Raw genomic sequence first — 288,358 nt, 5'->3', positions numbered from 1 at the left:
GCCAGCTTTGTCCTTTTGACTTAGGATTGTCTTGGCAATGCGGGCTCTTTTTTGGTTCCATATGAACTTTAAAGCAGTTTTTTCCAATTCTGTGAAGAAAGTCATTGGTAGCTTGATGGGGATGGCATTGAATCTATAAATACCTTGGGCAGTATGGCCATTTTCACGATATTGATTCTTCCTATCCATGAGCATGGTATGTTCTTCCATTTGTTTGTGTCCTCTTTTATTTCACTGAGCAGTGGTTTGTAGTTCTCCTTGAAGAGGTCCTTTACATCCCTTGTAAGTTGGATTCCTAGGTACTTTATTCTCTTTGAAGCAATTGTGAATGGAAGTTCATTCCTGATTTGGCTTTCTGCTTGTCTGTTACTGGTGTATAAGAATGCTTGTGATTTTTGCACATTAATTTTGTATCCTGAGACTTTGCTGAACTTGCTTAGAGATTTTGGGCTGAGACGATGGGGTTTTCTGAATATACAATCATATCATCTGCAAACAGGGACAATTTGCATCCTTCTTTTCCTAACTGGATACCCTTGATTTCTTTCTCTTGCCTGATTGCCCTAGCCAGAACTTCCAACACTATGTTGAATAGGAATGGTGAGAGAGGGCATCCCTGTCTTGTGCCAGTTTTCAAAGGGAATTTTTCCCGTTTTTGCCCATTCAGTATGATATTGGCTGTGGGTTTGTCATAAATAGCTCTTATTATTTTGAGGTACGTTCCATCAATACCGAATTTATTGAGCGTTTTGAGCATGAAGGGCTGTTGAATTTTGTCAAAAGCCTTTTCTGCATCTATTGAGATAATCATGTGGTTCTTGTCTTTGGTTCTGTTTATATGCTGGATTACGTTGATTGATTTGCGAATGTTGAACCAGCCTTGCATCCCAGGGATGAAGCCCACTTGATCATGGTGGATAAGCTTTTTGATGTGCTGCTGAATCCGGTTTGCCAGTATTTTATTGAGAATTTTTGCATCGATGTTCATCAGGGACATTGGTCTAAAATTCTCTTTTTTTGTTGTGTCTCTGCCAGGCTTTGGTATCAGGATGATGTTGGCCTCATAAAATGAGTTAGGGAGGACTCCCTCTTTTTCTATTGATTGGAATAGTTTCAGAAGGAATGGTACCAGCTCCTCCTTGTACCTCTGGTAGAATTCAGCTGTGAATCCATCTGGTCCTGGACTTTTTTTGGTGGGTAGGCTATTAATTGTTGCCTCAATTTCAGAGCCTGCTATTGGTCTATTCAGGGATTCAACTTCTTCCTGGTTTAGTCTTGGGAGAGTGTAAGTGTCCAGGAAATTATCCATTTCTTCTAGATTTTCTAGTTGATTTGGGTAGAGGCGTTTATAGTATTCTCTGATGGTAGTTTGTATTTCTGTGGGGTTGGTGGTGATATCCCCTTTTTCATTTTTTATTGCATCTATTTGATTCCTCTCTCTTTTCTTCTTTATTAGTCTTGCTAGCTGTCTGTCAATTTTGTTGATCTTTTCAAAAAACCAACTCCTGGATTCATTGATTTTTTGGAGGGTTTTTTGTGTCTCTATCTCCTTCAGTTCGGCTCTGATCTTAGTTATTTCTTGCCTTCTGCTAGCTTTTGAATGTGTTTGCTCTTGCCTCTCTAGTTCTTTTAATTGTGATGTTAGAGTGTCCATTTTAGATCTTTCCTGCTTTCTCTTGTGGGCATTTAGTGCTATAAATTTCCCTCTACACACAGCTTTCAATGTGTCCCAGAGATTCTGGTATGTTGTATCTTTGTTCTCATTGGTTTCAAAGAACATCTTTATTTCTGCCTTCATTTCGTTATGTACCCAGTAGTCGTTCAGGAGCAGGTTGTTCAGTTTCCATGTAGTTGAGTGGTTTTGATTGAGTTTCTTAGTCCTGAGTTCTAGTTTGATTGCACTGTGGTCTGAGAGACAGTTTGTTATAATTTCTGTTCTTTGACATTTGCTGAGGAGTGCTTTACTTCCAATTATGTGGTCAATTTTGGAATAAGTGCGATGTGGTGCTGAGAAGAATGTATATTCTGTTGATTTGGGGTGGAGAGTTCTATAGATGTCTATTAGGTCCGCTTGGTGCAGAGATGAGTTCAATTCCTGGATATCCTTGTTAACTTCCTGTCTCGTTGATCTGTCTAATGTTGACAGTGGAGTGTTGAAGTCTCCCGTTATTATTGTATGGGAGTCTAAGTCTCTTTGTAAGTCTGAAAGGACTTGCTTTATGAATCTGGGTGCTCCTGTATTGGGTGCATATATATTTAGGAGAGTTAGCTCTTCCTATTGAATTGATCCCTTTACCATTATGTAATGGCCTTCTTTGTCTCTTTTGATCATTGATGGTTTAAAGTCTGTTTTATCAGAGACTAGGATTGCAACCCCTGCTTTTTTTTGTTCTCCATTTGCTTGGTAGATCTTCCTCCATCCCTTTATTTTGAGCCTATGTATGTCTCTGCATGTGAGATGGGTCTCCTGAATACAGCAGACTGATGGGTCTTGACTCTTGATCCAGTTTGCCAGTCTGTGTCTTTTATTGGAGCATTTAGTCCATTTACATTTAAGGTTAATATTGTTATGTGTGAACTTGATCCTGTCATTATGGTATTAACTGGTTATTATGCTCCTTAGTTGATGCAGTTTCTTCCTAGCCTGGATGGTCTTTACATTTTGGCATGTTTTTGCAATGGCTGTTACCGGTTGTTCCTTTCCATGTTTAGGGCTTTCTTCAGGATCTCTTGTAATGCAGGCCTGGTGGTGACAAAATCTCTAAGCATTTGCTTATCTGTAAAGGATTTTATTTCTCTTTCACTTATGAAACTTAGTTTGGCTGGATATGAAATTCTGGGTTTAAAATTCTTTTCTTTAAGAACGTTGAATATTGGCCCCCACTCTCTTCTGGCTTGTAGAGTTTCTGCCGAGAGATCTGCTGTTAGTCTGATGGGCTTCCCTTTGTGGGTAACCCGACCTTTCTCCCTGGCTGCCCTTAAGATTTTTTCCTTCATTTCAACTTTGGTGAATCTGGCAATTATGTGTCTTGGAGTTGCTCTTCTGGAGGAGTATCTTTGTGGCGTTCTCTGTATTTCCTGAATTTGAATGTTGGCCTGCCCTACTAGGTTGGGGAAGTTCTCCTGGATGATATCCTGAAGAGTGTTTTCCAACTTGGTTCCGTTTTCCCCCTCACTTTCAGGCACCCCAATCAGACGTAGATTTGGTCTTTTTACATAATCCCATACTTCCTGCAGGCTTTGTTCATTTCTTTTTCTTCTTTTTTCTTTTGGTTTCTCTTCTCGCTTCATTTCATTCATTTGATCCTCAATCGCTGATACTCTTTCTTCCAGTTGATCGAGTCGGTTACTGAAGCTTGTGCATTTGTCACGTATTTCTCGTGTCATGGTTTTCATCTCTGTCATTTTGTTTATGACCTTCTCTGCATTAATTAGTCTAGCTGTCAATTCTTCCACTCTTTTTTCAAGATTTTTAGTTTCTTTGCACTGGGTACGTAATTCTTCCTTTAGCTCTGAGAAGTTTGATGGACTGAAGCCTTCTTCTCTCATCTCGTCAAAGTCATTCTCTGACCAGCTTTGATCCGTTGCTGGCCATGGGCTGCGCTCCTTTGCAGGGGGAGATGCGCTCTTATTTTTTGAATTTCCAGCTTTTCTGCCCTGCTTTTTCCCCATCTTTGTGGTTTTATCTGTCTCTGGTCTTTGATGATGGTGATGTACTGATGGGGTTTTGGTATAGGTGTCCTTCCTGTTTGATAGTTTTCCTTCTGACAGTCAGGACCCTCAGCTATAGGTCTGTTGGAGATTGCTTGAGGTCCACTCCAGACCCTGTTTGCCTGGGTATCAGCAGCAGAGGTTGCAGAAGATAGAATATTGCTGAACAGCGAGTGTACCTGTCTGATTCTTACTTTGGAAGCTTCCTCTCAGGGGTGTACTCCACTGTGTGAGGTGTGGGGTGTCAGACTGCCCCTAGTGGGGGATGTCTCCCAGCTAGGCTACTCAGGGGTCAGGGACCCACCTGAGCAGGCAGTCTGTCCCTTCTCAGATCTCAACCTCCGTTTTGGGAGATCCACGGCTCTCCCCAATGCTTTCAGACAGAGTCGTTTGCATCTGCACAGGCCCCCGCTGCTTCCCCTGTTGGTCTTCAGCTGTGGGCTGTCCCCAGAGGTGGAGTCTACAGAGACAGGCAGGCTTCCTTTTTTTTTTTGAGATGGAGTCTTGCTCTGTCGCCCGGGCTGGAGTGCAGTGGTCAGATCTCAGCTCACTGCAAGCTCTGCCTCCCGGGTTTAGGCCATTCTCCCGGCTCAGCCTCCCAAGTAGCTGGGACCACAGGCGCCCGCCACCTCGCCCGGCTAGTTTTTTTATTTTTAGTAGAGACAGGGTTTCACCCTACTAGCCAGGATGGTCTCGATCTCCTGACCTCGTAATCCGCCCGTCTCGGCCTCCCAAAGTGCTGGGATTACAGGCTTCAGCCACCGCGCCCGGCCAAGGCAGGCTTCCTTGAGCTGCTGTGAGCTCCACCCAGTTCGAGCTTCCCAGGGGCTTTGTTTACCTACTTAAGCCTCAGCAATCGCGGGCGCCCCTCCCCCAGCCTGGCCGCTGCCTTGCGGATAGATCGCGCAGGCTGCTGTGTTAGCAATGAGGGAGGCTCCGTGGGTGTGGGACCCTCCCGGCCAGGTGTGGGATATATTTTCCTGGTGTGCCTGTTTGCTTAAAGCGCAGTATTGGGGTGGGAGTTACCCGATTTTCCAGGTGTTGTGTGTCTCAGTTCCCCTGGCTAGGAAAAGGGATTCCCTTCCCCCTTGCGCTTCCAGGTGAGGCGATGCCTTGCCCTGCTTCAGCTCTGGCTGGTCGGGCTGCAGCAGCTGACCAGCACCGATTTTCCGGCACTCCCTAGTGAGATGACCCCAGTACCTCAGTTGAAAATGCAGAAATCACCGGTCTTCTGTGTCGCTCGCGCTGGGAGTTGGAGACTGGAGCTGTTCCTATTCAGCCATCTTGCTCTGCCCCCCCGATTTTTTTTTATTTAAACTTGAAAATTCAGATCAATGTCTAACATAATCCTGTGCCTCATTATCTATGTCCAAGAAGTCATAGTATCTTTGAATTTCTCATTTCAAAATTATTTCAAAACGCTTCATTTTATTCCTTCCTCATTTGTCTTGATCCATGCCCTAGCCATCTCGGCATCATAATCACATCTTGTGTTATTTTTTTCTTGATTCCCAGTATATTAAAAAGAAATCAAATAAAATATTTTAATTTTATAATTAATAATATATATAATTTATACAACTATATGTTATATATTACATATAATATATAATATATACTTATATTCTATACTATATTATAATATAGTATATGTACTAATAAATATGTTCATAACATTTAATAGATATATTAATATTGATATATATAATAAACGTAGGTTAATCAAACTTATTTAGTCATTAATTTGTCACAACATAAGTCCTAACTGTAATCAGTCTGGTTTATAGTAGCTTCGAGCCTATGGGGATCTTCCCACCTCTCCAAATTATACTCTTTTTTAAGGACCCATTTTAAACCCAGTTATATTTTGTGGTCTTCTCTAATAACCTCAGAACATATCAGTATTGCTAACATTTCTTGTATCTCTCCTTTTTACATACTCACTAGTATGCATAGCTGTTCCCAAAATGTGTTTTGCCCCATTTTTTTGAGCAATGGGGTGGTAGTAAGGTGAGAGTTTGGATTTCACTCATTGATGGTGGCTCTTAGGCTAAGCAGAAAGCTTTACCAGTTAGTACTAAATCTGATAATTCAGTTTTCACAAGCATCACTTTGAGAAAGAAGAGAAAGGCATTCCAGTTACACCCACCAAATATAAATCATGATTCTGAATCCTGACACTGATTGTCAGAATTCAGTGTGTGACCTTGAGCAAAAGATTATTTTTCTTCTTCTTCTTTTTTTTTTTGAAATGGAGTCTCACTCTGTCACCCACGCTGCAATGCAATGACATGATCTCAGCTCACTGCAACCTCCAACCCCTGGGTTCAAATGATTCTCCTACCTCAGCCTCCTGAGTACCTGGGATTACAGGCACCCACCACCACACCCAACTAATTTTTTTGTATTATTAGTAGAGACGGGGGTTTCACCATGTTGGCCAGGCTGGTCTTGAACTCCTGACATCAGGTGATCTGCCCACCTTGGCCTCCCAAAGTGCTGGGATTACAGACGTGAGACACCGCGCCCTGCCAAGATTATTTCTCTTCTAACTAAGCATCAGTTACATCACCTATAAAATGGCACTGACTTTTTTTTTTTTTTTTTACATTACTGTTGGGGCTTTTGAATAAGGTAATAAGCATATGTACGGACTTTGAAAATTAGTGTATTCCATGTAAGGGCTGAGTCAAATGTACATTTCTAGTCAAGTCAGTGAGAACATCAGTAAAGTAGTTCTGATCTCTACCCGTTTGCAATTTTGCTGAGTCTGAAGGTCATTGTTTTATGACAAAGCTTTCCTTTTTAAATGTTATACTTATTTTTATTCCAAATGGAGATGCATTTATGATAGGGATAAAGTTTTTCATTATAAGAATACCTGATTGTATATACCCTTGTTTGGGCATGTAGTTGGTGGTAAAATATGTAGTTGCTGTATACTTCTGACAACCAGAGACTTTTTCTTTGGTTTCCAGAGATTATATTGTTCACTATTTTGTATTCGCCATTTGCCTTAACAAAGCAATGTATATTATAGGATTCAACAGTAACTTGTTGGGTGGATATTTAAAACCAGTCAATCTGTGAGGGCAAAATGGTGTTTTTTAGTAATCAAAATATTTTGCACCATTGACATCAATAACTCTATTCTGCTGTATCACATGACAATAAAGAAATATGAAAGGCAAGCATTAGAGGTTAATGATGACAAAAACAGAGTTCAGCTGCCATAACCCAGATGCTTACTCCACTGGTACTATATGACCACCAAATGTTATTCTCATTTGTAAACTAGATAAAATAATAGTAGCACCTTCACATGTGGTGTAAAACTATAAGCAAAATATTTAATAGGATGCCTGATGCCTAGTCGGTGCTCAGTAAACTAATCTACTTATTATTAGTCATGGATATTATAGTATTTTATTATTACTGCTACTGGATAACTAGTCCAATCTCTATTTTCTGCTGCGCTCTGGGGCAGCAGATTGTATTCAATAGTTCATGAATCATCTGCTCTTCCCAGTCTATCTGGATATTACTCCTTAATCTGAATCTGAATGCCAAAATACTCAATATCAGAGTTCTGTAAACCTATCTTCTCTTTCCTTCTGTCCCTTGGTTTTTTCTTTGTTTGTTTGTTTGTTTGTTTGAGACAGAGTCTCATCAGACTCAGGCTGGAGTGCAATAGTGCGGTCTTGGTTCACTGCAACCTCCCACTCCCTGGTTCAAGCGATTCTTGTGCCTCTGCCTCCCAAATAGCTGGATTACAGGCACACACCACCACTCCCAGCTAGTTTTTGTATTTTTGGTAGATACGGAGCTTTGCCATGTTGGCCAGGCTGGTCATGAACTCCTGGCCTAAGTGACCCACCCACTTCGGCCTCCCAAGGTGCTGGGATTACAGGCAAGAACCACCACACTTGACCCTGGCCCTTGTCATTGACATAAATATCATCCTATGCGATCAGATGACAGCTTACATTTTCATAAACCCTCTGATTTCAGTTGCAGCTGGAGGGTTAGATCCACATGGCTGTGATTCACTATTTTGCTGATGGTGAATTTCTCAAGTGAGCATGGTTTGTCTTTGTCTTCTGCCCTCAGACTCTTTCTACACGAAAGGGGGTGATGATAGGAGTCAGTGTGCCTACATATGTATATATATTTCAAGAGGGCACAGTTACATCCCTGAGGGGAACCATAGGCCAATGAGGGAAGGAGTTTTCTGTTTTTTGCTTGGAAAATTCTGAGGGATATTCTGTATATCTCTCCAGAAATCTGAGTGTAATCGAGCCATGTTACCCACAGTGGTCACCTCAATGAAGCCTCTTTACATTGGCTCTGAAGATAATCTGACACATAAACTATATGCACATGGGCCTTTCATTCATCCTTTGCTTTGATGGGAATGCAAGCAAGATCAACAATTTTCAGGATCTAAAAACACTGAACACTGAATATTTCTTTTCCCCACATTATATATCTATAATTAAATACATATCAACGATTCTGATGTAATTTCTTGCTTTTGTTTACTTTTTTTCCCTTTCAAATAATTTCAATTGAATGTGTACAACATATGAAATGGCAGAACACAGATAAAGAAAATATGATCTTTTCCCTTGACATGCAGACCACCTGGTAGGCAACTTCATCTCTTTGTTGTTTTGGGGTCAGAAGAGAATGTGGTAGATTGTATTACTCTTCAAAATTATCACTGACCTCTGTGTGGTTCTCTCTAGAAAGGTTATATATCTCTGTCATATTAACCTCTGGCTTAGCAATGTGTCTGTGATTTTCTTTGGTCAAGGATATATACACAGAAGTGGTGTTAGTCACTTCAGAGTAAAAGTTTTTGTTTTTGTTGTCTGAATGAGAATTCCCTTGTTTTTATATCTTCTTTCCCTCCCTCTTCAAGGATACTGGAAATGCCCCATAGTCTGGTTGGGTCTGGCAGCAAAAAAGTTGTGAAACAAATCTTCACAATTGTTTGTATATAGTTGTATAAAATTGTGTGTAGTTAACCGATAATAAAATGTAGAGGAGACAGAGATACCCATTAAGAGACTGCTACAAATGTCTTGGAAGTAAAAGTTCAGTGAATGCAATGCAACAACAATGACAATGATAATGGTGGATAAAGCAAATGATAAAAAGATGCTTTTAAATAGTATTTAGGAAGTAAAACTGATGAAATTTGACTCACTGGATGTAAGTATAGGGGTAATAATACTTGAATAGTGGCTCATATCACATCATGTTTTAATTTTTCACGGCCTTGTGATGAATTTTCCTTTGTTTATTGCCCTTTGATCTCTTCCTTGCCAATAGAGTAATCTTATAGCATAATTTTGATGATGTCATTCCTTTTCTAAACAGCCTTTTACGGCTTCCATTGCCAATAAATTAAGTTTGATGTCCTTAGCCTTAATTATTTCTCCTAATGTTTTAATGTCCGTTTTTACCTTTGAAGTCTTTATTTTCTTAAACAAATTCTATTGATTTATTGTATTTTCCCAAAAGTAAATTTTGAGTTTCCAGGCAAATATCTTGTCCCAGTCATTATATTTGCTTTAATGCTTGTTTTTCTACCTCTGCTTACATTAATTGTAACTTGCTTTAGTCAGGAGATATTAGATACTACTAGTATAGTAACAAAAAATACCCAAATCTCAGTGGTGTAGAAATAAAAGCTATTTTATACTGCCATACTATATGTCCATCTAGGGACGAATAAGACTCCAGTGTTCTCTTCTTTCAACAACCCATGCTGATAGAAGTGCGCACAAATTTATATTTGTTCTTCAATATTCTGTTTGGAAATGGCAATATTGTTTTCCATTCATATTTCATACTAAGTCAGATACCAAGACTGCAGAGAAGTGCATCCCTCCTACAGGGAGAGCAGCAAAAATCTGTAAAACACGCACACCAATGTAATGTATTACGTGGTCATTTTCAATCTCTTTCAAATCTCACTAATTTCGTTAATTTGATCTTCTCCACTCCACCTTCAGATGCTCTTTTTTCTTCAACTTTTGCCATTTGTACTAATAATATTGCACATCTTATAGTGCCCCAGGAGGGGTCAAAACGCTTATTTATTTATTTATTTATTTATTTATTTATTTTTTTTGAGACGGAGTCTCGCTCTGTCGCCCAGGCTGGAGTGCAGTGGCGCGATCTCGGCTCACTGCAAGCTCCGCCTCCCGGGTTTACGCCATTCTCCTGCCTCAGCCTCCCGAGTAGCTGGGACTACAGGCGCCCGCCATCTCGCCCGGCTAGTTTTTTGTATTTTTTAGTAGAGACGGGGTTTCACCGTGTAGACCAGGATGGTCTCGTATTTTTTAGTAGAGACGGGGTTTCACCGTGTAGACCAGGATGGTCTCGATCTCCTGACCTCGTGATCCACCCATCTCGGCCTCCCAAAGTGCTGGGATTACAGGCTTGAGCCACCGCGCCCGGCCAAAACGTTTATCTTTTAAACGACAGATAGCAAACATTTTAGGCTTCATGTTATAATTCTCTGTGACTACTTCTCGACTCTACCATTGTAATGCAAAAGCGGTAATGGACAATACATAAAAAATCGGCAACACTAGGTTTCAATAAGTCTTTATTTACAAAAGCAGCTGGCTGGTCTTCTCTTGTAGTTTGTAGATCCCTTAGCTAGAGCAATGACTGTCCAACCTGAGTTTGCATTGGAAGCATCCAGAGGGATATTAAAGCATAGATTGCAGGGTCCTACTCTCTTAAAGTTTCTGATTTGATAGGCTAGGGAAGGGCTTGAGAACTTGTCTTTTCAATAAGTTCCCAGGTGATGTTCTTGCTACTGGTCCGGGGACCACACATTGAGAACTCTTGACCTATAGAACAAAGACAGTGTTCTGTAGCCAATGACCTATTATTTGTGATCAAAAAAGGAATTTAAATAAATGAAAAATATATTATACAATTGAGGGAAAAGCAATGTTTATGGTTCATTTTTTCATCAGCATATTCTTTTCTTCACAAAATCCAGGTGACCAAACTTAGCCAGAGACTGCCCTAAGGAAATTTTATTGGCTACATAAATGAGTTACAATAAAGTTAGCATTCACCTTGTTATAGCGACACAGCATACAGTGTATAAATATTACATTTTTCTATGCCTCCCTTCACATGATAGACAGGTCATGAAATTGTTTTGTTTGTAAAGTCTCCCCAAGCCATTTCAATTTGTCACGATACACAAAGCTTGGTTACACCAACTACATCAACCCATTTGTATTCAGTGAAACAAAAAGATTTCAGACAGTCACAATAATTTTATTCTTTTTCCACACTAGCATTGAAAAGACATTATTATTTGTGCAGTTTGAGCTACCAATCCTACTGTACATAGACATATTTTTAAAACTGTATTGAGACTCTGTACTCGAGATTTTTTATAGAACAAAATTAAATGATTACCTGAAATATTGTGGCATTCTTGATGTCTAAATAATAAAATGACTGAGATTCTTAGAAAATACACAATTCTTGGTGAATATATTTAAGCAAATGTTTATTCAATAGTTAGCATTTTAATAGTGAAACACCAAGAAAGATAATTATGGTTAAAGAATGTAAAGTTGTTTTGTGGCTTTTGGAGGAATAGGGTTTCAACAATTATACTTTTCATTGTAATATTTTATTGCCATTATAATATTCTATAAAGTTTTATGTAATTATCAATAAATTCTCTCATGAAGAGAAGTTAACATTAATTTTAAAATCTTACAATATTTAAACACGACAAAATTAAAACAGGCCAGACTAATATATATAGTCTTAACAATCAATCTTCACTTCTTCATAGAATCTGAACCAAGTTAAATCAGCCTAGAAACAAGTAAATGGATTAGGAGAAATTGCTTGCACATGGTTATTACCACAATAAGCATCTGATTCTCGTTTAGACAATTAAACAATGAAACAGCTTCCAGGTAAACATAATTAATTGTCTTGATTCACAAAATAAAAGACTCAAGCGACTTAGTGGAGGAAAGACTAATAGAACCCACGACTTTTTCCTCCCCGTTGACAGTTCTCTGATATACAATAGACCTCAAGCATTTAAAAAGCAAAGCTTCAGATGCTAACCCAGGTGCTATCACTTTCTCAGCGCCTAATCTTCACTCTCCGCTAGGCTCCTTTAATGAGCCTTCTGAGAGCTAAGGAGTCCTCGGATTCATTCAAAGCATTCTACAATGAACGCTAGGGGGGAAAAAGAACAAACAAGATACATTTCAAATATAGGATTCAATTACTTTTCGCAACTCAATGATGTGTCAAAGGCACGCTGTGTTTTGTTTTGAGGGCGGGGAGATGACAGGAGGGAATCCTGGGCCCCCATTGGCTCGCCGCTCGCCGCTGCAGTTGAGCTCCAGCCGCTCCGAAAGCATTATTGATCTGAAGGGTAAATGTGGAGGGAGCCACAGAGAAGGGTCCAGGCGTTTCTGAGAAGAGAGGCAGCCTCTTCCAGGAAGAAAGTGGTGTCTACTGGCTGCCCGGCATGGAGAACCTTCTGTGAATGAAAAGGAACAAAATGCAAAGCAGTGTGTTGGCACAGTGATTTGGAAAGGGGAAACAGGAGAGAAGGATCTCACCTTCCACGCAAGGCTGGGCTGTTGGCACCCTGCTGCGGCCGTCCGTGCTGCTGCTCCTGCAACTGCCTTTTCTGCCATCAGGTAAGGCTTCCGTTTTTGATTGGGATTGCATCGTGTGTGTGTGATAGCTTCAGGGTGCATGCACAGAAATTCATACATGATTAATAAAGTGATGCCAAGCGTAGTGAGAAGCTGAACGAAGCTGCACACAGATCTGGCAGCTGAATTAGGAGCTTGTGCGTGGTTTTGCTTTAGGAAACTTCGGTAAGTTCTAAACAAGTCTCTGGTCCTCAGAGCGTGAGAGGTTACATGAAAAGAGGAGGGAAAGAAATGTTTTAACCGCAAATGCGTCTTGGCATGGCTAAATTTTCAAATGAAAATAAGTAGATGCGTTAGATGTCCAACTAGTTATTTTATAAATGGCTTTATAGATATCTGATTTTTACAACAAAATAATGAATGCTTTATTTTCAAAGAGCTTCCAGAAATGCCAATCCCTCTCACTCATTTCTCCACTGACGCTGAAATTTATATACTTCATTCTTCATTTAAAAAATGCTACTGTAAAACCATTTAAATGTTTTAATGGCCTGCCTCGCATGGTTCAGCCATCTGAGTTTCCTACCATAAAACTAATCTGGGACAAATGAAAGAGATAGATTACCAGATCTGCTGTGGGTTATATAATATGCATTTCCAAATTATTTTAAGGTTATTAATCCTTTGGTGATACATTAACAAGGAGGAAATATGTGTGATATAGGACATAATGGCAAATCATTTTTCAAAAAAGACCTTCAGCTTTTATAAGTATTTTCTTATGTTTTTAACGTCATTGTTTGTTTTTTGCTACATCGGGACCACAGTGTATTTAGAACCTCTATACTTTAGAGTACTTGATATCTCTTACAGTCACATTTCTCTGTACTCTCTGGAGAGGGAACTGACATACTTTTGGCTGATTCTGCGACCATTTCATGATTCTCAATTTCTCATCGAGTATTTTGAAGCTCATTCACAAACTGCTCAGCTAGAAAATTACCTTACATACTGAGGGGGAAAAAATTTAAATAAAGTAGATTCTGAAAATGTGTTTACAGTTTTAAATTACACTATACATGACAAAAACAGGAAAAATTCAACCATGCCAAGGAGCTGTTAGTTTGTTTGGTCCTCACTGTACACCTGAACAGTTGTAAGGTTACAAAATAATATCCAGACACACAGTTGTCAAGAAATACTGAACCTCATCATTCAGTGGCAGCACTTCATCATTAAATTATCCAAGACAGTTTAAAATATCATCTTATACATTTTTATTATTATGTCTAGCGGGGAATTCAACCGAATAAGTTTTTATTGTAAATATTTCCATGATTCTAGCAGAATGTCTCTTCAGAATTGAAAGGCAGATGGTTACTTTGCCTAAACCATGAACAGATGATTGACACATTGTTTTGGAGTTAATGAGTGGATAGCCACATGCAAAATAGGGGCTTCCCTTTAACTAATTTAACTGATACATCAAGTTATTCAGCAATAAGATTTAGAAACTGTTTCTCCACCTTCCAGGAAAACGACTGAAGTAAGGTTTCCTATTAACTTGAAAATCTAATTCTAGAACATAACATATTTTTCTCCTAATTAATAACTCTTACCTCAGAGACTAACTTCCAAGATTAACCCTGTCATTGTTAATCCCCTTCCCCATTCAAAAAATATATTTTTGATTTTCTGTGGTGTTCAGTAAATCTCTGCTTCCTGTGTTTTTAACTTCTACTGCGGTGTGCCATTTCCAAGCAGTAGGGGAAAGTTTTTAAACCACAAATGCTTTTTTCTTTTCTACTCAAACTCACTCCTCTCACTGATCTGCTTAGTGATGTGACCATTTTAGATAATTCCTACAAAAAAGAGAAAGCTGCATTATTGTCGGGACGGGGGTGGAGGGAGTGTGAGTTGTCTGTTAAACATGCGGAACGATATGTATTAAGTTCTTACTACAGCACAGCGTTTAGTTTATGAGGAAGAACATTTCTCTTAATGCCTCACGTGACATACTTACACCTCGTATGACTCTATCCTTTGACGATGGAGCGTAAAACTGATCTCCTTAAATTGAGCATCTACTGAACCTGGTATTTTGGCAGAGCCTATTTCATGTAACAGTTTGGAATATAGGTTGAAATCAATCCTTTATCATTATGAGATTAATAAGGATATATGTCATTCTTGCCTCTTAAAATACATTGTGATGAACATCAAATCAGTCTTGCCATGATAGGAAGATTCATAGAGTGATGGCTCTCTTTAAAAGTGAGCCATGTTTTCACATAAAAATATAAAATCTAAGGGCTTGGGTAATAAAATGACCTACTAGCAGACTCTGTTGTAAATTTCTTCATACTTCCAAAGGGAAAGAGTGATTACAGATGTCTCATTTAAAGTAAGATATTATCCTGTTCATCTTCTAGCAAATTATTGCCGTTTTAAAAGTAATTATGTCATAAATTATCATGTGATCATTACAACATCAATAGAGAACATTTTGCTTATAATCTAGTACCAATTGATATTCCTATTTATGTTAAATTATAGATGGAAAATATCCTTCCTGTTTAACAAATATTGTGTTTTATTTTTATGAATAGGGTTAAATAGTTTAATATGAATAGGGTTAAATACATTTAATCATTAAATAATTGAAAATGTATTATTTTTACTGGGAGCTTTTTGTTTTGCTTATGCATAATAATTGAATGATTTAAACTCATAGCTTTTAAAAGCATTTTAACTTTCAGCTTTAAGACAGTTGCAGTTTTTTCCTGACTTACTATGCTAGAAGGGTAATATATCATAACCAAACTTCAAAAGGAAAATGTGTGTGTATGAATGTGTACTATGCTGCCTGTATAGAATATCAATAGTAGTTACTCAAAGTTGTTTTTAAGCATCTCATCAGAAGATGATTAATAAAATGGAGTAAATAACATTTTTACAACAGACTGAGTTATGATTGTTCTAAAATTAAATAACAGATGAACTCTACATAATCTCCTTTTATGAGATTATAGATAAACGCTTTAAGAATTCATTCATTGACTCGATTATTAATTTTCACTTCATTTAGTAAGCACCTGTTAAATTATTGAAAACAAGGCATATGTTTACCAGTCTTATAAATTTAGCTGTATTCAGATTTGTGTCTACCATATTATAGCTGATGGTATTAAGGGATAAATTAAATCTTCATTATGCTTCAGGTATTTTTTTCACATTGGTTTTCTTCCATAACCCTTGCTCCGTGAATACTTAAGCCATTTCTCTACAAATGGATTTATATTACTTTGAATATAGGATATGTGTTTCTTGAACAATGTAAAATTATTCTTAAAATATAAACATTCATGCATATATTTGTGAAGATTCTAGTGAGGAAAAATAAGACTCCAATCTGTACACTGATACCCATTAGGGAAATAGAGAACTTACGTATTATTCCCGAAATCTATGTGTTCAAATGGATATATGTTACTCTTGCCTCTTAAAATGTATTAAGTTTTTACTATGTGTTCAAATGGCTGAATGATGCATGCTTGGTTCCAAGTCCAAATAGATAACCAAACATTAGGACATAGGTTGTGTGTTTAGACTTACTGGCAAAGCAGGATGCAAAATATAAGTATGGTTGAATGTAACTTCAGTGCACCATAAAATCAAAAGGTTCTATAATTCCAATTTCCTGTAAAATTATTATAACATACAAAAAAATTCCCCCATGTACAAAGATGAGAGTCCTGATGCACCATCTACATGATGATGTGGAAAGTTCAAAACTTGAGTCAGACAATTATTTGAAGCCATAGTTTGAGGATTATTCCATGAGCAATTTGGGAAAAGTTATTTAACTTTTTGATCCTTGAGTTATTCTGTTAATTTAGTTGGATATTACCCCACAGATAACACTCATCATGGTCAGGTCTTTCTCTTTTTAACCTTCCTCATCTCTAAGCTAGATTTGTAGAGGGTAACTACAGCTAGATCTGGCACACGGGGTTAGAAGAAAATACGTAGTGTCCGCGATTTGTTACATGCTGAACTTTGTCAAGTTGGGGTAAAAGGGGTTCTCAAGTGACTTGTCTAAAAAAAACAATTTTTTGATGAAATGGGAGTCCTCACTCTGAAGAAGCACAGTATATCCTAAACGTGATATGATATGGTGAGAAAAAAAAATCCACACTTATGTACAGCATACAAAAAAGTACAATACAGAAAATAAAGATTTCCAAAATGGGGGAAAAAGACAGATTATCTACAAAATATAACAATTAGACTGAATCAGAATTCTCAGTGACAACAAGGAGAGACCAGAAATGTGTACACATAATTCCATTTTAACTCAAATAAAATAATAACCAAGCTAGAGTTATACACTGAAGAAATTCTCTTTTAAAAGTAGAGACATTTTCAAACAAACAAAATCACCGGCATCCCTCCCGGATAAACTATCTAACCAATGTGCTTCAAGAAGGAAAATGATCTCAGACAGAAGATCTTAGATGCAAGAAGGACTGGGAAACAAAGAAAATGGTGACCATGGGGGTGTGACTAACAAACTTTGATCATGTATGAACAATAATATTAAAAATTTATGGAGCTACATAATTGAACCAAAATACTGGCCAAGAATAACAAAATTGGGTGATAAAGTCTTGCAAGATGGTTATGTTATTTGAAAGAAAGAATAGGTTATTAATCTGACACCACATTAGGTAAGATGAAATGTGGAGTAATCACTAAAAAACAGTGATAGTATCAGTCATTGATTAAGTAGATAAAACAATCACTTGAAGGATAAAAAAAGAATACTTTCAATGGACAGACATGGATATTCCTGGAATTTGAAAAATTAGTAAGTTTACATTGTGATGAAACTTTTGTCATCATATTTGAAAAGGTTGACATGTCAAGTAAAGAGACAACAGGAGGTAATCAGAGAGTCAGTACAGAATGAAGGGAAGTTTGTAGTATTTTGTTTTATAGAGACTTGAGCACATGAACAGATAAAATAGAAATCATTAAAAAGAGGCTGATCACCAGGCTTGGTGGTGCACGCCTGTAATCCCCGCTACTCAGGAGGCTGAGGCAGGAGAATCACTTGAACCCAGGAGGTGGAGGTTGCAGTGAGCTGAGATTGCACCATTGCACCCAGCCTGGGCGACAGAGCAAGACCCCATCTCAAAAAAAAAAAATAAAATAAAAGAAGAAGAAGAAGAAAAGAAAGAAAGAAGCTGATCATACATACAGTAAAAGGGAATTAAGTGATGGATTAAAGTTTTAGTGAACATGAAAATTTATAATATCTGGAGAATAGATGTAGGATGCAATTAAAAAATGTCATTAATTTTAATAATGCCAGTGATATACTATTTTTTAAAAACCATAATTTTATCTGGCAGTTCAATGTTTATTCAAAAAAGGATTATTAGGAAATAATCAACCCAAATGTGATACTAATTAAATGATCAAAAATAGTATTTTTAAATGTAATGGAAAGAGCTTCAAATGCTCAGTAAATGTTGAAAACTAGAGGAAATTAACAGTAATAGTCTCCTTTCTACCAGTGAAAATATATTTTGGGGTGCTATCATCAGCACTAAATGAAATGATGTATTTAAAACTATTTCTGAGTAAAGAATGTAGGAATGATTGAAGTAACAGCAGATAACAATATATCCAAATGAAGTGTCTTCCTGCAACTTTCTGAGTCAATATTTCCATGAAGGGTTGCCATTATTTTAAGAGAAGTGATTACAGGCAGATTTTACAGCAAGATTTTACTGAAACTCTACTCTTTCCTAATTACTAGGAAATGATAGTGAGTGAAAAGTGCAAAACAAGCTCTTGGTAAGGCTTAAAGTTATATGTTTACTTAGGCACGAATGGAAAACCTCGAATAAATTTCTGAAGTAAAAGAGTGTCTTATCGTGAGAAATCTAGTTATATTAATAACTATCCAGTATTTGTGCTCTAACACCTACTAGAGGAAGTTCACCAATATAAGATCGTAATAGAAGGAAGCCCAGTATAAGAACTGTTGTTGAGAATGTAATTGGAAGGAATTGTAGTCGTGTCAAGTAATCTAACACATAGGGCAAATTCCTATTTATATTAAACATTAACAATATAAATTTTAACAACAGTATTTAAAAGATTGTCTTTATTATACTCAAATCTCAGCATTTTACATTTTGTTGACAATTAATTTTTATATGCCTACAATTATGTAACACCAGTGATGAGGGAAAGAGGTATAAATGAAAATATATGGCATGTGATCTGCCCTGGCCCCGAGGTTTACACACACCTCCAGATAGGGATATTGTCAAGCAGATGTTACTTTTTAAAAACAAAAATGAAGGTCATACTTATTTAAAACACACAAAACATCACAAAAGCACAGACCTATCTCATAGAGATTCGGCTCGATTGTAAAACGTATAATCTTTGGGGAGGTAAATTTGACAGTATCCATCAAAATTCAAAATCCAGCAATTCTAATGTTTAGATGATTTCTTTCACATAAATTCTTTCATGTGCTTTTTTAAAAATTGGTTTCTGGTTTTATTCTATCATCACTGAGTGCTTCTTCTTCTTCTCTTTTTCTGAGTTCTCTATGTCTTTTGACCTGTAAATATATCTATCAGAGCATCCCAGGACACCATCACAGGCCCACTCATCTATCTAGAGAATCACTGAAGGGGTAATTGCATCAGGTAGCATGGGTTTAAATGCCATCTGGATGCCTATTTCCAAGTCCATGCCTTTACTTCTAAGCCTCTGCTGACTTCAATTCAGAATGCCTGCTCAATATTTCTTTTTTTTTTTTTTTTTTTTGAGACGGAGTCTCGCTCTGCCGCCCCGGCTGGAGTGCAGTGGCCGGATCTCAGCTCACTGCAAGCTCCGCCTCCTGGGTTTAGGCCATTCTCCTGCCTCAGCCTCCCGAGTAGCTGGGACTACAGGCGCCCGCCACATCGCCCGGCTAGTTTTTTGTATTTTTTTCAGTAGAGACGGGGTTTCACCGTGTTAGCCAGGATGGTCTCGATCTCCTGACCTCGTGATCCTCCCGTCTCGGCCTCCCAAAGTGCTGGGATTACAGGCTTGAGCCACCGCGCCCGGCCTGCTCAATATTTCTATCTAGGCATCTAACGGTCACTTGAAACTCAACTTGTTCAAAACCAAACTTTTCATTTCTGCTCCTCTTTACCACAACCTAAATATACCCATTTTCCTAATCTTTATCTCAGTGAATAACATAATTATCCATCCAATTTCTTAAGACCTAAGGGTCATTTCTGAGACCTTGCTCCTCTTCCTTCCACCCAAATGTGGTACAATATCAATTCTACTGCTTCCTGACTTCCTTCTCTAAATATGTCTTCAACCCGGTAACTTCAAAAACCCAGTAACTTCACTTCCTACACCACAGTCACCTTCACTCCAGACACTGTTGTCTCACATTTAGACTGTGCACTAGTCTTTAAACAGATGTTTCTGCTTCTACTTTTACACTCTCCCTTCTCCCCGACCCCAACTCATTACACAGTAGCCAGATGTACACCCTCAGATATAGTATCAAAGTACTTCCCATGGCTTAAAACCAATATCTGGTCAAGCCCCTCCATTTCCTTTCTCATTACATCAAGTTCAACAGTGCCACAAGGCCTTGGCACACACCCAGCATCCCCCTTTATTTCATGTAAATCTTGGTTTAATTGTCATTACATCAGAGTGATGTTCTCTAACAATTGTCTGAAAGTAGCACTTTCTTCTGCAGAAGAATCATCTCTACCTTTATCCAACTTCATTTTATAAAATAGGACCTACTTCATATTATATGATGTTGAATTACACTGTTTGTTTTTCAATGTAAAATGCAAGTCCCATGAGGAAAGTCCTATAATAGCGATGGGCACATAGCAGCCCTCAATCACTTTTGTTTGGTGAATGAATAAATGAAGGCATGGATAAGAGTGCATAAATTAACCTAAACATATGCATATTAAAGGAGTTTGAGCAATTTACATCATAATATGTTAAAAGTGGATATGTTGAGGGATATGTTGAGGAAGGGGTGTGAGACACACTTGTGAATTATAGAACTTTCTATTGTAATTTATTCATGCATTTACCTTGGCCTATAAATGTACTAATCATTAACTGGTCATGTTATTAGTGTCAGTATTTGGTACAGCAGCTGTGTTCTCAGGTGAAAATGATTAGGGGAATAAAATAAACACAATATGAGTGTCATTCTACAAAAAACAGGTTTTTGCAATTTAAGGCAAAATAATATGGATGGGTATTGTTTATCTTTTCAACTCAAGATCTAATAATATCTCACTATGTATAATGTGCTCAATTTCCCATGTTGTCTACAATTAAAATAAAACACCCGGAACATACTGAAAAGGGGGAAGAAGGCCTTTCAAGTTTGCCTTAATTGGCTCTAAGATTCAGTTTCATTATCTGAAGAGAACAGAGGAGAATCAGTATTAACACCTGGACTCAACTCTGTGCACTGTCTGGAGCTCCTAAAGTAGCAATTAAATGACTTAATCTTAAAGCCCTCCGAGGTTTAATTCAGTAGCTCTCTTCAGAAGGGCATTGCTAATTCTTCCTGAATTGCTGCTGCTTCTAACTGCACTGCCTTAATTTGAACAGTATTTGAAATTCCATTCTCTCTAATGGATTTAATTGCATTATGAAAGTCAGCTTAGAGTGGAAACTTATTTCCTCTTGCGGAGTATCTCTCTACAGAGTGTTTTCTTTTCCTTTGAACTTGACACATATGCACATTCATGCAGAATAATGTCACAAATGCAGTGTTCCCTGTTTAAATCAAGTATCAAAGAATATCTTTTAAAATATTTATATATACACTAAAGGATGATAACTATCCAGTGTGTCTACAATTTTGTACATGCTCAGGTTGTCTGATCTAATAGACTCTAAGTCCCTGGAATATTAACAGATCTTTGAGTTTTTAAGCAGGCAATGACCTATTCATTTAGAGGGCTGCTTCAATAAAGTGAAGGCTCACTTAGGTTAATGATGGATCATGAAACTGTTTGATTTGGAGTGTGCTAAGTTGCCCATTATCTCTAACATTCATGTGGGTCATGTATTCACATCCAAATAATGAGTCCAGCCCCTACCCTTGTTCCTGTAGTTTTCCAAGTTATTATAGGAAACCTTAATGTGTAACTCCATGAAGCTTTGTGTATGATAACTGCAGATAAATTATTTTTTACCGAGTATGAAATTTCAGTCAATTTTCTTGTGAGAATAACAGCTGCTTATTCACAGTTCATCTGGACATCTTCTGGAACAGAATGACAGGTATTTTCTCTTTTTTATTGATGAAGGATGGAAAAACCGTGGGCAGATTGTATACAAATAAGCACCCTTACAAGTATACTCCCATTTCTCAGTTACCCCCGTTTCCTCATGCATTAATACAAAAACATGCACACAGACACAGCCCTACACAGTGAGACAAAGCTGGTGGACATTGAATGTGCTCATAACTTTTTTAAAAGTCATATTTCTTATAAATGTCTTACCAAGCAGCCAAAAAACCTGCTTTACAGTGCCAACATGATAATTGCTTTCTTTAGATGTCTGTTTTCTTTTTAATTCTGTAGTCTCTCTAGAAGCATGTGTCTGTGGTAAGCAGTCATGAAAATAAAGAAAATGCACTGGAAATATATTTTAAATATCTTTCAAAACATTTTTGCAGTGCCTTCACATTTCATGTTTATTACCCATGTGTATGCATACACACACACACACACACACACACACGCACCCCACAAATGTTAAGAACAACTTCTTCAGTGAGATCTCTAAAGCTAGCTAAATGTTTCTGATAGAAGGTAATAAACTCTTTTGGCATTAATCCTTCCTAAAAATGAAATACTTTCACACGATAGAGGAAGCTATGAAATATGAATGACAGGAGGGAAACAACTTCATTTTTTCTGGCTCTATGATTTACAGTGTAGAGATGACAACGATGGGGGAGGTAAAGAATAGTGAATGCTTCTGTGTTTGATGCTAATTTCACAGTACTACAGAGAAAAAGAACATTGTGCTATATTCTGGATCTCTTAGTGAATTTATTTAAAGATGGTCCATTAGTTCATGTCACCATGGAGAACTGGTAAGTTATGAGTGTTTTCACAGATAGAATTGGAGAAGACTTCCCCAGTATTGAGGATTCATAAAGAGCTACCCTGAAAAATCATTATATTTTGCTTCCCAGTCACAAAGCTATGATTAATAACTTTAACACAGTGCCAAGATATATTCATTAATGGTTATTTAACAAATTTTTGTAAATGCATTTACTCTTCTATTCTTTAATGCCAATAAACGTTTCAAACTCTGTGAAAATAAGATAATTTCAATTTGAAAAAGTAAAGCTAAATTCACTTTACAAAAACAAATCAAAAAAATACACCTGCCTTTTCTCTGATAGAAACTGAGAAAAGTAAACACAAGTAAACACAGTTACAATATGTATAAAGGCATTATCTTACTTTTCCTGTGGCTTATTGCTTGTTGTTTAAAATAGATTTAGAAAACTGCATTAGGGAATATTACCATGGTAGAATGAAGTTTGATTATTTTTTGATGACTAATTGCAAAAATATTAAAACCTCTCCTAGCCTCTATTTTCCAACCTTCCTTTGTTTCTGGAAATAGTTTCATTATTAACTCTCATCTCATACTGAAAAATCCAAGTAATTTAACATTTTCAATTTTACTATGGGATTTCATCTTTCGTTCTAGAGTGAACACATACCTTGTAACTTACTACATTAATGATACCTTGTCTTTATCCTGACTAACCATGTACTCTTGGCCTACAACACCAATAAATCTTTGGTTATTACCCCATTCCACATTATTTACTCTAGTAAACTCTGGTCCTTGACTATTTTTTTGTCTCTGTAACTCTCTTGCAAAAAACTCTCTTGCACAACATTCTAATGGGCCATGTCTTTCATGGGCAGCCATGTATTGGATTGTAAATCCCTCCTCTCAGGCTCTACAACCTACTGTCATTCATGTTTACAGAGTCTAAGAACTTTGATTTTTTTTTCCTTATGTTGCATACAGTTTTTTCTTAGCTGTCTATGCACATATAATTTTAGACGTATTCCATTTAAAATACTTTTGAGACTGCATTTCAGGTAACATGTTTGCATTTTAAAAGAAGTCATGTGAAAGTAAAGTTTAGTCCCAGTCATGACTAAAAGAATTTGATTTTGGGTTCCATGACAGTACTAGTTCCATGGATGCTATTATGAGGATTGCTTTTCATTTAAAAAATGTTTTCAAATATAATCTGTTTGTGGTTTTCACCTGTTCTGTTGTCATCGCAAGTATTTTTGCCACCTACATGATTATTGTTATTTTAAGCATAGTTTCATATTTTATTATGTGTGTGATGTATGCAGAATCATGTGGTTATAGCTGAATGTGTTGAACACTTCATCTCCCTTTCTAATCACCTGCCATCTCACTTCCAAGAGACAATTGCTCAAACCAGCAGTTTCCTAAGTATTCTCTCAAAAATTTCCTGCTGGCTCATAAATGCATAAGTATAGACTACTCTTTGTATACAATTTACATAATGTTTATTTGGCTCAGTTAATTATTCCCTCCTCCTCAACACAATTCTTAAAGTTGGATTTTCAGATGCCCACATGACTTTGGTTTTACCTTTTGCCTCATTAGCTATTGCTTCTCAGTTCCAGTTGCTAGTTTCTTCTGTTCTCCCCACAGTGTTGGAGCAGCATTAGTTTTCTCCTGTCTATCTACACCCACGCCCTTAGTGATCTCATCCAACTTCATAGTTTTAAACACCATATGCTGAAAACTCCCAAATATATATTTCCCAGCTCAGCTCTCCCAAAATCTAATCTCCTATACCCAACTGCTTTTTTGGTATATCTCCTTGGATATCTAATAGACATTCCAAATTCACAAGTTCAAAATGAATTACAGGTCTTCACTCACAAATATTCTATGCTCAGATTTCACGATGTCTGTCAATATTAACTCCATCCTTCCAATTACTCAAGGTGAAATCTCTCAATCAAACCCTTTTATGTCCTCTATTTCACTCACATTGTATATCTAGTTTGCCAGGAGATCCTGTTGTCTCTACCTCCAAAGTAGGTGTAGGATTCTACCAGTTTTCATCTGTTGCTCTTTTGTTATCATGACTCCAGTAGTAGTAACTGCTTATCCAGATTACTGCTTCTAGTTCTCCAAAGATTAGCCTCAAGAGAAAATGTTATCCTTTTAAAATATGGCAGATCATGTCACCTGTCTGGTAGTTCCCAATTTACCTTAGAGGAAGTACCAAGGGTCTGTGTAGTCTGTGTCGCCTCATTCTATTTCTGATCTGTTCTCCCCATGTCCTTCTCTTTGTTCTTTTGCAGCTCTGTCCAACTCTTGTTGCTTTTCCTAGAGCTTAGGAGGTTTACTCCCTCCTTCGCTAGCCATTCCCTCTGACTGGGATGCTAATTGCCAGCTACCTACTTGGCTAATTACCTTCAAGGCTCTGTTTAAATCCCCCTTCTCTATGAGGGCTATCTCCTCTATTTAATATGCAAATGATATAAAACTGTTTATACATTTGTATAAAATTATATAAAACTCCATAATACAATTTTCCTATCCTGGTCTACGTTTTTATTTTCTTATATTACATTTATTATTTACTTCCACCTCTCCTTTCGATATAAACACTTGGAGAACGGGCATCTTTATGTCTTGTGTGCTCATATGTTTCAAGAGATAACAGTGTCTAACAGACTAACGTATAGTAAGCATTTGCTATACATCTGTAAACAGATTATATTATGTATAATGTATATTATAATATAGCATATTACATATACAGCATTTATATAAATATATAATATATATAAATCACTGTATTATGCCAGAGTTATTTATGTGACTTTAGTGTGATATAAGCATACCCGAGCATTTATTAGCATGAGTATGCATGCATTCATTTCACGCCTGTAATCCCAGCACTTTGGGCGACCGAGATGGGTGGATCACAAGGTCAGGAGATCAAGACCATCCTGGCCAAAACGGTGAAACCCCGTCTCTACTAAAAATATTTTTTTAAAAAATTAGCTGGGTGTGGTGGCTTGCACCTGTAGTCCCAGCTATTCCGGAGGCTGAGGCAGGAGAATTGCTTGAACCTGGGAGGTGGAGGTTGCAATGAGCCAAGATGGCACTACTGCACTCCAGCCTGGGTGATAGAGTGAGACTCTCTCTCAAACGAACAAACAAAAACAAAAAAGAAAAAGATTTTAAAAAGTCATGTTATATATTTGTTTATAACAAGAAAAATGTGGTTGAACTTTAAAACTGCAAAATAAAACATCTGCAGCATCCGTAGTACTTAGTTTGTTCTAGTTTGTGTGTGACTGTAATTTTGTGGTTTCAATTGCACTTGACAAATTAAAATAAGTTAAAATCAGAGTTTTAACTTATTGTTTATAAAGACTCCTCAATGGTGGTAGAGGTAAAATTACCTCTGCCTACCATTCTTTTTGCATCTAATATTTAGATACTTTACCCTTTATGCTTTTAAATGTTCAGCAATTTACAAACTACAATGAAATTGTGGTTGTGCATATATAGAAGCACGTGTACAAACAAGTATCTACTTATGTGTTTCTGGGTTTGCAGTTAAATTGACTTAAAGCAAATTAGAGTTTATAAACTGCCAAGGGTATAAGTAATTTCAAGTGTTGGCTGGGCATGGTGGCTGATGCCTGTAATCCCAGCACTTTGGGAGGCCAAGGTAGGAGGATCACATGAGTCAGGAGTTCAAGACCAGCCTGGTCAACATGGTGAAACCCTGTCTCTACTAAAAATACAAAAAATTAGCCAGACATGATGGTGGATTCCTGTATTCCCAGCTACTCGGGAGGCTGAGGCAGAAGAATTGCTTAAACCCAGGAGGTGGAGATTGCAGTGAGCCGTGAGCCTGCCACTGCACTCCAGTCAGCCTGGGCAACAAGAGCGAAACTCCATCTGAAAAAAAAAAAAATAGATAAAAATTAAAAATAAAAATAAAAACAAGTAATTTCGACTGTAAACTAGCATAGAGACACACATGCATACACATGCACAGAGATGAGAAACATTTAAATGATGTTTATGAAGTATAAGAATTATATCCATTTAAATAAATTATAAATATTTTCATCTATTTTATTGTAGTATTATATTTAACCCCTTTTGTTGTAGCATGATATTTAACCCCTTAATTTTTCTAACTCTTGTCCTACAAAAAAATCTATGATACATCAAGAAAGCAATAGAAAGAATAAAGAAACTTCCAAATGATATTGAGTAGACATAATCCTGTTGACAAAAACACCGACACTACCAATAACAAAAACTTTTATCTTAAGTAACAAACTTGCCTAAAAGGTTAATCTATACATTTTAAGGCTGGGCACAGTGGCTCATGCCTGTAATTCCAGCACTTTGGGAGGCCAAGGTAGGTGGATTGCTTGAGCCAAAAGTTCAAGACCAACCTGGATAACATGGTGTAATCACATCTCTATTAAAATACAAAAATTAACCTGGCATTGTGACGTGTGTCTGTAGTCCTAGCTACTCAGGAGGCTGAGGTAGGAGAGAGGATCCCTTGAGCCCAGGAGGCAGAAGTTGTAGTGAGCCAAGATCATGCCACTGCACTCCCGCCTGGCAACAGAGTGAGACCTCATCTCAAAATACACACACACACACACACTCACACACACACACACTCACACACCCATTTTAAGAAATGTATATTACCTTTAGGTAAATCTTTCTTTGCCTGCCTTTAATGGAGGTGTTGCTATTGCTCTTTCAATATTAATAAAATTAACCAGTGAATCAGTTTTATTAGTTATGCTGCAGTCATGGAAATAGAGCCCATTCTAAATTTTATGAGAACAAGAGATTCAATTTTAGAATGACTTACACAAATGAGTCGTAAGCTGGGGAAGTGACAGTCTGGAAGGTGGAGGCTGAGGATCAGAGAGAATAAGCCACTCTCTTTGCTGCCTGAAGCACGGGTGCAGGTGGACCAGTCAAAGTTGGCAAGAGAATCTGGGAATCCAAGCACACCCAGTCACTGGGGTGGTGGGACCATAACAGGTTGCTCATGAAGAGGCCTACAAGAAGCTGTTGACCCCTTTGAACAACTGCTTCTATGGGTCTACAGCCAAGGAAATAGAGATGATTGCTTAAGGTTGCTATTTGTCAGCATGGCTGTCATCAGGGTTAAGAACTGAATGAAGAACATAGCAGAGCAAGGACAAGGTGAGCCTGCTTGTCCCCCGCTGGATCTTTCCATCAAATATCTCTCTACGATGACCTTGGAGCACAGTGGTTGCTTTTTCACTTTTGCCTTCAAATTGTGCTCAAATTGCACTTCTGGTCGACTCTCAATCGGCAACCACAGGGTAGAGGAATCTATGGAGTATGCTACCCGTTTCACCAAGTTGATATAGGAGAGAGCAGTAGGTCTATTCCTTTTCACACTGGCTTCCAAACACACTTCTTTGAACTGTTTAACTTCCACATCAAAGAAATAGCAAAACTATGCTTCTACCTACCGTAGAATCATATTATGACTCAACAGCTAAGTGTAGTTTCTATGTAAATTCTATTTAATGTTTAGTATCTAATTATATTTAATCAGCCTGTTTTAATTTCATGGTCTAGTATAAGTCAAGCTATAATATAAAGCAACATGTGATAAAATGTTCAACACTTCAATGTATCCAGAATGTGCATTGAAAGGTATGATGTGATCCTTTACTCTCTTCATAATAACATATTTTTACATGGCTAAAATGTCAACAACCTACTGGTGTTTTCACATATGTTTCTGTGTAATACAAATTGTTTTTCTGACATATGGCAATAGTCTGAAGGGCCTAATAACATTTTTTAAATTATACGATTTTTTCTTTATGTATTTAGGATTATTTTATTTTATTTTTATTTTTGAGACAGCATCTTGCCCTGTTGCCCAGACCGGAGTGTACTTGTAAGATCATGGCTCACTGCAACTTCGACCTGCTAGGCTCAAGCAATCCTCCTGCCTCAGCCTTCAGAGGACCTGGGACCACACCCAGCTAATTTTTTGTTTGTTTGTTTGTTTGTAGAAACAGGATCTAATATGTTGCCCAGGCTGGTCTCGAACTCCTGAGCTCAAGCGATCTTCCTGCCTCAGCCTCCCAAAGTGCTGGGATTACAGACATGAGCCACCATACCTGCCTATTTGGGATTATTTTATAGTGAATTTGATGTCCCAAGATCATATTATTTTGTGTGTCTTTCTTTCACTTATATATTAGGTTATTAAATCGATATTTACTGTCACACTCTGTTCTAAGCATTATGTGTATAGTATTGAAAAGAACAAATTTCATGTCTACATAAGACTTTATATGATATTCTTCTTTAGCTCCAATTCATATATCTCATTAAGTGATAGTTCCATTGGCACTAAAGAAGTTCAGATAAGAAATTTAGGAAAATTAATGAAAGCAGGAATTCTGGATTGGTCACAACCTTGAATTTCCCAAGGACATGGTGGGAATAGTTACAGTATGCATCGTAGGGATCACTTTATTTACATGGTTACCCTTAGTTTTCAGAATTTTCTGTAATGGAATTGGGCACTTTTATAACAGGAAACTTACAACTTTGTTTAATTTTTTTTTGAATAAACACCTGAATTCAAAACACCCCATCACAATTGTTAGTTTACAGAGCTTTCTTCCACTCATGGAAAAGAGCCATTTGAGTAAAATTTTGTTCATGTTATGTAGAGAGATTGGAGTTTAAAACATAAAAAGCCCCTTAATAAGCACCAGGACTGGCTGGGCGCCGTGGCTCACATCTGTAATCCCAGCACTTTAAGAGACCAAGGAGGGTGGATCACGAGGTCAAGAGTTTGAGACCAGCCTGGCCAGCATAGTGAAACTCTCTCTACAAAAAATACAAAGAATAATAATAATAATAATATTAGCTGAGCATGGTGGCACATGCCTGTAGTCCCAGCTACTCAGGAGGCTGAGGAAGGAGAATCACTTGAACCCGGGAGGAAGAGGTTATAGTGAGCTGAGATTGCATCACTGCACTTCAGCCTGGACAACAGAGTGAGACTGTCTCAAAAAAAAAAAAAAAAAAAAAAAAAAGAACCAGAATTTTCTGTGCCTAGTGTTGCATAATTATTTCTTTTTAGACTAGGCATCAATTCCTGATCCAAATCCTCTTGCACTATTTGAAATTTTATATCCCGCAGATCACTTCATGTAACTGGTTGTGAAGAAAGGAATTAATACCATGCTCTTCCTATGCAGACATTGATACAGATGAACAATAGCTCAGCCTCTCTTTCTGGGTACAAAGGAAGATTGTAGTTTCCAACATCACTGAAGTTAGCTGGCCTCTAACTTAGTTTACTAAGTGAAAATGACACAATGGGACAATCACTTCCCTGAAGGAGAAGTTAATTGCTGGCTCTTTATTGTCCAGTCCTCCTCCCAGGGCCCTGCCAAGTGTGGAAACAGGAGATGATTTTGGAACTGATGAGCCATCACACTGAGGACAGCTTTCTGGAGATTTGCCCAGATTCACAGTTGACTTTGGATGAGTGAGAAATAAATAAATATAGAATACAGGAAGGTGAGATTAATTGTTTGTTAGTGGAGGATTCTAATGCTCAGTGAAAATACAATGCCCTTGTCAGAAATAGGTTACTGGTAAAATAATACCATAGAAAAATTCTAAGATTCACAGAGAGATAATCATAATTAATGAATAATCACTAAATAAACCCATCTTCCTATTAGTAAGATTATTCTCCTTGATCTAGCTCCCATTCAAAGAATAAAAATGAATGTTTACTTCTAGATTTTACCCTAAAAGTGGAAGACTGTTCAAAAGATAATTAACTGCCCAAGAAAATGGTGATGGAGGACACATTTGAAATAGCGATATAACAATGCTGTTTCCCATCTGAATATTTCCTTTAGGATATCCTGGTTTTCCATATTTTACAAATCTTTCAATAATGTGACTGTTTTTCATTTCCAGAATGTTTTTGCAAATTGAGAACAAGAAGATAGAATAGGCCAAAGCAGTTTGTAAAAAAGCAGAAATAAAATGTTACATGTGAATAGAGTGTAGACATTAATATAGAAATAATCATGATATGACAAATAGGTTCATAGCCAGTATTCCAAAAGAGTTGTAAGTTTTAACAAAAGGCTAACAAATTCTTGCAGGAGACATCTTCAAAATCCTTCTCATTGCAGTATTTTGCTAAATAGAAATGCAAATTTATTACAAGACTAGACAGCTTTTTATTTTATGAGCACATTTCATGAGTTTTTATTTGCTAAAATGCTAAGCTTATATTCCATAGTGACTTACTTTTATCTCTCTCCCCCTCTTTTGATCTCCCTCTCTACTCTCCTTCCTCTCTCTTTTTTCTACCTCTCCCTCTCTTCTTTCCTTTGTATCCACTCTTCTTTTCTTCCTTATTTCCTTTCCTTTGCTTTTCTTTCCTTTTTCAGAAGTATAAGTCAAATGGCCTATTATTGGTAAAAGTAAGATATAAAATATGATCCATTGGAATAACATACATTTGCCAGTAAAATTTGTTATGATAGTTGAAAATAATTGATGTTGTAAGTACATTTCTAAGTATATGCCCCTTAATCTTAGTAATAAATTAATTGGCTTCCAAGACACTTGATCTTCTGTGTGATTTCCATAAAATGAGTGTAACCTCATTTGTTCAGAGCCATAGCTTTTTCTTTGCTTTGTGTTGAAAGGGAATAAGTTTGAAAAAGAGAGCTTTTAAACTGTACCTGTTTAAAATCACAGTGAAAGAGAATGTCGTTTTATAATAAATGTGCTCATTGAAATTAACATTCTTAAATACTACATACCTAGGAGAACTCTACTTGCAAACCTTTCTGTTGATGTTGAGGTCAAATTAATTAAGTACATTAAATCTCTCCGCAAATATCCTGTCATTCTTTCCAGTCTCCTCTATAATTATTATAAATTAGTCAGTTATTTTATTTTCCCACTGTGCTCTTTGAAAATCAGCATTCTAGCTGTCAGATATAAGACATGAAAAAAGGCCATTTGACCCTGTTTCTCACTTTCCTAACTGGCACAGCAGAAATGGTACTGATGCTGAACCCTCACCTATTCCAGAGGAAAAGAGGTTTAGCTAATGAGAGAAGAATTTTGCAATTATAAAGTGCAGTAGACACAACAAAAACACTTTGTGTTCAGTTGTTGAAGGTCAAGTATTATTCACTAAAACATCTGATAGTCATGCTGTCTAGTCTATCTCATGGGGAAATGGTGAGGGCAGAGTTAATGGAGGGTCATGTCCTTCGGTTCAAAACAAAGCTAAAGAGGACTGTTGCATGTCTTATAGAGAGTGGTCATTTTTAGTGGAAGTTTATTTCCTCCTGGTGGCTTTGCTTGATTTAGAAAAATAACCATGTGTTATAATGTTGGCTATTTGGTCAGTGAAAAATATTTTCCAAGAGAGATGATGAAATTCTGGTATAATGTAATACATCTTGATTTAATCAAATGACCATTACAATATTATACATTATGAGTGTTATAAAAAACTTGTCAATTATGTGCTCCTAAAAGAATATATTCCAACAGAGAGCTTTTCAAATACTTAAAAACACTGAATAAACAAAGAAAGGAGACCATCTAGTTTTCCTATGTTTTCTAAAATAACTCTATATTCTAAGTGTGTAAAAACTCTAATTTCACAAGTTCTTGATAATTAAGTGAAAATATTTTGCTATGCAATTAGCAGTAAGGTACTCAATGTTTTTATCAATTATTTCGCAATAAAAAGGTGTGTCTTTTTAAATTGTAATATGACTTTCACATCAACATTCTGCATAGTTTGCATTTTAAACCTTCTCAGTGATTTCACAAAACAGGTGGCTGTAGGGCATCTTCACTGAATCTCAACTATGTGGCCAGCACTGTGTTCTGGTCTGTAGAGACTATGATGAATACAGTTTTATCCTTGCTTTCTTTGTGCTCTTCTCCAGCCAGTGAGCTAGTGGCACAGCACATTGTGATATTGTCAGAACATAGAAAAGATTCCAGATCTTATTGGATTGATTCCATTGGTTACATTACGTTTGCTGTGGCATTAAGTCCAGATTCTATCTAAAGTTAAAATGCAATTCAAGCCACTAGATATCTAGTTGGGGCACCCTTGAAAAGCAGTTATATAAACTAAGGAAAAAAATTAGGCATACGAAACTTAAATTCATCACTGAGTGTAGAGCACTTGCATGGGGAATACATATTTTAAGAGAAAATTATGAATTTTGAAAATGAAAGTTTTGCTGACTAAAAAGATGATCATTTAAAAAATTTAAATTAAAACACCTGAATGCCACTAAAGATGCACATCAAATGTGAAAGGATAATTATCATTGATTTAATAAGAACATTATTGGGCCTCTGAAATGCAAGAGCAAACATAATATTTGTATCAAAGACATTTGTTGGTAATTGAAATGTTTGCTCCTCACAATTGTCCCTGGTCTCCCACAAAACCACCTACTTGTCAAAGACTGAAATAAATTACAGATTGAAGGAAAATAAACAGTATTTTTTTAAACAAAATCTTCCCATATGATGCATATATTTAGAATATCTGTGTTATAATTAGATTTAAACTTAAAAATAGTTCTTTATCCTTGTGTATCTATTTCTTTCTGGCTTACTTCAGGGGTGTCTCTCATTGACACTTTGATAATAAACCTGATTCCCAGACCTCTCTGCATTTCTCACCCCATACATTTTCTCTGAGCAAAATCAACGCTCTAATAATTTTAACACGCACTTGTATTCAAAGTATTCCTGAATGGACATCTAAAGCCCTGGCCAATTTCTTAAACTTCAGACTTTGCTGAGACAGAACAGTCTTGTGACACCATTACTCCCATCCTCCCAATACTTACAAAAATATTGGCTAATGTTTCAAAATGTTTACTTTATGTAAGGTACTATACTAAGGACTTTAATGTACATTATCACAGTTAGTGCTCCAATAATCTTCCAAGCACTACATTTTCCATTCTGTATATGAAGGTGCCAAGTCTCTCAGATAAATTTGATGTCAAGGTCACAAAACTAATTAAGTGGAATAGCTGAGTTAGAAGCCAGTTGTTTCTGATGCCAAAGCCCATCCTTTTAGATATGATTTATAACTTTTTTTAAAATTTTACTCTAGTCAGTAATAACATCTCCCATTCAGTCATGAAAATCTGTAACTTGGAAGTGGCTTTCACCTTTTCTTCTTCTCCAGTACCTGCCAAACCAAGACTAGATAAGTTAAATTCTAAGTACCTTTCAAATATATTTCTATTTACTATTATTTTGTATGGATTTAATTTTTTTTCTTTTCTTTTCCTTTTTTTTTTTTTTTTCTTTTTTTTGAGGCAAAGTCTTGCTTTGTCACCCAGGCTGGAGTGTAGTGTGCAATCTTGGCTCACTGCAACCTCTGCCTCCCGACTTCAAGTAGTTCTCTGCCTCAGCCTCCCAAGTAGCTTGGATTACAGGTGCCTGCCACCGCACCTGGCTAATTTTTTTGTATTTTTAGTAGAGACGGGGTTGGCTAATTTTTTTGTATTTTTAGTAGAAACGGGGTTTCACCATCTTGGCCAGGCTGGTCTTGAACCACCTGCCTCGGGCTTCCAATGTGCTGAGATTACAGGCATGACCCACCATGCCCGGCTGGATTTAATTATTTTTACTTCAAAATTCGTAAGAGCCTTGTCTTCCTGGTTTTTGTTTTTATAATTTATATTTTGGAATATAGCTCATGTAATCTATCCAGGAGGAATTGGCCATATCCCTTCACTTGACTCCTCCATTTACTTCCTATAAACTATAAAGTTTAAAGACCTAGACATAACACTCACCATGCTCTGTCTTGTACTTTTCCAGGCTCATTTGAAACACACACATGCGCGCGCGCGCGCACACGCGCACACACACACACACCACACACACACACACGCTGAAACCCCTACCTTCCTTTGCCTCTATTTCATTTCTCAGAATCATCTCAATTCTCTTTCACTAATTCACATTTATATTTGAGTATTCAACTCAATCGTTTTCTTAGAAAACTTTTCTTGAGTTCTCCTCATCCTCCAAAAAAGATTTTTTCTTTATAGAAATACATATTTATCTGCTTCCCCTTCTTTCATATTATTAATTTTATTGATTTGCCTGTCTCTCAACTTAAACTATGAACATTTGAGAAAATCAGTAGGAACTGATTTATTCTTGAATCTCTCATCTTTTAATATTTGAATCTCAGAATATAGGATACAATAGGTATTAAATTATGCCTAAACTGGATCTAAGATATACTTCATAAATTATATAAAATAGCTGATTTAAGAAAAGTTATGTTGATGTGGTTAATGAGAAATTTATGTTGTTTCATTTTTAGTATATTTATGTTGGTTATCAGTGTTTAATATTAATCATATATATCATGTAGTAATTATTCAGAAAAATATAGTTCACATACATTTAATAGAGAAGTGAATAATTTTCTTTCTCTCTAATAGAATACATTAAAATTAACTTAATATAAGAGGAAATAATTGGACTTGGATTTTAAAATCAATTTTGATGATGTTTTATATGAAATTCAATTCTAAAGGCAATTTGAAAAATTATATATTATCTCTTTCTAGGAATCAGAAAATAATTAGAAACAGGAAATATGAAAGATGTGTGTGTATATGTATACATCTAGATGTATATATATGTGTACATACACAGAGAACAAAATTATATAAGAAGGAAAACACTTAGCTGTTTGATTTGAAAATAAAGGAGAACTTCAAAAGCAACAAGTGCCTCCTTTTTTCTAATTATATATAATAGTTATAACAGATCATTAGGGGGAATACCATCATCTAAAAAATATTTGGATAACTCAAGTCAATGTTCTGATTAGGATTCATTCACACTACAGGATAATATTCATGAACTAAGCTATAACGAAGTTATTTTTGGCATATATATATATATACATGTATACATACATAAATTGCTAATTTTAGAATTTTTACAAATATGTAAATATTAACCATGCTATTTTCATATACCTGTTAGAAATACATTAAACAAAACTTTCATTAAACAATTTAATTGTCTAATCCCATCTTTAGAATAGATGAAATTTTTTCTTGTGATCCACATGATAGAAATTCATGTTTCATCTTTCTTACCATGCAGTAGTAGATGAAATAATTAGCCCAGGTTTATTGATCCTTTTGATGAGATTGCATGAGGAAGGCATTCATTTTATAGCAAAAATAGGCTTTGATTTAACCTTTTAAAAAATCATTTAGCCTTTAGTAGTGATGTGTGATATAATGCAATATTATATAACCTAATTCTGGTGCATATGTTTTATGCTGATATAAATACAAAAGGAAAACCACTAACATTAAAAAGCTGTGGTGTTTCAGGTTCATTTATAAGTCACCTACTGTCATAATATTGCTGTATAATAGACCATCCACAACCAACTTTATTCTCATGCTCATGTGTGTCTACCAATTAACTGTGGTTCCTTGATGAAGAGTAGCCTTTGCTGGACAACTTTATCTCAGGCTCTGGTCAGCAAGGGTAAGGTCATTGTCAATGTATTTATTCTGGGGATACATAAGTGGCAATGACTACTTGGGGTAGAATTTTCTCACTGTGAGAACAGAAACAGAAAGGGTCCATGCCAACGTGAATAAGAGCATTTGGTTTTTTTTTTTTTTTTTTTGAGACTGAGTCTCACTCTGTCGCCCAGGCGGGAGTGCAGTGGCACAATCTCGGCTCACTGCAAGCTCCGCCTCCCAGGTTTACGCCATTCTCCTGCCTCAGCCTCCTGAGTAGCTGGGACCACAGGCGCCCGACACCTCGCCCGGCTAGTTTTTTGTACTTTTTAGTAGAGATGGGGTTTCACCGTGTTAGCCAGGATAGTCTCGATCTCCTGACCTCGTGATCCACCCATCTTGGCCTCCCAAAGTGCTGGGATTACAGGCTTGAGCCACCGCGCCCGGCCCATTTTGTATTTCTTTCCTCTTCAAGGTTGACAATATCACATTAGTCAAGCAAGACACATAGCCAAGCCTCAGTTAAAGCCACGCCTCACTTAAAGTATGGCGCTCCTCCTTTTTGTAGACCAAGACAAAGTTGTGATTGTATAATTTTCTCACAAGGGATAACTGGGACCACTATTTGAATCCATTCTATCCTTTCAGTATCTTGAATAGATAATGTAAAATACACCCACTTCAGATTTCTCATCTATAAAGTATCATGTATCTTGAGGGTGATAGAAATATTTGGAAGATATTGTAAAGTATATGCGATAGTGTTTATAGGGTGTCAAAAAGCTGTGAGGTTGCCTCACTCTGAAAAATATTAAACTGCAGATAGTTAACTAAGTTGCCCAAAGTCCTCCAGTTAGAATACGACAGAAACAGCATTTAAATCTACTCAGCTGAATTAAAAATGTATCATTTTCCTCACTATAGTATGCTTCCATTTTTCCCAGTAACTCATCTATTATTAGAATTTCTTTTACAGAAAACGAATTATGAAATTGATCAAACTTCCTTCAGTTTCTTTGATAATGAGAATCAAACTCCTTTTGAGGCTACCACTTTGACCCTCAGAAAAATTGAAAATTATCTTCCTCTTTTTTTGCTATTCCTTATTTGAGCCCCAGGAAAATATAGAAACTAATAACTTTTTCATTAGCATATTTGAGTAATCAATAAAATATCTGTTAAGTGAATGAATGGAGGTACAAGTGAAAATATATATAACCATACAACAACCATGTTCACCATCCCCGACTTCTTCATCAATGCTTCAAACAATAGTCTTCATGTACATCATTCTGTCATATTGCTTTGCCTAAAATTACCTGTATTTCTGTGTACTTGGAGAAGCCATTGATTTTCTAGCAATGAATACAGTGAGGACCATGACTTCCATCCAAGCAAGATATTATAATCCAAACAACTCCCTCTTGGGTCATATTAGTTTAATGAGAACTATAAATATTTATTCCTTCAGCTGACTTTTAGTAATTTCCAAAATTCTTAGGTCTTTTCGGCCACACACTGTTATTGGATTCAGTCACTGAGATCTGCTTTTCAATTTATTTAAGGTTATTAACTATCCCTTCCTACTTCATGTCGACCAGAAGTATATATATAACCTTTAACTTGGCTATATAGATTAGCATTTAAATAGAACACGGTCAATGGCAGATCCCAGTGACATTTTAAAAGTAATACCTATCAAATTTTTCTTTAACCAAAACCAGAATGATTTTGATAAGACCATTAGTTCAGTCTACAATTACCTAATTTATGTATTGAGGGCAAGTAAAAATATCTATCAAGTACTTAGTCCATGTAGCTAGTATTGTCTGTTTACCTTCCTTATCTATTTTTTGGTTGTTTTTGTTTTGTTCTGTTATGTTTTGTTTTTGCTTTCTGGGGTACCTAAATGCCACCATTGTTTTGACTGCAAATAAGTATGGGAGGACTGGTAAAAATGTCATGAGTTTATGGGTTTATGATTCTTTCCAGGTTGAAGTGCTGAACTTTCATTTGCCACTCTTTTCAACCTCTACAGATATTTCCTCAAACTCCGACATGATTCAGGATTAATAAAATCTCACTTTAACATTATTCTTCCTTATCTAGTCTTACTTAGGTGTGACTATTCTACAGATCCATATTTATTAAAACTTTGATGGGATTGATTGATCAATTCTAATTGGAATGCTTTCTAAAAAATCAATTGATGAATTATTGGATAAAATATGATTATATCTTCATAAACTAAAAGTTCAATATTTTTTACTGAAATACTAGGCAATTTAGTCAGACGACATATTCATTTAGGCAATGTCTTATATGAATCAGCCTATTTGACAATTTTGATCGACTTGCTATTTTCATAATCACTCAAAACAATAAAAAAAAAAAAAAAATATATTTCCCCAATGTGTTTCCATTTTTGTGCTGATACATAACCTGTAACTTAAAAAAAGAATATTTATAGACAGTTCTTTCTTCTCAGATCCCCTGAACCATAAGCCTTTTGATCCATTTAGGGTAAAAGTTTGTACTTATTTCCACTTGCTGCCATGTAATTGTTTTATATTTTCTAATCAAATTATTTGCCCTTTTCATATGCTACAAGTTATTTCTGTCTCTGGCTCCCACAATGAAACCATATAATCCAAATGTGGTAGTCTTCTCCAGATTATAGGACTTTCTCAGTTCTATAAATGAGGAACTTTAGAACTAATGCCCATATTATTTTACTTTTTAAATAATTGTTATTAAATATTTAGTAGACAAAAATGAATGCTTGTTAACAATATACTAAGGCCAATGAATAAGAACTCAAAGAAGAACAGAATAAAATCAGTATTATTAATTTTGAAGTACCCTGGGAGCTCATTGCAGTTTCCATCCTTCATTCCTGCTTTAAAGGCATTTACTATTGTGAACTTTGAGGTTATCATTCTCCTATTTCTTTATAGTCATAAAAAATGTCTATTACCTTAACCAATATACTATTTCAGTTTTAAGTTATTTGGATTTACATCAATGATTAATGCCATGTGTACTATTCTGAGATGCACATGTATAGTTAAGAAAGGCAGGATGTTGTCAACATGAAAAGCCTGGCTTCAGTGGGCAGACTACCTAGGTTTGACTCCTGGCTCCTGTATCTGTTAGCAAATTATATAACTTGTTTTGTGTTTCAATGTCCTAAGTTGCAAAATATGGAAAATTAGTGAACCCATCTCATGATGTTGAGGGTATTGAATAACTTATACGATTTAGCAGGCATAAAGTAATGGCTAGCACATAACAACCATTATGTTAGATATTTCTATTAGTTTCTTCATTTAGATCAATTCTATGTTCTTGAGTTTCATCATGTCGATATGCATAGCAGGAAAAATGTAATAACGTAATTTTTGTTATCTAATACATCAAATCCCAAATTTGTGCTACTTTGGGTTGAATAGCCATTCTTTAGTCTCAGCCTGTCAAGTTCCAGATAAAAACACAAACCCAAAACAAAATCAGAACAAAAAGACTCAAGTCTGTTTATTTATAGATCCAGTTGGTGAATGTTGCTATTTTTAACCTGAGTCTCAATCAAAAGCAATTTGTACTTCTTAATTTATTTCACGTTAATGTATTACTGTAAGATTTATAATTTTTCTTATACACATTTTTGCAAATTTATGCCAAAGTATTTCCTATTTTTATTGTTTTCTAAGTGGCATTTGAGTTTCAAGTACATTCTCTAATGGTTGCTGCTATGTAGAAACACAATTATTTAATATTAACTTTATGCCCAACAAACTAGAAAAAATTCTCCTATCTCCATACTTTATCTAGAATTGCTGTATTTCCTTAAAATGCATTTCATCATGTGTGAATAATGAAAATTATTTTCCTTTATGATTCCTATTTATTTTACTTGCCTTCTGTATTAGTCCATTTTCAAGCTGCTGATAAAGATAGTTGAGATGGGGCAATTTACAAAGGAAAGAAGTTTAATGGAGAGCTCACATTTCCACGTGTCTGGGGAAGCCTCACAATTATGGTGGAAGGCAAGGAGGAGCAAGTCACATCTTGCATGGGATGGCAGTAGGCAAAGAGAGAGCTTGTGCAGTGCAACTCCTGATATTAAAACCATCAAATCTCATGAGAACTAATTACTACTATGATAAAAACATGGGAAAGACACGCCCCCATAATTCAGTCATCTCCCACCAGGTCTCTCCCACAATACATGGGAATTATAGGAGCTACAGTATGAGATTTGGGTGGGGACACAGAGCCAAACCATATCGTTCTGCCCCTAGCCTCTACCAAATCTCATATATTCACATTTCAAAACCAATCATGCCTTCCCAACACTACCCAAAAATCTCAACTCATTTCAGCATTACCTCAGATGTCCACAGGCCAAAGTTTTATCCAAGACAAGGCAAGTCCCTTCTGCCTATGAGCTGTAAAATCAAAAGCAAGTTACTTACTTCCTAGATACAATGGGGATACAGGCATTGGTTAAATACAGCCATTCCAAATGGGAGAAATTGGCCAAAACAAAGGCCTACAGGCCCCATGCAAGTCCAAAATCCAGCGGGGCAGTCAAATCTTACAGCTCTGGAATGTTTTCCTTTGACTCCATGTCTCACATCCAGGTCAGGCTGATGCAAGAGGTAGGTTCCCATAGCTTTGGGCGGCTTGACTCCTTTGGCTTGGCAGGGTACAACTTCCCATTCAGTCTTATTCACAGGCTGGTAATGAGTGTCTGAGGCTTTTCCAGGTGTACGGGTACAGTGTAAGCTGTTAGTGGATCTACCATTCTGGGGACTGTAGGACGGTGGTCGTCTTCTCACAGCTTCACTAGGTGGTGCCCCAGTAGGGAGTCTTTGTGGGGGCTCCCACCTCACGTTTCCCTTCTACACTGCCCTTGCAGAGGTTCTCCATGAGGACCTCTTTATAGTCTTATAAATGTTTCTTTATAGTCTTAAAAATTTCTATTTCCTTAGCCAATATATTATTTCAGTTTTAAGTTCTTTGGATTTACATCAAAGATTAATGCCAGGTGTATTATGCCTGGACATCCTGACATTTTCATACATCTGAAATCTAGGCAGAGGCCTCAGTTCTTGAATTCTGTGTTCTCGTAGGCTCAACACCACATGGAAGATGCCATGGCTTCAGGCTTGTACCCTCTGGAGCCACAGCCCGAGCTCTACATTGGCCCATTTCAGCCATGGCTGGAGGGGTTGGGACTCAGAGCACCAAGTCCCTAGGCTGCACACAGCTGGGAGACCCTGGGCCCAGCCCAGGAAACCACTTTTTTTCTTAAACCTCTGGGCCTGTAATGGGAGGGGCGGCCACAAAGGTCTCTTACATGTTCTGGAGACATTTTCCCCATTGTCTTGGGAATTAACATTCTGCTCCTCATTACTTATGCAAATTTCTGCATCCAGCTTGAATTTCTCCTCAGAAAATGTGATTTTCTTTACTATTGCATTGTCAGGCTACAAGTTTTCCAAACTGTTATGCTCTGCTTTCCTTATAAAACAGAATGCCTTTAACAGCACCCAAATCACCTCTTGAATGCTTTGCTGCTTAGAAATTTCTTCCTCCACCCATCAACTCGTCAGGACCCATCACACAAGTACACATATGTAACAAATCTGCATGTTATGCACATGTACCCTAGAACTTAAAGTATAATAATAATAAAATAATAAAAAAGAAAAAAAAAGAAATGTCTTCCTCCAGATACCCTAAATCATCTTTCTCAAGCTCAAAGTTCCACAAATCTACGGGCAGGAGCAAAATGTCACCAGTCTCTTTGTTAAAACATAACACAAGTCACCTTTGCTCTGGTTCCCAACAAGTTCCTCATCTGTATCTGAGACCATCTCAGCCTGGACCTTATTATTCACATCACTATCAGCATTTGTGTCAAAGCCTTTCAACAAGCCTCTAGGAAGTTCCAAACTCTCCCACATTTTCCTGTCTTCTTCTGAGCCCTGCAAACTCTTCCAATCTCTGTCTGTTACCCAGTTCCAAAGTTGCTTCTACATTTTTGTGTACCTTTTCAGCAGTGCCCTACTCTACTGGTACCAATTTACTGTATTAATCTATTTTCATGCTGCTGATAAATACATGCCAGAAACTGGGCAATTTACAAAGAAGAGCTTTAATGGAGAAGTCACGGTTCCATGTGGCTCAAAGTCATGGCGGAAGGCAAGAAGGAGCAAGTCACATCTTACATGAATGGCAGCAGGCAAAGAAAGAGCTTGTGCAGGGCAATTCCCATTTTTAAAACGATCAGATCTCACAAGGCGCATTCACTATCACAAAAACAGCATGGGAAAGACCCACCTCCATACCATAATTCAATCATCTTCCACCATGTCTGTCCCACAATACATAGGAATTATGGCACCTACAAGATAATATTTGGGTGGGGACTCAGGGAGTTAAACCATATCGCTTCCTGGGTTGACTAGGTCCTCCAACACACTGGCCAATGGAAATGGGATTACTTTGACTCTTGCTAGAACTGATATGCTTACTGGTTATTCCACTAATTCATTAAGTAGTGAATGACATGTGTTCTAAAATATATACACAGACTGACTAATCATCAGCATCTACACTGACTCAAGTTACCTCCATTCTATTTCTAGGTATTCGCAAATTTCCCTCTTCTGCCCTTTGCCACCAGTAATTGGTCTTTAACACAAACTGCTAATTTGATCTCTCCAATAGGAGAGTTGGGTCATATCACTACACAAGTCTGCTGAAAACTCTCCAGTGGCTTCACATTGCATTCTGAGTACAAGCCAATTGTGTACAGAGGACTTACAATGCTTTAGAACACTCTGCATGAGCTACCCTTGCCTGATTTTTTTCTCTGCCCTAGCTCCTTACTAATCTTCCCCTTAGTCACTGATCCACGTTTTTACTTACTCACTCACTTTTGGTCAAGCAGCCTTTGCTGTTTCTTAATCAAACCAGACAAACTCCCAATTCAGGGCTTTTGTACTTTTTGCTATTTACTCTTCCAAGAACACATTTTTATCAGATATTTGGTAGGCTTACTCTTTAACTTTCTTTAGCTCTTTATTTAAATATCATCTTCTCACTCAGTAAGACTTACTTTGCTCGCTCTATCATCCTATGCAAAATTGCAAGCCTAACCCACATTTACTAAATCTTTCCGAGACATAATTTAATGTATCTAATTTGTTGTCTCCTTTTTCTAAAAAAGTATATATGTGTAAGTATATATATATATAAATATATATATATTTGTATAAATGTACACACACACACATATCCACACCAAAAAGACAAAGGATATTTTTAAAATTTTGTTTCTTGCTGTATTATCAGTGTCTGGAACTGCACATGGCTCCTAGTAAATATTAACAATAGCTTTTGTGCGAATGAATGAATAAAGAAATGAATGGGTAAATGAATGTGTGATTGTAGAGATATATGTATTTCTTTGTAAAATTATTCTGTGACCCTTTTTATCTTTGGTAATATAGTTTTCTGACAAGTCTTTTTGAATTTATTAATGTCACCACAAACTATTTTGTTAGTATTTTCTTTTATATATAAATATATGTATCATTTCACTTTCTATATATATATAAATTTTGGACACACATATATATATAAATTTTGGATATGCATCTTGTAAACATCATAGACTAATGCTATTGTTGTAATGTTGTTTAAAATACAATCTTAGACTGTAACTGCTGACATATTTGGATTTGTTTTTCTATCTTATTTTGTCATTTTTATTTATTAAATATTTGCAAAGTTTCTTCATGTCTACTTCTTTACTTTTTATTTATTTCTTTTAAGATAGATTTGATTGCTGTACTTTAGAATTTTTTAAAAATCCCTATTTAATGCTTATGTTGGTAATTTGTCATGCACACTTATGAATGTCTAAAGACATTCTATATATTTACCCTCCTCCTGAGGAATACAAGGTTTTTAGACAACCTCACTACTGATCATATTGAATTTTTATTTATTTATATGTTGTTATTTATGTTTTAATAAGAAAACTTGCACATGCTTACTCATTCGTATGTGTATGCTTTTCATATACAAATTTTGTGAGAAATTTCCCCCATATTTGCAAATTTATTTGCTAACAATTTTTTCTTGTATGTAAACTATTTCATCTGGATCATCCATTTTTCATCTTAAATACATGCTTGAGAATTATATTTGGGAGGGTTTGACAGTTACACACTCAGTTTTTGTGTGCTTGAAAATATCTTTGTTTCACCATTTCTACTGGGAAAGAATATTTTTGCTTTGTATACAATCTTTAGTTGACCATTTTCTCTCAATGGATTGAAAAGATTAGTCCATTGTCTTCTAGTTTCCATTGATGCTATGATTACTCAGATGTAAGTCTAATTACAGTCTCTTTCAAGGGATATATTTATCTTCTTGGAGTTATTATCTCTTTATCATTATTATATGAATTTATTTGCATTGGTTTCCATTTATTTTGATTGAGATTTATGTCACCTTTGGGTTATTTGAGTTAGTATTTGTATTCGTTTGTTCTCACACTGCTATAAATAACTTCCTGAGACTGGGTAGTTTGTAGAGAAAAGAGATTTAATTGACGCACAGTTCTGCAAGGCTGGGGAATCCTCGGGAAACTTACAATCATGGCAGAAAGAGAAGCAAGCATGTCTTACCTGGCAAAGAGAGAGCAAAAAGTTGTGGGGGAACTGCCATTTATAAAACCATCAGATCTCGTGAGAACTCCCCCACTATCATGAGAACATCATGGGGGGAACCGCCCCCATGATCCAATCACCTCCTACCAGGTCCCTTCCTCAACACTTGAGGATTACAATTTGAGAAGAGACTTGATTGGTGACACACAGCCTAACTATATCAGTATTTGTATTAGTCTGTTTTCATGCTGCTAATGAAGACATAGCCAAGACTGGGCAATTTACAAAGGAAAGATGTTTCATGAACTTACAGTTCCAGGTGGCTGGGAAGGTCTCACAATCATGATGGAGGGGCAAGTGAAGTCTTACATGAATGGCAGCAGGCAAAGAGAGAGATTGTGCATGGCAACTCCCATTTTTAAAACCATCAGATCTCATGAGACTTATTCACTATCATGAGAACAGTACAGGAAAGACCAACCCCCATGATTCAATCACCTCCCACTGGTTGCCTCTCACAACACATGAGAACTCAAGATGAGATCCGGCTGGGGACAAAGACAAACCGTATCAGTATTGTTTATCATTTCTGAAAAGCTAAGACACTACTTTTACTACTTTTCGAATATTGTCTCTGCCTGTGTTTTTTTCTCCCATTAATTTCTGGAACTCCAATGATTTTTAACCTGTCTTTTTCATTTTTAAGTTTTTGATCTTACTTTGTAGCAATGGATATAATTTAGTAACTTTTTAAAATGAAATTTCTGTTCAGCAATGTATGAATTGCTAGTAAACCCACTGCTTTTTAGGTTTCAAATGTATATATGTGTTTATATATATGTGCGCGCGCACACACACACCCCTATATATAAATAGATATTTAAATATCTAGATAGCTTATATCTGGATATAAATATATGTATTTAAATATCTGGATATCTTCTATCTGGATATAAATATATATTTAAATATCTGGATATCTTAATTTTATTTTGGTTTTCTGTTTTTTTATGACCATTTATTCTGATTTTGAGTTCATTTTTATATTTTTAAACATTAAGCATGTGTTTTATATTGTATTTAATAATTTCACATTTGTTATGTCTTATTCTCTTGTGCTAGCTCACTTATGGTCATTTATTTTCTGATGGGGGTGTATATATATTTTGGATATTTTTATCTGTGATCTTGTATATCTTTCAACATTAAATGTATGATTTTTCTTAGATTTGTGTTTGCGTAGCTTTTCTCCAAAGGAAATTTGCATTTCCTTTCTGGACATCTAATGGAAGTTGTAGCCCAGAGTATTTTAAAGAAATTCTTAATTGTTGATTTTCTGAATTGCCCACTTTACTTTAGGTAGAAATATATATGAAGGATGCCTTCATTTACATATTTAAGAGATATTTCTTTTTCTTTTTTTTTTAAATTTTTAATTCAGCTTCATGTCTCAAGACGCTCTTCACTGCCAAGCCAGAAGTATTGAGTTAATTTGCAGTTTTCTCTGTTGTAAAAATGGCATGCCTCTCAGACTTTTCATCTTGAGCAGGATCACTTTGTCACCTGTTCCTTTAGTCCTATGACAATGTAAAACGGACTTAAGTTTACCTGTGTCAGCAATAGCAGCAGAGAGAATGGTAATTCGAGTTTATGCTTATATACCACATAGTTATCGGCCTTTAGTTCTTTCATTTTTTTCTCCAACACACTGACTCATTTTTCAGATATTTTTAATCAAAAATTTTAAATTTGTTTTTATTAAGTGGGTCAGTCAGGGTTCCTGAACTGCCATACTACAAAAATAGATGATAAACAATTACCTTGAAACCAAACTCTTCTCTCACAAAACATATTATTTACATCCAGTTGACAGAGTATGCATACACACAAAACACATATTATTTACATCCAGCTGACAGAGTATGCATACATGACTACTGAAGTTAAATAACTAGCAATATGTTAGCTCTTCAAAGCAGCCAATGGATTTCATTTTCTTGGCATATTTCAGAAACAACCCCAATGTACTTTAAAACCTCACTTACCTATTGCCTGTGATTAAGTCTCTGGTGGCAAAAAGATACTATACTTACTTGGTCAGCCTTGCTTAATCTCTCTCCAACTTTTAAAATCATTGAAATGCTTAATTTTTGTAAGTTAAAGTATGACATACTTAAGCAGAATCATTGTTTTAAATATTTAGATTTTTAAGCATCCTTTATGTCAGATGATGTCTTTGCTTGTCCCTCTTCATGCCACCATCTTGAGGAATAAGCAAACAGACTATAACCTCCACACACACACACATACGTACATACATACACAGTGATATAAAACCTAGGGAAATTAAGCACATAGTTTTAATAAAGAAAATTTCTCAGAAGCAAATGAAAGGGATAGAGGAAGATGAGAATGAATGAATGGCAGAAATAGTGGGTGGAGGGAAAGCTGTGATGTATAATACACCATGTAAAACAAACAAAACCATTTGGTAGCGAAAAGCATGATAAAGCAAAATCTGACAGAAAAGTAGAGCTGTCTAGGATGTGAGATAATGAGAAAGAGATGCCAGATCTGGACTTTATAGTGTCTTGTATGGCTTCCTTTGTAGTGTGTACTTAAAGCCTCACCAAGACAGCAATGACTACTCTATTTGAAAATCAACCATATTGGACAGGACAAACTGGTATTCGCAGAAGGTCTTTGATTCTGATCTGGCTTCCTGATCTTTACAAGGCATTGTTGAATGTATGCCATGCTTTGCTGCAGTTTGATTTTTATACTCTATTTTTAAGTACGACCCACACACTACACAACCCCTCCACTTTTTATTCTCCAATACTTTTCACTTTTCATGGTTCACAAAATCTATTTTAGGGTTTACTTGGGATATAACTAACAGCATGCCTAAAATAAAATTAAGATGAACAATCCAAAAATTTGAGACTACTAAATTTATATTTTACAATTCTTTTTTGAGAGCAAAAGAGTTGTATTGCCAGGATTGCCTCCCTACAGAATGCACTGGGGATTCTTAGAGGCATCAAGCCATTTACTTTTAACAGCTCTTGCCTATTAGTCAAATAATTATTGGCCTGAATAAAAATAAGGAATTATATTGAAATTATGATGCATAGTTTTTCTGTTCTTTCCAATGAACGAATTTAAAAGTCAAGATTGGATACATTTTTGAATAGAGTCAAAGATAAATTAGCCAAGTAATTAAATCAATATAGCTCAGTATAGAAATTAAATGAATATGTGTGTAACTATAATTTTCAGTTATAGATATACAATTATATATAACAAACTACATTACAATTTAACTGGCAATTATTTGCAATCTATATTTTTATAATCAACAGATGTTTTAATTACCTTTTCATGTAATTTAAATATTTGTAAGTAAAATTATTAAAATTTTTAGTTTGATGCTATTGGTGTCTCTGATGAATTTGAAGAAAATATATGATCTTTCAAACAATATCATTTTTAAACAATTTTATATAGTAAATAATGTGAGAAACATAATTTTTTAATAAAGTACATTCATGATTCTGACAAATTTTCTACATTGTATATCTTAAAGACTAAAATCACACCTTGAATAATTTGATGATTAGATATGGAAAGTGAGACAAAAGGAGACTCATAATGTAATACGTTTCTAATAAGAATAAAATACATTTGGAAACCTGAACAGAAATATTACTACTAGTAATAGCATTTTCTTTATCTAGAGATCACCCTAAGGAGAGGCTATTGAGAGGTAGGGGGAGATCAATTTAGATGTGAGTTAGAGAATTTTAATTTGAAAAGTGTGCTGTTCTAAGCAGTAATGTTGAGAAGACAGAAGAAAATAAATGATTCAATTTTTTTATGGAAGCGTTTTCCTCAGGAATCACTGATCATATCTATTTCTCTCCTATGTATGTGGCAAATACATAAAGATATGCTTGCTTTTTGTATGAGTTTGGTGCTGTTAGAGAAAACCCTCTACCCAAATATCAGTGGATAGACATACAGAAATTTACCTCCCACTGACTTAATGTGTGGGTTAGATTGGACCAAATGAGTTCATTCTGGGACTCAGGCTAATAATAAAGGCTCTGCCATAGCTGTATTAGCTAAAGTGTTCCCAGTTTGCTGTCATAGGTCACACCTAATCAATGCTAAAAGTGGTTGGAAACGTAATACGTTAATTTATCTTTTTTTTGCAGGGCAGTAAGTAAATGGTTTTACTCAATAGTAGCTAAATTGGTTTAGTCATCCAAGAAAAGTAGATCCTTTCCTCTATGGTTCATGTCAAGACTGAAAAATTGATCTTTACTGGGCTGCTTGCTGAAATATTCCCATTTGCCTTTTCAGTCTCATTGATTAGGCAAGCTCTCTGCATTGAAGAAATCTAGCTAGAGATATTACAGAGATGCAGAAAGAAATTTGGCAGTCTAGGAAGAAATAGACCTGTAAGCTTTATGGACTAGCCCTTGGTTTGAATCCTGTCAGGATTCCTCTGGAAAGTTGATTAACTTCCAGTGTCTCAATTCTTTCCTCTGTTTGTTGGCGATAATAACAGAACCACTTTTCACAAAGAAGTAAAAATCAACCTCTTTCAAGTTTTATAATTGGAGCAAATTTTCAAATAAGGAAATAGCTTTCAAGTAATGTTAGTAAGAGAGGAAAATAGTTTACTTGCTGAAGTCTGGCCCCGAAAATAAAGCTGATTTTATACTATACAAATTCTGGTTCTGGTAAGAGCCAAGTAAAATTGCTGAATTCATAGTGATGATATTGTCATTGCCCTTCCTGCCCTAAGCTCTGGCCACACAGTACTTTCTTCAAGTCTTTAAACACATTGCACTATTTGCCTTCTTTTTTTTCAAACCTAGAACCGAATTAATTTCTTTCTAATGTTATAACCCACTTAATTTCTTCTTTCTCTTTCGAGTAGCAGTTTACATGTATTTTCCCCTTAAAGGCTCTCTTTCACCAATAGTATGTTTTCATGTATTTTTTCTTTTTTGTTTTTGTTTGTTTGTTTTTGAGATGGAGTCTCCTTCTGTCGCCCACGCTGGAGTGCAGTGGCATGGTCTCAGCTTACTGCAACCTGCATCTCCCAGGTTCAAGTGATTCTCCTTACTCAGCATCCTGAGTAGCAGGGACTACAGGTTCCCACCACCACGCCTGGGTAATTTTTGTATTTTTAGTAGAGATGGGGTTTCACCATGTTGGCCAGGCTAGTCTCGAACTCCTGACCTCAGGTTATCCGCCACCCATCGGCCTCCCAAAGTGCTGATATTTCAGGTGTGAGCCACTGCGCCCGGTCCATGTATTCCATTTCTATAGATCTCTCCGTGTCCACTTTTCTAATATGCATTATTCTTTATTACCATTACTTGCTGGAATTTTTATCTCCTTTCTCTACCATAGTCTACATAAAGGGAGAGATTTCATAAGTAATATTCATTGTTACATCTCTGCTTTCCATGCCTCTCAGGTAATAGACACAAACGTAGGAGAGCATCAAAAGAAAGAATAATCCACTTAACTTCTACTGTACAAAATATGCCCCAATTCAACTATTTGCATAATATTTTTTTTTCTTTGTGCAGCCTGCTTCACTTGTGATGAGTTACATCTTGGCCCCTCTTTGCTGAACAAGAGTTGCAAGTGATCATCGCCAACTAATTCCAGGATCTAATACTCATTTTTCTTGGGATGGCTTTTATTTTCTCCTTCTTAGGCAAAAGTTGAATCCTCTCTTCTGTGCCAGAAATACTGGATGCACAGTTAATATTTTCCGACAAGCTTGACATTTCTAATATTTTCTTTCTTCATCCTTTTATTTTCTCTTCTAAAGCCATCTGAAAGAAGATTGAGAGGAGATTATGTACAATTTGTCAAAGTTTTCATGTTACTTATTGTTAAGAAAAAAACTCCTTTTTTAACCAATATCACTCATGTATACATACTCTTTATTTTACTTAAATATTTCAATGATCTATTAATCATTGTGCACAGAATGTTTTAAAATTAGACTTATCAAATTACATAGTACATTTCTTTAGTTAAACCAGGTGGAAAAAAATCTGAAAACAGTTAATAACTATGTTCTGAAAACATATTAATAAACACAATACATAAAGAAATGGCTGAATATAATTATACTTAGCTACAAATACAACTAAAAATTAACTTTAAAGCATTTTTTCAGATCATATTTACCCTAAGTTATTCTTTAGGAATAGCTTGATTTTACATCTATTGAAATATAAAAATATTTTCTAAATAAAAGATCAATGAATTAGGACATGTGCATGGCATTTATGCATTGTCCTATAAATGTCAAAGCAGAGACGTCCATTCAAAGCAGAGGATTCATCAAGCTGATGAATCTTTGTGTAATGTTTTTATCCTTGTTCCTACAATGATTGAAATAGCAAGCACAAAATTTTTATTTGTGCATTTAATATGTAGTTGTTATAAAAATTTTATTTTAGATTCAAATTATCTTGGTGAGGCAGACAAGACATTTAAATGTGTGACTAAAACATATGTTTATTTCTGGCATTTCAAGTTGACTGATGGGGCAATCTCTGGTTTGATTCCCATCTGGTACTTTCTGTGGGCCAAACATTTATAATATTTAATGTACTTAGATTATGTAAGAAAAGAAAATGTCTTCATTTCCAGATATACCTTATTTTCAATGACTAAATCAACAAATACTCAAGTATTCCTCTTTATCTCTGCAGACAGTTTAATGTGAAAAAATAGACTTTTGCCAAACATATAATTTAGGAAAATGACATTCTGAGATTATCATTATTGCCTATTTTTCCCTTAGCAGTGTTACCATGGACTTAGCATGTTAAAACAATACAAAGTTATTGCCTCACAATTTCTGCGGGTCAGGAGTCAGGGCATGACATAGCTGGGTTCTTTGCTCCAGAGTGTCAGAAAGCTGCAGTCAAGGTATTGGTGAGACCTTCATTCTCATCTGAGGCTCAAATGGGGAAGATTCCAATTCTAAGTTCATGATGTGGTTAGCATCATTCAGTTCCTTGTGGGCTCTTTAGTTTAGGGGCTTAATTTTTTGCAATTGAGCAGTTGCCTAGACTCTGCCCTCAGGTTCTTGCCATGTGAGCCACCCCGAGATGACTTTTAGCTTCCTAAAGGCCAGCAGGGGAGAGAAAATCTCCTTAGAAATATGGCTTACAATTGTATGTAACATTATCACAGAAATGACATCCCATCACCTTTACTGTACTATATCTAAAGCAAAATCCTTGCTCTGCCCTCACTCAGAGGAGATCACCAAAGGTGTGGAAACCAGGATGTGAGATCATGGAGCATGGTAGTATTTTTTTACCACAGAGATGAAGAAGTAAGTTTTCATGGTGATAAAATGAGAAGAAAGAAAAACTTTTCATACCACAGGTTCTATATGATAAGTAGGGTATTTCAAGATACAGCACTTATTATTTAACTTTAGTAAACCTGCAACTCTCAAAACACTTGCACTTCACCTCCTGGCCATAGTTAAAATTTGGAATCTGTCCAAGATACCACACCTCTCATTGTCCTTCATAATCTAGGCTAATAATTGTCCTAGATATCCCAGATCATAGAACCAAGAGGTTTTATTTACATCCTAGTAGCTGCATTTAGTTATTTATAGTCTTATACACATTTTTTTTCCAGTAGGTTATGAGCTCTTTTTCCTCAACCTGAATTTGAAAGCTGGACCTACTCCTGAATTTATAAAGAAATGTGGCTCCTGAATTGTTGTCTTCTTTGTTATTCGTAAACCAGTTCCCAGTTAGATCAGTTCAGCAGTCTTGATGGTAACCCCTTTTGCACCTCTCCTGGATCACAGCAGTCATTTCTTCACCCCATCCTCAGTCCTCAAATGATATCTACCTTCTGCAGTTTTTAATGAAATATTTCCCTCTAACTTTTTTCTTTTTGGTAAAGTAGAACTATAGCTTCTAAAATTTGGTCTGCTGAATAAATCAATTTTTTTTTTCAAATATTATGTATTCTTATCCAGACAAGCATGCTTATATTTGAATTTTTTAATATTTTAGGTTGAGCCTGGAATATATGAAGCTATATATTTCTAAAATACAGATAAGCATATGTTTAAAAGTATTTTATGAAAGGAATGTGTCATATTATTTATATATATTTATTTTCTAGAATGTGTTCTTTGTAAGATCCCTATATTTTGCATTTTATATTGGATTATATTGTTAGATTTGACAGAGAATAAGTATAAAATTATTCTATATTCATAAGTAAAAATATACTTTTATCTGCTACCACATAACTCATGATAGAAACAGATAAAGTGATAACTTTCTCAAAATAGCAACTGACAATTTACATGCCTTAATGAATAAAATATAACTAAAATTTCTTAAATATATTTAAAAGTCTACACTCAAAATTAGTCACTTCAGTCTCAATACTCAAATGATGTAACTGTAGGATTGTCAGAATTAATTTTATTACACAGTTTTTTTTTTGTTTGTTTGTTTGTTTTGCCATCAATGGACTTTGAATAATTTATCTTACATTATTGTTTAGGCATTTCTGGTCTTTTATAACCTATCTCAAAATACAGCTACTTGCTTTAAAAGAATTAGCAAAACATTGCATATGCCCCTCAACCTGGTGGTGAATATTTTCTGAAGACTTGGCTGTTAGAAAATCTATGTAAGTTGGCCGGGTATGGTGGCACACCCCTGTAATCCCAGCACTTTGCGAGGCCAAGGCAGGCAGATCACAAGGTCAAGAGATTGAGACCATCCAGTCCAACATGGTGAAACCACACCTCTACTAAAAAAAAAAAAAAATAGCTGGTAGTGATGGGGCAACGCCTGTAGTCTCAGCTACAGACTGAGGCAGGAGAATATCTTGAACCCGGGAGGCAGAGGTTGCAGTGAGCCGAGATCGCGCCACTACTCTCCAGCCTGGCAACAGAGTGAGGCTCCGTCTCAAAAAAAAAGGACAAGAAAAGAAAAAAGAAAATCTATGCAAGTTTATGATATTTAGAACAAATAGTTAAATTTTAGGCTGTTGTCTTTACTCCTAGTTCCATAAAATGTAATAAAATCTACACTAAAACAGGCCACTTGGTTTTACAGTACATCCATAAATTCTCATTTGACTTATTTTTTCATCTTCAACAAAGTGAGCATTTAAAATCTGCTCTGAAAAAGGACTGTAAGGATATCACTCACCTTTCTTATTCATCAAGCATGATTTGAGTTTATTATAGCATGTCACAAGCTAGGTTGTAAAGCAGTTTGATCTCTAAAGCATTGTTTACCTCTGCATTCATTGATCTAATTGTGATCATTAAAGTATTAAGTATTTGAATAGGGAAAATATAGAGTAGATAGCATGAGTGTAATTAATTCTAATAATGTTCAAATTGATTCCTCACATAATATAGACCTCACTAAAAAACTCTATGTAGCCTTTTATGTAAATCAGTTCTTTGAAAATTGTTTCATGTAAATGCAATCATGCATGGCATAACAATATTTTGGTCAACAAGGATCACATATAGGATGGTGGTTCCATAAGATTATCATGAAGCTGAAAAATCTTATCATCCAATGATGTCATAGCACAATTACTTTATTTTTTATACATTTAATTTTTTGTCTCTATTTACAAATTGAATGTCCCATAAGTGTACTGTGTTTATAAAGTCTACATAGTGTACAGTAATGTCCCAGGCCTTCACATTTACTTATCATTCATTCCTGATACCCAGAGCAACTTCAGGAACTGCAAGCTCCATTCATGGTGAGTGCTCTATATAGGTGTGCAATTTTTAATTTTTTTTTGCTGTGCCTTTTCTATGTTTAGGTGTGTTTACATACACAAGTACTTACCATTGTATTACATTATTGTCTGCAGTATTCAGTACAGTAACATGCTGTACAGATTTGCAGCCTAGCAGCAATAAACTGTAACACATAGCCTAGGTATGCAGTGGGCTATACCATCTAAGTTCATGTAAGTAAATTCTATGATGTTTCCATCATGATGAAATTGCCTAATGACACATTTTTCAGAATATAGCTCTGTCATTAAGCAGCACATAACTGTATACTGGAGTAGTATCTTTTAGTCTATTATGCTTTAAACATATAGTTCACGAAAGAGGCTCCCTCTGTTATTATTTCTTATATATGAGATTCATTTAATTGGGTATGATATACGGATTAATAGTCTAAAAGTATATAAACAGTAATGTGCCAGGATGCATTCAAAAGAAACTGAAATTTCAGAAAATAAAATAATATAAATGCCATCTTTCATCATATCCCTGAAAGATAATCACTGAAAATCCTAACATAATGACAATAATATTATTCCCATATGCATGCCACAATTGTGTAAATATCTAATCTAATTAGAATTATATTGCTATAGATAATTTTGTTCAGCCCTCTTCAGTCAAAATCTACTTTAGCATCTTACATATCTTTAAAAAGCCTAAAACCATAGAAACCTCACAAGAAAACATAGGCAATACCCTTCAGGACATAGGCATGAGCAAAGACTTCATAACTAAAACACCAAAAGCAATGACAACAAAAGCCAAAACAGAAAAATGGGATCTAATTAAACTAAAGAGCTTCTGCACAGCAAAAGAAGCTATCATCAGAGTTACTAGGCAGCCTACAGAATGGGAGAAAATTTTTGCAATCTATCCATCTGACAAAGGGCTAACAGCCAGAATCTACAAAGAAGTTAAACAAATTTACAAGAATAAAACAAACAACCCCATCAAAAAGTGGGCAAAGGATATGAACACACACTTCTCAAAAGAAGACATTTATGCAGCCAACAAACATATGAAAAAAAAGCTCATCATCATTGGTCGTTAGACAAATGCCAATCAAAACCACAATGAGATACCATCTCACACCAGTTAGAATGGCAATCATTAAAAAGTCAGGAAACAACAGATGCTGGAGAGGATGTGGAGAAATAGGAACACTTTTACACTGTTGATGGGAGTGTAAATTAGTTCAACCATTGTGAAAGACAGTGTGGTGATTCCTCAAAGATCTAGAAACAGAAATACCATTCGATCCACTGGGTATATACTCAAAGGATTATAAATCATTCTACTACAAAGACACATGAGCAGTATGTTTATTGTGGCACTATTCACAATAGCAAAGACTTGGAACCAACTCAAATGCTCATCAGTGATACACTGGAAAAAGAAAATGTGGCACATATACATCGTGGAATACTATGCAGCCATAAAAAAGGATTAGTTCATGTCCTTTGCAGGGAATGGTTGAAGCTGGAAACCATCATTCTCAGCAGACTAACCCCAGAACAGCAAACCAAACACTGCATGTTCTCACTTAAAAGTGGGAGTTGAACAATGAGAACACATGGACACAGGGAGGGGAACATCACACACTGGGGCCTGTCGAGGGGCGGGGGACTAGGGAAGGGAGAGCATTAGGATAAATACCTAATGTAGATGACGGGTTGATAGTTGCAGCAAACCACCATGGCACGTGTATACCTATGTAACAAACCTGTACATTCTGCACATGTACCCCAGAACTTAAAGAATAATAATAAAAAGAAAGAAAAAGATTTGTAAAATAAACTTAAATGCTAAATGTCTGATGATTCCTATTATGAAACATATTAACTGTACCGAAAAGGATATAGCAATAATATGTAATATACACAATAAGGATCACAAATTAAGCAAACATATACTCAAACTCAGGTTTAAGGTAGAAAATCAATACCTTTTACACTTTTTATATGCTATTTCTTAATTAAATTATAATCCTCTCTTTTAGATGTAATTATTATTCTTATTTTTTAAATTCCTTTAGGTATTTATTTCACTCTTAAGTTATGTGTAATTTTGTGGAAATTTTTGTTTAAATGGGTTCATTCTGCAAATAATCTGATGGCGGAGTTCAGCCACATCAATGCAGGAAACTATAGAACATTCAACTTCATATTGCATAGTATTTTATTATATAAGTATATATGTATTTTATTATATATCTATTTTATTTTCATGTATATTTGCTCTATTTCCTTTTGTCTTCCAAGATAATGATATAAAACAGTATATATATGCAAGGATTCTCTAGAGATGAAAATTGTTACATCACGGATTTGCACATTTTCAAATGTGTCAGATAATATTAAATTTTTTCCAAAATCATTATAGCATTTTACATTCCCACCAGCAGTGTATAGCATCCCTTATGCTTTATATTCTTGCCCATGCTTGATATATTTAACAGTTTCTAGGTGACCTTTAAAGTTCAGTATGATTTTAAAAACAAAGGGAAAATATAAAAGCCGCAGTTACTTTGCTTTGCATTACTTTACTCAAGAAGTTAAAACTCAATGGTTTTTAAAATAGTGTATGTACAATTTCATAATTATGTAGTACCTAATCTTAGTCTATCTGTGATGGTTTATGTGTCAACTTGTCTAGGTTGTACTAGTAATGGAACTCATTGTATAATCAATAAATCATGTGTTGCTGCAAAGGTATTTTGTTGATCTGGTATTGTTAAGATATACAGTCAGTTGACTTTAAGTAAAGAAGATTACCATCGATAATGTGCGTAGCCCTCATCCAATCATTTAAAGGCTTTAAGAGCAAAAACGAGTTTCCCAGAGAAGGTGGTCTACCTCAAGGCTGAGGTATCAAATGCCGCCAGAGGTTTCAGCCTGTTTGATTCATTGAATTTCAGACTCATGACTGCAGCATCACCTCCTTTCTTGGTTTCCAGCTTGTTGACTGCCCTGCAGATTTTGGATTTAGCAGCTCCCACATTCACATAAGCCAATTCCTTAAAATCTCCCCCCATCCTTCTCTCTCTCACAGGCAGAACAAACCCCAGCTTTGTTTGTCCTTTCCTCCAAAAAAAGAGAAATAGGTTTGAAGGAAAATAAAAACTTTGGAACATTATTAATATACGTGTAGAGAAATCATATTAAACATAGGAACAATGTATATATCCAAATTCAAAGGTAGAGAAAATCATATTATATTCCCTGGTCTTCACTATCATTATTCTGCTTCCCATTTAGTGGCTGCCAAATACTATAGACAAAAAAAAAAAAAAAAACTTTGTTATGTAAAAAACAAGTTGAAATGTCATGTAAACTTCAAAACTATAACAAAATATCTTTTACTATTTCTATTCTTTAATAAGTTTCTTCATTGTGCAAAATATGCAACCAGATCTTTCATTTTTTATTTAAATATATTTTAAACAGTAGCTCTTGATTTTTTTTTTTGTAAAAACATAGACTCAGTAACTTAAATAATGCACCAAAATCATTGCAAGTTTACATCTTATAAACTGTGTTTTACCAAACAAATATTCTGTTGTTTTGCGGCTACCCCACAGAAACTGTATAAACTTCTAGACTAGATTGGATTTTGATGTCATGATACCACACATAGCACACGAAAGTGATTTGAAAAGGCTTGCCACTTACATAATAAGGCTTTCTGGGGAGAGCAGGAAGGCTTCCAAGCACTTCCAAAATGGTTTGAGAGAGCAGGGAAAGGAGAATAAATTTTCTATAGATGTGAAAAAGTGTGACCAAGGTGAACTATATTTTTATGTTATTTGAACTTCCAGCTGATGCTAAATGAGAGAACATTATAGTTTTCTTATCCGTTTGACCAGATGTTGGGAAGAAGCAAAATATGGGAGGGAGGAGGCTGAAAAGCTCACAGCAGTTAAGGACCAAAAACTTGGAGTCTGACTTTTTATGACTTGTGTATTGTAGGAATTAAGAGTAGGGAATGGTATTGTTGTTTCTTTTGAAATGATTTTTATATCTGTCAGTAATCCTTGTAGTTTCAGTCACTCTACTTTGGGGTAATTTCAGTAATAAAAAGAGAAGAGATTCCTTGCTTGTCCCTTTTTTTAGAAATTTTACTGAATTCATGATGCATATTTCTATTATAGTAGTAGGCCTTTCCAGCACAGTTGACAAAAGTAAAATTTGCAAAAATGTTTCTTGATTAAATTACACCTTCTATTTTTGGAAATGTGGAAGACTAACGTGAAAATAATGCCTACTATAAACTTTTATAAACGCAGCCATTTTACACAAAATACTGTTTTGAGTTCAGAAAATATTTTGAGAGAGAGCAAATACATTCCCATTGATAAAAGCCACGCAAGATAATAAGTGGGAAAGTTGATGTTGGGCTTCCTTTAGTGAGGATCTGAGAGGAAATATTCATCTATGTAACCTAGAGGCTTGGTTAAGCGGACTTTAATGCCCACTTAAGTGCAAGACTTTGGTTCTTTATGATGAATTTCAAGGTGAATATGAAGGTGTATCTTTGAATCATCTTCGATCTTAAACAAAAATATGAAGTAGAAATAAATTTTTTCAATGTGTATATAACGTGTTTCCAAACTCAGATCTCCATAGATGGCTTAGAGAAAAAATAAAATGTTTATCTTAAGGATTTAAAAACTATGGCTTTGTGCCTATGGTGTGTTTGGGGTTGTCATTTACACTACTTACCTGATCTGTTAGCCACTTAGGTGAAATTAACAAAAAATTAATCCAGAGCTGATGGTATTCCTGGGATACGTATTATAAACATTTAAAAAGACACTTTGAAAATACCAGCCTCGACCTGGCAACTAGGAATTTCTGCAGAATACATCTGTCTAAATACTGCCTTTCAATTTAAAATGACAAGCAAATGAGGATAGGAGACAATATCCTATGGTGACTGAGGGTCCTTGACCCAACAAACGGAAGTCTAATTATTTATTACTATAAAGCAAGTTGAAACAATGACTAATTATTAGGAATTAGAATTTAATATTCTATTTGACCAGCAAAATTAGACATAGATGAAGAGAGCATCAGTAAATTGGGAGAAACAATTCTAGGCAATCACATGTAATGCAATTTAGTACGAGTGACATGTGAAAAGTATTAGGGATATTAAGGATGGTATTAGATGATCCACATACATTTAATAGAAACCTCAGAATAACAATGTAAAGAAAATGAGAAGGAGGAAGTAAGGATAGAGTAAATGAATAATAATTTTTTAGAAGTTGATTTTAAAATGACCCAAGCAAGCTGAATTAAAATAAATGCACATTTAAACACTCTAGTGATACCAGAGAAAAATAAAAATACAGGACAGAAACAAAGCTGCCATTAGTGTTTGAAACACCCATCTTTTTGTAGACAGATGAAACATTTGAAATCTTATGTGTTCTCCCTATTAGACAAAGTCAATAGATAAAATAAATAGATATAATAAACAGGAGGAAGGTAGTTGCAAATATAAACTTTAATTAGAAAGTGAAATGTTAAGTTTGTTAAGATTAAAAATAGAAGCATAATATCAACAACATTGTAGGATGTTAAAAGACAAATTCATCAGCTGGAGGAAACCAAAGATAATTGAAAATCAATCTAAGATGGTAAAACATTCACTGACTTAAAAAGGCAAAAAAAAAATCTTTTTAAAAGTTGATGCCCTTAATAGCTCTTACAAAATCTCTTTCAAGGCTTCCCAAAACTGGCATTTTGCTTAGTTGATGAAGGCTGCATTGCTAGTAACACCTTTGGCTTAAAGAGCTACCTGCAGAGCCTAATTTCCTGATGTACTGAAATCTTTTCAACTAAAAGTCTATGGAACCACTGCACACCTGCTAAAGGACCAAAATCTGGAACACTGGTACCACCCAGTGCTGGCTAATGTATGAAGACACAGGAAATAATCTTCATTGCTGGAGGTAATGCGAAATGGTATAGCCACTTTGGAAGACAATGCGGTAGTTCCTTAAAAAACTAAATTACTCTTATTTTATTTAAAATAAAATAAAATAACATACAATCTTATTAAATTTTTAAAGTTTTTTAGATTAGCTAGAAAACTTGTGATGATTCTTATAAGACATGCAGATTGCTAATATCAATGCAATAATAGTAACAAGAAAGGAGGAGTTAAGAAGCATAACAAGTTGTGAAGAAGACATATTGCCAGGATGTACTGCCCGTGAATGGAGGAGGAATTTCTGTAATTTTTACACATTTTTTCTGATGGTGGTTTCATAAATGGGATTGAAAATGTACCAAAAAAAAAAAAAAAAACAGTTAAAGAGTGTGAGCACATGACGAGATCAGGCTTTGTGATGTTCCTGAGACTTATGCAAACATTTTTAAGACTATATCACAGCAGCTTATCCTCTTGTTAAATAAGAATGTTAGACAAATAGGTCAAATGAATGTAGTAGGTTGCTTTTCATGACAGCATTATTCATAAGCTCCTGGTGACTAAGACATATAATTGTAGAAGTTTATGATAAAATGTATGGATTCATAACCATGTAAGAAACAGTACACAATGGTGTCAGCCTAAGAGGGTTCTAGCACATTCCTTTAGAAAATAAATTCATGTATATGCTTTGTAGTTACGATCAGTTAAAGTTGTAACTTGAAAACTATAAAGTAGTTATAATCACCAGATATGTTATGCCAAAAAGCAGGAAGGCACAGTATATAATTTGTATATCAGAAAAACAATCTATAATATTTGGACAACAAAGAGTGAAGGGCCAAAAACTAATAAGAAGCGTTTAAAACTGATAAATGTAAGGTTTTGACCCCAAATCTAAAAAGCCAACTCTGTGAAGGATAAGATCACTTAGGAATAGTGTGTGTTGGAGAGACTGCAGGTTTTACCTGGCAGTTAAATCAATATGATTCAATAGTGTAATGTAGCTCCAACCAAACTAAAGGGATCGTATATTTCATGAATGGAAATATACTAACTACATTGAAGAAGTGATTGCCAGACACCGAAATGTCTTGTCATTTCTGGGTATCATACCTTGGGGTGCATGATCAAATAAGAATAAATTTAGAGAACGACAATCCAGAAAGTGAAAATCATTGTGCTTAAGGACCTAGGAGGTACCTAACCCTTTATAACTGCTTTATGTACATTATATCCTTTATTTAAATAAATGAAATCTCATAGGTGATGGTGATGATGGTAAAATATCTATGAGTGATACCAGGAGAGATGTCCAGTGTGATTGTACCAGAGCCTGCGCTGGTAAAATTACACTGATGACACAACTTCCATTTCCTGATCACCCACTTGGTCAGAGATTGTATTTGATCAGCCCAACAAAAATGAACACATTCCTCAGAACCGACTTAAATTCACCAAGTTTACAAAGCCAGACTTTACCCAAATTTTACCCAGATTTTGTCTGGCTTTGTAAAGCTGGATTTCAAGTTGTAACTTGAAAACTATAACATAGTTATGACCACCATATACGTGTATGCCAAGAAGTAGGAAGGCATGACACGTCTTAATAATAGTGAGGTGGAAAACTGCAACAAAAACTAAAACTGATGAGAAGCTAGACATTTCTGTTTTCTGCTAACCTATCTTACCACTGTCAAAGTAATATGCAGTAAGCCAAACTGTAATCAAAAGGGAGCTCAGGCCGGGTGTGGTGGCTCACGCCTGTAGTCCCAGCACTTTGGGAGGCTGAGGGAGGCAGATCACCTGAGGTCAGGAGTTTGAGACCAGCATAGCCAACATGGTGAAGCCCTGTCTCTACTAAAAATACCAAAACTAGCAGGGCATGATGGCAGGCACCTCTAATCCCAGCTACTTGGGCAGCTGAGGCAAGAGAATCGCCTGAACCCAGGAGGTGGAAGTTGCAGCGAGCCGAGATTGTGTGACTGCACTCCAGCCCAGGCGACAAGAGTGAAAACGCCATCTCAAAAAACAAAAACAAAAACAAAACCAGAAAGCCCTAGTTCATGATATCCTTTCTGCAAAAGAGTGCTTATAAGTATATTACCATTGTTTATGTGACTAAAATAAGAAATGTCTCCAATTAACTCTGACACTTCACTAATTAGAGAAGATGCATCTTAATTTTAGAAATGTTCCTGATATGGTTTGACTCTGTGTGCGCACCCAAATCTCATCCTGAATTGTAATCCCCACATGTCAAGTGAGGGGCCTTGTGGGAGGTAATTGGATCATGGAGGCAGATCTCCCCCTTGCTGTTCTTGTGAGAGTGAGTAAGTTCTCAAGAGATTTGATGGGTTTAGAGTGTCTGGCTTTCTTCACTTACTCTCTCGCCTGGTGTCATGTAAGACATGCCTTGCTTCCCCTTCACCTTTGCAATGATTGTAAGTTTCCTGAGGCCTCCTCAGCCATTTAGAACTGTGATTCAATTAAATCCTTTTTCTTTATAAATTGCCCAATCTTAGGTAGGTCTTTATAGCAGTCTGAGAATGGACGAATACAGTTACTATGGAACAAAATGAAGAGTCCCAGAATTGACAAACTATGTTCCGTATAGTCTCATCAGCCTAAGCAATGTCTTTCTACATTAAAAGGAATTGCGTATTTCTTTTTTAAAGCATTATAGATTGAATTATTAGGCAGCAGTGTTATTTGCCTTGTGTTCTGTTCTTTATTGATAGGTACTTCATGATTGCACTCCAAATTGTGCCTTGTATCATTACTCTTTTGTTTTATACCTGTGAAAACTTAGACTTGGGTGAAGAATCCTTTCATTGGTGGCAGGCTTACAATCTATTTTTCTTCTGGAACTAGATTCCTGCTCTTAAACTCTTCCTTCCTGCTTTTAAGACTAGTGGGGCAAGAAGAATCAAATGGAGTTTAGACTTAGAGTTTTGAGAAAACAAAACTTAAGGAGAATTTAACTGCTACGTAATTGACATATGTTGTTTCCAAATTAAGTGTGCAAAGAGGATACTCTCTTTGTTATGTTCTTTGTGTTCTTTATGTTCTTTGACTAAAATTAATTCAGACATACAGCCATCAGCCTGTATAATCTTGGGTATAATTGGGACTCCCTCCTCCATAGAGTCATATAAGAATTTGGGATGCTTACTTGGTATCTATTGAAGACTGAAAGTCTTATATTTAGTCCATTGTGGTTAGCATAGGTGTCTTTTCAGTAGAAAGTTGTTTGATTCCTAAGATAAATGACTGGTCTGTGCCAACTAGGATGCTGTGAGTCTATGACTCCCTTCTTGCTCAATCCCAATAATCCTTGCCACCAACCAGTGGGATGTGGTCTCTGATATTTATATAATGGCTCCATCAATTTAGGTGTTCACAAAACACAAGAAAAAATATGTTAGGGTAAATTTTGTTTGGTCTTGCAAACTTCTCTACCACAAACATCTGGCTAATATTATGAAAAAGTATATATATAGTATAGATAAATAACAATATATCTGCAATGTTTTCTCAATATAGATTTCTTCAAATATTTGAAAGATTTCCAAACAGAAGAGGGATTCATTTTTATTCCACATATCTCCAAGGGATTATATGAAGCCAACGGATAAGATGAAAGTTACATTGATCATTTTGCTAGGTATCCTTCTAACTTGTAAGGACTGAGTTTTTTAGAAGTGTAAGGCTTTGGACTAATCTATTTATAGTCTGGAAAATACAAGACCCTCTGAGAATTGTGAGAACTGTTGATTTGTACTAGCTTTCTTCTCAAATGTTAAGAAAAGTTAATTTACCTTAACCCTCATTGATGCTATTATTAGTTTTGATAATTGCTATCACTACACCATCTTAACTTGGCATTTTTCCCTCTGTTATTTCTTTTTAAATGAACATCTATTCTCTTTTAGATGTCACCTGTCCAACAAAACATGTTTTGTTCATCCTTTGCAATAAACTGACCAATCACTTTACAACAGTTTTAGCATTATTTGTAATATTAGTTCTTTTGGAAGATGTACTTTTCTCATGAGCCACATCATCACTTGACTTAAAAGCAGGCTGATTCTGTATGTTACCTGTTTATTAAAAGTTTGCAAACTCCTATTCTTCTAAAATATTTCTTTTATGTCATTTTTACTCCTTTATTCCTAAATTCTTGATTATTTTGTGTCTGAGATTTTACTGTACTTTAAATAAAGCCACTAAAAGGACAGAAAAAGTAAATTAAGAAAACCATTTTATATTTAATTTATATTTTATTCTTACAAATAAATACATAACTATTTATAGTGACATCACTGGTAAAATGAACTCACTTCAAAGTTTATATTTCATACTGAACCAACCAAACTTCCTTGTTATATTTAAAAAAGAAATCTCCTTTCAGTTTTAAAATTTTGGTAATTTGAGAATTTATCAACCAGGAAAACTAGCCTGTTGTAAATCAGAGATATAAAATCACAAAGCCTATGAAAACTTGTGTCAAGCATGAAATTAGTACTTCTGAGACACTTTTATGAGAAATATATTAAATTCAATAAGTTCCTTTCTTCCAGAACCCTGCGGACTTTAGTGAAATAACTATACATTTATCTCTTTTAACTAAATGGAAATATTCACATTAATATTTGTATGCTTATAATAAGTTTTATTATATATTATTGCTACATTTTTAAACTCTGAACATGATTAATTTGTTTTTACAAATCTTGTTTTCTGTGGGTATGTGCAATTATATCATATTCTATATTACAATTTCTTTGTTCTTTATTATGTCACTTTAATTCTAGAACTTCAAAAGTTTCATTGGGCTGTGGTGCTTATAATATGTGACATACTATTGGTGTAAAAATCCATCTTGACACCTTAATTACAATATCAAGTTAAAACCAAAATTTTCTAAAATTGTGTTTTTTACTTTTCTATCATTTGTTCCTTTTCTCTCTTTTTTCCTTTTATTTTCTTTCCCACATATGGAAAGCAAGTATCTAATTTGTAACCTATGTTTTTATTTGAGGCCAATTTCAAGAAAACTCAAAATAAACTATGATATTCCTTTATTCATTTGACCATTTGACTAACATTTATTCATTTCCTGACATACACACTTAAGATATAGTTTCTAATTGGAAATTTTTTTGAAATATGCATTATTTGAGTTTTAAATATGGTATATGCATGATTCTGTGTTCACATCCATATAGGAAGATATCATGGAGTGAAAAATGTGGACTCAACAACTAGACTCTTTGGGTGAAAATTCTAGTTCTGATAGAGTGAATTGTACCACATCCATCTTCAGGTTCCTTATTTCAGCATGGAAATAATATCACCTTCTTCAAAGAAAAAATATATACATTATAACTTATATTTTATATAAATACAGAACTATACATATATAAGACAATATATAATTATAGTTTCATAATTAAATATGATATATCATATTTTATGTTAGATAAGTTTACACATGAACATTATATTACATAGTTACATATTGTATTTATTAATATACCTCATGTATTATACATGACAATATATATCAAGAGTACTTGGAATATTATATATATTTATATATTATGATCAATTTTTATATTATGTATAAACATTCTGGGAATGACATATAATGAATATTCAATGCATTTTAATTATAATAATGATAATTTCTTTTTTTCTTTGATTTCACTTCTTTTCCTTCCTCTTTATCTCCTTACCCCTTACCCTTACCCTTGTCCAAGCACACAAATAAAGTTGTAGCAAATAAAGGTGCACATAAATGTGCCTTTGTGTTACAAAAGTCAAATAATTATAGTATAAAATAAAGGATACATTTATGGCACATTAAAATAACCTTAGACGCTAACACCTGCTTTTAAGAATAAACAACTGGTACAATCAGTCTCCAGTCAGTCTTTTAAATAAAGACTACTGCAGGTGAGAGTCACAAATAATATTTATAAAAATAAAATAAAATGCAGGAAAGAAATGCCCATGTCCTGTCAACATTTTATAATTGTTTTAGTTTCATCATATTTGTTTCATTTCTTCCTAGTTATGAGAGGCACACACTGAGTTGGCCATGAAATACTTTGCTTCCTATTATTCATGCTCTTGTGTGACACTCATCCCTTGAGTGCGGCTGAACTTACTGACTCATTTCTAAAATACAAAATACAGCAAAACTGTTGGTATGTCATCTCTAAGATTAGATGACAACAAAAGCCTGGTTTCTCTCTTGCTTGCCTTCTTTTGCTTTCTTCCCCACTGAGGGAAGCCAGCTGCCGTGTTTCGAACTGGCCTAAGACAGAGACCGATGACTCTAGAAACCAGCCAGCAAGGATCTGCTGACAGCCATGAGTGTGAATGTGTAAGCCAACTTCCCAGTTGAACTTTAAAATGTTTGTAGCGAGAGCTACTACCTTGATTGCAGCCCAGTGAGAGATCCTGAGCCAAAGGTGCCCTTAGAAACTATGAAATAATAACTATTTGTTGTTTCAGCCAATAAGCTTTGGAATAATCCATTGTATAGCAATGCATAATACATTAACACCATGTCTTTTTTGACACTGATGAGCACAAAAACTCATACAAGGGGAAGATTCTGTGTGCTTTTCTGCAGATGATGTGACCAGTATCAGGTAGAAAAATTAGGATGACTTCTTGGTAGGCTAATTGGAATACAGTCACATTAAGTCCATCATTAAATTGCATAGTGGGATACAAATGTGCCTTTAGTTTAAATGTGGACTTAATTAAAAGGGAATTAATTACAATAGAATGTTATAGAAGAAAATAGAATGAAATGGAGGAAAATAAAATAGGAAAGAACAGACTAGGAACTATTTTCTTGTTTGCAAGTAATCAAGATAAAAATTGACTGTGGGGTATGTGTGTGAGAGTGTGTGTGTGTGTGTGTGTGTGTGTGTGTGTGTGTGTGTTTTAGAGGTCCTAAGAGCATGTATGAGTTCAGTGAATTGCTGGAGGACCCTCAGTACTCAAAGAATTGTGCTCACAGCTATAATTTATTAATGTCAAAATTAATAAATTAATTAATCAAAAAGATGTGAGGGCTGAATTTTTGCTGAGGCAGGCAGATCATCTGAGGTCAGGAGTTCGAGACCAACCTGGCCAACATGGTGAAACCCCATTTATACTAAAAATACAAAAAATTAGCCAGGTTGGTGGCATGCAGCTGTAGTCCCAGCTAATCTGGAGGCTGAGGCAGGAGAATTGCTTGAACCCAGGAGATGGAGGTTGCAGTGGGCTGAGATCACACCATTACACTCTTGGGCAATAAGACTGAAACTCCATCTCAAAAAATAAGTAAATAAATAATAATAAAAAAAAAAAGAATGTGGTCATAGACTTCCTCTATTCTTGCCAACCCCCTTTCCCGTTACACAAATGAAGATGTCACACATCATAAGGTTCTTTCTTTAGCATCACTGTACAATAACACATGTGCCATATTTCTACCCAGAAAAGCCTGGGTGTGTCTGAGTCCAAGGTTTTTATTAGGGGTCAGTCATATAGAAGCAAAAGCCAGCCACAACTATTGGAATTTCAGACTTCAGGAAGGAGGTGTTCAGCAATCCAGCTTGGGAAAAATAGCCAGGTTCCAGGCTGCTATCCAAGGGCAAACCCCGCAAAGGGAACTTTTGAAAGTAACCACTTCAGGTCTTCTGTGTTGGCTTCTTCCCCACACGGTATGTGTCTACATTTGCATACTGCAAAAATGGCCCCATTCTATGTTATTCCCCTCTATGTGCCCATGTGTTCTCATCACTCGGCTCCCACTTACAAGTAAGAACATGAAAAATTTGTTTTTCTGTTCCTACATTAGTTTGCTAAGAATCATGTCCTCCAGCTCCATCCATGTTCTTGCAAAGGACATGATATCATTCTTTTTATAGTATTCCATGGTGTATATGTGCCACATTCTTTACCCAGTCTTCAACTGATGAGCATTTAGGTTGATTCTATGTCTTTGCTATTGTGAATAATGCTCCAGTGAACATATATGTGTATGTTTCTTTATGATAAAACAATTTCTATTTCTTTGGTTATATATCCAGTAAAGGGATTGCTGATTCAAATAGTATTTCTGTCTTTAGATCTTTGAGGAATTGCCACAATGTCTTTTCCAATGATTGAACTAATTTACACCCACTGAAATAGTACATAAGTGTTCCTCAAGAAATAGATATTAAGAGGAAATAAGGCTGGGCATGGTGGCTCACAACTATAATCCTAGCACTTTGGGAGGTTGAAACAAGTAGATTTCTTGAGCTCAGGAGTTCAAAACCAGCCTTAACAATATGGAGAAACCCCGTCTCTACAAAAGATGCAAAAATTAGTCAGGTGTAGTGGTATGTGCCTGTAGTCCCAGCTACTTGGAGGCTGAGGTGAGAGGATCAAGTCAATCTGGGAGGCTAGGCTGCAATGAGCTGTGATTGCACCACTGCATTCAAGAATGGGTGACAGAGTGAGACCTTGTCTCAAATAAAACAAACAAACAAATAAACAAACAACAAAAAATAAGAGAAAATAAGTAATAATTGGTTCAGAATTATTTTCTCAGAAATTCAGTTAATCCAAATGTCAGAAAAGTATTAGGTAGACGTTACCAGAAGTGGTAGAACATTCAGATTTCACAGAATTAAATTTTAATAGCATTGATTTACATCAGAACCAAGAATGTACACAACTTATCATACTGGTCTTCTGCTTAATAAATAAAAACAATTTAAAAGATTAACCAAACTTATAATCAGGGGCAATAACACTGAATGACTCTTGAGATTAAAAATGTCACAGAGTTAGAATAAGTCATCCCTGAAGCAGGAATGAAAGGTTACTTGATCACAGACTAAGAATGGGCGAGCATGAGGAAAGGTAAGATAAGGAGAATTGGTGTGCCTGTGTGAGCAAGTGCATGTACACAGGAGATGTGTAAGTCAGAAGAAGGCATCATAACCTCCTTCCTTTGATTTGTTAAGGGCCGTACACAAAAATCAAATATTAAAAGCTATCTTCACTATGCCTAGGATCATGGAATTTATCCCATCAGACAATGATTCTCAAGCTGAATAGATGTATTTCAAGTGACTATATTACTATTCACTAGAAAAGTTTTAAGTTTATTTAAATTTATATAGGGAAAAATTTTAAAATAGCTACAACAGTTCTGGGACTGTAAACCTCATTATCACTTGCCATACATAAAAGGTATACTTTACAATTAATATTTCAAAACAGTGTTTTAGAAATTTAATTAGGAATAGCTGCCTGCCAATGTCTCTGGGATAGAAAATATACTCTTTTTACAAGCAGGAAAATACAATAATGGAGTTTATCTGGGATAGTTGTCTCATGTATTTATAAACAAAGCGGATCTTTTCCATGGAATTTTATGAACATTACTCCTGATGCAACATTTAAAGTGGCATGTGAGTGTATATAAATATGTTACAACGTTTAAAAGATCCAAAATGTGACTTCTGTTTTGAACCTAGGTCCTAAAAGCAAAACCTAGTCATTTTCATATGATATTGAAATTACCAAAATTTAATTTTTGCATTATATTATGAATTAGTTGTACAGCATTCCTTAATTTATAAATCATCAAAATGACATCTAGATCTACATCCCTTTGCTTTTATTTCATCCTTAAAAAATGAGCAGATCCAGATACAATGCTTTTTAAATATAAGTGAATGTTGTTAGCAGGAAATATTTAGAAGTAACTGAAAGTTTTTTATCTAATTTATGTGAATGAATACTCCATCATTGATCTGTTTATTTCATTGTGAAGACCTGACATATGCCCTCTAATGCGTGTTCTATGTATGCTGCTCCACCAAATCCTGTGCATAGTTTTCACATACATTATGCAATTGAAAGCAGATAAGAAGTAAGCAGACAAATGATAATCCATTTTTAAAAAATTTCTTGGAGGATATAATCAAACTGAATTCAAATTTATGATTGTCAACGAATAGGTAACCTAGATCATAGATAAGAATCTCAAGGATCAAAGAAACGTATTCAATTAGTCTGTTTTCATACTTCTATAAAGATGTTACCTAAAACTGGGTAGTTTATAAATAAAAGAGGTGTAATTGACTCACAGTTTTGCATGGCTGGGAAGGCCTCAGTAAACTTACAATTATGATGGAAAGCAAAGGAGAAGCAAGTACCCTCTTCACAGGGCAGCAGGAGAGAGAGAACACTGGGGAACTGCTACTTTTAAACCATCAGATCTCATGAGAACGCCCTCACTATCATGAGAACAGCACAGGGGAAACAACCCCCATGATCCAGTCACCTCCCACCAGGTCCTATCCTGGGCACCTGGGGATTACAATCCAAGATGAGATTTGGGTGGGAGCAGAGAGCCAAAACATATCATTCTTCCCTTGTTCCCTCCCAAATCTCATGGTCTTTTCACATTTCAAAACCAATCATGTCTTCCCAATAGTCCCCCAGGGCCTTACCTCATTCCAGCATTAACCCAAAAGTCCAAGTCCAAAGTCTCATTTGAGACAAAGTGAGTCCCTTCTGCCTATGAGCCTGTAATATCAAAAACAAGTTAGTTAATTCCACAGTACAATGTGGGTACAGACATTGGGTAATGGGGAATGTTTCCATTCCAAATGGGATAAATTGGCCAAAACAAAGGGACCACAGTCCCCTGCAAGTTGGAAACCAACGAAGTCAGTCATTAAATCTTAAAGCTCCAAAGCGATCTCCTTTGCATGTCTCACATCCAGGACACACTACTGCAAGAGCTGGACTCCCAGGGTCTTGAGTACCAATTTATTTTCTAATATAATTTTCTTGAAAAAATTATCTTTACCATTTCTTCCAATCCCTTATCTGCTATTCAATAGTATCCCTAGAAGCTTGGATCCCTCCCCTCACTATCCTTTCATTGGAAGTGCATTCTGGCCCAAGAAGCAGTGGAAATTAATAGATTCAGTTACTCTGGACTAAAGAGTACAGAACCTTTTAGGGGGCAATTGCAGTAACTTACTTCCAAAGGAAAGCTGACCATTATTGCTGAGAATAATAGCTAACGAAGCTTTTCAATTCTAGGTTGGAGCTAAAATGGAGGAAAATAGGTCAGTACAAGGGGAGAAATGAGAAATGAAGAGTCCTGTGGTGGGAGGAGACTTGGGGGTTGTTGGCTTAGTAACTGCAGAGCCAAATAAATGAAATAGACCAGAAAGAGGAAGAAAAGGTGCATCAGCAAAAGCCTCATCATGGTCATATAAATTATACTTATCCTGTGCCCCAGGCACTTTCAAATTTCAATTCCTGTTTCTGAAACTGAAAATTTGTAACAATTCTAGACCATGCAAAAATATTTAATCTTTGGGATGATTAATGAGATTAGATTTGACCAAGCTTCTTGCCACAATTTGGAGCTGCAAAGCTTTGCTTAGAAAAATCAAGATTCATTTTTTTCTTGAGTGAAGCACTTTGAATAACATCATACAAAATTGGAATGCACATTTTATATTTATAGAGGATTCAAAGTATATTTAAAAATGTAACAACTCAAGGATTTGAAATAATCAGCTGACTTATCCTGATCATGCACAGTTCATTCAAATAGTCATTCTTTTCATCAGTGTGTCACATTTATAGTGAAGAGAGAGGATTTATAGGAATGAGTAAGGTTACAGGGTGTTTGCTTTTCCTCCAATACTCCTGTTGTGTCAGTAATGATTGTGTTTCAGCTGACAGTGAGCTGTTCCTATTACTGCTAAAATTACTATTTACAGAATATTAAAGCAAATATTTATGTCAAAAGTATTTGGAAAAGCTCTTTTATAAAAGTCATAAATAAATATTTGTCTATAGATCACACATTTAAAAAACAAAAAAAAGAGAGAGAGAAAGACAGAGTCTTATTCTGTCACCTAAGCCAGAGTGTAGTGGTATGATTATAGCTGATATGGTTTGGCTTTGTTCCCACCCAATTCTCATCTTGAATTGTAGTTCCCATAATCCCCACATGTCATGAGAGGGACTTGGTGGGAGGTAATTGAATCATGGGGGTGGTTACCCCCATGCTGCTCTTGTGATAGTGAATGAGTTCTCACAAGATCTGACGGTTTTATGAGAAACTTTCCCTCCTTCGCTCTGCACTTCTCCTTCCTGATGCCCTGTGAAGAAGGTTGCCTTTCTTCCTCTTCACCATCCACCATGATTGTAAGTTTCCTGAGGCCTTCCTAAGTCATACAGAACCATGAGTCAGTTAAACCTCTTTTCTTTGTAAATTACCCAGTCTCACGTATTTCTTTATAGCAGCCCGAGACTGGACTAACACAATAGCCCACTGTAGCCTTGAAATCCTGGACTCAAGCAATCCTCCCATCTCAGTCTTCTGAGTACCCAGGAATACAGGCATGTGCCACCATACCGACTAATTACTTGTTTGTTTCTTTTGGTAGAAATGGGGTCTAGTTATGTTGCTCAGGCTGGTCTTAAACTCCTGGTCTCAAGTGATCCTCTTCTCTTCGCCTCCAAAAGTGCTGGGATTGCAAGAATGAGCCACTATGCCTGGCTAGATTACACATTTTAAAAACCAAAAGTGAGCATTAGCAAAAACCAGGTTGCTTATTTTAAAAGCCAAAGGCAGCAATTTGTCATAAGCAATTTTTACAGTGTTATAAAGCAGATGAACTTATACATAATTTATTTAAAATGTATTAAATGTGTACTATCAACCAAATTCTGTGTGAGGAACTAGTCATAAAAGGTGAAAAATTAATTTCCGTTTCCAATTACCAGTGTATTAGTTGGTTCTCATATTGCTATAAAGAACTTCCTGAAACTGGGTAATTCATAAAGAAAAAAAAGGTTTAATCGACTTGTGGTTCCACATGGCTGAGGAGGCCTCAGCAAACTCACAATCATGGGGCAAGGAAAAACAGGCACATCTTACGTGGGGGCAGGAGTTAGAACGCATGTAAAGGAGCAACTGTAAAACGCTTACAAAATCATCAGATCTCATGAGAACTCACTCACTATCACAAGAACAGCATGGGGAAAACTCCCCCATGATCCAGTCACCTCTACTAGGTTCCTCCCTCGACGTGGGGATTATGGGGATCAAATTTCTAGATGAGATTTGGGTGGGGACACAGAGCCAAACCATATCAACTGGGGTTATTGTTTTAAGTTTTTGTAATGATTTATTAATGTTTTGATAAAGTTATCTGATCCAATAGGTAGCTCAGAATTTACAAAACAATTAAATGCATTTATTTAGTGTATATAACTAGGTACACGTGACCAAAATCTCCATTTAAATCCTTGTCAAACATAAAACAAAGTCCTTTGTGAAATGTATTTGTTTATAGTGAAAATATTTTTCCCATATGTCTGAAACACATTTAAATATAAATAGTTTGAAGGAAGTCATTTCTGCATTTTTGCTTCATGTTTCTCAACTAGTAGGTTTTGATAAACATCAAAGCACTATTGCCAAAAGAGTAGCAATGTTTAGATCCCAAGGCAGAGAACAGCTTAGTTGTACAAACTTCCTTCAGGATTGAAGCAAATATACATCATTAGAAAAAAAAAAACGAAAAAAAAAAAAAAAAAACAGAAAATGATCCTTAAAATTGCACAGTAGTTTTTCAGTAAGTATCAAAACATACATTTTCTATATCATTTTAATGAGGAGAAATTCTGGACTGCCTTCCTATCTTTTACTTGCTAGATATATTCTTTGTATAAAAAATGTGTTTTTTGTTTTAAATATAAAATTGTAGTTTAAAAGCCACTCAACAGTTGAAAGACATATTATCAATTAAGTTAAAAAACTGACAAAAAAACACAGATTTAGGAATTTACTCTTAGGGACTTTAGTTTTTGAATTTTCTTTCTTTTTAAGAAAACTATATTTCAACCAAATTATTTCAATTATAAAATCTGTTAAAATAAAAGCTGTCTAGAGAATGATTGAAGTTTTTAATCTTTGAAATTGATCTTACATACTGATTAAAAATAATGTATTTTCTTGAATAAAAATAGAAATAAGAGAAATTTAAAGTTGACAAATACTGTCACTTGGGAATATGTTTTGCTTTATTGATGCCAAACACATTATATAATTCAATCCACTTCTAATTTTTATTAGTTCTCATAGTTTGTTGAGGGAGGAATGCTGAGCCCCTTTTCATAGAACTGGAATAATTAAGGGTAGACTAGAATGACTCAAACAGTGGGAGATATATATAGAATTGTCTCAGCTCTTTCCTCACTTTCTTTTATATATCTACTTGTGGCAAATGTAGATTTTCTTTTTTCCTTACTATGAAGAGAAATTCCCCATGGGAAAGGCCTCCGTTCTGTGAACTCTATTAGTGACTTTTACAATATGTTGATTAATGGGAGCACTGAGATAGTAGCAAGGCCACAAGGCTGAAACACCTAAACTACATTAATCATCATCAACAACAACAACAAATTGAATGAAAACATTATCCACATTTTAAAAATGTTATAGCTGTGAATTTTTTCTAAATATATGAGACTTACAAAGAAAAGTATTTAATATCTGGCCGGGCGCGATGGCCCATGCTTGTAATCCCAGCGCTTTGGGAGGCCGAGATAGGCTGATCACTTGAGGTCAGAAGTTCGAGGCCATCCTGGCCAACAGGTGAAACCACATCTCTACTAGAAATACGAAAATTAGCTTGGAGTGGTGGCACACTCCCAGCTACTTGGGAAGCTGAGGGAGGAGAATTGCTTGAACCCAGGAGGTGGAGGTTGCAGTGAGCTGAAATCACAACACTGCACTCCAGCCTGAGTGACAGAGCAAGACTCCATCTCAAAAAAAAAAATTAATATATTTATGGCAAAATCAACATAAGCAAATTTAAAGGGAAAATAACCAGCTGAGAATACACATTTGCAACTTACATAGAAATAATAGTTTCTTTACATACTAGAATGCAATGAAAATTTAGAATGAAGAACACCTTTCCTTGAACCTCTGCCACCAGAAAAAGGATGAAAAGCATAAAAAGGCATTTACCAGAAACAAACACACACACACATACACACACAGAGCCAAAAACCAAATGAAAGATGTTTTATTCATTGTCACTGAAAATGTAATGCAAGGATCCTAATAATTTTAATAAAGTCATGTTTAACTAGTATATATCTATCCCATAATAATAATGTGATTATTATTATTCATCCCAAATAATCCAGACCCAAAATGAGAATTCATGAAGTAAAAGACTATTTCATCAATAATTCTTATGAGAAAAATTATGTCGATCCTAACCTAAAACAACTAAATAAGCCCTTCACCAAAACAATATATCAACTGAATAACACCTTATAAATAAATAAATATGGATTATACATTAAGTGTAATGCAATGAAGATTTGTATCACTCACCAAAGAAGGAAGAGAGTGGTTTTTGGTGGAATGGAGTAGAAGGGAATCATTCTTTGGAAGATTTTTCCTCTTTCTGCATTATTTCTTCACTAGATTTTTTTTTCTGTTTTGGGGAGTTGTGGGGTAGCTCATAGCTATCTAGCACCTAAACTTCTCTTAAACATAAAGTTATCACACTTAACTTTAGACACCATAATGATGAGAGACTAGAATCCTTGGAAATGTGGAAATCATGCATATTCAAAAATGAAGGTGTGGAAGACAATAACTCTTCAACATTTTTACTTGGTGTACACATGTTTAGGGTTGTGTGAACAGGATGATACAGAACTCGAACACGTTCTATGTGATATTTCTAATTAGAAACTTAACTTAATTGGTGGTGGTGTCTTTGCCTGAAACCATGTCCAAATGTTACTTCTTAGAACTTATTAATTTAGTGTGTTTTGGGCAGTGAAAATATTGATAATAAAAAGAAAGAACCATTCTGACATAAAATTGTAAACTGAACAGTAAGATGCATACCAAATTTAACACACTGATCACAAATCACTTAACTGATTTTGAATACACTGGTCTTTTTCACAGTTCCAAAATTTCTCACAACCCCACATCATTCCTATTTTTTCTAGAAAAATCCTGCTTCTCTAACTAAATTTAGAATAAACTTCTTTCTGAAAATCCTTCCTCATCTCAGAGTGTTGTTACATAGATTTCCTTCTGTGCCTATAGAGTTCTGTGTATGCAATTATCATAGGCATTACCATATTGTACTATAATTGCCCATCCCAGCCTTCTGCAATTCTGTATGCATGCACACACATACACACACCTGCACAAGAGTCTGTGAGCTCCCTCAAGGACGGACAGGGATCATTAGTGTGTGACACTAGTGTTCCTTAAGTAGTAGGTGCTAAACATCATGTTGAATTAATTATTAAATAATGTAAGTGATCAAAAATATAGTCATGTAAAGTGGTAGAGTACCCAGAGCTTTGTAATTATTATGTTTATTTGTGGTGGGTGCGCAAGTTTACTATATTATTAGTTAACATGTCCAAGAAATAGAAAAATATCCTCGCTCCATGTACTTGCTGACTGTTCATGAATATGCAGTGTAAGTGTATTAGTCCGCATTCATGCTGCTGATAAAGACCTACCTGACACTGGGAAGCAAAAGAGATTTAATTGTCTTACTGTTCCACATGGCTGGGGAGGCCTCAGAATCATGGCGAGAGGCAAAAGGCACTTCTTACATGGTGGCAGCAAGAGAAAAATGAGGAAGAGGCAAAAGTGGAAACCCTTGATAAACCCATCAGATCTCAAGGGACTTATTCACTATCACAAGAATAGCATGGGAAAGACCAGCCCCCATGATTTCAGTTATTTCCCCCAGGTCCCTCCCACAACGCATGGGAATTCTGGGAGATACCATTCAATTGAGAGTTGGGCGGGGACACAGTCAAACCACATCAGTTAATATGAAGAATAGTGGGGCCATATAATAAATAAGTATATACATACTTCATAGTACATGTAAAATATTTTACTTACATCTCAGTTCACCTTCTCTTTCCAACTTTCTGCAGAGCTTCTCATGAAGTCAATTGACACAGTGTTGTTAATCTCACTGAAAAGGAAAAGTTGTAACATTCACCCCAATGTTAATATCATCCATTTTTTTGTTGCCCAATTATATTTGTTTTAGTCTGAAATTACTCCTCTAATTATTTAATGTTTTAATTTTCCAATTTAAAATGAAGATATTTTATTATTGGTTGAAAGATAAATTTTAGTTTGTCACCTTGGCATGACAGACTCATGCTTCTCTGTTCCTGAAATGAGATTTTCAAGTGTATCATTGTGAACCACTATGAGCCTAGGGTAACGTTATGGACTGTGATTTTGTGTCAGTGATGTATCGATTTCAGAAATGACACAAATCTAGTTTTGATTGTGGTGTATTTTAACCTGTAACTTCTATGTAATAATGATAAATGTTAAGGTTATAACATACCTCCTGCTGTCAAGGCTGATACATCCATGAACAACTAAACCAAAATTTCACTTAGGTTGAGAACAACCTGTGCTTTTTGAACTTAATTCATTGGAGAAATAATTGACTGTGAACTGTATGTGTGTGCATATATGTTTGTGTTATATAATATATATATTCTAATATATAAAATAGATATTTCACATATATATTATATAAGTATATAAAACATATTTTTGTTTATAATTTTGACTTTTAGTTTAGATCCAGGAGGTACATATGCAGGTTTGTTACATGGGTATATTCTGTGACACGGAGATTTGAGATGCAAATGATCCTGTCACGCTGGTAGTGAGCATAGAATTCAATAGGTAGTTATTCAGCCCTTGTCCCTCTCTTTTCTCCCCACTCTAATAGTCCCCAATGTTAATTGTTCCCGTCCTTATGTTCATGTTGTATTAGTCCGTTTTCACACTGCTGATAAAGATATACCTGAAACTGGTTAATTTATACAGAAAAAGAGGTTTAATGGAGAACTCACAATGTGGCTGGGGAGGCCTCCCAATAATGGCAGAAGACAAGGAGAAGCAAGTCATGTCTTACATGGATGGCAGCAGGAATAGAGAGAGATCATGCAGGGGAACTCCTCTTTTCAAAACCATCAGATCTTGTGGGACTTATTGATTATCACAAGAACAGCACGAGAAAGACTTGCCCCCACAAATCGATTACCTCCCACCAGGACCCTCCCACAACAAGGGAATTTCAAGATGAGATTTAGGTGGGGACATAGCTAAACCATATCATGTATATGCCCAATGTTTAGCTCCTACTTGTAAGGGAGAACATGTGGTATTTGGTTTTCTGTTCCTGCTTTAATTCACTTAGGATAATGGCCTCCAGCTGCATCCATGTTGCTGCAAAAGACATGATTTCATGATTTTATGGCTGCATAGTATTCCATGGTTTATATGTATAACACTTTCTTTATTCAAATTGTGATTAATAGGCACCTAGATTGATTCCATGTCTTTGCTATTGGGAATAGTGCTGTAATGAACATACATGTGCATGGATATATACCAAGTAATAGGATTGCTGGGTTGAATGGTAATTCCTTTTCAAACTCCTTGAGAAATCTCCAAACTGCTTTCCACAGGGTCTGAACTAATTTACATTCCCACCAACAGTGTTCCTTTCCCTCCACAGCCTCGCCAGTGTATGTTGTTTTTTGAAATTTTAAATACTAGCCGTTTTGATTGGAGGGAAGTAGTATCTCATTTCTCTGATTAGTGATGTTAAGCATTTTTTTCATATATTTGTTGGCTGTTTGTATATCTTCTTTCAAGAAATGTTTGTTCATGTCTTCTTCTCATTTTTTAATAGGGTTATATATGTTCTGTTTATTGAATTGTTTACATTCCTTATAGATTCTGGATATCAGACCATTGTTGTGTGCATAGTTTTCAGTATTTTCTCCCACTCTGTAAGTTTTTTATTTATTCTGTTGATAATTTCTTTTACTGTGCAGATGCTGTTTAGTTTGTGTCCCACTTGTCTACTTTTGTTTTTATTGCAATTGCTTTTGAGGAATAGTCATGAAGTTTTTGCAAAAGCCAATGTGCAAAATGGTGTTTCCTAGGTTTTCTTCAAGGATTTTTAAAGTTGGAAGTCTTACATTTAAATATTTAATCCATCTTGAGTTAGTTATTACATATGGTGAAAGGAGAGGTCCAGTTTCATTCTGCATATGGCTAGCCAGTTATCCCAGCACCATCTATCAAATAGAGTTTTTCCCATTTGTTTTTGTCAACTTTTTTGATGATCAGATGGCTCTAGGTGTGCAGCTTTATTTTTGGGCTATCTATTCTGTTCCATTGGTCTATGTATCTGTTTTTGTCCCAGGACCATGCTGTTTTCATTACTGTACCTTTATAGTATAGTTTAAAGTCAGATAATATCATATATCTGACTTTGATCTTTTTATTTAGGATAGGCTTGGTAATTCAGGCTCTTTTTTGATTCCATGGGAATTTTATAATAGCTTTTCCTAATTCTATTAAAAATTATATTGGTGGGGCCGGGTGCGGTGGCTCAAGCCTGTAATCCCAGCACTTTGGGAGGCCGAGACAGGCAGATCACAAGGTCAGGAGATCAAGACCATCCTGGCTAACACAGTGAAACCCCGTCTCTACTAAAAAATACAAAAAACTAGCCAGGCGAGGTGGTGGGTGCCTGTAGTCCCAGCTACTCGGGAGGCTGAGGCAGGAGAATTGCGTAAACCCGACAGGCGGAGCTTGCAGTGAGCTGAGATCTGGTTCACTGCACTCCAGCCCGGGTGACAGAGTGAGACTCTGTCTCAAAAAAAAAAAAAAAAAAAAATTATATTGGTAATTTGATAGGGATAACAATGCACCTGTAGATTACTTTGAGTACTATGGCCATTTTAAAAATATTGATTTTTCCAGTCTATGAATGTAGAGTATTTTCTCTTTGTCTGTGTCATCCATGATTACTTTCAACAATGTGTTGTAGTTCTCCTTGTAGAGATCTTTCACCTCCTTGATCTGTTGTATTCCTAGGTATTTTAATTGTTTTTAGCTGTTGTATATGAGATTGTGAAAAATCCACAACTTAAATTTCATTAGGATTCTTTCTAAGTGCTAGTATTTTCATATTCAGCATCAAACAGCCTTTTTAGTACCAAAAGAAGTAGTTTAAGATTGTGCTGTGAACTATCTAGACAAATAAGTTTGTACAAATATACTGACTGTGGATCCCGCACACAAATCAGGTGTGGTTTCTGTGTACCTTGCATACAATTTTGCTCTCATATACTTTTACATTTCTTAGTTAAGTTTAAACTTAGCTTATAACAGAAATATGTGCAACTTGTTTATTTAAAAGAAAAAAAAAAGAACGTGTGAGATACAAGCAGGAATTGAATTTATTTTTCCATTACAATAGGAAAAGGACACCTCATTTTGAAGGGTAACCCTTTTACTCCTCGGTGAAATGAGTGAGTCCACAGCTTTTCTATGCATTGCTTCCCTTATTTAGTCATTTTCAAATGAACTCCTTGGTGTCTGGTGGTTCACTCCACTTTTAAGGTTAGGTGTGATTCTGGGTGGTTTTTCAGAAAGTACCTACTTTCTTCTTTGAACCAGCATCATTCTTCTTCATAGACACCTTCTTGTCAAATCACAGTGGCCTTCTTGCCTTCCTCGAGTACACATGACTCATGGACTTTGTACTTGTAGTTCTCTATGCCGTGAATGATCTCTCAAAACCTCCCATGGCCACTTCCATTTTTATTTCAGGTATTCTCTTCTTAATATCATTTCTTCAAATTGAATTTCTCATGCTATCCTATCTAATATAGAAACCCTACCACAACATATTACACATCATTCCCTAACACCTAGTTTCTCTCCTACAGTCCTATTCACCACTACCTCAAATTATGTTAGATCGGGGTGATTTACCTGTTTAAGTTTAGTGTCCCCAGGATTGATTAATTATGTCCCCTGTAGTTGTCAGTGTTCTTCGGGAAAAAAAAGAGCTAATAGAACATATATGTATGTATGTGTGTTTATATATATCATATACACAGAGAGAGGTTTTAAGGAATGAACTAACCTAATTGCAAAGGTTGGCAGAGCAAAAGTCCACAGAGTAGTCCAGCATGCAGCCTAACTAGGGCAGAGTTAATATTGCAAGTTGAGTCCATAGGCCATACAGAAACTGGTCATTCTCTGCTAAGGACATGGACATATTTTGTAAAGGGTTATTTTGTAAGTGAGAAAAATAATTAAAAGTTAAAATATTTTGCATGAATTTAAAATAATTTTTACTATAATTGTAGTTACTTCTGTTACAAATGGATTATATTTTGTTATATTTCTTGTAGCAACAACATTTTATTTTATAATGAATAGAAACTAAAAGAATAAATAAAAATATTTATTTCAGTTACAAGAGTAATAAAAAAATCGTACATTGGTCATGATGTTTATCCCATCCTTTATCAGTATTCTCATCTGTAAAGTGAAAGAATGGACTAGATTATTTCAACTGTTTCTTTAAGATCTGATACAATGGGCTTTTGTTAAACACCTTTGCTTCTTTCAGGTTTTATATCCTTCTTCTATAAAATTTGGATACTAATAATTGTTCATGTGCATCAGCCAAAGACCACTAAGAATACATTCAGCAAATTGGTTTTATTACTTGCTGCAATAAGGGAGACTAAAAACCTAGGAAACATTTGGTTTCTCAAAAAAGAGGAGTTGTTAGTGTAAGATATTTATATGCTTGGGGACAGAGAGTGAGTCATAGAACTATCTTCTCTAGGATTTGACAAAATAAACCATGGAGTTTTTGGAACAGTCAGTAGTCTTATCATTAAATAAAATTGGTTCATCTGTATTACTTTTAGGTTGTTGTCTCTTATCCTAGAATGTATGAGTCTGAATTAAATTATATTATAATTTACTATGTTGAGTTTGAACTTAGATAACTTTTGATAAACATTATAACTTAGTGTGGTACAGTGTGTGCATTTTGCAACAACAGTGCAAACCCATTTCAAAAATTTCCCTCACAGAACACCTACCAGCAGAGACATTTTCACGTTATCACTAATTGTGCTTTAGGATTATAGGAAATATGTAATGCTAAAATGTGAGTAAAGCATTTGACCTGTAGTAGATGCACAATAAATATTTATAGGAAACACAAATATTACTCACCAATTATCTAAAAAAGTAATATTAAACAAAATAGGATCACACAGTTAAATAGGATAATAACACTACAAAATACAAGGGAAAATACATTCTAAACTTGTTAGCCAACTGGTACCATATTATTAATTGCACCTCATAGGTATATGTTTTGGAAGTCATTTCTTTCCTTTAAATGATATCATGTAGCCAAAGGAAGCAGACAAATTAGCTTTAATATTTGTATTTAATCAAATGATAAGTCAGCATTAGCAGGCTGATCAACATTGTACACCATATGGATATATTGGTCTACTTTATTTGTATTTTTATGGTTGGAATGGACCAAAAAACTCCATCCTTGCCAACTGAAGCCTAAAATAAATATATACATTCTCAATCATGGGCAACGTATAGGAGTCACTGACAGAATCAAAGAAAAACGTTGATAAAAAGAGGAGTCAGAGAATTCGTACAAGCTTTCTTCCTCTGTATGCCAACTCTGTTTTGCTTTTCTTTAATCTATTGTCCTGTTGCAGACCTAATGAGTATATGCTTGTTAGTATAGCAGTTTAAGTTTTCTTCCTATAAATCCTGTTTATCAGTTGAAGAAAAAGTCTCCTTTGGAGTTAGTTTTTGGACTATACACAGGTGTAAGAAGAATGAGATGCTTTAAAAGTTCACGCCTGGGTACAGGTGAATATCTCTGGGTGAGTTACTTTGTGAATTACCTGATAGAAAACAAACAAACAAACAAACAAAAAAGTACAACCCAGTAAGTGCAGCATATTTTATATGAGGTGTATTGTAAAATTATGTCTTGTTTGTGTGTACATATGTGTGTCTGTGTGTGTAGCTTGTATATTTAAGGAAACGTATTTTTAGAGACACTGGCTTTGAGTTTGGCTTAAATATAAGCCCAATTAAATCAGCCAGTAAGTGTACAGATTACTGGGTGCTCTTTCTATACCCCAAATTATCAAAAAATCCTAACTTAGATTTTCACAGAATATCATAAGAAAATACTATTTGTATTGATTTGGTTACCCACCCCACTCCCCCATTATATCCATCCTCAAATCTCCTCATTTGACAAGGGTAGGTCTAAGAAGTTTGCTGATAATATAGAACTTATAGGGGGATGGGGGTGTATTAGGGGTTGCCAGAGAGACAGAACTAATAGGATAGATGTGTATATGAAGGGGAGTTTATTAGGGAGAACCGACTCACACAATCACAGGGCGAAGTCCCACAATAGGCTATCTCCAAGCTGAGGAGGTAGAAAGCCAGTAGTGGCTCAGTCCGACTCCAAAAGCCTCAAAAGTAGGGTAGTCAACAGTGCAGCCTTCAGCCTGTGGCAGAAGACCAGAGAGCCCTGGGCAAACCACTGATGTAAATCCAAGAGTCCAAAGGCCAAAGAACTTGGGGTCTGATGTCCAAGGACAGGAAGCATCCAGCACGGGAGGGAGAAAGATGAAAACCACCAGACTCAGCAAGCCAGCTGATCCCATCTTCTACCTTCTTTGTTCCAGCCGCACTGGCGGCTGATTGGATGGTGCCCACCCACATTAAGGGTGGGTCTTTCTCTCCCAGTCCACTGACTCAAGTATTAATTTCTTCTGGCAACACCCTCGTAAAAACACCCAGAAACAATCTTTTAGCAGCTAACTAGGCATCTTTCAATCCAATCAAGTTGACACCTCTTATTAACCATCACTGGGGGAAGCTTCTTTTTAAGAAAAAGCTTTAAATTGTACATGTTGTATGCTTGCTTATTTTCTGCAGGAGATCATACTGAATGCTAATGTCAGAAGAACCTAAGTGAAGAGAGGATATAGTTCTTTAACGAGTTATTCAAATATTGTAATTTTAAAATCTTGCTATTAAATAATGATATTAGAAGAGGAACATCTAATTAGCTGTGTTAACTTGAATTACTTGTTTAATTTTATACTGGGATTTAGATTTCTCACTATTATAGGATGTCAGATTATTTAGTTTATCTTCTTTAGTTTACACCTAGATAATTTTTAAAAATGAGGTCCAAAGAATATAAGTGGCTTTTGATGACCAATCAGGAAATGCCTGGCAGAGACCAGGTGGATACCCTGGGTCCTAACCACCAATGTGGGATTATCTCATCCATATTTTTGATACTTCCCTTCTTCTCTTTATAGATGATGTTAAAGAACTGACTATATATCTTCTCTTTGTTTCACATTAATGAAATATTGGTGTTTTGAGTTCCAATTACCTTTAAGTTTTCATAAAACAAAACTTACTCTACAACTGTGCTAATAAAAAATCACTAATGTATGAAAAAATCACATTCTACACCTTAAACCCTTCTAGATCAGAAATGTGTTAAGGCTGTTTTCATATCTTTCAAAATTGTGTCCCTGTGTCTTGCCTCAGTTCCTGGAATATAATAAATACTCCATAACTGAATGGTTTTGAATGGGGTTTTTCAATTCAAAGTCAGTTATATTTATTTTAGAATACATTATAACACATATTTAGTTTCCATGTGGTAGAGTTATCTAACTACAGTTTTCATAAAACTCAAATTGAAGATTTTTTCCTTCCCTAATGTGATTTTGACTGAAAATTATAGAAGAAAATAGATGTTATGAATTCTGTAGTTTATGAGAAACACCTGAGATTAAGTAGCTGTAGTGAGTAGGAATAGATTTGAGTTCCATCTTTTTGTACTATATTCTAGAAATAGTAAGCATACTTAGATAATAATTCCAAATACCATGATCAAATTTTCCTTGACTTTTTTTCACTGAATTTGTAACTGTGGATTTCATAATCACATTGAGTTGTATATGATCAGCATATTAAAAATACTTTCTTCTCTTTAATCACAGACCATAGTTTAAATGCTTATGATCTATATTGAAAATGTGAGATCAAAATGAAATGCTGCCTTTAAAAATGAGGACATTCTAAAGCCTCCAGGTATAATTTATTATTTTTATATAAAGCTTTGATATAAGAAAAAAATAATATTTTGTTTAACTATAGTTGATTGTCATTGCCCTGCTATTAAACCGTGTATTTTGAAAGAAATTGTAGGTATAATTTTGTTTAATGCTACTCATTGCATATGGCTGGGTATAATTAGGGTTATTAATTTTGCTTCACAGCTTCTAGCAATAAGCAGCATAGCTACATTAAAAATCCATAAATAAGTATTCCAAAGCTACTGTAAGCCCTGTTGATTCAGGTAATTATTATATTATAAAATGTCCATCATTTCTTTTTTTTTTTTTTTTTTTTTTTGAGACGGAGTCTCGCTCTGCCGCCCAGGCTGGAGTGCAGTGGCGCCATCTTGGCTCACTGCAAGCTCCGCCTCCCGGGTTTACGCAATTCTCCTGCCTCAGCCTCCCGAGTAGCTGGGACTACAGGCGCCCGCCACCACGCCCGGCTAGTTTTTGGTATTTTTAGTAGAGACGGGGTTTCACTGTGTTAGCCAGGATCATCTCAGTCTCCTGACCTCATGATCCACCCGCCTTGGCCTCCCAAACTGCTGGTATTACAGGCGTGAGCCACCCGCCCGGCCCGTCCTTTCTTTTTAGAAAAAAAAAAAAAAATCCCTGGTATGACTGGGTTGAATTTTAATTCATTTTACCACTCAGCAGACTCAATAGTTGCATCTTGTTTTAATTTATTTTCCAAGTTCAGTTGAAAATGCAAACAGAACAGTAAGCACTATCATATTATGAAATAATGTTTGTGTTGAAGTGCAAAAGTAAAAATCAGTCTAAAATGACTATTGATTAATAATACAATTTTATATTCAATTAAAGAACATTCAAAGTCCAAGCTAATTTCAGTCTTATAAACATTTATAGATCTAAAGAAAACTGGGTTTTTATTTTGCCTTTTTTACCATGAGATTGTTTAGTATTCAAAAGATACGATGATTTTACGTAAATTATGTTAAATATAAAATCCATCCTAGACAAGGTGGATTTTTAAATCCACAAACATTAGATTCAGTATAATCGATTTTGCCAGTATTCTAATCATAGTCAAATACATGCAATAAGTGTAAAAGTATATAGGTGTATTCTGAAATTTCTTATACATATAAAAAAATCACACAAAAAATTTAGCACTGTGTACCTACCACCTTCCATAAGGAATCACATAATACAGTGGCTCCTCTGTATCCATTGAGTGATTTATTCTAAGATCTCCTGCCAATATGAAAATCTGCAGATGTTCAAGTTCCTTAGATAAAATGGTATAGTATTTGCATATAACCTATGCACATCCTCCCATACACTTTAACTCATCTCTGGGTTATGTATATCTAATACAAGGTAAATGCAAACGTAAATAGTTGGTACTATAATGTTTAGGGAATAATGACAAGGAAACGAGTTTCAGCTCGGTTTCATACATTTTCACTGCTACACAGTTCCATTGTTTATATTCAGGAACTTATTTATTCATTCCATTGTTAATTTAATTTTTTTCTAACTCTAAATGAAGCTATGATAAAAGTTCTTATGCATGTCTTTGTGCACCTGTGCAAATATTTTTCTAAGATATCTGTAAGTAGGATTTTCTGTGAGTGGTATGCAAATTTTTAAGTAAATGTATATTGAAATTATTTTCTAAATTGTTTATTCCAATTTTCATTCTCACAATTATTGTTTGAGTTTTTAATTGCTCTCCATACTTCCTAATACTTGAAAATCAGATGGTTATTTTGCCATTATGGTAGATGTTTAATTGTATCCTCATGATTTTCATTTTCAATTTCTTAATTCCAATGAGATTTAGCAAATATCATGTATTTGCGTTTATGTTCTCAGAGTATATAGAGTTCCTTAAAGAAGATACACAGATCATACGGTATATGCTAATCCCTCCTTCTGGGACTCAGTGCATTCTGTCTTCTTATCTCTTTAATCTATCTTAATCTGAAACAATTTCTCAGACTTTCTTTGTCTTTCATGATCTTGATTTTTTGAAGAGTACAGGCAAATTATTTTCTAGAATATCTGACAATTTGAGATTCTCAGTTTCTCATGACTAGATTCAGGTTAGTCATTTTGCGCGGGAATGCTGTGGAAGTGATGTTGTTCTCCTTTTGAGGCATGGTATCTGCAGAAATGTGGGGGCACTTTTTCCCTTTAATGATGATGTTCACTTTGTTTATTGATGTAATCCTTAACGTTTTCGCTATAGAGTCAGCGTTCCCCTTTTTAATTAATAAGCAGTTTATGTGGAAATTATTTGAGATTATATAATACCATGTTCTTCATTATATATTTGCCTTCTAATTTCATTGTTTGTATTTATGATTCTACGGTAAGGAAGAACTTTTGTATTTATTTAGTTATTTGTTTCTTTATTCAATCAATCAAGTGTGTATTTATATCAGCCTTCTGAAGAAGGAAATATATATGGAAAAGACAACAGTTGAATTTAACTACAGACTGGCTATAATAATATACTGGTGATAAAAGCTTTCCTTTTCAGTAATGGTAGAATGGTTTTATGTGAGAAGTATAACTAAAATATTTAGAAATATAGGCATAAAATATTTCAAATATCCTCTTAAATAGTTCAGTATAAAATGCATTGTGTGTTGAATAAGTGCAAAAAAGTGAGGTAAAATCAGAACAATTAAAGAATCTGTGTAAAAAGTATAGATTTTTTTGTATGCGTTACTCTTTCAGTCTTTTAATTAGATAAAATTACTTTAAAAACAAATGTAAAAAGCACATATGAGTATTTACACACTAAACTTTCACTGGATTTATATTGCACCTTTGTAACACTCTTACATATGAAGTATAAACATGTATCCCACAATTTTGTAAGCCAAAGAGAGCCTCCATGAAACTGATGGAAAATATTTCATACTTTAGTCAATTACCGCATAGGGGAATTGATTGAAGTTCTATATCTGAATTATTATTCACTCACAAACAACATTTTTTCTTTTTATATATTAGATTGTATAAGTAAAATTGACTGCATTTCATTTGGTGAATGAATGCAGTTAAATTTAGAAATGAAATGATCACTTGGTGCTTAGAATGAAGATGATCAAACTTTATTTAAACCTGGAAACTCTGTAGCAGGTGAAAATGTCGGCATGATGGGAAAAAGAGCCCATGAGTCTATCTTTAAGGTTTTCTACTCTTACTTTTATAGGTTAGAAACCGAAAGACTAAACAAATCACTATTTAGAAGAGAATGGATTAACTGAACAAATTTTCAGAGCCTCAAATACTTAGAATAGTTTGTGAACCTTATGTGCAAAGACCATTGCTACTTTTTTCATGTGTTTATCAGAATTCGCTTTCAGACATTTAACACTGTTAACAGAGTTGACCTTTATTTGTTTAAAAAATATTCAATTATGTTAACAATTAAATTATGAGTACGTGATAATCATTTTCTTTCATATTACTTCACACATGAAAAGTGTAATCCAAATAGTAAGATACAAAAGTAAATAGTGCTTTCTTTTATATTTTGATAATGATAGTTTCTGATCAATTTTGTTATCTGAACAAGGAAAACTGTATTACATAATAATATGCTGTCCTACTATGTTAAATAAAATGTAAGACAGATTTTTACTATTTTGTAGATAAAGAAAGGTAAGATCTAGAGATGTGGTTGTCAGACTTTATTCCTTTTTGAGACACACTTAAATTACCATGATGTTCAATTATGAAAAGTCAGTAGACTGTCAAATTTCAACTCTTCAAAACAACACCTCCTCAAAAAAGTAAAGCTAAGTTTATTAGGCATATGGCATTAAGTCAGAACATCAACATGAAAAATTCTTGTTAGAAGTATAAAGGTAAGCATAGATGTATTTTTTCTTTTTAATTTTCTTCAGGATTCTGGACTCAAGTGACTTAAAGAGGACATGTACAAGCAGGGAACTCTTTGGAAGTATGTAAAGTTCATGACATCATAGTTTAGAATTTGTGTGCAGAAAAGATCTTGAAGCAAGTTGTGATAACTAAACTGTTGTTTGAAAAGCAAATTGTTTGCTCAGATAACTATTATCCTAATACAAGACATGTTTGCTCAGATAAATTAACTCTCTATCAAGATGAATGTATTTATAGGAATTTCCTGAAGCAAACAGTAAATTATTAGTTTATACTCTTATCTTCCCAGAAAAGAATGTCCGGAAACAAATGATTAAGTCAATTTGACACAAGTGATCTTAGTTCTCAGTCCCAATCCTTTAGCTACGTGGATTCAATTGGTCTAATCACGGTTTTCAAGGTTATAAATGATTGTCTTCTAACAAAAACTGATGACATAACTTTCTGCCCCATTCAAGAAATAGGAATCATTAACACAAAATGAATTATTTGCCTGTGTTATTTTAATAAATAATGCTATTCTAGCAAATTAACTACAATAAAACTCAAAACACAATATTTTAATACTTTTTTAAGAATGACTGTCTGAGAAGCAAGCCTAACAACTAACACATGTGTAAGATAAAATTAGATTTTTTTATTTTGTAACACCAAGGGAAAGATCTATGGGTGAGAAATTACTCCTATAATTATTATTACTTCTTCTCCATGGGACTCATGCATTTAAAAATGCTTGATTTTCTTTATGTATATATATACATATATGGGAATAATTTAGGTCAAATATACACATAGATGCATGTGAGTTCATACATACACACATTACACACATTTCGTAACTGGGCAATGTATAGGTTAGGTTTTAGATTTTGATTGCCAGTTTAACCACTGACTAGGTATTTTACCTGAATCAATTTACATCTCTGAATATACAATGTTTTTCTCTCTGGGAAATTAGGACTTTGAAGTTCATAATCTTTCTTTATACCACTGGCACCTTTATAACACTAGGTTGTGTGTATGATTGTGTGTGTGTGTGTTTGAGAAATTACAAACTCTGAAATTCTGTAGAAAATTAAAGTACATATCAGTGATACATGCTAAGTCAGACACAAGTTTTTGTTTGTATTTTAACAGTTTTATTCACAAAATCTTTTTTCTTTTGTGATTTATTATAGATATTTCTTAAAGATTAATTATAATTTAACAATAGAAATAATTTGCACATATTTTAAAACACCATTTAAGACGTCAATTAAGCTGATAGAAGAATTGCTTTTTCAGATGAACAAGCTCTTGGGAATAAATTGGTTTCCAGACATTTCTTGAATCAAACAGTAAAATATTTACTAGTTTGCACTTCTACCTAGGTATAAATAGTAAAACCTGTCCTGATTGGTAACTTTATAGGAGGTTTGGCATATATAAGTTACAGAGCAGACGTTACTGCTTATATTTATGTCTTAGGCCTGTAGCACCTAATATTGTGGATAACCATTTACTTGTGATTATGAAAAGTCCTGGGGGGCACGCCATGGCACGCATGCCCTTCACACAACTTTGTAAGGGTTTCCCTTCTCCAGGCATTTTCAGTTCTTAGCTGAAATAAGAATGAGTTGCTTTCAAGATGCTTTCATAAAGATTTGAAAGAAGTTGACCCATCGGAGATAATTTTTACATATAACACGCTCCTAGTTTAAAACCCGGGCTATAATCATGAAGCAGAATACTTCTTCAATCTTCATGAAAAGCTGGGTGGCAATTTTATGCTCAGGTTTGTCCACTGGAGCTTTTCAAGATAAAGACGTGAATAAATACAAGTGACAAGTCAGGCATCTTTGAAGTGTCGTTCATTAAGAAATGAGAGGAAATATTTTAAAGTATGGCAAAAAAACAGTTATGACTGAGGGATAACATCATATAATGAGCTCTGTTTGTAAAATGATGTTAGAATGCAAAACATATCGCCCAAACAGCTGATATTTGCATGAGTGATGGAGAGTGTTTTAAAATGTAATTTCCCATAAGGAACAAAATAATTGTCAATAAAAAAATGTTTAATGCTTTCTGTGCATGTTGTGGGTCTGGATATTTGTGTTGCAGACATATAGGATCATACCACAGTTGTATATCTGGTACATACTCAATTTCAATTACTCAAATGCACAGTACACTGTTTAAGATATCATTTTGAAAATATATTCTTCTTCTCTACCAAGAATACACCAGAATATTTGACATATTGATTTTTTAATTTACTTTTTTTTCTTTTTTTTTGAGATGGAGTCTCACCCTGTCCCCCAGGCTGGAGTGCAATGACATGATCTCAGCTCACTGCAACCTTTGCCTCCCAGGTTCAAATGATTCTCCTGCCTTAGCCTCCCAAGTAGCTGGGATTACAGGCAGCTACCACCATGCCCAGCTAATTTTTGTATTTTTAGTAGCAATGATGTTTTACCATGTTGGCCAGGCTGGTCTCAAACTCCTGACCTTTTCATCCACCTGCCTCTGCCTCCCAAAGTGATGAGATTACAGGAATGTACCACTGCGCACGGCCCATTTACACTTCTTTCAAATACCTACTGAATACCTGCTATTGGTTAGAAATTGTTTTAGGCACTGAGAATATTACAATTAACAAAACAGAAGACACTTTTCTCATGAATCCGACCACCTATTTAGATTCTGTAGTTAATCAACAAACTGTATTGTCTTTAACTCTTTCATATAGACCTAATGCTTAGAAATATGTCAGCTGTCAACTTCTCAGAAAAGCCACCAGAAAAATTATTGGTCAAGTAAAATGGAATTTATTTTATTCACTACCACAAGGGATGCAATGGTTAATTTCATGTGTCAGTTTGGCTAGGCCAGATCCCAGATATTTAATCAAGCACACCCAGATATTGTGTGAAGGTATTTTGATAGATGAGATTAGTATTTAAATCCACGTTGGTAATGTTTGATGGTAATCAAAGCAGATTACCATCCACACGGTGGGTGGACCTCATCCAATCAGATGAAGACCTTAAGAAAAAGGGTGACCTCCCTCTAGATAAGAGGAATTCTATCAGTAGACAGCCTTAGACTTGAAGTGCACCATCAGGTCTTCTCTGAGTTCCCACCTTGTCAGCCTATCCTGCAGATTTCAGACTATCCAGCGTCCATAACTGCAAGAGCCGACTTCTTAAAATAAATGTCTCTGTATATGTAAATTCACATCCTATTGTTTCTATTTATCTGCAGAACTCTAATAGTGAGATAACACCATCATGACAGTCTTAAAAACATATCAGAAGGGAGAAAAATAATAGACTGATATTTATAGAGTTTCATTTAAAAATTACTTTGTAATAAATGTGGGAAATTTTAACTCAAGCCATGCAATTCAAGGAGCCAGTTAAGTTTAGGTAGAGTTAATGGTATAATAACTGTGGACTGAAGGGCCAGAGAGGAGATGATATTGAGGCAAGTACGGAAGAGTAAGCTGTAAGTCCTGATGAGTGAACTATTCAGTCGCTTCAAGGTCTTCAAGAAGCAAACATTTCCTAAACAAAGCAGCTAAATTATCTTGACTAACTTTACTACTTTTTAACCCCAAAACAGGAAAAAAAATCCTAAAATTGTTTAGCATAAGGACAGGAAAATACATCATTTCAATTCTGAGCTGTATATGTATATACCAGAAGTTGGAGAACAAAGTAAGAATAAAACAAGGCATTGGAAGAAAGAATACCTATGTGTGGCCTCTTTGAAATCAACCTAAGTAGGTTAGTCTGCCAAAAGACTTAGGCAGTCTGTTGGACTTGTTTGGGTCTGTGTGTATTTGCCTTTTATATGGTATCCTAGCCAAGATCTTATTCGGTTTTAAAATTTTGTTATTTTGTTAATAGACAAAAAAAAATAGGCAATACCTGCTTTGAGCAATTCATAGGGATAAGACTCCTCAGAGAATATCTGATGGAATGTTGGAAATGAGTACTTGGGATAAACTAGAGAACAATAGATTTCTCAAAAATTAGTGATTGCCTGAAAGCATGCTGAACATGAGGATGATTATTGGAGCCATGCCACTATTCTCATAGTAGCTTCATACGCAATTTCATAGCCCTTCCGTTGACCATTATAAATCAATCAATCATACTTTTGTCACCATGAAGATTTATACATCCAAGTGATGGACAAATATTTGCAAATAGAAAAGATGATGTTACAATTTAGTATTATTAAAGCAAACAAAGTTTACTCTTTGCTCTGTTAATGCTAGGTAAAACTGCCTTATAAGAGAATTGTTGTTTTTATGCTAAGAAAATGGGATAAGAGCAACTTCTGGCAAAAAAAAAAAAGGAAAAAAACTATAAATCAAATGGATGTTAGTGAACACACACGCAATGTTTCATCTTCCCTTTTATAGTTTACAACTTCATAGTTTTCATCTGGGAATGATTTTTGTTTGCTTGTTTTTATGTGGGGTGGCAAGCAGAGACACATGCCCACTGCTGCTGCTACTGTCAAGGGTCTTACTGAGAGATGCTTCGCCAGAAGGGTCTAAGGTAGTTGCCAGAACAGTTTAAAGTGGTTTAGAAACAATCTCTTTTATTTCTGTTACATGCTAAATTAACAACAACAACAACAAAAGCTCTATAATGTGTGTTATAGATAATGCATTTATTTAGTAAAAATGAACGTTGCACTTTTCTGCGAATTCTTTACCTTCACAATTCTGTGGCAGTTAGATGACGAGAGCTCCTGCCACCGGTATCAGCCGCCTGCACTATCAGTCTCCAGCAGTGCTTCTATTAATTATCTTGCCATAGTGCCGGGGACAGATAGCAATCTTTCCTAAAGAGCAGACAGATTTAAAGAGGCAGAATTAATTAAAATTGATTCCCACATTCTATCACGTAAAAGTCTGCTGGGAGCCTTCTCCTTTCTATACCCCTCCCCACTTCATGATGTTGTACTACATGGTACAGGTGGGAATCCCTACCTTAGAATACTAATTATGGAGCTTGAATGGGATTATCCACAATGATTGGCAGTGTAACGCATGAAAGGATTTTAAAATTTGTTTCATTTAGGGGATTTCTTCTGGGACCAATTCTTTCTTCTAACTTATACAAGTTGTTATTGAGAGGAGGACAAAGCTGAAAATCCAAGGTCACTAAGGATTATCAGAAAACTTGCAAATGAATTATACATTTTAAAATTGAATTGTTTTACAGTGTGTGCTTTGAAGACACATGAAGGATTAAAAGTGATGATAACAGAAGTATTAGTAAGTATCCACGTATGTTAACAATCTTTTTTCTTTTAATGAAAACATCTGAATAATAGAACTTTTACCTGAGCATGGGCAAATAACTAATAATAAAATGAGCTGATAATCCCATATACCGTTTTTTACTATATATAACTAACCACTACTAATTTATATCAAAATGAAATATTGTTACCTTTAATGAAATCAATAATCTTGGACACCTCAGACTATGTTTTACTTAATCAAGGAAATGTATTAGTTGCAGTCAGTTCTGATTCTGTAACAATGAAGCCCTAAATGTTTAAGGAAGGTAAATATTATGTTTCATGTGACCTATGCAAACATTTAAACACCATAAATATGATCTTTGGTGTAACAGTTTAGAGGCTACCATTCCAGGGGTGGTATGTGCTCTACCATCTTCAAGAGATAGCTTTTATCTACATCTACAGGAAAAAGAAAAGTTACATGGAGGATATTAACACGAGGAAAGGAAGAAGGCACACTACCTTACTTTTATAAACAGCACCCTGAACTTGTAAATAGCCAAGTGCTGCTGTCCACCTAAATCCCTATTGAGAAAGTAAAGGGTAGATACCAGAAAATAGCTAGCATAAGGATTTGCTAAGGAACGCAATGTTCAAAGTAACAATTAATTTAAAAAAAAATTTTTTTTTTTTGAGATGGAGTCTTGCTCTGTTGCCTTGGCTGGAATGCAGTAGTGTGATCTTGGCTTACTGCAACCTCCACCTCCTGGGTTCAAGCAATTCTCTGTCTCAGCCTCCTGAGTAGCTGGGATCACAGGCGTCCACCAACACACCTGGTTAAGTTTTGTATTTTTAGTAGAGACGGGGTTTCACCATCTTGGCCAGGCTGGTCTTGAACTCCTGACTTCGTGATCCACCCACCTCAGCATCCCAAAGTGCTGGGATTACAGGTTTGAGCCACTGCACCTGGTCAGTAACAATTAAATCTGTAAAGTTGAAAGGCATAACACTAGTCTTTGCTTTATAATAGAATTTGCTTTATTTTTCTTGAGCTTTCACATTTTATATATATATATATATATATATATTTTTTTTTTTTTTTTTTTTTTTTTTTTGAGACGGAGTCTCACTCTGTCACCCAGACTGGAGTGCAGTGGCCGGATCTCAGTTCACTGCAAGCTCTGCCTCCTGGGTTCACGCCATTCTCCTGCCTCAGCCTCCGGAGTAGCTGGGACTACAGGCGCCTGCCACCTCGCCAGGCTAGTTTTTTGTATTTTTTAATAGAGACGGGGTTCACCATGTTAGCCAGGATGGTCTTGATCTCCTGACCTCGTGATCCGCCCGTCTCGGCCTCCCAAAGTGCTGGGATTACAGGCTTGAGCCACCGTGCCCGGCCCACATTTTATATTTTAAGAATTCTTTTTAGAGTTAGAAATTTGATAATGAAGGTAAATTATGATTTGAATAACAAAATAAGTCTTTTGAAATATTATCTTTTTAATATTTTTCACAAATGTTAAAATAATAGTTCATGAATAAATATGAGATAAATAATAGGAAGACATTAGGATGGAATAGAGAATTAACCATTATGTTTATCTGAAATTTTTTTTTATGTTTTAAAATTGACTGAAGTGTGTCATTCCTAACTAAATAAAGGTTTCTAAAAGGAACTTATATCACTTTGAATGTTACAAATATAATGTATGATGGATCTGTTACTACCACATTCTAGTGTTTTAATCAATATTTTCTACCTCATTATTTGTTTATTTGTTCAACAAACATAGATGGATCACCTAATATGTGTGAGTATACTATTATAGACTGAGCAGAACACAGCAAAGCAAAGCAGTCCATTTCTTTTCTTTCTTTCTTTCTTTTTTTTTTTTTTCGGTCCTTGAAGTTAGGCTCCATTACTTCAAAGCACTTTCAAATCTGTCATTTCCAAAGAAGGAATTTTTTAGGTGAGATTTACGGCATCAAGAGTTTTTAAAGAAGTTTTAGTAGAATAGTCCAGGTCAGTGAATAAAATTCTAATAAAAGCAAAGTATGTGATATTTCCCCTGTAGATACATTGCACCCATTTTTTACAGTTCTAATTTGTTTATCCAAAAGTGTACTGTAATGATTTGGATACTTTAAAAATAATTAGACAGGGTTAACTTCCTTGATATTGTTTGCAGCCTATATATGAACAAGTATATACCCCTAAAAATGATAGCAAAAAGTTTTAAAACTTTAGAAATATAATATTGCCAAATTTTCTGTGTGTATATTTGGGCAAACAAAGTTTAAAAATATAAATCTTGAGAGTGTCATTGGCTTAACACAAAAGAAGAAAGATGTCAACATTGTACTTAACTAAATTATTTTTTTCTAACAAAAGCAATTGTGTTGTATGAATTCTTACATATTGGCTTTATTTTTCCTCATACTCTTCCCTACCTTCAAGAACGTTTTACAAAAATAATGTGCATGACTTTGTTCATGATAGTAAATGAGCTAAAATATTGTAAAAACTATTATTCAGATACAAACTCAGATGGTGGCACATTGACTAAGAATCCTAGATTTTCTTATAATCTTCATGTATTAGCCTCATAAAGATGAACAGTTTACCACTGACAAGTGCGTGTGACCTATCAGTTACAGGAAACTAACATGATATAAAAACACCAAATACAGCTTACCAATTACATAACATTCAGAATAAAAAGTAGTGAGTGTAACAATGAGATGAATATGTATATTTAATGAAAAAGTGATATTAGGCCGGGCGCGGGCTGAAGCCTGTAATCCCAGCACTTTGGGAGGCTGAGACGGACGGATCACGAGGTCAGGAGATCGAGACCATCCTGGCTAACACGGTGAAACCCCGTCTCTACTAAAAATACAAAAAAACTAGCCGGGCGAAGTGGTGGGCGCCTGTAGTCCCAGCTACTCCGGAGGCTGAGGCAGGAGAATGGCGTAAACCTGGGAGGCGGAGCTTGCAGTGAGCTGAGATCCGGCCACTGCACTCCAGACCGGGCGACAGAGCAAGACTCCGTCTCAAAAAAAAAAAAAGAAAAAGAAAAAGTGATATTAGAAAATTCTATTAGAATATTTTTATTTCAGATTTGTCACACATTAAACTTGTTATGAATAAAACTAGTAAAAATGGAATAGATAAAACCAATTTAAAGAATATATAATATCTAACAATATCAGCAAATGATAGGAGATAACTTATGTAAGATACTAGTACCATAGATCCAGATTTATCATTCCAGAAATATCTCATTTAAAAACAAAGGCATCAATTACTCTGTATAAGTGACATAGAAAAAAACGTGGGTTTGAGACTATGAGAAATGTATACAATTTCAATTTTTTACACTATGGAGGGGAGTCCTATGGGTCCAATTCTTTTTCCCACATCTAATAGATGGTCTCAATAAGACAATATAATTGAATATTCATATTGATGTATAACTTCCTGCTATAAACACCTAACCAGTTTCTTTGACTTTTGCCTTTTTCCTTCCAAGCTGTTTTCCATGCTGCTGGCCGAATTATCTCACAAAATCATGTAAGGATTAAATAAGAATCAACATCTAAAATCTTACCACTCATTACAGACTCATGTGTTGCTCTGTCACTTTCCCATCTCATTTTGTGCTGTTATGTCTCTGCTTTAAATCTCTCTGAGGACTTAACTCTCGAATCTTCTCAGGCTTCTATGGCTGCTGGTTTTGTTTGTTTGTTTGTTTGTTTGTTTGTTTGTTTTTGTCTGCTTTCCACTTCCTTCCCTGTCTCCTGCTTTCCTTGATGATTTTATTCCTCTTTTGTCTTAGACTTACCATCACCTAGATCTATCTTCTTTCCACAGCAGATGCCATAGTACCCTGTTCTTCCCACCATCTGTATTACTCACCATGCTGCTTTCCATCTGCCTGTTCACCCATCTCAATGCCCATCTGGCCCGTTAACTCTGTGAAGCCAAAGACAGGGTCTAGGGTTGTTACCCCAGTATTTAGAACGGACTACTATAAGGTTTTTTTTTTGTTGTTTTTTTGTTTGTTTGGTTGGTTCAAGAACACGAAAGTGTCCTCTCTTGTCAACTGGTGCACAACAAAATGACTTTTTATTCACATTTTAAAAATCATTCAAGTTACTTTCTGGTATTTCTTACTGATTCAATTTCTTTCATAATATGATGTTCATTGTTTAGGTTTGATAATGGATAATTGCCAGGTTATTTTGGTCATTTAGATGACTAAGTCCCTTTCAGTGCTTTTGACTTCAAATAGTCAATCTGGATGATGACATGTGAATTAGACATCACAAACTTATGGACTGCTTAATAACAGACTTCAAGTTTATGAAAAGAATATGGATGATAGTAAGCAGCTGTTCCCCTTTTCATTAAGAGGAAAAATGAGGGAATAGGCATAATAATTGCAACAGAAGGGATTCAAGTTAGATAATACGGATTTTGATTTCTTTGGTTTTTGTTAGCAAAGCAAATTGTTATGGAAAATTTGTTAGAACTAAGGAAACAGTAATGTTTCTCAGTGTTAAAATTTAGAGGACCAAAAGAGAATGAATCTGAAGTGTTCATCTTCTGCCCAACCTCAAATATACATACATATATATGTGTGTGTGGGTTTGTGTATTTCAAATATTTCTTCTTCTTTTCCTTCTGTCTGCTTTAAATCTATTCTAATTCCCTGCAATATGCTTCCAACTGAGAGTTCAAATTCTTTCCATACTTCTTCCCCTTCCATTTGTACAACACATAAATTAAAACAATATTTATTTTTCTTTCAAAGCATACTAGATCCTCACTGCTGAAAATGCTCCAGTGGCTTTGTTTTGCCTTGAGAATAAAACCCAGATTCCTCACCAAGGCTCACAAGGCCCTATGTCATCTGCTTTTTTCTTTTTTCTTTTTTTTTTGGACAGCGTTTCGCTCTGTTGCCCAGGCTGGAGTGCAGTGGGGCGATCTCCGCTCACTGCAAGCTCCGCCTCCCGGGTTCACTTTCTCCTGCCTCAGCCTCCTGAGTAGCTGGGACTACAGGTGCCCGCCACCATGCTGGGCTAATTTTTTGTATTTTTAGTAGAGACAGGGTTCATCACCACCTCATCTTCTACCCCACTCAATATATTCCAGTCTTTTAACTTCTGTTTATGAGTTTATCAGGCTTGTTAATATCTTACAACCAGTATGATTTATGTGTACTCTGCTGAAATGTGCACACCCAGGTCTTAACAGGCTCTTTCTCATCAGTCTGTTCTTGGCCAAAATTTCCCCTCTTCAAAGAGCTATTTCTTGGTCATTCTCATTGTAGCTGCCTTTCCTGTGTCTCTATTCCCTTTATTTATTTTCCTGTGACATTTAACACCGTTCAAAACTCTCATGCATTTAGCTGTTTGTTTATTACTTGCCTGGTCTGTCTTCTGCAGAGGAATGGGAGCTCCAAGAAAGAAGTATCTATCTGCTTTCTTCATCACTGCATCCCCAAAACCTAATACAAAGAGCAGGCACATAGTTTGAGAAATGAATACATGTGGAAAGTTTCCAGTGTAGAGTTCCACTAAATTCAAGAAATGAAAGCAGAAGGAAAATGTATCATGCTTCATAAAAACTCATTGTTAATATAGCTTCCATACTTTCTGGCTGCTATGAAAGCCTAATTATTGAAGTTACTCTAGTATTAATTAATATAATACATGGTACATTGAGGGGTTTTTTTTCTTATAATTTTCCAAATGAAAAATGTTAAAAAAAAAAAAATCTCTGTGGGTATTTAAGTGCAAACATTTTCCGTAATGGGATTACCTATGGAGAAAATTTTATAAATCTATGACTAAAACAATATTAATTGTACCTGCCATGAAGCAAAAACAAAATAAATACCAGCTGTTGGAGTAATATAATACATTTAGTTTTTAATAGCTAGTACGAGATTTACTACTTTTTTCTAGAACATCTCCACACTGAAATGATAGCAATTAACTTAAACTATACAGCATCTGTGAGCTCACTTTGTTTAGACTTGTAGCTGATCACTCTTCAAAAAAAAAAAAAAAATAGAGTATAGCATCTGCTGGGTATACTCTGAGAATACTGCCGAAATAGATGTTTATGTACCACTGGTCTTCAAACAGTGGTTATATAATGTTTACATTCATATGATACTTTATTATCTCACACATGATAAATGTGTATGGTAGGATCTTATCATAAATGTTTAGAATAAAATACCAACAAATGACTGTGAAGTGAAGTAAGATTATTATATGTGTTTTGCTAGCTGGCAACATACCCAAACCAAGTAACTTCAGAAATATCAGTGAACACGTGGCAATGGTTTTGCAGCAATTACATTTGAATTATTAACTGGAACTTTTTACAAACACCTCCAAAATGTATATAGAAACATTAATGTTCTATATTATTACTGTTGTCTATTTTAAGAGTGATGAGAAATATTCCAGATGCTAACAGCTAACTTTACCTATACAATATCACAATGATACAAATAATATTTCCCTAGATGTAACATCTAGGGAAATAATAATAATTAACTTACTGTAAAAATTATCATGGAAATAGAAGACTTTTTAGCAGTATGTTGGCATGACCAAAAGATCTGGACTCAGATTTATCTTCAAGGAAAGATAAGATTACATACTTTGTAGATATTATATATATATTAGTCACAGTTTAATAATTCTATTTTTCATAATTTGTATGTTATTCCATTATTCTCAAAAAGGAACCACTATGCTCTCTCAGATACACGATAGGTCCCATCTTAAATAAATTACATTTCCTCATATATTGCCGCCTCTTTAAGGTATTATCCAGACGTTACTTTTCTTTTTTTTTTTTTTCTTTTTTTTATTTTTTATTTTTTATTATACTTTAAGTTCTAGGGTACATGTGCATAACGTTTATATCATGTATAACTCCCCAAAGCAATCCCTCCCTCCTCCCCCTCCCCATGATAGGCCCCAGTGTGTGATGTTCCCCTTCCGAGTCCAAGTGATCTCATTGTTCAGTTCCCACCTATGAGTGAGAACATGCGGTGTTTGGTTTTCTCTTCTTGTGATAGTTTGCTAAGAATGATGGTTTCCAGCTGCATCCATGTCCCTACAAAGGACGCAAACTCATCCTTTTTGATGGCTGCATAGTATTCCATGGTGTATATGTGCCACATTTTCTTCATCCAGTCTGTCACAGATGGACATTTGGGTTGATTCCAAGTCTTTGCTATTGTGAATAGTGCCGCAATAAACATACGTGTGCATGTGTCTTTGTAGTAGAGTAATTTATAATCCTTTGGGTATATACCCAGTAGTGGGATGGCTGGGTCATATGGTACATCTAGTTCTAGATCCTTGAGGAATCGCCATACAGTTTTCCATAATGGTTGAACTAGTTTACAATCCACCAACAGTGTAAAAGTGTTCCTATTTCTCCACATCCTCTCCAACATCTATTGTTTCCTGACTTCTTAATGATTGCCATTCTAACTGGTGTGAGATGGTATCTCATTGTGGTTTTGATTTGCATTTCTCTGATGGCGAGTGATGACGAGCATTTTTTCATGTGTCTGTTGGCTGTATGGATGTCTTCTTTTGAGAAATGTCTGTTCATATCCTTTCCCCACTTTTTGATGGGGTTGTTTGTTTTTTTCTTGTATATTTGTTTGAGTTCTTTGTAGATTCTGGATATTAGCCCTTTGTCAGATGAGTAGGTTGCAAAAATTTTCTCCCATTCTGTAGGTTGCCTGTTCACTCTGATGGTAGTTTCTTTTGCTGTGCAAAAGCTCTTTAGTTTAATGAGATCCCATTTGTCAATTTTGGCTTTTGCTGCCGTTGCTTTTGGTGTTTTAGACATGAAGTCCTTGCCCATGCCTATGTCCTGAATGGTACTACCTAGATTTTCTTCTAGGGTTTTTATGGTATTAGGTCTAACATTTAAGTCTCTAATCCATCTTGAATTAATTTTCGTATAAGGGGTAAGGAAAGGATCCAGTTTCAGCTTTCTACTTGTGGCTAGCCAATTTTCCCAGCACCATTTATTAAATAGGGAATCCTTTCCCCATTTCTTGTTTTTGTCAGGTTTGTCAAAGATCAGATGGCTGTAGATGTGTGGTATTATTTCTGAGGACTCTGTTCTGTTCCACTGGTCTATTTCTCTGTTGTGGTACCAGTACCATGCTGTTTTGGTTACTGTAGCCTTGTAGTATAGTTTGAAGTCAGGTAGCGTGACGCCTCCAGCTTTGTCCTTTTGACCTAGGATTGTCTTGGCAATGCGGGCTCTTTTTTGGTTCCATATGAACTTTAAAGCCGTTTTTTCCAATTCTGTGAAGAAACTCATTGGTAGCTTGATGGGGATGGCATTGAATCTATAAATAACCTTGGGCAGTATGGCCATTTTCACGATATTGATTCTTCCTATCCATGAGCATGGTATGTTCTTCCATTTGTTTGTGTCCTCTTTGATTTCACTGAGCAGTGGTTTGTAGTTCTCCTTGAAGAGGTCCTTGACATCCCTTGTAAGCTGGATTCCTAGGTATTTTATTCTCTTTGAAGCAATTGTGAATGGAAGTTCATTCCTGATTTGGCTCTCTGCTTGTCTGTTACTGGTATATAAGAATGCTTGTGATTTTTGCACATTAATTTTGTATCCTGAGACTTTGCTGAAAATGCCTCTACGCAAATCGACTAGAAAATCTAGAAGAAATGGATAATTTCCTGGACACTTACACTCTCCCAAGACTGAACCAGGAAGAAGTTGAATCCCTGAATAGACCAATAACAGGCTCTGAAATTGAGGCAACAATTAATAGCCTACCCACGAAAAAAAGTCCAGGACCAGATGGATTCACAGCTGAATTCTACCAGAGGTACAAGGAGGAGCTGGTACCATTCCTTCTGAAACTATTCCAATCAATAGAAAAAGAGGGAATCCTCCCTAACTCATTTTATGAGGCCAACATCATCCTGATACCAAAGCCTGGCAGAGACACAACAAAAAAAGAGAATTTTAGACCAATATCCCTGATGAACATCGATGCAAAAATCCTCAATAAAATACTGGCAAACCGGATTCAGCAGCACATCAAAAAGCTTATCCACCATGATCAAGTGGGCTTCATCCCTGGGATGCAAGGCTGGTTCAACATTCGCAAATCAATAAACATAATCCAGCATATAAACAGAACCAAAGACAAGAACCACATGATTATCTCAATAGATGCAGAAAAGGCTTTTGACAAAATTCAACAGCCCTTTATGCTAAAAACGCTCAATAAATTCGGTATTGATGGAACGTACCTCAAAATAATAAGAGCTATTTACGACAAACCCACAGCTAATATCATACTGAATGGGCAAAAACTGGAAAAATTCCCTTTGAAAACTGGCACAAGACAGGGATGCCCTCTCTCACCACTCCTATTCAACATAGTGTTGGAAGTTCTGGCTAAGGCAATCAGGCAAGAGAAAGAAATCAAGGGTATCCAGTTAGGAAAAGAAGAAGTCAAATTGTCCCTGTTTGCAGATGACATGATTGTATATTTAGAAAACCCCATCGTCTCAGCCCAAAATCTCCTTAAGCTGATAAGCAACTTCAGACGTTACTTTTCCTGCAAATTAAACCATTTATTTTTCCTCTACCTTTACTTCTTTTCCTTTTTCAATACATTTTATTCAAGTGATTCCAAATCTACTTAACAACTGTTCTTGGCACCTCAATAAGTCATTAATTTTCCCAACATTCTGAAATGTAAAGATTTATTTTAAATGCTTACTTATTATTCCAGGGTTGTAAACTTTGTCCTCTTTTTTTCTCTCCCTACCTTCCTATCCCCTACTTTTTAATTTTTTTTTAGTATGATTTTCTAACATTAAATACCAACTCAATGTTAATTGACTCAAATATATTTGTTGAGTTGGGACCTGACGTCTGAGCTACAGAGCCACCTATCCGGGTGTCAAATGGCTTCATCTTAATATCTTGCAGGTATTTTACTATTATTTTGTTGAAAACCTAACTCATTTTCTTCCCTTTACTTCCTCAATGTACTTCTAAACTGAATTCTCCATTTAACTGTGTCATCAGTATCCCAAAACTAGACACTACATTTTCCATTATTCAGTCTCTCACACTGCCCTACATTCAACTGGTCATCAGAGCCTTCCAGTTCTGACTCCGAATATTTCTTTGGGTTTTGGCTCTTGTCGATATCCCCAGTACCATAGCTCATGGCTTGTAATATTTTTAGTCCTTTAGTTTTATTCACATTGCTATTACCATAATTATAATATCATTTCCTCTTATATGGACTACTGCTGTGGCTTTGTCATTGCCCACTGTCCTTACCTATCGAATCCAATTACTTTTGTGATACAGCAAATAGATGAACTTACACCCAAAGGTTATGGACTGCAAATGGCTTGCCCTTACCTGTAGTGATAAGCCCAATTTTCTCAACATGATAGTCAAGGCTCTACAGCATGTGAACCCAGTTTTCCTTTTCAGTGTCATCTCCTGTGACTCTCCTTGGTCATGTTCCAGAATAAGCAGCTTTTCTCTATGTTCACTTTCTTTTATTTCCAGGGGAAGAAAAAAATCCATGTCTCTTCCATTTTACTTCCTCAACATAAATCAAATATATTTACTATAACATTTTCCTATGTAACTTTAGTATAATATGTGTTTTTCTCCACAGGAAAATTGAGTGCACCAAATTAGGAATTATGTCTTATCAGAGCCATATGTCCAAGACTAAACGGTTAAGGAATAGGTGGTAAATGAAGGTGGAAGTAGTTCATAGCTATACGAATGGGAAAATTGTATGTGTGTCTAAGTGACTCTGTGTGTGTCTATGCAACTCAAAAATAATGCCAACATACTAAAACACAATGTATCAAACATAATGAGAACATACTGCCTATTTACAGTAGGACACATGCATGTTGTAGGAGGAAAGTCTGCAGTTTTGAACATCTGCAAGGGGAAAAGGACCACTTCTAACTGTCCATTTTCATATTCTATCAGAAATCAATTTTGCCTTCTCTGAACGCAGAATGAAGCAATCACTCTGTGTTCAGAGACAAAATAGTGACAAACATAGTAGATATTTAAAAACCATTTCCTTCCCCATTTGGATTCCCTGGGGTACTACATGTATTCTACTCATACTAGTAATACCAATTTGATTTTACTTTTAGAAATATGTAAGTTATTTTGTCTCCATGTAGGAAACCTATAACATTTCTTCTTTGGTTTTATGATCCAGTTCTTGTAGCATTTAAACCCGCAAGTCCACGAAAATCATTCACTTGAAACTAAAGAGAATTTGAAGAAACATCAGTATTTCAATTATGTTATTTTACACTTCATCAAAACATAAAATGTTGCCCCACCTTAGTAAAGCATTCTGTGAATCAAAGTAGTTCAAGACCATAGACTTCCTAACCTTGGAATACGTTCCTTTCAGACTCATTTCTCACCTGTACTTCAGACAGGTCTTTCTTTGAACCCCTTTTGCTGCAGTGTCAGGCCCTCAGGTCTCTGTGCTGTGCTCATGCTGTTACTGCTGATCATACTTTCAACTTGCTTGCACATTACAACTCAAATGCCAATGCATCAGTCAGTTGTCAGCTCCAACACACCCACCAGGGCCCAATATTGCGCAATTAGCCACTCCTTGTAGTTGTCCTAAAAGCATTGACAGCATTGTGTTTAAAACCTACGTCTCCACCTCTCCTCACCTTTCCACATCAAGGATGTCTCTATCATAGGCCTTTTGTACTTTACCTCTTTGTTTGTCTGCCAGCCCAGTGAGTTTCAAGGACAGGTATTGTGACTCCAGGAAAAATAGCCTGGCATGAAGGCAGTCAATAACTGATGAACTGAAGTCAAAGAGCCCCTACGCTAAAATATTGAGCGAGATTGTTTTTGTTTATGTTCTCACTAAAATGTAATGAAACAGCATTTCTAAAGAAGAGATTTGGTGAGAGGCATTTACCATAATAAACTTAACATGGAAATTTCATCACATCATTACAATCGCCACAGTCTCTACTAATATTTCTCTTAAGATTTCATTTCTGTGGATATACGTGAAATTGAGTCCTTGTTGTACTCTATACACAGAGGTTTCTTTAGATCTTAAAAGTGTGCTTTTCTTCCTTTGAATTATAAAAGATAGCCTAAGTCTTTCATTAAGCTTCTGGAAACAGGGCCCAGAAGAAAACAAAATACATCTTTATTCTCATTCACACAGTATGCTATACTGAGCAGGTCAGTGTTTTGAGACCCTGCTTTTATCTTTACCTTTTTTTTTTCCTTATTCACTCAGGTCTCACAAATATTTTACTTGAGTCTTCATTTTCTGTGCTGCCAGTATTATCTATATTTTGGGAGCACTTTGCTACATCCAGTCTACTCATTTATGTCTTGTGTATTCCATCATCTTATTTTATATGTAACCACTTCCAATATTAAAGTATTTCAGCACTAGCTCCTATATTTCACTTTAAACAGCGTGATACTAAAAATCAGTTTATTCAGTGGTATACAGAAAATAAAATTTATGCTTATCAGCTCAGTTGTTCCATTTAAAAAAAAATACTTATTTTTGTCTTGTTTCAATTTACACATATTTTATTTAAATATACCTTTCAAATGGTTTATTCTCTTGAAAATGTTTTAAACATTTTATTTTTCCACAGCCATCACAGTGGCAAACATCTTCACTTTGGCATTTTATCAGTGTTGCTTTCAATGATTCTAGCAAATGTGCACTTTTTATGGGAACCAATTCTTCTCTACTCAGATTTATTTAGATGGAGACAAATAGCATTTCTTGAGTTACCGGAATATAAGAATTTGAAAAGTACAAGTGTACCCTATTCCTATAGCTATCTACCCATTTATTCCTGAATACATTTTGAAAAATAAAATACTCAGATTAATAAAAAAATTTTAATTCTATTTTGCTGCAAGGGCAAACACTAGGAATCATACATCATTACTTAAGAATCACGTATTTTTAATGCTCTTATTGAAGAAATCATAAGCTACAAGAACTCAAATGCAGCTTCAGCTATAAATTCATTGTTTCACCATTTACTACTATTTTTCTTTTCTTTTCTCTTCTTTTCTTTTCTTTCCTTTACTTTTCTTTTCTTTTTTTTTCTTTTCTTTTCTTTTCTTTTCTTTTTCGGACATTATCTCACTCTGTTACCAGGTTGGAGTGCAGTAGCACAATCTGGGCTCACTGCACTGCAGCCTCCACCTCCCAGGCGTGTAAGTTGGACTACAGGCACACAGCACCATGCCTGGTCAATTTTTATAGTTTTTTTTGTTTTGTTTTGTTTTTTTTGGTACAGACAGGGTCTCACTTTGTTGCTCAGGCTGTTCGTGAATTCCTCAACTGAAGCAGTCTGCCCTCCTCGGCCTCCTAAAGTGCTCAGATTACAGGTGTGAGCCACTACACCTGGTCTTTCACTGTTTATGAATGGGGAAACATACTAAATGAATACGATATGAATTAATTTGGACATTTTCTTTGTTTGAATATTATCATCATTTTTAAAATCATATTTTATTGATTATGGGTAAAGTCTTTCCGTAAAATAAACATATAATAAGTGTTTAACCATTTTTCTTATATAAAAATTATTTACATGGCATAGCATTTTTAGTTGTAACTAATTTTTACCCATATTCAACTTATTAAAGTACACATCACTTTCAAGACCTAGAAGCACTGAGGAAATGAACTAGGACATCAGAATGGAAGTAGATGTTGGAAGACAGATGAGAAATTCGAGTTGCCTAAAGTAAAAATTATACTTTTACCATTCTCAATTTTTCAAGTTTTTATCTCGCATTAAGTTTCTAACAATGACACTGTGTACAGCTGTGTTTAGGGAGCTGCTACGATCTGTGTCTATCACATAATGATTATATACTTTTGTCTTTTCCAGTCATAGTTTGAGGTGTAAAAATTCTGATGTAAACATCTGAAGCTAAATTTTCTTTTTTAAGCTTACCATGGAATTTTCCAAATGTATTTTGCATGGAACTAGATAGCAAGCTGATTTAGTAGGTTGCTGTGCCGGCTTTACAGATGTACAATAAAAATAATTTAATACGTTGCAGTGACAAATATTGCAAATTAAATTAAGAATGGTCAAATGTGATACTTATGTCTGCTATATTTCAAAATCATTTACATATGGTTTTCAATGCATTGCATTTTTCCTAAACGTACTGTCAGAAATACATATGTTCGCATGCATGCCTGTAATGTTTAACTTTTTCTTGGTGTTGATTTTTGTTTTCCAAATACAAATAATCACAATAAAGTCCCTACTTTGGCTAAGTTTATACCATGTCCATATTTACAGCTTTTTAAACAGATCTCCGATAAACCAGATATAAACATAATAAAAGTGATATTTGCTTTCCTTCTGTCACTTTTTGGCACTACTCATTGGTAGAAAGAGAAGGTGACCTTCTTTTTTTAAAATGTTGTTATTGTTGTGGGACTTGGGGGATTGATAATTGGAAACCTCCAAATAGCCTCCAAAGACCAATTAGCAAAGGATGATGTGTAAAGTGCCAGCCTGTGTTTCAATTAAATGCCTACTTTAGGTGGTACTCAGCAGAGATACAACTTCTATATATACAAACTGTCTTCTTGCTATGCCCATACTAATAATACTTTGGAGAAATTAATTACTAAATATTAAAATATTTCTTTCAATTGACAGATGAACCAATTATTATATTTCATACATGGACTTACTATTATATTTCACACAGGGGAAATATTTTTGACCTTTTAAATTGCTCTGTTATTATAAGATTACAGCTTAGTTGCTAGAATGACAAATAACCACTCCATTATATTTTATTTTATTTTTTAATGGTTATTTTAAGTTCTGGGGTACACGTGCAGGCCTGTTACACGGTAAATATGTGTCATGGGTGTTTGCTGTACAGATTAACTTATCACCCAGGTGTTAAGCCTAGTGCCCATTAGTTATTTTTCTGAATCTTTCCTTCCTGCTTCCCTCCACTCTCCAAAAGGCCCCAGTGGATATGTTCCCCTCTGTGTGTACATGTGTTCTCATCATTTAGCTCCCAGTTGTAAGTGACAACATGTGGTATTTTATTTTCTGTTCCTGTGTTAGTTTGCTAAGGATAACAGCCTCCAGCTCCATTCATGTCTCTGCAAAGGACGTGATCTCATTCTTTTTTATGGCTGCATAGTATTCTAATAGCATATATGTGCCACATTTTCTTTATCCAGGCTATTATTGATGGGCTTTTAGGTTGACTTTATGATTTTACTATTGTGAATAGTGTTGCAATGAACATACGCGTGCATGTGTCTTTAAAATAGAATGATTTATATTCCTTTGAGTATATACCCAGTAATGGGATTGCAGGGTCAAATGATATTTCTGTCTTTAGATTACATAACTTCAATGTTCCTAAGTGAAAGATTTACATTTGAAAACATGGTAAATCTTCCGAAAGTGCTCTTTAATGCAATTAAAAATTTTTTTAAAATCTCAATGTGATGCTTTTTTGTTAGTTTATTTGCCTAACTCTTCAATTGAGAACTTAGTACCATGATACTAATTTTATTCTATAGAAGAGCAATGGATAGTATTTGAAGAATGACATGACTTTCCTGACTTTATGATTTAGTGAACATTTCATAAACAAGAATGTTTCATTGTAGTATAACTATAGATAGTTCAATGAAAAGTCAATAATTCCAGCAGATCTGACAATTAGAAATATTTAACATGTATAATATATAAATATATTTTAGCTAGCCAATAGTTAATTATTGAGTGTTAATTATGTGTCAGGTTCTTTTTAAGTTTTCTACAGAGATATATTAACTAATTCTCCTACCCACCCTGTCAGGAATGTACTATTATTATTCCCATTTACAGACGAGGTTGCAGAAACCAGAAGTCTCAGAGCCTTCCCAGAGTCACACAACTGGTAAGGGCACTCTATCATGATAAAGGGAACAGTTCAATTCATGGTAACATATGGCCTCATTAACATTTTATTTTAATTGATTACCAGATTATTTGGAAAAAAAATAAAAGTTAAATGCTTACCTGATGACATGTAGAGAGAGAGATGATTGAAGATTTAAACAAACAATGAAAACATACAGTTGCTATCTATAAAGTTGCTAGGTGACACATACCTTTTAAAGTGATACAATGACCCCATTTATTTTATTACAGAAAAGCTCTAAATGTAAATAAGGAAAAAAATGACTTACTTATAGAATAATTAAATAATACAAAATACAAAATTTTAATTATCAATGAGATGAATTAAACAATTCACATTTATGCACTGTATGATTATGCTGGAGTTTTAAAATGTTAATAAGAAGCATTGTCTTGGGTTTGATCGTAGAGACCCTGTTCTATAATGCCTCTGTTAGGAGGTGTTACATGTTCTGGAACAACAACTTGTTGTTTTACACTAAAAATGTTAAAATATATGCATACTCTTTGAACCATAAATTCTATTTCTAAGGAAGGATTATAAATGTATTTCAAACAACAAAATGCCCAACAGTACAAAACCTGACTTAATAAGCTACTGAATGTGACATACCACATTAAAAACAACTTTTACGTAGCCAGAGACTGATAAGTAAGAACTTCGCTGTAATGTTAAATAATGTCAGCCATTGAAGACTTTGACAGTTTTAACAGAGATTTTATATATTTTTCATGAAGTAGAGATAAAAATTGCTATGCCAAAGAAAGATTTTTTAAAACGTCTTTCTGTCTTTAATAAGTTAATATGTATTTAATATATTAAGTATGAAAGTTAATATTTTAACATATGTAACTCCTGGGAACTGTAAGTAAAATGATCAGTAAAACATTTCATGTATAATGACCTTTAATAATTTGTCTTCCAAAAATATTCACCTGTACAGACAGTCTTGCTAAAAATCTGGATGACTACATCCTGAAGGGAATAGCTTTTTGTCTGAGAAGACAAAGACACATTTGACCATTTCTATGTCATCATTTTTCTTCCAATTTACAGTGTCAATACTGCTTCCCCCAGCCAGGAGCATTCTCTCATAAGATTTTATGCTTAATAGCATGCATTCATCAGAGTTCTCCAGAGATACAAATCCAATAAGATGCATATATATATAGATACATGGATATATATATATATGCATGGGTATATATATATATGCATGGATATAATAGCATGGATATATCCATGCTATTATGGATGCTGAGAAGTCCCAAGATTTGCAGTATGAGTGAGAAAGCTGGAGAGCTGGAGACCAGGACAGTTGATAGTGGAGTTCCTCTGAGTCTGAAGGCCTCAGAACCAGGAGAACTCATGGTCAACTCATGGTCAGAACCAGGAGAACTCATGGTCAGAATTCATGGTCAACTCATGGTCAGACTGACAAGCTGAAGTACTGGAAAGAGCTAATATTTTGGTTTGATGCAGTTGAGCAGGAGGAAATGTCTCTTGCTTTGGGCGATGGTCAGTCTTTTGGTTCAATTCAGGCTTTCAACTGATTGCATGAGGCCGAAGCACATTAGGAATGGTAATCTGCTCACCCAGTCTTTTCCATTTAAATGTTAGTCTCATCCGAAACACTGTCACAGAAACACATGGATTAATGTTTGACCAAATATCTAGGCACCCTGTGGTCCAGTCAAGTTGACACATGAAATTAACCACCACACAGTAGAATGCAAATATAACTGTGTATATGAATATATGTGTGTTTATATGTATGCATATGAAATTAATGTATAACATAACAGTAAAATTATATAATAGATAAAATAGATAAATGTACTTTTTCAGTTGTTCAATAGATCATAAATATATGCATCGATATCTATTGATATATGTCTGTTAATTAATTCTGGCGGCATATTATGATTAGTTGATAGTTCCTTCTTCCAAATGTCAAAGGTAGAAAATGAATGCCTCCTGGTGGAGAAAGTTTTGTAGATTGTCTGATTCGTCTATCCTAGACAGATAAATAGCAGAGTAACCCATTTTTCATCTACTTTTTTTTTAAGATATTTCCACAGACTTTCTAAAGATTAGGTCCAGTCTGATTCTTCACCAGCTATCTTTCTTAGAGCAAGCCATGTGGTCTTATTTTGCTTTCTTTGTCTTATTGCTATTCTCCCTTGGTTTTCTTGTTCCTTAAGACAGAGGACAGCTCATAATCAGACTCCTCTGGTCCTCAGGATCTTGATTGCAGTTACAATAAATCCCTTGTTCTTGCTCTTCTTGTTGGAAAGTCTTTTTCTTTTCTTGCCTTGTCTTGTCTTTTCTTTCTTTCTTTTTTTTTTTTTTTTTGTGGAATCTTGCTCTGTCACCCAGGCTGGAGTGCAGTGGTACAATCTCAGCTCACTGCAACCTCCACCTCCCACATTCAAGTGAGTCTCCTGTCTCAGCCTCCCTGAGTAGCTGGGACTACAGGCACCTGCCATCATGCCTGGCTGCTTTTTGTATTTTTAGCAGAGACAGGGTTTCACCGTATTGGCCAGGCTGGTCTCGAACTCTTCACCTCAGGTGATCCACCTGCTTCTGCCTCCCAAAGTGCTGGGATTACAGGCATGAGCCACTGCCCCTCGTCTGTTGTTCTTAAGCTTCTAAAGCATGTTGTTCATAATAAGAAATTCTCTGTATGGAGGTCTTTATGATTCAATCCACAATATCTATTCCAACCCAAATGGTGGCAAACTCTTGCACTTGCTAGAGATTAGTGTATCACTGAGTTTCTGATCCAATGCTTGACCATGTAATATAGGAGGAAGAATGCTGAGAGAGCTTTTAGAAAATTGTCACTGCTCCTAAGAAGGAGACACATACAAATGTGAATATTATTCTTCCATCTACTGTATCCATCTTACAACACTGAGGGAGGCTAACTTAAAAGCAAAGCTTTTCACATTTTGCATGAGATGATGGAGGCTGAAAGGCAGCCTACAATCTTGGAGCCCACCATACCTCTAGACATACTTTGAATTAAAAACAACAACAACAACAACAACAACAACAACAACAAAACTTACCATTTAAACCAGGTTGATTAGAACTATTCTGATGTTTCCTACCAAAAGCATCCTAACAGATATAATGCTAATAATAAAAATGGCAAATATGGGAAATAACATACTTGTTTCATTAAAACTTAACCTCAAATCTCTAGAAACATGCATGTTAAGATTAATTAATGTAAAAGCAAAGAATCTACAATGTTCATCACAGGTTTTTAAAGAGAAGATTTTCTGAAAGAGAATCCCTGGACCTGATTTTGTGGGCATGTTTCATGAGAACTGCTCCTCTTCATTGAAAGTCATCTAAAAATTTTCCTTCAAGTAGACTTACCTTTAGACAGGATGATTCAGTCCAAGCAAAACAATAGTTAATTTTAAGAAATAACCTTTTGTAATAAATATCTCCTGAGTTACACTAGATATCAGTATGAATCATTTTCTAAACTCTCTTCTACTTTGGTATCATATTGTGTGACATTTTCAAATTAAAATAGAGAAGGCACTTGAGAGCCCCTATTGTTTCCAAAATGTACTAGCCTTATATTTTGTTTTTGTAAATAGGGATGTTTAACAATATCTCAATGTTAATTTAATGCATTATTTTTCAAGACATATTGTCTTTCTCACAAGAGTTTTGCAAGTTTATCATTTAAGTTTTTATTCAGTTCTGTAGGTAATCTTAGCTCATGGAATGGCAGTATACAAGTATTCTTTGAATCAAAAAATGGTTCATTTAAGCCTTTCCCCACCCCAAGTCCAGGGAGACCAAGTATTAAAATGTCTACAGAAGGAATCAATAACAGATTCCAAAATGTACATAATTCTGTTTTTTACATCTTTTCCTCATTTAGAATAAGTTGTAAATATATCAGTCCTAAAAATACTCATAATAGTTTATTTGATATTTACAAAGAAGATGGTAATATGTTTTCTCAAAACACACATTTTAAACATGAAATATTTAACAGTAACTTTTAACAGTCATCAGCATAGATATAGTGGAATCATAAGCAGTAGCCTTTTAACTCACCCTAAGACAATTAGAGTTGAGCTTTTTTTACCTAATGAATATATAACTGGAGAAGATATGTTTAGCATAAATACATGATCATGTGTTTATAAAAGAACAATTTCTCCATTATGTAGGAAAAGTGGTTAATGCTGAACAAATTAGTGAAGTAATTCAGGCAAAGAAAATCCCCTATAAGGAGAGCTAGTAAGATTCATGTTATGTGAAGTAAATGGTATAAAACTAAGGAATCAGGAGCTTCTTTTCCTGTGAAATACAGTGTTCAATTTCCAAATATGTAAGATTACACTGCAATGTGAGGAGTGTCCATACCAACAAGGAAACTTTGTCTCTGATAAGAAATTGAAAATAATATTAAATTCAATTATACAAGAACTTATTCCTGTTTGCCTCAAATCAAATTATTTAATATTCTAATTTAGAAATCACAAGTTTCATTTGAATTTGACATCTTGGAATACATTAGCCCTTGAGCAAGAGGTTTAATTTAATGTCATTTATTCTGCCTTACATCAAGCAAGGTCTAGTGACATAATGTACCCCATTTTATATATTTGGAAGCTAATGGTTTAAGGAAATTGCTTAAGGTCACAAAGCAAGTAAGTGTCAGAATGAGGTTTAGATTCTAAGGATACATGACTCCATTGTACTACTTCACACTAATGTTATACTTCATAACAGAGGGCTGAAAAGCAGCTGGAAGAAGGATGTGGGTTGCCAGGGGCTGGAGGAAAATGGAGAGGTGATGGTTAAAGGGTACAAAGTTTCAGTTATGCATAATAAATAACTTCCAGAGATTTGTTCTACAGCATAGTACCTATAGCCAATGATACTGTATATTTATACTTAAAATTTTGTAAGACAATAGATCTTATGTTAAGCATTCTTACAAAACAACAACAACAATAAGGGAGACTATTATACAGAAATCTTGTGCTTATTTTATTTATTTCTGTTTTCACTGTTTAGAAATACTATGGATATATTAATTTTCTCCTAAAATATTTACTTATAGGATGATAAAATAGGTTCTTAAATGTAACATTTGTCCAGAGGGGGGAAAAAAGTGGACAACGTTCATTGACATATATTTTACATAGTATTGTGGGTGTCAGAGGTTTTTTCTTTAATGTAAGTAAAAAATAAAATAAAATTTTTAAATTCAAACAAAATGTTGTATATATGTTTATTTCACTATGTTCAAAATTAGATAGGCCCTAATACATTCATTTTCATGATTTCTTTCCTTTTTACACATTGAACATATGTCTTTTATGAAAATGATTTAAAAATACAATTACAAATGAAAATTTTCATTGAAACCAAACTAATATGATAACTATCTTGAATTATCTTTCTTTAGTGACATTTAAGCTTTCGTTTTAATCGTGATTTTAAAAGACATAAATGGAATAATGAAATTAATATATAACTTTTCATGTTAAACATTAAAAAGGGCACACCAAGATCAGTTTATAAATTGGTACAGAGCTTTACCAAAATTCACTAAATATGTCAGTTGTTTAATATGAAAATGTTATTATTATTCTTGTAGAGTTGAGAAAATATATTAGAACCAGGAAGAGGTGATGCTATTATTATATTAAAATCAAATACACAAAGCTCTGGCAAAAGTCTAATATCAATTGGTAGCTTCTTTCTTTTCCTGTGGGCCTTTGAAGTAATTAACATATTAATATAAGTCCCTATGATTGTAAAATTTCATGGTTTTATTGCATTAGTTTATTTTTCCCAATATTTTAGCATATTTGTGGTAAAAGAAATACATTGTTTTGGTATGAATTATAACGTTTTTAAACATGTCCCCTTGAAGTTAGCTATTTTTGTATATTTTTCATAATTTAAAGGATTACCAATCTCCAAATCCCCTACAAACCTTAACGCATGAACTAAGGTCTATCACAATAGTGAATTTTCTCCTATATATAAGGTAACTAGCTTGCTCTTCGCCACCATTGGGTCAATTATTTACATGTAATGATATCAGAGTCAAATCTGAGAAATGGTCATCTTGCTTATGGACAAGGCAAACATTGTCAATTTGGCTGCACTCTAGGTTTAAGATAATACCTTTTCCCTGAAATTGCCTAACGTATGTGTCTCTAAGCACAGGAAGCAGCAGTGGATCAAAACCAGAGCAAACCAAATGTTAGTAAAAGCAGACCATTACCACAGACTTTATGATTCCTAAATGATTTTTACAATGTAACATCTGCTCTGCTAGACAGCCCTGAGAGTCATGGAGATAAATTCTGCTAATCACCTTGGATAAGGTCCTTGCTGTGGTCCCTTTGTAGCATTCTCCAGCTCTAAAGTCTCCAGCTACTCAAGGTTTTATATTTTCAATTCTGACTGGGCTTTCACTTGGCCTCACCCAATGTATCATGTCGGTACAATTTTCAGACCCTTCAGGAACTGTGCCACTCCTTCCCAGATAATCATAACTAACAAACTTTGCACCCCTTACCCCATTCTCAAAAATGTCTCATTTTATGAAGAACTGGACAAAGACTTTCCAATAACTTAATGTGGAGGAAGAAAATTACATTGTTGTGTGGCATTTGTATGATTATTAATTGCTAAATGAATCCACGTATTCTGCACTATTTAATCACTAATTTTCATTAAAATATACAAAGAGTATATCTGTATCCCACCAAAAGTTCTAGGTGAATTTAATGTTTTGAACAGTTATTACATTTTGACCATTTCACAAAGTATTTGCTAAATACTTAGGCTTAAAATGTCACAAGTTTGTCGATTCTGTCATAGATGTGTTTTAAGGTAGAGCTGTAGCTCCTTTTAAGTCATTGAAGCTCACTCTCATTTATGTTATATTTTTTGTTAGTAATTTCTATTTCTATTTTTTCAGCTAGTCTTATTAAATATTTTTCTCATGCTATAATTTTTATTACACAAATATGTGCTGGTTTGGTGATTAATTACACTAATACTTTTAATCAGTTAAATCAGTAAAGAAAGCTTAAAAAAGTGTTTCTGAAATGAAACTAAATACATTATTTTGAGCTTCATATTTATGTTCTCCAAAGTAGAAGTTTTTTGTTATTATTATTTATTTTCTAGCAAAACATCAGGTAGGGATCCAGACTATGGGATTCATTTAAACATATTTTTCATTTTCTGATGCATCTCGAAGTTAAAATAGGGGAATAAAAAGATTCAAAGAATCATGCCTATATTCAGATTAAAGACATAGAATAATACAGACAAAATTTCCTGGTGCAAGAAGATATCTAGCACTTGCTGCTTTATTATAAACATCAGTGAAAAGCCACTGGGAAATAACAGGAAACAGATTTAGTAAAACCTTGGGAAGATTTTAAAATATTACTATGGGATGCTTTCTCTCTATATCTCCTGAATAGTAGCAAAAGCCTAGTCTTAACTATACATTATTTCATAATGATTAAATTACTAGGAATCCACCTAAATGATTACACTCTCTGAATTACATTTCAAATAAAGTGTTGCTTCTGGTGACTATGGACTGTACTAACAGTGGCTTAAAGTTCTGTATTAAATGCACACAGACTATATTCCCATTCCAGTTGGTGCAACTCTATGGAGCTTTGAAAATATTTCTAGTGAGGAAAAGGATAATGTGAATGTAGCCAGATTATGTTGCTATGACAACTATGACTTCTGTATTTCTAGGCTTTTTTTTTTTTTTTTTTTTTTTTTTTGCGTTTAAACTTTCAGCCTCCAGGTTGTATTGCAAATTTTTTCCTAATCTATCTGACACATATGTGAAAATGCTGACTAAACTATAACAAGGAAAAATATTCATAGCCTTTTTTTGAAATTGTATCCCTCAATTAAAATAAATTTTAAAGTAAAAAAAAAATGCTGACTCTAACAGACAACATACTTTATTTCCAATAACATCACAGATGTGTGTGCATATAAGGAATGCTATTAAGAGCATACATTTTCGTTAAACATTTGAATCTTCAAAAAAGCAGAGGCAACAGCAAAACTAAATACAATTATCTCTCTTGCAAATACTGCAAAGGATTTTGCAGTATTCAACCAATGGACTATCTCATATTACTTAAAAAATACATATATGCACATTCATCTATATATACAAATTATGTAATTATACTAATATATCTAACCAGAGGAGGTTATGTATATCTCAATTTTAAAGTATACACTATTTAATTCATGGTTCAAAACTTGTTAATGTGGGTTAGGATGGAGGAAATAACAAATGTTTTTATTCTTGCGTATACAATGACATTTTTAATCTCTATAACCATGCTTTGGACTAAAACTTTATTCTAGTTTTTAGGTAAGTAGTCTGAGCTCAAAATGTTTAAATACTTTAGGTAATTTAAGTGACATGGTCAAATAATTGTTAGATAATAGAAAATCAGAATATAAATTATATTTATGTTGGAATTATTCCAAAATAATATTTGAGTCAGAGACTTAGTCATTGATCCTGGTCTAGTGCGTCTGTTATTAACTTCTTAAAAACTATCTTATAACTTTTAGTATAGACACTTCTCCAGATTAATTTGCAATAACTTCAACAAGAAGTATGTGATACAACAAAGCCCAAGATGACACATGAATAAACACTCGTTTTTCAAGTAAACTAAATGAATAAGATTTTCAATCATGGATGTGTTAAAATCCCTTCACTTTTACCTATTTTTTACAGGAATAGATGGATCAGTTCCAATTTATTTAGAAGTTCTAAGGAGATTTGTTTTCCGATCTAATGTGTAAAAATAAGTCGTTTGGCATACTGAAGTTTATGTGTGCACACACATGTGTAGAAGACTGCTTTAGGAACTAAAACTTCAAAGATGATATTCAGGTGTGGATTTATATACTTTAATTATAGTATACCATGGCTTAGTATATAATAGCACATTTTAGGATGTGGTATACTTTAAGCAGCACATTTTCCCTGTAAATTCATATTTTATATGTAAATACAATTTTTCTCCCAAGGCTTCTTAAACATCTGTGTGTATATTGCGTGTATTTCATAAATTTTCAAGACATTCTGAAGGGTAACCCTGTATCATTAAATGGCTAGTTTCTCATAAAATCTCACATATATTATTTATATGTAATCAGGAAAGAAGAATGATGCAATAAAGTAACAATGCTACTCCTATAGCCATACATTTAATGTACGGCTACACATGTCACATAGGATTGTATTATGTTAAGATAGTTGCGATAGGTAGCAGTAACATCTTTGATAAATGAAGAAGCTGGAATTCAGAAGAGATCACATATTTCTTCAAGGTCACACAACTTGTAAATTTCAGATTCAGCAATTCAGATACTGATATAATTGACCTAAAGTGCATTTTCCGCTATAAGCTGAATTGAATCCTTAAACTGAGCATAGATGGCCAACAAGGAATAATATTCATAATTGAGACTATTTTTGAAGGAATAATGTCTAATCTTTACAAAACACTTATCTGTTTTCATTGTCTTATTGATAAATTTACATAAATTTATCATGTTGGGGTCATAACAATGTTATGTTGTAGCTGTCTTACTCATTTCCATTTTACATTTTAGGAAACAGGTTTACAGTGGTTCTTGTGAATACTGCTACTAAGAACATTATTGGATACCCCATCTCAAGACCTGTGCATGGGCATCACAGAGGGGGACATTCAACTTATTAGTGAGCGAATCATTCTTTTTCATGGTAGTGGCAGAGATTGATTCCTGCATCCTAAAGCAATGAGTTACCAGTGTTTGGAGCAGAAGCTGGATATAAAGTATGCTGCAGAGTTTCAAAAATAAGTCTTTAAACCAGCCGGCCCTTGAACTACAAACCTTCCCTAAATTAATGGCTATAGCCATGGTTTTATTACACTTAATTAGATAATGTGAAAAGTGTTGAAAACATAGGAATGGGTTTATATTTACTTTCATTTTCTTTCTCTAGATTAGGGTTTCCCATGTGGCTTCTGAAAATATATCCTTGTGGGATAGTTGTAATTTTTGTAACTTTTTTACATTTTTTATTATGTTGTTGCTCTAAAAATGTTGGGAATCAGATGTCAACAAATAATACTACTATCTGCTATAGCCAAATTCTGAACAATTAAGGACAGAATATAAAAGACAATCAGTTGGTGATCAATAATAGTGAATACTGTTCTTGAATACAGACAGTTTCTAAGCACATGTATTAGCACAAGTATATTGTGCAGAACCTGGAAGAAGGAGATTATAGAATCAGATCCATTTTACATTTGAAGAAACTGAGAAGCAGTGTGTTTTAAAACCTTTCCTAAAGTCACACAGCTAGTCAACATAGGGTACAAGATTTCACACCCAGGTCTGCAGAGGTTTAACTCTGTGTCTGTTCAATGTTGACTGGAGGATGGGAAACCTAGTGGGGGATATTGTTGACTGGCTGTCCCAACACTTCCCCAGTCTTCACAGTTGCAAGTCTGGGCAGGCCCTCTATTTGATTATAGGATAGCAACTAGAATATGCCTTCTCTGCAAGCTGGCCAATCTGGAAATGAAGAAAGAGGCTGAAATAAATATGCCTCAGTTTCTGCTATCAATCTAACTAGTCAAATAAAGTCAATCCTGTCCAGGAAGGAACCAATGAGGCCAAGTGTGTATCATGAAGACAGTTTTTTCCACAGGGAAATATGGAAAGTGTGGCATAAATGCCACCCCTCACTTTAATAAATAACAGGAACACCTTATAACAATATTTGTATTTCATTTGTGCTTTTTGCCCAGACTACAACATGTATTGTTCATTTCATGGACTTGGGCTTATGAGGGAAGAAGAGAGGCTGACTTTACATGGAAATTGATGTACATCAATTTAGAGTTTTATATTGGAAAAATATGACATCATGGGTGCATATAAATCAACCAACACAGTGTTCATAGATGTTAAAAGAGGAAAACTCAGTGGGAGAAATGAATCACAGTATGACACATAAGATGAATATGCTAAACTAAAAAAAAAAATGATTCACCAATAAAATGGCAGTTTAATTTCGATAAAAGATCACTGTTCATATAAATGCATATTTTTTGAATTTTGCTGCTTTTTAACATAGTTTTTGAAATATGCTTAGGCTTACAACTGTATAAAAGCTAAATGTTAAGAAATTCATACCATATTTTATTTTTAAAAATATTTAATTAACATTGTGATGAAACTAATTAAGTAAATCCTGGTGACAAATTATTTTTTACTTATTCAGGAGAGCTCTGTGAATAACTCAGATAGGAATAAAGTAATTTTAACCTTAATTTAAAAGTTCATTTAAGGCCAACGGGTATTTAATATTGTTATTTAATATTGTATTCAATATCTCTTCTGGATTCTTAATAGGGATAACTTCAGTTATTTCTCAAAAACTCTTGTTTTGGCATGATACACCTAATGACATACATTATTTCAGATGATCGGCTCATCAAATGCTTAAATGTTCATTTTATAAAAAATAAAACTAGATTTTAAATTTTTATCAGTGTTCAAAGACTGTTCTAAAAGTGGGTATATTCGTTTTCTGGGGCTGCTGTATCAGTACCACCAACTGGGTGGTTTAGAACAACAACCATTTATTGTCTCACAGTTCCGGGGCAGGAAGTCTGTGACCAAGTTATCAGCAGGGTTGATTCCTTTTGAGGACTGCAAAGAAGAATCTGCCCCATGCTTCTCTACTAGCTTCTGGCAGTTTGCTGGCAAGCTGGCATTCCTTGGCTTCTAGATGATGTACAACCTTGATCTCTGCATTTGTCTTCACTCAGCATTCTCCTTGTGTGTGTCTGTATTCATTCTTCTTTACAGGAGGACACTGTTCACATTGGAGTGGACTAAGTCCTTCCTCTAACTTAACCACTACATCTGCAGCAACTAATTCAACTAATTCTATTTTCAGTGAATGACATACTCTGGGAAACTAGGGGTTTGGAATTTATATGTGTATATATACACACACATATTATATATATACACACACATATACACACACACACATACAACACATCTCTATAGATAGGTAGATAGATAGATAGATACATACATACATACATACATACATAGATACATAGATAGACTAAATTGTCTCCCTCCCAAATCCATATGTTGAAGTCGAAACACCTCGTACCTCAGAATGTGACAATATTTGGACACAAGGTCTTGAAAATGGTGAATAAGTTTGAATTAGGTCATTAGAGTGGGCCCTAATCATGCATGTTTGGTACACTTATAACAAGTGAAGATTAGGACAAAGATATATACAGAGGGAAGACCGTGTGAAGATGCTGGAAGAAAACTGCCAGCTATAACCCAAGAAAAGAGACCTGCAAAGAAACAACTGTGCCAACCCTGCCAAATATCTTAACCTCAGACTTCCAGTCTCCAGAATTGTGAGAAAATATATTTCTGTTGCTTAAAACACCAAGTCTGTGGTGCTTTGTTATTGCAGCTGTAGCAAACAAAAGAAGACTTCAACATATGAAGTTTGGAAGAAACAGTTCAACCCTTAGTTTCTCTCACGGTTTCTTTTTGTTTGCCTTCACTGTTGTTGCTATATATTTAGGCAAATGTCTTGGCTTCCCTTTAATTTGGGTTATTACTAAGTTCATGTTTAAAGCAATTCACCTATGCCATTTTAATTATTTAAGAGGAATTCATTTTTTAGCTAAGTCATGTCATAGTTCAGTATGAAAAACTGAAAGATGTTTAAAGAACAATTCTCTTGTTGAAAAGTGATCCAGAAGGCAAAAAGAGGACCAGCTGTGACAATTTAGAAGTATATGTAAATTCACTATAAAGGAGGATATTCCAAGAATTAAACATTTCCAACAATATGGCCTATACTTCCAGAAGGAAACTTGAAATGCTCAGAGGTCAAATATTCGTTAAAAGGGTGTTGAAGAATACATTTGAGATTTTGTAGAAAGTTAACTAGATTACCTCCATTAATTCTCCAACACAAACATTTTAGTCTTTTGTGTTAAAGTAAATGAAAGATGTGTATCTACTAATTTCCACATTTTAACTTTCATTAAGTGATTGAGTTCTATATAGGAAGTGAAAAGTAGGTAATTTAACATACATCAACTTTTATGAAAACCCTAATGTTTTAATGACAATGGTATACTTACTAATTGTATAATCCATAACATTCATAGTTATTTTTTGGCTTATTTCCTTATTTTACGTAAACTTTTATTTCAAACACCACCTATGCCTAGCTTACAATAGCTCTTAAAACACTGGTTCTTAAACTTGGTTGCATATGAGAATCACTTGGGAAATGATAACCAAATAAGTGAAATGCAAATAATAATTGGGTCTTATCTCCAAAGATTCTGATTAATTGTGGTAAAGTCAGACAGAGGATTTTAAACAATATCTCCTAAGAAGTTGAAAGTGTGACAAAGCTGAAGACCACAGTCTTAAAGGATGCTTTCGATGAAGATGAAGAAGAGTAAACACATCTGAACATTTGATTTAGGAGACAACAAATTCCTCATTCTTAGCAACAAAATCTTTCTAATCTTTCAATTGTGTTACGTCTAATACAAAGTGTTAAATTTGATTAGCGACATAAAGGAATTTCTAATGGTTGCTATTTCTTCTGTTTTAATCTTTTATTGTGTCTATTGTAATTTTCTTTTTCTTACAGGGAATCATTTTTATGTATAAAAAGGAATACGTTATATATAACAGGAAAAAGAACTCTTAACCCAAATTATAAAAATCATTTTTCCTATAATTGAATTTTTTCCATTGTTGGTTTCTGCACATCTAAACACCAATTGTTAAAACTTGAGAATTCCCAACTTCAATGTGAACAAAGGATTTGAACAGCTACATCTGTTCAGATCTCACAGATGGCCTTTTGTGCTATTTTCTGAGTTCTTTATAATTATTTGTGACACTGTTCTTTGACAGTAGGTGTGAATGTACTGAAACATTATATTTTAACTTGAATTCAAACATGTTCAACAATGTTGAGGGTAAAAGCTGCAATGATATCTGCTGAATATGTAGCTCTAGAACTCAGATTATTTTTTTTGACATTGTCTACTGCCTGCTGCTGAGACATTTTTTGGAAGTTTGGACTGGAAAAAAAATAAATATAGCTCATGAAAAACTGATCTCGGAGCAAAACAATTTGTTTTGGTCATGATTGGGTCTTATCTTCTTAAATTGTTTTCTAAATATCTACCCTAGAATGTCATAGAAATCAAGACTAAAGAAGGATAAAATGATTTAATTTCATTGATGTCACTGTTGGTTTTCTTTTTTGTTGTTGTTGCTGTTTTTATTTTATTTTAATATCTAGTTGTAACTTACTGGCAGAATTGATATCAGAAATATAAAATGAGGTCCAAAATTTCAAAAGACGTATTTTCCTTAGAGATAAAAACACAGGTAAATAGCCTGCTTTCCTATTTAATTGTAGTTTTTTTGTAATATAAACACATTATCCTAAGGTCTGATTAATAATAACTAACATTCTGAAAACTTACATTTACTGTGCAAGTTTTAGTGCTCTGAATAATTTTGTATATATTCATTTAATCCTCACAATAATTCAATATGGTAGGTAATGTCACTTTGAATTAACAGATAAAGACAGAATCAGAACTAAATGAAGAACATTGCAGAGAGCTGTATAGAAGTCAATGGAAACCTGAAAGTGAACTTAGCGAATCACACAGGCTGGCATTCTTACCTGCTCTGCTGGACCAGAAGAGAAAACTACAAGACCGGCTTTTAAATCATTAAACTAAAATTCTACTAAGAGGATTTCTGCTTCCAGTAGTGTCAGAATAAGTATTCAGTCTAATGCTCCAGCTGTAAACACCAAAAAACTGAAAAAATATTAGAGAGAAACAAATCCTTCCTAGAGGCACTGGTGAATGTGGTAGAAGTACAGTCCCCAAGATGATGCTATGCCTTAATTCCTGGGCTGGCAAATATGCTATCATACGTATGCATTTGTTACAGTCACGGGGACTTTCCAGATGTAATTAAGATCACTAAACAGTTGGTCTTAAAATAGGGAGATTATGCTGGATTATCCAGGTAGTGCAATGTAATAACAATGAGCCCTTAAAAGCAGAAGCTGAAGAGGAATTCAGAGATTTGAAGCATGAAGAGGGATTCATCATGCTGTGGATGGCTTGAAGTTACAGGGAGCCATCGAACAGGTAAGAAGGAAATAACTTTCCTCAACAGGGAATTTGGAAAGGATCCTGAAGCTGAGATGAGAACCATACCCCTGTTGCCACCTTAATTTTGTCTTTATGAGACCCTGAGAAAAATCCTGCCATGATCTGCCCTGATTTCTAACCCCAGAAACTGTTAAATATATATATATATATACACATACATATATCTAGTTATTTTGAGTTGCTAAGTTTGGGATCAATTGTTGTTGCAACAGTCATAGAACATGAATTAATACAGAGGCTAATATGGTAATGAGGAACTGCTGGTGTGAAATTCTGAAGTAAGCCAGCATGTGGGGATGCTTTTGCCTTGGAGACATTTGCTAATTCAAAAGAGACTAGGAGGCTGTTATGGATTGCATGCTTTTGTCCCCTCAGAACTGATGTATTCAAACCCTAAGCATCAATGGTATGGTACTAGGATGTGTGGGCTCTGTGTGGGTAATTAGGTCATGAAGGTGGAGCCCTCATGCTAGAATTAGTGCCCTTATGAGATGAAACATGAGAAAGCTTGCTTCCTCTCTCTCTCTGCTCTCCATCACGTGAGAACACAGCAAGAAGACAGACATGTGCAAATTAGGAGGCTGACTCTGAACAGACACTGGATTTGTCAGCATCTTAGTCTTCAACATCCCAAAATATTTATCTTTCCCACAATGACAGTAATCTTTCAGTTCTCAAATAATGTATCAAAGCGTTCCCAGATGGCCAGTACCTGTGGATGCCTAGGAGAAGCAACCAGAATTTTTTTTCTTGAATAATTTAATATTATTTAAGTCCTCAAGGTATTACTACAGAGTTTTATGAATAAAATATCCAGCATGAAATATAAATAGATAAAGCAATTGAGGACATAAAACAACGTGAACAACCGGAAGAAACAAGATCACAGAAACAGACTCAGATTCTATTTATCTCCTTATAAGTAGAATCATCATAGAATTTAAAATCACTACCTCATCTATGCAAGAGAAAAATGACAGGAATAAAAATTTTGGTAGTGATTCAGAAAATGAAAGGTAACATATCAGAATTCAAACGGTGCCAAATGGAATTACTAGAACTGGGAAAAAATAGCTGAAATTAAGAATTAAATCAATAGTTTTAAAGTAAATAGATAAAATGAAGAATAATTAATGATGGGAGGAAATAAAAGGATAAAAATTGCAAGCGATTTAATATATATTGACAGTAATGTTAGAAGAGATAACATATTTAATTGAAATCTCACATTATAAGATAATAAATGGGGAAGTAGTTAAATTTGGAAGATTCTGACTAAAATTTATTAGAAATGGAGGCAACAGCAATTTCTAAATTAAAAAACTCAACGATTTTTCAGTGAGATAAATTCAAGGAAATTTACAGCTAGATATGGCAGTGTCAGAATGCAGATAACAAAAGTAAAACCAATGAAAAACTCCATGAGAAAAATGATACACTACATTAAGAGGAACAACTGAAAGGTGACTTCTAAAAAGAAAAATAGAAGCCAGAGACGATGGAACATCTTCAATGTGATGAAATACATGATTTTTAAAAAGTCAACCTAGAATTTCTTTACCTAAAATATTCTTCAATAATAAAAGTGAAATGCAAACATTTTCAGACAGAAGAAAAAGGAGTTTATTACCACAAAGTCGCACTAATAAATACTTTTCTTCTAAAGGAATTCTGGAGTATATTTCGAAGATCTAGAAGTGACAAAGAGGAATGAAATACTAAATATGCAAATCTAATGAGTAATGACTATATAAACAACAATGTCATATATAAATAAAATACAGAGTGAAATAATACGTGAAGTATGGATATGATTAGTAGAGTTATAATTTTCTTGTCTTTTCTAGTATGATGAGTTACAATACAAAATAAGACCACTAAATTGTACTTTTTAGAAGTTAATAATAAAGAAGATAGAAGGAGTAAAAAGGGGCATCATCTCAATTTTTTTCAAAGTATTTAATAAGAAAATATACAAAAGTAGACTAAGTAACAGTCAAATATATAGGCAATTGATATTCTACTTAATGTTTTGTGTGATTATACTTAGTGCTGGTAGAAATATTCATGATAGACCTATTCAAGCTACTGTTAATTGGTTTTTCTATACTGCAAGTTCTCGGTTAATTCTTAGTCACACACCCAATAAAGGTCAGAGTGAAAAATTTGTGTTCATAATTCAGCTAATAAACAAATGCCTTGTACTCCTATTATATGCAGATTGGACATAATATCTCCCATTAATTCATTTCTTCTGATTGTCATAATTGTTTAAATAGTACCTGAAAAATGCTTTAAGGACACTAAAGGCCAGAAGTACATAATACTAGGGTAATATTACATATTTTAAAAGAGTAAGAGTGTCTATAAAGCAAAACAATATATAAGTATTCTTTTGGTTTTTATTTGAATATATAATCCACTGCTCTAGCAATCAATATAGGTCCTGTTTTTATTGCTTCTATAATGAAGGTCTGAGATTATTTTTTTGTCCAGGAAGAAAGCTCTCTAAGAATCCTCAGGCTTTTCAAGAAAAGGTTCAATTGTATTAAAATAAGCATAGAGCTATTGTACACTCTGATATGTGTTCTGCTATAAAAACATCATGTGACACTACACACTTAGAGCAATGGCCAAAATATAAAACAGTCACAACAACAAATGTTGCCTAGAATGTGAAGCAGTAGGAGCTCTCATTCAATGCTGGTGGAAATACATTATGATACAGCCACTTTGGAGGAGAGTTTAGCCGTTTCTTACAAAATGAAACCTATGTTTACTATACTATCCAGCAATCACACTCCTTGGTGTTTACCTAGCCAATCAAGATGTCCTTCAGTAGGTGAATGAATAGATAAAAATACATCTAGACAATGAATTATTATTTAGCACCAAAAAAAAAAATGAGCTATCAGGCAACAAAAAGACATGGAGGAACCTTAAATGCCTATTTTTAAGTGAAATAAGCCGATCTGAAAAGGCCATATAACATATAATTCCAACTGTATGACATTCCAGGAAAGGAAAAACTATGAAGACAATCAAAAATCAATGGTTGCTAAGGTTTAGGGGAAAGGATGAATGAATACATGGAGGACGGAGCATTTTGAAGGCAGTGGAAATACTCTTTATGATACTATGATGAATTTGTGTTATTGTACATTTGTCATAACACATAAAATACACACCAAGAATGGGCCTTAATATACAGACTGATAATGATGTGTCAATGTAGGTTCCTCGGTTGCAACATATGTGCTACTCTGGTGCAAAATGTTGATAGTGGGGACAGAAAACTCTGTATTCGCCCCTAAATTTTGCTGTAAAACTAAAACTGCTTGAAAAATAATGTTCATTTAAAACTAAAAGTGGAAAAGATCATGTCTGAGTGTATGTTATAAAACATATATTTATGTTTTACATGAGGATAAAATTCTGTGGACCTCAATTTAGTTTCTGGTGTTTGACTCATGACCTTAAAAGAATATGCATCTATTAATGTCCCTTTCTTTGGAAATGTGCTGCTATAGTCTGAATGTTTTTGTCCCTAAAAAAATTCATATGTTGAAACCTAATCCACAATGTGGCAGTATTAGGAGGTAGGGCCCTTGGCATGGGACCCGCAGGAGTGAGATTAGTGTCCTTATTAAAAAAAAAGGGGGCTTGAAGGAACTGCCTTTTCTTGTCCACCAAAATAAATTTCTATTGCTTATAAGATACTTAGTCTATGATATTTTGTTACAGCAGCCCAAATAGGCTAAGACACATGTATTGTAGATTTAGCTTATTGTTATATTCAATTCATGCTGAATGAATAGATCAGCGTTAAAGAATAAGAGACTGAGCTAGATTAATTTCAATACTATAATAAACAGTATCAAGGTTCTCAACACTTTTCTGTTTCCCCCACAGGGAAAAAATATGGCTCATCCATTGTATATATTATCAATAACTAATATCATAAATTTAGATTATACTTTATGCTTGATGAAATATGTTCACATAATATTTTATTTCCTCCTTTATAAAACCACAAACCACTAAATTAAGGAGAACAGGTAGAAAAGAAAACTGAAGCACAGAGAGAATTTAGGTGTGATGTCTAGAGCTAAAGTTTGCCAGAATCACTTTCAAATCTGGATTTTTCTCATCTGTTTTATTATTCCAATTCATAGAAATAATCATGAAAGTTGATGCACAAAGTCCATAAGAATCACCTCAAAGATCACGAAGTCCCAACACAGTAAAATTACGTTGATAATATTTCCTATTACTGAAAATGTGGTGATCTGAGTGTTCTCATAGGCTCCTGATGAAAACATAATTGGTAAAACTGTTTTGGAAAACTATTTTTAAATTTATATAGAAATTTTTAAAATTCAGAGTTACTAACTTAGTAACAAGATATTTATTCCAGATGCTCACAGCCATAATGGTGATAGCAAGAAAGTGGAAACAATTTAAAAATAGAGAAATTATTAGATCAGTTATAATATTTCTAAAAGATGGAACATTATGCCATCATTTAAAACAGTATCTTTAACACATGTACACACATGCTTAGAGCAGCACAATTCACAATTGAAAAGATATGGAACCAACCTAAGTGCCTATAAACCAACAAATGGATAAAGAAAATGAGGTATATATACACCACGGAATACTACTTAGTCATAAAAATGAATGAAATAATGTCTTTGCCCCAACTCGAATGGAGCTGGAGGCAATTATTCTAAGTGAAGTAACTCAGGAATGGAAAACTAAATATCGTATGTTCTCACTTATTAGTGGGAGCTAAGCTATGAGGATGCAAAGGCATAGGAATGATATAATGGACTTTGGGGACTCGGGAAGAAGACTGGAAAAGTGATGAGGAATAAATGACTGCTTACTGCGTACAGTATACACTGCTCAGGTGATGGGTGCACTAAAATCTCAGAAATCACCACTAAAGAACTTACCCATGTAACAGAAACCCACCTGTACCCCAAAAACAATTGAAATAAAAATATTAAAAAATTAAAAATAATATCTTTAAAAATGTTTGGTGACATCAAAATACAAGATTGGGGGGAAGCTAGGGAATATGTTAATGATAGATGATTCTAAACTCTGTTTCAGTGATTATAAATGCCAACCTCAATTCCAGGGTACCTAAGTTGACAGCCTGTCTTTTGCAATTGCTGCCTACGTGATGTTAAGAATTTAATATAATCTTTCTTTGCCTCAGTTTGCTCAATTGTAAAACTGAGAAAACGGTATCACATATTAATCAAGTTGTTGAGAGAATCAAGAGGAAAGCAGACATAAAGGGCTTAGAAGAGTTTCCATTACATAGTATGTGAAATGTTTGTGTGTTATTATAACCCTATGAGCTGGGTGTGTGATTACTATCTTCCATCTCTGTCAGATGTTATTTCCAGAAATTGTACATCAAGAAACCATTGGAAATTAATGACACAATCACTCATTAGTGCCAAATACATAGTTAAAGATTAAGTCATCTCCTTCTCCACTTGTAATTATCTGAATAAATCTTTAGAAAACAGGGAAAATAAACTAGAGTTTCTCAAAATTATTGTCTCAATATTTAGAATCAACACTAAAGGTTAGGAAGATTCTAGACTTCTAGAATGATGATTGTGCCAGGAGGTATCCCAAGCTTTAGAGCTCTGTCTAGAATAAAGGAAATGTTTTTGTGTTGTCTGTCTATAATGCCTTCACAGCAATCTTAGCTCTTAGCTCTTAACTAAACTGCTGCTTTACATTTAATATTATTATACGTATTGCTCTATACACTATCAAGCCAAAATTTAATGTTAACACTTAACTCATCCTCTGTGTTCTGTTACATTGGGTAGGTTACAGAAATGCATAAAGACTTCTATAGTCTGACAAATCTTATGTTACACTTTGTATTTTTCATACAAAGTAATACATACAAATGCTTTGTGTAAAACTGACATGGTGATGTGTATTTGAATGAGGGATGTGTGAAGGAGTGAGTTTACTTTTTCTTCTAACCCCTTTCTACCTTTTGTACCTCTGTGAATTTGTGAAATTTTCAAAAACGAGCATGCCTTGCATTTGTAAGAAGAAAAAGACTATAAAATGAAAGCCTCATAACCCTTTTAAAGAAAAGAATTAGCAGTTGCATTTTTTACAGTAGCATTATATTTTCTGATTTCCTATGGAGACATTTTGAGTTATATTGCTCCTCAACCACAAAGCGCTTTTCAGTGTTTACCTGCTATATTTAAAGGAATGCCTCCAGTGAAATGAAGCTTCATTTAGGGTGATATTTTATATTAATTTTGTGCCTGAATGATGCAACAGGAATAGGAACACCAGAATTACACACTTTGCTCGTATACAACTCAAGGTGCATAAACACATATGGACAGAAACACAAATTTAGCGTCAATTTTAGAGTTTTCCCTTAGAGAGCAGTTATTTTCACTGCACATTCATTCTTCTTTTATATTTCATATGCAAGCACACACAATTTCCTGAGTGAATATGGATATACATCTGTTTCAAGGGGACATATGTATGATGTAGCTGAAGGCTGCAACTATGTGTACACATATTTGGCAAGACATCTGGGTAGATTTATTTTACCTAATTTGACTTTGCAAAATTCATCTATATCACTTGAACTTGTGAGTATTTAAATCAATTGTAGGCTCTTGATTCTGCCCTGACATAAGATTTATATCACTATGCACATTTTATCATAGTTATTTATCATAGTTATAATTGAATATATAAGAGAGAGTCATTATAAATTTTAACTGTATAACTTAAGGCAAAACCTTTCTTTATTGTTTAAGTCCCTGCTCCATATATTGGTTTTTAAATGGAGTGCCACAACGTGACTTCATCATATAACTCTGTAAGGGACTTGGTTGTAACTTGCTAGACAATAAGCAAAACACCACCACATACTCTGATTTTCTGTGTTTTGGACTACTTAATTGGAACAGAAGCATGCTGATTGCATGTCAGGCAATATGCTTGCTGCTTGGGATATAGGGTTGCATAAGAGATGTTAGTCTTTTCTGGAAACTCGATGTACAGTAGGGAAATAAATAACTACAGCTTGATCAGGTAGGTTCCATAATCCATGTTACGAGTGTCACAAAGGTTAGAGGAGACATCTGAGGGTGTAGCCAAAGAGAAAAGGTGACATATTTCAGCAAAACCTGTTCATGGGGGAGCCAATTTAGACATGTCTGTACTAGTCCACTTTCACACTGCTATAAGGGACTGCCTAAGACTAGGTAATTTATGAAGAAAATAGATTTAATTGACTCACAGTTCTGCATGACTGGGGAGGCATCAGGAAACTCACAATCATGGTGGAAGGAGTAGCAGCAGCGAGCACCTTCTTCACAAGGCAGCAGGAAAGAGAATAAGCTAAAGGGGAAGAGCCCTTTATAAAATCAACAGTTCTAATGAAAATTCACTCTATGTCATGAGAACGGCATGGGAAAAAACTGCCCCCACAATCCATTCACCTCCCACCATGTCCCTCCCTCAACACATGGGGACTACAATTCAAGATGAGATTTGAGTGGGAAAACAAAACTAAGACATATCATTCTGCCCCTGGCCCCTCTCAAATCTCATGTCTTCACATTTTAAAATCAATTGTGTCCCTTTGTGGTCACCAGAATGTGTGCAGAATTTATTCCTTCCGGTGGGTTCTTGGTCTTGCTGACTTCAAGAATGAAGCCGCGGACCATCGCGGTGAGTGTTATAGCTCTTAAAGATGGTGTGTCCAGAGTTTATTCCTTCAGACGTTCAGATGTGTCCAGGGTTTCTTCCTTCCAGTGGGTTCGTGGTCTCACTGACTACAGGAATGAAGCCGCAGACCCTTGCAGTGAGTATTACAGCTCATAAAGGCAGTGCAGACCCAAAGAATGAGCAGCAGCAAGATTTATTGTGAAGAGCTAAAGAACAAAGCTTCCACAGCGTGGAAGGGGACTCGAGTGGGTTGCCACCCGAGTGGGTTGCCATGGCTGGCTCAGGGTGGCTAGCTTGTAGTCCCTTATTTGGCCCCGCCCACATCCTGCTGAGTGGTTCATTTTACAGAGAGCTGATTGGTGAGTTTTTACAGGGTGCTGATTGGTGTGTTTACAAACCTTTAGCTATACACAGAGTGCTGATTGGTGCATTTACAATCCTCTAGCTAGACAGAAAAGTTCTCCAAGTCCCTACTGGACCCAGAAACCCAGCTGGCTTCACCTCTCAATGGGAGAGGCTGACACAAAAGATCTCTGACATGCCCTGGAGACATTTTCCCCATTATCTTGTCTATTAACATTCAGGTCCTTGTTACTCATGCAAGTTTCTTAAGGTGGCTTGAATTTCTCTGCAGAAAATGGGTTTTTCTTTTCTACCACATAGCTGGGATAAAAATTTTCCAAACGTTTACACTCTCCTTCCCCTTTAAACATAAATTCCAATTTCAGACGATCTCTTTCAAGTTCAAAGTTCCACAGATCTCTAGGGCAAGGGCAAAATGCCACCAGTCTCTTTGCTAAACCATAGCAAGGGTGACTTTTGTTTCAGTTCCCAATGAGTTCCTCATTTTCATCTGCAACCACCTCAGCCGGACGTCATTGTCCATATCACTATCAGCATTTTGGTCAAAACCATCCAACAAGTCTCTAGGAAGTTTCAAACTTTCCCACATCTTCATGTCTTCTGAGTCCTCCAGAATTCTAGGAAGTTCCAAACTTCCCACAGCTTTCTGTCTTTTTCTGAGCCCTCCAAACTGCTCCAACCTCTGCCTGTTACCCGGTTCCAAAGTCACTTCCATATTTCAGGTTATCTTTATAGCAGCGCCCCACTCTCTGCAGTACCAGTTTCCAATATTAGTTCATTTTCACACTGCTATACAGAACTGCCTGAGACTGGGTAATTTATAAAGAAAAGAAATTTAATTGACTCACAGTTCTGTGTGGATGGGGAGGCATCAGGAAACTTACAATCATGGCAGAAGGTGAAGGAGAAGCAAGTATCTTCTTCACAAACTGATGGGAAAGAGTGAGCAAAGGGGGAAAAGCCCCTTATAAAACCATCAGATATTGTAAGAACTCACTTATTATCACAAGGACAGCATGGGGGAAACAGCCCTCATGATTCAATCACCTCCCACCGGGTCCCTCCCTCAACACATAGGGATTACAATTTGAGATAAGATTTGGGTGGGGACATGTAGCCAAACCATATCACTGTCACAAAGATATTTTCTATTCTGTTTTCTTCTGTCTTTGTGTTTGTGTGTGTGTATGTGTGTGTGTTGTTTTTGTGAATCCTAGTGCCGAGGCAGCAGTTTGTTGGTTGAAAAGACACGCACATATTGCATGGCCCCAAGTGTCTTAAAGGAGGGTTGGAGGAAGCAGGGAAGCTGCTGTGCAGACTTCTTTTCACAGGGGCTCCCTTTCCTGCTCATTAGTGGCTATCTGCCTACTCTAACAGAGACTGAGTAACATGTTCAAGCTAATATTTCCAATTATAGCAAAGGGAAGAATCAAAGATCTTTCTGGAAACCATGTAGAGTCCACTAAGCATGGTAAGTGAAATAAGGAACAGTATTTTAGGATCTATAAATTATGATTCTTTTCCCTGCCCTGTAGCCTCCTCTACGCCCAAAATGACATCTAATACCATTCTGCCTCCTGCACTTAGCAAAGCATATCCAGAAATTATGGCCCACGTGGAGGAATGTTTCACAACCCCAGGACATCCCTATTAAATATTTTTGATGTGCTCCCTCATTCTCTGAAACATGCACCTGGCCCAAGAAATGCCATTAGACACATATTTGCAGTCACATGCCTTCATGTCCTCATGACCACATTAGCTTTACCTCACTATGCAAATACAAAGATGGAAGGCTATCTTTTCCACACTTGCTATTCTCTCACGAAGAATGTTGAAGAGTTCTACCATCACCGTAACCATCTCTTCCATGATTCTGATAAGATCGATCTAGTTATATTTTCATTTTTGATTGTTATTTGTTTCCAACTACCAATCAAGGTACCATTATACATTTAGCACTATACTTTGTAACAAGCAGGGATGCCAACTCTTAGCATAAGGTTATAAATAAGATATAAATAACAATGACTTTTAGTGTCCACAAGGACTTAAGCCAAACTGCAAAGGCTGAGGGAACCATCCCCACAAGACTGCCCTCACTTCAGATAGCAGCCATAAGCTGGGTATCTCCAGGACCATTTCTACCTCAGACTAGTCTACTATCAATTGGGGTCCTCACAACCACCTTCAGGTGTGATAATTCACTAGAATATCCCACAGAACTCAGTAAAAGCACTATATTTACAATTACAGTTTTATGATAATGAAAAGACTCAAAATCAGCCAAGGAAAGAGACACACAAGGCAGAGTCCCAGAGAGATCCACATGCAGAGCTTCCAGTCATTCTCTCTCTTGGAGTAACAGATGAGTTTAGCTCCTTTTGGCCACAATGCATGACAGTAGGCAAAGCAATGCCCCCCAGAATGCTCATTAGAGTTTTTGGTGTCTTCAGTCCTTACTGCAGTTTGATCCCCTCATGCCTGCCTCGCTGGCCTTCAGTCTGCAGTCCCTCCTGGAGATTCAGGCCAATACTCTGAGTCTCCATTGTCTCTGGAGGTCAGGACTGATATCGAGTGACCCTGAGCCCCCACCATACATCACAGTGTTATACTGCACGGTGGGCACCGTCCCTGTGCAAAAATATTCGTAACAGGAGAGCTTTCACGGGCTGTCTCTCAGTAAGGGTCCTACACAGTGGCCCATAAATTTAAGGTAAGAAACTGATAATATTTCCAATACCTTTACTTGGTTAGTTTTCATCAACCTTTAATCCTTGAGCCGAAACTCAGTAATATGTAAACGACAACAATGAGAGACTTTCCTTTCATTCCCAGTGCATGTGTCACTAGAAGATGTCAGGCACCTTTTTCACATTTGTGTAAAGCACATACCATTTAAAAATTACTAGAGTTCCCACTTTGAGAGGTGTGGGAGTGGGGGTGGATGGAAAGAGTAGTATGATTTTTCAACCTAGTGTTTGCCATTGTATTTTTTTCAAGCTAAGGCACATGGTGTAGCTTTCTGTAATCTGAATTGTATAACTGGACATTTACATTACTTCCTCAATATCTAAACTGATGTTCTTTTCAGGAAATGATAATTGAGCATTTGATGAATTTGAGTAATTTTCACAATGAATGTGTATTTAATAAACATATATTAGCTAAAATGGGCATTCTTAAAATGCAGGAGGCACTCAGAATATGAAAGCATTAGCTGACTCTAGGGCTGTACTTATGAATTAAACACACAGGCCAAAAGACAGAAAATTATCTCAATTAAAACAGAATCCTAGCTACAAAGATGCTTGTTTTTCTTTGTGGATGTAGATAATAGATTTTAGGCAAGATCAGGAAAAATATTAACCTTTAGACACAAGGTCTGTCTCAAATAAGAAAATGTTTGAGCATTTTCTTATTTCTCTCTAATCTTGGCAGCAAGTGGTCCCCCAGTTGCAAATCTCTGGCAACAATACACTAACTGTAAAGAATATGTATTCTTAGAACAAATAGAAGTTTACCTCTCCCATCCTCAAACACACACACCTTACTACGTACTCTAAGTATTCATTCGAAACACAGACAGCTCCCTAAGAAATGAACTCCTAAAAACATGTTTTTCTTCTTATTGGGTATCAACCCACCATTTCTAAACTTGCCTGGCATTTTGGGCACATTTGTGAATCATTTCTACTGTAGGACATACACTCCACTTACCTATACAGATAGATATCACTTAATGAGAGGTATATGTTCTGAGAAATGTGTCCTTAGGCAGTTTTGTCATTGAATGGACATCAAAGAATGGATTTGCACAAACCTAAGTGGTACAGCCTACTACACACCTAGGTTATATGGTATAGTCTGTTGCTCCTACATTACAGATCTGTACGGGATTTTACTGTGCTAAACACTGTAGGCAACTGTAACACATGGTAAATATTTGTATATTTAAACATTGAAATGACACAGTAAAAGTGAGGTAAAAGATAAAAAATGGTTCACCTGTATAGGGCATATACCACGAATGGAACTTGCAGTACTGGAAGTTACTCTGGGTGAGTCAGTGCGTGAGAGGTGCGTGAACGTGAAGGCCTAGGATATTAGTGGACACCACTGTAGACTTTATCAACACTGCTTGGGCTACACTAAATTTATTAAAAACATGTTTCTTTCTTCAGTAATAAATTAACTTTAGCTTCTTACAACTATTCCACTTTACAAACATTTTAATATTTTTAATGTTTTGGCTCTTGCAATAACACTTAGCTTAAAACCCATCATTCTTACCAAACTATCACAAGAACAGAAAACCAAACACCGCATGTTCTCACTCATAGGTGGGAACTGAACAATGAGATCACTTGGACTCGGGAAGGGGAACATCACACACCGGGGCCTATTATGGGGAGGGGGTAGGGGGGAGGGATTGCATTGGGAGTTATACCTGATGTAAATGACGAGTTGATGGATGCTGACGAGTTGATGGGTGCAGCACACCAACATGGCACAAGTATACATATGTAACAAACCTGCATGTTATGCACATGTACCCTAGAACTTAAAGTATAATAATAATAAAAAAACCCCAAACACATTGTACAGCTATACAAAAATATGATATCCTTTATATCCTTAGTCTACATTCTTTTCTATATTTTATTCCTTTCTTTATATTCTTATTCTATAATCTTTTTTCTTTTTCAACTTTATTTGTCTTTTTTTTCTTTTACTTTTTAAAACTTTTTGTTAAAAATGAATACACAAGCAGACATGTTAGCCTAGACCTACACAAGGTCAGGATCATCAATATCACTGTTTTTTTTCTCCACATCTTGTCCCACTGGAAGGTCTTCAGGGCCAAAAAAGCTATCATCTCCCATGATGGTGATGCCTTCTTCTGGATACCTCCCGAAGGACCAGTCTGAGACTGTTTTTTTTGTTTGTTTGTTTGTTTTTTTTAGTTTTCAGGTAATTTTTAATCTCAATAGGCTTAAGGAGCACACATTAAAATAATGATAAGTATAGTAAATACAAAAACCAATGATATAATTGTTTATGATTATTATCAAGTATTATGCCCTGTACATAACTGTATGTGTGATAATTGTATGTGACTGGCAGCACAGTAGATTTGTTCACACTGGCCTCCTCAGAAGCACTTGAGTAGTATGCTGCAGCAAGTTACAACAGCAGCAATGTCACTAGGTGATAGTTTTTCAGCTTCTTTATAATCTCATGGGACCACACCATCATATATGCCTCAGTATTAATGGAAATGTCCAGATGCAGTATACGATTATATTCTCATCTTGCCCTTCACCAACCATCCAGTAAACGCTCTGCTCCTCTCTTCGCACTGATTCTGTTAATATTTTGCGTTTACTTCTAGTCTTCTGTTGTTGCAGTGCTGTCCATTGAGTTATATATATGTTTTTTGTTTGTTTGTTTGTTTTTGAGACGGAGTCTTGCTTTGTCACCCGTACTGGAGGGCAGTGGCGCAATCTCGGCTCACTGCAACCTCTGCCTCCCAGGTTCAGGCAATTCTCCTGACTCAGCCTCCCAAGTACCTGGGATTACAAGCATGCACCACCACACTCAGCTAATGTTTGTATTTTTAGTAGAGATGGAGTTTCACCATGTGGGCCAGGCTCGTCTTGAACTCCTAACCTCAAGTGAACTACACACCTAGGCCTCCCAAAGTGCTGGGATTACAGGCATAACCCAACATGCCCAGCCATATGTATTTCTTTCTTTCTTTCTTTTCTTTTTTAGTTTCCTTTTTTTTTTTTTTTTAGACAGGATCTCACTCTGTAGCTCAGGCTGGAGTGCAGTTGTGTGATCTTGGCTCACTACAACCTCTGCCTCCTGGGTTCAAATGATTCTCCTGCCTCAGCCTCCTGAGTAACTGAGATTACAGCTTCCCGACACCATGCCTGGCTAATTTTTGTATTTTAGTAGATACAGGGTTTCATCATGTTGGTCAGGCTAGTCTCAAACTCCTGACCTCGTGATCCGCCCGCCTTGGCCTCCCAAATATGTATGTATTTCTATGTATTCGCTATTGTGCTCCCTTTTGAACCCTGAGACAGGTACTCATCACCCTTTCCATCTGCTGCTGAAACATCAATCACAGTATTTGGTACAGAGCAGCAGCACAATCAGTGGCTGATGAATCAGTGAGCAAGTGAAATAAAAACTAACGCTTTCAAATAGGTTTTTATTAAAGAGGCAGATGCAGCCTTCAGATGGGACTGGCTTAGATTGTTCTTCAATAAGCTGAATGAATAATATCAAATTATAATCCATTAAAATAGGCTTAGGCAGCTGAGGTAATATAGTCAAATTTTATTTTTCAAAGTAACTAAAGAGGTGGATAATTAACATGATTCTCAGATTTACTGATTAATATCAGACGTGTCAAATAACCCTGTGATCTGAAGGTGTGATTTTGACAAGCATCGAGTGCCTGTGATACTGATTAAAGAGGAATTCAGGCACTCTAGACGGCAGATGTGCGGGATGGCAAAGTTAAGGCTGATAACTGAAAGTTTAGAAACGTAACTTGTACTTTACTTAAAGGGAAATACAATTATCTTATGCCTGGGAAAGCCATTCTGAGAGATGGACCAGTACTCCACCTAAAAAGTGTTCCCTCAAAAAAGGAGTTTTACATCTGTTCAAGCATTTGAAAAATACCAACAAAGTACCATGTTAAGCCCCAGAATTCAATTTTAAATGGCATGGAAAAGATCGTTTTGCTTTGCATATCTTTCTTGGAACAAGTTTTCTGAACTAAACAAATCTCAGTATGATTACTCCAGAACATCTAATTTTAAATATTATTGCAATATTAGGAGGGCCTATTGGGATAAATTAGTTGCCTGGTGTGGTGGTAATGAGGTTTTTATTTGGGCAGGGTCATATGAATATTTATGAATTATCCCAGTTTTAAGTTAGAATTAACCTTTTTCCCACTTTTCTTTTCCCCCGTCTATCCATATATAGAATAAAAGATATAACTGGTTTCTTAAATGGGCTCCTCATGACCTGCCATCAGATAGCAGAGCATATTTATCTAATTATTTTACTTGCAATAGGTCACTAGCATAATTACAGGGCAGTAATTGCTGGAAGCGGCTGGTAATCAAATGAAAAGAGTTATACTTGCTCCATGGAGCAGGTGTGCATTCCTAGGTCATACCCACCTTCAAGCTAATGAGAAACTCTCCCATCATACACGAACCCCTCTATTTAGGAAGTTTGCTACTACATCCTATGAAAAAAGGTTAAGTTCAGACATCACGGGTTAACTGATGGCCTACTTAGAATCAAGTGTCCAAATCACTCTGCGTTAGAAAAGACAAAAACTAGGGAGAAGGAAGGAAATCAAGAGGAGAAGCAATTTTGCTTGCATATTAGATCTCCAGTTGATGGAATGGGTCAGAACATTTTAGAAACAAACAATTGTAATATAACATTATAAGTCGTTAGTGAGGTGATTGAGGAGTAAAAGTAAAAGAGAGGGACTGAATTTTATGTCTGGAACAAGATAACGTGAAATAGGACAAGGACAACAAGGTAAGTTGACCTTAACATTGAATTAATACCTAGGGAAACTGATGTAGAGCTATGGATGAGGATGGGAATATTGTATACCTTTAAACTCAATGATACATTGGTAATAGCATTAGATTTTCTAGAAGACATGGAATATGTGAGTTTTAAAAGTTTGAGTTTTAAAAGTCAGGATGAGCTGAATTCTGGGTTACATTAGCAGTAGGCGGGGAATAAGACCAAGCACTGAAATAAAATAATGTGTTTAATAACACAGGCACACACACAGATACACACACCCTCCCATCTACAGCCAGTGTATGTATCTATGTATCTATCTACCTATTTATTATTTACATATTTATTATGCCACAATCTCTTTATACATATCTCTAATCGATAATTTATTGAAAACACTTACGCAGTACATATTGTGTTACACATTTTTTCAGCATTTTTCATAAGTAGACTCAATCCTCACAACAACCCTGAGACATGAATGTTACTATTCTTATTTTACACATGAGGAAACTGAGATAAGGAAGCTAAAGAATTAGCTTAAGTTCGACCAGGAGCGATGGCTCACGCCTGTAATCCCATCACTTTGGGAGCCCGAGGTGGGCGAATCGTGAGGTCAAGAGATCGAGACCATCGTGGCCAACATGGTGAAACCCCATCTCTACTAAAAATACAAAAAAATCAGGGCATGGTGGTGTGCGCCTCTAGTCCCAGCTACTTGGAGGCTGAGGCAGGAGAATTGCTTGAACCTGGGAGGCAGAGGTTGCAGTGAGCCAAGATCGTGCCACTGCACTCCAGACTGGCAGGAGAGCAAGACTCTGTCTCAAAAAAAAAAAAAAAAAAAAAAAAAATTAGCATAAGATCATATGGAAAGTAAATGACAGAGCATGGATTTTAATCCAGTCCATCTCTAAAATTCAAGAATCTTAAGTATTCTCTGATGTATGCAACGTGTGCCCAGTTTCCTGGTGTATACATGCCTGGCCACTACCGTAGAGCTCATTACAAAGTGGATTGCTGATTATATAATTGAATTTAGTAGAAATTTTAAAACTAGCTTGTGTAGGAGTTGTCAAACTATCTAAATGGGCAATATTCCTTCCAAATATCTGTATGGTATTGGAGAGGCAGTATATTTTTCATTTGTTGGAAAAATGATTTATAAAGGGCCAGAGCTTCTTTTGTACAAATCCTGACTTCACCTCTTGTTCATTTTGTGACATTTAGCAAATAACATAAACTTTATTATATTTTATTATCTCCATCTGTAAAAAAAGAGCCTTTAATGTGTACTTCATAAGGTTGTTGTAAGGATAAAAATAATAAATAGAAGTTAAGCTTTCAGAACAATGTCTACAACAGAGAAACCAATTAAAACAATTAGTTATTTTTATATCATGATGATTATAAAGTAGGAGTAATGGGGAAATGAGAGCTGAAAATAGAATCATGGAGAGTTGCATCAGATTATCCTATGAAATGATCCAGGAACATCTATTCTAGCCAAAAGGCCTTTATTGATGAGTACATCTAAAAAGGGAGAGGTTTTGATGCTGAGGAACTTGTAAAATATATCTTATATTTTTAATAAAATTAAAAGGAATTTATAAAGTTATGGAACTCTAATAATAAAACAAACTTTTATTAGTACCAACGAATATACTGATTTGGGGGCAGAAGTGTTTGAGATCACATTTTTACGTCAAAGCATATTTTAAAAAGTAATTGTATTTTCCACTTTCAAATGTCATTTTTACCTATATTTATGAAAAAGAAGGAAGCATTATTTTCAAATTATGTTTTAGGTATTACTACAGGTGTAACATTGTGATGATGTTGTAGGTATAACTTACTGAGCATTTACTATGTGTACTACACTGTGTTAGGTGATGTAGACATGGATATTAATGTAGGCATAGACATGTGCATCAACATTTATGTAATAAATTTAATTTGGGCTCAATAAATGTGCTGAATACTAGCAAAGTAAATATTAGAAAATGTGGACCTTAAAGGGGAGCTTTCTATTCAACAGTTGTGAGTTACTTTAAGGCTTGGATACATTATGAATTTGATTTTGTGATGAATGCCCTCAAGAATTCCTTTCAGAGAGCACAAAGTTATTACTTCTCTAATTTCAACACGCTTAGTTCAAGTGTCTTTTGAAAATCAATCAACTCTTAATTTCTCCTTTGTTATTTCACAGCATTTTGTATTTTTCCCTAAAGAATTGAGTAAATTGATAGATTGTTTAAGAAAATCAATAAAAAATTCCCTATGAATATGTATATGGTAAATCCTTTACTTCGTTTGGTACAGAATTATTTACCGGGAATTCTTAACTCTAAACATAGTGCCGTATTATTTCAATTATTTATGACAAGACCTGCTTGTCAGTGAACTTGCAGAATACTTAAGAACAAAAACAGGTAAAACTATAATTGCTGTTTGTTTTCCAGTGATGACCTTTGTTTCTTAACAATACCCTTTGTTAAGCCTGGGTATTTTGTTAATGGTGTGCTCAATCTTCTAAAAAATTGTCATACCACACATTTCATCTGGAGTGGTAAGCAATCTCTAGAACTGTTTCTATGCCCTGTGACTTCATATTAACTCCTTGCTGTTTTGTTTAACCATTTACTTATCCACCTTGGTTTGATATCTGGAATCCATTTCAGCAAAATATGAACATCCAAGGTTTCAATATATTCCCATTACTTTACTTCGACCTGTTGTATTTCATATGATGCTGTGACATCGGTTTACGCTTTTCTATTCTCTTATCTCATTTATTATACTTTTCGTTCTTTATCATTCACTTTTTTTCTAGATTTTCCCAATTTTAAAAAGAGTTTTGATTAAGTACTAGGATGAAAACACTGTGTAATGTACTAAGGAATAAATATAACTATTTCAGATGAAAACTCTTTTTTTTAAAATTTTTTTTTATTATACTTTAAGTTCTAGGGTACATGTGCATAATGTGCAGGTTTGTTACATATGTATACTTGTGCCATATTGGTGTGATGCACCCATCAACTCGTCAGCACCCATCAATTCATCATTTATATCGGGTATAACTCCCAATGCAATCCCTCCCCCCTCCCCCCTCGCCGTGATAGGCCCCGGTGTGTGATGTTCCCCTTCCCGAGTCCAAGTGATCTCATTGTTCAGTTCCCACCTATGAGTGAGAACATGCGGTGTTTGGTTTTCTCTTCTTGTGATAGTTCGCTAAGAATGATGGTTTCCAGCTGCATCCATGTCCCTACAAAGGACGCAAACTCATCCTTTTTTATGGCTGCATAATATTCCATGGTGTATATGTGCCACATTTTCTTAATCCAGTCTGTCACAGATAGACATTTGGGTTGATTCCAAGTCTTTGCTATTGTGAATAGTGCCACAATAAACATACGTGTGCATGTGTCTTTATAGCAGCATGATTTATAATCCTTTGTGTATATACCCAGTAGTGGGATGGCTGAGTCATATGGTACATCTAGTTCTAGATCCTTGAGGAATCGCCATACTGTTTTCCATAATGGTTGAACTAGTTTACAATCCCACCAACAGTGTAAAAGTGTTCCTATTTCTCCACATCCTCTCCAACACCTGTTGTTTCCTGACTATTTTAATGATTGCCATTCTAACTGGTGTGAGATGGTATCTCATTGTGGTTTTGATTTGCATTTCTCTGATGGCGAGTTCAGTTAGGAAAAGAAGAAGTCAAATTGTCCCTGTTTGCAGATGACATGATTGTATATTTAGAAAACCCCATTGTCTCAGCCCAAAATCTCCTTAAGCTGATAAACTACTTCAGCAAAGTCTCAGGATACAAAATTAATGTGCAAAAATCACAAGCATTCTTATACACCAGTAACAGACAAACAGAGAGCCAAATCATGAATGAACTTCCATTCACAATTGCTTCAAAGAGAATCAAATACCTAGGAATCCAACTTACAAAGGATATAAAGGATCTCTTCAAGGAGAACTACAAACCACTGCTCAGTGAAATAAAAGAGGACACAAACAAATGGAAGAACATACCATGCTCATGGATAGGAAGAATCAATATCGTGAAAATGGCCATACTGCCCAAGGTTATTTATAGATTCAATGCCATCCCCATCAAGCTACCAATGACTTTCTTCACGGAATTGGAAAAAACTGCTTTAAAGTTCATATGGAACCAAAAAAGAGCCCGCATTGCCAAGACAATCTTAAGTCAAAAGGACAAAGCTGGAGGCGTCACGCTACCTGACTTCAAACTATACTACAAGGCTACAGTAACCAAAACAGCATGGTACTGGTACCAAAACAGAGATATAGACCAATGGAACAGAACAGAGTCCTCAGAAATAATACCACATATCTACAGCCATCTGATCTTTGACAAACCTGAGAGAAACAAGAAATGGGGAAAGGATTCCCTATTTAATAAATGGTGCTGGGAAAATTGGCTAGCCATAAGTAGAAAGCTGAAACTGGATCCTTTCCTTACTCCTTATACGAAGATTAATTCAAGATGGATTAGAGACTTAAATGTTAGACCTAATACCATAAAAACCCTAGAAGAAAACCTAGGTAATACCATTCAGGACATAGGCATGGGCAAGGACTTCATGTCTAAAACACCAAAAGCAACGGCAGCAAAAGCCAAAATTGACAAATGGGATCTCATTAAACTAAAGAGCTTCTGTACAGCAAAAGAAACTACCATCAGAGTGAACAGGCAACCTACAGAATGGGAGAAAATTTTTGCAATCTACTCATCTGACAAAGGGCTAATATCCAGAATCTACAAAGAACTCAAACAAATATACAAGAAAAAAGCAAACAACCCCATCAAAAAGTGGGCAAAGGATATGAACAGACATTTCTCAAAAGAAGACATTCATACAGCCAACAGACACATGAAAACTCTTAATTCTAGACATTAATAGTCTATTTGGCACAAGACATTCCTACTTGAGGCATAGTGACCAGACAATACATTACATAACAAGCAAATAACATATGCAAATAATCGTGCCAATAACTTCCAAATGTATTTCTAACCCTCACAAGAATCCTATAAGGTCATCACGAATCTATTTTTGTGTGAGATCTTGAGCAGATAATTTTAAGTTGCAGAATCCAGATAGGCACAGCTCTTCTGACCACAAGTACCGTGCCCTCTCCACTGAGACTGTCAACTAGAATAAGCAAAATACCAACTAATTGTGAAGTAAACTTTTAATATTCTCTAATTCTGGGATGGGAGACTGAAAGAAGTTGACTGCCTCCTTTCTGGTAGTGCTTTCTCGTTTGCAAATTCTTAATATTCAATTGCATCTGAAGTTAGAACATATCATTATCATACTCTATAGATTAAGCAAAAATCCTTACCCTCAAGAGGCTGAGATAAATAATATTATGAATCAACTTTTCAAAAGTCAACTCATTTGTACGTGGTAGAAACTTCATTCTAAAAATTATTTTGTACCTTGGTTGCCAACAGCCATTACTGTCTGAGCTACTACACCAGCTGCCGTGTACTTTTTTCTGTTTTATAATCTGAACAGCACACATGTAGTGGGCAATTCTAATTGCTGATAAATGAAATTTTGTTTTAGTCAACACTTACATGAAATAAACTGAAATATATTTAATTTTTCTTAACTGCATATTTGGAAGTGAAAACTATGAAACATATAAAGTTTGCAAAGTCAAAACAAGTAGCTTGAGGTACCTGTTGGTCACTTTGCATTTTTGAAATCAATTTGATTTCTGTACTTAGGAAATAAAGTTGGCAGTGAAATAAAGAAATAACATAATATAAATTATAGGAAATAGAGGGTGACTTTGATGTAGCAGTCTAGGCTTAAGCAATTTAGTAAAGCAAGGATTTTGTTTCAGAATGGTCAGAAACCTAAGCTACTTTTATTTTGTCGCATGTTCTTGACTAGGCTATGACTCATATCTTCATGATCTAAGGTAACTCACCTACACCATGTTCCTACTGGCCAGAAAACCTACACATAAGCACACCTGAGTGCAAGAGAACCAGGAAGTATGGATTCTACTCCAATGTGGCTTTCTAAAAGGAAAAGAAAAATGAATTCCAATCATAGAGACACAACTTTCAGTCTGTACCATAGGCTCAATCATCTGAGCTCTCAATGTTGCTCAGAATAAATTACATTTTAAACTTTATGAATACTTTACTCCAACAGTAATCTGTCAACATCACATGGGTGTTCATTTTTTGATGGGCTACTCATTTTTCACTTACATCTATTGTATTCGGTGAAGGTGGTTCTGTACGTTGATTCTTTGAACTTGGTTGAGAATGCTTTATGATTTAAGATTTATTTTTATAAATAGCCCATGTATGCAAAAGAAGAATATACATTCTCTAATTATTTAGTGAGAAATACACATTAGATCAAGTTTGTTAATTGCACAGTTATACTGGCACAAATTTAAAATTACATATATTTTTTCTGTTTGATTGCAAAATTGCTGACAGATGAGTTGTAAAATCTTTTAAGATCAAGGATGGCACAATTGGTCCCTGTAATCTTACCAATTTTTGCTGTACACATTTTCAGGCTATTTTTTAGGTGCATACACACAAATTTTCTGCATATTTCTGTCATTTTATGTAACAAATATAGCTTTTCAAATATAACAAATACAGCTTTTCAATGGAAATATTTCATCTCTTTCCAGTTATTATTTGTTTGCATTAAAATTTCCTATTCTTTTTGTTTCCCAAATCTCATAGAACTGACCTGCATTTAGAAATTCTCAGAATTTGTGGCCACCCTCTCTCTTCCCATCACCATACAGGTCCTGGGGGAGACCAACTGTCTTGATGTTTTTGGTGTTGGTAGGAAAATCTCACCCCCATCCACATTTCTGTACTTGAGCATCCCTCTTTCTTTTTAGATTCCAGTTCAAACTCTTGTTTGTTGGTGCCAAAGACCTGCCCCATGTGCTCTTTCTGTCAGGAGTGCAAGCCCCTTGTTCTGAATCAAGACGAGTGACCACAGAGTGGCAGCGGTTTCAGGGGCTGGTGGCATCTAACTTCCCACTCATGGATGCTTCACTTTGCTTCTGCTAGTGCTTTTGTGATTCTCTGATAAAAGCAAATAATTTTCTAAATTTAGGTAAACTAGTTCTACATTTATCTTATATTCATATTTCTTATTTATTTCACGCTCAGTATCTGTGGTCTGTGTCTTTAATAAGCTCTAAAAATAAATTTTATATAGATTTTAATAGATTACATTATCAAATCCGGCCTAAATAACTCCAGCCGCACACCCATGGCCCCCACCACATGCTGGGCTATCTTCTCTCTGTGCTCTAACTACACTTGAAAATTGTCCTGCTTCCTTCTACCCTAGTGTGTTTGTGGCCACACCATACCCTTTGTCTCAGGAGGCTTTTCCTTTTACTCCATCCACCCCTTTTACGCATTTCTCCAACTTCCGTGTGGTCAATCTTTTCGCAGAACAAACTCTCTGACCTCCCTTTCTTTAACAAATCCCTACTAGAATTTCTTGGCAGAACCGCAAAGACTTCAGAAGAATTGTTATTTTATATTTACGTGGGTTTGGGAGAGTGTGTGTCTCTTTGTACCCATGTTTGTGTTGAGTAAGTGTGCTGTAAATAAAGCCACCCTGTGTTAGAGCAAACTTTGTATCTCCAATACTCACCAAAGTGCCTAATACAGAGTGAACTGTAAATGTATATGTGTATGTGTGTTTCATGCATGAAATAATGAGAGAATAATCTACTTAAGAGGCAAAGTGAAGGAAAGAGCCTTGATAATTTATTTTTTCCATTTCAATGCAGCATTTTCTAAGATATTGATATGTTTATTTATAAGAGGGCTATATGTTAGCATGTCTAGAAATTCACTGCCACATGAATGTATTTTAGGACAGTCTTCAAATCATTTTATTAAGAATGGATTTGGCTTTACAGTATCAATGTTATAGAACTGATTACAAAATGAAGAAAAACTCTTATTTTTCAAAGGACTACAGTTTCTCAGAAATAGCATATGTTTTTGAAGGCTAATTAATTTAGTGCCTGCCATACTCATAGGATTTAAAAATACTCCCCCAAATAAATGTGTTACTAATTTTACCTTAGGAAAAAAACGTTTTAACATCAATATGTGTAGCACAAAATGTAAAATTCAAGTCCACCTTCTGATTTTGTATTTTTGAGAGAATGAGTACATTTGATTTCAGATTTGAGCCAGAGAAAATAGACAAAATATTCCATATGTCTTAATGGAGAAGCCAACAGTTTTTAACAAATGTTCAAAAAATTTATTTCCTCATCAAATCAGTACATTTTCTAAGGACCCTCTCAACGTGATGGTTTTGTTGTTGATGTTGTTTGGTTGTTGCTATTATCATAAATTACACTGATGATAGTTCAAAGACAAATACACCATTTCTTCCTTCAAAGAACTTACTGCATACACTTTAGATGAAAGACAGTATACATTTCTGACTAAAACATGACATTAAAGGACAGAGTAAATGTGAAAATAAGGGCGAAATCATAGTTAAAAGTTAATTATCATTTCAATATAGCAGACGTTTCCTTCATATTAGTTATCGCACAGTGAAAATTTCCGAGAAAAATTTACAAAGACGGATTTAATTTGCACAAATGATTACATTAGCACAGTTAAGGGACATTAACAATTAGTCTGTATGTTCAACATGAAAGCAATCCTGCAGAGTTTTAATTGAAGGGATTTATGCATATTTAGTAGGCTTAATGTTGCGTCTTTTTGAATCACTCTGCTGTGTGATGTGGGTGGGGTATGATTAGGTCGTAATAAGGCCAATTCACAATGGTGCATCCACAATGAGAGTCCAGAGGCCTGACCAGTTCAAATGGTACCCTGCTGAAGAAAAAATGTGATAGCAGCAGAAAAGACTATCTGCACTTGAATCCTCAGATGTGGGAGCTGTTTCTGAAATGAGCCTGTCTTGTTTGGGTGTAAATCTATTTTCTTAGAAAGAATGTAATGGGATACTGCAATGAGATTTTCCCCCTTTTCAGAATAGTGTGAAAAAGAAAAGGATATTATGACACCATTTATTTAAAACATTTTAAACCATGGTTTTGCTGGCTTAAATATCTATGAACAGCATTTAAAATTCCAACAACTTTTTCTCAATAATTCAAATATGGAAATTTAATGTAATGAAAATTGATATACAATGATGTTCATTCTAGCAATATTTATAGTAGCAATATATTCAAAATAGATATTAATTTGTGGATTAAGAGCTAACTAAACTATGATATAGTAAAATAGTTAAATATTATATACTCTCTAATTGAGATATGTAACATTATTCAAATGCCCAGGAGAATTTAAGAGAAAAGCCAACATTTAAATTGAATTTGGAATATAAAATGAAATAAAACAAACAAATTATTAAAATAAATGTAATATACCAAAACATGTGTTTTATTTATCAAGGTAAAATTTGTGATACATGATTGACTTTCTTTTTAGTTTGTATATATGTTTTCTAATGATTTATAAATGACTTATGATTTATGAATGATTTATGAATCCTTATACAGATATATTTATAAATACTAAAATGGAAAAATATAAGCATGCATGTTCTTTTTAGAAAGATAATCAAGGGAATAATTGTAAGTTAAAACAATTTTATTATTAACAAAAGTATTTAAGATTACACTATCTGCATATTAAAATAGATCTAAAATATGTAGATATTGAATGGGATGGATGTTAGTAGCTGCCAATGGAAACCTACTAATTTAGTTAAAACTGCTAGACCAACTACATTTTATCTGGAAAGTGGTTTCTTCTGCCCAAAACTCATTTAATGCTTTGAGATACCAATTCTGCAAATTACATTTACTCACTTTCCGAAACCTCTCCAAAATTAAATGACATAAATAACATTTATCATATCATGTTTTATGACAGTTATTCAAGGAACAAGAAAGTAAACCTAATGTAATAGGAACATCTTTCCGTTCACCTTATTATTGCATTTTGATTAAGTATACCATTAGAATATGAAAAAAAGAATGCTGAAGAAATCATCATCATTTTTAGTCTTATTAACAAACACATAAAAGCAATGATTAAATACCAAACCATGTGTTAATGCTTTTTTTATTGTATTATATCTCCTTATCCCTCAGCGTATATTAAAAGGAAAAAAAAAATGTAATTATCTTCTCCCTTGGTGGCATACATAGCTTTATTTTTTAGCTGCACCATTTACTGAATTTGAGGAGTGCTCTTTATTTTTTCCTCCCCAAAATACTATAATATTGAAAGGGTTTATTAACTCCCATTTTATAATTTGGGAAATACATAAGTGCCTGAATGGTGCATTTGTGTCTGTGTGTGTGTGTGTGTGTGTGTGTGTGTGTGATGACTTCTTAATGAAACCATTATTTTTGCAAAAAGTTTACTTTGAATTAGTATTGTGAAACAGAAACTAGACAGTTTGCATTACTACCAAAGTCTCAAGAATTAGGAGCTGAGGGTTAGATGACATGATTTTGGATTTCTTATGGAAAAGCAGTAAGTATATCTGACTGACCTCATTAATATCCTTGGTGATTAACCATTTGTTAACTTTGTAGTCCTAAGCAAGTAAATGTAAGCTCTCTGCATCTCAATTCTTTCTTCTGTATTTTGAGGAAATATAAGTTACAAATCCAAAGAACAAATGCAAGGTACACACACACACACATATCTCTACACTATATATGTATATATGACTGGGTGGGAAGATATGACCGAGAAATACATCACTCCACTCCCCCCACACACATGCACATTATATATGCGTGTGTGTATATAAATATAAACATATATATATTCAGATCCATGTGGTATACAAAGATGATTTATAATTCATTCAATCAGAATTTTTTGTATGAGCTAAGAAGAGGACTTATGTTTATTTCTAACATTATGGTTTTCATATCTTGTATAAGGAAGGTAGAATTTCTTAATTCAAACCATAATAAGTGAGGCAAAAGAGAACAAATCATAATGGATTCTTCAACAATTCAAGTTTCCAAAACGTGAAAGCCACAGCATAAATACCACACATATGATAATATAGTTTTGAAATCTGCCTAAAAAATTTGGGTTTATAGTTCTCTAAAGAACATAATAGATCTAGATAATCTTATCAATAATGGTAAGGTGTTATTTCTAACTTTTTCCAAACTACTCCCCGTCAGTTTAGGTAGTTCTGGATTTTCTGTAATTATCATTACCTCTTGTAAATATTTCAACAGATTTTTTTTCAGCTGCCAAACATTGTAATACTTTGTTGTATAAAATTGTAAAGTTTACTCTTTCCCAGTTTCTTGCTTGTGAATATTTTACTGAACTTTTGGAACTCTAGTGAGATAACCCTAATATTTTATGAAATTTCCCTCAGGACTATTTTAAAATAGTTTTTGCTTAGTTGAAAAAAAATTTGATTGCAAATAACAGAAAGTCACTTGCACTGGATTATGCAAATGGGTTTTACCACAAGCAAATAGGACTATTTTAAGGCCTTTATGGTGGTGGCACCTGTTAGTTAGACATCGTTGTCCCCACTGCTCTACACATCTTAGCATCCTGTCTCTCCAGCTTCTCCTGCTGCTGCCTTTCACTGCCTCTCGGTATATACTGGATAAGATAGCCACAAAAAATTTCCATGTGTAGAAATCCTCAGCTGCAAAACTTTTACAATTTAATTATCTGTGAAAAATGTTTCCAATTTTCTGGTGGAAAGAATCTAAACATCAAATGTAAACCCAAGTCATGAATGTGAAGAGCACATGGTACCCAAAAAAAATGTTTGAGGACCCACCAGATGCCCCCACCTTTGGTGAGTGGACAGTTACCAAAGAAAGGAGGTTGTTTTACATGGCACAGTCACTCCAAATATGTCTATTATATTAACCTTAACTATTTGTCCAAGAGTTTTAATAAAAAATAGCATGTATACATAATACAGTCATTGCCTTTATTTTCTTTATGAAGAAAGGCAGTAGAGACATTTAGGATGAAAAACCAGCTCCAACATTTCCTATTAAAATTACATTTTATTTAAAGTTTTATTGTCTTTTCTATGGTTTTCAATTCTACAATTTCTCTTTCACAATACGTATTCTGACTCACCGATGTATAGTAAGAATACCAAATTAACTGCATTGGAAAACAAAAAGAGAAGATAGGATCAAAGAATTCAGGGAATACTTAAACATTTTTTGCCACATTTTTCGCCACATTTTTCTTAACACTGAACTATCATGTGGGGTTAACACTATTAATATGACATCTTGTTTTATAATTTCAGGAGCTGATTCAACTTTTTACTTAGACACTCACTCATTTTGGGGGGAAAAGGTACTAAGCATCTTAAAATACTGTTTTAAAAAAGTTAATATTAGCAAAGATTCAAAAAACAAATTCAGTTAAAAAAGTTATCATGGGAAAATGTCATACAGATGGTATAGGATGTTAATGCAAGTCAAATTCAGAGAAAAGAAAATTCACATAAGGCAATGTTGCTCAGAAAGGGAGAAAAAAATGACATTTCAGCTGAGAGTTTAGATATATAAGCATTATGTGGTGTGTAGTTGAGGAAAGGATATCTGAAGATACACAAAATATAGCACAAGGTCTATTGTTTTATAGCACAAAGATCCCCTTGACTTGAACAGAGGTGCTTTTTTAAACAACTGAGGGAAAATAAAGTTTTGGAAATGTTGGTGAGCATTAGAGTATACATAGATACATGGTAATCAATGTCAAAGATGTGGGAGATTATCCTGCAGCAAATAGAAAGTTGCTGAAGATTTGTGAGCAGGGTAATGGAACATTGAGAGGAGAGATACGGTAAAATTCATCTTTATTCCTTGGCCAGTTTGGTTGAATCAGAGAAGAAGAAATGAGAGGAAACAGACTGTTTATTGAAGAAAAATTAGTTTATTTATTTAACAAAATGTAACTATTGTAAAAAGTGGTAAGGTTTTCAGGAAAAGATGATACAATTTGGAGCATTATTGGATAATGTCAAATGAAAAGACCAGGGTCTCTCATGCAAACCATATGAGATTCAAACTGTTCAAAGTAGCCCAGTGGTATGAACAGCAAAGGAAAGTGAAGTTTGTTTTGCTTTTTTTTTTTTTTTAATTGTTATCAAGCTTGCATTCTGATGGAAAGAATAAAGAGATTTTATAGACTAGGTGGGAAGATATGACTGAGCTGGAGGGGAAAAAATCTATATTCACTTTCTTCTTAGCCCATTCATAGCTATGAGAAGGTATCACATTGTTACCAGCTACATAAAAAGTCAAAATAGATCAAGGAGAAGGACAAGAGAGAGGAAGAGATTCCAAGAGAAAGGGAGACTTTCTTAGGCCATTGAACCACTGTATGTATTGCACGAGACTAGAAAAAATAGAAAACACCAGAGAAGGAAGTGGCTGAAGAGCAGAAAATCTTGACCATAACAAAACAGAGATTACAATCTGATTGGCGAGAGATTATCAGAATCTGCCTTGTATCAGTGGTTCCTATCTGTATATGGGTAACGAAATCTGAACTTTCTAAACACACCCCTTACAATTGCTAGTGGGTCTATGCCTCCTCCTAACTAAGGAATGGAGCTGGGAGTCTTTCCACTTAGGTTGTATAGAGTGAATGACTAATATAGTAATATTAAATACACATTGAGTAGTTACTGTAAGGCAGGCCCTGGCCTCATGCTAACTCTTTCATCCTGCGATAGATACTGCTGTGTTTATCATTCATGATTGTTCCAGACACCTCTAGACAATGATGATGTAACACTGAATAAAACAACAACAACTGTAGCTGTCAAGTAGCTGGAAGTCTTGTGTTTAGTCTTGTGTTTAGAACAGGTAATAAATTTTTGTTATATCAAATGTCAATATATCAAATGGAAAGAAATAAAGCAGAGATTTTAGGAAAGATGGGAATGTAATGTGATTGAGTTGATATTTTAAACAGCGTTTGCCCATCAAGACTCTAACAAAAGCACGTTTTCCTGTCAACCCATAATATTTGAAACCATTTACAAGTTTGTGTGAGTGATGTTGTAGAGTACCAGGAAAGGAAATTGTTTAGATTGAGTAGTGAAGGAAAAGGTTTTCAGAAGACAGTGTTTGAACTGAGATTGAAATGATATGAAGAAGCCTGGTAGGTAAAATATGGGAGTAAAAGGTTCTTCCACAATTGATCTAAATCCAGTAATAAAAAGCAATGCTTTAGGACATGAAGGATATTGGGTATCTAGAGGAAATCCAGAGAGCTAGATCTTACTTAGGGAGAATGAACATAGTGTTAGTTAAAATAAGAAAGGTGGGCCAAACCAGCTTATGAAGGATTTTCCTTGATATTATAAGAAGTTCAATTTTGTTTTCAGGATAAGAAGTCCTGAAATTTTTAATATGAAGAGTGACAATCAGTTTTTTTAATCTTATTGCTGTAGAATAGGGATTCAATGATAGCATTTACAGTAAAGACTGTAGCATTTCAAGACTGTAGAGTTGGAGAACATTAGGATAATTCAGGTTATGTTTGGAGATAAAGCTATTCACTGATTAGACATCAACGAGGGTGCAATTTACTGACATGGGAGAACTTGGAGAGTAACAGTAGATGAATTGTTTGTGTTCACTTTGAGGTGACTATCAAACCTACAAATGAATATATGAAGTAGGTGGCTGGCTAAAGGAGCCTCTAAGGTGACCTTCTTAGAGAAATAAATGTGCAAGTTTGGGGCATATGGATAGAATCAAAGCCTTAATATTAGATCAGATTAACAATCAAAGAGTATAAATGGGAAAAGGAAGTGGGTCAGTGACTGAGCTTTGAAGACAGATAAACTAGTAAAAGGAATGAAGGAGTAGTCAGTGGAAAAGGAAGAAATCCCAGCTATATTTCTCTTAAGTAGAAACTAGCAAGAGAATGAGGAGGTGTTCTAAGAATATCTTCCAACTCTCTATTTATTAAAAAGTATTTTCAGATGTAATATAAACATCACTTTAAATTGGCTCAAAATTAAGGGCTAGTTTATATCTCATTTTCCTGGTCATTCAGATATAGAGAGGCATTAGAATTAATGGATTCAATAACTGAATATCATCAATGATCTAGGTAATTTTCATTTCTCTGTATGTTACCACTGGTATTGGCTCTCTTCTTAGGATAGTAGGAAGGTGGCTTAGTAAGACCATCAGTGTAGCAATTCTTCCCTATGATATATAGATTCAACAATACTCAAAAGGAATAGAAAACATTTTCTTTTCACTGTTTCTGCTTAGGCCATAAGAAACTTTGCCAAAAGTTATTTAACATATTTCATCATGCATTTCATAGGCCAGAGTTAAATAACATAACTATGTTTGAAGTGATCATTGACAAGAGATAAAGTAATACACCAGGCCTTATTTGACTTGGGACTATAGGCAGTCATGCCTTGACACATGCCCTTGTGGTATGGGGAAGATTCTTAAACACAGAGTTCTCATGGGTGATGAGGATGTGACAGAAGATGTTCAGTGGGCAACCTGCAACATTCAACACAAAACATTTGTCCACAGGATGTTCGAAGTGGAAAAGGAAAATAAATTTGTTAATAGGGGAAGGGTCTGAAGGTATCTCTTGGAGAATTTTAATTTGTCAGCATGTCATTAGCACTACGCAGGGTAATTTCTTTTTTTTTTTTTTTTTTTGAGACAGAGTCTCACTTTTTCACCCAGACTGGAGTGCAGTGGTATGATCTCAGCTCATTGCAACCTCTGCCTCCTGGGTTCAAGCAATTCTCCAGCTTAAGCCTCTTGACAGAGCTGAAATTATAGGCATGTGCCAAGACATGTAGCTAATTTTTGTAATTTTTGTAGACCCGGGATTTTACCATATTGGCCAGGCTGGTCTCAAACTTCTGGCTGCAAACAATGTGCCTGTCTCGCCTCTCAAAGTGCCGGGATTACAGGCATGCGTCATCGTTCCTGGCTGTAGATGCATTATATTAACATAATCTAATAGCAATAGACATTAATATGATTCACCAAACTTTCCCAACTTTGAATTAAATTTTAGTTCATTAGGCAATCTTCTGATTGTCATGTGGCTTTTCATTTCAATGTACTTATAGGAAGAGACTATTCTTTCTAAAATAGAAATAATATTATGTCTTATAATACCTTCTGCCTTATATTTACAGGTACATTTGTGAGTTTAGTTAATATGTATTAATTTTTATTTTATTGATGATATTTGTGTATCTTGGCAAATCATGTGTGATAACCTTCTTGGGACTAGATCCTAGAAAGGTATTAAGCCATCCATTGCTTCCATAAGACACTGCTAGCAATCCAACAGGTCTTCTCCAGGGAGCACTACTGTCTGACTATGCTTTTCTTTCAATGCTATTGTTCACATATAATTTAGAGCTTTTGTGTAGTAAAGTCTTTCTGATATTTCGATACATTAGTAAACCTCAGTACCCTTGGAAAATTCGTTCACATGAATTCAACTTTGTAATTAATCGTGTTAACACACATGTATTTGTATCATTTCTAAATACTTGTTCTAGAAAGTTTTCCTATATGAACCTATATTTTAAGTTTAACCACAACACTACAGATAAATTTTTAACTATTAAATCACTAATAAGAAATAAGTGCTAAAAGACAGATGATAGTGGTCAGTGTTAGAACCCTTTTATGTTAAAGAAAAAGCACATCAGATGTATAAATAAGACTGAATCATCTCATTTGGTTACACTTTTAGGTTTTGATGCACATGAGAAGAAATATGTAAGTGCTTATAGCCTTTTATTTCTTCCTTGCTTGCATCACTGTTTTAGGGGCAATTCAACAAATTACTTTTCAGATCAGTAAATTCTTATGCATTCTGTTCACAGAATACACAACTTTTCTGTCGTGATAAGAAATGCACATCAAACACAAAGAAATGCTGGTATCACAACTACATAGAGAAACTATACCTAACTGTATATGGATAAATGGATAAAACTCAACACCATTTTCCCACCGTAAATCATGTGCATGAGAATTATTTAGTTTTTATTGTTGAACTGCCAAATTTCTAATAATTGTCTAATTTTCTTCTCTTTCTCTTTCTCACACACACACACACACACGCACAAACACACACATACACATTATATATCTGGGGACTGCATGCAGCTAAACTTAATGCTTTTCAACAATGTGCATGGTAGTTGAGAATGGCATCAGTTAAAACTGTGATTGACATGCCTAGGGAAATTCATCCTGTGAGTCATTCATTAAAAAGACATGTTGTGATCTTCCATATAAACTTTCCTAAGTCCTTTCAGGCTTTAATGAGCCTCAATGACTAAGTGAGTCTGGGATTCTATAAATCAATAGAGTTTTGTTTTCCTAGTAAAAAGCTGGCCTTTGGCCAGGCACGGTGGCTCACTCCTGTAATCTCAGCATTTTGGGAGGCCGAGGTGGGTGGATTATTTGAGGTCAGGAGTTTGAAACCAGCCTGACCAACGTGCGGAAACCCCGTCTCTGTTAACAATACAAAAATTGGCTGGGTGTGGTGATGCATGCCTGTAATCCCAGCTACTTGGGAGGCCGAGGCAGGAGAATTGCTTGAACCTGGGAGGCAGAGATTGTAGTAAGCCGAGATTGTGCCATTGCACTCCAGCCTGGCCAACGAGATAGAAACTCTATCTCAAAAAAATAAATAAATAAAATAAAAATGAAAAAAAAAAAAGGCCTTCCTTTATGTGGGCATTAAGGGAATGTAACCTATATGATAGTCTCTAAAATATAAAATGAGTTCCATTGTATTAGCTCAGGCTGCTATAACAAAACACCTCAGGATGGGGTGATTTTCGCAATAGAAATTTACTTTCTTCCAGTCCTGGAGGCTAGAGGTCCAAGATCAAAGATTGGTTTCCAGTGATGTCTCTCTTCCTGGCTTGGAGACAGCCACCTGTTTCGTGTGTCTTCTCGTTGCCTCTCCTCTGTGCACCTGCAGAGAGGGATCTCAGGTATCTCTTTCTTTCTCTGTGAGAACACCAGTTTTATGGTATTAGGGCCCCACCTTTATAACCTAACTACCTTCTTAAAGTCTCTATCTACAGATAAATTCACAATGGATTTGGGCTTCAACATATAAATTTTAAGGGGACACAAATTTGATACTTCGGAGTGGATAATTGAGTAGATAAAACATGTGCTCCCCTGAATGTATGTTTTTTTTTTCTATAAAACAATGTTTTGCTCTGAACCTTACCTGCAACATCTCTGTATCAAAGCCCTTTACTCTGTCACCTGAAATCATCCCTTCTCTGTAATTTAATATCATCTGCTTTACTGTTTCACCAGGGGGAAAAAAAAGACTACAATAGCATGATGTGTCATCAAATGGCAGTTTTTATAATCATGCTCTAAAGGAATTCCCCTGGTGAAATGTCCTGTGAATCTAATCCTGGGCTCAGAAATCATGGTCCAGGATTAATGAAAGATTTTCTTAAATCACTTCAATCAAGGTTACAAGGTAGGAGTTCTTTTTAAGATTTTTTTTTTTTCTTGAACATTACGTACTGGGTTTGAGTGTTAGAGACCAAGGTTCTGGTCTTTAGACTTTCCTGCTAGCTTGTTTCAATAGAAATGGAATTCCAGGCATCCCAGCCCTGCAATATTATAGAGAATATTCCATAAAACACTGTATGCACAACTATTTTAAAAACACCGAGATGACATAGAAATAATACTGTTAAAATGAGCACTGAAGTATGTATTGGTGTGGAACACGAAACGTCTTCGGAAGCCATTCTAGCTGCTAGAAAGCTACACCTTAAAAAGAAGCTTATTTTCTTATTAAGAAATATGTTAAGTTACCTATGATTACGTGAATAGAAAACACCCATTGAACAATATTCTGATGAATGTACAAAATTAAAATATTGAAAAAATATATATTGTCTTTGTAATAGTGTATTAAAAACATGTATTAATACTAAAAAGGTGCTAAAAGGTATTTGACAGAATTTCATATTTATTCCTGACAAAAGTTGAACATTTCTGTTTTCACATTAAAGTGAATATGCTATTTTAAGTTGATGCAGATGGGGAGAAAAGTAAAATAAAAGAGAAAAATAATGTTTTTAAGGATGGATACTAAAACTATTCTGGTGGGATTAAGAGAAAGATACTATTTACAGATAGGCTTATCTAATTTAAAACTCAACTGAAAAGAACCAGGGTTGGTTAGGATTGTTGAATAATAAATTAGTGTTCATACAATTATAGCTAATCAGAATAGTAAATATATAAATTCAATTCATAATTTCAGACTTGAAAAAATAGAGAAAGAAATTTTGCTAAGATATGCACAAGGCACACAGTGAGAAAAATATAAAATCTTCCTAAATATCAACCAAGAAAACTTGAATATAGTATACTAAATTCTGAGATGTCATTAAAAATGTTATCCAAATGCCAAGATTTAGTCTGTAAATTCCAAGCAATTTTAATTGAAAGTGACAAAAAAAATTATTGCTATGTTTTATTAGAAAGAATACACAAAGATTGTTAAGAGGAAACTAGAAAATTTAGAATAATAAAAATTTAAAACTCTATTATAAATTTAAAATACAATATTTTAATGGCTAGCCAGTTATATGGCTAGCCAGTTTTCCCAGCACCATTTATTAAATAGGGAATCCTTTCCCCATTGCTTGTTTTTGTCAGGTTTGTCAAAGATCAGATGGTTGTAGACTTGTGGTGTTATTTCTGATGTCTCTGTTTCATTGGTCTATATATTTGTGGTGATTTCTCAAGGATCTAGAATCAGAAATACCATTTGACCCAGCAATCCCAATACTGGGTATATGCCCAAAGGATTATAATTCATTCTACTATAAGGACACATGCACACGTATGTTTACTGTAGCACTATTTACAATAATAAAGACTTGGAACCAACCCAAATGCCCATTGATGATAGATTAGATAAAGAAAATGTGGCACATGTACACTATGGAATACTATGCAGCTATAAAAAAGAATGACTTCATGTCCTTTGCAGGGACATGGATGAGCTGGAAACCATCATTCTCAGCAAACTAACACAGGAACAGAAAACCAAGCACCACATTTTCTTACTCATAAGTGAGAGTTGAACAATGAGGACAGATGGACACAGGGAGAGGAACATCACACACAGGGTCTGTTGGTGGGTTGGGGGCAAGGGGAGGGAGAGCATTAGGACAAATACCTAATGCATGTGGGGCTTAAAACCTAGATGACAGGTTGATAGGTCTAGCAAATCACCATGGCACATGTATAGCTATGTAACAAACCTGCACGTTCTGCACATGTATCCCAGAACTTAAAGTAAAATTATCTCTATCTATCTATCTATCTATCTATCTAATTACATAGTAACTTAAAACACTAATTTAAAAGGAAATTGAAAGAAGTGTACAAGGGGTGGAAGAAAACTGCACTATCTTGCAAATATAAAATTATTCTAATTTTAAAACATACTTAAAATTTACTGACCTTTAAAAAAGTAACTCTTCAAAATACAGAAATAGAACTACTCTTGTAAAAAAATTGATAAGAAACCATTTCTAGAAACAGAATTATCGCATAACAAATGTGACCTAAACAAATGGAAAAACAATGGAGTATCTGACAATTGTATTAAGCAGTTAATTATTTGAGAGCAGTTGAAGAGAAATTCTCACCTAACATAATAATTAAAAAATATTAGTATAGATTTGAGAGTATCAACAGCATAATCAAGTGAATAATTTTATGAGGTTTTGAAATGTAGAAGGACTTCTAAGTAGAAAAATCATGAATGGAGATTGTAAAGAAAATGTGATCATTCTCAAAAACAATTTGTTATTTTAAGTTGATGATTTAAAAGTGTTTCTTCTCCCTTATCCAGTAATTTTAAGTTTGACATTGATCCTAAGGTTAAAATATCTATCATATTATTATTTCATGTTGATGAAAGAGGTCAGCCCGGGCAACGAAGCAAGACCCCATCTCTGCAAAAAAATTAAAATTAGCTGGGCATGGTAGTATGTGCCCATAGTCCAGCTACTTTGGAGGCCGAGACAGAAAGATTGCTTGAGCCCTGTAGCTTAAGGCTGCAATGAGCTATGATCACGCCACCGCACTCCAGCCTGGGCAGCAGAGTGAAATCCTTTCTCTAAATAAACAAATAAATAAATAAATAATTTTTTAAAAAAATTGATGAAATGACTAAATATTTCAAAATAATGGAATAGATAAGCCATGAATCAGTGTACAATTCTGCAGCCATCAAATTAATAGTCTAAAAATGGATTTTATAAGAAAGTAAATACTCCTCATTTGTATATGCAGACAGATAATACATATACTATATAACTTCAGTAAACATATTTCAATTGGTAAATTATAGAGCATAAAGAATATAATATCCCATTAAATAAAACACATGTATTATGTTGTGTAATTCATATACATCGAAATTTATATACATCATCCCTATAAATAATGTTTGAATGAATCAAGCTGGATATTGGGTTTATGAGCACAACATTATGAATAATGTTCATTTTCTATTTTTTTTCAAATTTTCAAAAATCATTGTTATTTTTAAAAGAAAAGGCACACAAAATGGGTTATTTCTTTACTTTAGAAAGATAGTAGAAAACCCCAATCTAAGTCTCTTTTCTCTTACTTACTCCTTTATTGGTCCCCATGACCACTTTGGCTGGATGAGAAGTTTCCCTGTCCACACCCCGCCAGCCCCCACACACTCTCACAAGCTGCCAAGGCAGTGAGGCTTATTTTTTTGCTCAATGCTATCTACCCCGCACTTAGCACTGCATATGGCTTGCAATACGGTGCCATATGAGAATCTGAAGAATAAATGAATAAAGACAAAATGACTTTTCCCTTGCCAATTAAATAGAACCATCATAAGACATGTTCAGAGGTAGTGCAAACTCTGAGAAGAAAACAAAGCACGGCTGCAAGCGGTTGTGTGTGCTTGTCATCCCAACCACTCTGGATGCTGAAGCAGGAAGATAGTTTGAGCCTAGGAATTCAAGACCAACTCAGGCAACATAGCAAAACTGCATGTCAAGAAAAAAAAATAAAAATAAATTAAGAAGAAAACAAAGCATGGAGTAAGTCAAAAGAGAATAATAATATTTAGTGTTTGGTGTGAATTCAAATCTCGATCCGACTTTAATTGAAAATCTGTTGTGAAATATCTGTTTGTTCATCATGACAATAAAGAAAAGAATGTGAGAAATGGCAGGAAACAAGAAATGGGAGGCAATGGTTTATTCAGGAAAAAAAAATGGTAAGCTTAACTCTGGTCTTGAATGCAATTTTACAAATGTATTATGAACATGCAGGAAAGAAAATAAAGCAATCACTGGGATCACACAAGGGTTCTCTAATAATTTAGTTGCTTTCTTTCATGTTGTGTGACAACTGCATTGAAAGAACACTGTTATCATTCGGTAGCATGCATTGTCAGCTGATACCATGAATGCTGCTATCCCAGTCCTACTTGTAGCCCAAGGAAGAGCTAAACTAACTGAACTTTAAAATCCTTCTACAGGAGCATACAGACAACTCTTTTTATTTTATTTTCTTATTTTTTGGAGCTGGCATGTAAAATAAAATCTATTTGCTATATTTTATGTGCCTTTCTCTTTTTTTTCCCCCTCTTTAATATATTGCACCTAACATTCTCGTTCACCATGGTGGTAATCACTGAACTGAAAGACATGAATTAAACAAAAGGCCTACCTTAATGCCCCATGATCCATTCAGTGAAGAAGCCATGGAGGCATGTAGTTGAAATGCCCATGGGTTAGTCCATTTTCATTACTCTAAGGAATACCCAAGGCTGGATAATTTATTTTCAAAAAAGAACTTTACTTGGCTCATAGCTCTGTAGCCTATATGAGAAGCCTGGACACCACCATCTGCATCCAGTAAGGGCCCCAGACTGCTTCAGTTCATGGTGGAAGAGGAAGAGGAGCTGAAGGAGAGAGCTGCCAGACTCTTTTAAACAATCAGTTATTGTGGGAACTAATAGAGCAAGAACTGACCCATTACCACGGTAACTACTGCACTAATTCATTCATGAGGGATCCTCCCCCATGACCCAAACACCTCACACCAAGTACCACCTCCAACATTGGGGATCAGATTGCAACATGAGATGTGGAGGGGACAAATATCCAAACTATATCACCATGCAGGTCATTATGTTAATGGAGAGTTAAAGTGAAATGGGAGGAGAAGAAAAACATGTCTTCATTTCTTTCCTCTTACCTTTTTTCTTCCTTTCTATTTATCCTTCTTTTTTCCTGTTCTTCTATTTATCATTTTTTACTAATATTCGCTGAAAATTTACTGTGTGTCAGGAACTCTGCCAGATTTTAAGAAAAGGGTGACAATCAGTGTGGGGACAGAGTAAGCCAAATGGCACTACTACAGTCAGGGAAAGTGATGCTTCCATTTTGCCTTGTAGGAAAAAATGAATCTCAAAAGATTGCAAATGGCTTCCACTGGAGGCATTATAGATCCAGATGATCCTGGTCAAAAAGGTTTAAAGCCTGATGGGAAAGATTTGAGGAAAGATTTGTGAGAACCTCTTGGACTTTGTGGGACTGGAAATCATTACATTAAAAGTTTAAGATGTGTTTTCTGTATACTTAAATCTTTCATTTAGGTATTATGATGCAATTTCTAACATAAGTAAACCAGGGTTTGAATGAATTGAGATCACATAGGTAGAAAATGGCAGAGGCATGGCCCTAGTCCCAAATCTCCAATTTCTCCAGTTGGGGAGCAACTTCTTACGAGGAAGTTGGAATAAAGGATAGCGAACTATGAGCTAGATGATGTACCAGGTTAACTAATAGTAATATCATCTAGCTCATAGTTAACATGATTCCAAGTTTGACAGGAACTAAAGAATGTAAAAAATAAGGAATGCCCAATTGAAGCACAGGCTTTTTTCAGTTCTATGCAAGAAATACATGCAGAGTTTTGTATTTCTGCTTAAAGTGTTATTGTTTAGCTACACGACTGTGACTTTAAAACACTTTATAATTTTATTGAATTTCATGCAAGTTATAGATGAGCAATTGCTAAGGAAAAAAAAATTAAAACATAGGTAAATCCTAAGTAGTTTTAACAATATATCATATCTACCTAAAAGGAAATAAAACTCATTGCATAGATCAGTGCATCTATGGTATTGGGTTTCGTTCTGGACCTCCTAGTCTGAGAGACATTAACCATGGTTTCCTATGTAGAAGATAAAGGATGGTGCATGACCTGAAAACTATCTCATGAGAAATAGTGAAAAGACTGAGTCTGTTTACAAGAGAAAAATAAAATCTTAATGAAAACGATTAACAAAATACCCAGCTAGTGATTTTTAATCAGAAATTAGAATTTTATAATACCCCTAAAGGTAAGTATCAGGCACAGAGGGACTAAGTGATTTGTACAAATGGCACAAAAGAAAGGTTAAGGGATTTTTCTGACCTTACAAAAAGGTTATCAGAATGTCTATCATTGTATTTTTCAGTTCATTTCTCTTCCTGCCACACTGTTCTGTTCCTTATGTTATATCCTCCTTCTCTCCTTGACTTTATATACTTGCTGTCATGTGAAACATAATAATTTTATCTGTATCTCTAGAAAATAGATTTAGATTGAGTCAGGGAATAAGTAAAATTAATGATTTACTTGCTATCAATTACAGATTTTCAATTATACCATTGGCTCCTTTAAAATACTATGGATTCCTTTTTAGCCGAAAGGTGTAATAAAACGTGGATCGCCACTAAAAATTATCCTACTGGATACAGTACTGTGACCAGATAATGTTGAAGTGTTGAAGATCACTTAAAATTCCCATACCCTGTTTTATCATTGAGTTATTATCAGGAAGAAGATTTTAAAAAAGATGTTTCATCGTATACAACAGAGTTGTTTTTTTTTTTTTTTTTTTTTTTTTTTGAGACGGAGTCTCGCTCTGTCGCCCGGGTTGGAGTGGAGTGGCCGGATCTCAGCTCACTGCAAGCTCCGCCTCCCGGGTTCACGCCATTCTCCTGCCTCAGCCTCCAGAGTAGCTGGGACTACAGGCGCCCGCCACCTCGCCCGGCTAGATTTTTGTATTTTTTTAGTAGAGACGGGGTTTCACCATGTTCGCCAGGATGGTCTCGATCTCCTGACCTCGTGATCCGCCCGTCTCGGCCTCCCAAAGTGCTGGGATTACAGGCTTGAGCCACCGCGCCCGGCCTACAACAGAGTTTTATGCAATAAATTGACTTCCATTAATAGTGCTTTGGTAATTCTTCATATTTCTGTCTGTGAGTGCCTTCTTACTGAAACAAGGACAAAAATTCAAGTCACATGTAATTTTTATTTCTTTCAATCCACTTTCAGAAAAGTAATTCCTCCTTTTTCTTAGCTGTCTAAATCTGTCTTTGAAAACCAGTGCCGGGCGCGGTGGCTCAAGCCTGTAATCCCAGCACTTTGGGAGGCTGAGGCGGGTGGATCACGATGTCAGGAGATCGAGACCATCCTGGCTAACACGGTGAAACCCTGTCTCTACTAAAAAATACAAAAAACTAGCCGGGCGAGGTGGCGGGCGCCTGTAGTCCCAGCTACTCGGGAGGCTGAGGCAGGAGAATGGCGTAAACCCGGGAGGCGGAGCTTGCAGTGAGCTGAGATCCGGCCACTGCACTCCAGCCTGGGCGACAGAGCGAGACTCCGCCTCAAAAAAAAAAAAAAAAGAAAAAGAAAACCAGTGAAATACCATCATCTCTGTGCTGTTTATCTTCCAAAATTCAAATTTGGGGTTAAAAATTTCCTCTTCTTTCATGTATTTTATAGCTACATTATAGAATTTCACAAAATAAATTTTATTGTAATTATTTGTACCCATGACTTTGTCCACTAATCTCTGTCATATTGTGTCAAGATCACATTGTATTTCTACTTTGATACAATATCCTAAACTTCATCAGTTCTAACTCAGCTCCTTATCTGTGACTAGTTTTTTAAAATTTAATATTATTTCAATCAAAATGAATATTAAAAAGTAAGATTTTTGACTCATACCTGTCTAGCTTGATCTTCATCTAATTATCCCAATCAATTTAAGCTTTTTTCTCCTTTTTTTTTTTTTTTTCCTGTTTTACTCTGAAGTTTTTGCAATATATAGGAATAAATACTTTGGAAACAAAAAAATGTGGGTCAACTTCCTAGTTATGCATTTGCACTTACTGTGGGTAAGGATCTTCCAATTTTACTCATTTTTTATTTTGCTATTTGTAACACTTTCACTGTAGCTTTGGGAAAAGGCCTCAGAGATGTACCCTGTATATTTTGTACCTGTTCCGCATATGTCATCCTTGTAAGCGTTCTAAGAACAGGACTTTTTCCAGTACAGCCATTATAATGTGGTGTATACATTTGTACTGTTAAGTGAGGGCCAAAAGCATTATGACAATGTTGGTGCAAATTAGGCCCAAGAGCTCTCATCACACCATGCTTTATCCATCTATTCCCGCTTTCCATGTTATGTGCCCACACCAGAATTTCTAAAATTCCGAAAGTTTGAAACCAGGACGGTTTGCAAGTAATTGAAATATCTTGGAGAGAAGATATGTATTCTTCATATATACTAGACTACTAGAGATTGTCCATGATGTTAACATAATTACAGAGATTTTTATACTGGTATTTAGATAATCCTCTTCCTCTTCTTAACATTTCTCCTTTTAATTCAGGCTGTGAATATTTTTCACAGCTCTAGTTACAAAGCAGACTGTATTATTGCACTTATTGCACTTTGAAACCAATCATTTAACCCCTGTTCAAAAATAAATAAACATTAATTGGCAATTTTGTTATCATTCAAAATACTTTCTTCCTAATTAATTCGAGACTGAGATTCTCAGGCACAGAGTTCTAACCTCTATGTCAAAAGCCTCAAATATATGATATCAGTAATTCATTATATACAGCATTATGCTTTCTTTGATAATGCTTATTTGTGTTAATTTTTTGCAGCTTTATATAAAGTTATACAACATCGTATTATTTTTGGCACACCTTTTTCACCCAGTGCAACAAGAATGTTTCTTACATTTGCTTTTCTTCAGAAGTTTCCTTTCAGTGAGATAATTACACACTCCTCTGACTTGTAATGATGAGAAAAACACTCAGGTTGCCAGATGGTATTATTCGTTACAGAGAAAAGAATATAATAGAAAGGTTCCATCGCTGCGGGATCCACTATTAGTTGGCCAATGGATCTAAAAATCTACACTAGACAAATGTAAAGTGGAAAGAAGAAATTTCTAGCTCAAATTATTTACTATTTTTTAAATTCGAAAGATGTGAACATAATTTGAATATTCATGTAATTCTGCAATTATATTCTCCTTTATCATTATACCCACGTGACTTGTTAAAATGCTTTAAACATGTTAAAATAATTATATGTTTACATTTACAAATAATGATTTTATTCTAAATTATCCCGATTTTTCTTTTCCAAGTTGGAATTAACTTGTGACCAGCTAATATATTTTATCTAATGCTCTGTATCTTGACAGCATTCCACTTACACTATCTCATTTAATTCTCATGAATCTCCTGGACGCCAGTTGTTACTCTCACACAATGAAACGACACTATGTAGGGGAAAAGAGTCCTGTCAGTCACACAGCTGGTAACTTACAAATGCAGTACATGAAGCTAATTATAAATTCTCGGTGCTTTCTAATGTCATAGACTTTCCCTGGCTTAGAGAATTTGCCATCTCAAGGCATCTTTCAAAAATGCACAATATCCTACAAGAGACATGAAACTTAGCAAGATTATGAAAGATATAATGGCTTTTTTTTTGTGATTAACACCTCCTTCTGCATTTGCTCTTCTTTTTGATTATATAGTTGGTAATAAATCAACAATTTACTATATTCAGGTAATTTTTATGTTAATAGAGGACACATCATTTGGAAGCCTTTAACATACAAATGAATAAATGATAACACAGGATTATAAAGCAAACTTAAAATATGTGTGGAGCATAAGCCAGGCACAGTGGCTTATGCCTGTAATCCCAGCACTTTGGGAGGCTGAGGCAGGTGGGTCACTTGAGCTCAGGAGTTTGAAACCGGTCTGAGCAACATGGAAAATCCCCAGCTCTAAAAAAACATTAAAATATATATATATCCTGGGCGTTGGTGGCTTGTGCCGGTAGTTCCAGCTACTTGAGAGACTGAGGCAGAAGGATTGAGCCCAGGAAGCTAAGGCTGCAGTAAAACGAGATCATGCTACTGCACTCCAGTCTGGGCAGCAGAGTAAGAATATGTCTCAAAAAAACAAAACAAAACAAAATAGTGTGGAGGAATTTTACAGTACTATTTTGTCTCAACATAATAACAACATAATTCTGTTAAAGAATAACATTATTTTATCATTTTTCAATTTTTTCTTTTTTTTTTTTTTAGATGGAGTCTCACTCTATTGCCAGGCTGCAGTGCAGTGGCTCAATCTTGGCTCACTGCAACCTCTGATTCCCTGGTTCAAATGATTCTCCTGCCTCAGCCTCCCAAGAGGCTGGGATTACAGGCACAGGACACCATGGCCAGCTAACTTTTGTATTTTTAGTACAGACAGGGTTTCACCTTATTGGTCAGGGTGGTCTTGATCTCCTGATGTCGTGATCCACGCGCCTCCGCCTCCCAAAGTGCTGGGATTACAGACATGAGCCACCGCGCCTGGCCCATTTTTCATTTTTAAGTATGAATTACCTCATCAGGTATTTCAGTGGTAGCTAAGTGAGAAATTCATACAGAAACAACTTTTGGGGCAGAGGGATGAGGAAAAAGAGAGTATTTTTAACAACAGAATATTTTCCATGACAGCAAGCATTATAGTAAGCAGACAACGCTTGGGTTAGAAATAGATTGTGATAACCTGTAGAGATCTGTTAAAAGCTAAAATGCAAGTACTATGTATTAAAACAATGTTAGACATTTTATGTGTATCATCGAATTTAATTTAATCTTGAAAACAACTCAGTGTTTAATCTTGAAAACAACTCAGTGAATGAGACACTTTTATCCATCACCCCCATCCTACTGATTAAGAGACAGAGGCTTAGAAGAGGCAATTACATTGTTCAGTATTAAAAACTCTTCAAGAAATGTTGCTGAGACATCTGGATATCCACACGTAAAATATAAAGTTGCATTCCTTCCTCATGATATTAAAAAAAAACCCTCAAAATGAATTATGAGCAACAATTGAGAGCTAAAACTACAAAATTCTTAGAATACAATGCAGCGGTAAATCTTCATGACCTTTAGTTAGGCAAAGACTTCTTGAACATGATACCAAATGAAGTGACCAAATAAAATTTAAGTAAATTGGACTTTATCAAAATCAAAAGTATTTGTGCATCAAAAGACATCATCACTAAAGTGAAAGACAACCCACAGTGTGGGAGAAAATATTTTTAAATCAAATACATGATAAAGGACACGTATCTAGAATATAAAACTAATTTTTACAACTCAGAAATAAGACAAAAAATTGAAACTGTGAAAAATATATATTTATTTTAAAAATGCCCAATAAGCATGTGAAACCGTATCATTTGTCATTAAGGAAATGCAAATAAAAATCACAATGTAATACCACTTCATATTCACTACAGTTGTTATAATCAAAAAGGACAGTAACAGGTGTGGATAAGCATGTGGAAAAAAGTGGAATCCTCATACATTGTTTATGAAAATGTAAGAAAACCTTGCTGCTTTGGAAAGGGGTTTAGTGGTTCTTCAATATGTCAACTATAATTACTACAGCATGACCCAGCAATTCTACTCCTAAGCATATATATGAAAAATAAAACATAAGTCCATACGAACTAGTACACACGTGTTCATAATGGCATTATTCATAATACTGAATGAGTGGAAACAACCCAAATGTCCACCAGCTGATGAATGGATAACACGATGTGTTCTATTCATATAATTAGATGTTATTTGGCAATAAAAAAGAAAGAGTGATACATGTCACAACATGGATGAAACTTGAAAACAGAGCAAGTGAAATACACCAGTCAGAAAAGACCACATACTGTGTTATTCTATTTCTATAAATATCCAGGATAAGAAAATGGATAGAAACAGAAAACAAATTAATGGTTGCTCAGTACTGGATGAAAGGGGATGTGGATTAAAAGTATGGATATGAGGCTGGACGCAGTGGCTCATGACTATAATCCCAGCACTTTGGGAGGCTGAGGCGGGTGGATCACAAAGTCAGGAGATCTAGACCATTCTGGCTGACATAGTGAAACCCCAACTCTACGAAAAATACAAAAATTAGTTGGGCATAGTGGCACATGCCTATAGTCCCAGCTACTTGGGAGGCTGAGACAAGGCAATCACTTGAACCCCGGAGGTAGAGGCTGCAATGAGCCGAGATCGCACCACTGCACTCAAGTCTGAGCAACAGAGTGAGACTCCATCTCAAAAAAAAAAAAAAGTATGAATATGGGTTGAGGTGATGAAATAGTCTAAAATTGGATTGTAGGAATGGTTTCATGACAGTTGACGGTGAATTTTGTACAAATATTGTACATGTTAATAGGCAAATGATATATGAATTGTATCTTAATAAAGCTACTAAAAACACAAACTGATGTGCTATGAACTCAAGAATTTTGACTTCAAATCACCTCCGTAAAAGATATGTAGAGATCTTTATTGAAGGTCTGTCAAAAAACTATTTTTATTATCAAAGCGAAAAATTTTCCCCTTTGCGCTTGACTTTCTGAGCCTATTGGAGGAAAACAACAACAACAACAACAACAAAACTCATGTGTCATGTCCAGTTCTATTAATTGGGAAACTGTTTTGTATTGATTTAAGGAAAGGTTAAGGTGTGCTATTGTACTGATTCTGATTGAAGAATAAAAACCATTGACTCAAGTGACGTGTGTGTATATGCACAAAAGTGTGTGTGAGAGATGTGTGGGAGAGACCTGTTTAGTATACAACAAAGTTGCAAGTAGAAAAGAAGCTGGATATAATTTGCAGAAACTTAACACCAGTTGCTATAGCTCTAGTTTCATTTTACAAAATGCATTGTCATTTCTTTGAGAGATTTCTCTGAGTCTAGATTCTGCTAAGCTTTTGAAAACCTAAGAATAAGTGGCAGCCTATCTTTTATGTTTTACCTGGAATTATGTTATTTAGCTGGTGATGGCATAAGCAGTTCTCACTTTGACTTCACAATCATTTGAATGGCTGTGCTCACAATCAGTGTGTATCTACATCCTCACCATTTAACTCAAGTATTTCTTCTTTTTCTTGCAATATTAGTCAGAAGATGCTTATTAATTAAATTTGATAGTCAAAAGCCAGGGGTGACTATATTCAATAATAACTTAATCATATATTATAAAATAACTTAAATAATGTAATTGAATTGTTTGTAACTCAAAGGATAAATGCTTGAGGGATGGATACCCCATTCTCCATGATGTAATAACTGTGCATTGCATGCTTGAATCAAAATGTCTCGTGTGTCCCATAAATTTATACACCTACTATGTACTGTCAAATTAAAAAAAAATGATTTAAAGAGTATTTTTTTAAAGCCAAGGACCTCAGACAAACAATGCACATCACAATGTTTAAAGATCTCTGGATCATGGGAGACAGGACTCCCTACTGAAACACAAGTTGAAAGATGCACTTTGAGGTCTGTGACATTGTCCTTAACTGCAGTTATATCACTGCCTTTTTACTGATATTGACTTTACGTTAACAAAGAAGAATTAAACTCAGTGACTAGAGAGTCTTGATTCTATACATTCCTCATGTAGGCCTCTGGGCAAGGAGATCCCAAGGTTACTTCTTGTGATGCCTATGCCCTGTCTCATTTCAGGTGAAGATGAAATCCCTGGAGCTTGGACAGCATGGACAATGTTGGAACTCTGTGTGCTTGCAGAGTATAATCCTAAATGAAACCTTTTTCCATACTTGAAATTTGTCTTGCCCAAGTTTCATTCCAAGTTATTTGTCCAATTTCTTCTTTAGCAAAGAAGGTGACATAAAGGAAAGAAAGGAGGGAAAGATGCTGATTTATTTTAGGCACTTAGCTCAATTTACTTTTACTTGTTTGGGAAATTGCTTTTTCAATGCAGAAAAAATGTGTTGCAGTGAAGTAATTCCATGGGTTTGATGACACTGCAGTGTGTTTCTTCCCTGTATCTGTTATAAGCATAAATGAAATGCAGAAACTGCAGCATTATCATTATTTACTTCCTTTTATTGCTACTCTTTCTTACCTACTAGATTACATGTGTGTTGCTGAAGTTACTGTTTACACTTATTTAACAGTATTGACTGAAATAACCCAGAATATCCTCCGGTGAGCACTGATTTAGCTACAAATCACTGTTCCAGCTCTGAAATCATTAATCAGCCTTAGGCAAGATCCATTATGTGGGATTTCAGCGTAGAAGAAATATTAACAGCTCTCTGGAAGAAACGTTACCATCACATTGGCTGTGACTCCCTGCTGGAGCAGCAAATTACCCTCAAGTAATAATTATAATACATTAGTAAAGGTTTAATTTCCAATAAGTGCTGTCTGTTTAAGAAATGGCAATCTCAGCATGGCTCAGAGAACAATAGATCATGTTATCAGCAAGAATAAACCTACATGGAATTAAATGAATGATAATAAAAAATTCATTACAGTTTGAAAACTGTATAAAAAAGAGAAGCCAATGTGAGTTCCTCGTTACATTTTTACAGAAAAACTTTGTTTATAGATCATCTCACTGGGTGATATTAGGCATGGCTGTGAATTTTTCCTCTTAACTTTGGAAGATAGCAAATTGTTAATTTATTCGTTAATATCAATGATAAGTTAGTAATAGTTCTTTTTTTTTTTTTTTCTTTTTCTGAGGGGAGGAAGGTTTTAATCAGAGTAATGGAACTACAGGGAAAACTCATATTTTACCTAAGTGTACTCAGTTCCCCACTTTTTCTCCAACATTAATATTCCAGTTAAAAACTTTCAAAAGCATAGAAAAATTAGGGTTTTAGAGGACTGCTTATAAGATAATTCCACTTTAGACAGAAAAAAAATACTTATTTGGAGTTAAGCTTGTAAATGGTTTCAAAAGATAACTAGTTCCTATTAAGTTTTAGAATAGTCAGAGTTCTAGGAAGCCTGTAATATACACTTTAAAATTTAAATAGAATCTCTGTTGCATACAAGTTACCATATAAGAGACCACTACTGTGTATGCTGTATTCTGTCTACCCTTTGGCTTAAAGTGAAAAACAATCATACATATATTAATAAGACTTATTTAACCTTTAAGTGCAATGAAGATTTTATTTATAATGCTTTTCAAAAGTTTTACCAGCATTATTCATTTCTTCCCAAATTATTAAATACTAGGCAATGTCCACAAATACTGATGTGATAACAGCAATATTCTGAAATTTTGATGTTTGCTAGTATCTTGTGCTTAAGCAGTCTGTATTGTAAAGGACATTTTTATTCTAACAGCTGAACTAAGTTCTCTTATTGAACAAGTGCTAGCACACTGCATAAACCGGATTACGTAAGTGCCAGTGCTTGAAAATTGTTCTTCAAGTTCAGTGAACTATTGTTTTAAGAAATTCAAGGTGATTCCACTACTGGGTAAAGAGATTCATATTTTCTTAACACTGTAGGGTTTGCAGCTTGATTTATGTTTCCATGAATGTATATACTTAGAGATTTTCTTTTCCTTCTGTTTTATTGTTTGATGTATTTCATGTCATACTGTCAGATACAGAAACCAAACTAAAAGATAACTATTATAAGTAAATTCTGCCCCTATTTCATAATGAAATATGCAATAAGGTTGAATTTGTACAAAATTAAACAAAAACAATCTCCTAATTCTATCTAATAAATCCAATGTGAAACCTAGCATAAGAAATTACCAGATTTCTACAAATTTGAAGCAATCATAATGTTTCAGAGTTTATTTATATATAGTAACACTTTTGGAAATATACTTGTATTCCTTTACTTATAGATCTTTGGAAGGGAGGAATGTTCAGAATCATTTAGATAATTTTAAAAGTTAAAATCAGTTGCTAGTTCTAAAACATTCACAAATTGCTCCTTTTATAGCTGAATATGCAGCATCCTTAAAAATTATTTCAGAAATTCATTGCAAGTGAAGCAATGTGACAGACCCCGATCTTGCAGCCCCTATTCCACCCAGTATGCAATGTAATGATCTCCACTAATTACCTGACAATATACTACTCAGGCGTGGAACTTCGCAAAATGCTTTCACATTACCAGATTTCCTTTCTTAGGTTAGAAAAACATGAAACATGGTTAAGAATGAAGTTTACTCTCTCATGCCCATATTCAAAAATTAACCTTCAATAGTTAGAAAAAAAAGCTGCTCCTGGGCACTTATACACACACACACACACACACACCCCCTGATACCAGGAGCTTAATGATTTTACATAACTAGTTATTGCTATACAAAAATGAGTAATTTCATGGCATTCTTTCTTTTAAAATTAAATTTTGACTATTTTCTATTTAAAAATAATTCAAGGGTTTTAACCATGAGGTAATTAATTAAAATTAGTAGACTTCTCAGATACCTTCTACTTGAATGCATAGCCCAGAAACATATATTTGCACTTGTGTAATGAAATATAAACCTCAAACTTTTAAAACTACATTTAAAAAATCTAATGAAAGTGAAGTAGTCATGCTTCCTAAATATCAGAGAGTTAAAATACTTGTGAATCAGTGAAGGAGTAAGGTATTTGGTGTATACGAAATGTATAATGATGCAATCTCAAGATGAAACTTTCCAGAGCAACAGTGGATGAGGATTAGTAAATGCTCCATTCCAGAAATCAATGGAGAAGAGAGAGATTGTGAATAAGATATAGATGAACAGTTAATAGTACATATTATTTAACCCCAGAAACTCTATGTGGCTGCCCAGTGTGTTTTGTAGGAATTGCTAAAGCAATCAACATAGTCATCCACATAATGTAAAATATGGTTGTCAAGGACTCACACTATAACATGATTCAGCTATGGTTATTACAGAGCAGGAAACAGAGTTAAGCAACTCAATTTTATTCTAGACCCTGTCATTTTCCAGCTTGTGTCTTAGGACAAGGCATCAACATGCTATGAGCACCTTTCTTTACCTCTTAAATGAAATAAAATACGTGAGTTGGATATTACCTGTTAGTTCTGTAAAAATCAAAAGAGAAGATACAATGTATTATTAATAATACCAAATATTAAAAATAATTACAACAATATTAATAGCAAGAGGGTTTCTTTTGTACTCACTGAGTCAGTAAGTTAAATGGAATTCATGTATTTCATTCATTACTTTTTCACAACTGTAAGGTATTTCATATGACCATTTCCATTTCAAGTGAAGGTAACAGAGAAAGAGTAAGCTATTTACAAAGGCCATACAGTTAGTGAATGAGGCAGGCATATTCAGGTCTCTCCAACTCCAGAAGCCAAGCCAATAGAGAAACAGTCTTTGTTGCCCGTCCTGCCCCTCCTCACTTCCCCCTAGGTTGGGTGACTACACCTGTATTATTTATATCCTTCCAAGATGGCGCTCGTCATAGGACACTCTCGCTATCTGTTTACTGTTTGTTCCTCAAGGAGCTTGCTTGCTAGTTCAGTGTTCATGTAGAATAGATGAGGCAATGAATGCTCAGAACGTGTACAGACAAGCGATCTGGTGTTATATTGGACCTCTACATAGCAAACACAGAAAAAGATTATACTTTAAGTGTAAACAGTTTAACAGAAAGAGTCTCCTTGTTCTATTTCTTATATGTTAGGTAAATGAGTCTTCATAATTTTACCTCTGGCAACATCTTTATGTAATATTTTCCAGATAGCATGTCCATAATAAATTCCCATCTGGACTAATGAAGGAATAGAAGGGCAAATGATGATTCCTCATAAACCTCCATGATTTCTAGTTGTTATAATCATCAATTAAATTAAAATGTGAATTAAATAATATATGGACAATATTTCTACTATCCAAGTAATATTCCCAGGAGATCTGTCCTCTGTCAATAGGACACATCACTGTGAATAATAATATTCAATTAATGTACTAGAAATTTAGTGTGGTAAATAATCTACATAATAGACTGGTCCCTGGTTAAAGGCATTTTTTTCTCTCTAATTAAAATTTTTGGAAAAGACAAATTAAAGTTGACAACATTCTTATTATTATAACTATGTAGTGAAAGAACACTGAATTTCTTCAAAATGCATCCTCTTTAGAGGAAGAAAGAAAAGGAAATTTCTTTATTGTCTGTGACATTTCTAACTCTTTTGAAAGTGTGAGATTTCATCAGGTTAGGAATGAACACATGCTCTAATTTGGATTTGCAAATTTTCCACTTTTCTTCATCAATATGCTTATTGTCTTCTAATTTCCTAAAACTATACCTGGAAGTTTAGTGATGAAAGAATGGTGACATCATTGTATTCACTGAGGAAATGAATGATGGCCATGTGCTTTTAGTATGCCTAGAGGCATGGGTTTTAAGGTTCTGTAGTTATGAATTTTATTTGCAACACGCAGCTGGTGATTAATGTGCATATGCCTCGTGTGAACGCCCATGGATAACCTCAGCTGTACTTCATTAACTTGAAAGTTTAACAGGGATATACTGATTTCTTAGTTTAATGGAAAATGACTGTTTAATATAAAATAATGCATTCATTTCATGTAGTTACCTTTAAGGATACAGACCTCTAAAACTCAAGCCTTACGTGTATTCAAAGTGATTAACAATCAAACGAGGTAAGGAGACAGCTTTCTAGCTGATGTAGTAAAGGTAAATAAATAAGCTCATAATCTTTGCAATTCCTAAATGATGAAAATATATGAGTACATTCTTACTATTTTTGTTGTTCTTTCCTCCTTCATTTGAAAATATCTAGTATTAAGGAGTTCAAATGCTGTAGTAGAAAAAACACTTTTGGGTTTTACCTTTAGGTTACTGCCTTCTATTACTAAGTAATAAAAACAAAGATTTTTAAGGTGGTTGTAAAGTACATTTTCTGGTTTAATTTTATTTCTTCCAGCACCACTTAGAATGGGCATGCTTTGAATGCTTTCAGAGAATAGAAGTAAAGCTCTCATTAGATACCATTCACTCATTGTTTATGAATCCTTGATTCATATGATTTGTAGTAGAATTGAAGAGTGAAGAAGATGAATTTGTTTCAATCTTAAAAAATACTTTTAATTTTGGAATTGTTGTCTTTGTATTAATATTGTTAAGTTCATTATTTTTATGGTTTTTGATAGTAGCAGTAACAGCTTCTCTATGAAGCTATTCAGTAATATTTAATTGCTACAAACACTCCAAAGAAAAATTGTGTGTATAGAACATGCTCCTGTGCACACTAAGAGTTTAGCATCTAAGAAACAATTTAATATTTTTTTTACAATAAATGTTGGTTTGTTGAGAATTTTTCTAAATTAGGTATATTTAGATGTAGATTCACTCAAGATTCAGTGAAAATACCTATTGATTGTGGCTAACTGGAGAAACAATGTTATAGATTATGTTTGCGTCTTTCCCAAAATTTTACATTAAAATCCTAACCCCCCCATGATGATGGTATGGGAGGTGAGCCTTCGAATAATTAGGTTTAGATGAGGTCACAAGTTTGGGCACCTCATGATGGATTATTGTTCTTATAAAAAGGGAGACATGCACACACTCTCTACTTCCAACAAAGATCACATGAGGACATCACCAGGAAGAGGGCCCTCACTAGAACCTAACCATGCTGGCACCCTGATCTCAGACTTCCCAGGGTGTAAAGGAATTTGAATTGTCTAAGTCACTCAGTCTGCAGAATTCTGGGCATCTCAAACTAAGACAAACAACAATGTGCAGGCAGTTTACAAGAATGAAGGGAGAGTTATACAAGCAGCCTTTGGGAGGAACAACTTCAGGAGGCACCTTTATACTGCTTTCTCCCTTATTATCTGTGTGCCTCCACTGAAGTTTTTCCAGTCTCTATCCTAGTTCTGAATGTTTGGGTCTTGACAAAAATTCATGTGCTGACATTCAATTCCCACTGTGATAATAATAGTAGGAGGTGAGGCCTTTGAGAGGTGATTTGGTCATGAGGACTCTGCTCTCCTGAATGGGATTAGTGCCCTTACAAGTGAGGCTTGAGGAAGCTGGTTTGATCCTTTGACCATGTGAGGACAACTAGAAAGTGTGTCTATGAGGAATGAGTCATAAGCAGATACTGAATTTCAAAATTTTATATTTTGAAATCAAGATGTCTGTTGACTTCTCGATCTTGGACTTCCCAGCCTCCATAACCGTGAGCAATACATTTCTGGTGCTTACAAATTATTCAGTCTAAGGTATTTCCTTATACTAGCCTAATCACTAATACTAAGTGATAATGCCTAATATTAAGGCACTTGCCTTGAGGCAGAGTGTGTGAACTTTTGGCTCAGGTATTTATGGTTAGGGGACAGGGTCAGTGGCATCAATAAAACCAATGCACAAATCAATATGTATGTGTCATCTAATCTAATTTGTGTTTTTGTGTTTGCATCAGCCAGCAGCATTCAACTGCCATTTATGCACTTTTTTGTCAGAATTTCTATTTTTAATTAGTGTCTGGAGGCATTTCAAAATTATTAAGGTAGAAGACACTAACATATATTGATTGTCTAATCTATATAAGGATATGAAACAGATTTATTGCTAAGTATACCACTGATGCAGTCTAGTCTGTCAATGAGAGAAATACTACTATTTGTAATTATTAGAATGAAAATATGCACTTAACTACTATTAGAATTTAGTTGTTTTTCTCCCTCAAAGAAGGCATGCATTTTTATTCTCCACATTATTTCAAAGAAAAATATTAAATCCATGATATAAAACATAATATGCACTTATCTAGAACTTACCACACTGTGGATACTTATGTGGCTTGCTTACCACCAAGGGTCTAGAGCAAGGTCTTAATTTGAAGATACTCTGTATTATCCTCTCTATATTTTTAGTACTTACAAGAGTATTTGACAATACATTAGAATTCCATGCCTTTGTTGAAATGTTGATGTTAAAAACAGCATGTGTCTGGCCAGAATCTTCATTCAATAAGATGTTCTTTATTGAGTAAGCACATTCTGTGTGAAGAATCTGGGTAAGATGCTGCTCAGGTAATAGATGTTAAGCAAACTGATATGGCCCATGGCCTGAGGCTGGTGGAGCACATAAAATGCAATCAAAAAGTCCTACAAATTAGTGGAAAATTAGAGTTATAAGGTCTGTGAACAAAAGCTACTTTGTGCCATGAGCAAAATTCATGACAGGATATTTAGGGCTGTAAACTAATAATTTCCTGTCAATAGCAAACATATTGCTTACAGTAGTTTAATTTTCTGGTGACTTTTGCCTCAACAATATTTATTGGCCATTTTGTATTACCTTATTTATTAAATATTAGAAAATTGCATGGTTACTGTTACAACAATGAGAACAAAAACACTGAGAATAAAAAAGTACTGATGAGGAATATATTATTTTATTAGTGTTTGAATTTGTTGAGAATAATTATCAATTCAAGTTTGTGTAAAATAATTCATGTAAGTAGTTATTTTTAAAATAGTTTTCTCAGTGGTTTTGATATCCTATACTGCTTTGCTGCTTTCTGTGTTCTTTAATGGATCTGAAGATATTTCTAAAGTTATAAAATGTAAAATCCAGTAAAATTAAAATATTTCAGTCTCAATATCCCCAAAGCATATACATAAAAGTATATATATGCATGTGTGTATATATATATGAGATATATAAGTATAAATATACACAAATATGTATTTAAAGTTTGTGTTAGTCCATTTTCACACTGCTGATAAAGACATACATAAGACTGGGCAATTTACAAAAAAAGAGGTTTAATGGACTTAACAGCTCCACATGGCTGGAGAGGCCCCACAATCATGGCGGAAGGTGAAAGGCACATCTCACATGGTGGCAGAAGAGAGCTTGTGCAGGGAAACTCCCCTTTTTAAAATCATCAGATCTTGTGAGACTTATTTACTATCATGACAACATCATGGGAAAGGCCTTCCCCCATGATTCAATTACCTCCCACTGGGTCCCTCCCATACATGTTGGAATTCAAGATGAGATTTGGGTGGGAACACAGCCAAAACTTATTCTGACCCTGACCCCTCCCAAATCTCATGTTCTCACATTTAAAAAACAATTATGCCTTCCCAATAATCCCCCAGAGTCTTAACTCATTTCAACATTAACTCAAAAGTCCACAGTCCAAAGTCTCGTCTGAGACAAGGCAAGTCCCTTCTTTCTCAGAGCCTGTAGAATCCAAAGCAAGTTAGTTGCTTCCCAAACACAATGGAGTTACAGGCATTAGGTAAATACAGCCATTCTAAATGGGAGAAACTGGCCAGAACAAAGGGGCTACAGATCCCATGCAAATCCTAAATCCAGCAGGACAATCAAATCTTAAAGTTCCAAAATGATCTTCTTTTACTCCATGTCTCAGATCCAGGTCACATTGATGCAAGAGGTAGGTTCCCATGGCCTTGGGCAGCTCCACCCCTGTGGTTTTGCAGGTTATAGCCCTACTCCTGGCTGCTTTCATGGGCTGATATTGAGTGTCTTTGGCTTTTCCAGGCACACAGTGCAAGCTGAAGGTGGATCTACCATTCTGGGGTCTGGAGGATGGTGACCCTCTTCTCAGAGCTCCACTAGGTAATGCCCCAGTGGGTACTCTGTGTGAGAGCTTTGACCCCACATTTCCCTGTCCTAGCAGAGGTTCTCCATGAGGGGCCCAGCCCTGCAACAAATGACTTCCTGGTCATTCAGGCATTTCCATACATGCTCTAAATCTAGGCAGTTCCCAAACCTCAGTTCTTGACTTCTGTGCACATACAGGCTCAACACCATATGGAAGCTGACAAGGCTTGGGGCTTCCACCCTCTGAAGCAACATCCCAAGCTCTATACCTTGGCCCTTTTAGTCATGGCTGGAGCAGCTGGGAAGCAAGGTACCAACTCCCTAGACTGCACCCGGCACAGGGAACCTGGGCCCAGCCCACAAAACCATGTTTTCCTCCTAAACTTTTGGGTCTGTGATGGGAGGGGCTTCCTCAAAGGTCTCTTCTATCTAACGTAACCTGGAGACATTTTCCCCATTGTCTTGGTGATTAACACTTGGCCCCTTGTTAGTTATGCAAATTTCTGCATCCAGCTTGAATTTCTCCTCAGAAAATGGGATTTTCTTTTCTATAGCATTGTCAGGCTGCAAATTTTCCAAACTTTCATGCTCTGTTTCCCTTTGAAAACAGAATACCTTTAACAGCACCAAAGTCACCTCTTGAAAGCTTTGCTGCTGAGAAATTTCTTCTGCCAGATACCCTAAATCATCTCTCTCAACTTCAAAGTTCCACAAATCTCTAGGGCAGGGGCAAAATGCCACTAGTCTCTTTGCTAAAACATAACAAAAGTTACCTTTGCTCCAGTTCCCAACACGTTCCTAACCTCCATCTGAGACTACCTTCGCCTGGACCTCTTTGTCCATATCATTATCAGAATTTTTGTCAAAGCCATTCAGCAAGTCTCTAGGGAGTTCCAAACTTTCCCACATTCTTCTCTCTTCTTCTGAGCCCTCCAAACTGTTGCAACTTCTGCCTGTTACCCAGGTCCAAAGTCACTTCCACATTTTCAGGTATCTTGTCAGCAGCATCCCACACCTGGTGCCAATTTACTATATTAGTCTATTTTCATGCTGCTGATAAAGACATACGTGAGACTGGGCAATTTACAAAAGAAAGAGGTTTAATGGACTTACAGTTCCACATGGCTGAGGAGGCCTCAGAATCACGGCAGAAAGTGAAAGGCGTGTCTCACATGGTGGCAGACAAGAGAAGAGAGCTTGTGCAGGGAAATGTCTCTTTTTAAAATCATCAGATCTCCCAAGACTTATTCACTATAATGAGAACAGCATGGAAAATACCTGCCCCCATGATCAATTACCTCCCACCAGATTCCTCCCACAACATCAGAATTCAAGATGAGATTTGGGTGGGGGCACAGCCAAACCGTATCAAGTCTCATTTGAATTTTAGCATTAAGACTATTTTATTAAAAGGAAATAAGCTTTTACTAGTCTACATATAAGGGCCTCTCTGTGCTCTGGCCCTTATAACAGTTCTGGATCTTATAACCACACAGAATTGTTCTGTTACTTTTGTAGTGCCTCTACAAGGAGAAAACTTCTCAAACTTCTCAAAATAGTCATCTGTTACCTAGACATGTTGTCACAGACTTGCTATTGCATAAGGAGATTCTAGTCTAAAAGATCTTAGATTTTTCTTTATTTTTGGTGAACTTGCTTGCTCAATTAAGTGTATTATTTAGAGTTATCTAGAATGTAATTGACCTTTTTGTCATCAGTTTCACTAGAATGTAAGTATACAGTAACTGTTTTTCCATATTACCATTAATCTTTAAAATTATCTCTATAAGCAAGCACTCAAGTTCATTGATAGGGAGGTGATTCAAGAACTCTGGAGACTGAGTTCATATTCACTTACATGAATTATTTTTAAAGGCACCACACATAAATACACTTAATTATCTGTGGTATGAGGAGAACTAGTGAGCTTAGGTAAATATCCTTATCATTAGAAATAAGCAAAAACTATGCAAGACATAATATTGTAGTAAAGTCAATTTAATGAAAAGTACATTAATAAAAAATCTGTGTTAAGATTGCTCCAGGATACAAAATTTACCATTATACAATGAAGAAATGAAAAGATACAAAGTTAATATTAATCAAGCAAGTGGCAGCACAGGAAGTATATTAACCAGGGCAGGCTATTTAAGACTGCAATCTTTTACAAACCAAGAAAATAATTAAGTACAAATAGTTTATATTCATTAAGTATTCCAGGAAGAACCTTTGTTTTGCCAAAAGTTGTTACTCTACTTAAAATTATAATAGGCATTTGGGAACAATATAATAATGTTTGTTTAAAAATAATCAAGTTTGTTTTAATGCAAGCTCTATGCAATGTTCTTAAAAAGTAATCATCCAAATGACAGTATAAAATCAATTATGTGTTTCATAATGCACTGTAAATACCCTTATGATTTCAGAAAGATGGGCAGTATCACAATAAGAGTTGGAGTACTGATAATTGACTTTTGTTACGAGGAGTATATTAAATACGAAAGATCAAAAGAGAAAAAATGAAAAGAAAAATGCCCCAAATCAAAAAAATAGAGATTACAGCAATTAAGAAATTAAAGGTTAGGAGTTTAGGCAGTGGTCAGCAATGACATTAGGTATAAAATATGATGCAAGGTATTTGAACACTTAAATAACTAGGAAAATAAATTTAGATTTGATTCATATGCTTAGAAATAGAACATACAATTATATTGTGTTTCAATAAGAGAGTACAGGAATATGCAAAATTCAAACACTTTGACAATTTAAACTGGACATTGATTGGATCATATCCAGTCTCATGCATCTGGCTTCCAACATGTGACTGAGAAAGTTTATCCACCTGTCTTATTTAATTTTCTGATGCTTTCACAAAATACCACAGACTAGGTAATTTATAAAGAAAATAAGTCTATTTTGCTCACAGTTCTGGAGGCTGAGAAGTCCAAGAGCATGGTGACAGCATCCAGTGAGAATTATCCCATGGCAGAAAGGTGGATGGTGGAAGCAAGCACAGGAGGCAAAAAGAGAACATCAAGTTGGATTCATCCTCTTATCACAAATCTAGTCCCGAGATAACTAACTCACTCCCCATAATGGCATTAATCCCTTCATGAGAGCAAAGTCATCCTGGCCTAATCATCTCTTTACAATCCTACCTCTTAATACCATTACAACAGCAATTAACTTTCCAGCACACAAACCTTTGGAGGACACATTCAAACCATAGCCCTACATTTATATTCTTGGTTATGATAATATGCAGATTAATGGCCAACAGCTGATAGCATGAAAATTTTAAAACTCAACAGTAATTGATTTGCTAGCTTTGTTTGTTGGGAGATGAAGAGATGGTGCTTCCTATATAAATATCCAATATATATAAATGCTTCAGTGAAGATGGTATAATACAGAGAAAGTATTTTAGGTGGAGGCTGTAAAGGGGACTGAGGTAGTGATTCTAGCAAAATTAAAACAAAGCAGAAAAGATGTTTCTTTTCCTAAGAAATGTCAATACCCCACCCCCAAAAAGGAAAAAAAAATTGAGAAAAAAGTAGTAAAGTTGTGTAACAGTTGCCTAGAGTCTTTGTTATTGGCCACTTTTCCACTGTTTCCTTTGTTCACAGTTGGCTTATCTTTCCCAGCATCTCTTTATGTTGACTTGGCCGCATGGCTGAATTTTAGCCAGTGGATTCTAAGCTGAATGATAAGCACTGTTTCCAATCTTGGCCTTTAAACATCTTCTTCTGTCCAAGTGGTTCTCAACTGCCGGACATTTTGTTCCCTGAGGGATACATGGCAACATCCAAAGAAATTTTGGATTTTCACGTTGGGGAGTAAACTACTTGCATTTAGTAGGAGTCAGTGATCCTTCTAAATATTTTATGCTAAGCCGGACAGTCCCCACAAGAAAGAATACTCTAATCCAAGTGCCAGTAGTACTGAAGGTGAGAATATCTGACCTACTCTATTTTCCATTTACTGTCTGTACATTTGGTGTTTAGAACAAATTAGTTCTGGAGATCTGCTGTACACTTAAAAATTTAAGCAGTTAGATCTCAAGGTAAGTGTTACTACTCAACACACGCATACACAGCAAAGAGATAAAAGGAAATTTTGAGGAGTGATGGATGTGTTTATTACATTGATTATGGTGGTGGTATCATGGGTATATTAATATGTCCAAACTAGTGAAATTGTATACATTAAATATATGCACTTATTTGTATCAATTTTACCTCAATAAAGTTACAAAAAAGAAATTATTTGTAAACAAAAACTAAAGTTCTGTTATAGTTTTGTCATTATGTATACACACACACACACACACACACACACGTATTTCATACTATAGTAGTAACCCTATCTTAACTAATAGAAAAATAAGTACATTGATTGTAAATATGCATGTATTATAATTTCTCTAGTGGAAGATGACCAGAAGAATTTTTAAAAGAAAAAAAATAAAACCTGCTACAATGCAAAATAAAGATTCCATTTTATTAGTAAGATTGGCAATTTTCATTTTGAATGATACCTAACCTGTTGAAATGAAAAATGGGAGGAAACAATACCTAAGTTACTGAGGAAAGTGCAAATAAAAAGTCTAGAGTTTATTTTTAAAATGTATAAAAACTTTAAAATATGTATAGTTCACATGAAATTTATACCAAGGAAATACTTATGAACTCTGCCTTAGTAATATTTACTTATTTATTTATTTTTATTTATTTTGAGACGGAGTCTCGCTCTGTCACCCAGGCTGGAGTGCAGTGGCAGGATCTCGGCTCACTGCAAGCTCCGCCTCCCAGGTTCCTGCCATTCTCTGCCTCAGCCTCCCGAGTAGCTGGGACTACAGGCACCCGCCACCATGCCTAGCTCATTTTTTGTATTTTTTAGTAGAGACAGGGTTTCCCCGAGTTAGCCAGGATGGCCTGGATCTCCTGACCTCATGATCCGCCCATCTAGGCCTCCTAAAGTGCTGGGATTACAGGCGTGAGCCACCACACCTAGCCAGTAATATTTATTACAGAAAGAGCCTGCAAAGCACTGTAATTCCTGAGAATATAAGAGTTTAATAACCCCCTGTGGTATACATCAATATGATTACATAATTTCCACTATTAAATGTATTTTTATTTTAAAATGGCACATTATAATATATAGAAATACATAGAAGTGAGCCAGAAATAATTTATAATCTAAGAAGAAAACAGTGGTTATCTGTAGGTGGTAGAGGCAGTTTTCTTTTTTATTCTTATCTCTATATTCTTAATGTTATTTAAAAGTATGATACTTTTGCAATCATGAAGTCTTATTCTGATGAAAACAGACTTTAAAGAGCTACTGGGTCTGGGCATGGTGGCTCACACCTATAATCCCAGTGCTTTGGGAGGCTGAGGTAGTGGGAATGCTTGAGATCAGGAGTTGGAGACCAACCTGGGCGACAAAATAGCAAGCCTCTGTCTCTAAAACAAACAAACAAACAAACAAAAAGCTGCTGGGTCTACATCTTGATTAAAGGCTTACAGTATGGGATCTTAGAAAAGCACTCCTGGACTTTTCTGTTAGGGCCACCCGCCAATGTCTCCTTCCTTTTCAACCATTTTTCGTTTTGCTTAACTCCTGTCACACACATTTCGGCTGGTGGTCATAATAAAAAAGACTAAGAAAAATGGCTTAATTAAGAGTGAAAATCAATGCATGAAAGTATTATGGAAGTAATATAACCAGATTTATCATATACAGCCTACTTCATAATTTTGACCTATTTCTGTGCCATAGCATAATTACTGAATGTTAGAAATAAGCTCAGCTGCTCATAACATGAAACCCAAATCACAGTTACTGAAACAATAGAGAATGTATTTTCCTCATATAAGCAGAAATTTAGAAGTGTATGCTTATCAAGTTTTGGTGCTGGGTTACACATTAAAATGAAGGACCAGCAAAGTTTTTCCTTAAAGTTAGTTCCACAATATGAAATCTTCATTGCCATATATCTGCGGGTGATGTGAGGGACAAATGACAAAAGTTCATGCAGACCAAATCTGCCATTTAGACAAGGTTTGCTGAGAACAAGACCCAGTGACTTCTGCTTACACTTCATTGGTCAAATCTAGGTCACATGGCCACCTTTCGTTGCAAGAAAGACCAGGAAACATAGCCTTTTGGTTGCATATATTACCACGCCTGTCCTTCCTTATTAAGCAAGAAGGGGATAATTTATATTGGGTGGGCAACTAGCTGTGTCTACCACAAATACATATTCTTTCTCTTTTCCCAGAAGTCATCTCGCTGGCCAGTTGTACCCTTACAATATCTCTAATTTTGAATTTGGATATGTATGTTTAATCTTTTAAAACTATTAGTGTTTCCCTTCAGCTTCAAATGAGAGAAAAAACAATTTTTCTTTATTCTTCTAGTAACAGTTGCTGGGTTGAAGTTTCATCTTACAGTCTGCAAAATTAACTGTATTTTGACCCATCCACAGATCTGTTTAAGGAGAAAGTATATTACTATGCTGTATTTGAGAATGGATTCTTGATGAAAAATGGCTAAAGGAAAAAAAATGTAATTTTATTCTCATCAGCCAGAGGCAAAGAGCAAGTGTTATGATAACATATTTGAAGACCTATACCAGTAATGAATCCTGGTGCCTCAAGTGGAAGTAAATACTTGCTGTGTTGAAAAAATTTGGAGGTAAATTAAAGCTGAATACAAAATCAAACTATAAGAAAGAGAGAGAGAAGAGAGAGACCAAGAGAGTAAAGAGAATCGAAAAAAGATGAGAGGAGGATGGAGAAGAAAAGAGAAAAGAGTGGAGATACAGCTGAGATGACAGAAAAAGACAGATAAATCAGCAGACACAGCTGCTATGATTTGAATGTACCTTTCAAAGCTCATGTTGAAACGTATTCCCCAATGTGGCAATATTGAGAGGCTGGGTTAAATCATGAAGGCTCTGCTCACATTCACAGATTAATGGGTTACTGGATTAATGGGTTATCATAGGAGTGAGACTGATGACTTTAAAAGAAGAGGAAGAGAGACCCAAACTAGCACACTCAGCTGCCCTCACCACATGATGCCCTGCACCTTTTCAGGACTCTGCAGAGTCTCCATCAGCAAGAAGGCCCCCACCAGATGGAGATCCTCAACTTTGGACTTCTCGGCCTCTATAATCATGAAAAATAAATTCCTTTTCTTTACCCAGTTTCAGGTATTCTGTTATAAGCAACAGAAAACAGATTATGGCCACATAACAATAGAGATTTTAAAAGAGAAATTCCTTTTAATTTCTTATTTTAGATTCAGGTGTATGTGTGCTTTTTTGTTACATATTGCATGTTTATGGTGGGGTTGGGCTTCTAGTGTACCCATCACCCAAATAGTGGACATTGTTTCTTCAATGGGATTTTATAAAACTTTAATTATAGAACTAAAGTTAGAAAGATTAGATTAAGAGATTTACTTTTTCTATAATAAAAAGTATAAGCTGATAATAAAATAAATTAGAACGACTAAGTAGCACAATTTAAATGAGGAATACAGAGGGAAATGTTCAATTTTTATTGAAAAAATGACAAAGTGGTGTTTTTATATTTGCTGAGCAATTATGGCTTTTATAAAATCATGAATGATTTGAGGAATTATGATTTTTGTTTCTTTATATGATCTAAATGTTCTCTCCCTCCTTATAATACAAAGAATGAAATAATCACTTTGATATTAAGAGCATTTATTTCCAGTTTCTTGATACAACCTAAAGGTACATTTAAGTGGGAAAAAAAGCCAAAGCAAATGAAGTGAATTACTGGCAGTGATTATTGTCAATTTGTAAATCAGATATGGGGCGTATTTATCCTTATAACATACTTCAAATCTTCAGGGCAAAGAAGTGAATAGATTCTTAAAATTCCATGAAGCTTTTAACCATTACATTGGAGGCCTGGATAAAAATCTGTTCATTCTGGATATCCTAGCACTCACCCAGCTAAGAAGGTAACTATTTATAACCACCTAATTATTTAGTATCACTTAGACTTTTAAAGCAGAATCCATATTAGTGCAAATCAGAATAAATAAGTCTGAACGAACACGGCCTCCAGCGTCAGGAAGTAGAACTAAGGAGATCCAGTGCCCAGGCCAGCAGGCTGCTCATTCCTAACTATTGATGGTGGAAATTTGATTTCCAAAGTGTCTCACATTAAGCCCCTCACCCAAGTCACTGATTTTACTTAGAGTACAATTCCAATTGTACAGAGAGGAATTATCCTCTCTGCTAAGAGCTGGACACTAAATAATTAGGTGGTTATAACTTTCAGCTCTCAACAAAGACCAGAATGCAGAAATTCAAGAAGAAAAAAGAAGAAATTTGGGGCGCATAATTACTCTGAATTCACAAATGCAAAAGTCTGTGTTCACAAAGAAAGTGCACATTACTTAATTGTTAAGTACCTCTTATACATTCTGTGTAGAAGGACTAATGTGTGCAAGGATCCTGATACAGGAATAGAGGAGGGGCATAGCAAAGCCACTGAACAGATAGATATTAGCCAAAGTGCAAATTGGGGCAGAAAGTCAGAGGGAGTTAGAGTCAGATATAAGAACAGAATATGCAAGGTCTTGTAGGTTATATTATGCATTCTATTTTCTCTCTTTAAGAACTAGAGAAAACCACAGATTGTTTTTATAACTTTTATAAAACATCAATTTAATTTGCATACACATATATACAACTATAATGCACATAATATTTGCCATTGAAAGATTTTAGGTAGTTTTTATGGACACAATGTCATAAAAATGTCATCCTTGGTGGTGTTTGTTGAATACACTGAAGGTAAGAATCAATTAAGAAAGAACCAAATTAGGGGACTCTTGCAGTAAGTTAATTAACTTAGATAACCTCAACAAATTAACTTAGATAACCTCAACCAAAAATGGTTGAGGTTATCTAAGAATGGGACTGGTAAGATAGATATAGAAAGCCCACAATCTTACACAAAACATAAAATTGCCAGACTGTGAGAATAGATTAGACATAGGTGGTGACTTAAAAAAAGGGTGTTCAAATTAGTCTCAGGTGTGAGATTTGTCAACTGCATTGGAATTGGGTCCATTTACAGAGGTAAGTAAGAATGAAGAAATACCACGTTTGGCAGGATTGATAAGGGGTTATTCTTGAGATGTTGCCTTTGAGGTATCTTTAAGACATTGGAGTAGGAATGTGAAGTATGCAATTGGATAGATGAAGCAGAAAGCATCTGGGCTGGAGGTTTAACATTGAGTCAAGTAGGAAGATGTTATTACCTAAGGAGATTGCATAAGAAAACAAAAAAAGAAATAACTTCAATATTTCACTGTAAGAATTCTCAACATTAATTAAATAACTGCTTGGAAGAAGAAAAAGGAGTGAAGACTAAGAAAGGGCTTTCTGAAAGATAGCACTGTTGGGCCAGAGACAAATAGTTTGTGGAAAGGAAATAATTTGGACGGTCAACAGCTACCAATAAAGATGGAGGATGAATGAAAAAAAGTAAAACATGTTTATGAAATTTAGGAATTTGAGTTAACAAGTTGCCTTCGTGTGAGGAAGTCATTTTATCAGTGGGCTGGAGTCCCAGGGGGATGTATCTGAAAAGAAGATATTCAATAAGAATATAAGAACATTTTTACTAAGATGAGGAAGGTTTAAGCATTAGAAATGCTATCAAGAATGATTCTGTAACAAGAAGTGAAAAACCACATATACAGCATGTCATACCCAAACAACTGTGAAGCTCATTAGATATTTCTTTCTCTGCAATATCATTACTTTGTTTTCCTTCTCTGATTAGTATATCATCTGTATCCTATTTGATATAATCCACTTTCTTCCAGTTTTTGCTCCCTCTAAGTCTCTTAAATTCTTCTCCCAGGGATTTTAGGAAATACAATTTTCAGCTAGAATATTGCATTCCTATGAGATGCTTGATGAAAACATATACAATCAATATATTGACAACATACGGAGACATCCTGTTTGTGAGGCCAGGAGCTGTGCTGGGTAGAAGATGGTGATGGGAAGCAGGCCATGGTTTATTTTTAGTGATTCTCTACTATTGTCCATAGTTTCGTTGAAGGATTGTGAGTTCAAAAACACTGTTGTGCTGAGCACAGTGGTGCACATCTATAATTCCAGATACTCAAGAGGCTGAGGAGGGAGGATTACTTGACACCAGGAGTTTGAGACCGTAGTGACTTGTGATCACACCTGTGAATAGCCACTGTACTCCTGGGCAATATAGTGAGACCCCATTTGTAAAACAAATAAACAAAACCCAAAACTGTTATTTGAATTATATTGGCATGTTACATAGACATTTTACTACATTGAAATAAAACTCAAATTCAGATGAAATATAAGACATTGTTGCTGAATTCATAGTAGTATGTGTACAATACTGATTTAAACCGCCTGGTCTTGAAACCTACTTCTATAATCTCGGACAAATTACTTAACCTGTCCGTTACTTGTTTTTCCCATATGTAGAATGGGGATAACAACCCTACGCAGTTATTGTGATGTTAAAGAGAGACAATTTAAGTGAGCAGAGGAAACACCTAATTACTGTTACTACTAGTATTGTTGTAAGAAATAGACAGTATTTGCTTATAAACGTTTGATATAGTTAGGTTTTGTGTCCTCACCCAAAGCTCATCTTGAATTGCAATCTCGTAATCCCTACGCGTCAAGGGTGAGATCAGGTGGAGGTAATTGAATCATTTAGGGGCAGTTTTCCCTATGCTCTTCGTAATCCCTACGCGTCAAGGGTGAGATCAGGTGGAGGTAATTGAATCATTTAGGGGCAGTTTTCCCTATGCTCTTGGTAATCCCTACGCGTCAAGGGTGAGATCAGGTGGAGGTAATTGAATCATTTAGGGGCAGTTTTCCCCATGCTCTTCTCGTGATAGTGAGTGAATGCTCACACAATCTGATGGTTTAAAAGGGGGCTTTTCCCATCTTCACTCGGCACTTCTCCTTCCTGCTGCCTTGTGAAAAAGGTACATTGCTTCCCCTTCGCCTTCTTCCATGGTGGTGAATTTCCTGAGGCCTCCACAGCCATGCTGAATGTGAGTCAATGAAAGCTTTTTCCTTTATAAATTACCCAGTCTTGGGCAATTCTTTATAACAGTATACAAATGGACTAATACAACATTGCTGTCTCTGTTACTAATAATTGCTTTTCGTTTACGAAACAAATGCTACAATCATGCTGTGTATGTTAGAGATGTATTAGGTGAATTCAAAACTAAAGACCTATTGTTGAAATTTGATAATCCATTAAATATTTAAATTATATTTCAATGTCTTTTACCATTATGCTAATACATGGTAATCCACATAATAAAAGGATTTTATATACTAGAGTTCTACCTCCTTTTCAAAAATAAAAATATCTAACATCAGGAAATTTGTGTGACTTATACAAGTTCATAAAGCCATGTGAAAGAAATTCCCTTAGTTAAAAAAAAAAAAAAGCTGAAATTTGACCAAAATGAGTAACTACTCAATTACTTTGAGATTGTATATATAATTATGTTATTATAAAATAACTCTTATATCGTGGCTCATTATATATCCAAAAAACTGCATAGATGTAATGAAGACTTTAACAGAACTGTGTACTAAAGTTTAAAGAAAGCTGCAAAAATTTTATGACATTAAAGTGGGTGATAAACTGTCATTTGACTGAATATTTTAAATCAGCCAAGTTTATTACAATGAAATGAAGCATTATTACATTCGGCTCACATGAGGCACTGAAGTCATTTTCAAGATAAGTACTTTTGTTTGTAAAGAGTAATTTACTCTAAAGTACGTGAATTATTTTCTATTTCCATAATAGCCTATGGCAAAATAAAGCATGTTTAAATAGATTATAAACAATATTCACAAAATGAAACAGTGAATTGTAAAAATAATGATGTGTGGATTTTTAGGATATAAATGGTTTGCCATCACTCCTGGTTGAATAATTTTATCTTTGATTGCTGTGAGAAATAGCTGCCTCGTTTGTAAAATGGAAAGACTTAGGTAGTCCTCCTCGGGAACATGATGTGAGATTTTGGTGCACAAGATAGATGATTAGATAAAAGGTATCTGGAATATTTATGATCCTTTGAGAGACATCATTTCCTTTCATTTCTTACATTTGTCTTTTAACTGGTTCTCATAGTTTAAATATGCTACAATTTTTGGTTTAATCTTCAGCTTTTCATTATCATAAAGTTGAAATGAGCATATATTTGCATAAAACATTTCTATATTTATAATTTCTCTGGCTAGATTTACAGAGTAAACCCCTGAAGCCAGGTTTACAAATATTTTAGGATAGTTAATATTGTTATACACTCTATGTTATTTATTAATGGGAGAGGTATCTATAATTGGTAAAATTTAGAGCAGAGAAAATGAGTTGTTGTTTGTTGTTGTTGTTTTCCTTACCCTTGCAAAGAGTTTTAGAACCTCAGCCTTCGCTGTTGGGGAGGAGAGACTGGCTGACTAGTTATATTTATGTAAATATTGTCAGCAATCAGGGTTGTTTTCCCTTCTCTGCCCAGCAAGCCACTTGCAATATATTAACAAATACTTCCCACTGAAATGATGATAAAATCCTGTGCCAAAACTATATCTTTAGGGAATGCAACAGCTGACAACAAATTTCATCAAAAAGTTTCTTTAAGGCTTACTACTAATTGACAGCATTCAAGTAATCTATTTATATCCTGGCTTTATGCCATTGCCATACAAATGAAGTGCTAGTGTAGATAAGTGATTGTGTTTATTTTTCCCCTTTATGGCAGTTTGGCTTATTTTTTAACAAAGTGTTGGCCAAAATCTGTCACTGTTTCTTTTGACGGGACTCATTGCATAGATGTTAATGTCTGTCTTCCTTTTTGTTCTGTATGGCTCCTTGATTGCATCTTCCATTGCTACCAAATCACATTTCCCAGTTTCCTTTATCTGCATGATTCTTTCACATGAAGTTGTCCTGGTAGCCTCCACTCTACTTCCTAGGCCTGAATTTATCTTTTCTCAATTAAACTTTGTTATATATGCCATAACCTCCTTGGGGTCTGATTTTCCCTGAGCCTAAATGAAAATTTCCTTCTGGGTAAAAATAATGGTTTAGGTTTCACACTTCTTGAACATAAGTTTTAATATTTAAAAGGTAGTATCTCATTTCTTAAAACAGAGGAGTACATACTGTGGACAACAATGGAATTTTCTGTAATGAGTAGGTATTATCCTCACTGCGAGTTCTCCAGTCATGTTGCTACTTAGAGCTCTGTGCACACTTGATTTTATGGTGCTTTTCAAGTTTTTTCACAACCTATACTCAGAATCAATGTAAATAAACAAAGAGACAAAGAATTATGGTATATTCCCTCTTTAATTGTGAATTAATGATTCTTATTAAATATAATTTTTTAAATGCTTATTTCTTACTTGTATACATTCAAGCAATTTACTAATACTAGTAATGGTGTTTAGGGAAAGATGTAGGGGGAGGTAGCATGTTCTTGTGGAAGAACTTGTCCTAAGAGTCTACGAGTCTATTTTCTGGTGAGTGTTCTTACACTAAATAGCAGAGTGGCCTAATACAATATCTTGTTTCCTTGATCTGCAAATTGAGGAATGGTGTTATATGATTTCTGAAATTCATTTAACGATCTTAAATCAATGACTAGGGCATATGTAAAGCAAAATCTTTCTGGATTATTTTTATGGTAAAAATCTTACCATTGAAAAATTTTAAGGTAAGAAACTTAAAATCTGTGTGAAATGAGTTTTAAGGTAAAAAAGCTTACCAAAAAAAAATTTTTACTTTTTAAGGTAAATAATTTACAATGAAATATAGTATTTCCTAAAAAATAGTCTCTGCACACAGAAAGAATATGTTTATTTGAGAATTTTCTAAAATTTCTGCATTGGAGTAGTGCTAAATAGAATAATTTCTGATAAATTATTTAAAGAAAACAAAACAAAGGATTTTTCAAAAGGGTTAGGCACTGATAATGAGGTTCTTGTATTCAACCCAGATCATAAAGACAAATGGGAGAGAAGTTAATTTTGTTCAGGATATTCACTTGGCTGCAGCTAATTATTTGTTAGGTATAAGATTAAGTAGTGGAAGACTCTGTGGTTGAAATTCTGAAATGATCAAGTATTCTCATTGATTGTACCATCTCATTAGCTTTCTGTTTGTATAAACAAGGTTTCTTTGCTTCCTCTAATTGCACATTAGAAGTATCAGGCTCTACTGGGAAGCAGAAATCCACATTCTAATGCCAGATCTACAGAGATGTAATTACAAAGAATTTAGAAAGTTACCCATCTCAGATTCCTTAGGTACTTAATGTAATGAAAACTTTGAGCTGTTTATTTTTTGTTTGTGGGTTTGTTCACTCCCCTGAAAAAGCAAAGTGTTTTTAAGCATTGAATGTTAAATAGTTATTACTACATCAATATTGTATTTAATTTTTAAGGGCTGAAATCATTGCAAGTCATGAATTCCTTAAAAACTCACATTTAAAAATATCTAGATGGAAATATATTTAAATTATTGAGTAAATGAAGCACAAGGTATGTTTCAAAATTAAAGTCATGAATAAAACCCTGGGCCAGGCAGTGGCTCATGCCTGTAATCCTAGCAATTTGGGAGGTGGAGGCAGGGGGATGACTTGAGCCCAGGATTTCAAGACAAGCTTGTGCAACATGGTGAGATTTTGTTTACAAATATTAAAAAATAAAAAATTAGCTGGGCGTAGTGATGCATGCCTGTAGTCACAGCTACTCCAGAGGCTGAGATGAGAGGATCCCTTGAGCCCGGGTGCACAAACTTGATGAATAAGTAGTCCAGCTAATATGTATAATTTTCAACACAGACTGATAAGATAGATTAAATGTAATAATTATTGTCAGCCAATGTTAATCTCTTCATGTTGGAATTTTAATGTAGTGAGGCATATCAATTCTTGTCCTGTTATATAGCATGCACTATCATTTAATGGCCAATGCATAGTCATAACTAATTGGGTCTAAGCCAAGCTGTAGTTAGAGTAACCTTGAAATAAAGCAACTTTCCACAATACGTTTTGAATGTGTTTTGGGTTTGTAGCACATGTGTGTTTGCATATAAATACGTGCTTACTTTGTTCATCCAGTTTTGGTGTGAGTGGTTATAAAACAAACTCCAAATATCTCCATGCTTTTCAATGCTTTCAACAATGCAGTTAATATTTTAATTATTTTCCTTGAAAGCATGAAAGAAATGAAGTACGAAGGCATTCAAATTCAATGCATTTTTTTTCACATTTTTACTGGATTAGGTGCTAGTCAGTAATAAAGTATTATAGGAACATGGTTGAACATATAAAATTTCAATATTGACTTTGACTTATGTTAAATTTCCTGATTTTTATAAATCCATTTTGTTGATGTAAAATAATACTATTTTTAGAAAATTCATTGAAATATTTAGAAATAAAAGAGAAAAATATCTGCAACTTAAATGTTAATAGTTCTATAAAACTGTGTGTTTGTGTATAGACATATGTATGTGTGTATATGTACAGGGATCAGATGTGTGTGTACCTATATATGTATATGTGTGTATGTATGCACAAGAGAGAGAGAAACTGGTAAAACTGCACCCAAATATTAGCATTTGATGAAAATGCACAAAGTGATAAAATGGTATACAAGTGTTTTGCTCCATTCAAGTAATGGTTTTGTTTATCTTTTAAATTATAAAGAATTATATATATGTGCATAATATATAGGTATGACTTTGATGCTAGCTGAGTGATTCATATAATGTATGCAAATAGCTACCAAATCTAACTGGAAAATTTTCCCAACTATAAAAATTGATTTCATTAACACTACATAAAATCCACAGTATTATTTTATTTGCTAAATGTTTTTCATACAAACACTCTGTCAGGTATTATATCTCCTACCTGCATATAGTAATTCAAGCTTTGAGATAGTGGTAATTTCTCTTTTTTTTTTTTTTTTTTTTTTTTTTTTTGAGACGGAGTCTTGTTCTGTCACCCAGGCTGGAGTGCAGTCGTGTGATCTCCACTCACTGCAAGCTCTGCCTCCCAGGTTCACGCCTTCTCCTGCCTCAGCCTCCCGAGTAGCTGGGACTACAGGTGCCCGCCACCACACCCGGCTAATTCTTTGTACTTTTAGTAGAGATGGGGTTTCGAGATAGTGTTAATTTCTCTAAGCATCAGGGGCAGACTTGGTACAAAATCAGATTCCCAAACCCTGTTATTATTTTTTTTTCCATGTATAAATACTATCAAACTTCTACTTCAAACAATATCATTAAAATGTGAGGCCAGGCGCGGTGGCTCAAGCCTGTAATCCCAGCACTTTGGGAGGCCGAGACGGGTGGATCACGAGGTCAGGAGATCGAGACCATCCTGGCTAACACGGTGAAACCCCGTCTCTACTAAAAAAATACAAAAAACTAGCCGGGCGAGGTGGCGGGCGCCTGTAGTCCCAGCTACTCTGGAGGCTGAGGCAGGAGAATGGCGTAAACCCGGGAGGCGAGGCGGAGCTTGCAGTGAGCTGAGATCCGGCCACTGCACTCCAGCCTGGGCGACAGAGCGAAACTCCGTCTTAAAAAAAAAAAAAAAAAATGTGGCTGAGGTTTTTTCTGTTCAACATATGGAAGACATCTGTTTCATAATGGACACAAAGAAAATTAAACAGATTTAGATCTTTCTTTAAATTCATCATCCTGTTTTTATTTCTACTGCTGTTTTAATTCCAGGCCTTAACATGAAAATGGTCCCATTGGGTACTAAAACAGCTAGATAAATTTACTTGTTACTGCAATTGACAATTTTATTAATAGAGATAAATTTGTACTGTTGAACTCTAAATGAAAAATAAAATACATCACCCCTTATAAGCCTTTGCTTTGAAGAAGGTAGTAGTATGATGGAAGACTATTTCCTTCAGTGAAATGTACCTAATTTATGGAGAAAAGCAGTTCTCACTTTTGCTACATTGCAAGATTTTGTTTGGTTTATCTCTGCCTCTGACTTATTCACCAGATCTTGACAGAGCATGGAAGGAATTTTATTAAGGGGTTGGGCAATAAAGATTCACTTGAACTCTTGAAACATGGTGATTATTTGTTATGTGGGAGGGTGTCTCCTTTCTTCAGACGATGATCAGGTGGGATTATTTTATTTGCTGCCTTTGTATTATCCCCAAGACAAGCAAAAACTAAAATGTAGGATTGGTCAGGAATTCTTTATTTGTTCCAGAATAAAAGTCCTTCTTCTAATAGAGGTGATTTCTTATCAAGCTCCCTTGAAGTCAGACTTGTAACTTTAATTTAATTTAAATAAATATCTATAATAGATCAACTTTTATGCACATATGATAGAAGAAAATATATACCTTTATACATTAAAATTATAAACTAAAATTATGTATGCAGAATGAATATACAGATACGTTATGTTTGTTCTATCACTGTGGTTCAAAACACCTAATTGACAGGTGTAGAATTGTGTATATTTGGATATTTTATGTGAACACTGTAAGATCCATTTTGGTCTTTTCCCCTCCAGAATGTTTACACAATAAATTTGTATTATCACCAGGCTTATGGTAATCTGTTATGATAGCCATGGAAAACTAGCGTAATTCATAAAACAAAAACTTTGCCCACAAATTACTACTTAACTCAGTGAAAGATCAGGTGATTCATATGCAAAAACTATCACTACACTGAAATACTAGGTGTTTTGTTTGTTATTTTCATTTTCAGACTGGGAGATTTGAATATATTTAATGAAGCTGCATATTTGTTTAACTCTTTAGCCATCATGAGCTTTTATTGTTTGCTTTTCTAATTTGTAAGCAATACATACTCTTCTGAATTATGTTTAATCAATGTCCTCTCTTTTAAATAGAAATGTTATTGTAGTTTATGGATTGTACTTGATGGAGAAGTTAAAAGGAAAATTGGACATAGAGCTTCTTACTTTCTTTTACTTCAGTTATCATTACTCTTCATGCCTAAATTATTATTTTCTTTCCTCCTCATTTTAAATATGCTTTACTGTAAAAGCATGTGAGTTTACACTGTGGGAAATTCTGTTATAAAGAATTAGGAATAGACCGGGCGTGGTGGCTCAAGCCTGTAATCCCAGCACTTTGGGAGGCCGAGACGGGCGGATCACGCGGTCAGGAGATCGAGACCATCCTGGCTAACACGGTGAAACCCCGTCTCTACTAAAAAATACAAAAAAAAAAAAAAATTAGCCGGGCGAGGTGGTGGGCGCCTGTAGTCCCAGCTGCTCGGGAGGCTGAGGCAGGAGAATGGCGTGAACCCGGGAGGCGGAGCTTGCAGTGAGCTGAGATCCGGCCACAGCACTCCAGCCTGGGCGGCAGAGCGAGACTCCGTCTCAAAAAAAAAAAAAAAAAAAAAGAGAATTAGGAATAAATTTTGAATTATAGTTCATTTGTCAGTGATAAATGTCACCATAGAAATATTTCCCTATCAAATTAGTTTTTAAAATGTGCACTAGCTAAATCATAATACTGTGAATAATAGAGTAATAAAAATTCATGCACCTGTGGTAATTAACTAGAAGCCATGGAGGGCTTCAGTAGTAAGTAATGTAAATTGTGTGTCGTAGGATAAACCAATGATTTCTGTGCCTTAGAAGACCTTTGTTTTTTTTTTTTTATTTTAGTGTACAATATTAACAAAGTTCAATTTATATATAATAAATTGCATATCGCCTAAATGAAGCCCTGATGACTTTTGTCTAAGTATATACTCACATAATCAGCCTCCAGGTTCTGACAGGAGCTACTACATCTCTGAAGCATCCTTGTGCCCATTTCCAGTCAATGCTTACACATCCCCTTCCTCCCAATACCACTATTATGATTTTGGTTTTTGTCATGTTTGTGCATTTCACATAAATAGAATCCTGAGAACATCATCTTTTTTCTCTGGCAATTTCATTTAATAGTTTAATCTATATTGTTTCATGTAGAAATAGTTCAATTATTTTAACCCTAGGTAGTAATGCATCATTTGTGAATATAAAAATGTGGCCAGGCATGGTGGCTCATACCTGTAGGCCCAGCATTTTGGGAGACTGAGGTGGAAGAATCTCATGCCTGTGATCCCAGCTACTCAGGAGGTTGAGGCAGTAGGGTCACATGAACCCAGGAGGTAGAGGCTGCAGTGAGCTGTGTTCATGCCATGCACTCCAGCCTGAGCAACAGAGAAAGGCCCTGTCTCTCTTTTTTTCTCTCTCCAACACACACACAAAGAAGATAAAAATGTTTTTATTCTGTCTACTATTAATGGATATTTTTTATTGTTTCTAGTTTTGATAATTATAAAGAAAACATTTATGGACATTTTAATATGTCTTTTTGTGGCACATATATGAGTAATTCTCTTGAGTTTGTACTAAGAGTCAAATTACTAAGTCCACAAGGTAGACATATGATTAGCTTTGGTAGATACTGCCAAAAATTTTCACTAATTTTTAAAATATCTATTTACATATCCACTATCAATTTGTTCAAGTTACAGCTGCTCATATATTTCCTAACATTTGATATTGACTGCCATTTTAAATAATTTCTATCTCCACTATTTCTATACTCATACAGTGATATCCCCTTGCTGTCTTAATTTGTGTTCTCTTGATGTTTCAATGACATTGGGCACCTATTCATATTCTTACCAGCCATTTGGAAATTTTCATTTGTAAATATCTATTCATGTCTTTTGCATGTTTTTAAAGTGAGTGGCTTCAACACCTTTTTGAAGATAAATATTCAATCTGAACCAGCTTTCTTTCCTCCAAATTTCAGAAGCTTATAAAATCCAGTATTTTAGCTCAAAATAATGCAGAACATGTGTGTAAAATGTAACAATTTGATTATCATAATATAACAAACTCTTGAAATATAACCACTTTATCACAAAAAAATCCATAAAATCTAGAAGAGCCACGGACTGTGAAAATAATCACATATTTATATACAAATCCCTCAGAAGAGGGCTTACACTAAGCTCCAGTATATAACAACAAAAATAAATAAATAAATTTGACTTTGGTTGAAGTCTCAGTGGTAGTCCCAAATCAGCATCTGTTTGACTTCTCTTCCGCCACAGCAACACTTGAGAGACTTCTGAAGTGATGCTCTGTGTCTCCATGATTGATGTATTTATTCATCATCACTATAATGTTCTGTATAGAAGTAAGTAAGTTTAATTAAGTCATATGAAGAACACACACTTATGGTCAGACTTAGTTAAAACTCTGGTTCCCATATGGGGAGCATGTTCAAAGATATCAATGTGGCTGGAGGAAGGGAATTGTGGTGGGAGACGAGACAGCATAAACAAAGGCAAATCCCAATGTAATTATTCTAAAAGGCAATGCAGAGACTCTAACTTCCTTGCAAAATGGCATTCATTGTCCTCCATGCAGATCATGGTGATCATGTAACCCACAAAAAGGATATTTAAAATAATGTTACGTTCAAAATGCAGGAATAATTTAAAATGGTAGGCCCTTCTTGAAAGATGAAGCAACATACACAAATGCAAAATGGATCTTGCTTGCTTGTAGACATGTAGATAATTCAGTATATCAAGATATTAGTAGAAGATGGTGTGGAGATTACAAGCGAAGTAACCATGTATTAAATAATGAATACTTTGAGTGCTATGCTAAGTGTATTTGATTTTTTTAAAGAAGGAAGTAAATGTAAAGGAGGACACCGAAGCTTCTTTCACAAGAAAGTTAATCTCTGTATTGCCTTTTAGACTGATCACATTGCAGTGGCTCGGATGACAGCAGATCTTGGGTAGGAGTACCAGGGAGGAAGATGTTGCCATCATCTAAACAAGAGTTAATATTGAATCAGTCCAGGGCATTGCCAGTTAGAATGGAAAGAGCTAGATTGAGTTGAGATGTATTTATGAGTTAAAATTCACAATGCTTCATGATTGATAGGGTCAATTGACATAAGCATCTTGATTAATGGAAGTACTAGTAAATAAAAACAAAGAATTTTTGTCATGATAAGGGAAGTGAGGGTTGATAAGTTAAATTTTTAGAAGTTTTAAGAACAGGTGCCTATTAGAAAATTGAATATTGTGGTCTGGATTCTGAGAAGTATCAGATGGAAATAAAAGCTTAGAAAGAGGCATGGCACAGTGGCTCATGCCTGTATTCCCAGCAATTTGGGAGGCCGAGGCAGGCAGATCACCTGAGGTCGGGAGTTCGAGACCAGCCTGACCAACATGGAGAAACCCCATCTCTACTAAAAGTACAAAAATTAGCCCGGTGTGGTGGTGCATGCCTGTAAAGGTACTCGGGAGGCTGAGGCAAGAGAACTGCTTGAACCCGGGAGGCAGGGGTTGCAGTGAGCTGAGTTGGAGCTATTGCACTCCAGCCTGGGCAACAAGAGTGAAACTCTGTCTCAAAAAAAAAAAATCTTAGAAAGAATATATTGAGGATGGATGCGGTGGTTCATGCCTGTAATCCCAACACTTTGGGAGGCCAAGACGGGCAGATCATCTGAGGTTAGGAGTTCGAGACCAGCCTGGCTAACATTGTGAAACCCTGTCTCTGCTAAAAATACAAAAATTAGCCAGTCGTGGTGGCAGGTGCCTGTAATCCCAGCTGCTTGGGAAGCTGAGGCAAGAGAATCGCTTGAACCTGAGAGTCAGAGGTTACAGTGAGCCGACATCATGCCATGCACTTTACCCTGGGTGACAAGAGCGAGACTCTATCAAAAATGAAAGAAGAGACAGAGAAAGATGGAAGGAAGGAAGGAAGGAGGGAGGGAGGGAGGGAGGGAGTGGGAAGGGAGGGAGGAAGGAAGGAAGGGAAGGAGGGAGGAAGGAAGGAAGGAAGGAAGGAAGGAAGGAAATACTGATAACATTTCAAGCCACAAGAATAGATAAACGTGTCCCGGAGAGATTTTACATATGCATGTATTTAGTAGATAATGACACTAGGGTAGGTATAAGCTCAGTGGCTTGAAGAAAAAGCAATATCTGAATGACTTACCATGTGTAAAATGAGCCAGAAGCTTCAATAAGTAGAATGCAATATGATCACATAGCTACTTGTGGACCACGGTATGAATTTTGGATTTTATCCAGAGGGTGTTATGGGAAGCTATTGGAGGATTAGAAGCAGGCTTCTGACAAGATCTAATTTACATTTTTAAACAGTAATTCTGGCTCAGGCTGCATTACCAGTGGGCAGCTAAGTTAGGAGACTATTGCTGTACCCTAGGGGTGAGATAATAATGGAAGCAAAGGGTTCGCAGTGGGCATGATATGAGAGTCAGAATACATTATAAAGATAGAGCCAACAGAACTTGCTGATAGATGTATTGTAGCATTTGTGGAAAAAAATAGAACCCAATAGCAATTCAGCAATTCTGTTCTTTTTTTTCCTTTTTGATCTGAGCTACTACACAAATGATGGTTCCATCTGGGCCTTAGGAAGAGCAAGGCTGTTTGGAAGAGCAGTGTAATCAAGCATTTAATATTTATTTTCCTATGTTTCACTTAAGATGTTAAAAGGAGAGTTGACTATATAAATCTGATACTTGATGAAGAGCTCAAGGCCAAAGGTATTAATTAGGAACCACATTTAGGAGTTGTTTAAAGTCATGGGTCTGGGCAAGGTGACCCAGGTAATAAATGCATTTAGAGAAGAGAATAGCCATGCCAAGCTCTGGTGAAGAGAATGATGATAATTATGACAATGCTATTTATTATTGATAGGATATATTAATAAATGGCCTATATGACTAAGATATACCACTCTTTCTAGTATCCTTGATTAAGTCCCATTTGGTGAATGTTTATAGGCTTACAGAAAGTGAGTATATTATGAGTGTTTAGTGTTTCCCCATAAAATATTTAATATTTGGTTCTGCTCTTTTATTTATTTGGGCATACAGTTATTGAGCCAATCAATGTTATCTCTTCTACCATGAAATAACCAGTCTCAATGCTTTCACATGAAGAGATTCAAATTTCTTACGTTTCTTTGCAGATGATCATCTTTTACTATCTAACTCCCTTGGAATCTTTTTTCCCCTCTGAAGCAGTTTATCTAATTATTTCTTGCAAACACATACACTTGTGAGAATTGCTTGTACATTTCAACTATTTTGGCTAATTAAATGATTTTTTTCTAATTTGTGTTTGTAAAATCTATATTTGATATCTGCTCTGTAATTGACATATAAAGTCTAAAAATTAAATCTGATAAAATTTAATTTTAACTGTATTCTTCAATGCATTTAGGGGTTAAGGCCAAAATGAAATTATGGAAAATGGTAAGCAAGGAAATAATTAAAGGACATTTACTGTAATTGTTTGAAGTTGTTCAAATGGAATTGATCTGAAATGAAGCTACTGAAAACTCTGCCCCATCATTCAAGACCTGGTTCTAGAGTATGTAATCAATTTTGATTGATGCTTCTGGTGACATGGTAAGTCCTTGATAACAGAGGGCTACAGAATATCAAGAACGAGGCTCCTTTTAAAATATATCACATGTAATTTTAACTCTGGAAACCCCTAGTGTTGATTACTATTGTGCTCTGTGGTCATATGTTATTATTATTATCTCTTAAGTGCTGTGCAGGAGATCATTTACATAATGAATTAATTCATCTATTCTCCCTAAGTCCTCACTACACTGTTACATTGTTACCCTCTTGACCCAGAATGTCTGTTATAGACTTCATAATCTTGGCCATACTTCACATTTTAATCTTTTCCATTTCATGGTTACTATATGTATGTATATGTGTGTGTGTGTGTGTGTGTATATATTTTTTATTTATGAATTCTATCCTAGAAGTATTCAGTAATTATTCAGAACTTATGTTTTAACTATCATATTTGGACTGTACCTTACTTCCACTGTTGTAGGTCTACTTGGTATTTGTTTTCACAATTCTAATGCTTTAGTGTCAGAGTGGCTGGTTTGCTGTGATTCCCCAGAACTTGGAACTTAGAACTTGAAAAGATTTGCTCCTTTATAATCTTTTTAAAAATAAACACACATATATTAAGATATAATTCACAGACCATAAAATTCAACCACTGAAAAGTGTACAATTCATTGGTTTTTTATTCAGATTTGTGCATCTTTGTGCATCCATCATCACTGTTAAGTTTAGAACATTTTATTACTCCAAAAAAAACACACACACCACCCTATCATCTGCTCCTTAGCTGATATGGTTAGGCTTTGTGTCTCCACCCAAATCTTATCTTGAATTGTAATCCTCATAATCCCCATGTGTCAAAGGAGAAATCAGTTGGAGGTAATTAGATCATGGGGGTGGTTTCCTCCATGTTGTTCTCATGGTAGTGAGTGAGTTCTCTGATGGTTTTATAAGTGTTTAGTAGTTCTACATTCATTCTCTATCCTGCTGCCTTGTGAAGAAGGTGCCTTACTTCTGATTCACCTTCTGCCCTGATTGTAAGTTTCCTGAGGCCTACCCAGCCATGCTGAACTGTGAGCTAATTAAGCCTCCTTCCTTTATAAATTGCCCAATGTTGGGGAGTTCTTTATAGCAGTGTGAAAATGCACTAATACATCAGCCATCTGATATTTTAAACAGAAGAAAAATAGAGCAGGGAATGGATATAGAAGTGTGAGTTTGGGGCAGGGAAGAGGTAGTTTGCATTTATGAAGTAGCTAGAGAAGGCTGAGAAGGTAACCTTTAAGTTAAGGTCTGAAACAGACAAGCTAGTTGTGACTTTAAAATATACTTTGGATATGGGGCCTCTTGATGATATAAATGGGCTAATTCCCTCTACCTATACTTTGAGCATGTTATCTTATAATTGGAATTTTCTGCTCAAGAAAGACTTTTCTGATATTAAACATGGAAATACACTAAGAACTAACATTAATAGGAGTAGTAACAATAAAAATTTACAACGTGGATATTAACAGTTATCTCCTCTCATTTGTTTCCAAGAAAGACTCCCACTACACAGTGTAAAGATTCCCCATCAAATAGGCTAATGTAGAAATAGTAGTTCTGCTTGTAAACCCACTTACAGTGGCAGATAAGAGCCTGCCATTTCCCTTCTTAGTAGTTGCTGATATTGATGTTGTACACGTGTCTCTGTGATGGGTAGCATGCAGAGAGTGATGCTTCATTACCCAAGATCATTTTGCACTTCGTTATCTCTTTCTCATGGATGAAGTGCACAAGATGAAGGGGGTTAACAGGCTAAAACCACCCTGGTAGACACAGTGCGGTGCATAATGAGCAGAGAATTCTTTTCCTTCTAACTTGTAAATGCCTACAGCAATTACGTTCTCTTTCTAATGATTCTCTTGCAAACGTGTACATATGATTTTGTGTTGAAAGAACATTGCTAAGGGAGTAAAGAATTGATAAACATTTGCCTTACAAAGGGAACTGTGGTCATTCTCTAAGCACACCGTTTAAATCTCTAATATTTCCAAGTACTGCTTTATAGTTCATTTATATAATGTGATCACAAACTAAGTGGTCAAAGACTAGATATGGTTTTCATAGCTAAACAAAAATTAAAAATAAGAAGAGCAAGCATATACCTATCACCAAGCTTAGGAAATAAAACAAACCCTACCTTTGAAGATTCCTGTGTACATCTTCCCAAAGATTTTGCCTCTCTGTCCACTCTCTGTGATAGCCACTAATCATGAATGTTTTATTAATCATTTTCTAGCACTTATTTACAATTTTGTTATATAGGCATATCATCAAGCAATAATTTGTTTCCTTTTTCTGGTTTTAGCCTTTACATAATTGGAGTTAGACTAAGTGTATTATTTTATGATTTAATTTTCTGGTCATTTAATTTTGACATTTATGTTACATAGACACCCATGCACATATGCACAAACATACATATAACTATTCACTAAAATAAATGAATGTGTAAGCATATAATTTGTATTTGTTAACCTCTATAATTATGTGTGTGTATATATATATATATATATGTAACTTTTCTTTACAGTCAAACAGTGGTGCTATAGACAGTGTTGTGAATGTTGTGCATGTTCCTGGTACAGAACTGAGGTTCTCGAATAATGGATATCTGGATTTTGTCATATGATTCCCCTTTAGATGTACTAGGTCATGCAAAAAAGGTTTACCAAAGCGATTATAGCAAGCTCATACTATTAGCAATGCCAAGTGTATGTCAGTCTTTATACCTTGGCATTGCCATCTCATATTCAAATAAGGACAGTCATTTTTGTTTGTTTAAGAAAGCTCATATCACATTATGCCACCAAATGTCAAATAACCTAATGCGGTATAGCATTTCTTGTCTTTGAAATTCTACATTTTCCAAATGCTAAATCAACAGTCACTTAAATAAAACTCAACTCTGTTCTTTCTGCTGTTCCTCTTCTCTTCTTCCCTACTGTTCCCCCTTGCATTAGTATGTGAAAAATGTGGGTCTCTTTCTCTCCCACTCTCATGTGTGTGGTACCACAATGCATAGAAAGAATTAAGTCCTTGGAAAGGAAAGCATTCATCTGAGTCAGAGTTCTGCCTAGCCTTGGGCAAGTCACCTAAGTTTTCATTAGCTCACACATTTCACGAAAGGAAAAGTAAGGGTAAATAACAAAGCCTATTCATAATAATCACTGTTGCAGTGAAAATATTGTATTCACAAGCCTGGCAGAGTGCCTGGTATATTTCAGGCAGTTAATAAAAGGTAGATAATATTTTTATTATGGAGACTTCACATTTCAGACTTTAGTCCTCATTTCACCCTCCTACCTTTTTTGACAGTCTCATTTCTCTACATCTGTCTTCCTCAACCAGCTTGATTTTATCCTTCTACACATAACTTTGTAATTCAATACATTTTTTCACTTTGGATATTTTTAAAATGTCATATATTCATAATTGGCATTTCTTTGACCTACAGTTTTACAGACTAAATTCCAGTATTTTCATGTTTGTCCATCTTATCCTTTTCACAGTAGATATTTTGTTAAGCTTAAAGTAATTGGCAGGAATAATAATTCTCTGCTTAAACTGAAAAAAAATATCATGAATATGTTGTCATTTATGTCACTTTGAGAAGATGGCGAAAAAAGCGTTGTTAAGATTTAGCCTTTGTGATTGCCAAAATAATAAGCAGTCTATTAAATGGTACATAAAACCAGGTTCTAAAGAAACAACTCCAAATTATACACTGCCTGTGAATATATTGAACATGTGTTCGATCCAAATCATATACCTATACCTGTGTCTATATGAAATGTATTTAACTTCTAACTTTGATTTAAACCTGAGTGTATGTGAAAAACAGGTAGGAAGGGTCACGGGAGGAATATCGGTAGAGAACTTAGATATCTCCTAGAAAATACTGCACCCAAATTTTCCTAAACCCCATACAGTGAGCTCAAGAGAATTTCAAAACATAGATATTGGGGTTGGGTGAAGTTGCTCAGTCAGATCTGTCTAGTTTCTTCAATACCTATTTAGGTATAACAAAGCAGTTGGCAAATAATTAGACAAGAGCTTATCTCTCAATCTGTAAGTTATTATAGTAGACACTGTTCTGTGGTCTTGAGGATGTCAAAGCTGTCCTCTGTGAAACAGTAGAAGAGAGTGGGATGATTGAAAAGTGGCTGAAGCAGCCGGGCACGGTGGCTCACGCCTGTCATCCCAGCATTTTGGTAGGCTGAGGCGGGTGAATCACGAGGTCAGGAGATCAAGACCATCCTGGCTAACAAGGTGAAACCCTGTCTCTATTAAAAATACAACAACAACAACAACAACAAAAATTAGCCGGGCATGGTGGCAGGCGCCTGTAGTCCCAGCTACTCAGGAGGCTAAGGCAGGAGTATGGCATGAACCCGGGAGACGGAGCTTGCAGTGAGCCAAGATTGTACCACTGCACTCCAGCCTGGGCGACAGAGTGAGACTCTCTCAAAAAAAAAAGAAAACAGAAAAAAAAAAAAAAAAACTTGCATTAGCACTTGTAAAAATTTATCTTCTGTATACATGTAAGGTTGACAGGTAAAATAAGCTTATTAAGAACCACTCTAAATCATAACAAAGTGAATTACTGGCAATTCACAAATATTTAGTTAAGAATTCACAGTTAGTAACAACCTTTCCAAAAGCTGATTAATAAGATATTGCAATGTACTTAAAGTCTATTTTCCAAAAACGTATATATATTACTGTTAGCTCACTTTCAACTTGGAAGAAAGGAAACATTTATAAGATAATATTGATACTTTCCATGGAAATATGAGTTCAGGGATTGCATAAAAATGAATTTTAATGGAATATTAATTTTGACATAGGTCAAAAATAAATATTGCAATCATAGTAAAAAATAATATCTGCAATAGAAAAATTAGTAGGAACTTGCTATTGTGTCCCCTAAAATTCATATGTTGAAGTCCTAAGCTTTATTGTGTTTTTTTGAAATATGTCCTTTAAGAGGTCATTAAAATTAAATTAGGTCCTAAGGATGGAAACCTAATTCTGTGAGATCGATGTCCTTACAAGAGGAGGAGGGAAAAACAGAGTGCTTTCTCTCTCTGTGACCAGTGAGGACACAGCGAGAAGGAAACCCCCTACATGAAAGGAAGAGAGCCCTCAGCAGAAACAGAACATACTGTCAGCTTGATGTTTAACTTCCCAGCCTCCAGAACCATGAGAAATAAATTTGTGTTGTTAAAGCCACAGAAATCTATGATATTTTGCTATGGCATCCCAAGGTTACAAATATAGAACTAAATGATAATATGTGGAGAATAAAATAAAAATATTTGTATGCTGGAAAGTGCTACAGAATTTAAATATTAATACTATGTACCATTAATGAATTTTAACGATGAGCCGGTCCTTACCTACCTAAGTTAACACCATTACCTTCCTCCCTTTACTGCTGAAGAACCAGAGATACAGAGAAGACGAGTAACTTGTCCAAAGTGAGTTGCATATTGTGGGATGTGTTGAACTAAGGTTCTATATTAGGCAATTTGGCTCAGAAATCTAGGTTTCTAACCAATTTTGCATGCTTAGAGTGAATGTGGGTCTTTATATTATTGACATTATGAAACTATCACCCAGTAATGCTTCTTTCACTTGAAATAATTTTTGGAATCATCTCTTGGCTTAATTAAAAAGAAAACTAGAGTAGTTTATGAGCCATATAAGAAAATGAGTTTCTTTACTTCTTCTAAGTGATCACTTATTTAAAATACCAAATTAAATGTGTGACTAGTTTTCAAAATTTATATTTTTGATTAAGAACATAAACTAACCTAGGTTATGGATGCTTTGGTAATTTTGTAAGCAGTGTTCTCTCAATGCAGTTGGCAGATAAATTGTGTCTCTTAAATGTTAGTGTGGTATAAACTAATCTAATTAGAAATTAGAAGATTTGAATTGTCCCGCATTCTTCTCACTAATTGTTCCTGTGATCTGAGCCCCATGTGTAAGTGTTTCATTGTTCATGGTGTTGTTGTTTTTATCTATAATCTTGCACTAATATTTGCTTTGTTTATTGCCACTGTGTTGGGAATCTAAAGAGAAAACAATTATTTCCATAAATTTTACTATTATGTTTGGGAGATACTTTTTAAATCAAATAGTTAATCCTCTCCTTTGGGAAGGAGAAAAGTGAGGCACAAATGAATATTGAGTTCCCTTAGTTACATTGTTAGAGGATTATTATAATTCAGAAATTTTCTTTTGTTCATTTGGTGCTTCTTCAGGAATGGAAAACAACCAATTCATGCCTGAGTGCTGATCCACCATTTGATTTTTAGGGTATTTATAAGAAATGACAGCATGATTGGTTGATTAATTGATTGATAGTTTTCCAGTAGTTGGTTTCCACTTAACCATTCCTCTTCTCTGAAAGAAAAGTCCAAAAGGAATGGTCCTTAATTTAGGTTAAAATTTTCTACTTCTGTAATTCATTATATTTTCTTGTTATCAATGAGCATATAAAGATACGTGCATCATCTCCTTGACTTTGTCACAAAATGTGTCTTTTTTGGTAGGGCAGCCTATTGTTTCCTTTATATCCATAGGGCAGCCTATTATTTCCTTTATATCTAGGAGTCTTTTTTAGTTTATTTATTTGTTGGATTCACAGGTGTATCTCAGAAATATTCTGGGATCAGATCCAGACCACTGAAATAAAACAAATATCACAATAGAGTGAGCATAAAAATCCTTTTTGTTTCCCACAGATAAAATTTTGTTTATATTATACTGTAATGTATTAAGTATGCAATAATATTATGTCTACAAAAGTACATACCTTAATTTTAAAAATGCTTTATGACTAAAAAATACTAATGAGCATCTAAGCCTTCAATTAGTTGTGATCTTTTTCTTGGTGGAGGTTCTTGACTCATTGTTGATGGATGCTGACTGATCAGAGTGGTGGTTGCTGAAAGTTGGCTGTGGCAATTTGTTAAAATAAGAAAACAATAAAGTTGGCCACATTGATCAACTCTTCCTTTCATGAAAGATTTCTCTGTCACATATGATACTACTGGATGAAATTTGACCCAAAGTAGAACTTTTTTCAAAATTGAAATCAATCTTCTCAAACTCGACCATTGCTTTGTCCACTAAGTTTATGAAATACTCTAAATCCTGTATTGTGATTTCACCAATGTTCATAGCATCTTTACCAGAAGTAGATTCCATCACAGGAAACCACTTTCTTTGCTAATCCATAAAAAGCAACTCTTCATCTGTTCAAGTTTTATCAGCAGATTTCAGCCATCTAGCCCCACATTCAGCTTCACTTCTAATTACAGTTTTCTTGCAGTTTCTACCACATCTGCAGTTACTTACTCCATGGAAGTCTTGAACCCCTCAAAGTCATAAAGAAGAGTTGGAATTAGTTTCTTCCAAACTCCTGTTGATGTTGATATTTTGACCTCTTTTCATGGATCATGAATATTCTTGATGGCATTTAGAATGGTGAATCTTTTCCAAAAGGTTTTCAATAGATTTTGCCCAGATCCATTAGAATAATCACCGTCTATGGCAACTATTGCTTTACAAAATCTATTTCTTAAATAATAATACTTGAAAGTGAAGATTACTCTTGAACTACGCTGCAGAATAAATGCTGACTTAGCAGGCATAGAAACAGCATTAGTGTCCTTGTGTATCAGCAGTAATATTTTAGAAAAACATCTTGTTTTCTGAGCAATGGGTCTCAACAATGGGCTTAAAATATTCAGTAAATCACGCTGTAAACAGATGATCTGTCATCTAGGCTTTGTTGTTCCATTTATAGAGCACAAACAGAGTAGAATTAAAATAGTTCTTAAAGACCCTAGTATTTTCAGAATGGTAAATGAGCACTGGTTTCAATTTAGTCACCAGCTGCATTGAGTCACCCTGTCCTTTGAAGAGAGTCACCCTGTCCTTGGAAGCTTTGAATCCAGGCTTTGACTTTTCCTCTCTATTAAAATCCTAAAACGCATCTTCTTCCACTAGCAGGCTAGTTCATCTACATTGAAAATCTGTCATCTAGTATAGCTAAATTTTTTGGATAACATGCTGCAGCTTCTATATAAGCACTTACTGCCCTACCTTGCACTTTCAGGTTATGAAGAGGGCTTCTCTTCTCAAACCTCATGAATCAATCTGTGCTAGCTTCATTTTTTAAAAACATTTTAATTATTTATTTATTTTTTTCTGTAGCTTTGCCCTTCTCTCAGCCTTCATAGAATTGAAGAGAGTTAGAGTTTGGGCCTTACTCTGGATTAGACTTTGGCTTAAGAGAATGTTGTAGCTGGTTTGATCTTCTATCTAACTCACTGAAACTTTTTCCATATTAGCAATAAGGCTGTTTTGCATTCTTATTACTCATGTGTTCACTAGGGTAGCATTTTAAATTTTTTTCAAGGACTTTTCTTTTGCATTCACAACTTTGCTCACTGTTATTGCAAGGGTCCTAGCAGCCTGTCTCAGTTTTCGGCATGCCTTTTTCACTATGCTTCACCATTTTTAGCTTTTGATTTAAGTGAGAGATGTGGGACTTTTCACTCAAACATTTAAAGGCCATTGAAGGGTTATTAATTGGCTCAATTTCAGTATTGCTGTGTCTCAGGGAATAGGGAACCCCAAGGAGAAGAATAAGGACAGGGAATGTCTTGTGGTTAGAGCAGGGAGAAGAGCAGACAGAACACACACATTTATTAATTAAGTTAATCATCTTATGTGGCCACTATTCGTGCCACCCCAAAACTAGTCACAATAGTAACCTCAAAGGTCTCTGATCATAGATCACAATAATAAATAAAATCACAGTGAAACTGTTTGAGAGATTATGAGAATTACCAAAATGTGACAGATGGACATGAAGTAAACACATACTGTTGGAAAAATGTTGCTGATAGACCTGCTCAATACACGGTTGCCACAAATCATCAATTTGTAAAAAACAAAAAAAACCCGTAAAATCCAAAAGCAAAGCACAATGAAATGAGCTGTGCCTGTATTTTCTTTTACAAGTTTATGAAAGCTATTTCAATTCTTAGACTGCTTAATGTGCTCAACTTTAAATTCTGTTGGCAAGAGTTTAGCTTTAACTTGTTTGTTTACAACATCACCAAAAATGTGCTGAGTAAGTTGTAGGCATGCTATTGCCAAAAATTTCTTGCCAAATAGAACCTAGAATTCTTGTATATTCACATATTAGTATCTAAAAAGTGTGTTTATGAAATTAAAGTAATTCTATTTTGCCTTCATATCAGCTATTTTATTTATTCATAGAAATATAGTGTTTGAAGCAAACAGAAATTTTCTTTTTAATCAATGATAGGCAAATCACGCAAATTTCAGGAGCTCAGTTGGGACCTAAAGAAAGTAAATCACAATAGTAAGTAGACATTAATGTGAAACCAGCTGACTACCTAGAGCGAACAATTGACATTGTTACAATACAGACTTATGGGCTGAGAAAACGATTGGGAGTTCCCATTAAATACTAGATCTATTTCATGAAGTCTTAATGTTATTAAATATTTGCAGTCTCTTTCAATATACCTTGCACTTTGTTTTTTTTTGTTTGTTTGTTTTTGTTTTTGTTTTTTTTTTTTGATGCTAGGAGAGTCAGGTATCTCTGTGACCTTACTTTGATTTGATTTAAGCATCAATACAAAAGCTTCATAGGCACATTGTGAAGTAAAGTGATTTATTTTTTTCATTATTACCTCTGGGAATTATGGCGCATCCTAGACATAAATTCCAATGAGAGTCCCATTCACTTGCACGGTAACAAAAAGTAAAGTCAATTCTACAGACAAAAACCGGAACAGTAAAGGATGAAATTGAATGGCGTATAACCATTAAATTATCCCTTTCAATGTAGAATTGTTATCTATAGATTTTTATCTGTACTAATGTTCGTATGATTGCTTCACTTTAACTTTGAAAACTTTAGTAAATCGTTGTTTCGTAGTGATCCTATAAAGGCGTTATTCTGATTATGTAAATCTTAGTAAACTACATTTATTCCAAATTTTGTTTTAAATAGAATTAACAAAATGGTCAATTTTTGTTTGGTATTTTTGTTTAACTAGGTATTTTTGTTTAACTCCCTATGGCCTCAACTTAGATTTCTGGTGTTCTGATTTTCATAACTGTCATGATCAGTCATAAGATGAACTGGGCTCTCTAAGTGTAATACAATTCATTCTTTCATGGGCCAGTTACCTTTCTTTTAATACCAAGGTCATGGACTTTACCCCTAAACCCATTTAAATTTTTTTCAAATGAATGTCATCTCAAGGTTATGGGGAAGCGAAAATTTATGAATCACAGCCAGTCAGACCAAATGAAGCAGAAAGACTTTGAGATCATTACTTCTAAAGAACTGCCTCAAATAATTTATCCTTATGCCAATGAGCAAATTGTGTCATTCTAGTAGCCTAAGGACATAAAATGTCTCTATATAATTTAGCCCAAGAGTTCACCAGAATGTTGACTTACGTAATTTTCATATACTATTTTAGTCATGAATGAGGGGAAGTAGAACTACCAATGATCACTTCTGTCGAAAAGTGTTTGAAATTATTCTGCTCTATTATAGGGCAGAATTATTGGCATTATTCCACTCTATTACTGATGTATATTCGTAAGTGATATATTGTCTTTTCCTCTTGTAAACAATGAATTTACTTGAATATTTACTGGCAAATATTTGAGATCTCATTGCATCTCAGTTTCGGTGCAATGAGCTTGGCCTACAAAAATAGAGGCCACATTTGTTCCCAGCCTAGCAGGGGAAATTGCTATATAAATAACATCCATTTACTCACCAAAAACAAGCATTGAGTTACTTCAGTATTAGGCATTATTCAAGACACTAGAAATATAGCAATGAAGAAGCCTGAGAAAGGCCGTCTCCGGGGATTATATTTTAGTGTGGGGAAACAGATAAACATATACATTTTAAGATATCCTTTTAGTATAAGCCACACATTGATACTTGAATAGCAAGGAGTTGGCCCAAGTAATGCTCAGTGAGCAGAGCACCCTAGCCTTGGTTAGTGCCTTGGTTAGTGCAAAGGGTCTAAGACAAGAAGAAACCCAGCATATTCAAAGAAGGGATTCTGTGTGGCTTGCACAGAGCAGGTGTGATGGTTAGTTTTACGTGTAAACTTGAGTTAAGGAATAGCTAGCAAACTGGTAAAGCACTGTTCTGGGTGGGTCTGTGAGGGTGACTCCAGAGGAGATTGGTGTGGGATTCAGCAGACCGAGTGGGGAAGATCTGCCCTCTATGAGGGCAGGTACCATCCAACCATCTGGGGCTCCAAATAGAACAAAAAAGGAAGAGAAAATGTGATTTCCTCTCTCTCTCTCTCTATTGGAACCGAGACAATCTTCTTCTCCTGTCCTTGGATGTCAGAACTCCAAGACTTTAGGGTTTGCACTAGTACACCCTCAAACCCATTCTGGTTCTCAGGACTTTGGTCTTGGACTGAAAGACACACCATCAGCTTCCCCGGTTCTGAGACCTTCAGAATTGGACTAAGGCATACCTGCAGCATCATAGGGGCTTCAGTTTGCAGCTTGCCTTTTGCAGGACTTCTCAGCCTCCATAATCAAGTGAGTCAATTTCCCTAAATCTCCTCATATATCTACATCTATGTATGTATGTATGTGTCTATCTATTATATTGGTCAATCTCTCTAGAGAAACCTAACTAATACAGTAGGTGAGGGTGAAATAAAGTGGGGGAAGTTGGCAGAGGACACATCAGAAAGCTTGAAAATGTTAATACAACTTCAAGTGGAGGCTCTTAAAAGACTTTAAAATAGCGAATAAAATGATTGGTTTGTATTTTCCAAAGATGATTTTGGTTGCTGGTAGAGGATCATATGAATGGTAGCCAGAGAAGAAACAGGGAAACTTTTCCATTTTCCAAGCAAGACATAACAATGCATGGATAATGATAAACATTGGAAATTGATGGGTTTTGCACATTGTGCTCATTGAGAAGATGTAGGTTTGTAAGGTAAATGAAAAGTTTTAAAAAATCATATATTTTTTCAGGCTGGTGGCATTATAAGAAAGGGACAATCAATGCTATATGAAGAAAATAAAAACACAGCTCCAAGAGAACATGACAACTGGACCAATGGAAATTCAACAGCAGCAAAAAATTAGATGCTAAATTATATGAATGGGAATGAGCCAATGATGTAGATATCATGATCAAATAATTATGGGTGCTTCAGTGTGATTAGAGCAAAGAAGTAGAGGAGAATTAGAAAAACAAGATAACACAGAGTAGGGTTGTGCTAAGAAGTTTGGACACATTCTATAAGGAACAGAAATATAGGAGATATATGTTTTAAAATTATTAAAGTAATACATGACAAAATAGTGTTAGATTTTCTGAAATCACTTGCTATTTTCAAAGGTATTTTGTATATACTATCACATTGGTTCTCACTGTGAGCTGAAGCAAAAAAGTAACATCGTCTCTCTCAGTGAAGATGAGCAAAAGAAAATTTGTCATGGAGGCTGGCAAAACTATAATGAACTTCAGGGCAAAATTTAACAGAGTGGATCCATATCAGAGAAATGAGATGAATATATGGTTTTACTGTATGACTGTTGGCTGCAGATCATCAAAATTAGGGCTATTTTGTTACCACTTCCTTTACTGCTTATTTTCTCTCTGCTCCTCTCCCTGCATATGGTTGTTACTCAATGTACTTGTTAAATTTATTATTTTTTCTGAAAATAATGAATAAAGAGAAATAAAAAATTTTATTTGCAGAAATTAAGTAAAAGACAGTCCTAAGTTAAATCTTCCTGATTAATAGGTTGACTGTGAGTCACTGGGGCCTGAAACAGTATGTGTTTTGAGGGCTCCCTCTTGAATTTCTGATTCAACTGTATTGGGGTGGATCATATTAAAAATGTTTCATGTTCTACTCTGAGGCACTCATCCTGAGCACCAGAGACCTAAGCAGAATGGGACTAATCAGTGGGGAGAGAATCAGCAAACTGAGTTTATCAAGTAAAAATAAAATGATTTGATCCTTTACAAGGACTTAGTCTTTGGAAACTGGAAAGTGAAAATGTTATTTCCAAGTCTCATAAACTAGTACCTGCAGAACTCTTGATAGCCCAGCCAACAGTCTGGATCCCTCTTGGTTCCAATTTAGTTTAGAGCAGTCTGCAATTGGCTCATGTTGGCTGTGGTCAGTGTCAAGACGGCTACTTGCAGATAAAGATTTGCAGATCAATTAATGGAAATTTAAAAAAAAAAAAAAGCTTAAATATCATCCCAGAAAGATTTAAAAACTTGCCCAGCCACATTAGTGGTTATTGAAAATGTTGGAACTAGGACTCAGCTTATATAGCTCTATATAACTTGGAAGTTTGAATTAGCTTAACCTTTACTGCTTGCACTCCTCTCTGCTCCGTGCCATGATTCTGGATTGCTTGTAATTCCTCTCCACACACATCACACTACTTAACAGCCTTCTAATTTGCTTCATGCTATCCTCAGTCCCTGAAGTATTCTTTCCACTAATCCTCTTCATAGCTAACTACTACTATAATTCACTGGCAATTTAGCCAAGACCTCTCCTTCTGCAGGCCTTCTTTTTTTTTTTTTTTTTTTTTTTTTACTTGTTTTTTGTGAGACGGACTCTCCCTCTGCAGGCTGGAGTGCAGTGGCGCGATCTTGGCTCACTACAAGCTCCGCCTCCCGGGTTCCCGCCATTATCCTGCCTCAGCCTCTGGAGTAGCGGGCACTACAGACGCCCGCCACCACACCTGGCTAATTTTTTGTATTTTTAATAGAGATGGGGGTTCACCTTGTTAGCTAGGATGGTCTCGATCTCCTCACCTCGTGATCCGCGCGCCTCGGCCTCCCAAAGTGCTGGGATTACATTCTCCAGGCCTTCTTAACTGACAACCACCCCTCCTGACAGAGACAGGCTCACAGCCTGTCCTTGTGTAACTCCTGAGCATACTTCTACCATCAAGGTATGTTTTTTTTATTTATTATTATTATTTTTTAATGTATTGAGCTATGATCGTTAACACTTAGTGTCAACTTAATACTTAGGGTCAACTTGATTGGATTGGAGGATTCAAAGTACTGTTCCTGGGTGTGTCTGTGAGGGTGTTGCCAAAGGAGATTAACATTTGAGTCAGTGGGCCGGGCGCCGTGGCTCGCTCCTGTAATCCCAGCACTGTGGGAGGCTGAGGCGGGTGGATCACGAGGTCAGGAGATGGAGACCATCCTGGCTAACGCGGTGAAACCCCGTCTCTACTAAAAAATACATAAAATGAGCCAGGCATGGTGGCGGGCGCCTGTAGTCCCAGCCACTCGGGAGGCTGAGGCAGGAGAATGGCGTGAACCCCGGAGGCGGAGCTTGCAGCGAGCGGAGATCGCGCCACTGCACTCCAGCCTGGGCGACAGAGCGAGACTCCCTCTCAAAAACAAAACAAAACAAAACAAAAACATTTGAGTCAGTGGACTGGGAGAGGCAGACCCACCCTCAGTCTGGGTGGGCACCATCTAATCAGCTGCCAGCCAGCTAGAATGAAAGCAGGCGGGGGAACGTGGAAGGACTAGACTGGCTGACTCTTCCAGCCTCCATCTTTCTCGGGGTGCTGGATGCTTGCCGCCCTCAAACATTAGACTCCCAAGTTTTTCAGCTTTCGGACTCTTGGACCCACACCAGTGGTTTGTTAGAGGCTCTTGGGCCTTTGGCCTGACTGAAGGTGCACTGTCAGCTTCCCTACTTTTGAGGTTGGGGGGGTGCTGCCTGGCTTCCTTCCTCCTCAGCGTGCAGATGGCCTGTTGTGGGACTTCATCTTGTGATCCCTTGAGTCAAAGCTCCTTAATTAACTCCCTTTGGTATATACATCTATCCTAATATTCCTGTCCCTCTAGAGAACTCTAATACATGAGTTCCCTCATTAAACGCTCAGTTTCTAGATGAGTGTTGTATTGGTTATTCTCAATCCAGAACTTAATGTAAGTCTTAACACATAGGAAATGATCCATGATTTATTATTATTGTTACTGTGTGTGTGCTTGTATGAGTGAATAGGTCTGAGCCCTATCTTTTGGTTCTTTCTTGGGTTCTTCTTGGCTAAAATATAAAATTTCCTGTCAGATGAATTGTCAGGAAAAAGAAACAGCAACATAACAGTAACAATTTGAAGCTGAAGAAGTTGTACTATACAGAATCTCTACTATAAGGTACATATTGCTAACTCTTATTTTTGTCTTACTAAATATAGTAACTGACCAAAGAGGAATACATTTTCATTGATACACTCAATATATTTTGATGATTGAGACTTTTAACCAATTGCATTTAGAGAGAGAAACAACTTTTATGTCCACTAAATGAAGGAAAACACACCAGTTTGTCAATTTGTTCAAAGAGACTTTAATGAGACCATGCTCCCCAGTCATCTGCTGATCCTAAGAGAGGAAGCGCAATCTGCGCCATTTTGCTGTTCTGACTGGGCAATTTACTGTATTTTATTCCCTGCCTGTGAAACGGAGTACTTTTGTCCTGTGCTTATGCAGCACTTTGTAGCATCTGGTGCTTGTTAGAGAAAATGTTTTAGTTTCTTTTCCCTTTTCTCCTTTCTTTAAAGTGATCATCACCCGTGTAAGGAAGGACTTTTCAGGATTACCTTGTAGCTACTCAAAGGGAAGTGGATAGTTACTATTGCCTGGAGATGAGGTTAGCACAAAGAATTTTCTTCACATGTTTTCCATAGAGTACAGCTTTACAGAAAAGCTGACTTATTACCGGTAGTAACAATGTTTTAAGGGCTTTTTTGGAATAATTATAGCCTTACATTGTGCGATTTTAGTATTGCTGAAAACCTAAAGAATATATTTTGCGTATATAAGCTGAAATTGTGTGTATGAATATAATACATTAATGGATTTGCTGATGTGTTTATTGATTAATACATAATTTCTGCCTGTCAGAGTAGCATTAAAAAGTATCAGGGCTACTGGGGTAACCACCTTAGTGACCTTCATTCCCATAGCTAATCATGTACTATAGATAACATTAAGTCTTTTCTTAACATCACCATTACCATCCTAACATCGGCATCCTAAATAAAACCGATATGAAATTATTGACCTGTTCATCCAACTGTTCCCCTATATACAACTTGTCCTCTTCAGTGTTCCACAAAATACCACTGCATTTATTTATTTACTTTTAAAAACATTTTTACCAAGATATAATTCACAAGCCATAAAATGGCTTCAACCAGTTAAAGTATAAAATGTAATGGTTTTTAGTATATACAGAGTTGTACAACCATCAGCAAAAACTAAGTTAAAAATATTTTAATCACCCTTTCCTCTGCCAAAGTAACCATTAGCCATCACTCCCTGTTGATCCTCCCTCATCCATTGTCATTCACAATTATTTATCTTCTTATAGATTTGCCTATTCTAGACATTTTATATAGGTCTATTTTAACAATGTGTCATTTTTTAAATAGCTTCTTTCACTTAGTATAATATTTTCATAGTACATCTATACTGAGGAATAGGTTAATAATACTTGATTTTTATTACTAAAGAATATGCCATTGTTTGGATATACAATATTGCATTTATCCATTCATTAGTTTTCAGATATTTGAGTAGTTTCCACATTTTAATTATTATAAATAATGCCAATATGAATATTTGTTTCAAGTTTTTGTATGTATCTTTGCATGTCTCTTGCATGTACACTTAGGGGTGCAAATACTTGTTTATATGGTAGGTAACTCTATGTTTAACAAGCTGAGAAACCTTCAAACCATTTTTTCAAAACAACTACATTATTTTATATTCCCGCTGGACATATATAACATCACCACTTCTTATTATTTTTGTTTTTGAATTACAGCCATCTTAATGAATGCAGTGGTATCTCATTGTGGTTTTGATTGGGTCTACCTAATTAATGATGTTGAGCACATTTTCATATGCTTATTGTTAATTTGTATGTTTTCTTTGGATAAATGTCTACTAATTTTATTTGGTAATCCTTTTCTTAGTTTTCTTAATGATTTTCTTAATTATAATATTTCTCTATAATATTTCTTTTTATTATTGAGTTGGAATTATTTATTTATTTATTTTTTATTTTATTATTTTTTTGAGATGGAGTCTCGCTCTGTGGCCCAGCCTAGAGCAGTGGGTGCAATCTCATCTGACTGCAACCTCAGCCTTCTGGGTTCAAGCAATTCTCCTGCCTCAGCCTCCTGAGTAGTTGGGATTACAGGCGCATGCCACTATGCCTGGCTAATTTTTGTATTTTCAGTAGAGATGAGGTTTCACCATGTTGGTCAGGCTGGTTTCAATCTCCTGACCTCGTGATCCACCTGCCTTGGCCTCTCAAAGTGCTGGTATTACAGGTGTGAGCCACCACGCCCAGACTGGAAAATATTTTCATATTTGTTCTAGATGAAAGCTCCTTTTCAGATATATAATTTGAAGACATTTTCTTCCATTCTGTGGGTTGACTTCTCACTTCCTTCATGATGTCCTTTGAAACACAAAGGTTTTATCATTGATGAAATCCAAATTACCAACTTTTTTCGTTTCTTAGGTTTTGGTGTCCTTTCTAAGAAACCGTTGCCTAATTCAGGCTCACAAAGATTTAATTCTACCTTTCTCTTACAAGTTTGTAATTTTACCTCTTCTATTTTGTCCATGAGAAATTTTGTATGAATTCTTGAATGGAGGTTGAGAATGAAGTCTGACTTCATTCTTTTCCATGTGTGCATCTGGTTGTCCCATCACTTACTGTTGAAAAGAAAATTGTGTTCCCATTGAATTTTCTTGGCAGTTTTGTCAAAATTGGGTAAACACAAATGTATGGGCTTATTTCTAGACTCTCAATTTTATTCCTTTGTTCTCTATGTCTATTCTTATGCTTAGACCATGCCGTCTTGATTACTGCACTAAGAAGTAAATTGTGAAATTGGAATGTGAATCCTCTAAATTTGTTTCTCCTTCTCAAGAGGTTTTGTCTATTCTAAGTTCTTTACATTATGTGATCATCTTGACAATTTCTGCCAAAAACAAAACAAAAAAAATCCAGCTGTGATTTTGGTAGAGATTGTGTTAAATATGTGGTTCAATTTGGGGAGTATTGTCATCTTAACAATAACAAATTATCTGATCTATGATGTAGAGACAACTTTAGATTTACTTATATCCTCTGTAATATAATTAAATTATGTTTTGAATTTCACAGTGAATGAATATTTCACTTCTTTTGATAAGTTTATTCCCGAGGATTTTATTTTTTCTTAATTTTACTGTAAATTAAATGTTCTTAATTACATTTTTGGATTATTCATTGCTAGTATGCAATTGATTTTTGCACATTGATTCCATTACTGAATGTGAAAGTATTCAGCTGTGATCTTGAATTGTGTATTTTTCCTTTAATTTATGCCCATTTTTGCTTCATGTATTAATAAATTGTATTGTAGAACCAAATACATTCATAATACTTGTGTTTTCTTGATGAATTGAAAATGTTATCATTATAATATGTTCATATTTGTCTCCATAACAATTTTTGTCTTAAAGGATATTTTGTCTTTATTAGTATAACCACTATTACTCTCTTTTGGTCTTTTGCCTTGTTGCTATTTATAGTCTATAGTCTATATTTTAATGTGTTTTTTATTTTCATATTTCTCATTACTGCCTTCTTTTGTGTTAAATACATAAATTCCAGTATGCCATTTTGATTCAGTTTTATTGTTTTTAAGTTAATTTTCTTAGTGATTTGCCTAGGGTTTATCACTACCATCTTAATTTAGAATAGTTTTGTTCAAATCTTTTTTTTTTTTTTTTTTTTGAGACGGAGTTTCGCTCCGTGGCCCAGGCTGGAGTGCAGTGGCCGGATCTCAGCTCACTGCATGCTCCGCCTCCCGGGTTTATGCCATTCTCCTGCCTCAGCCTCCCGAGTAGCTGGGACTACAGGCGCCCGCCACCTCGCCCGGCTAGTTTTCTGTATTTTTTAGTAGAGACGGGGTTTCACCGTGTTAGCCAGGATGGTCTCGATCTCCTGACCTCGTGATCCGCCCGTCTCGGCCTCCCAAAGTGCTGGGATTACAGGCTTGTTCAAATCTTCTAAACTTAATTTCAATACTATACAAAAGCTTTATAGTGATAGGAAGGAAGTCCTTTCCCTTCCTCTTTTTATGCATTATAATTGTTCATTTATATACTAATATATTATAATCCCATCTGTATTAGTCATAGCTCTGTAGAGAAAGAGAATTAATAGGAGATGTGTATCTTCTGAATATATAAAGAGATTTCTTATAAACTATTGGCTCATGAAATTGTAGAAGGTGAGAAGTCTCAGAATATGCCTTCTGTGAGCTGGAGATCCAGGAAAGCTGGTTCAAAGCCTGAGAACCAGAGGGAAGATTATACAGATTCTAGCCTGGATTTGAAAGCCTGAGAATCAGGAGTTCTAAGAACAGGAGAAGATCACTGTCATACCTTAAACAGTCTGACCATTAGTTTAACATTCCTCCACCTTTTCATTCTATTTGAGTCCTCCATAAATGGGATGAGGCCCACCACCCTGGAGAGGTCCATCCAATTCAAATGTTAGTGTCCTCCAGATGCACCCTCATAGATATACTCAGAAATAATGTTTAACCAGCTATCTGAGAATCCTGTGACCCAGTAAAGTTGAAATTTAAAATTAACCATCACATTATTCCAATAAGTTTATAACCATTGCATTATATAATATTTTAAAATAATAGGAGAAGAAAAGACATACAAACAAGAATACATTGCACTAACTTTTATATTCACTTTTATATAACTTTTATAGTTGCCTTACCTGAGTTCTTTATTACCTTTGCCTTTACCTGCTTCTTTATTAGCTTTTGTTTATTCATGTTGTTATTTCGTGACTTTTAATTTAAAATTGAATGACTCCCTTTAGATTGTTTCTGTGGGTATTCTACTAGCAATGAATTCTCTTATTTAATATAAGAATTTCTTGATTTTTTATTTTGAAAGGTTCATTTTATTGGATATAACATCGTTGGTTGACTGTCTTTTTCATTCCCTTTGAGTGTGTATTATGACTGCCTCCTGGCATCCCTTGTTTCTGATGGAAAGTCAGCTGTTAATTTGATTGAGGATGCCCTGTATGTGACCAGTTTAGAATTTATATTTATCCTGTTTTGTTTTTTTTTTTTTCCTGCTTTTGAGGTTCTTCTTTTAATTTTGACTTTCAGCAGCTTGAATATGATGTGTCTATATCTGGGGGTGGATCTCTTTGAGTTTATCCCATTTTGAATTTACCAAGAGTCTTGGTGGTAGAGATTAATGTTTTTCATCACATTTAGGATGTTTAAAGTCATTATGTATCCACATATTATTTATTTCTCTCTCTCCCTTCAAGCTGAGAGTCCCAATATACATTTGTTAGTAGAGTTGATGGTGCTCTACAAATCTCTGAGGTGCTGTTCACCTTTGCAATTATTTTTCTTTCTGCATATTATTCTGGATTATCTCAACTATCTTATCTTCATGTTCATGTATTCTTTCTTCTGCCAGCTCCAAATAACTTTGGAACATCTTCAGTGAATTTTAATGTAATTATTGTGCTTCTCAATTCCAAAATTTTATTTCACTCATCTTTTCTTTAAATAATTCATATCTCTTTATTGTTGCTCTGTATTTGGTGATATATTGTCTATAAAGATTTTTAAAAATTTTTAAACAATTTTTCAGTTCTTTTTTAAATTAATTTATTTGTTAACTTCTATTTTAGTATCAGAGGTGTATGTGCAGGTTTGTTATATAGACAAATTGTGTGTCATGGGGGTTTGGTGTACAGATTATTTTGTTACCCAGGTAATAAGCACACACCCAATAGGTAGTTTTAAGATCCTCATCCTCCTCCAAACCTCTACCCTCTACTACATCCTGATGTCTCTTGTTCCCTTCTTTGTTGATGTTATTTGGATCTATGTCTCCACCCAGATCACATGTCAAATTGTAATCACCATTGTTGGAGGTAGGGTTTGGTGGAAGGTGATTGGATCATGGGGTTACATCCTTCATAAATAGTTTAACACCAACCCCTTGGTGCTGTCTTGTGATAGAGTTCTCCCAAGATCTGGTTGTTTAAATGTGTTTAGCACCTCTCACTTCCTCTCTTCCTTGTGCTCCAGTCATGTAAAGTGCTGGCCTTACCTTTGCCTTCCACCAGGATTGTACGTTTCCTGAGGCAAGAAGCAGAATGCCAGAAGCAGATGCCAGCATCATGCTTCCTATACAGCCTGCAGAACCATTAGCCATTTAAACCTCTTTCCTTATAAATTACTCAGTCTCAGGAGTTCCTTATAGCAATGTGAGAATGGGTTAATACATTTGTTTCCATGGATACTCAATGTTTAGGTCCCACTTGCAAGTGAGAACTTGCAGTATTTGGGTTTCTGTCACTGCATTGGTTCACTTAAGATAATGACCTCCAGCTCCATCCATGTTGCTGCAAATGACATGATCTCATTTGTTTTAAGGCTGCAAAGTATTCTATGGTGTATATATACCACATTTTCTTTATTCAGTCTAGCAATGATAAACATTTAGGTTGATTCTATGTCCCTAATATTGTGAATAGTGCTGCAATAAGCATATATGTGCATGTGTCTTTATGACAGAAGTATTTATCTTCCTTTGGGTATATACCCAATATCAGGATTGCTGAGTCGAATAGTAATTCTGTTTTAAGTTATTTGAGGAATTGCCATACTTCTTTTTGCAATGGCTAAACTAATCTACATTCCCACCAGCAGTGTATAAGGATTCCCTTTTCTCTAAAACCTTGATAGCATATGTTATTTTTTGACTTTTTAATAATGACTATTCTAACTGGTGTGAGCTGGTATCTTATTGCTGTTTTGATTTTCATTTCCCTAATTAAGTAATGTTCAGCATTTTTTCATATGCGTAATGTCTGCATGTATCTTTTCAGAAGTGTCTGTTCATGCACTTTTCCCACAATTTCATGGGATTGTTTTTTGCTTGCTAATTTGTTTTTACGTAGTTGTGTTTGGTTGAGGCCTCCTCAGCTTGTTATTCTATCCAGCTTGTTATGATGGATAGAATTGAAAGAGTGAGAAGGATATTTATGTTTGTTGATGGATAAATTTGATATATAATTGAGATAGGAGCTAATTTTTGTCATGTGAGGAGGAGTAGGCCGGAGATTAGGGGATTCCTTGGATGACTTATAGATTCTGGATATTATACCTTTATTGGATGCTTTATTGGTGCTTTATTGGTGTTTCCTAGTATATCTTCAAGGATTTTGATAGTTACAGGTTTTATGTTTAAGTCTTTAACCTGTCTTGAGTTGATTATTGTGTATGGCGTAAGAAAGTGGTCCAGTTTCAATCTTCTGCATATAGCTAGCCAATTATCCCAGTAGCACTTTCTGAATAGGTAGTTCTTTCACCGTTGCTTGTTTTTGCCGACTGTTGAAGATCAGATGCTTATAGGTGGAGATTTTATTTATTAGTTCTCTATTAAGTTCCATTGGTCTATGCGACTGTTTTTGTATCAGTACAATGCTGTTTTGATTTAGAATAGTTTTAGCCTAGTTTGAAGTTGGGTAATGTGATACCTCCAGTTTTGGTCCTTTTATTTAGGATTGCTTTGGCTATTTGGGCTCTTTTTTGGTTCCATATGAATTTTAGAATAGTTTATTTTTTTCTAATTCTGTGATGAATGATGTTGGTAGTTTCATAGGAATATCAACAAATGTGTAAATTGCTTTGGGCAGTATGGCCATTTTAACAATATTGCTTCTACCTATCCATGAGCATGGAATGTTTTTCCATTTGTTTGTATTTATCTCTGATTCTTTGAGCAGTGTGTTATAATTCTCTTTGTAGAGATCTTTCACCTTCCTCCTTAACTGTATTTTTAGGTATTTTATTTTATTTTGATTATTGTAAATAAGATTGTGTTCTTGATTTGGCACTCAGCTTGGACATTTTTGGTGTATAGAAATCTACTGATTTTTGTATATTGATTTTGTATTCTGAAATTTTGCTGAGGTTGTTTATCAGACCTAGGAGCTTTTGGGCAGAGACTATGGGGTTTTCTAGCTAAAAAATCATGTTGTCTGCAGACACAGATAGTGTGACTTCTCTTCGTATTTAGATGCCATTTATTTATTTCTCTTACCAGATTACTCTGACTAGGATTTCCAGTACTACATTGAACAATAGTAATGAGGGTGGGCACCCCAAGAGTAATGCTTCCACCTTTTGCTCATCAGTATGATGTTGGCTGTGGGTTTGCCATAGATGAATCTAATTATTGTAAAGTATGTTCCTTCAGTGCCCTGTTGGTTGAAGGTTGTTAAAATGAAGGTATGTTGAATTTTATCAAAAGCATTTTCTGTATCTATTGAATTAATGTGGCTTTGTTTTTAGTTCTGTTTATGTAATAAATCAGATTTATAGATTTGAATATGTTCAACAAATCTTGCATTCCAGAATGAAGCCTACTTAATCTAGGTGGATTAGATTTTGATATTCTGCTGGATTCAGTTTGCTAGTATTTTGTTGAGAATTTTTGCCTCTATGTTCATCAAGGATATTGGCCTGAAGTTTTTGTGTGTGTTTGTGTGTTTGTGCATGTGTCTCTCTGTCAGGTTTTGGCATCAGAAAGATGGTGACCTCAGAAAATGAGTTAGGGGAGGAGTACCTTTGATTCCATCTTTTGAAATAGTTTTAGTAGGAATGATACTAGGGTTTTTTTAATATGTCTGGAATAACGCGGCTGTGCATCCATCTAATCCTGGACTTTTCTTGATTGGCAGGCTTTTTTATTACTAATTCACTTTTGTAACTCATTTTCTGTTCAATATTTAAATTTATTCCAGGTTCAATCTTGGGAGTTTATGTTTCCAGAATTTTTTTTTTTCCCATTTCTTGTAGGTTTTCTAGTTTATGTGCATAGAGTTGTTCATAATAGTGTCTGAGAGTTTTTGTATTTCTGAAGGATCAGTGGTATTGGGAGCACCCACTCCAGATAGTTACGTGAGTTCTTTTCTATTTCCTAGGTGTCTCGGCTGGTTTGAGAAATAAAGGGAAAGAGTACAAGAGAGAGAAATTTAAAGCTGGGTGTCCGGGGGAGACATCACATGTCAGCAGGACCGTGATGTTCCCTGAGCCGTAAAACCAGCAAGTTTTTATTAGCCATTTTCAAAAGGGGAGGGAGTGCACGAATAGGGTGTGGGTCACAGAGATCACATACTTCACAAGGTAATAAAATATCACAAGGCAAATGGAGGCAGGGCGAGATCACAGGACCACCAGATGAGGCGAAATTAAAATTGCTAATGAAGTTTCAGGCATGCATTGTCGTTGATGACATCTTATCAGGAAACAGGGTTTGAGAGCAGACAACCTGTCTGACCAAAATTTATTAGGCGGGAATTTCCTCATCCTAATAAGCCTGGGAACGCTACAGGAGATCAGAGCTTATTTTATCCCTTCAGCTTTGACCATAAAAGATGGCACGCTTTGAGGGGGCCGTTCATAGGCCTACCCTCAGGGCGCATTCTCTTTCTCAGGGATGTTCCTTGCTGAGAAACAGAATTCAGCAATATTTCTCCTATTTGCTTTTGAAAGAGGAGAAATATAGCTCTGTTCCATCTGGCTCACCAGCAGCCAGAAGTCTTATCTCTGGTGTTCCCTGAACGTCACTGTTATCCTGTTCTTTTTTTCAAGATGCCCAGATTTCATATTGTTCAAACACAGATGCTCTACAAACAATTTGTGCAGTGTACACAATCATCACAGGGTCCTGAGGCGACATTCATCCTCCTCAGTTTATGAAGAAGAAGACGGGATTAAGAGATTAAAGTAAAGAGAGGCATAGGAAATCACAAGGGTATTGATTGGGGAAGTGATAAGTGTCCATGAAATCTTCACACCTTATGTTCAGGGATTGCAGTAAATACAGGCATTAGAAATTATAAAAGTATTAATTTGGAGAACTAATAAAAGTCCATGAAATCTTCACAATTTATGTTCTTCTGCTGCGGCTTCAGCCGGTCCCTCTGTTCGGGGTCCCTGACTTCCGCAACACAGTGGCAATGTCCCCATTGTCATTTCTGATTGTATTCATTTGGATATTCTGTCTTTTTTGTTTGTTAATCTAGCTAGCAGTCTATCAATCTTATTTATTCTTTCAAAAAATCAACTTCTGGATTCATTGATCTTTTGTAAGTTTTTTGCATCTCAATTTCCTTCAATTCAGACTTGATTTCGGATATTTCTTGTCCTCTGCTAGCTTTGATATTGGTTTACTCTTATTTCTCTGGTTTCTCTAAGTGTAACATTATATTGTTAATTTGAGATCTTTCTAACTTTATGATACTGGTGTTTAGCACTATAAACTTCTCTGTTAACATTGCCTTGGCTGTGTCCCAGAGATCCTGGTATGTTGTGTCTTTGTTGTCATTAGTTTCAAAGAACTTATTTATTACTGGCTTAATTTCGTGGTTTACCCAAAAGTCATTCAGGAGCAAGTTGTTTAATTTCCATGTAATTGTACGATTTTGAGCAATCTCCTTAGTATTGATGTCTATTTTTTTTTTTTTTTTGAGACGGAATTTCGCTGTGTCGCCCAGGCTGGAGTGCAGTGGCCCGATCTCGGCTCACTGCAAGCTCCGCCTCCCAGGTTCCCGCCATTCTCCCGCCTCAGCCTCCCAGTAGCTGGGACTACAGGCGCCCGCCACCTCGCCTGGCTAGTTTTTTGTATTTTTAGTAGAGACGGGGTTTCACCGTGTTAGCCAGGAGGGTCTCGATCTCCTGACCTCGTGATCCACCTGCCTCGGCTTCCCAAAGTGCTGGGATTACAGGCTTGAGCCACCGCGCCCGGCCTTGATGTCTATTTTTAATGCATGTGATCCAAAATTGTGGTAGGTATGTTTTTTTTTTTTTTTTTTTTGAATTTGCTGAGAATTGTTTTGTAGCTGATTGTGTAGTCAATTTTATAGTATAGGTCACGTGCAGACAAGAAGAATGTATATTCTGTTGTTTCAGATGAAGAGTTCTTTAGATGTCTGTTAGGTCTATATGGTCAAGTGTCAAGTTTGAGTCCTGAATATCTAGATTTCTGCCTTGATGATTGATCTAATAATGTCACTGCAGTGTTGAAGTCTCTCATTTTTATTATATTGTCATCTAAGTTTCTTCATAGGTCTCTAAGAACTTGCTTTTATGAATCTGGGTGCTCCTTTGTTGGGTGCTCATATATATATTTAGGATAATTAAGTCTTCTTGTTGAGTTGAGCTGTTTACCATTATGTAATAGCCTTCTTTGTGTTTTTAATTTTAATGTAATCTTTGTTGGCTTAAAGTCTGTTATGTCTGAAATTAGAGTATTAACCCCTGCTTTTTTTTCTGTTTTCCATTTTCTTGGAAGATTTTTCTCCATCCTTTTACTTTTAGCCTATGGATATTGATTGCATGTGAGATGGGTGTCTTGAAGACAGCATAGACTTGGGTCTTGATTCTTTATCCAACTTGCCCCTCTGTGTCTTTTAATTGGGACATTTAGCCCATTCACATTTAAGGTTAATACTGATATGTGCAGAATTGGACCTGTCAGTAAGTAGTTATCTGATTATTATGCATACTTAATTGTGTAGTTGCTTTATTGTGTCGATGGTATATGTACTTAAGTGTGTTTTGGGGTGGTTGGTAATGATATTTCATTTTCCTGTTTTGCACACGCTTAAGGACCCCTTGTAAAGTGTCAAGGAATTCTCCTAACATTTGCTTGTCTGCAAAGGATCTTATTTCTACTTCATTTATAAAACTTAGTTTGGCTGGATGTGAAATTCTTGATCCTAGTTTTTTTTTTATTTTTATTTTTTCTATAATAGTGAATATAGGCACACAATCCCTCCTGGATTGTAGGATTTCTGCTGAAACATCTGCTGTTAACCTGATGGGGTTCGTTTTGTAGGTAGCATTGCCCTTTGCTCTGTTTTTAATATATTTTTCTTTTATGTCAGCCTTGGAGAATCTGATGACTACATGTCTTGGGGATAATCATCCTGTATAGTATTTTACAGAGGTTCTCTGGATTTCCTTGATTTGCATATTGGCCTCTCTAGTGAAGTTTGGGAAATATTTGTGGGTAATATCCTCAAACATGTTTTCCACGTTGTTTGCTTCATGCCCCTCTCTTTCAGGGATACCAGTGAGTCATAGATATGGTCTCTGTACATAATCCCACATTTCTCAGGTTTTGTTTTTCTTGTTCATTTTTGTTTCACTAAGTTAATTTGGACAACTAGTGTCTAAGCTCCAAGATTCTTTCTTCTACATGGTCTATTCTGCTGTTAATACTTGCAATGGTATTATGAAATTCTTATAGTGTGTTTTTTTTAACTCTATCACATCAGTTTAGTTCTTTCTTAAAAATGGTTATTTTGTCTTTTCATTCCTGTATCATTTTATCACATTCCTCAGATTCTTTAAATTGGGTTTTAACTTTCTCCTGAATCTCAATGATCTTCATTCCTATCCATAGTCTGAATTCTATGTCTGTCATTTTAGCCATTTCAGCCTGTGTAAGAACAATTCCTGGGGGAGCTAGTGTGGTCATTCAGAGGTAAGAAGACACTCTGGCTTTTTGAGTTGCCAGAGTTCTTGTGCTGGTTCTTTATTATCTGTATAGACTGTTATGCCTTTACTCTTTGATATTTCTGTCCTTTTTATTGAGTTTTTTGCTGGTATCTTCTTTGATGCCCTTGTGGCTTTGATTCTGACATAAGGAATGCTCAGTCAACTAGCTTTGATTCTGAAAGATTTCAGGGGACTAAGGCTCAGCTCTGCACTCTTGGGCTATGTGCTCTATCACTGGGGTCTGGTACCAGGCCCTGGCTTTGCTCCCTAACCCCTCAAGGTTATGAACCTGCTGCATTTAAGAGGTTGAGGTGATCCCAGTCCACTAGCCCCAACATTCTAGTGAGGTGTGCTGGCCAAAGTGCTCTGTAGGGGTGGTGGCAGTGGAATATGTGCTTGCCTGCATGTGTCAGAAGCTGCAGTGATGCAGCAGGGTGCACTCTATCAGCTGAGGGTAGGGCATTGGCAGGAATGGGGCAGAAGCATTCATACACATGCTCATGCCTACAACAATGGTGAGGCAGAGTGCGCACACATTAGTGTGGGCAGGGTGCCAGCATCTATGCATGCACTTGTACTGGTAATAGTAGCGGGAGCACCATGGCTGGCTGCCTGTGCCTCTGTGGGGGTAGTATGCTGGTGGTGGTGACATCTGGATGGTGGTGTGCACTGACACTCCTAGCAACAGTGGGGCAGCAGGGTGCACACACGCCACTGGGGGAGGGGAGGCAAGGTCCAAACGTGTGCACACTGACAAAGTGGTGGTTCAAGGAAGTGGGCAAGTGTGTGCCAGCAAGGCAGCAGAGGAAGGCTACTGTGGGGCGATGCTGCAAGGAAGCTGGTTGAGTCAACAAAGGTCAGTCTGCTGGAGCTCTCTGGTTGTCAAGTGTGGTCTGCCAGGAAAGGAACTATGATGAGGGTCCCCAGGAAGCACCCTACTTGATCATCCAAAGATGTGCTGCAATCATGTGTAGGCAGGTTGGGGCCCCAGGAAAGGCCAGCAGACGGGGGCACTCAGATAGGACAGGCCCTATCCTCTGGGCAAGACTGCCATGCTCTGTCCAAGTCTAACAGTACTCAAAAGCTAAAGCCAGCTAGAGGAGCTTGGCAAACCTTGGAGGATGGACATCCCTAGCCATGCTCCACTGCAACCCTTCATCCACCAAATGCTTTGGGCTCCATACATGGCTTTGGCATCCTTCCCCTGCCACCTTCCCAACCAACTCTCCCTGCCAGCTTAAGTGTCCATGGGATCATGGGTTCTGCACTAGGATTCCAGAGGTCTGTGGGGAGTGTTGGCTACTCCTCACATACTCAACTTGCCTCTTTCTTGGGAGTCACTGGGAATCAGGAGCAGATCCCAGTGTTTTGCTGCCCTGTGCAAGGTTCCCAGCTTCCTCCTTGTTTAGTCCAGTGTCTGCATCTTCCTCTTTCCACTCTCAGTTCCTTCTTTCTGAAGATATGCCAGTCTTCCTGATGTCCCTAATTTTCAGTAGGGGATGTTCCTTCTGGCTATATCTAGTCAGCCATATTTAAGTTCTCTTTAGTTCTTTGGACATATTTGTACTAGCTGTTTTATAATAGCTTATTTATAATTTTGTCTAATAAGTCCGTCATCTCATCATTCTTTAGCTGTTGCTAAACATTTCCTTAATGTTTTTCTAGATATATTTTCAAAATGTTTTGTAATAGATATAAAAATCATAATAAATGTATAATTGACTGAGATTGGCCTACAGTTTGGCTTTCTTAAGAAACGTGTATCAATTTTTATTTTTAAGCCTAACACAGCTAATGACTAGGGGATTAATCACTCTTTTTATTTTCTATAGAAGTACTATATAAGACAAATTATTTAAACATTAAATATTTGGTAAAATTCCATTGAAAATGATTGTACCAGAGACTACTTTTTAGTGCGTTTTTGCAATAGGGTTGGCAATGAATTATTGTTTCTGTTTATTTACCATCTATAGAATCATTCACAAATTATAATTAATATTCAGTTAATTTTGGTAAGGATATTTGCAGAATATATCCACAAATATCCTTTAATTTAAATTTAATAATTTAAATTGCATTTAAAATTTAAAATTTAGTGTTATAAATTTGTTCATTGGCATAAACTCCAACAACTGTAGTATTTGTTATTATTTCTAATGTTATCTATGAACACATTTCTTATTTTCTTGGTTAATATTGCCAGAGGATTATCCATTTTATTAGTATATGTAGAGAAATATTCACCATTGTTGAACTTTCTTTGCTATTATAATTTCTTTTTAATATTTTTTACTAGTAATTCATCCCCACTAATTTACTTTGTTTTATTCTGAGAATTTTTTTCTAAGATTTTTCAGATTGGAAGTTCGGTTCACTAACTTTGAGCCCTTTTTACCTTCTTTTTTTATTATTATTATACTTTGTGTTCTAGGGTGCATGTGCACAACATCCAGGTTTGTTACATATGTATACATGTGCCATGTTGGTGTACTGCACCCATTAACTCGTCATTTACATTAGGTATATCTCCTAATGCTATGCCTCCTCCCCCCGACCCCCAACCCCACAACAGGCCCTGGTGTGTGATGTTCCCCTACCTGTGTCCAAGTTTTCTCACTGTTCAATTCCCACCTATGAGTGAGAACATGCAGTGTTTGGCTTTCTGTTCTTGTGAGAGTTTGCTGAGAATGATGTTTTCCAGCTGCATTCATGTCCCTACAAAGGACATGAACTCATCCTTTTTTATGGCTGCATAGTATTCCATTGTGTATATGTGCCACATTTTCTTAATCCAGTTGGTCATTGATGGACACTTGGGTTGGTTCCAAGTGTTTGCTATGGTGAATAGTGCCGCAGTAAACATACGTGTGCATGTGTCTTTATAGCAGCATGATTTATAAACCGTTAGGTATATACCCAGTGATGGGATGGCTGGGTCAAATGGTACTTCTAGTTCTAGATCCTTGAGGAATCACCACACTGTCTTCCATAGTGGTTGAACTAGTTTACAGTCCCACCAACAGTGTAAAAGTGTTCCTATTTCTCCACATCTTCTCCAGCACCTGTTGTTTCCTGACTTTTTAATGATTGCCATTCTAACTGGTGTGAGATGGTATCTCATTGTGGTTTTGATTTGCATTTCTCTGATGGCTAGTGATGATGAGCATTTTTTCATGTGTCTGTTGGCTGCATAAATGTCTTCTTTTGAGAAGTGTCTGTTCATATCCTTTGCCCACTTTTTGATGGGGTTGTTTGCGTTTTTCTTATAAGTTTGTGCGAGTTCTTTGTAGGTTCTGGATATTAGCCCTTTGTCAGATGAGTAGATTGCAAAAATTTTCTCTCATTCTTTAGGTTGCCTGTTCACTCTGATGGTAGTCTCTTGCTGTGCAGAAGCTCTTTAGTTTAATGAGATCCCATTTGTCAATTTTGGCTTTTGTTGCCATTGCTTTTGGTGTTTTAGACATGAAGTCCTTGCCCATGCCTATGTCCTGAATGGTATTGCCTGGGTTTTCTTCTAGGGTTTTTATGGTTTTAGGTCCAACATTTAAGTCTTTAATCCATCTTGAATTAATTTTTGTATAAGGTGTAAGGAAGGGATCCAGTTTCAGCTTTGTACTTATGGCTAGCCAATTTTCCCAACACCATTTATTAAATAGGGAATCCTTTCCCCATTTCTTGTTTTTGTCAAGTTTGTCAAAGATCAGATGGTTGTAGATGTGTGGTATTATTTCGGAGGGCTCTATTCTGTTCCATTTGTCTATATCTCTGTTTTGGTACCAGTACCATGCTGTTTTGGTTACTGTAGCCTTGTAATATAGTTTGAAGTCAGGTAGCGTGATGCCTCCAGCTTCGTTCTTTTGGCTTAGCATTATCTTGGCAATGTGGGCTATTTTTTGGTTCCATATGAACTTTAAGTAGTTTTTTCCAATTCTGTGAAGAAAGTCATTGGTAGCTTAATGGGGATGGCATTGAATCTATAAATGACCTTGGGCAGTATGTCCATTTTCACAATATTGATTCTTCCTATCCATGAGCATGGAATGTTCTTCCATTTGTTTGTGTCTTCTTTTATTTCATTAAGCAGTGGTTTGTAGTTCTCCTTGAAGAGGTCCTTCTCTTCCCTTTTAAGTTGGATTCCTAGGTATTTTATTCTCCATGAAGCAATTGTGAATGTGAGTTCACTCATGATTTGGCTCTCTGTTTGTCTGTTATTGGTGTATAAGAATGCTTGTGATTTTTGCACATTGATTTTGTATCCTGACACTTTGCTGAAGTTGCTAATCAGCTTAAAGAGATTTTGGGCTGAGACGATGGCGTTTTCTAAATATACAATCATGTCATCTGCAAACAGGGACAATTTGACTTCCTCTTTTCCTAATTGAATACCCTTTATTTCTTTCTCTTGCCTGATTGCCCTGGCCAGAACTTCCAACACTATGTTGAATAGGAGTGGTGAGAGAGGGCATCCCTGACTTGGGGCAGTTTTCAAGGGGAATGCTTCCAGGTTTTGCCCATTCAGTATGATATTGGCTGTGGGTTCGTCATAAATAGCTCTTATTATTTTGAAATACATTCCATCAATACCGAATTTATTGAGAGTTTTTAGCATGAAAGGCTGTTGCATTTTGTCAAAGGCCTTTTCTGCATCTATTGAGATAATCGTGTGGTTTTTGTCTTTGGTTCTGTTTATATGCTGGATTACATTTATTGATTTGCGAATGTTGAACCAGCCATGCATCCCACGGATGAAGCCCACTTGATCATGGTGGATATACTTTTCAATGTACTGCTGGATTCAGTTTGCCAGTATTTTATTAAGGATTTTTGCATCAATGTTCATCAGGGATATTGGTCTAAAATTCTCTTTTTTTGTTGTGTCTCTTGCCAGGCTTTGGTATCGGGATGATGTTGGTGTCATAAAATGAGTTAGGGAGGATTCCATCTTTTTCTATTGATTGGAATAATTTCAGAAGGAATGGTACCAGCTCCTTCTTGTACCTCTGGTAGAATTTGGCTGTGAATCCGTCTGGTCCTGGACTTTTTTTGGTTGTTAGGCTATTAATTATTGCCTCAATTTCAGAGCCTGTTATTGCTCTATTCAAGGATTCAACTTCTTCCTGGTTTAGTCTTGGGAGCTTGTATGTGTCCAGGAATTTATCCATTTCTTCTAGATATTGTAGTTTATTTGCATATAGATGTTTATAGTATTCTCTGATGGTAGTTTGTATTTCTGTGGGATCGTTGGTGATATCCCCTTTATCATTTTTTGTTGCATCTATTTGATTCTTCTTTCTTTTCTTCTTTATTAGTCTTGCTAGAGATGATCAATTTTGTTGATCTTTTCAAAAAACCAGCTCCTGGATTCATTGATTTTTTGAAGGGTTTTTTGTGTCTCTATCTCCTTCAGTTCTGCTCTGATCTTATTTATTTCTTGCCTTCTGCTAGCTTTTGAATGTGTTTGCTCTTGCTTCTCTAGTTCTTTTAATTGTGATGTTAGGGTATCAATTTTAGATCTTTCCTGCTTTCTCTTGTGGGCATTTAGTGGTATAAATTTCCCTCTATACATTGCTTTAAATGTGTCCCAGAGATTTTGGTATGTTGTATCTTTGTTCTCATTGGTTTCAAAGAACATCTTTATTTCTGCCTTCATTTCGTTATGTACCCAGTAGTCATTCAGGAGCAGGTTGTTCAGTTTCCACATAGTTGAGTGGTTTTGATTGAGTTTCTTAATCCTGGGTTCTAGTTTGATTGCACTGTGGTCTGAGAGACAGTTTGCTATAATTTCTGTTCTTTTACATTTGCCGAGGAGTGCTTTACTTCCAACTTGTGGTCACTTTTGGAATAAGTGTTATGTGGTGCTGAGAAGAATTTATATTCTGTTGATTTGGGGTGGAGGAGTTCTGTAGATGTCTATTAAGTTCACTTGGTGTAGAGCTGAGTTCAATTCCTGGATATCCTTGTTAATTTTCTGTCTCGTTGATCTGTCTAATGTTGACAGTGGGATGTTAAAGTCTCCCATTATTATTGTGTGGGAGTCTAAGTCTCTTTGTAAGTCTCTAAGGACTTGCTTTGTGAATCTAGGTGCTCCTGTATTGGGTGCATATATATTTAGGAGAGTTCTCTCTTCTTGATGAAATGATCCCTTTACCATTATGTAATGGCCTTCTTTGTCTCTTTTGATCTTTGATGGTTGAAAGTCTGTTTTATCAGAGACTAGGATTGCAACCCCTGCCTTTTTTTGTTTTCCATTTGTTTGGTAGCTCTTCCTCCATCCCTTTATTTTGAGCCTGTGTGTGTCTCTGCATGTGAGATATGTCTCCTGAATACAGCAAACTGATGGGTGTTCAATCTTTATCCAATCTGCCAGTCTGTGTCTTTTAATTGGAGCATTTAGCTCATTTACATTTAAGGTTAATATTGTTATGTGTGAACTTGATCCTGTCATTATGACGTTAGCTGGGTATTTTGCTTATTAGTTGATGCGGTTTCTTCCTAGTATCGATGGTCTTTACATTTTGACATGCTTTTGCAGTGGCTGGTACCAGTTGTTCCTTTCCGTGTTTAGTGCTTCCTTCAGGAGCTCTTGTAGGGCAGGCCTGGTGGTGACAAAATGTCTCAGTATTTGCTTATCTGTAAAGGGTTTTATTTCTCCTTCACTTATGAAACTTAGTTTGACTGGATATGAAGTTCTGGGTTGAAATTCTTTTCTTTAACAATGTTGAATATTGGCCCCCACTCTCTTCTGGCTTGTAGAGTTTCTGCTAAGAGATCCCATGATAGACTGATGGGCTTCCCTTTGTGTGTAATCCAACCTTTCTCTCTGGCTTCCCTTAACATTTTTTCCTTCATTTCAACTTTGGTGAATCTGATAATTATGTGTCTTGGAGTTGCTCTTCTTGAGGAATATCTTTGTAGCATTCTCTGTATTTTCTGAATTTGCATGTTGGCCTGTCTTACTAGTTTGTGGAAGTTCTCCTGGATAATATCCTGCAGAGTGTTTTCCAACTTGGTTCCATTCTCCCCATCCCTTTCAGGTACACCAATAAGATGTAGATTTGGTCTTTTCACATAGTCCCATATTTCTTGGAGGCTTTGTTCATTTATTTTTACTCTTTTTTCTCTAAACTTCTCTTCTTGCTTCATTTCATTCATTTGATCTTCAATCACTGATACCCTTTCTTCCAGTTGAACGAGTTGGTTACTGAAGCTTGTGCATTTGTTACGTAGTTCTCATGTCATGGTTTTCATCTCTATCAGGTTGTTTAAGGACTTCTCTACATTGGTTATTCTAGTTAGCCATTCGTCAAATTTTTTTCAAAGTTTTTAGTTTCTTTGCGCTGGCTTCCTCCTTTAACTTGGAGAAGTTTGATCATCTGAAGCCTTCTTCTCTCAGCTCGTCAAAGTCATTCTCCATCCAGTTTTGTTCTGTTGCTGACGAGGAGCTACATTCCTTTGGAGGGGTAGAGGCACTCTGATTTTTAGAATTTTCAGCTTTTATGCACTACTTTTTCCCCATCTTTGTGGTTTTATCTACCTTTGGTCTTTGATGATGGTGACGTACAGATGGGATTTTGGTGTGGATGTCCTTTCTGTTTGTTAGTTTTACTTCTAACAGTCAGGACTCTCAGCTGCAGGTCTGTTGGAGTTTGCTCTAGGTCCACTCCAGACCATTTGCCTGGGTATCAGCAGCAGAGGCTGCAGAAGAATGAATATTGCTGAACAGCAAATGATGCTGTCTGATTGTTCCTCTGGAAGCTTACTCTCAGAGGTGTACCCGTCCGTGTGAGGTGTGAGGTGTCATTCTGCCCCTAGTGGGGGATGTTTCCCAGTTAGGCTGCTCAGGGGTCAGGGACCCACTTAAGCAGGCAGTCTGTCTGTTCTCAGATCTGAAACTGCATGCTGGGAGAACCACTACTCTCTTCAAAGCTGTCAGACAGGGACATTTACATCTGCAGAGGTTTCTGCTGCCTTTTGTTTGGCTATGCCCTGTACCCAGAGGTGGAGTCTACAGAGGCAGGCAGGCCTCCTTGAGCTGTGGTGGGCTCCACCCAGTTCGAGCTTTCCAGCTGCTTTGTTTACCTACTCAAGCCTCAGCAATGGCGGGCGCCCTTCCCCCAGCCTCACTGCTGCCTTGCAGTTAGATCTCAGACTGCTCTGCTAGCAATGAGGGAGGCTCCATGGGCCTGGGACCCTCTGAGACAGGCACCGAATATAATCTCCTGCTGTGCTGTTTGCTAAGACCCTTGGTAAAGCGTAGTATTAGGGTGGGAGTGACCCGATTTTCCAGATGTTGTGTGTCACGGTTTCCCTTGGCTAGGAAAGGGAATTCCCTTCCCCCTTGAGCTTCCTGGGTGAGGCGATGCTTCACCGTGCTTCGGCTCTCACTTATTGGGCTGCACCCACTGTCCTGCACCCATTGCCTGACATGCCCCAGTGAGATGAACCCAGTACCTCAGTTGGAAATGCAGAAATCACCCATCTTCTATGTCACTCATGCTGGGAGCTGTAGGCTGGAGCTGTTCGTATTTGGCCATCTTGGCGCCACCTGTCTTTACCTTCTAATATAAGGCATTTATAAGTTTAATAGTCCCTTGAATATTGTTCTTGCTAGGCAAAACAAGAGCACCCAAAATATGTGCATATCCTGTGAATGCCTACTACCTGTGAATACAGTCTTAACACAAAAAGAACTTCAAAGGTGTGACTGATAAGCTTACAGAACTTGAGCTGGGAAGGTCTTTCAGAATCTCCTGGTTGACCCAGTCTAAGCACAATGGTGCTGTAAGTGAAATAAATAGGGCCTAGGAGAAATTGGTAGATGCTATGCTGCTGGCTTTGAAGGTGAACAAAGAGGCTATAAGCCAAGTAATATAGGTGGCCTCTAGAAACTGTCAAAGTCAAGGAAAAAGATGTCTTAAAACCTCTAGAATAAGTGCAATGCTGCAAATACTTTGCTTTATTTTTATTATTTTTTTTTTTTTGAGACGGAGTCTCGCTCTGTCGCCCAGGCTGGAGTGCAGTGGCCGGATCTCAGCTCACTGCAAGCTCCGCCTCCCGGGTTTACGCCATTCTCCTGCCTCAGCCGCCGGAGTAGCTGGGACTACAGGCGCCTGCCGCCTCGCCCGGCTAGTTTTTTGTATTTTTTAGTAGAGACGGGATTTCACCGTGTTAGCCAGGATGGTCTTGATCTCCTGACCTCGTGATCCGCTCGTCTCGGCCTCCCAACTTCGCTTTAATTTTATTAAGGTCAATTTCAGAATTCTGATCTCCAGAAATCTAGAATGCATTTCTGTTGTTGAAGATGCTAAGTTCATGGTAATTTTTTACAGCAGCAAAGAGATGAATGCATTTCATTTGCCACATCTAAAACTTTTATGGTTTTACAAATTTTATCACCTTTAAATATTTTGGAATATCCATTATAATGTTTTCTTTTCACAATAAATGTTTAGATGTTTATTTTACCTGTGTGATTTACTATCCAAATGAATGATATTTTTCTACCTTAGATTATGTTAAGTAATGCGGTCTATGTGACACTAATTCTGTGACACATGCAGCCAAGTATTTAATCATTTATTTTTGATTTCATGCATTATCTACTGGACATATATAGGATATTAAATTCAAAAATAGAATGAAATATATAAGGAAGAATGAAATTTATAAACTATAAGTACATCAAGTTCTTAATTTTTGCTTTTTCTGTTTTCTATATCTTTATTTTTTAATGGTATTTTTGATCAAACAATTGCTGAGAGAGTGCACTAAGCTCTTCCATATAATATACTTATTTTCCGTGTGTAGTGTTTTGTTTGTGAGTCACCTCTATTTTTAGACTATGATTAACGGCACACACATTTAGAACTGTTGTATCTTTTTAATAAATTAAAATTTTAATCATTATATGACAACTGTCTTTATTTTCCCCTCATTATTTTTCTTACTACAATTCTTCATCACAATTCTGTCATTAGTAACCTCAGCATACACTTAAGAATCATTTCTTATATTTGAGTATTTAATATTTAGTTTCATGTGGAGTGGCCATTTGGGGTATCCAGTCTTCCATACTGACAAAATGAAAACGCTTATTTGTGACTTTCATTCTGACAATATGAATTGATTTCGTTTTTCTAAACTTAACTATAATTAAAAGCAAAAACAACAAAACATAAACAAAAACTGGCTTTTTTATTTACCAAGATATTGACAAAATTTTAAAATATTATTGGGGGTAAAATGATAATTTAGTGAGCTCTCTGCACTTAAAGACATTAAATATCTATATTGAGAAATGACTATATGAAAAAGATTTTTTTATTTTGAATGTAAACAATAAAGGAAAAAAATAATAATTTTAATTCGCATTGAGTTTCTGAGATTGCTTTCCTATTTATAGAGCATGCCACAATACAAGCAAGGATGAATTTAATGTTGATAAAGCAATCCTGTACACATTTGCTGAGGGAAGCATAGTACTTGTAAACAGTAGAGACATATTTTGTTTAGAAAATATGAAATTAAATTTGCAGTAAGGCTCAATGTATCAAGAGAAGCCTCATTCAGAAGGAGAATGGAAGCTCAGCTTTTAATGAGAATTATAGAAAACAGGTTACCATTTTGATATTTTTAGAGAAGGCAAATGAATTTTATGTGTTATCATAAAAGAATAGATTTAGAAAATAAAAGATTTCAAAAGACCAACAAAAGAACTGCACTCAGGTAGTACAAGTTGGACAAAATTATAACCAGAAATGTGTATTCAGAATTCAGAGACAATATCATAAAAGTTAAATGAAAAAGCCAGATGCCTATATAGTTGGGACTCTAGTCAGTGTTTACTACAAAATCAGCAGTAACTGACCTCCTTTTGGATCAAAGTAATAGAACTTGCTGTGTGGTCTTGGCAATTGGCTCAGGTAAGTTATCACAGAATTGTGCCTCTTTTTAAAACAATTCTGCTGAGTTTTCTGGAAAATACATGACCTTTTTTCACCCCAAAAGCAGTATAGTAAGTATGGAAAGGTATAGGGAGCAAAACAAAGGAACAAAAATCCTCATGGATATGAGGCTCAATGTTCTGAGCCTACTATTAGAAATGGGACTCACACAAATTGGAAAAATAAATAATAGAAGGTAAGAAGGTATATTCATCTGTTCTTATACTACTAATAAAGACATACCCAAGACTGGGTAATTTATAGAGGAAAGGGGTTTAAGGGACTCACAGTTCCACATGGCTGGGGAGGCCTCACAATGATGGAGGAAGATGAAGAAAGAGCAAAGGGACGTTTGACATGGCGGCAGGCAAGAGAGTTTGCCTAGGGAAACCTCCCTTTATAAAACCATCAGATCTCGTGAGACTTACTATCATGAGAGCAGCATGGGAAATACCCACCCCCATGATTCAATTACCTCCTACTAGGTCCCTCCCATGACACATGGGGATTATGGGAGATTATATTCAAGATGAGATTAGCCTGGAGACACAGCCAAACCAAATCAGAAGGACTTTAGAATTTCATGCCCAAGATATTTTTAAAATACACCTTTGAATAATTTATAGAGGCAAGAATATTTCCTCAGTTACTGACACCTGACTTATATATATACAGGAAATGTAAGACTTTCTCAATACTTAGGGTGATATTCAGATAGTAACGAGCTTGGTGTTCAGTCTTGCTGCCAATTAAGGTCACACAATCCAAAGTTCAGGCACAGTGCAACAAGAGCTTTCTAAAGTATGCCCTGGGTATTGACAGAAGCTTCTTGGAGCTCCCCAGTGTAAACTGAAGACTACACTGGCAATTGCTGCCATTGCAAATCTCTGATTGAAGCTAGTATAGGTCCTTGTAATGTTGTTCCTAGAGGATCCCCAGCCCTCGTACCCAGGCATCTTGAAATATGCTGATAAATGCCTACAATGGCCTGAAAATATAGCAATTCTCAACTTCTGTGGTTATAGCAGAGAAAAAGTAAAATGCTGTATCTCACAGTGGATTCGTGTGTGTCCTGGAAATCATATTGCAGTCATTATTCAAATGAACAACAACTTACAATTTTGACATCTGCAAACTAAATATTGTCTTAAAGACGACTCTATGTTGTGAAGAAAAGTGCATTAATTTTGGAAGCATTAAAAGCTGAAATAAAAAACTAGCTCAGATTCTTTATAGCAAACTGGAGAAACTGGTTGACTTCTGATTCTCAGTTTCTGTATCTGTCAAATGGGCATGATTTATTTTATGTACTCAGTTTAACATCAATAATATCAATTACTTATGAATATTATTTTTATTACCTCTAAATTCTGCTTATAGCAATTTATGGGAAACAATAAGATGGATTTTCTGTGGGTGTAAAATTATACCATTGGGCAGCAGAAGTCTTTAGAAAACTCGTATTATAACTGAGTTTTCAAGTTATATTATAATTGGATTGGAATAAGTTACTTATCTCCATTATTCTCTTTGCACAAAATAAGTTAGTTTCTATGTTCAGATGGAAGCAAACAAGAGCAGAATCAGGTACCATGTAGAACCTGGATGTTGGTCAATATCAGGTTAAGAAATAGAAAACTGGAAGTTCTGAGAATAACTGGAGCTGAGAATGTTTAACAGGATTGAGAAATAGTCAAAACATAGGCACAAATTTGAAATTTGCATGGACATTTTTGTAACGGACAGACTTTGCATCCAAAGATACTTAACATTTACAGATGAAAACCTCATGAATAAAGCTAGATATTTTAATGCAATGTAAAGTTTTTCCTAAACATATGATCTCCCCTCTGCTTTAATACCCTCCCTTCCCCATCCTTCTTAATTCATTTGGGCTGTTATAATAGAATCTTATAGATTGGGTCACTGTAAACAACAAAAATTTATTTCTCAGAGGCTGGGAAGTCTAACATCAAAGTGCAGGCCAATTCTGTATCTGGTGAGGGCACAGTTTCTCATTCATAAGTGGTACCTTTTCTCTATGTGATTGCATTGTGGAAGGTACAAGGCAGCTCTCTGGGGCTTCTCTCATAAGGGTGTTAATCCAGCCAGGCATGGTGGCTCATGTCTATAATCCCAGCACTTTAGGTGGCTAGGTGGGAGCCTCACTTGAAACCAGGGATTTGAGACCAGCCTGGGTAATATAGTGAGACCTTGTGTGTACAAAAAAATTAAAAACACGAACAATTATCTGTCTGTGGTGGCACACACCTCTAGTCCCAGCTACTCAGGAAGCTGAGGCAGGAGGATTACTTGAGCCCAGGAGTTCAAGGTTACAGTGAGCTATGATCATACCACTAAACTTCAACATGCGAGACAGAGGGGGACCCCATGGTTTGAAAAAAAAAAAAAAGTAAAAATTGGCACAAATTCCATTCACAACGAGTCTGCCTTCATGATCTAAACAGCTCTCAAATGTCCTACCTCATAATACCATCGCATTGGGGATTAGGTTTCAACATAAGAATTTTAGAAGGACACAAACATTCAGATCATAGCACTCACCATCCATCCCCTCCCTCCTTTCTCCTTCCCTTTCCTACTTTCTTTCTTTTCATCATATCAAGTAGTTTTACTGTTGATATGCTTTGGAGATTATATTTGTGTATACACACATGCATGTACATGTTTAATTTTGTGTATTTATATATTTAATTTTTAAATACCTCCAACAGAGAAAAGCAGAGAAAAAATGTAGAAATTATATATAGGTATATTTCAAATAATTGCCAAATGTTTGCTGGATGTATTTCATCAATTGTTCCTAAGGAATTTTAAATACAATCACAGACATCTTGATATTTTACCCTCATATATTCAAATACACACATCTAAAAATGAGAATGGTTTCCTGCATTTTACAGTTATATTTTAGCACTTAATACTAATTATCTATTGCTATCTAATTTATAGCTTTTCTCATACGTATTTGTATACATGCTTCCTTCAAAGAAGAAACAATCGAGAATTACAGATTACATTTTTTTGCTATGTCTCCCAATTCTTTCTCTCCTTTTTTTCCATGACATTGACTTATTGAAATGAACAGTACAGTTGATGTGTAGATGTTTGACTCAATATAGTTTATATGTCTTTAACAATTTTATCTTATGGGTGAAGTTGTGCACTGCATATTATTGCAAATCACTGAGCACTCAAAATTCTGGTCCTCCTATCCTAATGTTGCCAGGACGAATCATCAGTTCAAGGCAGTGAGAAGCAGATCCATCTTTTTTAAAGCCTTGCCTCTCAAAAGGCAAATAATCTATAGGGTGATCATTAGATAGCATGGGAATATTTGGTTCTCCATTAATCCTTTACTCAGATATCAGTGTCTGTGGATGATCTACCCCCTCAAAGCTTACACATTTATTCCCAACCCTGCCATTCACATATATTCATTATCTGGTATCTTTCTGTAAATAAGAAATTTTCCTCAGGCATGAGACTCTTTGATTAATTGGCAATGTAGCTTGTACTGAACAGGAAAAATTATTTTCATTTACAAATTTTTAGAGTAGAAAAATAAAATAGTTATCTCTAATTGTAGTGTTTTGTTTCCTCTCTGGTTAGTTTATTTTGATTTATTTTCCTTTCCTTGGTTTTTGTTTTGTTGGCTCTCACTTTCCCTTTAAATCTTAGAAAGATACAAGTTTTATTTGACAGGGATCTTGCAGAGCAGCTTCCATTTATAAACTCCATTTAGGTCCTAAAAGTTCCCAAGAACTGTAAAACTTGCTTTCCACAATATTTCCAAATATTAAAGTGAGAAATGTTGTTTATAACATTTTATATTCTATTAATTATTTCCTTTAGGTAGAGAGAGTAACAATTTAGTACCACATAGCAGCATTTCGTCTGAACCTAACAGAAGGAAAGAATAAAAAAATACATTAATTCAGTGAGTAATAATGGTTGAAAAAATAACAACTGTGATTACCTTACTTGAGATACATCCAAGACTTTAATGTGAGGATTTAATCAAATAAAAGAAAAGCAATAAGAGGCCCTGGAATTGTTGTCATTACACATGATTAGAGTTTCATTTTTACATCTTATCTTAATGAAGTTCTGTACAGTACTACACCCTTATCTGCAGCTATGCTTTCTGTAGTTTGTTACCCATGGTCAATCATGGTCCAAAAATGTTAAATGGAAAATTCCAGAGTAAATAATTTATGCATTTTAAATTGTTCTGAGTAGCTTGATGAAATCTTACACCGACACACCCTTCCCCGCCCTGGATGACATGAATTTTCCCTTTGTCCATAGTATCCATGCTGTCAAAGCTCCCCACCCATGAGTTGCTTGGTTACCATCTCTGTGATCAGATTAACTGTCACAGTATGACAGTGTGAATGGTCTATCTGTGAAATTGTGAAGAATAAAAAAGAAATTCATGCATAGTACATATGTATATCGTTCAGTGCTATCCAAGATTTTAGGCATCCACTTGGAACATATTCACCATGGATGAGGGGAAAAGACTGTAATGGGTTAGTTAGAAAAGGAGATGGAAACACCAAAATCTCCCACAACACTGTCTCATGCTGCACGATTTGGTCCTTTGCTACATCTATGTCAACTCCTTTTCATAATGCTGTCCTTCACACTTAAAACACACTGACATGTTTTATATTTCCTTAAATTAACTCGTCTTTTTCCAATTATGTTTCCACAAATTAACTCATCTCTTTCCACATGAGCACTTTACAACATTTGCAATCCTGCAACTCATTTCCCCCTTTAAGATGTTTCCACAGTTCCTTTCTCCACTGTCTTCTTTACCCAGTTTATCTGTTCATTCATTATAGCTCAACTCAAGATAACAATAAAGAGGGAAACGTTTCCTGATCCTTCAGGTAGGTGAGGTTCCCTAGCTTTATTCATATCCACAATTCTCCTGCAGGGCATTTACCCAGAGCGTGCAATTGTATAGTTTTGTGTGCATCTGAATAATGTATGTCTGCTTTTCCCATTTAGCCATCACTTCTCAGAAGGCAGGATGTGTTGATATCTCTCCATCATTGTTTTGCAAGAGGTCCAAATGAGAGCTTGGTGTGTCATAGATATGTAATAAATGTGTGTTGAATACATAAATGAAACCTGATCTTCCGTGTCTACTAAGAGCATCTATATTGACTCTTGCTCTATATTTTATATTTTATAAAATGAGTCCATGTACTTTATAAGTAAAGTTTGTACTTTAAAAAATGAGATGTATGTGCACAGCAAAATATGTGAAGAACAAGACAGGAGTCAGACTATCACTTCAAATATGTCTGCTTTAGATTTTCTTTTCAGCAGGAAAATTCATTTTGTAATTGAAATAACAAATATATCTAATAAAAGATGTTAACTTAAACTTTTTTAAGCTACAATCTAACGTTTGGTAATCTATTTGTTTTCATACATGTGATACACACGATTCCCGGTGAAATAAAAGAAGATATTTAGCCAACATCTTCTTTTACCCCCAATCAAAGCAATCGCTTCTCTATATCACTCAGCATTGCATTCGCTCTCTTCCTTGCCAAGTTAGATTTTATTTTGCCGTGTATGTATTTTGGTCACATTTAATCCTTTCTGGAACAAGTCACGATGTGCATAAATACATACATAACACTTTGGAAACAGCACGTAAAGATGTTTTGGCAATTGAAAATCTGTACTGAACATTTTCAAATATATAGGTTAAAGCACTGGCTTATTTACACTGTATTGAAAGAGAGTCGTGTCCCGTAAATCATCACAACTTTGTCAGGACACTTGAACATTTTGACTTTCAATGTAGCTCCGAAAGCCTGCAGAGGATGCTCACTGTGCAGTTGCACAAGATTACAATCATCTAAAAATAATATTTACATATATTTCTGTACATATCATAAGATTAAGGAAACATTAAAGTCAGTATCTATATTTGCATTCACTACATTTATAAAAATTATCTTTTTCTAATAATTCTGTTTAGAACTTAATCAAAACTTACTTTTTTTTGAAGTCATCACATTTCAATCTGCCAGGGCCCAGAGTGATAAATGTTCCAGGCTTTCCATTTCTGTCTCCTATTTACAGAGGTTCATAATTCAAATGGAAAATCTGCTCTTGGATGAAATGTGACATGTAGATTTTATGGATGTCATCACATTAAGATGCTTATCACTCACTTCTTCTTTACCTCACCTACATCTCATATTCAGGAATATGAATGATACAGCAAAATTTGCAGATAAAGTGAATAAGGAAACATTTGTGCTCTGCTACACTCTATCTTCATTTTCTGTAGATTTTTAAAATTTCAATTCTTCCGAGTTATTTCTCTGCCTTAACCTGGCCAATATTTTGGTCACCTAATCCTTTTAATAAAATATTTAGGGAATATGTTAGGTTTGAGGAGTTAATTTTATGCTCTGATTCAGTCCAGAAAAGGCTATGAATGTTATTGAGTTTCACTGGAAAATCTCACACATACGCAGGGGAGAAGGGCTAAAAAGGAAAGAGATCTAGTTAGATAATAAGATGTAGTGGAGAACACACCAGACAGTCAAAAATACTGAGTTAACTCTCAATTTAAATACCAAATGATGCATCACATTGATATTCACAGCACCTTATCTTCACAGTACGAAATGAAGAGGCTTAACCAGATCATATTTATATCAGTATCTACATCTCAAATAACATAATTCGATAATAAAAAGAAAATAATAAAATAGGGAGACATAAATTTGTAAGTAAAATTAATGTGTTTAGAAAGAGAGAATCATCTATCATTGCCACAAAATCTTTCTTTTCCTAGTATTATCCAACCATCATATTTCTAAAGTTATGTAGTAAATATAAGATATCTGCATAAAGATGAACAGTGTTTCCGAATCCATGGCACAAAAAGTATAGCTTCCCCAGATATGTATACACATGTTTACACTACAGTAAGATAAGTATTAACCTGTATAAAGATTTACAGAAGTGTAAATGATGAGCATTATTTTTTGAAGAAAACTGTGTAAGTTCCACTAATAAATAAATTTTGAGCAAGTTATTGAAGGAAGAAAGAGAGCTCACCAGGGTATTGAAATATCATTTATAAAAACATGGCTATTTAAATTAAAAAGTCTTTAGACAATAAGTGAGGTGTATAACCAATAAATAAGGGCCAAATATTGAAGTATTTTATACATTACCAAATGTTTTTAGTTATCTTTGAAGATGCCCGAATTCCATTCAGAATTCAATGCCATGAATAGGAAAAATCAGTTTCCCTGTTTTTAAATAATACATTTGTTTAAATTGGAAAGCAAATTAGAGGATAGGGTAGAAGCTAGGAAAATGGATGATGACAATCCAAACAAAGGCACGTCTTCCATTTGCCCCTCCAAATCCACTCTGCACTCTTCTGTGTCCAAATCTTTGCCCTCAAAGGCTGAGCTAAACCAACTGCACTCTGTTGTTCTCTAGTTTCCAATTAGATTCTGGGTTCAGCCAACAGGACGCAGGGGCAGGAGGCGGGGTGATAATCATGGAGTCAGCTGAGTGTAATTACTTATTTGGCCTTATTCTTTCCCAGTTATTCTTCTTTCCAAAGACTATATCTCTTGACAAATAGCACCATCTCTATACAAATAATTCTCTGGTTTCTGGTTACCGCTCTCTATCTTTCAAGCTGAGACAGGCTAAAAGCTACTCTAATATCAATAGCCCAGAGGTACTGCATTGTTCCTGCTGATTTCCCTAAACCTTTCCCTTTGTTAAACTTCTCAAACTTAGAGACTGGGAGAAACATTTGTTGCCCACTGTCACCCTGATCCATACGAAGACCAAAATAACGGTGATGCTAAGAAGGATCTAAGAGCCAGAATTGACAAAATTTGCTTACTTATTGAATATGGGGAGCAAAACAGAAGAATGAATTCAGAGTGTTCATCAAGTCTATGACTTAATTGTCAAAATAAATGGTTTTTCAATTGACTGAAGTTTAAGTGTAGAAAGAGAGGAAAGTTTAAGTGTGTATAAAATTAGTTCAGTTTTGGGATAAGTCAAAGGTGCCATAATTTCCTCCATATACTAATATCTAGAGGAAAGAAATATGTGTCTGAAATATACAAGAAATATCTAGGATAAAAATATAGGTTTTCACATCATGAGTATATAGCATAAGTTAGGAGGGCAATAAAAATTCCAGCGATGATGTGCGTAATGTGGTAGTTGACAGTAATAATACTGATGAATACCACAGATTAAAGTAAACAGTTTGGGGATGAAGTCATAGCAGTATGTTTGAATTCTGTGTCATGTTGTGAAAATTAGTCATTAATGCCTCATATACATCCTCATCTATCAAAGAATATACCATGTAGAATTTTAATAATATTAACATGATGTTAATACAATTATTTTCCACCATAACCAACATATAAAGTGATCAAAATATTTATCTTCTTTAATATTGAAGGATAATTAGATATTTTAGTAAAGTTTAATAAATGTATATTTGATACATTAGCATAGCAAAAAATATGTGAAAACTACAATGAAGAGTAAAATAAGATATTAAAATAGAAGATTAAGAATCTAATGTTTCTTAATTGAGCTGAATATAATTATAAAAATGAGAGATTTTATTCTGTATTTACCACAGTAAATAGGAAGCTTTATTCTTTTCACTTAAATCAACATGTGTCAGATTTTTTGAGATTCTACAAAGTATAAGAGAAAATCAACTGAGAATTATTGACACAGCTGAAGTATGGAAGTAATATAAAAACTGCATTATCCTACATCTGCAGGATCTAATACATTTTTACTAGATTGGTTTTATTTTTGCATGTTAATTGAATATTTTATTTATATGCATTAATGCAGAAATCTGCTAAACTTCCTAAATATTATAAATGTGTGATGACTCAATGGAATACAAATTTACTTCATGCTCATCTAAAGTCTAAAATGGATGTTCCATTTGGTAAGAGCCTATCTTCCAAGACATGATAAAAGAACCTAATCTCCTTCCATCTTGTACCTTTTTTGCATATTTTTCAAGTTTTCTGTGCTTGTCTGTATCAAGTCAGCAGTAAAAGCAAGGAGAAAATATAGTCACCAAGAGAAGTTTCCACTGAACAAAACAGGTTTGGAAACTACATTATTTGGCATAGAACTTAGTCACATGAACAAATATATAGGGAGTATTTGCAGTTGTAGTTTAGCAATTTGCCCAGGCAGAAGAGAAAATGAAATTAGTAAGCAGCAAATCAATGTCTACCACAGGTGGAACTGGGGAAGCTCACCTGTTTTCAAATATTTTTCACCAATGTGTTAATTCAGTTTATAAATCAGCTTTATACACTAGCATGTGCTTTACCTCTTCTAACCACATTTAGTTTTGCTACTTTATTTGACTCACTCTAACACAGAACAGAATAAACAGCAATCAAAAAATACAAACACATAGCTTTGAGTAGACGACACACTTTACCGAAGACTTAAGGAATTTCCTGCATGTTTTTTTAGAGTTGAAGTAATTAGCTATATATTTTTTTCTTCCTACCCTTAATATCACACCGTGCATTCAAAAACAGCTTATCAAAGCATTTTTTCTACACAAAGGCAGTTCTCTTCTTGAAAGGAATTGATTTCAGTTGCTTAGAATGAGCATTTCTCTTCTCTGTATATGTGTGACTACATACATATATATTTTTGCACATGAACAATTTTGTAGGAATTTGTGAACATTTATATTCTGAGCACTGAGCTAAGAATTGGAGATATAAAGATACTTAAGACATAATAGCTATTCTTAGAGCCTACTAGGAAAGGCAATCACTTAGGCCAGAAACTTCAGATTATATAATGAGTGTTGTAAGTGTGTGATGAGTGCTATAAGAATACAAAGAGAGAACATATATATTAGTAGAGATTCCCTAGGATGCCAAAGAAAAAGTACTTTTCCAGCTGAAAAATGACATGAGTGAAGCATTAAAATACGTTATGTGCATAAGTATAAACAAGTAGTTGAGAGGGCCTGGATTACATTGGGTTCCATTGAATTCCTTCTTAAGATGAGACTCTAAAGACAATTATAAAGAAGCTGATTTTGAGGCCTTGAAGAAAGTAAAGGCTAGGTGGATGCATTCTCACAATAGGGTGTCACCCACTCCCACCATGCCCCTTACCTGCATACATGCATGCACACAATCTGGGTGGTTCCTCCAGGATTTGGAAGACCTGGCTATCCACAGTGGTCATGTAGCAATGCCCTTCCAGGCTCCCTTGTTGTTCCCTGCCTTGGTATGTATGTTAGTCTGTCCTCACACCACTATAAAGAACTGCCTGAGACTGGAAAATGTATAAAGGCAAGAGGTTTAATTTACTCACAGTTCCACATGGCTGGGAAGGCCTCAGGAAACTTAGAATCATGGTGGAAGGCACCTCTTCAGGAGAGAAAAGGAGTGCTGAATGAAGAGGAAGCCCCTTATAAAACCATCAGATCTCATGAAAACTCACTATCACAAGTATAGAATGGGGGAAACTGCTCCCAGATCCAATTATCTCCACCTGGTCCCACCCTTGACACATGGGGATTGTTACAATTCAAGGTGAGATTTGTGTGGGGACACAGAGCCAAACTATATCATTCTACCTTTTGCACCTCTAAAATCTCATGTCCTCACATTTCAAAACACAATCATGCCCTTGTAACAGTCCCCTAAAGTCTTAAGTCCCCAAAAGTCCAAGGCCAATAGCTTATCTGAGACAAGGCAAGTCCCTTCCACCTATGAGTCTGTAATATCAAAAGCAAGTTAGTTACTTTCTAGACATAATGGGGATAAAGGCACCAGGTAAATGTACCTGTTCCAAATGGGAGAAATCAGCCAAAACAAAGAGGATACAGGCCCCATCCAATTTTGAAATCCAATAGAGTGGTCATTAAACATTAAAGTTACAAAATGATCTCCTTTGACTCCATATCTTATATTCAGGTCATTGCTGATGCAAGAAGTGTGCTCCCACAGCCTTGGGCAGCTCCAACCCTGTGGCTTTGCAGGGAACAGCCCCCCTCACCACCTCCTGGCTGCTTTTATGGACTGGTTTTGAGTGTCTGCAGCTTTTACAGACACACAGTGCAAACTGTCAGTGGATCTAACATTCTGTGGTCTGGAGGACGGTGGCTCACTTCTCATCGCTCCAGTAGGCAGTGCCTCAGTTGGGGACTCTGTGTGGGGCTCCAACCCCACATTTCCCTTCTGCACTGCTCTAGCAGAGGTTCTCTGTGAGGGCTCTTCCCCTGCAGCAAACTTCTGCCTGTACTTCCAGGTGTTTCCATATATCCACTGAAATCTAGGTGAACATTTTCAAACCCCAATTCTTGACTTCTGTGCACCCTCAGGCTCAATACCATGTGGAAGCTGCCAAGGCTTGGGGCTTGCACCATCTGAAGCAATGGCCTGAGTTGTATGTTGACCTCTTTGAGCCATAGCTGGGGCAGCTAGGATGCAGTGCTGCAAGTCTGGAGGCTGCAAACAGCAGGGGGTCCTGGGCCCAGCCTATGAAATCATTTTTCCCTCCTAGGCCTCAGTGCCTGTGATATGGTTAGCTGTGTCCCCACCAAATCTCAACTTGAATTGTGTCTCCCAGAATGCCCACGTGTTGTGGGAGGGACCCAGAGGGAAGTAATTGAATCATGGGGGCCATTCTTTTCCATGCTAGTCTCGTGATAGTGAATAAGTCTCAGGAGATCTGATGGGTTTATCAGGGGTCTCCGCTTTTGCTTCTTCTTCATTTTCTCTTGCTGCTGCTATGGAAGAAGTGCCTTTTGCCTTCTGCCATGATTCTGAGGCCTCCCCAGGCATGTGGAACTGTAAGTCCAATTAAAACTCTTTTTCTTCCCAGTGTCGGGTATGTCTTTATCAGCAGTGTGAAATGGACTAATGTGGCCTGTGATGGAAGGAGTTGCTGTGAAGGTCTCTGACATGCCCTCGAGACATATTCCTTAGTGTTTTGGTGATTAACATTCAGCTCCTCATTACTTATGCAAATTTCTGCAGACAGGTTGAATTTCTCCCCAGAAAATAGGTTTTTCTTTTCTCTCTCATGGTCAGACAGCAGATTTTCTAAACACTTATGCTCTGCTTCCTCTCGAAAGCTTTGCTGCTTGGAAATTTCTTTCATCAGACACACCAAATTATCTCTCTCAAGTTCAAAGTTCCACAGATCTTTAGAGGAGGGGCAAAAAGCCACTAGCCTGTTTGCTAAAGCAAGGCAAGAGTTACCTTTGCTCCAGTTTCCAAGAAATTCTTCATCTCCATCTGAGATCACCTCAGCCTGGGCTTCATTGTCCGTATTATTATTGGCACTTTGGCCAAAACTATTCTTTTTTTTTTTTTTTTGAGACGGAGTCTCGCTCTATCACCCAGGCTGGAGTGCAGTGGCCGGATCTCAGCTCACTGCAAGCTCCGCCTCCTGGGTTTAGGCCATTCTCCTGCCTCAGCCTCCCTAGTAGCTGGGACTACAGGCGCCCGCCACGTGGCCCGGCTAGTTTTTTGTATTTTTTAGTAGAGACGGGGTTTCACCGTGTTAGCCAGGATGGTCTTGATCTCCTGACCTCGTGATCCGCCCGTCTCAGCCTCCCAAAGAGCTGGGATTACAGGCTTGAGCCACCACGCCCGGCCTGGCCAAAACTATTCAACAAGCCTCTAGAAAGTTCCAAACATTCCCACATCTTCCTGTCTCCTTTTGAGCCCTCCAAACTGTTCCAACCTGTACCTGTTACCCAGTTCCAAAGTTTTTTCCACATTTTTGGGTATCTTTGTAGCAGTGCCCCACTATCCTGGTACCAATTTAATGTATTAGTCCATTCTCATGCTACTATAAAGAACTGCCCAAGACTGGGTCATTTATAAAGGAAAGAGGTTTAATTGACTCACAGATCCACTTGGTTTGGGAGGCTTCATGAAACTTACAATAATGACAGAAGGCACCTCTTCACAGGGCTGCAGGAGAGAGAATGAGTGCATAGTGAAGGAGGAAGCCCTTTATGAAACCATCGGATCTTGTGAGAACTCACTCACTGTCACTAGGACAGCATAGCAGAAAACTGCTCCCATAATTCAGTTATCTCCACTTGGTTCTGCCCTTGACATGTGGGGATTATTACAATTCAAGGTGAGATTTTTGTGGGAACACAGAGCCAAACCATATCAGTACAGTTTGGCTACATCCTAGAAAGCAGTGGCACCCGTGACATGGCACAGGGAGTTGGTACTACAGGTACACAGAGCTCCTGGACATCTCATGTTGCTTCACAGCTCATGATCAACTGGATCCTGTGAGTGTATGACCAGGAGGGCCAGACCCTGTCCCTAAATTCAAAGATCTGGTTCTCCTGGATGCTGGGACTAAGGATGTGGAACAGGAACAACAAGCTGCTTGCCTGACTGCTGATGACTTGATGCCAGTGGTGGGGGTCCTTCCTCAACTTTGAGGCCACAGAGATGCCCTTCCTTCTGCCTCTGGACAATAATAGAGGACAGTATCCAGCTGGTGTTTGAGCTGGGAATGCTCTACTAGTTGCACTACAACTCAGCAGCACTTGCCCATGGCCACCCCAACAGAGCTGCTCTTGCTCGTCAGCCTACTGGTCAAGAGCACAACTGGAGATGGAGATGCAGATGACCCATGGCCAATGCTTGCCTGCACAAGGACCTCATGGGCTGGCTCCTTTGCTATCAAGTGCCCAAGAGCAAGATGGAAAACAAGCACACCAAGGTACTGCTAAAGCTGTGCAGGAAAGAGCCCAAGCACAGCCATAGCTAGCAGCCTATGGGCTGGTGGAGTGATGGCCTGACTTTGCCCTACACAGGCAAGGCCTGTGGGGAGTAAGGGACAAGCTGCTGGTATGCCCTCCATGTACTCAGCTTGGGGCTGGATGCACCTGAGGTCAGCAGACCCTGGACCTGGCCTTCATGTTGGTCACCACACTTCCCCACTTGGCTTTTGGGGTTAGCCCAGCCTTCAGAGGTGGGGAGGTGGGAATGAGAGAGGGAAAAAAAATTCTAGGGGAGCTCCTTCAGCTTTGATTTCACGGGAGAAGGGGCAGGGAGTGAAGTTCTGCTGTCATCTGAGAACGTGGTCCTTAGGCTACAGACCTTTTCCTTCTCTGCCTCTCAGGAGGGACTGATGGAAGGCCCTTCAGCTTCTCATGGGTGCTTCAGTCAGGATCCTCCAGAGAAGTAGAACTAATAGAATGCATATATAGAGAGAAAGAGATTTATTATGAAACATTGGCTCATGCAATTAAGAAGACTGGCAAGTCCAAATCTGCAGTGTGGACAGACAGACTCCACACCTTGGAGTGCACAGTACAGCTGAGGTCCAAAGCCAGCCTGATGGATGCTTCCTTCTTGCTCCCAGAGGCAGAACTTTTCCTTCTATTCACGCCTTCAGTTAACTGAATGAGGCCCATCAAATAATGGAGGGTAACCTGTTTACTGAAAGATCACTGATTTAAATGCTAATCTCATCCAAAAACAACATCCAAGTTGATACATAAAATTAACCATCACCTGTGGGTGATCAAGGAGCCCAGAAGAGAGAGGGAAGTCTCACTTCCAGCCACTCCCAAGAATGTCACTGACCAGAGCTGATGGTGAACGGATGCCTTCTAGGGTCAATGGCCATCTTGGATGTGGGAGTATTTCATTATTTCTCAGTTTTCATTGCTGGCATATCTCTCACTTTGGAGCAAGTGAGAGCCCAACGTGTGCCTTCTGTTACATTTGCACCTGTGTTGCCAGGTGGGTGAGCACAACAGTGCCCAGACCTCTCTGCCACATGGCTCCCCAGAGGACTACAGGCCAAGGCAGCACACCCCTTGGCCCACAACATGAGAGCACATTGGTTGGTGTTTTTATCTTTAATGAAGATTTTTTAGATGTAATATTTTCACCGAATATTTCATTTTATGCATTTGTGACACTTTAGTGATGCTGATTTCTCTTTTAAGACTTTAAGGGAGGGGGTAGTATCCTTCCCTTTTAAAGTGTATTGATTGATGCCTAGACTATTAAAGTGAGCTGATTCCTTATCTGAGAAAGGTGAGCTTCAGTCATGTCTGAAAGGTCAAGATTCTCTGTAGCTGCATGTGTGGCTTGGGACAGTTTACTGCTTCTCAGTTCTGGATAAGGAATGTTTGGTGTTAAGAATCACAGCTTTGTGATCATGAACATAACTCTGGCAATTCTGTTCTGATATCCATAAGTGCTGGGCATGGGACAACCCAATAAATAGCATAAGCCTTAACACCCCATCCCTGAGAAATAGCTGATATTTACTACCTGTGAAAACTTACCACTAGCAATAACTTTATGATCATCAACATTTTCACAGTAGCCTGGATGGATATTATTCTGTGTCCAGTCCACACACTCTGGATTTCCTATATTCTGAAACATGGCTGACATATTCTTCCTTCCATCTCGTTGCTATGGTTAATTGTCTGTGTTCCTAAGAGAGACCAGACCCTCCACCTGTGAACTAGATTCCCTTGGCTCTCACCCACTATTGCCCTCATATTTGCATATGCTTCTCTCTCTCTGGCCTCACTAGCATCACTCCTCTTCTGGATCATTCCCGTTAGCATGAAATCACTTTTGGTGAAGCCAGTTCTCTTTGGAGCAACAATTCATTTCTTGGGCCATTTTAAAGGAAAACTCCTTAAAAGTGGTATCCATACTTAATATCTATAATCGTTCATCTCTTTTTCTCTTTTGAACCCTAAACAATCCTATTTCCATACCTATAACTCCTCCAACCTGGTTTTATTAAAGTCCTGTTATAAACCACAAGATCAGTTCTGAGAACAAATTATTTGACCCCCAAGAATATTTAAACAGTAGATTTCTCCCTCCCCCTTGGACCATTTCTTTCCTTGGCTTCTGGGTAACCACACTTACCTGGATTTTACTGCACTTCTTACTGTTTCTCAGTTTTCATTACTGCCGTGTCTTTTTTCCCTGATACTTAGGTTTGTAATCTCCCGGTGCTCCAGCACTGGGCTCCTCTTCTCCAGCTACGTGTGTGTACATAAATGTAGGTATGGCTGTATGCTATCACTATCTACCTCAATACTAAATAGCAGATTCTTTTAATCTATTGCCACTGACATTTTTACTTGGATGTTGTATTTGTTGCTTATCTGAAACTTAACATTTCCCAAACTCAGCATCTCATTTTTACCAACATCTTAGCAGTAACTATTTTAGTGTGGTAAAATACTTATTTATGCATGCATTTATTTTTATTTTTTTCAATAGTTACTATTTTGTTGGTTACCCCACCCACATCTTTTTCTATGAGAGATTTATGGTTTTCTATATTTCTTGTGCCCTGCTTCTGGGTAAGCTTCTTATTTAAAGACATTTTTAAACTTCCGAAATGGACTAGAAGATCTATAATCCTTTAATTCATGGGCAGACAGAATATTCACTCAAGTCAATAGGAACTGTGCTTGAGTAAGGAGAAAGTGATCAGCCTCTTACATCTAAGCTTTGTTTTCTAAGTTGAGTGTATGTTTCTTCCGGAGGTGGTATTATGTCAATGAAAGACTCAGTCAATTATCTTCAAACAAGATCCTTTTTCCAATCAATAAAGAATATTTTCCCTTTTTGATTGGCAGATATGAGTTAAATGTTGGCACAGCATTCAAATATTTATAATTCTGTTAATGAGGGTATTATTTTTTGTAATCCCAAAGGAACTGGCATCACAAAAAGCCAAATATAGTGTATCATAAGTGAAACATGGTGTTAGCTAGAAGTAACTGTAATGCATAGTTATTGACATAAGAGTATATCACCTGTCATCTCATAAGGAAGAGTATGTTTTGTGGGAAATATATAGTATTCTATATTAATTCCCAATTGAAAATTATTATTTACAGTATTCTCTCACTCATGTATTTTCTTGAATCTTCTGCATGAGTTTTATGGTTTCATTCCATACGAGGCTTGATTATTGCTTTAGGAAAACAATGAATAGTTGACAAGATGACCTTGAACCTGGAGGAAATAATAAAACAAGAAGCAAGCTTTATTTTGTAGTTACTTGCTTTTCTTTTGTTTGTACTATTTTAGTTATTTATAAGGTAATGATAGTTTTCCTTAATTGCTGGATTATTCCAAAATGCCAGGTTTGTTTTATTTCACATGATTAAACTCAATAGAATACCAAGATTAAGCCAAACACTGAGTCTGTCACTTGGTAGTAATCAGAGGCATAAATTCTTGGTTGAATAAAACTCTGTGGCATTTATTGAATCAACATAATGAAAGCAAGTCATAGGTGAGAGAAGTCTTGCCCTTTTACAGAATTTCACAAGTTTTTCTCTTTTCTGACAGCTAATTATTTTGATATGCATCAGTAAATTATGAGTTCTTTAATAATTGGAAATAATTGTTTTAAATGACCATCTCATTCAATTGCTAATATTAAAAGGAAAATAAGTACTTTAAATCTTTACTTAATGGTTGATTTGCATATATAGTTATTCCCTTTGAATGTGTCTTACATGACTTGTATACTGATTATCCAATTGTACGATTGCAATCTAAATTTTGGAGAAAGCTTCTAGTAATACAGACAGCACTGTTCTTAAGCATAGTATCTCCAGTTTCTTCCTTTCAAAGGTGAAAACGAGACTGCAGTGAAATCATCCTGCATTTGCACCCTGTCCTTGTTTCTTAAAATCTACCTCTTTGAAAGGTTCATCTAGGGCCTCTAGACTCATGTGATTTTTCACAGCTGTAAAATGGAGTAACATCGCATCTGGGAGATGTAAGGATTAAATTACACATGTAAAGAAAGTACCCAGTCGATAACTTAAAAATAATTGACTGTCTAAAGATAATCATCTTCCCTTCAGATGAAAGGAAATTTCTCCAATACCAAGTAAAATATTTTGGTTAGTGAAGCTCTGTGATGTGTGATTAGTTTGCCCCCTTGGCATGCCACAAGATATTGTTTCTGTCTACTGTTTCATAGTTTATTACATGTGTTCTTTAGTGTCACTTCTTTATTTTCTATGAGTTCTACACAATCATTTAGACTAAAATTTATGTTTTCTAATTCCAGTGTCTGTTGTTCCTTCTATGGGTCCATCATTCTCATCATTTAGCTCCCACTCGTAAGTTAGAACATGTGGAATTCCGTTTTCTGATAACTAGTGTGTACTAGGCTTAATACCCGATGACAAAATAATCTGTACAACAAACCTTCATGACATGAGTTACCTATATAACAAAACTGCACATGTACCCTTGAACATAAAATTTTTAAGAAAACAGGATCATATAGTTAATAAAAAATAAAATTTATGTTGGTTTTTTTTTTTTGAATGTTAGTTTAAGTGTGTTCAAATATATTAAAAGAAACATATCACTTAACCATATCTGCTCCTAAGAATTTCGGGCACAATGTCAGGTGTGCAATAAAAATTCTTCAGTGGCCAGTTCTACCCTGATAATAGCTTCATTTAAAAATGTTAAATATAAATAACCACATCATAGGTATTATGAATAGTTCTACATGCTTTATTTTATTAAAAGGAAGACTTTGCCAATTAAATATATAATTGTCATTGTACTGAATCTACTAGAACTGAAATACTTGAATTACTGTAAGTCACACATTTTATGGAGTGTGTTTTCCAAATATGTCAAGCCAAAATGGACCCTCAGCTTATTCCACTAGATTATACATATAAAATTATGTAAAGAATGACAGTAGACAGGTGAAAAAAAAGATAAACTTTGCTAAATAGTACCAAAGGAAAAAGATGGCATTATTAAAAATTATTCAAAAATCAATAATAATAAATATATATTTATAAGAGGAAGGAAAATTAATTTCTAGTACATTACCTATGGAGTCACATAGGAATATAAAAAAGAATAAATAACAATTCTATGCAACACTGTAGATAACATTAGAACCAGTATTGGGTAGCAAAAAGCATTATTCAGTACAGTAAAGCACCATTTTTATATACAGTAAAACTCCATAAAGATCTTAAAATGTAATAAATACATATATACTTGCTAAAACTAGAGATACATATGTACTAAAACTCTACAAATGAATAGAAAATTTTAAATGGAATTTAGTACAGTAGTTACCTTTCAGGGCAGAGTAGAAACAAATAGAAGGAACCGGACAATAGTATTCAGGGATATGTAACAGCAACATCAAAACTAAGAGGAGACACTGAATAGCACTGTGTGCCAGATGCTGTTTCAAATGCTTCACATATAGTAACTTATTTAATGCTTATAATAATCTTATACAACAAGTGCCAGTATGCTATCACCCCCATCATGCAGATAAAGCAAGTAAAAGGACCTTCCCAACAGCACACAACTATAACCCCAGATTTAACTGGAGGTTTTTAGCTCCAGAGTCTGCATGTCTTTTTTTCACATTGAGACAATCTGTGAATAATATCTAAATATTTTAATAATATGTTAGATGCTAAATAGATTTTAGCCAGAAACAAAAATACAGTATGTGCGTGAAAGCTACACAAATCCACAATAATCACAGCAATGGCCATTGTCCAAAGTGTTCTTCTTTGAGCAGAGGATGCACAATATATGAATTTATTAGGATATGTTTGTTTGCAGATTAAAAGCAAAAAACGATGTGCATTATAAATGTATTATTCATAAGGAAATTATGCATATCTTTCAATTTGATACATACATAAGTACATTTACTAATATTCTACTTAAATAATACTAATGTTCACCTTGTCTAAATTGGGAACTTCCTTCTGGGGTAGCTCTATCGAATATTTCATATAATACCATTGGTGTTTGACTCTAAACTGATACATTTTCATCGTATTTTAAATAATCCAGAAGTAGTTTTCTTTTTTCTTTCTTTTTTTTTTATTTTTTTTACAGAGTTGGTAACAGTGAGAATACCTTCTATATCCAAGGACATAAAACTTCAATGATTAAGAATTGTAGGCAAATTTCAAAAGGGAGGATATATTTTTACTACGATTTATCAGCGTGCACTGTAAGAATGCACTGGGGCAGTGGCCAGAGGGCGTTATTTCTAGGCTAGATTTAAGCCCAGTGAATTTAAAGTCACCTAGGCTAGAAACTCTCAAAAGGGAAAATTGTAAGTTAGGAACAGAAATATACTTATTATCCTTCCTTTTGTTTTATTTTCCACTCCGCCAAGTAGTCGCTTTGGTATTTTTTACTACCAATGTTGCCTATTCCTGAATCTTATCACCAGCGCAGTATTCTTCTGTCAAGGAGGATTTCTGAGGTTTTAGTTCATACCACTGAATAATGAATAGTGCAATTTTCTGTATCGGGGGCAGGATTGAAGAACAGCTTTAAGGGAGACATGTTCAGAGATGCTGAACCATGTACAGGTGTAGGGTATGCAATTGACAACATCTAGCAGGCTGTTGGATATGTGGGCCTACATCTTGTGAGAAAAACATCAAACATAAGGCTCTGAATTTTGGCAACCATGTTTAAACGCAAGTGAGAGCTAATAAGGCATGCAATAAGGCTGCAAACAGATCCAGCACAAAGGAGGTAATAGCAATATTATCACCTAGAATACTGACTCAGTCAAAAAGGTCAATGACTTCCAGCTGTGCACATGTCAGGGAACCACTTACTTCTAGAAACATTGATTACCTTATTTTGGGAGATATAAGGAGGGGGATGGTAGGAATGATACCATCTCTGATCACACATAGGGCTGTGTGCATACATGTATAGTTGCCAGGGTCAATTAAGATAACATAGGTGAAAGTACCTTGTAAATTATTAACTAAATTCTAAATTGTAACCAAAGTGTAATGCAAGCAAGAGGTTTTACTGTAATTCTTACAGAATGTAGATTATAAGCAAACTATCAACTTCGTAAAAACTCTGAGGATTTATGAATTCTTTGGGCAACATATGTGTATTAGTTTGCTCTCATGCTGCTATGCAGAAATACCCCAAACTGGGTGATATATAAAGGAAAGAAGTTTAATTGACTCACAGATCCACATGTCTGGGGAGGCCTCATGAAACTTATAATCATGGTGGAAGGCACCTCTTCACAGAGCTGCAGGAGAGAGAGTAAGTGCCGAGTGAAGGAGAAAACTCCTTATAAAATAATCAGATCTCATGAGAACATACTTATTATCATGAGAACAACACCGGGGAAACTGCCCCCATGATCCAATCACCTTCGTCTGGCCCTTCCCTTGACACATGGGAATTACTACAATTCAAGGTGAGATTTGGGTGAGAACACAGCCCAATCATATCAATATGTTTATTTTTGTATTTACTGGAGAATGCTGAAGTTATCTTTACCTTCTCATTTCCATTTCATTCACAGAACCTTAAAGTTGAAATGAAAATGGAACTTCAGGATTACATCATCTGAGCACTTAGTTTAATACAAACCCAAATCACAAATTTAGTTTAGATTATTGATACAGTTAGAATTCAGGTCTTCTAATTTTCAGTTTAGTGCTAAAATGAGTCAACTGATTGGGAGTAGAGCCAGTTCTTCAGAATGTTTTCCATTCCTGACCAATTGATTCAATAAACTCATCAAATATTATCTATATCTTTGATAATTTGTAGTATATTTTTATTTTGTAAAGTTACTTTAATGGAAGAGATATGTAATTCCCTATATTTGAGATAAAATACCAATTTACTTGAAGACCTGCACATTAAAATACTTGAACAATATTATGGAAGTCCACATTAATTATGAAAGATAACCCCAATAGACAAAGCATTCATACTTTTTTTACTAATTTAGCCTTGTATTTGTTTATTTATTTAATAAATATTTATTGATCACCTGTTATATGTAAGGCACACTTCTAGATCTTTGACAACAAATACTCTGTAGATAAGAGATTAACAAAATATAAGTGAAAAAAACAGATTAGGAAATTTCAGACATTAATAAATGCTCTGAAGATAATCAATCAGTCTTTTGAGTTGAGGCATGAATAATGAGGAATCAGCCATTACATGATCTGGTGGGGAAGGAAGATGAGTGAGTCCAGGCAGAGGAAACAGAGATGCAAAGATTTAGATATCGTATATGCAGTGGAGTTAGGTTTCTCACTCATGTATTGTAAAAAAGCCTGACCTATTAAAGCACAACCTTCTCATCTGTGCATATGATATGTGGGGCCTGGTTAAAATTTGAAAGTTGTAGCTTATTTATCTATAAGTTACATATTTAAAATTAAATTGATTTAAGCTAAATTTCTTTTAAAAATTAGTTTTTATCCAAGCTGTTTAAACTATGGTAATATGTAATATAATGAGGAAGAAAATACGTAAACATGGGAAAGTATTGGTGAACAACAGAGGGCAAGTTTGGTTGATGGATATGTAAGTTTTTGATTAATCGGTAGGAGAGGGAGATACCTGTTATTTTGTTTTGTTTTGTTTAAATTTATGTTAATAGAAAGAGAAATCCAGTGATTCTTCAACTTTGGCGTGGATCAGAATCACAAAGAAAGTGGTAAAAATTGAGGCCCTTGTTTTATCCTAAATTAACAGGCTTTGGTCCCTGGATGTTTCATGCATTTCATTGTGGTTTTAATTGTACCAAAGTTTGGCAATAGACAGATAACTATTGTCAACTGAAATAAGAGTAACAGTTCTGGTGGAAGATATAAATTACAGATGACATGTCTGATCTGCTGTTTCAGAAGAAGAGATGCTCATGATAGATGATTGGTAAGATGAGAGTAGTTATTGAAAACAGAAGCCTGTAAATTAGTAAATTCCACACACTGTTAACACTGAATCCCACATTTGCTAAGATCATGTGTTAAAATATTAAATAACAAAAAGTCAGTGAGGCCATGAATCACACTTCCCTGGACTTTTAAATACTAGTCATGGTTTCTGGCCAACATTATTAGTCAATCCTGAGTCATTTGATGAAGTCAGATTGTCTTTTTCCTGTATCCAGCACATTTTGCTCATCTACATCCTAACTTTCAGATTTTATTTTCTTTTTCTACTGAGACATACTGTTTTTGTAAAACATTTTTTTTTTCTTTGAGACGGAGTTTCGCTCTTGTTGCCCAGACTGGAGTGCAATGGCTCCATCTTGGCTCACTGCAGCCCCTGCCTCCTGGGTTCAAGTGATTCTGCTGCCTCAGCCTCCAGAGTATCTGGGATTACAGGTGTCCGTCATCACACCCAGCTAATTTTTTGTATTTTTCATAGAGACGGGGTTTCGTCATGTTGGCCAGGCTGTTCTCAAAATGCTGGCCTCGGGTGATGCACCTCATCTCGGCCTCCTAAAATGCTGGGATTACAGACATGAGCCACCATGCCTGGCTTTTTAAAAACATTTTTCTCGTTACTAACAATAATTGAATTTGTAGGGTATGGGATTCACAATTAAAATTTAGTGGTGGATATTGAAGATGAAGACTACTGTTACAATAACTACAACCAACCAACCTCTTGTATGTATTACGTATTGGGTTAGGCATAGGAGATGTGTGGAAGAGAAGTGGTTCATTCCCTTACTGAGTTTACTTTCTAGTAATAATTTACAGTGAATATGAAATAACCATACTTATATAGCTCTTTTTTAACCTCCCTATTTATCTAGCTATCTTTGAATGAATGAATACATAAATGTAAAAATTACTATAATGATTAAATTGTTCTCAGGCACATCATGACCTTGCATATCAATTTTTGTAATAGAATAGTTATTGCAAATCCAGGTATTTTCCTTGAAATTATATGCCAAAATAACTTTGTATCTGTGTTTGACTTGGCTATGATCTGTGAATAGATACATAGGATGTGTCAGATATGCTCTTAGTGTTTTCTGGGTTCATAAGTCAAGTACTATATTCAGTTTTACATCTTGCATTAATTGATCATAAAGATGAATTTCCAGCATTAGAGAGAACCAACGCCATATAAAATATAGTGTATAAAGGAATAACAATTTTGTTAAATATATTTATATTTAATAATATGTCATTTTTATGTCTTTTTCATATGGACTTTCATTAAAATTTAACAGCCACTTTTGTTCGACTGTTGGAGCATCAGTTGAAATTAGGGAGAACAAAGCTGTTTGTGTAAAAGATGGTGGAGATAATTATTTAATGTTTGGGGACATTACTATGTTCTGAATAACTGAAAACTGTGCCAAGTGTTACACTGAGAAGTAAATCCAAGATAGCTATGAATCACTAATTGAAGGAAGGCTAATAGAAACGTACATTTTGCACTAAATTTCTGAAACATTTGGTGAACAGAGAACAGCCAGTCCTTGTATTTTTCCCCTCAGCAATATGTTCCTGAAATGAACTTCAAATACCAAGATGTGATAAACAAATCATTTTGTCCCCATAAAGTTTAAGTTAATATAAATACGTAGTTGTTTCCCATCCAAATTGGCATCCATAAGTTAAAATGCTCATTTCAGCTACTTTCAGCTTAGTAGTATGAGACATTTTGGAAGTTGGAAAATAAAAGTTGAAGAAAAGGAGATGAAGTATTGAAAAAAAGAGGAACTTGTTTTACAGACTGGCTACATTCAGGATAATTTTATTTACAGTATTTCAACTACATATTTACGGCAATAAATGGATTTACAGACTAGTAATACAACTTCAACTGTGAAATTACAAACATGCTCTTTTAAAAAATATTATCTAGACTCTAATTTCTGTGATATTAATTTTTTCAGGTCATTGTTTTATTGATCAATCCAAGCAAGTTATTTTTATAGCTAGGCTTATTTTAGTGCAAGGTTACTCTTCCTCAGTTGATCAAGCTCAAATATTCTATTTTATGTAGTGGCAGGAGGCGTCCAAAAAAGAATAATATTCCACCTTCCAAAAACCTAGTTGATTTTATATTACTTTGGTTTACAATTTAATAAATGACCTACATGCAAAGCATTTGTAAGAGACTGCATTTAGGTAAGGGAGAGTTTGGAGATTATAAACAAACTGCATTAACGGGAGGCTGGAGTCACTTAGAGAGAAAAGGAAAGCAGTAGATCAAGTTTAAATGGGCAACATTAATGGGAGTTATGGGTGCACATCTCAAAATGAATATACCCCAAAGAATTTATGGAACACGTCTCATAATTGGAAAAAGACAGATTTTACAATTATCTTCAGGACAAGCCGCCAATAGAATAAAATACATAGCTTTAATGTCAAGAGAAATGTACAAGATGAAAGGGAGACTTGGTTGAAATAGAGAAAGAAAAGAGGAGAAAACATACAGCCTGTGCATTAGAACAGACCTGCAAATAGGCCCTGACTGGAGTGTAATACTCTGAGCAAATAGAGATGCCATACTAAAATTAAAAGTGTTTAATTGCTATTGAAAACAACCTGCAAATATTGTTTTTAGAGTAAGACAACAGTAATTTAATTTGCATTCTTGTCACATAAATAAGTATATTAGATCTTTTGAATTCTTACTAGTTGGAATGAATTTTAGAGATTAAGCTTTATCTTTGTTTATGTTGAATTTCTTAAAAATTACTAAGGAGTATTTGATGAGGAAAGAAAAATCTCTGTAATGCAGTGTTTAGCAATTTCAACTGTGTAATCAGTTTTATATTAAATATTTGCTTATTTTGTGAAAGATAATCACAATAATTAAAAGATCCAGATTTTACATGTTTTTTAATCATAGGATATATCAAGTTGTAATTCCATGTGTCATCGTATGATTCATACCAATATAGATATACTAGGTGTATAAGGTTTATATTTTTAAAAATTTTCTCTCTTTTATTTGCTTTCATTTTTGAGGCTCATGATCTTTAGATTCAGTCACTTAAAAGAGAGAAAGAGGGCATATTTAATGAGATGGCCTATTTTGCTACCTGAAGACTAATGTGACTGCATTCCCTACCACTGTTAAGTCAAATTATCATGTAGGTACATTATCCAAAAGGGGTCTCATCTTTTAAAACATATTTTATTTTATAATCATCTCAGATTTACAGAAAATTGTCAAGATAGTACAAAGCACCAGCCTCGGGTTTCTATATATCAACGTCTTACATTAGTATGCTGCCTTTGTCTTAAGTAAACAAAGCATCAGCCCACATACACCAGCCTCAGGTTTCTATATATCAACGTCTTACATTCGTATGCTGCCTTTGTCTTAAGTAATGAAACATGTGGTAAATTTGAGGATTCTGTTAGCATCTCAAGTGATGTTGACTTATAGTGGATTAGAACCCAAAGGAGAGGCTTACATTACACATACAAATTTGTTAGTCATTACAAAAAAAGATAGGTAATACTAGGAGATGAGATAAAATACTCTAGGGTGTAAGTTACATACCGAAGAGAAATGTGAGTATGTATGGAAAGGAAAAAAGAACTGAGAACCACATCTTCAGGTGCTCCAACACTGAAACGCCAGGAAGAGAAAGAGGAAGACTAAAAATAAGTGACAGTGAAGCAGGAGAATCACGTGAGGGGGATGTTCCGGAGGTCTAGTGGAAAAGTGTTCTAAGGAGGAAGTGGACAAATAGGTTAAATGCATTAAAAGAAGGCTAAGGATTGACATTCAAATTTGTCAGTATTTGTCAGACTAGCAGTCTTTGATTACCTCAACGTAACTGCTTTCATGAAATGACATGGACATAATTCTCTACAAAAAAGGAAAGTGAAGAAGTGAAAGCAAGAATAGAGAACAACATTACAGGTTTAGCTTGAGGAGCCATGGGCTTCAAAATCTTGATGGATTACGACACCAAGCATTGATTTTTATGCTCCCTTGTTTGAAGATTGGCTATGTTTGACTGATCGCCACTGGGTTTGTCTTGACCTGATGACACTTCAGGCTTATAGTTGAGTCCAGTTTTATTCCTCGTGTCTTCATTCTAGGGCACAGGCTGAAGGGCCAGCAGTTACATGTCTTATGTGCTTCTCATACACATTGTAGGAATTCAAGAGAGCAGAAAAAATAACAGAAGTGATCATCAAGCCTCTGCTGATGTCACATCCAATGACATTCCATCAGGCAATCAATCATGCAGCCAAGCCCAATATGAACAGGGCTGGGAAATATATGCCACAAAATCTAGAGAAACATATGAAAGACTTATATGAAAAATATAATCGAATCTAACACAGGGCTGTTACATCAGGTGAATTATGTTTTAAAGATAGTATAATGGCATGGTCGTAGCCTATGAGAGTGATCTTACAGAGAAAAGTAAAAATTACAATGCAAGAGAAAAAGGGGATAATTGCAGGGGCAGGGCTTATTCAGGGCAGTAAAAAGAAATGTGGTCCAGAATATAAAGGACTGTGTTTGGGTGGGAGCAGGAGCAGTTAACACACTGTGACAGGAGAGAAGACAGAGAGCGTAGGTACCAGCAGATTAGTAGATTTGTCAGTAAGCTGATAGCATCATTCTTACCTAATTAAACCCCTTACATTTCTTTTTATCTATTTTATTGACTGGATATTTGTTTCTCCTGCTCATAAATAATGTTTTTTCCCAAAAATATGTATTGTGGAAATTCTCTTAACAGTTTATTGTATGGATATTACTCATGTCGCAACTTCAACCGTTGACCTGTACAAATTAATCCCAAACTAGTACCTCAGGCCCAGATCTGCCTCATTTATGTTCTACCCTTGCAGGTCATATTGCTCAGTAGCTTCAATGGCAAATTTTACTAAATCTACAAATAGCATATGAAAATTAATTAATAAATATATCTTTGTCTCTTCTATTCATGTTTAACATAATATGACTTCAAATTTACTAGTCTACATGGCCTAAAATTTCAAGTTTACATTATTCCTCCTATTCTTTAACATGATATTTAGTATGTGATTTAGATTTGTTAATTTTTAACGTTGTGTTTTAAGTATTACAATTTCCTGTCTATTCCATTTCTGTACATTAGTTTGGCAACTTATTATAATTATGTATATTTATAATTTAACCTTATAGAATAAATGGTCCTTGAGTAAAATATTATGTATATACACACATATATACATATACATGTATGTATTTATTGCATATAGTAAAATTGTATACACACATATATATGTGTGAATATATAATATGGATATATTTGGTAGGTATATAGACACATATATGTGTGGAGATATATATAAAAAATATGCATATGTTTGGTGGATGAATATATATATATAAATCTCTATTATATATGTAACACTATATATATGTGGATTTATATATGTATGCCATATATATATATCCACAAAAAAGTTAGCTATAAAATGTTTTAGTATATACCTATTGAATGTTCATTGATAGAAAAGTAATGTGCCATTCCAGGTCCATATTAATCTAGGTCTCAGCAGAAAATGGTTAGTAAAGAGAAACAGATAATTGGTAAGTTTAATAAAGGGAGAGTTGTTAGCTGTTATAAAGGTACGTGTAGAGGTAAGGTCAGCCAACACATACTAGTGCAGTGTTAGTGACTTGCAGTAAGGGAGCTGCTATCACCACTTGGTCTAATGAGGCAAACAATTTAGCTGCCAGCATATCCTAGACACTGTAGCTGTAGCATAGGCTGTTGAACAGGAGGGTTGGCCTTTCTTTGTCCAAGTGACACAGCTAGCCCTTGATGAAATTAAATGAAAGACCCAGGAACGTGAATAGTTTATTCTCACTCTCGTCTTCTATATTAGTCCATTTTGTGCTGCTATAAAAGAATGCCAGGGACTGGGTAATTATAAAGAACAGAGGTTTATTCTTACGGTGTTTAAGGCTGGGAAGGCCAAGGTCGAGGTGACTGGATCTAGTGAGAACCTTCTGTCTGTACCTCGCCATAGTGGAAAGTGAAAGGGCAAGTGAGTACCCCATCATACTCCCGTATAACTAACCCACTCCTGCAATAACAGCATTAATCTGTTCATGAGAACAAAGCCCTCACGATCTAATTACCTTTTAAAAGTCCACTTCTATGCCGGGCACATTGGCTCACGACTGTAATCCCAGCACTTTGAGAGGCCAAGACAGGCAGATCGCCTGAGGTCAGGAGTTCGAGACCAACCTGGCCAACATGGTGAAACCCTGTCTCTATTAAAAATACAAACATTAGCCAGGCATGGTATAATCTCAGCTACTTGGAAGGCTAAGATGGGAGAATCACTTGAACTCGGGAGGCAGAGGTTGCAGTGAGCCGAGACCTCACCATTGTACTCCAGCCTGAGCAAGAAGAGCAAAACTCTGTCTTCTCAAAAAAAAAAAAAAAAAAAAAAAAAAAAGTCCGTCTCTAAACTCTGTTGCTTTGGGGATTATGTTTCCACTTCAAACCATTGCATTCTGTTAGCGCCTTCCAGAGCCTCAAAATGGAAAAACGCAGTGGAATTCGGTGAATCTATAACCCCGTTGATACAGTCAAAAATAGATTTCAAATCAAGATTAAAAATTGTGAAAACTGGTGTGAAGGAGAAAATGAGAAAATGAGAAAAATTCAGCAGAGCAAGTTTCAAAATGTTTATTTATTCATCTTTATGTAATTATAGGATATCACTTGATTTTCAATATTTTTTCTAAATCCCCATATCTCTTTTGTACAAATATTTTACTTCAAGTTTTTTTATTTATTTTATTTTATTTTTATTATTATACTTTAAGTTCTAGGGTACATGTGCATAACGTGCAGGTTTGTTACATATGTATACTTGTGCCATGTTGGTGTGCTGCACCCATCAACTCATCAGCACCCATCAACTCGTCATTTACATCAGGTATAACTCCCAATGCAATCCCTCCCCCCTCCCCTCTCCCCATAATAGGCCCCGGTGTGTGATGTTCCCCTTCCTGAGTCCAAGTGATCTCATTGTTCAGTTCCCACCTATGAGTGAGAACATGCGATGTTTGGTTTTCTGTTCTTGTGATAGTTTGCTGAGAATGATGGTTTCCAGCTGCATCCATGTCCCTACAAAGGACCCAAACTCATCCTTTTTTATGGCTGCATAGTATTCCATGGCGTATATGTGCCACATTTTCTTAATCCAGTCTGTCACTGATGGACATTTGGGTTGATTCCAAATCTTTGCTACTGTGAATAGTGCCACAATAGCCATACGTGTGCATGTGTCTTTATAGCAGCATGATTTATAATCCTTTGGGTATATACCCAGTAATGGGATGGCTGGGTCATATGGTACTTCTAGTTCTAGATCCTTGAGGAATCGCCATACTGTTTTCCATAATGATTGAACTAGTTTACAATCCCACCAACAGTGTAAAAGTGTTCCTATTTCTCCACATCCTCTCCAGCACCTGTTGTTTCCTGACTTTTTAATGATACTTCAAGTTTTAAAGTAAATAATTCTGAAGGCAATTTTGAAAGAATGACCTGGAAAACATAAAGCTGCAAAAAAGTAAAAAAGTAGTTCTGCAAACAACAAAATCAAACTTTGAAAAAAAAAATGAGTAAAAATGTCACTAGACAGGTTTAAGAGCAGATTATTCCTGGTTGACAAGACAGTTGGTAAACTGAAAGATACTTCAGAAAAAAGTATCAAAAATGAGCACAGAGAAACAAAAACATTGAATGTTGACAAAGTTAAGAGACATAGAGATTAGAATGAGAATATATATCGTGATTTGAGGAGGGAGGGGATTTTCTCGCTGAAGATTAGAAGAGGGAAGAATAAAGCACAGGCAGTGTTTAATATACTATCACTAAGAATTGTCGTGAAATGTTTAAAGATACAGATACATAGATTTATGAAGCTCCACAAATCTCAAACAGTATAGATAAAAAAAGGAGCCCTATGCCTAAAGAAATCATTGTGAAACTGCAGAAAATCAAAGACAAAAGGAAAATCTTTTAAGTAGCAAGAAAAGAGAATTTCTTCAAGCAAGTGGCGGTTACAATGATCTTTTACATCCCAGCAGCAACAATGGAAGATATGGTGGAATTAAATAGACAGGGTGCTGGAAGAAAATATTCTCCAATGTGGAATTCCATACATGTCAAACTCTTTCAAAAATAACAATGTTACTTTCAGAAAAAAATAACAGAAGCATACTCTACCAGAAGATTCTAATTTTTGAAAATATTTTAGACAAGTAAAATACTGAATAGGAGAGAGATCTAAGAAGTCTAAAGGAAGTGAGTGATAAATGTAACTGAATTGAAAGCTAGCTTATTAAACAGTAATAATTTATTCATAATTTCTTACAAGTTTTTTTTAGTAGTTCTTTTTTAAAAGATAAATATTGTGACAGTGTATTGTAAGGCAAAGGAGTGAAATAAATTGTGTTAAAGAGTTCAAAGTACTTTGTGATGTCTGTCAAAAGGGTAAAAATGATGACGACCAGTAAGCTATGATAAGTTCAGTATATGTATTTTATTTTTAGGTTACCTATTTCAAAAGATAGTAAGAGCCCATAACTTATAGAGAAAGAAAGGATGGAATGGCAAAAAGTAATCAGAACATAAAAGAAGGAAGAAATGAGCTAAGAGAAATACCACAGCCAGAACAGAAAACCAAAGTGAGATGACCTGCCATTACTATTTCTAGAAATATATGCTAAATAATTCAATGTGCATATTTACAGAAATATCAATTACAGCATTGTTTGTAACATACAAAAAATTCAAAACAACTCAAATGCTAATCCATAATAATATATGTAGTGAAATTGTGGTATATTTTTTTAAATGGCAAACAATACAAATGAATAAATTACAGTTTCACTAAATAAAACTCTTAAACACACACACACACACACACACACACATACACACACATACAGAGAATTAAAAAAAAAAAAAAAATCCAGCTGGGAGCGGTGGCTCACGCCTGTAATCCCAGCACTTCGGGAGGCCAAGGTGGGTGGATCACCTGAGGTCAGGAGTTTGAGACCAGCCTGATCAACATGGTGAAACCCCGTCTCTACTAAAAATACAAAAATTAGCTGGGTGTGGTGGTGCATGCCTGTAATACCAGCTACTTGGGAGGCTGAGGCAGGAGAATCCCTTGAACCCAGGAGGTAGAGGTTATAGTGAGCCGAGATCATGCCACCGCACTCCAGCCTGGCAGCAGAGGGAGACTCCATCTCAAAAAATAATAAATAAATAAATAAATAAATAAGTTCTGCAAACAATATAGATGATTCCCCTTTAAAAAAATCGAAAAATAAACAATCAAAAAAAGCAATCAGGTAATAGTTTGATGTATACATTAGTGCAGAACCAGGGGGAAAAAGTAAATACTAAGATTCACTTTATTCAGCAAGAGGCAATTCTGATTGAGAAGAGATACATTTATTTCTTTCATAGGAGCTAATCATATTTTATTTCATGAATAATAAGTTACCTATGGTGTTTGATTTACTATATTTGTTAAATTTCACAGTGAAGATACTATATTATCTTTATTGATTTCATTTTAAGAAGAAAGCCTGTGAAAAGCTTTAGGAAACTGCCGGGCGCGGTGGCTCTCGCCTGTAACTTTGGGAGCACTTTGGGAGGCCGAGGTGGGTGGATCACGAGGTCAGGATATCGAGACCCTCCTGGCTAACACTGTGAAACCCCGTCTCTACTAAAAATACAAATAATTAGCCAGGTGCGGTGGTGGGTGCCTGTAGTCCCAGCTACTCGGGAGGCTGAGGCAGGAGAATGGCGTGAACCTGGGAGGCGGAGCTTGCAGTGAGCTGAGATCCGGCCACTGCACTCCAGCCTGGACGACAGAGCGAGACTCCGTCTCAAAAGAAAAAAAAAGCTTTCGGAAACTACGGATGAGTGTACTTTCTTAATAATCTCTATTCCGGATTAAATATCCCCCAGATCTGTGACTTTTATTCTCCTTCCGAAATCCCATCTTCATCCTCATGTTCCTTTTTGCTCTGACGTTTGTTTTATATTATCTCTTAAAAGCCACGACATTCCAAGGCAAACAACCTCTAAATGTGTTACAAACGGAACATATCTAAATTGATTAAGATGGTTCCCTTCCATTAAAGGAGTATATTATTTCATTATTTTATCTTAGCAGATTCACCATAGTTGTTAACTTACCTTAGGCATGTGGTCAATAAAAATCTATCAATTTCTAAATTGGTTATCCTTTCTGTATGTAAATAACTGAATTTTAAAATATAAATGATTTTAAACTTGTCTTCTTGGTGTCTGCTAATCACGCCTATTAACAGCATTTGAAAACTTAATTTGACCCATTTTGTGTTTGTTATTTTTCCTAGTTTGAAATTATCTTCATATCTGATATACATAGTTTCTATGTCTTCACTGGTGTGACTGGTCAACACGTTGCTGACTAGGTATAGAACAGTCCTTAAAGATAGCTATAGAGAAATCCTTCTAAGTTGAACACTTTGGTAAGAACCCCTTTTCCATTTACCAAACTCTCAAGATTCTCCTAGAGAGGATGCCATTGGTACTCTGTGTAGATGAGTGCCCTGAAGTTTCTGTTACTATTTCTGTGTACCTCTCTGCTTGCTTCAAAGTGCGTTTTTCTCTCTGCTGGCCCAGTTGTTACTCTCCTATGGTAGATGACCCTTTAGCGGCAGGAACTTCTTTGCCTGTATAGACAGCTAGAAACACGTGAGAGTGTATATCAATCCCCCTATAGTGCTGGCCAAAATCCATAACCACATTCAAAAGTACAAATCCCCAACTTCTTTGCTTCTAGTCTGACAAATTCAGGTGACATTTTGACCATCCCATCTTTCATGAAAACATGATGCAATTGCAGTAGCCTTTTTTGAACACAGGATTCACAGGTATGCTCAGTAATTCTTTTGTCTAATGTGTTACATAGTAATTATACCTACAAAGAAATGATATTGATAATTAAGGAAATGCAAATTAAAACACGACATGGTTTGACAATAATGTTTCTCTCTAATATATAAATTTTAGAAATTGATTATGACAAATAATACTAAAGAAGTTGGGCAATGGAGGCTCACATGCACTCCTGTGGGAACAATTCAGGATTATTCGGTAAAGTTGAAGTAATAGATCCCATGCTATCCAGTAATGGAATTACTCATACATTCACTAGGAAGCATATACAAGAAAGTTTACAGCATTATTTTAAGTGGGAGAAAAAAAAGTAGAAATGACCAAAATGACCATTAACATAAGAATGGATGAATTAATTTTGACATATTCATAAATGAATTATTGCTGCATATGTCATTGTGGATACATTGCAACAGGCAGTTGATGAAAAGAGAGGCAAAAAAAGCATACATGAAATATTATGTCATCTATATTAAGGTGAATTCATATGGTTATAAATAATGAATTTAGGAAAATGTACATACAGGATAAAATAATATAGAACATCAACACTGAGCTAATGATGGTGAGGGCATGGTGTTCTTTGGGAGCAATGGGAGGATTATACAGGATGCTCCTAAAGTCTGACATATGAGGGTATTTGATTTGGGGCCAAAGGGTAGACAAATATATTGGTTTTTTTAATCTTTAATCTGCACATATATACTACCTCTACCCTTACTCTTATAAAATGTGCTGTGAGTTACAATGTTCTCAGAAAGATTATCATCAAAAGATAGGTGAGTTCAGGAGATAAAAGGTCTTGTTAGAACTCTTCCTTTGCCCCTATTTTTTCATAGAAATGTCTTCAGGCTGTAATTTTGTTTTTAAATCAGGATTTGGTGAGGAAAGTAAAAAATGTGGTCAGGCAAAGCAAAGAAACTTAAAAGCTGTGAGGCAAAAGCATCAGGTAACATATAAAGGAAAACCTATCAGATTAAGAGCCTGGCTACCTTCACAGGCTAGCATTGAGTGTCTGCAGTTTTTCCAGGTGCATATGTGAGCTCTCAGTGGATCTTTTATTCTGGAGTCTGGAGGATGGTGGCCCTCTTCTCACAGTTCCACTAAGCAGGGTCCCAGTAGGGACTCTATATGGGGCCCTGACCCCACATTTTCCTTCTGCATTGGCCTAGCAAGCCTCAAACCTTGGCAGCTTCCATGTGGTTTTGAGCCTGCCAGTGCAGAAAAGTCACGAATTGAGCTTTGGGAACATCTGCCTAGATTTAAGAGGATGTATGGAAACCCCTGCAGCAAACTTCTGCCTGGGCTTTCAGACGTTTCCATACATCCTCTGAAATCTTGGCAGAGGTTCCCAAAGCTGCCAAGGCTTGAGGCTTGCACTCTCTGAAGCCACAACCCGAGCTCTAATTGGCCCCTTTCAGTCATGGCTGGAGCAGTTGGGACTCAGGACATTTAGTCTGTAGACTGCACACAGCACAGAGACCCTGGGCCTGGCCCACAAAACCACTTATTCCTCTTAGGCCTTCAGGCCTGTGATGGGAGGGGCTGCGGTGAAGACCTCTGACATGCTCTGGAGATGTTTTCCCCATTGTCTTGGAGATTCATATTCGGCTCCTTGTGACTTATGCAAATTTCTGCAGCAGGCTTAAATTTCTCTCCAGGAAATGGGATTTCTTTTACTATTGCATTGTCCGACTGCAAATTTTCTAAAGTTTTATAAAGTCTGGTTCTTTGATAAAACCAAATGCCTTTAACAGCACCCAAGTCACCTCTTAATTGCTCTGCTGCTTAGAAATTTATTCCACCTGATATCCTAAACCATCTCTCTCAAGTCCAAGTCCCACAAATCTCTAGGCCATGAGCAAAATGCTGCCAGTCTCTTTGCTAAAACATAGCAAGAGCCACATTTGCTCCAGTTTCCAACAACTTCCTTATTTCCATCTGAGACCACCTCAGCCTGGACTTTATTGTTCATATGACTATTAACATTTTGGGCAAAACCATTCAACAAGTCTCTAGCAAGTTCCAAGCTTTCCCACATTTTCCTATCTTCTTCTGAGCCCTCTAAACGGTTCCATCCTCTGCCTGTTACCCAGTTCCAAAGTTGTTTCCATGTTTTTGGATATATTTTCAGCAGTGCCCCACTCTACTGGTATCGATTTACTGTATTAGTCCATTTTCATGCTGCTGATAAAGACATAACTGAGACTGGGCAATTTATAAAAGAAAGAGGTTTAATGGACTTACAGTTTCACATGGCTGGAGAAGCCTCAGTCATGGCAGAAAGCAAGAAGCAAGTCACGTCTTACATGGATGGCAGCAGACCAAGAGAAACTTGTGCAGAGAAACTCCCTGTATAAAACCATCAGATCTCATGAGACTTATTCACTATCACAAGAACAGCATGGGAAAGACCTACCCCATGATTCAATTACCTCTCACCAGATTCCTCCTTTAACATATGGGAATTTAAGATGAGATTTGGATGGGGAAACCACCAAACCATATCAATAGGCCATAAAACAAGTCTCAATTAATTTAAGAAAATTGAAATTATATCAAATACTCTCTCAGACCACAGTGGAATAAAATTGCAAATCAACTACAAAAGGAATCCTTGAAACTATGTAAATACATGAAATTCAATAATCTGCTCCTGAGTGATTATCACGTCAACAATGAAATCAAGATGAAAATTAATTAAAAATTATTTGAACTGAATGATAATAGTGACCCAACCTATTAAAATCTCTGGGATACAGCAAGAGTGTTGCTAAGAGGAAAGTTCATAGCCTTAAATGCCTGTATCAAAAATCTGAAAGAACACAAATCATCTAAGGTCACACTTCAAGGAACGAGAGAAACAAGAACAAACCAAGCCCAAACCCAGCAGAAGAAAAGAAATAACAAAGATCAGAGAAGAACTAAATGAAACTGAAACAAACAAAAATACAAAAGATGAATGAAACAAAAAGCTGGTTTTTTGAAAAGATACACAAAATTGAGAGAACATTGATGAGATTAACCAAGAAAAGAAGAGAGAAGATCCAAATAAGCTCGATTACAAATGAAGCAGCAGCTATTACAATGCATACCACAGAAATACAAAAGATTTTCAAGGTTACTATGAACACTGTTATGCACATAAACTAGAAAACTTAGTGGAGATGGATAAATTCCTAGAAATGTACAACCCTCCTAGATTAAACCAGGAAGAAATAGAAACTCTGAAGAGACCAATAACCAGCAGCAAGATTGAAATTGTAGTAAAAAAAAATTGCCAAGAAAGAAAAGTCCAGGACCAAATGGATTCACAGCTGAGTTATCTCAGAAATTCAAAGAATTAGTACCAATTCTACTGAACCTATTCCAAAGATAAAGAGGGAATCCTCCCTAAATCATTCTATGAAGCCAGTATCATCCTAATACCAAAACCAAGAAAGGACATAACAACAACAACAACAAAACAAACAGCCAGATGGGGCAACTCATGCCTGTAATCCCAGCACTTTGGGAGGCCGAGGCGGGCGGATCACCTGAGGTCAGGAGTTTGAGACCAGCTTGGACAACATGGTGAAACCCTGTTTCTACAAAAACAGGAAAAAAATGAGCCAGGCATGATGATGAGTGCCTGTAACCCCAGCTACTCAGGAGGCTGGGGTGGGAGAATTGCTTGAACCCGGGAGGCAGAGGTTGCAGTGAGCCAAGATTGCGCCACTGCACTCCAGCTTGGGTGACAGAGCAAGACTCCGTCTCAAAAAAACAAAAAAAACAAAAAACAAAAAACTACAGATCAATATCCCTGATGAATATAGATGTAAAAATCCTCAACAAAATATTAGCTAACTGAATCAAACATATTATCAAGAAAATCCACCATGAGCAAGTGGTTTTCACACCAGGGATGCAGGGATGGTTTAACATAGGTGAGACAATAAATGTGATACACCACATAAACAGAATTCAAAACAAAAATCACATGATCAACTTGGGCAAATTATGTATCTGGCAAAGGACTAATATTGAGAATCTACAAGGAACTCAAACAAATCAGGAAGGGTAAAACAAATAATCCTATCAAAAAGTGTGCTAAGGACATGAATAGACAATTGTCAAATGAAGATATACAAATGGCCAACAAACATATGAAAAAATGCTCAAAATCACTAATGATCAGGGAATTGTAAATAAAAACCACAATGCAATACCACCTTACTTCTGCAAGAATAGCTGTAATGAAAAAATCAAAAAATAGATGTTGTTAAGGATGTGGTGAAAAGGGAACACTTTTACACTGCTGGTGGGAATGTAAACTAGTACAATCACTATGGAAAGTAGTATGAAGATTCCTTAAAAAGCTAAAAGGAGACCTACCATTTGATCCAGCAATCCCACTACTGGGTATATACCCAGAGGAAAAGAAGGCATTATATGGAGAAGACACTTGCATACACATGTCTATAGCTATACAATTTGCAATTGCAAAAATATGAAACCAGCCCAAATGCCCATCAATCAATAAGTGGATAAAGAAAGCGTGATACATGCACACACACACACACACACACATGCACACACACACCAGGGAATACTACTCAGCCATAAAAAAGGAATGGAATAATGGCATTTGCAGCAACGTGGATGAAATTGGAAATCATTATTCTAAGCGAAGTAGCTGAGGAATGGCAAACCAGATATGATAATGTTTTCACTTATAACTGGGAGCTAAGCTCTGAGGATGCAAAAGCATAAGAAAGAAACAATGGTCTTTGGGGACCATTGGGGTGGGAAGTGGAGTAAGGGAGGTGAGAGATAAAAGACTACACATTGGGTGCAGTGTACACTGCTCCAGTGATGGGTGGACCAAAATCTCAGAAATCATCATTAAAGAATTTATCCATATAAACAAACACCACCTGTTCCCCAAAAACCTACTGAAACAAAAGTAAAGAAAAAATAAAAAAGGGAGACAAGGAGTGGCCTGGTGTGGCTTTGCCCACTCCATCAGGACCCCCTCCATCGAGCATCTGCTAAACACAGCAGAGTGCTTTATCACTCAGGAATTGGGGACCCCCTAAATGAATCCAACTGCTCCTTTGTGCGCAGCTTTTTAAAGCCTCATAGAACATATCATTATTGGACGATGCCTGGTACATTTAAGCCACCTGAGAGCATGAGAGGTACTTGGAGTGGGTGCAGGATGTCACCTGGAATCACTACTAAATGATTCAGACTTTCCTTACTTCTAAATGTGCTGTTCTTCATTTCAATATGACTTTGCACTTCTGATAAATGCAAACAGAGGCCACAATGGAGGGAAATCACTGGTGATTGGAGGATAGAAGACTGCCTTTCACAAAGGAAAGTCCCTGATTATTGTTTGAAATGCTAAGGAAGTTGCTTCAGAGGAGATTTTTTTTCTTATCCCTTTTTTTTTTTTTAAGGATTCGTCAAAGCCCGAATTTGTGTCAGACACTTGGAGCTTGTTGGAGAGAATCCTAGTAGTGATATTAATTGCACCAAAGTTTTACAGGGTGATGTAGATGAACTCCAAAAGGTAAAGTTTGAGATGCTAACAGTAAAATTTTTTTAAAGTACACGTGCCAACTATATAAACATAACCAGTGACCATACTTATTTCATCAAGAGACACAAATATATCAATATACCATAGAACCCCTTTGTAAACAAGAGGTGGAGTTTCAAACAGCATATTCTATAGCAGTTCATCACAAGATTGAAATGCTTTACAGGCTACCGAGGGCCATCTATATGCCTCAGAATTTCTTTCGCATTCACGTGGACAAAAAATCAGAGGATCCCTTTTTAGCTGGAGTGATGGGCACTGCATTCTGTTTCAGTCAAGTCTTCGTGGCGAGCTGATTGGAGACTGTGGTTTATGCATCATGGAGCCAGGTTCAGGCTGACTTCAACTGCATGAAGGACCACTAAGCAATGACTGCAGGCTGGAAATACTTGGTATAACTTTGTGGTATGGATTTTCCCATTAAATCTAACCTAGAAATTGTCAGGAAGATCAAGTTGTTAATGGGAGAAAACAACCTTGAAATGGAGAGGATGCCATTCAATAAAGGAGAAAGGTGGAGAAAGCAGTATGAGGTTTTTGGAAAACTGATGAACACAGGGAAAGTTAAAATGCTTCCTCCACTTGAAACACTTCTTTGTTCAGGGTGTGCCTATTTTGTGGTCAGCAGGGAGGATGTGGGGTATGTACTACAGAATGAAAAAAATCCAAAAGTTTATGGGGCAGGCACAAGACACACACAGCCCTGATGAGCATCTCTGGGATACCATCCAGAGTATTCCTGAAGTCCCCGGTTCACTCTCCACAAACCATAAGTATGACTTGTCTGACACGCATGCAGTTGCCAGGTTTGTCAAGTGGCAGTACTTGGAGGGTGATGTTTCCTAAAGGTGCTCCCTACCCACTGCGATGGGGACCACAATCACTTGGTGTGCATTTTCGGAGCTGGTGACTTGAACTGGATGCTGCGCAAGCACCACTTATTTGCCAATAAGCTTGACATTGACATTGACCTCTTTGCCATCCAATGTTTGGATGATCTTCTGAGACATGAGCTTTGGAGGTGTTAAAAGATTGACCATTACAGGCAATTTTATGAATAATATGAATCATATACAAAATGTACCCTCATCTGGATCCTCTTCTTTGTCAGTAAGCATAGGGAAAATGGTATGAGGTCCTATTTGGGGCAGGGACTCTAAGTCTACTTGTCAGAGAAGCTGCATGGTTTCTGCAGAGCATCATTGGCTAAAAAGGTGATATCATTAAATGTTCACCTACAGTTAATATGGGCAGGGATAAAAGTAGCTTTGAGGACAGAGCATGTAGCAAGGCATTCTGGAGACAGGGGACCAGGGTGGCTGGGGAAAAGGTCAGTGCATGAGGTCAGCCTCTTCAAAGAGCTCAGGGACTTAGCAAAATGAGAAGATTTGACCTGTGCCAAAATTATTTTGAGAATTTTTAATGTGACAATTTTCCCAGTATGAATAAACTTATAGCATCAAATGATCATGAAGATACAATTAATCTGATATATTTGTTGAAATAAAAATGTGATTTTACTCTAAATGATTTTTGTAAATAACCTATTTTCTGCCCTAACACTGTGCTGTGTAGTGTGTCTCCTTGTATTATCACAGGGTGTTTAAAATGAGTTTGATTTAAAAGCAATAAAATCAAAAGAATAAAATTAGGTGACCAATCTAGCATATATATATATATATATATAGTCAGAATATTTTCAGTCTCAATTTCCAACCATGTCACCCAAGTCTAGAATTTTCATCAGAAAAGCAATACAAATAAATAAAAGGATAGATTTCAAACATATACAAATCATAAATAATGAAAACATTTTATAAAATTATGTTGCCAATTCATCATAATACATACTAGTGAGGGAACTATTCACTATTATCACTATTATTTAGTGAAAGAAATAATATTTTAAGACTAAAAAGGCACAAATGTCACTAAATCAGAATAAAATCAATTTCTTTCCAGGTCAAATCAGTTGTTGACCTTGTAACATCTGATATGTATGAATATATTTATTTTCGTTCTTAAAATTTATTATTAAACACAGTGTCTCCTAGGGAGGTATTCACAGTAGCGTAAGGGAACCAATATTCACTAAACTCCATCTTTTGAATTAGATGAATACCATATCTATAAGTAGTATACAGAGATTGGAACACTTTAGAGATTCCAGTATTTAGAGATTCAGGTATTTAGAGATTAGGTTTGAGATTTTAATGTAATGCTAAGCAGTATAGTTTGTAGATGTGATAGAATTCATAGGCCTTTGTTATATCTCTAATTGGCCAAACCAGAGAGAAACAGAATGCATGCTGAGATAAATGTAATCACTCACAATGCAGTTTCTTGGTTAAATGATTTTATTTAAAAGACACTCACCATGGGAGAAACAAAACTATAATTTTGCTAATTGAACTCTGAACCTAAAATATACCAACAGAAGAGAAGAAACAATTCAAGACAGAAATGATCAGATCAAGTTAAATAGCAATTTAATTTCCCTTCTAGAGAAATGTATATTCAGGCAATATTTTAACCCCTATTACCCTCCCTTAACAAACAAACAAAAGATGAAGAAGAAGAAAAAGAAGGAAAACAGGAAGGAGAAAACAAGAAATAGCTAAGGTGCTTTGGCCTGCTTCTGAGCACACATGAATCCAGTGACATTAAAAAGGAGACATTCTGATTTCCCAGAAAACAGTGGAAACTAGTACATTTATTATTTCTTCTAAATTTATAGTCAGATTCCCTTTGCTGAGCCTTTGGGCATATCCATAATCTAAAACCATATTCTACAAAAGAGTGATGCTTGTTTTATGAGCAATTACACATGAAACAAATTGCTACAACATAAAAGCAATACTTGCTCAATTACTAACTTGTCCTAATATACTAAAAACACCCCCCCATACACACTTGCTTTAAAATATTAATAGTTCATATCATGGTTTAGGAAAAGATAATACAGGTTTAGATGCAATTTTATACCCCTTCTGGAACATGAGCAATTTTAAGATAAAGATGCATAAAAAGAGTCTTGAAGGAAAACACTGATACTTAGAGCTATGGCTATTGAAGTCTTTATTCTTAATATTTTAACATTTTTGCATGGTCATTCTTTACTAGAAGTGAATAGAAAGAAACTGGATATAAACCATCTAGTTAAAGAGAGATATGTAAAGATAATGAATAATAAGAGTGACAACAACACTTGAAAGACTTCAGCTTTTATAATACCAGGCCAAACAACATACTTTCATCCACTAGTTGGATTGCGTTCATACATTTAAATGTTTTTAGGCCGGGCGCGGTGGCTCAAGCCTGTAATCCCAGCACTTTGGGAGGCCGAGATGGGCGGATCACGAGGTCAGGAGATCGAGACCATCCTGGCTAATACGGTGAAACCCCGTCTCTACTAAAAAATACAAAAAAAAAAAAAAAAAAAAACTAGCCGGGCGAGGTGGCGGGCGCCTGTAGTCCCAGCTACTCGGGAGGCTGAGGCAGGAGAATGGCGTAAACCCGGGAGGCGGAGCTTGCAGTGAGCTG

General features: G+C 35.7%; 1 pseudogene; it reads left to right on the top strand.

Moving 5' to 3' along the window:
* Positions 1-284,371: 284,371 nt before the first annotated feature.
* On the top strand, positions 284,372-285,843 carry LOC117066043 (annotated as a pseudogene).
* The last annotated feature ends 2,515 nt before the right edge of the window (positions 285,844-288,358 follow it).

This window comes from Trachypithecus francoisi, unplaced genomic scaffold, assembly GCF_009764315.1.
Source record: "Trachypithecus francoisi isolate TF-2019V2 unplaced genomic scaffold, Tfra_2.0 Lachesis_group2, whole genome shotgun sequence".
Classification (NCBI taxonomy): Eukaryota; Metazoa; Chordata; class Mammalia; order Primates; family Cercopithecidae; genus Trachypithecus; species Trachypithecus francoisi.
This window is presented reverse-complemented; position numbering and strand designations above follow the sequence as displayed.